The following is a 280,082-nucleotide window of genomic DNA, read 5'->3' on the forward strand; positions in this document are numbered from 1 at the left end:
ACGTTATGGCTTTACAGGAACATCGATTTGTCAACTAAGTCGTAGCAATAAATACTTAAAACCTCTACCCATAGACTTAACATTTCTGATCTGGCTTTTAAACAATACAGGAGAAAACAATTACCCATTAAAAAACCTCTTGTAAAATGCTGAACACCAAAGAAAGGAAAACAACAGGAAAAAAAAACCCTTCTGGAGATCACTTTTGTCAGCTAGAAGGACCGAAAAGAACAGCTGGAGGGCAGCTCAGAAGATGAACTGCGTCTTGTTTGCTGCTTTGCTTTTGGACAAGGTGAAAAACGTATGAAAACTGCTAAACGCTTTGGTCACACTAATCAGCAAATAGTTATGTCTCAAATACATTACATTTCTGTATTCACTTCTTTTTTCTTATAAAACTATTCTTACAGCCGCTTGAGCTCTAGTAACAGTACAGCCGGGGCCGCGCCGAGCCGGGGCCGCGCCGGGCCGGGGCGCTGCTGCGGGGCCGCGCCGGGGGCGGGGCAGGCTCCGGGGCTCCTCGCAGCATCTTTACACTTAGGAATTTCTGTACAATATCTTAAAATCTAGAATAGAAAGGTTGCTGGTCCTGATCCCTTGTGAAATTAGTGCAGCAGTGGCTGGCTTCAACAGGGGCTAGATGAAATCCAACCAAGCCCTGGAGAATCAGTTCGTGTTGCTCAGCCCGGGCAGGGGCAGCGCCATCATACAGGGCCGTTGGCAGACGCCTCCAGGGGGCTGTGCTGGTCAGGCCTGCAGGGCAGAGACATGGAAAGAGCTGTAACCAGAGTGCACAGACACACAGCATGGGCTGGGCTGGAAGGGAGCTCCAGAGTTCAGCCAGCCCAAGCCCTGCACTCAGCAGGGACATCCTCCTCTGCAGCAGGCTGCCCAGAGCCCTCTCCAGCCTCCCCTGGAACAGCTCCAGGGATGGAGCCTCAGCCACCTCCCTGGGCAGCCTGCTGCAGGGTTCCAGCAGCCTCCTGGGGCAGAACTTGTTCCTCACATCCAATCTCAATCTGCTCTGCTCTGCTTTGAAGCCATTGCCCCAGGGCCTGTCCCTGCAGCCCTTTGGGGACAGTCTCTCTGCAGCCTTCTTGTAGCCCCTCCAGGTCCTGGAAGGTCACTATTAGGCCTCCCCAGAGCTTGCATTTCTCCAGGCTGAACACCCCCATCTCCCTCAGCCTGCCCTTGCAGCACAGCTGCTCCAATCCCCTGATCATTTCTGTGGCCTCCTCTGGACCCTCTCCATCAGCTCCAGGCCCTTCCTGTGTTGAGGGCTCCAGCCCTGGCCCCAGCCCTGCAGGTGAGGTCTCTCCAGGGCAGAGCAGAGGGGCAGGATCCTCTCTCCAGCTCTGGCCACACTGCTTTGGCTGCAGCCCAGGCTGCCCTTGGCCTTCTGTGCTGCAAGCTCACACTGCCTGCTCATATCCAGCAGATCCTCCTGGATCCAGAGCTCCAGATGTGGTCTCAGCAGAGTGGAGCAGAGGACTGGCTGGAGAGCAGCCCTGGAGGAAAGGCCTTGGGGGTGCTGGGGGAGGAGAAGCTCAGCAGGAGCCAGCAGGGAGCACTTGCAGCCCAGAGAGCCAAGCAGAGCCTGGGCTGCAGCAGCAGAAGTGTGGCCAGCAGGGCCAGGGAGGGGATTCTGCCCCTCTGCTCCACTCTGCTGAGACCACAGCTGCAGCTCTGGGGCCAGCTCTGGAGCCTCTGTGCCAGGAAGGATCTGGAGGTGCTGGAAGGTGTCCAGAGCAGGGCCAGGAGGAGGAGCAGAGGGCTGGAGCTGCTCTGCTCTGGAGACAGCCTGAGAGAGTTGGGGTTGTGCAGGCTGGAGAGGAGAAGGCTCCCAGGAGACCTTCTGGTGGCCTTCCAGGATCTGCAGGGGGCTGCAAGCAAGCTGGGGAGGGACTTCTGAGGGTGTCAGGGAGGGATAGGAGTGAGGGGGATGGAGCAGAACTAGAAGTGGGGAGATTGAGACTGAATGTGAGGAAGAAGTTGTTGCCCAGGAGGGTGGTGAGAGCCTGGCACAGGCTGCCCAGGGAGGTGCTGGAAGCCTCCTGCCTGGAGGTGTTTGCAGCCAGGCTGGAGGTGGCTGTGAGCAACCTGCTGTGGTGTGAGGTGTCCCTGCCCATGGCAGGGGGTTGGGACTGGCTGAGCCTTGAGCTCCCTTCCAACCCTGACAGTTCTATGATTCTCATTTTGGACCCTTCTGGTTAGGTACAACCCTCAGCCCCAGCCCAACACCCCTGGCCCAAGCTACAGCTCCTCTGGTAACATGTTTGTCCCATTATTTCCCCAGTCCAGCACTGCTGAGTCCTTATGGCCTAATTAAGCACAGCCCTTGACCTGAGCACACCCCTGAAGAGTGTCTCCTCCCCATTAACTGAGCTACCAAGTGGTCTCTGGAGATGCCACATCTCCTCAGGAGAATCACTAACAGAAAGCACTGCAGATGCTGCTCCAAATCAAGGCAGCAGTTGTGCCAGGAGTACTTAAGGCTGCACTTCCAAACAAGCAGCTGAGACAACAGGAAAAACCCACACACGACCCCCAGCCAAAACAAACAGACCACCCCAGCCGGGCCTCTGGCTGCTGAGCCCCTGGAACAAGGGACAGGAGACAGCAGACAAGGCAGAGGCAGAACGAGGCACAGAGAGAACACTGCAGGGAAGCCGGGAGGGAAAGCAAGGAGGGCTGCAAGGACAGCAGGGCTGACAAGCAGCCAGCAACAAGGCACTGCCTGGAAACAGCCCACAGCAGAGCAGGGATCCAGCAGAGACCACAGCTGCTGGCCCCAGCCAGAGATCCCCTCAGGAAACTCTCACTAGCCCCAAGGGCACAATGATGTTTGTGTTGATGTAACACCACCCCCCGTGTGGGGACCTGCCCCCAGCCCCTGCAGCCTCACCCCACCCCCCGTGTGGGGACCTGCCCCCAGTCCCCTGCAGCCTCACCCCACCCCCCGTGTGGGGACCTGCCCCCAGTCCCCTGCAGCCTCACCCCACCCCCCGTGTGGGGACCTGCCCCCAGCCCCTGCAGCCTCACCCCACCCCCTGTGTGGGGACCTGCCCCCAGCCCCTGCAGCCTCACCCCACCCCCCGTGTGGGGACCTGCCCCCAGTCCCCTGCAGCCTCACCCCACCCCCCGTGTGGGGACCTGCCCCCAGTCCCCTGCAGCCTCACCCCACCCCCTGTGTGGGGACCTGGCCCCAGTCCCCTGCAGCCTCACCCCACCCCCCGTGTGGGGACCTGCCCCCAGCCCCTGCAGCCTCACCCTACCCCCCTGTGGGGACCTGCCCCCAGCCCCCTGCAGCCAGCTGGGGGGTGGAAGGAGCTCCTGCATCTCCAAAGCAACCCAACCAAGCAGGAGCTCCGGGAGCCCTCTGCTGCCTCCCAGCCGTGTCTGCAGCCACCCCTCCTCCCTGCCCCGGAGGGCTCAGCAGCACTAAGGGCACTGTGCCCCCAGAGAGAGCAGAGGCTGTGAACTGATCTGTGGCTTTCCCAGCACACAGGGTTGGGTTTTTGTGAGCAGAATCCACGTCCTGGTCAAATGGATGGGATTCACACCCTCTGGCTCGCAGGAGCGGCAGCAGTGTGTGTGTAACAGCCAGGACCAGAGGTAAGAGACAGCTCAGATGGGATGACAAACAGACCTGAACTTGTCAAAGCTGACTCACCTTGCCTAGGCTGCACACAGTGCAACCAGCACGGGCTGAGGAGTTCTGGGCTGTGTGCAGAGCTATGCTCCAACTCTTGGTGATTTGTTTGGTCTTCCCTGCCAACCACAAGTACAGCCCAGCAGCCCTAAAACCATTGCTGCTGCCACAGCACTTGCCTGAGAAATCCCCCACTTCTCTGATAGTCATTTAAAACCTACTGAAGTCAAGAGACCACAGCTTCAAGCTATCAGAACACAGATTCAGAGAAATCTGTGTGCTTAGGTGTACTCCCAACTCTGATTTTCTAGATCACCCTTACCCTGCAAGGCAAAAGTGCCTCCTGGAGCTCCTTTTCATCAAGCAAACTGCTGTCTGCCTTCAGAACATGCTCCCACTCCCCAGCAAGAAGGCAGCATGCACATCCCTGGCATACCCTGCAGCAAAAGGAGCAGCCCCTATGGATTACTCAGGGTTTAGTCAGCACACATTCAGGTGTTCCACTCACAGGAGTCTTCTCCAAGACAGCACAGCTCCTCTGGGCACCCCTGAATGACAGCCAAAGGGAATGGCAGCATACCACCCTTTGCCTTCCCACCAGGAAACAGACCTGTGGGACTGTACCTGATGCCCAACAAGCCATGAGCTCTGCTAGGGAAGCAGCCAGCTCCTGCTAGATTTTTGAGTACTTATGAATGCCCAAGCTGCAGAGCAAGCTCATCACTGGGTACTGCCTTTAAAGGTGAAATCTCCTCACCTGCTTCAAGCTCTTTGTTGTGTTAGGCTTTCAAGACCAAGACGAATCCAGGTCTGACAGCAGTCTATAAGCTAGCTCAGATACAAGCCTGCATGAACCATGTCTGACACCTGGTGATTCATGTCACTCCATGTGCAGACCTGGAGATGATTATGTCCCCACACCACTGTAACCAGGGAGGCAAGAAAGCCCCAGATGCACTTCAGCAGGCAAGAAAAGAACTGCCTAATGTCTTCGTGCAGAAAGCAAAATGCAGGAGAAACACCAATGCAAGATCAGCTGTCTGTGGTGGTGGTCCCCTCAAACTCTCTCCTGAATTACTCCAGGGCTGCACTAGTAGCCAAGTTGCCTAAAGCAAGCTCAGCTTTTCCTCCCTCCATGCTGAGCAATGCAGGCTGCTCCAGGCTGCTGGCAAAATTCTAAACAAATTGATGCACTTGATAAAGTCTTCTCCAAACCCACCAGAAGTCTTCAGTGCCACCTGATGAGGACAAGGCTGCAAACAGGACCTGATTCCCAATCAAACAAGCAGGACTCAAGGCACCATTCCTGCCCCACACAGCTGCATCAGTGGACTCCCCACAGAGCACAGGGTGAGAAGCTGGCAACCCCTAACCTGTGGCACTTCTCAGGACAACTCAAACTTACTCCCCCTGCTTTTTTATAACCATGTAACTCCCTACTGTAACACCCCACAAACCAGAACAGGGAAGACAACAGTACAAGGCAGCTCAAGTGTTAGCAGCTTGAGTCTGGAAACCAGGGACAGCAGAAACGCCATCAGCAAGAGGCAAGCACAGGTTCAGCCCGGGCTGAGCTCCCAGCAACTCCCTTCAGACCAATCCTATCAGCAAAACATGCAAGCCACCACTACAAGGAGTGCAGTTACCTCTGATCTGGACTGTTGCTAGCAGGCTGCAGAGCTGAAGGAGTCTCTTCTGCAACCTCTGTGTTCTCTTCTACTACATATTTACAAGAAGGATCTTGCGAGGTAGACAGTTTTCCTTCCTCACTAGGAAAGACAAAAGAGCAAAGAAGTTATTTCAGTTGAGTTTCCTTGCAGGGCAGTGTCAGGAAAGTGGAGCCAGGGCTGGATTTCACATGCAGATGGGTTTGAAAAGATGACTGCAACATGAAGAGCAAGCACAGGGTTTCAGACTTTACAAGCACCTGACACTGATGGTGCTCAATCCACCGGGACTGAGCCCCAGGGCAGGAGACAGCACTCACAAGGGAGATGAGAAGGGGAATGAGGGATGTGTGATGCCTGGGGCAGTGGCAGGGCCAGCCAGGACCCTGGGCTGTACATACCGATAGGATTTCAACACTCTGAAGCCAGAAGTATGCAAAAATGGAAGAAAGTATAAAAGAAATTCAAGATCCCCTCAGAAACTGGGTTAACAAAGTCTGTCCATCAAACATAGCAGCAGGGGCACCAACTCATCAGCATCTTTACTAAGCCCCTGCTAAGTGCACAGGGAAATGTCAGCTGGGGGTTATGTGGTGCTACAAGTGCAGCCCAACCCATTCACTGAGCTTCCTCTGGGAGACCAAGCCCAGGAGATCAGGGACAAGGCAGCAGGCTCACAGCCAATGTCCTGATGCGAGCAGGCAGCCTCAGCGAGCGGCAGCAAACCCTCCTGGTTTGCCTCAAAATCAAAGCTCTTCTGCCTCTTTCACCCTCTGCCACCCCAGCCACACCCTTCTGAAGGTACTGAAATACAAATGTGACCATATACCTGCAAGAAAGGGTTACAAGGGAGCTCTGAAGCAGACACCACCACCAATCTTACACCTCTGTGGCAACAAAGCTAGTTCTGCAGCAAGTCAGGAACATTTTAAGGGCACTCTCCTCTGCCGATTTGTCTTCCTATAGTTCTCCTTTCAATGGATCCTTTAAATGTCAAGGAATCTCTCTCCCATTCTCCTCCTGCCTGCAGAGCCTGTAAAAATACTGTCTTTTGCATGGCACTCTCTCATCAAGGTCCAGTTTTCCCCATCTGACCTCCTCATCTCCTCTGCTTTGCTGCTCTCTGTGTTTGTTGAAGACAAAGCAGTTGTCACCACCACCACCACCAGAACTGGCCTCCTCCTCTCTTCACCCTTGGAAAAGGGGCAGCCTGGTGCTTTGCAGCTTTCCACACATCAGCTGTGCTCACTGTGCTCTTCCTCCCCTCACTGGTTATTTTCAGCAGTATCCATTTCCTGCTGGCAGGCACTGTACAGAGCTCAGGTCTGGCAGCATCCCCTCCCCAGGTGCAGAGGCTGGGGCAGGACCTCCTCCCACTCTTCTGGCTGTCCCTTAGTCTAGACTTTCTTTTCCCAGCATTATTTTAGGTAGTTATTCCAAAGGAAATGATACTTTTCAATCCCATTTCTTGTTTCACCATATTCAGAAGTCAGTTTAAAGAAAGCCATGTGAGCACTGGCTCAGTACAATGCCACATCCCTCCAGCAGAGTGGAGCACTCCCTATAGTCAAGAACTCACCTTTCAGCCTCCTACACTTTCCTCATCTCCCCTTTCCAAATCAAGATGCCAGAGTCCCCACTGCTAGAGGTTTAAGATGCAATTGGGCAGTGCTAGATGGTCTCACCTGGGCTTCCTTCCCCATCAGAAGCTGAGCCAGATGATCTTTTGCCATCCCGTCTGACCTGAGCAATTCCACATTCTCTTGCTGTGTCATTTTAACTACAAGAACTGAACTGCCTCCAGGTGATGCCTCCTCCTGTTAGCTTTTGCACCAGTGTCAGTAGCTACAGAACTTTAAAGCATGTGTGAAGTAAAGCAGTGTCAGGAGAAAGGTAAAAGCCATCAGGCCTGACCACAGGTGGGTCACTAAATCTGACTGTGATCATCTAACACAATAGGAATGCAGATCACATAAAACTGTTCTCCAAGACTCAGAATCATTTATTGGGTCAGCAAGGCACTATGGCTCCATGCCACACCAGTCTGCACTCACTCACAATCCTCCCCCCAGCTGCTCTGCTTCCATTTGCTAACAACAGCCATTTGATCTGTAAGCCATAAATGCTCCCTCCTGAGAAGAGCAGAACTTCAGTCAGGTGCCAAAGGGGATCAGAGTTACCATTTACTGCTTCAGTAGTCACCAGGATGGCAGCAAGAGCAGCTGACAGCTGTTGTGTTTTGTCTCCTGCAGTCACTCACCTACTACCCCAAGAAGGGCAAGGTAACAGGAGAAGCTTTTTCCTACCAGGAAAGACTGGAAGTTTTTTAAGCAGCTTCCAAGGCACATGGACAATCTCTTTCTGCACTAGGGAATGATTCTGGAAGAATGAGCAGAAGGTTGCATGCCACAATGCTAACAGCGTTTGTTAAGGCTGGGGAGAAGGGGAAGAACACATCAGCTCCAACAAAGGCAAAAGCATTTCTGCAGGTCAGGCCGTTTGCAGCCTGTTTCCCTACACAAAGCTTTAATACTCAACAAAGGCACAACTGGATTAGTGAGTTGATGATCACAAGATCTTCAGCAGGTGAGCTCCAACAGACAAACAGGGAGGGTGCTTTATTCCCATAAAAGGATCAGCATTGACACACAGAATCCTAGGGAATCAAACACGGTCAGAGTTACTCCTGAACCAAACCCCTGATACCAGAGGATGCCACAGCTCAGGAATTTCCTCTGCCAGTTGTCCCAGAACTCAAGTGTGCCACCCATCTGATGCCATCCATACACCAAGACTGATCACCCAAATGTCTGATGAGTTACTCTAGGAAGTGGTGCCTGGCTGGACTTCAGCTGGATGAGGAGAACACAATTCCAATCCAAATTCCCAACAACATTTCAAAGGCTCAGCTTTGACATTCATCAGACACTGTACAGAAACAGGAAGGTGCATCAGGGGAAGAAGCCAAGTCAGGCTTCCACTCAAGAGGCCTGGTAAGGACAGGCACCCGTTGTAATAACCAGCCGGAGGTAACTTTACCCAGCAACTCCTCTAGAAGCTTTCTAACTAGAGCCTGAGGAAGCAGCACTGCAGAGCTGGCTGTGGAGAGACAGCGCTCCCAGGGCAGGCAGGCACTCACCTTTTGAAGACAGCCGTTTCAGTTTTAGCATCTACGGTAAGGCTCAGGGTTTCCTTCATGCTGCCGTTCATCACCGTCTCCGTTACCTTGTCCGCGCTCTCCGCGTCGTCCTCGTCAGAGCTGGCCTCCATGGCAACGCTCCCTGGGGCTAGGCACACACGGGCAGTCAGGGCACGGCCGCCCCTGCGGCTACGCCGTCAGGCGACGGCAGCAAAGGAAACCTCTGCACTCTTGCGTGCCCCCAGAATTCTCCCAGAGAGAGGAAGGCAACTTCCTGCAATGGGCAGGGGGCACGGCGGCGGCGCCCGGGGCACGGCGGCGGCGCCCGGGGCACGGCGGCGGCGCCCGGGGCACGGCGGCGGCGCCCGGGGCACGCCATCTGGCTTCAGAAGTCACTCTGCAATGGTTCTGGGTTTTCCTTTCCACGCCATGCAGTGACTTCTGTGGGAAACTACTACTGTGAGATGTCTGCCTGGGGAAGGCTTCAGCAGGGCTACAGCAGTGCAGTCGAATTCCTGACAAGCCCTCAGAGTGCCAACCTGACTCCAAGTTTCCTGTACAGACAAGCCTTTGGGAAGTGGTCTCCCTGGACTCCTCACCTGCACGCCTTGGTCTATTAGCAATATACCAAGAGCTCATTAGCACATGTGCAGGAGAGCAAGTCTGGACACACTGAGGTTGCTGGGCTGCTGCCACATAGGAAGAGGCTAGAGGCTCAGTGCTGCTATAGATGAGGATCCTCAGAGAAGGCACTTGGCTGCTTTGCAATGCTGCCCTGTTCATGCCACGCATGCTTTCAAGAGGTGACAGCAACAGTGGCTCCTGTTGTTAATGGGAAACTTTTCAATGGTGCCCAAACTCTGTGACAAGTAATTGCCATGGCCCAGCAGAACAGCAGCAGAGCCAGATGAGAGGTCTCTGGGATCCTGCATGTTAAAACCTCAGTGAGATCTTTCTTGGCTACAGCTTTTACAACTCCCTCCCTTTGCACTCCTGGCTGCGGTGTACTTACTGTCTAGCTGTGTTGCAAGAGCAGGTGCATTTGCACTCAAGGGATCAATTGGGTCTGTGTTTGTTTCCATTTCCACAGGAGAATTACTTCTTAAGGAATCTTTGGAGCTGCAAATAAAGTAAAAGACCCCAAACTTTAGAAACGTTTCAAAAGAGGATGTAAAGCTCTTCCAAGGGCATTGTCCTGTACCAGAGCTCCATGGAAGCTGAATGGCAGCAAGCTTGTGTGTAGCAGTCTTGGGAACACAGGCAAAAGAGGTTTGGGAATGCAAACTTCCCCAGAACTGAGGAGGGGGAGATGTGGGGCTGGGGGCTCTCTGCCCTTGACTGGGTCTGATGCCAAGCAGGAATGGACATAGCCCTGCTAAACAGGGCACACGAGTACCACCAGCTCCTCACAATGCTTCCAGCACTTTGAACTGGGCTCCTAAATGTACTCCTTGCCATTTGAAAGGTGGTTGTCAACTGCTGAGACCACCACTGCATCCTCCCCTACTGAACCACACACTACACAGCAGAGCCACAAGTTCTTCATTCTGAGGGAACAGAAAAGGCAAGACTTGGCCACTGGGAACACTTCTCAGCACTTACAGAACAACACCTTCTACATTCGCTAATGTGGCAACTCCAAGTCTTCATTTTCCAAGCCCATAATCCTGTTACCAACTTCCCTGCCTGAAGCATGAAGCAATGCTCTGCTTGCTGCTGGGAAGAGCCTGCTTTTAGACCCACGCTGCTCAGTGCTCAGACAGTGGAGAGCCAGGACAAATCTTCCTGGAGAAGGAATCAGTTCCTGACTGCTATTTGGCAACTCAAGCCCTCTAATTCTGATTAGATTCTTGCAGAGTACTTCATTTACTTTTCATGTGGAAAGGAAAGGATGCCAGGCAGTCTCAGAACAGTGCCTAGCAGCCTGACCTGGACTGCACATGGCTTTGCAAGAACCAGTGAAAACAAACCCAGGACAAAACACAGTCCCAAACCTATTTTGTTTTCTAACATCCACGAAACAGCATCATCCCAGACATGTGATGACCTTTACATTCACCAGCCCATGTTCAACCTTGCACTGGGCTCAGTCTACAATAAAGAAATAATAATAAAGAAAATTCCAGTCCAAATTCTGGGCAGAGATCACTCCTGAAGGAGCCAAATATTCTTTAAAAATCTTCTCAGACAACGACTCAAAGATGCAGCTATGCCAGCACAGCCTCTGAGGCAACTCTGAGGCATACGGGAGGCTCTTTGGACACCACATGAACAGATACCACCAGAACATCACCAACACAGCTTGGGAAGAGACAGGCAGCCCGAGGAAACCCTTACTGGTGCCACTGCATTTAGCAGCAGAGAACATGCCCTGAATCACTGACATTCTTACTTCAAAGAGGATGTGACCTCAGAAAGGAGGCCCAGCCACTTTTGCTGGCATAGGTTCTTCTGTACTCCTGTCAGGGGCTTAAGAACTTGGAGGTCTTAAGCATAGAGTCCAGAGGCTAGAGAGGTCCAGGGGTAGACAGAAAGTGTAATCTTCTGTTATTTCATTCCCAGATTGCCTGCATCTCCCCTTTATGAGGGAACAGCACAAGCTGTTGGGCCCCTTCCCTGCACACCTGAGATAAGGGAGCAGGGAGAGGAGGAGTGGAGCCTGCTGCTGCTGGCAAGCTGAAGTTTCAGCTGTGCAGTTGAGGCCTGTGTAGGGAGCTATAGGGAGGCATGGTGGGGAGAGGGGCATTTGAGGCCTGGGTTTTGGTCCAGTTTGGAGGAAGGTTGTGGAAAGCTTTAGGCTCAGTGAGGTAGACTATGGATTGGTGTATGCCTTTGTACTGTGATACACAGCTGTGAACAGTACTTACACTTCCAATTCTTTCCAAATCCTGCGGAGTGTTTTCTTTTACCCCTTTGGGGAGGCATAGAAGAGCCTCCCAAGGAGTAAGTCTCACTCCCTATAAACCCAAGAACATGCCCTGAATCCCTGTCATTCTTACCTCAAGGAGGATGTGAACTCAGAAAAGGAAGCCCAGCCAGTTTCTTTTGCTGGCATAGGTTCTTCTGTACTCCACACATCAGACCCAACAGAATCCAGATTGGCACCGTGTGCAGTCTCCATGGGTACATCAAAGTTAGCTGACCAGTTTGGTGCTGAAAAGCCATCAACAGGGTCATTAGGAACATGCACATGAGGAACATGAGTACACATCTGCCTAACACTGACTCTCTAGATCCACTACAGGAGGAGCAGCACAGCTTGTAAGGAGGCCTTCCAGCACATGCGGGAGAATCCTCCATGCAGTGCCCCAGAGGAGCCTTCCCTCAGCACCAAGCTCTGCCAGCACAGCAGAGTTGTGAAGACAGGCACCCAGAGGATTCCACTGAATAAAGAAGCAAATAAAAATCAATGCAGCTTATCTGCAGAATAACCCCCAGAGACCATACTGCACCACAAGCATCAGCTGGCTTCAAACAGCAACATCTGTTCTTACTTGTCAAAACTGATTTCTATAGCAAAAAACCAACGACCACCCCCCCCAACTCTGAGGAGTTTCCACCCTCTGTTCAGCTTCCTGTGCACACACAGAAAGTGAGCATCTCAGCTCATCTCTGGGCACCCATGCATTAACACCATATCTAATTTTCAGAAAAGCTTAAGGCTTTTTACAACTTCAAATACTTATTGGAACTCTTGCTTTGGGAGCATCTGTGACTTAACAGCATCTAGGTTAGGACAGGGCAATGCTGAAGGCTTCACCTCCCCAGGGGAAATGCAATTCATTAACACTTACATGCAAAAGACAGGCTGAAAAGGAAGCTCTGACTAGCAATTAGAAATTCCAACCCAGGCAGATGCGGGAGGAGACCCACATGGATCAACAGTTGTTTGACACAGAGATGCCAGTGACACTGATCTGACAAAAGGAAAGCAACCCCTTCCCTTTCAGTGCAGCTCCTTACAGCCTAGGTAAACACAGGGCTTTCACCCACAGCCACTGCCAGTGTAACTGAAGCCACTTTGCTCTGCTTTGACTTGCACCTGAAAACTTCTAAACCAGTGGCATCAGCCAAGTTTCCAGGTGTCTTTCATTCACACATGAAACCAGACCAGTGCAGACTCACCTGGCTTCTGTAGGTAAAGGAGCATTGTTAGACTAAATACTTGGCCTGAAAGGCTCCCAGTAAAAATAACAGACTTTAGGTTTAACCACCTATTGGTACTGCAGGCATTCAGGATGTTTAATGATTACATTTCATCCTTCCTTTTCTGATTCCTCCTCCTTTTTTTCCTCTTGAGGAGTAGAAACATGAATATTAGAGACTAAATAAGTGGACTTGACACCTGTAAGGAACTCAAACTTCCCACCATTCACACACTCTGCTGCAAGCAGTCTTTAGAGTGGGAAAGATTACTTGAAGGTAGTTGGAACGAGAAGTGTGAAGGAGGAAAGCTCCTACAAAGACTTTTCTGCAACCCAAAGCAGCTGGCAGGAGAGCTACATACGTTCACTTAAGTCTACTTCCATTTTGTCCTCTGTATTGGTGTGTGACTCAAAGAGGTCTTGCTTGGCTCCATCCTCCTCTTCGGAATCTGTGCTTTCTTCACTGTCCGTACTGCCCGAGCTTGAACACAAAGAGACAGTTTACCTCCTGGGGTTAGCATCAGAACCTGGGCACAGCCAAATGCTCAGGAGGCTGAAGAGCTAGAACTGCTGACAGCTCAAGGTATAATTTGTTAGCTGTTCCTATCCCACTCATTTCTTCCTCAAAGAAACCAAAAACCAAACCCCAAGGTTTAAGGTTTCTCACCTGATCATGTAAAGAGGCTACCTTCCCCCCCACCCCATCTGCAAGTCAAAGGCAAAAGACTGATTCTATTCCTACCATGGGAAAGGGGGCAGAAAAAAGCCAGGATATTGCTAGTCTGTTTGGATGCTTCGTGCTAGAACAGAGCTCTCTTCAGCACCAATCTAGCAAGACAATTTGGTTTACTTTAAAATCCAACACTAAACCTAACAAATGTGTTTTCATCATAAAATCACAGAACAGCCTAGGCTGGAGGAGGCCTTAGAGATCATCTAATGCAACCTCCCTGCCATGGGCAGGGACACCTCTCAACTAGACCAGGGTTTAAGATCTCAACTCTATTCCAGTCCATCCTCTTTAACTGCATGCAAACTTCCAGCCCTATGGGCATCTCTCCCTTCCTGGTGAGCACAACTAACACAAAAAGCAGTGAGGAGGTAAGGGTGTCCCTGAAACACCTCATGCTAAGGCAAGCAAGAATGCCTTAAGACAGAAGAACTGATTTTGCCAGCATTTTGAAGGCTGCAAGGGAATAAGACATCAGGCATGTGACTCAAGCACTAGAAGGTAAAAAGAAGCCAAAGCTACTCTGGGGGAAAAAACCCAGTAAGTATCAGGGAAAGCTGCAAAGCCCTGGGAGTTTTGGTGACCCTGTCCACAGTGCAGCTTCCCAGGCAGGTCTGTCCACAAGCACACTGGCAGTGCAGGGAGGACAGCCAGGCCTACACAAGTATGCAGCCAGATTGCCCTGTCCAAGGCAAGGACAGCTGAGCAGGTTTAAAAGCAGAGGGAAAGAACAAGCTACAAGAGCTTAAGTGCAGGAAGAGCTGAGCATGCAGGGCTGCTGCTGTGTTCTGCACACGAGTGCTGGCAGCCTCCAGCCACCTCTAACCGCCCTGCACAGCCTGCATTAACAGCCAGCTGAGCCAAGAGGCAGGCTCAGTGCCGAGGGCTCAGGGTGCAGCTAGCATGTCTCACCTGGAGCGCCTCTGGGACTCTGGTGTGAACGCAATGTGTTTCTCCTCCCAAATGTCCTCTTCATCAGAGCCCCCATCGTCGAACTGCTGGATCCGCTCCTTGCAGCAGGCCTCGAACAAGGCGATGTTGCCCTGCGGACAAAGGGCGCAGCTGGGCTTAGGGCTGACCGCTCCCAGCAGCGGGTGTCTCGCCAGCACCAGCCTCCTCTGGAGATCAAGCTCTAATCAGTGGGGAAAACCCTCTTATCTAAAAGAGCAGAACACCAGAGTGCCTGCACAACAGCCCGCTTGGCAGGAAAATACTCAGCAGTATCTGTTTTACTCAGCTACCGCCAAGGTGAGCGCAGCACTCCAGCACAGCCAGCAGTGCCCAGCACATAGGAAGGGCTTGGAAGAGCTTTTCAGCCAGAGTGTCCAAGTACTGCAGCCTTATTGTCTGTAGAGGGGGCTCATTTCAGCTCAAGTGGCAGCTGACCTCCAGGGCTGAAGTGTCGGTCCTTGCTTTCTGTCACCACTACCTCAGTGGAAGACTGAAACAGCTTCTGCGCATAAACACAAGGTGCAACACGCAGAAACCAGCCCAGGCTGCCTCTCGGACCCAGCATTTTAAACTTTGCAAAAGCAGTTCTGTTGAATTCTGATCACACCAACAGTGGCTTCCAGTGAGAAAGCCTCAGGCTACAGGAACAAGAGAGGGGAGCTATTTCCCAAAGACTACCCCAAAAAGCAAGGAGAAGAACCACCACCAAAACCGAGGTCCCCCAAGTTTAAGAGAGATACTTACACTTTCATTTGTATTGAGAGTAAAGTTGATGTCTGAGACCCGATCAAAAGAAACACTACAAAAGAAGTAGATGCATGCAGTAAAACAAAGTGTTGCACTTCATTGCTCTTAGCTTTCTCATTCTCCAATCATCTAAGAAATTAAGATTAAAGACAAAGCAGTTTCCCACACAAAACACAGGCTGAGGAGGCCTGGCACTCAGGTGAGCGTGCTAACCGCAGTACCTGGAATGAGAACACAGCCAGTGTGGCCTCTCCCCTGTGCTTCGCTGTGAAGATACAAGCCTCAGCAAGCATGACAAATTGTATGAGCAAATCTCAAATCCTGTACTGGAGGAAAAAAGAGACCAAAGAATGTCTCATCTGACTACAGTCTGCTTCAGCTCCTGCAAAGGTCTCTGTTAGCAGTTCTGACACCTCACTGATTTCGCTGCTCTACAGAGAGCTTCCCAACAGCGAGAGAGCGAGGGAAAAACACAGTACCAACTTCTGCTTCCTAAAGGAAAGGACCTGGAAGCTCTTTTTGTAAAGCAATCACTAGGTTTTTGCAAACAGAACACTTTGCTGGGACTTTACACATCTTCACATGTGTACACAGAAGTGTAATCACAAACATGTCTTGGATTAAAAATAGCATTGGGCAAACTAAATCACAAAGGGAAGCAAAAATGGAACCAAGGGGAAGAGTGGGAATGCTCTCAGACTTTGAGAGGAGTCAAGAGATTCCTTCTCTAGCCATGTTTAACAGAACAGGGACTGCTGCTCCTCTTCCCCTCACTGCATTGCAAAGCAGGAAAGGGGTCTAAAGGAAGGGGAGTTTTAAGTGTGACTACACTCCTGAGCAAGCCACATCCCAAGAACTGACAACAGTAAGCAGGGAACTGAAGCTCCAATTTTTGCACAGAAGGCATAGCACTGCATTCATTTTTATCTACAGCTTAATTGAACTCATGAGGACATCAGCAGTTAGATGATGTCCATCACCCAACAGAAGAGAAGCTCTCACTTTCCTCTGTAGACTCTCCAGGGAGACTTCTACCAATGCACACAGACGATACCAAGGACAGCAACCACCCCACATCAGTAAAGACTTTTATTCATCAGCAAACCCACAGCCAATAGCAAACCAAAGAGAGAGCACCCCAGACCGTAGCCAAAGGCAGTTTAAGGTCATACTCACTTGCCAATGTCATCTTGGTCAGCAAACTTCTCATCGTTGAAGCCAAACTGGTCAATAAAATTGGACGTCATTTGTTGCATCTGATAATCAGAAAAGGCCTGGCAACCCCAGGACCAACGACAGTGATATAATGATTCTAGCAATACTCTAAACCCTAATTGCCCCTTCTGCTCCAAAAAACCAGCTCTCTCTAATCTAAGCACAGAAAGACAGGAAAAGGATTGATAGCCTGCTAGCGCCGACTACAGCACTGCTGACGGGCCATGAGCTGACAGCCAGCCTACAGCAGCTCTCAGTGAGGAAGTTCCACCTCTGGCTGAGCCATGCTCATCACCACCTCCAGCCCCCAGGCAACAGCAGGAGCTGCCTTTGTCCAAGCAAGCACAAAGCTATGAAGGGGGAGCCCCACACAGGCACACTGCAGCACAGCTGGGCATTTAACAGCCACTGCTCACTGCAGCTCAGCCTCAGGCAGGTGCAGCGGCAGTGTCTGCTCAACACCCAGAGCCTGCCAGAGGCCTCACATCTCCATGCTGCTGACTCAGCTAAGGGGGGTTTGTGTTTGGTTGTGGGGTTTGTTCTTTAAATGGAAAGCTAAAACCATGCCACTCTGAGCTGCTGGCAGATGGCTACACAGAGACTAAAGGCACACCTGGGAATCTCCTCCCAAGCATCACAACAGGTTTTGTCCCCTCTTTCCCCAGACCAACAGTACATTATGAGGCACTGTCTAGGGACTTCCAGTTGTGTTGTTCCCAAGTGTAAAGGCAGCCAAAGCCACACACATAAAAAATATTTGAGGGTGGTAAAGCTGAAAAAGTCAATATGGAAGGAAAAGAGAAGGGTCAACAAAGCAAGTATGAATGAAGGCATTATGAAAGCTGAAGGCAAAAGAAATGAGACACAGAAGGACAAGAGAGAGAGCAAGACACTACTGAGCCTAGGAGCGGGTCTGAAAACAACACTCCTGACTGGCTGGGTCCCTAAGGCCTGCTGAACCAAGCCAAAGGAACTCTTAGAATCACAGATTGGTTTGGGTTGGAAGGGACCTCCAAAGCTCATCCAGTCCAACCCCCCCTGCACTCAGCAGGGACATCCTCCACTAGATCAGGTTGCCCAGAGCCCTGTCCAGACTCACCTTGAATGCCTCCAGGGATGGGGCCCCAACCACCTCCCTGGGCAACCTGTTGCAGTGTTACAACAGGAACAAGTTCTGCACCATGAGGCTAACATCCAATCTAAGCCTGCTCTGCTCTGGTTTGAAACTATTGCACCTCATCCTATCATTGCAGGCTTTTGTGAACAGCCTCTCTCCACTCTTCAGGTACTGGAAAGTCTCCATTTCCATCCTAAATTGTAGCACCTGGCAATTAGTTCTGACAGCTGCAGGACAGGATACCAGCACAGCTCATGCACTGGTGTTACACAGGTAGACAATCCATTACTGACTGTCCCCCCATGAAAGCACTGCCCTATTTTACTCTGCTCACTGATCTCTCTGTTCCTGGGAAGTATTTTCACTACTAGGGGTATTAAAAAGATCCTGTGTCTGAGACATTAGTGAACTAGCTCCATGGGAACTAGACAGTGCAGCCATCAAGACCAGCACTCACCAAGGCATAGTGAAAGTGAAGACATGGGGTTTGTGACATCAGCAAGCTCTGAAACTCATGCTGAACAATATCACTGCCTCACCATTGTCTGCACTGAGGATATAAACTGCACTTACAAGCTGAAGCACAACTCAGACCATGGACAGCTCTGCCCTCCTCCCTCCCTGCAGTTTCAGTACCTTTCAAAGAGACAAAACGTGGTGCTAAGTTGGTGGAGAGCAGAACAATGCCTGCCTGGAGTAAAGTTCTGCAGAGCCACAGCAGCCAGCACGTTAAATAGAGCTGGCACAAGAACCCTTCCAACCCGGCAAGAGGGGACAGAACACTTTATCAGGTGGCAGTTTTGAAGTGTCATTCACAAACTCAAAGTGTTTCTGAGAACAAGGTGGGGAGCAAGCTTTCCCTTCTGGAACAAGGGTCTGGATCAGCCCTTAATGAGATTTGGATGCCAGAAGAAAGAAGTTCTTGCAGATGTAATCTGTGCAGGCAGAAGCAAGCCAAAGGTTAGCTGGTTCCTTATTTGCCTCCCTTATCCAATGCCCCAAGGGTCCGCTTTCATTTTACACATCTCCCTCCTGCTGCCCCCTTTAGCTACTGCTCTGTAACAGCATTCCACCTGCAGCCAGAGACACTTCTACAAATCAATGTGCAGAGCTGGAGAATGCTTTAAGCAATGTCAGTGATTTGGCTTGTTGGGATCATGCTTCCCTCACAAGACCACTTCAGGAAGTGCACTTCCCTAGCTCTGCTTAGGGAAAAAAAATGAGTCAAGATTTAAGAAAATGGTTACAAAGGAAGAAAGAGCACTGGGCCAGGTGCTCTGCTCCAGATTAACCAGCTGAGAAGTGCTGGGATTGCCTGAGCACAGCAGGGCACCAAGGGGATGCATGGAAAGCAGAGATTGGAAGATGTCACTCCCTCACTAGAGCTGCTGCAGCTGGCACCCAAGTGGCACGCTGGTATTCAGGTGCACCAAGTCACTGAACTAGACAGAAAGGCATCAGATTCTTCAAACCTGATCCCCCACCCACAACCCAGCCTCTGCCAGGCAATTACTGATAGAACTAGAGAAGATGCACAAAGTACTGAGGTCAGTCTCAGACTGGGCAGTTACAGCACAGGTGTCAGCACAAGCTGAAAGATAAACATCCTCTGCAGAACAGATCTAATCAGCACTTTCACTCCCAGAACAGGACTGAAGGAGGTGAGTGTTGCAGGCAGGACAGAAGTGCTGCCATTCCTCCTGAATCACTCTAATGCCATAATCATGTTAACCCCTGAGGCAGCTAGGGATGCATTAAGCTGTCATGCTGTACACAGCTTTGACTTTGCCTTTCAGCCTGGCTGAGCTGAAAATCCCCCAGGTACTCTCAGAACCCCCCCAGGTACTCTCAAAAATACCTTTTTTTGTTTGCATTAAACCAAGTGCTAAGGAATTCTCTTTGAAGCACTTACAAATGAGCTGGCAAAAGCATACAATGAGTTTCAAAGTCATCAAGTTGATAGAAATTTTAGTTCAAGAAGATCTGGCTACAGAAACTTGCCAGGCATCAAGGGGTCATGAAGGTGCCAGAGCAGACTTGTCACGGGGGCATCCTCAGCTCTTCAGTTTCATTGCTGTGACAGCTGAGAGTGGGACAGTTTGCCAAAAAGTAAGAGCAGGCAACAGCAAAGAGCCAAACCCTCCTTGGTTCCTCAGCACAAGAAGGTGCAACATGAAAAACAACCTCATTAGTAAATCTAAAGAGAGACTTGGGTTTGCTTCACAGCAGCCAGCCCCTGTCAGAGCACACCATGAGAATGCGCCACTTCAAACTCCTCCATCCAACAAGAGCTAATGTTAACACAGAAACTGTTCAGCTCAGCCAGGGGCATGTGAAATGGCTCTGGCAGAGTAGAGAGCTGCAGACACAGCAGGACCAAAGACTGAGGACTGGAAGGCACACCAAGAGATTTGCCCTGTGTTACAAGCTATCGCCCTGGGTTTGCTAGGGCAGTTGTGTGCATGCATGTGGCTAAGACACTGTCAGCTCCAGGCTTGGATTTGCTCCTGAGAGAAACTCAAGTTCCACTGCTTTGTAAAGCATGGCTCCTCTTACACAGAGCAACTGCAGCTGGTGCAAGAGCTCAGCTCACCTGCTGCAAAGAGGAATCCTGGGAGAAGCCAGTTTCTTTGAAGTCAATTTCATCATCACTGGAAGAATGAATGTGGCAGGTAGTAACCTAGACAGAGGAATACAGTCATTGCAGAGTGTGTGACAGCCACCTCAGCAAGCTCACAGCAGCTGCAGTTTCAGAGCAAAGCAAGAAATGACTATTCAAAGTTTTGCTAACTGCCAGACCACCAAACCCAGTCCCTGCAGCATTTCAATACCACCAAACACACACATGAGCATTGGGCAGCACTCAAAAGCTTTGGCTCTTGTTGAGCTTCAAAATGAGCTACTGAACCTACAAACCTCAGTCCTAGGGCTGCCTATTAAACCAAAATGAGACAAAACTTGCCTCTTGTCTTTGTACTGTAGGAAAAACCTTTAACAGCAAGGGAATTGGTCACCCAAATAGGACTCTCCTGAAGGGGAAGTAACTCCATGATGACTTTTTAAGGTGACCATGAACAACTGGTCCTGAACTCTGGTTTTAGTAGGTACATTCCAACCAAAGCCATTCTGTGATTCCATGAGCAGGAAGAATTCTTTACTGAAAGGGTTCTCAGGCTTTAGCACAGGCTGCCCAGGCAGAGCTGTGTAGATGCAGTGCTGCAGGACATGGTTTAGCTGAGGAGCTGCCAGTGTCAGGCTGCTGACTGGACTCAATACTCTCAGAGGTCTGCTCTAATCTCAGCAATTTTGTGATTCTATTAAATTGTTTTGTCCTCATTATAAAGTGACAAGACAAAGGACAGCCCAATCTGCCAGGGTGCCCTGAGCCAGCCCTGCACACCAGCTTTGCAGTTTCTCATCTCCAGGGTAACAAAATGTGTGGAGCGCTCCTCCATGACTAGAGTCATTACTGCTGCTGCTTTTGACAGCTCAGAGCTTGGCCTCACTTGGCAAAGTCTGCTCTGGCTGAACAAGGAGCTGCTGGGCTGATGAAGGCAGGTCCAGAGGATTCTCCAGCAGGCCAGATGTGACAACTCAGTTTCTGCACAACTCTACAGCACAGGCTAAGGTGTCCTGTTCCAAGAACCCTTTATATTTTCAAAGGGTTCATTAAGACTGGAGAAAGCACTGGAAGAGGAACTCTGCAGGCTTTCACACCATTTGTTACAGACAAACTTTTACTTGCCTGGAGGTTTCAAAGCCAGGTTGGATGAGGCCTTGAGCAGCCTGGGCTAGTGGGAGGTGTCCCTGCCCATGGCTGGGGGGTTGGAACTAGATGATCTTTAAGGTCCCTTCCAACCCAACCCATTCTGTGATTCCCCTCACCTAGTCTTTAAGTGTATCTCAGGAACATTCAACAGGAGTAACACTGCAAAGATGCCATGAAGTGACACAGCTGAAGCTATGCGAAGTCTTTTGCACAAACTGAGCAGCATCCTCCACTGAAGAAGAGGTGGAGGAATCACCCTCTGCATTCAGAAGAATCTTGAATGCAGGTCAACTACATGACTGTGGACATCCTACAGAATGTCTATGGGTCAGGATCAGAGGAGTTGCCTACAAAGGTGATCTTCCAGCAGAGATCTGCTAATGACCTCCAATCCAAGCCCCTGAGGACCAAAGATGCAAGGTTTGGGTCAGTTAAGCAAGCTTGGGGTCAACAGAACCTAGTTCTTATGGGTGACTGACTCCTCGGACCTTTGTTGAAAGAGCTATACAGCAACTCATGTCATCCCATCGAGTTCCTGGAATGCAGAGAGGACTGCACTCCAACCAGGAATGAGGCACTGCTGGACCTGCTCCTCACAGAGCAAGAGAAGCTGCTTTGCAACCTCAGTGACTGCTCTGGCTGCAGCTACCACCATGTGGAGTCTGCAATGCTGCTGAGCAGGCAGAAGGTTAGTACTGACTGCCAGTACTAAGACAAAGGGGTTAGACCTCAGACTTCAGCTCACTTTGAGCTCAGTTGGGAGAGACACTTAGGAAAGCTTCCAGGCAGGACAAAGGAGCTAGTAAGCACTGGGGGCTCTTCAAGAACAATCTCCTGGAAGCACAAAATCAGTTCATTGCCTTTACAAAGTAAAGGAGGGAGGTGAAGCAGGAAACTCCCTGGCTTAATGGTGAGCTTCTGAATCCGCTCAGAACCAGAGGGGTGTACCAGAGATGACAAAGTTAATAACTCCAAGAGCACTGCCAGGATGTGCAGAGATGCAGCAAAAGCTCAGCTCAAATGGACAGGGTTTCCTCAGGTGAAAAGACAGAAGTTCTATCCCAGATTCCATACTTTCACAACAAGCAGAACCAGAAGGGAAATACTGGCCTGCTGTTGAACAGTAGAGGTCAGTTTGTCACCAACTGTGCTGAAAAGGCAGAGGTTCTCACCACTTTTTCCACCTCCTTCTTTAGCAGCACTCTGGGCCCCAAGCCCTGGGAAGAAAAATCCAGATGGATGCAAACACAGACCCACCTGGTGAAGGAAGGTGGTATGGAAATTATTAGAGGAGCCTAACCCCTGTACATTGATGGGCCCAGAGGTTAACCACTTGAGGCTATTGAGAGCTGGCTGAAGCTGCTGCCAGACCACCTTCCAGTCTTTGAGAAGTCATGGAGATCAGGAGATGTCCCAGAAGGCTGGAAGAAAGCTCATGGTACCCTCCATTTACAGAAAGTGCTTAAAGGAGGCCCCAGGAAATTACAGGCCCAGCAGTCTTCCTTCAGTCCCTGGGAAGGTAAGGAAGGAATGCTCCTGGGAAGCATATGGCTGGGAAAAACCAGCACTGAGGCACCAAGGGCAAACCTGGACATCTGCTATGACAAAGTGACCTGCTGAGTTCATGCAGGAGTGTGGTGGACACTCTCTACCTGGGGCCTAGTGAAGAGCAGCAATTCTGATACTTTACCCATCACTACTTACCAGGTCCACTGTGTTCCTCTTGTTAGTTTCTCCTAAAGAGCTTGTGCAGAACGTCTCCCATCGCTCCCTGACCTCCTCTGGAAGCTCTAGTGTAGGAAACAAGAGAAGAACCTCAGAGGTGCTGCTACTGACACTGAAGCATCACTTCCATTCATTGCTCTCTTGTGCTCTCCCAGCTCTTCCCAAACCCAGACAGGTGCTTTTCAACCCTGTGGATAACTCCATCCAGCCCAAATTCAGCAGGTCAGCATTTCTCCACTTCTATTGCAGGGAGCTCTGACACTGCCTGAAAACCAGATCTGAGCACGTGTTGAGGATGGCTGGGTTTGAAGGGAATGGGGCAGAAATGAACAGCATTTGCTGTGATCTCAAAGCTGCTTTCGGACTCATTTCTTCAGAACATGCCAATAAAGCCACCCAGCCAAAGTGAAGCCCCTTCCACACTACCTTTGATGAGCTGCTGGACCAGTGAGCTGTTGGGCCCCTTGTCTGTGCTGTGCACAATGCAGTTGGCTATCCTGGTGAGGTGCCCCATGTAGCCGTGCCGCCTGCCTCCCTCGGCCCTGCAAGAGAAGGGAGCTCAGCTGCCCAGGCTCACAGCAGGTCTGCTGCTCTGCCTTCTTACACAACACTCTGCCCGAGTCAAGAGGTTACACAAGACACAGGACAAGGGGTCTTAGGCAGAAGAGCTGCAGCCTAATCACAGAGGTTCACAGAAGCACTCAAGGACTTAAGCTAGCAGCTGGTTTGGCTATGGTGAGGTGGTTCAGGAGGCCTGGCAAGCATGAGAGCTACCAAGAAGAAAGGGCAGTAGGACAGGAACAAACCAGGACCATTCTGGGGAGCAGACCTGTCTCAAGTAACACAACAGCAAATAAGCAGCAGCATCCCAGCCAGCTACTTCAGTATTTTCATAAGTTAGAGCAAACTTTACTGTTCAGCATCTCCAAACTCCAGAACCTTCCCAGAGTTGTTTTACCACCACAGGTCTAAAGAAGAGCAACAATGCTGGTGAGGGGTTTGGAGAACAGGGCTGGCAAAGAGCAGCTGAGGGACCTGGGAGTGTTCAGTGTGGAGTAGAGGAAGCTGATGGGAAACCTCATTGCTCTATGAGAGGAGGAGGCTGCAGTGGGGGCAGGGTTGGGATCTTCTCCCTAGCCTCAGGTGACAGGAAGAGAGGAAATGGCCTAACACTTTGTCAGGGGAGGGTTAGGTTGGAGAGGAGAAACAAATTTCTTTGCTGCCAGAGTGGTCAGGGTTTGGAACAGTCTGCCCAAGGAGGTGGTGGAGTCCCCATCCCTGGAGGTGTTCAAGAAGCTGCAGCACATCAGGATAAAGTTTAGTGGTCATGATAGTTGGACTCAATGGTCTTAAAGGTCTTTTCCATTCTTGATGGCTCTAAAGCATTTTTCTCCTGCTATGAACAGTTGCAGACACTATCAGCTACTTGAAACTGCTGTCCTTTCACAAACACATCCTTTTAGAAGGTGCTCCAGTGCTGAGGACTTAGCTTTTACTGCTTCAGAGTCTGTGGCTGCCCAGTGCACAACATGCTTGGATGTGCTACAACCACCACTGCATTGCCTACTGGAGAGCAGCAGTGCCCAGCCTCTCAGAACTCAGGGCACAGCTCCCTGCTCTGGACTTTAGAGACCACAGCAAGAACGAGAGAGTCTTGTGTTCCCTGACTGTCACAGGGAAAAGCTGCTGCCAAAAGTGGAGGAGAAAGCTTTCATCCCAGGTTAGCACCCAGCTGGTGCTCTCAGAGCTGGTCACACATTCATTGGACAAGACAAATCTTAGCCACACAGCTTGAAGAGGAGGGAGGTACTCACTGCTTCTTCTCGTTCAGCTCCCATGCTTCAAGTATTCGTTCTATTAGTTGGCACTTAAGGAAGAGCTGGGAAAGAAGAGAAAATGCTGAGTCACAGGAAGTGGGACCCCAGGACACAGTGCAGCTGATTCTACCAAACACTAAAGCCCTACAAGACAGGTTCAGGATAAATACTTTCATGAAGGGCTTTAAAATTCAGAAGCAGCAGTCAGACCCCAGACCAAGCTAAAAAATAAGCTTCCATTGTACTTCTCTTCTGAGCTGCAGGAGCATAAAGACACAGAAAGAGCAATGTGAGTTCTTAAAGACAAGATCTTCCTTAAGGAAAGAAAAATAGCTGCAGCACTGCACACACTGGGGCAAGAAAGCTTCACTCTGTGGCACACAGAGGTTTAACATCCTGAACTGACATCTCAAGAATGAGCAAACTCAAACCAAACCAACAACACATCAAACAAAACCACCACAAGAGAGAAGAAGGATCCTGCTTGTTCACTGCACAAAGTGCAGCTGGGCTGTATGCTGCATGAACTGCCACGAGAGCAGAGCCAGGAAGGCTGAAGTCACTGCCAGAACACCACAGCTCACATGTTTCAGCAAGAGGTTGTCCCCAGGGGGCTCCTGATCCGTGATTGTGCCGTTCTCAGCGCCCTCAAGAGGACTGGCAAGGATCAATGCGATGCAGATTTCCACTTGGGTATGCAAAAAATTGTTCCATGTGTACTTGAAGAACATGTCCTGAAACACAAAGCCCACAAGGTTTACACACACCAAGGCCTTTTCAATCAACATGAACAATGAACTCACCCCAGCAAGCCATGATACCAAGCTGAGTGGTGCTGGTGATGTGCCAGAGGGACAGGATGGCATCCAGAGGGACCTGGACAGGCTGCAGAGCTGGCCCAGGTGAACCTCATGGGGCTCAACAAGAGCAAGTGCAGGGTCCTGCACCTGGGCCAGAGCAATCCTCACTATCAGTACAGGTTGGGGGAGGACATGATAGAAAGCAGCCCTAAGAAAAAGGCCTCGGGGGTGCTGGGGGGCAGAAGCTGGACAGGAGCCAGCAATGGGCACTGGCAGCACAGAAGGCCAAGGGCAGCCTGGGCTGCAGCCAAAGCAGTGTGGCCAAGGCTGGAGAGAGGATCCTGCCCCTCTGCTCTGCTCTGGGGAGACCTCACCTGCAGGGCTGGGTGCAGCTGTGGGACCCTCAACACAGGAAGGACTTGGACCTGATGGAGAGGGTCCAGAGGAGGCCACAAAGAGGATCAGAGGACTGGAGAACCTCTGCTATGGGGACAGGTTGAGGGAGCTGGGGGTGTTCAGCCTAGAGAAGGCTCCAGGCAGACCTTAGAGCTGCCTTCCTGAAGGGGCTTCAAGAAGGCTGCAGAGAGACTGTTCCCAAAGGCCTGCAGGGACAGGCCCAGGGGCAATGGCTTCAAAGCAGAGCAGATGGAGATTGGATGTGAGGAACAAGTTCTGCCCCAGGAGGCTGCTGGAACCCTGCAGCAGGCTGCCCAGGGAGGTGGCTGAGGCTCCATCCCTGGAGCTATTCCAGGGGAGGCTGGAGAGGGCTCTGGGCAACCTGCTGCAGTGGAGGATGTCCCTGCTGAGTGCAGGGGCTGGACTGCTTTGGAGGTGCCTTCTAACCCAGGTGATTCTATGACCTCAGAGACTACAACTGCAACAGTTTAACTTTTACAGTATTACGGTGCAAGAGGAAATTTGTGACCTACTAACCATGTCTGTTACTGTCTGAACACGAGACCTGTAATACTGGGTCAGAACACAAACTCAGCTGTAACTGAAATCTCCCAGGGATAAGCAGTAATGCCCTTTCAGAGGAGACTCTCCACTTGTGTTCTCTCTGCTAGCTGCACCCCAGAGCCCCAGTGCCAGAAGTGTTATTTATGACTTTAGTAGCCCTTGACAGGTATCTTGAGTTCACTTAACCTGTAGCATCCAAACCACCATTTGCAATATGGTCCTTAACTCAGTGAGAGCCCTCCTAAAGTCACAGCCACCTGCAGGGATTCCATCATTTAACAGTTTTATTCTTCTCTCACAGAAGGCTACCTCAGATAACCCAGATGCAGTTTAGGGTTAGTATTTCTAAGGCCAGGCTGGATGTGGCTCTGGGCAGCCTGATGTAGTGGAAAGTGACCCTGCCCATGGCAGGGGGCCTGGAACTAGATGATCCTTGAGTTCCCTTCCAACCCTGAGAGTTTCATGACTATGATTATTAAATGTACAAGACATTAAAGATTAATGCCTTATGTATACATTTCATTATTAAATGTCTATACACAAGAGACAAATACTGAGGCTGAGCTACAATTGTGTTCATTTTTTCCTACTTCAGAGGAAAATGTGGAGAGGCAGGAACAGCAGCTTTTCCCCCCAGCTTAGTGGCCATTTCTCTCAGACTACTACTTGCTGCAGAATCTCCAGCTACCACTGGCAACAGCAAAGGAGCTTTAGAAATACATGCACTAGACCAGGGAGGTCTCATTCAAAATACAGCTGAGGATCTCCACATTTCCCTTCAGTCCTCCCAAACTCCTGACAGCCTCCCACAAAGACACAGCAGTGGAACTAGAGAGGTGCTTTCCCTGCCAGGCAAGTGTGACCGTTTGAGGCTGTGCCCTTAAGAGGGGACAGTGCTGGAACGCTCTGGCTGAATGCTTTGGTGTGAAATGAAATAGTCTAAACCAATGTCACTGGCAGATTGGTAGAATGCAACTTTTAGTTCAGTTGGAATCTCAGTTCAGTTCTGTCTTTTTCAGCCTGTTTCAGTCTCTCTGAGCAAGAGCTGTGCTGGACGGGGCTGACCTTGAATGACCTGAGCTAACAGACAAGAAACTAATTCTTGCCTACGCTTTGAGCTAGCAGAATTTCCTCCTTAATAATGAGCTTTTCTCTCTTTTTGGGGGAAAAAGGGAGGTAGGGAGAGAGAGGGGGCACAGGGGGGGACCCTCCTGGCTGGAGGAGGGAAAGCTTTGCTCTGTATGACGTTCTTTGCTGTACATTGGGTATACATTCACTGCATCTCACCCTGCTTGTAAACACAGCTCATTCACATCCCTGCTTCCCCCACTGAGTTAGCTGTGGTTTCTTTGTGGGGGGAGAACTGAACTTTCTTTCACCACCACAGCAAGTCTCACAGTAAGGCACAGGCTGTTTCAGCCAGCAGCAGGAAAGACTGAAAAGCTTCTCTGGCTGTAATCCCTTTTCTTCCTTACACAAAACATGCCAAGCATGTCCAGTCCTCACTGAATTTCATATACAAAGCTGCTCAGAAGATGCCTGTGCTCGTGGTATGCATGCTCCCTCAGACAGCACAGCTGCAGGGACAGTGAGGTTAGCTGTTTGTGTACAGCCTAGCCCCTGTCTGCAGACCCAAGCTCTGCAGAGAAAGGGAGATGAAGACATCGTGGCCAGAACTGTATCAGTTAGTTGAGAGATAAAGGTGTTTTAGACTAGAGCAATGAGGCAGAGGACATCTGCTTCAAGGGAGGCAGCTGCCAACTTTGAAGCGTGTAGAAGTTTACACATTGCATTGTAAGCTCTAGCATGCTTTGGTAGCTGTTTTTGAACTGATACCAACACTTGCAGTTTCTGGTCAACCTCAACACTGCTGTGGTTGAAGGATGAGGCAGGAAGCCCTCAAAGTACAGATTCCACATCAGCAGAGCAGCAAGTGAGCCCACTGAAAATTTCTTGTGCAAGGTCCTGCTTTCAGAGGTTGAAGGCTTCTGAGCTACCAAGAATAACTGTCTCTTTGGAGGACAGTGCTGAGACAGCCTTTGGTGTAAGAGAGGAAAAAGGGGGTTGAAGGAACAAGAATGAGAACAGCAGGGAAGCCTTGGCTAGGGCTGACAGCATAGAGATGAAAAAACTAGGAAAATCAGGTGCAGAGAGGGATCCATTCCAGGGATCAGAGGAAAATGCTGACTTGAGTTGGAGTCCTAACAGTAAAATCTGGTATAAAGAGTTCTTAAACTCAGAAGTCAGGCTGGAGAACATACTAGACATGACCTGCAGCAACAGACAGCAGTCCAGAAGAGTAAAGCATGAAGTTCTTACCAGTATGACTCCTATGCTGTTAAGCTCTATGAGCTCCTGATTGACACTGCCTGTGTTGGTCTGCAGGAGGCTCGAGATCAACCTGATCACGTTTAAACGGGTGTTTCCCACAGGTGGATCCAACACACCCCAGGTTGTCTTCATGACACTCTTCTGAAAAAGAGAGAAAGGTAGGCAGATACACCCATTAAAACATCTTTAAAACACCAGCTGATGAGTACCATGCACAATGGCAGTGAGGCTCAGACATGGATCCAGTTCGTCCTAGAGCAAGAGCCTTACCTTAAGCCCACAAAGGAATTTGCCCTCTGAACACCACAGCTTCTTGTGGCACTCACAGGCAGGAAAGACTAAAGCCAGCCACACCATGGCCAGGCTGTGAAAACTGACTGTGAACCACAGGCAAGAGCTCAGCCCAGATGCATTCCAACCAACCTCAGAAGGAATCAGGAGATACTTCCCAGGCAATGCCCTCATTGGTTAGTCCATGCAGGACTGTAGTCTACAATGGACACAAACCAGCCAGCTGGAGAGGCTGACAGGATGCCTCCACAGTGCCAGCTTCATCCACTCCACACCAATTTCACTAGCCACAAGCTTCTTTGCTGTCTTACTCTTAGACTGGATACTGAAAACAAACTGACAGTGAGGGTGGGGAAGTCACTGAACAGGTTGCCCAGGGAGGCTGTGGCTGCCTCCTGCCTGGAGGTGTTCAGGGCCAGGCTGGATGAGGCCTTGGGCAGCCTGTGCTGGTGAGAGGTGTCCCTGCCCATGGCAGGGGGTTGGAGCTGGCTGAGCTTTGAGGTTCCTTCCAACCCAACCCATTCTATGAATCTATGATTCTAACTTTATACACAAAACGAGATCCACCTGTAGTCTCTGAAGGAGTAATTTCCAACACAGATGAAATCTTTTGGGTCCTTGAATTAGATTGAGGAACTTCATGGCTCCTACACAGATGTCTAAGCTGGTTAACAAACCAGAGCTGTTGTAACAGAAGTAAAATGCCAGCCAGCAAGAAAAAGCTGGTTATAAGCTACTGTAAAGGCTAAAAATCCAGCAGTAAATAGCCATGAGCAGGGGAGCTCCTAAGGAAAATGCTTTCCTCTCTTGAGACACACTTTTTGGCAAGCAGACCACTGCTGCCTGCTGTTTACACTGGATGTCACTCTTTGCGTGCCCAGCACCACACAGCAGCCCAGTGACACTCTGCTAGTTCATTTATTCCATTCCTTCGCTAAGGCAAAGCCCAAACCAATGCTCCTTTCACTTCTGCTCCAAATGAGCCCAGATCCACTCACGTTACCACATGACTTACTCAGCTGTTAAGGGTGGCCAGCCAGAGAGCACTCAGGTACCTTATGAGGACCTGCTTTCGTGGTACTGCAGACCTACAACTTGGCATTTTGTGGCAGTAAGAGCAGGCAGTTTCTTTGTGTTTTATCACCTCTCCTACATTTGGAAATCTCGAGCTCTCACGTTTCTGAACATTAACTCTACCCTGGCCCACCCCCAAGCTGGTGTTTTCTGCACCTCTGGTCTTCATCTTGGCCCATAGGTCCTCCTCTCCAACAGAGCATGGCACCCAGTTTGGGGTGCAGGGCTCTGGCTGAAATTCTGTCAGGGAAAACTTCAGTGGCAGGTCTTGGCAATGGATCACAGGCACTCCCCTGGTCATTCAGCTGCTATTTATCTGCTGCAACAGCATGACAGAGAGAAGCTGCTTCAATCAGTTCAAAAGCCCTAAGAATGTAACATGCCAAGGGTAGAGGGTACATGCCATGGAGCTGGTCTGCTTGGGTCCTGGGCATGTGTAGAGGCACTGAGCAGGCCTCATGTGGGCCATGCTGAAGCTCTGAACAACTGAGGCATCCACACTCCACGTTGCCAATCGAGGCAGGATTTCCAAGCAGCCACCAGGACAGACTTTGAGAACATAGGAACTCTCTTTGCATTGCTTTGGGAAAGACAGACTCCCTTCAAGGCCAATTAAACACAGTTTAGCACATCTCTCTGGCTCAGGGACAGCAATAATGAGCAAAGCTCCCAACAGTCTGGGAGTTTGCCCAGAAGTTGTCAGCCTGGGTTTTGCTATTGCAACCTGCCTAAACAGTCACACTGCAACAGGCTTGTTTCAATGAATTGGTAACAGAAGGTTTCACTCACTTTTGGAGGCTCGAGCAGGAGCTCATGGAAGGATGAGAGTCTTGACTTTATGGCTTCTAAAACGCTTTTGTTGACTGAGTACGTTGAATTGCTCATGCCTGGAGGACAGACCTCTATGTGGCCTTCAAACCTACAACACACAAGCAACAGCTGAGGAGTAGCCAAACTAATTCCAAAACATCTTTAGGTTATGGTTCTGAGAGTGGCATGGTTCTGAAGGCTTTTGAAAAGAAGAAAAGTGCAAGGAAAACCAAAGCTGCAAAGACTAGTTGTGAACTAATGGCTGAACAAGACTTTTTCAGTCACTATTCCTAGTACTTTCAGGTTCATGGTGCTTGGAATCTCCAGCATGTCTTTTGCCATGCCAGAATGTAATAGGTATTCCTAAGCAAGTGTTTATGATGATTGACTTCCTCCTGGTTTGCTTCCCTAACATGCTCACATTCCTTCCTGCCATCCCTCACCCTGCCCAGCTGATGCAACTACTATTAAACGTGTGCTAAACAGATGTGCCACTTAGCCCAGAGGAACACTTCAGCCTCACCATTTGATACAAGAGCAGACTCCTGCCCAGGTGGCCAACAGCATCCTGGCCAGTGTGACCAGCAGGGCCAGGGAAGCAATTGTCCCCCTGTACTCAGTGCTGGTGAGGCCAAATCTCAAATACTGAGTTCAGTTTTGGCCCCTCACTCCAACAAGGGCACTGAGTAGCTGGAGTGTGTCCAGAGAAGGGCAACAAAGCTGGGGAAAGGTCTGGAGAACAGGGTTGGGGAGGAGCAACTGAGGGACCTGAGGTAAGTTAGTCTGGAGAAGAGGAAGCTGAAGGGAAACCTCACTTTCTACAGCTCCCTTAATACAGGCTGGAACCAGATGAGGGTTGGTCTCTTCTCCAAGTAATGAGCAGGATGAGAGGAAATGGCCTCATGTTGTCCCAGGGCAAGTTTAGGTTGGATATTAGAAGGAATTCTTTTCACTGGAAGGGTTCTCAAGCACTGGAGCAGGCTGCCCAGGGTGATGGTTAAGACACAGAGATGTGGTTCTGAGAAATGTGGTTTGTCCCCAGGCTTGATGGAGTTAGAGAATGGTTGGACTCAGGGATCTTAAAGGGCTTTGCCAACAAAAATGATTCCATGAGCCCTTTACTCAGCTATCCTGAGCAACACAAACAAGTTGGACATAGCAGAGCTCAGTATTTTCTCAAAGTGAAGTAGCAGTACAATCCCAAGTAACTTTTTCAAGTCAGTCCCCACAATACCACACCACACAGATTTCCTCCACTCCTTGTATGCACAAAGCAAGTGATGGAATGTGATGAGTCTGAGCTGTCACACTGCATTCAAACTGCTTCTAGCAAACACTGCAGAGAGCCCAGCCACAGTCACTGCTTCCTTCACTCTTCCAGCTGCACAGGCCATGAAAGTGGTTCAGTCTGAGCACACAGGGGATGCTTGCCCGTGCTGAGCAGTTCAGCCAGGCCCTGCAGGCAGGATCTGAGTGCATAAGAGCGCTTACGTCTGCCGCCGTGTCTCCAGCAGGGTCAGCAGGATCTGGATGGCACTGACTATTGCAGATTCATTCTTCTCTTTATGAAAGATGTTAGACAGCAGCTGCTCTATGATTTCCTGCCTGAAAAGAAAAGCATTGGCACCAAATGCAACACTCCAGGACCCAGCTGTTAGCAGAAGCAGCTCTCACCTGCCTGTGTAAAATTAGGCAGGGGATAAGACGAACAACTCTGGTAACTACTGCAAACCAGCAGGTGCCTCTGGGACAGTCGCTCCCACCCTCGCTGCCCCATCCTCCTGTCCCTTCCACAGAGCCAGCTTTTTGATGTGACAACCAACATGGCCTTCAGAAACCACAACTGCAGGCTTCTGTCATAGCCAGTGTAAGCTTTCTGTAGACTTCATTTTAAGTGCAGGAGCAAAATGCTCTTCTTTTTTTCTGTCTTGTAGCATTTTGACCACATGGTTAAAACTAAAAGCTTGTTGTTTAAGTGTCTGACATCCAAAGGGGATCCAAATTTAGAGTCCTCATTCTTCTCTTAGGGAAAGGAAACAAACCAAACAAAAGTAACTGTAGGCTCCCTTTCTTTCCAGGTAGTCCTCATCCTGACCCTTTCCAACATCCTTCACCCACTACAAAAAATACTTTTACTCTTCTTTTAAGACAGTGGCCTCAAGAGCATCTTCATGGCTACCACAGTCTGCATTTAAGCAAGGATTTGTACTGCACACTTTAGAGCTCTCAGGCAGGTAAGGGTGACTCAGCTGCCCTAACAGCTAAACCAACCCAAACCTACAGCAGTAAAAGCAAGAAGAAGGGCAGAAGAATATTCTCTGGCAGAAACACAGGCTCAGATCTGCCTAAAGAACAGATATGAGCCAGAGCCTCTCATATGTGCTCTGACCTCCACGTGTCTGATCCCACTACCTGTGGCAGTACAGGAAGTACCTTCCTGAGACAACCCTCCCCCAAAGAAGCCCTCCAGGTAGCTCTGCTCTCTTGCACTTATGGAAGATGACACAGAGAAGCAGCCAAGAGAATTCACCTGAAATGCAGAGCTTGGCATTTCAACAGGGTCTCAATCTCAAAAGAAAAATGCTTTCTCTGAGCTGAAAGTCCCAGACATTCAGCAGCACACTTACTTCTCCAGACTTGCCAGCAGAGGGTCTGGCTCTGAACCATTCTGGACTTGTAGCATCTGGTCTCTACTCAGGCGAATGATCTCGCAGAGCGACTGGGACGCATTTGAATGCCTCTGGAACACAGAAACAGCTCTTCAATGGAGAGCAGGAACATGCTGGGCTGCAGCCCTTCAGCTGGAGAGGAGCACACAGCCTCCTTCCAATGACCACAGCACCAAGCAGAAGTTCAGCAGCTTGCTGAAGAGCCAGAGCAATACTTACATCCTCATCTTGGGAGGGATGGACAATCTCCACCAGCCGCTGGATAATTCTCTCCTCGTTCAACCACTGCAAGAGAGTTGAGAGACTTCATCCACAGGAAGCAGCTCAGGGAACTCACAACATTCAAAGCAGGTCTGTGACAACTGCCAGGAGCCACACTGTGGGGATTGCTAACCAGGACTGACTTCAAAAAACAGTAAAGTGATTGTTTCTGAGCAGCTGTAGAAGAGAAAGCCTCAGGTACCACCTTTCAGTAGAGGCCTGTGGCAGTCATAGGCTATGCCTTTAAACCTTAGCTGCAGGGCTTGAGCAGAAAAGTAAAATAAATCACTATTGGGTGTGAAAAGGACAACAAAAGATTATTCTACACAAATTCTTTGGACAAAATGTCTGGGATAAGAGCAGCTGTATCGTAACAACCCTCCACATTTCACTTCCATTCCTTCTCCTTTCTCTTCTTGGCCGTTCTGCTTCGCCCAGAGATCACAATGCTCCTGACTGACCTTCAGATAAGAACTGACACTCCTGTCTCTCAACTCCTCTTCTTCCTCTGGTACAAGGGGGAGCAGGAGCTTTTGAGGGGGGCAGTGGAGAGGCTTCCCTGGGCTTCTGTGTTGTCTGCTGATTGTAAATCCCTGTATCATGTTGTAACTCCTGTGTGTTCTGTACACATTCAGTGCATCCCGTGGGAGAGCGCAGTCCTTGCTTGCGCATACAGCTTCATTCGCTTCTACCTGAGCTGCTCTGGCCGAGTTACTGCTGGGGGAACCCTCAACCCACCACATCCTGATGCCAGAAGGGGTCAGTAAGGTCCCAAACTTTTTGAAAACTGCATCTGGCAATTGTAAGTTCAGTGCCGAAGAGCAGGTGAGGAGAGCTGCCACTCGGGCTCTAAGCTGTCCTCAGCAGTGCCACGGCCCCGATGAAACAAACACAACCACGGGCAGGCTCCAGGAGGGAAAGCTGCAACACCCCCCACCCAAGCCAGCCCTGGGGAAGCAGCAGCAGCAGCCTGCTCACACTTAGCCAACCCCCTCCAGACGCTTGACTTACATTTAACACTTCTTGCCGGGGCTGGGGAGGTTCTATGCAAGTCAGCAGCCTGAGCAACAAGTCCATGATAGCAGAGGTCCCAATGTGCTTGATGATGAGGTCTACAAAATCATGCTTCCTCTTTAAAAACTCCACAATCTAGAAGAGACAAGTAAGATTACATGTGCTGAGCTGTACTGCACTCTGCAAGCCACACCAGACAGCTTCAATTTCTCTCTACCAAACACAGAGAGTAAAGGAGAACTTCTGAAAGACTTAGTGAAGGCAAGATAAGATAACACAGAGAGCACAGCAAGAGAGCCACAGGACAGATCCAGATCACATGCACTGTCATGGGCTTCCTCTCAAACCCAACTTGCTGACCATAAACTACTCCTAACTCAATGTACAGCCAAACTTTACTTGTTGCTATGAACTACTCTCACCCCTGCTTAGTAAGCAAAGCTCCACACAGCAAAGCCCTGACACAATACCAACACACAGAGAGCTTGGACAATCAGACACTACAGTCACAGACTTCATCTGTTCAGGTAGGAGAACCACTCACTGCAGCTGTCTGCAGCACTGGGCCATATCAGCAGAGTACAACAAGCACAAATCCAGGCTGGGTGAGGAGCAGCTCAAAAGCAGCCTGGAGGAGGACTTGGGGGTGTCAGTTGGTGACAAACTGCCCAGGAGCCAGCACTGGTCCCTGGCAGCCCAGAGCCAGCTGAGTGCTGAGCTGCAGCCAGAGCAGGGAGAGAGCAGCACAGGGAGGGGATTCTGCCCCTCTGCTCTGCTCAGACCTGCAGCACTGCCTCCAGCTCTGGGGCCCCAGCACAAGAAGGACCTGGAGCTGCTGGAGAGGCTCCAGAGGAAGCCACAAGGATGATCAGAGGGCTGCAGAACCTCCCCTGTGAGGACAGGCTGGGAGAGTTAGGGCTGTTCAGCCTAGAGAAGGCTTCAAGTAGTTCTTAGAGCAGCCCTCCAGTACCTGAAGAGGGCTACAGAAGAGCTGGAGCTTTTGACAAGGGCTGGGAGTGCCAGGATGAGAGACAATGGCTTTGAGCTAGGAGAGGGGAAAACTGAGACTGGAGATGAGGAAGAAATTGTTGAGAGTGAGGGTGGAGAGACACTATGAGAGGCTGTGGCTGCCTCCTGCCTGAAGGTGTTCAAGGCCAGGCTGGATGAGGGCTTGAGCTGTGGGGATTGAAGCAACCTGGTGTAGTGGAAGGTGTCCCTGCCCATGGCAGGGGCATTGGAAGGTCCCTTCCAACCTAAATTAACCCAAAACAATCACCACAAAGTACTGAGGTAAGAAAAGCCAGAAGGTAAGCACCTACACACTGAGCAAAAATACCTCAGGCAAAGCCAACTCCAGTACATCTCACTCACCCAGACAGGTTTTACTCCCATATATAGCATAAAAAAGAAGCCACCTTAGTGTCTTCTATGGAAGCTGAATGCCCTTTTCTGATTCTGCTGCTGTTCCTCAAGTGTGAAAAGCAGTACTGCTGAGTACTACAAAGTTATGAGAGCACTCAAGGGAAGGAGCATGCAACTATTTACCTGTTCTGGTTTTCTGCTTATAAGAATACTTAGCACCTTGCTGAAGAAACTGGCCAATAAAGGGTTCAGAGGAGATTCATTCAAAAGGAAGCTGTACAGTTTCATGAGTAAGGATTCTTCTTCTCCCAGCCTGTCGTTGATCTGTGAGACATCTGATGTCAGCAGCTCACAGGAGATGTTTGGGTATCTGGGGAGAAAGAGAAACACAGTGATTTAAAAAAATCCCTCCCTCACACTTCAAAGCTGTCAAACTTCCAGCTCTGACTTCACAACCTGCTAAGCCTTCTGACCAGCTTTTCAAGTAGGTTAAAGCATCAAACTACTGCAAAGGAACAGAGCTGCAGTCAGCCTGCGAGCTCTCCTCGTCCATGCAAGAAATGGACTGCTCTGCTCTTCAGCAGCAGCAGGGCAGGCACTGGGCAAACATGGAAAGGAAAGGGCAAACTTCTGGTTTAACAGCTCTTGTGAAAGCCATCTGATCAAGGAATGATCTCTCATTTCAGAAGCCACCTCCTTTGAAGGTGAAAAGAGAGAGAAGTTCAGCAGTCTGACAGCACTGGCCTGATACTGGGCAGGGAACAGTGGCTTTGCCCCTTTCTAACCCTAACAGGGATTGGTTTGGAGAGGTCAAAAGGAATAGCCTCAGGATAGGCACATCAATTAGGCAGAAACTAGTCTAAGCCTGCCAAAGACCTCCCAAACTAGCTAGTACTGCTTCATGGCACAGTCAGAAGCACAGTTCAGAACAGAGTCATTAAAGTAAGAAGCCATCAAGAGCAGTAACTGGCTGCATGTGACAGTGCCGTCACCCACTCACACTGAGGCATTCTGACAGCATCAGCAGCTTGAGGTTTAAGTGGAAGCTGCCTCAATTTCAAACTTCACTATCATTTACAGGAGGTTTGATTTACCACAAATGGTGAAGTGCAGCTTATTTCACATCATTCTTTTATGGCCTGCTTTAAGGAAAAAACCAATTTCCTGCACAGACAACTCTAAAACAGGCCAAAGCCAGCGGAAGGCTTTGCAACCATTGGCTAGGATTGCCAGGCTGACCACGGAGTCTGAACCTCCTCAGCAAGCTAGCTGAAGTCATGGCCATACTCAACTCCTACAGCTCCTCATCTGCAAAGGCAAACAGCAGGCACTAGGTGTTACGTCTGCTCTTCCCAGGAGTGGTACAGGCATTCCAGTCAGCGTTTTCCAAAGGTCTATAAAGCCAAGCTCAGCATTTAACCACAGTACCCAAATGGGGATTCATCCAACTATTGCCTTGAAAGAACAAAAAATATTCAGAACTGACATGAACTCTGCAGCTGTTATTTTAAAATAACTGCAAAGGTCATGTGGGAGTTCTGACATTTTTATTCCTTGTAAGCCCCCTCTGGACAGCAACTGCTTCTAGAGGCATTTGTGAATAAGGCTTCCACTGCCTCTTCCCTCTCCTTTACGGGCACAGGCTGTGAGAGTTGAAGCTGCTCAGCCTGGAGAAGAGAAGGCTCCAGGGAGACCTTAGAGCAGCTTTCCAGTAGGCTGCAAGAGAGCTGTGGAGGGACTTTGGACAAGGGCTGGGAGAGCCAGGATGAGGGACAATGGCTTCCAGCTGGGAGAGAGGAGATGAGGAAGAAATTCTAGGTAGTGATGGTGGGGAGACTCTGGCACAGGCTGCCCAGGGAGGCTGTGGCTGCCTCCTGCCTGGAGGGGTTCAGGGCCAGGCTGGATGAGGCCCTGAGCAGCCTGTGCTGGTGGGAGGGGTCCCTGTGCTGGTGGGAGGGGTCCCTGTGCAGGGGGTTGGAACTGGCTGAGCTTTAAGGTCCTTTCCAACCCAACCCATTCTGTGAGTCTGTGATTCAGAAGGATCAGAATGGTTCAGTTTATGATGCACTCTATGACACACCAGCAAGCAGAGATTCAAAACACACTATAAACTGTGCTAAGTTACCCCTCCTTTTACCTTCCCAAGTCTCCCTCACCCCCAGGAGCTTTTCCTACTTATATCTGATCTTTTCATCCATGTCTTGCGGTGGCTCTTCGATGATAAAGGAAACCAAATCCTCCAAGCATTCTGACTTCAGCAGGAACTCGATGAGCTTGCGATTCTGAGCCTTGCACTCCTGCAGAACATCCTCCTCATCCATCAACTCCTTCAGGGTCACATCTTCCCTCTCTAGAAGTGTATCTATGTGGGATGACGAATGGAGATCAAATTTCCAAAACATGCTGGTCTGCAGAAGGAGAACATGCACAGAACAGCAGGGTTACAAATCCACTGCAGCAACGCTTCAGCACTTCACAGCTTCTAACCCCACAGGTACCTGCATGCACAGAAACCTTCTAGAACTCAAAGGCAACAACAGTAGATGCTGATGATCAAAAGCTCCACGATCAGGTTTAATTAAAGAGGACTCCATAGGACTTTGTGTACCTTTAGCAATAGGCACTATTCTAACACCCAAAGGAAAGGGTAGGCTCTGGAGGGTTGCACATGAAAGGAACATGCTAATCCACATTAGAAGTAAAATGGCAACTTACTGAAGTTGCTCTTCCCAACTTTAGTTTTTCATCTACGCACCAAGTCTGAGATTCAGAAAAAAGCTGCTCAGCAATTAGAAGAATCGGGAGAGGATAAAATGGACACTGGACATGCACTGGAGTACCAGCCCTGCTCTGGAAGATGACCATTTGTAATTAAAACTAACAAATCATTATTTCTCCAGGAATAATTAACAACTTGCAGGTAGTGAACTAAGTCCTGGAGCTCATTTCCACTCAAGACCTATTCTCTCATTGGACCTTTCTCCACAAACCTGACACACGTGCACACACATGGCAGTGCAGGGGCCTCAACCACTGCAACACTGTGAAAGGCCACAGCAGTAGTGTGTAAGGATGAGCAACTTCACCTGCCTTGATAAAATGCTTTGGCACATCTATGCTAATGCTGCTGGTCTAAGACACCCTGAATGTTTTGGCCTACAACACATCGAATCAGTTCTGGCTCTCAGCTGTCATTAAGATCAATACAAGCATTTGCTCCACCCTCCTTCTCTGACACAGGGCTTTTCCAGGACAGACATCACCTCTGGCACAGCATCAGCTGCTCTTACGTGAATGCTGAATTGCAGTGGATTGAAGAGATACTGGGGAACAGTAAGAGAAACTTTGCTTTCCTTACAAATGGAACCAGCATGCTTTTGAGCAGCTCTCATTCAAAAGGAAACACTCCTTCTGCTCCTTCGTAACTGCCAAGTGTGAAGGATTCATTCACTGAACTCCTGCTGTGAGGACACGTCCTTACTGCAGAGGCTGTAGGTAAATAGTGCTATTTTAGAGAGAACTCTTCCTGAGCTGCAAGTTGTATACAGAAACAATCTTCAAAGAATCTAACTATGCTTTTGTCGATCACTTACACAAACTAAGCCGGGAGTCCCCAGCCCTCATGCCCCTGCAGAGCTGCGGGCATGCACTGCTGAGCTCAGCTGGAGTCAGCACGCACGCTACAGCTCCTACAACAGTGAAGCAGCAGATGCAGTACTCGAGCAGTTTAGGAAACAGCTGTCAAGTCCAAGGATCCAGCTCAACCCTTTGGACTCTCTTCATTAGCAAGACTTCCAGGGTTTGGCCCAGAGAGCAGAAAGCCTGGGATGCCCACTGTGGAGAAGAGCTTTCACTTGCTATCACACACTGACCTCTGGACACCACCTCACTTTGCCTAGCCTGCTCTCAGAAGCTGTAAGCATACATAACTGCTTCTAGATTACAGAGCCTCTGCTTAAGGCTATGGGAGTCAAAAGCAATCAGGAGAAGGTGCAGGTAATTTCAGTTGCAGTATTAGTACTTGCAATCCTTGATGGGATCTCGGGTGATTAAGTGGTTAAAAAGAAAGACTTTTTCCTCCAAAGTATTAGTGAATTTGCAAGCAGGGTTCTAAACACCTGATCTCACCAATGAGCTTAAATCAAATTATAGCAAGGAATTAGAAACACCAGCTTGTGTGCATTCAGGCTACACACAGCCTTATTGTAAGCAAGTGAAACCAGTGCATTATCAAAGGCACAGGATGGTTTTTGTTTGAGGGTTGTTTTAAGCCCCTAGAAAGTAGATCAAATCCCTCCCCTTGCCCCAGTTAGTGGCAGTGGCATCTGTGCAAGCAGCCACTATCAACGCTCAGGGCAGAAGTGATTGCAGCTCATTTCAGCAGCTTTGGTGCATTTCTCAGTTACTTAATTCAAGAGAAACTCGAGAAGGAAAGAGATCAACAACAAAAAAAGAGGCATACTACTGCAAACATGGCACTGCGTTATTTCACACAGGCTCTCCCGAGAAAGCTCTCTCAGGGGCTGCTCCCTCAGCATCCCAGGTGCCGGCAGAGATTATTCCATCACTGTGCAACAGGAGCCCAGGTCCTTCGAAATAAGGAAAAATAAACAACATAAAAGGTGCCAAACAGGAAGTCCAGGAACACCAAAGAGAATTTTCTGAGCTGTGATCACTGGTGATAACCTAGATTCAGCCTCCCACAGCCCTGAATGGAAGCGTTAAACCCAAGAGCCATTGTTCTGCTCACAGCCCACTGCTCTGCCCCCCTCCTAGACCCCAGCAGCTCTCAAATGTTGAATTAGCTTTATGATTTTTTTCAAATTTCAATCCCAATCAGCCCAGTCAGAGTTGGGCCTTACATCCACAAATCGGCAGTGCTGCTCCTGAAGTTTTCCTGCCTGGATGGTGTGAGTCAGTCATGCTCCCAACGTTCAACTTCACTGCCAATACCAGCAGAAGAGTCGCAACACTTGGACTCAATGCGAGATGCCAAGGAGTGCAAATTCAAGACATGCCCAGGATCACATATTGCAAGAAGCAAAATAACCCAGGATGATACTGGAAACTCCCAGCTGGGGAAAGAAAAATGGTTTTAAAGATGGTGGGGCTGCTGCAGATACATGACTGCCTTGTAACTTGAGTTCACTTTCTGTAGCCTTTGACAGCTCCCAGCAAGCAATACGGACAGACTCGCACCAAAGGCACTGCTCAAACCTTGCACCAGCTTGCTGATGTAAAACTTAGGATGACTCAAGATACTGAGGAACACCTAGCATGCAGAAACATTGCTTCGTTTTCTTGGTCAGTAGCAACAGTTCCTCCTCTGAACAAATGCTCAAATAACATTCCACACAGTGAAGACCTGAGTTGAACTTGCGAGGAGAGCAAGCAGCCCACAAAGGGAAGAAGGCCTGCCAGCTGCTCTGAGGCAGGGCAGCTGACATTCTGACTTGAGTTTTTTGCTGAAAGGAAGAAATAAAGGATCAGAAGTGATCCTTTCAGATCAGTCAAAAAACAAAGCCTTCTGCCTGCTCCAGCTACACTACACGAGGTGCATTTTGTTTAGCAGTAACCAGTCTGTGGTTCTTTACAGAGGTCAAGTGCTTGACTGGCATCTCCACCAGAAAATGCTACTACCAGTCACTCAGTAAGGTTCTCTGTAGCTTGGAGTCAACCTACCTGTCAAACTCCCTTCCTGAATACAGGCAGTCCTGATTTGAAGTCACAGGACAAAGCTGTGACTTTCACCCAGGCAAGCAGGGAGTTTAATTTGGGGCAGTGTCTCCTACAGTGAAGCTTTTCCCAAAGCAAGCTGTTAGCTGCAAGCACTCACAAGTCCCTTCCCTACCTAGCAAGATTATAGAAGTCAGCTGCTCCTGTCAGCAGAAACAGACCTGGCAAGGAGCCACTCTCTGCTAGTTTTAAGCTATGCCTTTAAAAGTTTTACACAGATCTTGAACAGAAAGTATCACAGCATCACCAAGGTTGGAAGAGACCTCAGAGCTCAGCAAGTCCAACCTGGCACCACAGACCTCATGACTGAACCATGGCTCCAAGTGCCACATCCAATCCCCTCTGGAACACCTCCAGGGATGGGGACTCCACCACCTCCCTGGGCAGCACATCCCAATGGCTAACAGCTCTCTCTGTGAAGAACTTTCTCCTCACCTCCAGCCTAAACCTCCCCTGGCACAGCTTGAGACTGTGTCCACTTGTTCTGGTGCTGGGTGCCTGGGAGAAGAGCCCAACCCCCACCTGGCTCCAACCTCCCTTCAGGGAGCTGTAGAGAGCAATGAGGTCTCCCCTGAGCCTCCTCTTCTGCAGGCTAAGCAACCCCAGCTCCCTCAGCCTCTCCTCACAGGGCTGTGCTCCAGACCCCTCCCCAGCCTCGCTGCCCTTCTCTGGACACCTTCAAGTCTCTCAATGTCCTTCTGAAACTGAGGGGCCCAGAACTGGACACAGGACTCAAGGTGTGGCCTAACCAGTGCTGAGCACAGGGCACAATGACCTCCCTGCTCCTGCTGGCCACACTGTTCCTGATGCAGGCCAGGATGCCCTTGGCCTTCTTGGCCCCCTGGGCACACTGCTGGCTCATGTTCAGGCAGCTGTCAATCAGCACCCCCAGGTCCCTCTCTGTTTGGCAGCTCTCAGCCACTCTGACCCCAGCCTGTAGCTCTGCCTGGGGTTGCTGTGGCCAAAGTGCAGCCCCTGGCACTTGGGTTTGTTGAATGCCATCCTGTTGGCCTCTGCCCATCTGTGCAGCCTGGCAAGGTCCCTCTGCAGAGCCCTTCTGCCCTCTGACTGACCAACTCCTGTCCCAGCTTGGTGTCATCTGCACATTTGCTGATGACTGACTCAATCCCCTCATCCAGATCATTAATGAAGATATTAAAGAGCACAGGGCCCAGCACTGCTCCCTGGGGCACACCACTGGTGCCTGGCTGCCAGCTGGCTGTGGCATCATTCACCACCACTCTCTGGGTTCAGCCTCCAGCCAGCTCCTAATTCAAGTAGTAGAATGTAAATAAATCACTATTGGGTGTAAAGAGGAAAGTGATGGTAGTTCTTAAAAATCCCATTGGAAAGATAATTGACTGAAGCTGGTCATATAAGCAATGATGCAATTCATTGCATTCCAATGTAGATTGCAGTTTTGCTTGTAAATACAGCTTTCATTTGCTTCCACCTGAGCTGGTCTGGCAAACTTAATGCTGGGGAGGAAAATTTCAACCCACCACACACTCCCAGCTAGGTACCCGATACCCCTGAGTACTGACAGCTACCCAGACCATCATGGAAAGGGAACCCCAAGGGCCTTGGCTGGCTATCAGCAGCATGTTCTACCTAACCACAGGATGCTAAAAGCATACACAGAGCTCCCAGCAGGAAGCCCACAGATTTTACAGTAACACCCAGCTGCCTTTTTAGGCAAAATAAATGTTTTAAAACATCTATCAGCCCCACACTGAAGATTCTGTAATGTCCAAAAGTCTGCAAAGTGCTAGAGAGAGTTGTTACAAGGATTGCAGTAAAAAGTGAGACAGATCCTACCTGCCAATGTTATCTACCAGCATGTTCTCTTCCTACAGCTTCAAGTGCACAAGGAAGTAAAAGTAAGTTCCTTTGGTACCAGCACACTTTTTCAGTTACTTAAACACATCCTAATGATATAGCTTACTTCAGCAAAACTAATTCTCTTAAGAGTGCAGCAACTAGCAGAAGAATCCCTGGTGCCACCTGAGGTTTTCAAGCAGGTCTCACCTTTCTTAATGATAAAAGCATTTCCAGTACATCTAGAAACCAAGCCAAGGAGGTGGGGGGAGGGACAAAATGATCAGCTCTCATGTTTGTATGATTAAAGGTTTCAGTGTTGATAAATTCTAACTGCTTTCTTTGAAATGCTAAGCATGATCCTCCACCAGCTTCACATGACCTCAGCCCAAGTCCCAAGGTATACTTAATTAGTTTCCTATCTCCACAGGACAGGGATTACTCAGCACGCTTGCATTTGTACAGTGCTAATTGTGCCACCGGCAATGGACCATCGAGTCAAAGCTCAGCACAAGTGCACAGCTGAAGAAAGTTCTAGAGCTAAGCAGAATCACCAGTCACCCAAACTGGAAGGGAAGGCACTCCGGTGGCTGCTCTTTAAACTGCCTGTTTCACTCAGCCAGAGCTCAAGCTGCCTGTCCTTTGCAGGCTGGGGCACGACTCCTCACAGTATTAAAGATTCCAAGGGCCATCACAGGGGAATCAAGCACTGACACATTCAGTCTTCAATCAAAGGCAATTGCAAGAAGAGGAAGACATCCGCATTCTGGCATGAAGATCTGAACCAAAACAGGTCATTTCCATACAGTTATAGTAATTCATAGCTGTTCTGTAACTAGCTCTGCCCAGTGCTGGCCCTGCCCAGCTCACTCCCTGCTCACTGAGGCACTTTCTCCAGCTCAGGGCAGCCTGGCACAGCCAGGGGCTGCTCCTAGCAGGCAGAGGCTGCTGGGGACAGTTCCTGCCAAGGGCTGGGCTGCAGAAAGCCTCTGCCTGAGACTTGCTCCTGGGCACACCAAGGGCACTGCCACAGTTTATGCCCCACCTTGGGGTGCAGGAAAGCAGTGGTGGCAGCTGTGGGGAGGAGCAGACAAGACAGGGGACCCTCAATTGCCCCCCAAGGGATTGCAGCCCATTGAGGGCACCTTCAGGAACAAGCTGAAGGATTCCCCATGGCCAAGCCTCGTCTTCCCTGGGAAGTGTCCCAGCAGGATTCTGTCCCTTATGATTCTGAATCCAGTTTCTGTCTGCTAAGTCAAGTCCTGGACTTGCCCAGTGCCTGTCCCCAGCAGCAGCAGTGCCAATGGTGCTGTCATTGCCACCAGAGGCTGGGTTCCATGCTGATTTGTGTCTCTGTCTCCATTTCACTGGACTGTCAGGCTCACTCCCTTTCCCCCTTTTTCCTCCCTTTTAAAGGAGAGGGGTTCATGAAGAGCATTTGTCAACATTTGTTGTGGCTGGCTCAGCCCTGAACCTTGGCAACTGCAATACCTAGCTATGCTTTAACTGAACTCCCTGCTTCTTCCACTGGGTGAATGCAAGAACAAATCTCACATACAACAAACACACATTGCTGCTTCTGTGTTGAGAGTGCAGGGGGGGAAACAACAAACTGTCTTCTATCCCATTGAAGTGGCAGGTCTTAAGTAGTATAAAACTCTGCTGTCAACTGTGCTTTGGCTTTATTTCTAAACACTTCCACAGACCACACTTACCCCACAAGCCTGTTTGAAATTAATTTTGGTTTAAATGAAAGCAGTGAGGTTTGCTGTGTTAATAGCCAGGAAGTGTTACTGTTCCAAGCCCCCAGATTTCACTGTATTACTTGACATTACATCCAGCAATCACAAATTAGACAAAGAAATAATGAAAGTGGCCATTCAGAAGAGTTTTCAGGGTACAGTTTCTGCATTTCTTTAACAAAATTATCAGTTTCACACAGAACAAAATCTGATGTGAACAGAGTAAACTGTAGCAGTCTCTTCAGTGTCTGAACAGCGTTCTGCCCTCGTGGAAATGAGCTTGAGAAACATTCCATTACTGACACTAACAATCAGACTTTTATTATTAGAAGCTAGTGAAGTTTCAAAGCAGCTTTGTGGAGGAGAGCAGCAATAGAGGGTTTGAAATGGAAAGGAATGCAATGCTTTTGCCCCAGCAGTTCAATACATACTGCACCCCTACTTCCAGGGCCACTCCTCACGTTTCCAAAGGACACAGCAAGCTAGGGAAGGTGCTGAAAGGGAAACAAACCAACACACAGTTCCTCTCTGGAGCGCTGGGAGACCTCATGCAGACCAGCTGCACTTCCCCTTCCCACCCTCGGGATGTCTGGATGCTTTCCCTCTCAGCCATTGCCAAAGGGCTCAGGGGAGCAATCCCCAAGAAAGGTGCTCTCAGCTTCCCCCAACCACCCTTCTCCCACAGGGCCTCTTGCAGGCTACAACCTCCTTCAACTCCCATAACCACACTTGGCCACATGCATCAATATCCTGGGGGCCTTCTGGTGTCATGAGGTGGCAGTGCCTTTTGTTCTGGGCCTTGTAAGTACAGGGACCCAGGCAGCTGGCCCACAATTCACTGAGCTTCAAGGCCCTCAGATTCCAAGGAGTGTAACACCTGCTTTTGTATGGGAAGGCAGACAGGTATTTCCAGAAGATGGGGTGCAGGGAGGCAGGGGAGCACCATCAGCCACATGGCTGCAATGGCCATGGCTCCCTGTGGTTGATGGTATGGAGCCCATGCAGGTGGCTCCATCCAAAGATCAAGGGAAAAGAATGGACGTGGGTCCAGCTGCACTGTGCCAGTGCTCCAATTCATGACACCATCAATGAAGCATCACAGGAGCACCTGGCCAGCACCTTACCATCAGCCCAGCCTCCACATCCAGCATCAGCTGAGAGGCCCTGCCTCCACCCCTGGCTATCCTGCAGGCTCAACCCCTGCATCTTGCAGCACAAGTACTTATTTATGCACACCATCTGCACCTCCATCTAGGTCAGGCCTATAAATATGTAATCTTTTATATCATATATATCCCCATATGCATAGACACACACTCCCCATCGTGGCTGAATGCCCTAGTAATCAATTACTTGGACCTGCTGAAGTACACAAACAAGGCCAAACTAGTTAATGTTTACTCAAAGACAACCAATCCCTCCAGCTTCAGGAGGTCATAACCCTCCAGCAGTACAAAAATCAGATGAAATCTACAGCTTGCAATGAAGTTATGAGAGCAGTTTCATACCAGCAAGTGTATGCTTGTCAATTCCTGCACTACCTCAAATCACAAGTTAATAAGTGTTAATAAATATAGATCTTAACTGACTGTAATAGCTACAAACAAGACACTGCCCAAGTAGAAAAGATTGTTTTCTAGTAACTCCACCTCAACAGCCAAAGACTTACACATTTAAAATGCTCATTGGTCACAGAATTCAGTTAGATTCTTCATGTTCTGAATTCTCCAGTTTCAAAATGGAAATTAAACGTCTGCATAGTGAGAAAAGCAGATGTGAAAAGCAAGCTGAACCATGCAGAGAGCTCCCCAGAAGACAATCTGACACCAAAACTTCACTGCCGGAGTCAGCATGCCATGCTCGAGTATGATAACCTATAGTGCTGACCATTCGTACCTCATGTGTCGGTTCAACACATCTGCTTTGATAGCCTTGCAAAGACCTGGAGGCTGGGCAGCAGATAGACCTCCTGACAAAACCAAAGCACTTTAAAACATGTTCCATGTAAAACAAATAGAGTAACTACAACAGTGTGTCTGGATGACCTTTGATTCCCACCATAAGGATACACCAGGGCAGAAAGAGAAGACAGTGCAACAGCACCAGCACAGGCTGGGGAAAAAACCCACAAAGTTAGCAGCAGCCAGCTAGAAAGTAGCCAGGAAAAGCTGCAAGGAAAGGGTGGCCACAAAGTCTGGACTGCAGGAGGAAGAGCAGCTTACAAGGTGGACCTCAGAACTACAGAAATCAGAGAATAAGCCTTCAGTGGACACAAGGGACACAGAATGCTTAGAGGAATCCAGGAATCACTTCAAATTCAAGATAAGGTTTTACAGCTGCAGAAGCTGAATGTACTGCTGTAGGTGAAGTCTAAGAGCTTCTCACCTGCTAAAACCAAAAGTTTTCAAAAGTTAACCTAACAGAATGCTTTGTATTCTCTCAGGCTCCTTGCTCATTACAGGGTATCCTGGCAACAACAACAACAAAATCTTTCAATCTACAGTATTAGCAGATAAACAGAACTGAGTTAGATGAAGATTTCTTCCTACAATGACAAAACCCCCCATATTTTGTAATTTCATATGGTTAACAGGCCCAGTGCAATGGCTCAACACCTGCATCAGCACCAGGCATTGCTTTGCAGGGAGTAAGACATGTGAACCCAAGAAGAAACGACTTGCTGGGGAGAAAAGAGTGTCTGTCCAGCACAGCATACTCCAAGAATAAGCTCCAAAGCACCACCTGAAAGACTTCCTCATTTTTATACCAATTTTAACTCACACATTCCCCTTTACTTTTGGGAGACAAAGGAAGAAACTTCATTGCCTCGTTGAGGTAAACCTGCCTGCACAGCCTGCACTTGGCTGGGGTCATGTTTGGCTCCAAAGTGGCTTTGCTTGTTCTATAAACTGTCAGCAATTTCATATGCCCTGACAGCTTCAGATCCAAAACACCCCTTAGAGCTTTCTCAGTGCAGTCTTTTCTGTGCTCCTAACTATTCTGGTCATGTTAGCACCTCATTTATGAAGAGCCCTCCACAGAAATAAAGGCAGAAGCATTAAGAACAGCTGCTGTTGCGGCATGAGTCTGTATAAACACGGCAGACACTTCCAATCCGAGACCTGTTTAACAGTCCACATAAAGAGGTAAACAGCAATCAGCTGTTTTAAGTCAGTCACCTGAAGCTGGTCATTAGGATAACCTCTGGTTTTGATAGTTAAACTCTTTGAGAGTGACTTTGCTTTACACTGAAAGAGTTTAACCAGATATGGACAACAGGCTTCAGAGTGACTCCCACTGCCTGTACTTTGGGCAACACCAACTTGACAACTTTGAATCCTTCACTATCAGCTCCAAGTGCCCAGCTTCAAGGGTACTCACAATGAGGCCCAGGACTGCAACCCATCCAGTCTGACAGAAGCACTACAGGACTCTAAACCAGCCATGCAGAGAAGCCCTGCACTGCCCCTCGCCGTGCAGCCTCCCGGCACTGGGCATGCTTCAGCCAAGCCCTGTCTGCCTGAAAAGCATGCTTTAAGAGGAGACAAAGGCAGTGGGTGAAGAAGGGAAGGAGCCTTTCTTGCAAGTTGACAAGCTGAAACAGCCAAAAGGGTCTGTCAGTCACCAATGCCTGCATGGTGAGGGAACACAGCATTACCGACAGGGCAACCAGGATCGTTGCTGCTTTCAGCTTTGCCCCAAATTATAGCACCTGAGGCCTGCTGCCCAGAAGAGCTCTCCTGAATCTGATGAGAAATAAGAACAAGACATGCAAGGCTTAATTTGGAAAATGCAGTGTCACCTCACTGAATAGTAGGGGTTGGGAGAGATCTGTGGAGATGGAGTCCAACCCCTCTGCCAGAGCAGTTACCTAGGGCAGGGTCATGCAGGGACACATCCAGGTGGGGTTGGAAAGTCTCCAGAGAAGGAGACTCCACAGCCTCTCTGAGCAGCCTGCTCCAGGCCTCCAGCAGCCTCACAACAGAAAATTATTCGCTCATGTTGAGGTGGAACCTCCTGGGTTCCAGTCTGTGTCCACTGCCCCTCAACCTATCACAGGGCACCAGGGAAAAGTGCCTGGCCCCTTCTTGACACCCACTCGTAATGTGTTTGTAAACACTGATCAGATCCCCTCTCAGCCTTCTCTTCTCCAGCCCCAGGTATTTCCTCATCAGACAGATGTTCCAGGGCCTTCATCACCCTCATTACCCTCTGCTGGAGTCTCTCCAGTATATCCCTGCACCTCTTTGAAAAGGTAAGCCCAGAACTGGACACAGTATTCCAGATGTGGCCTCAAAGGTAAAGGTAAAAGACCTTTGAACCTGCTGACCACACTCCTCTAGATGCACCCCAGGACACCACTGGCTTCTTGGGCACATTGCTGTCCCATGGAGAACCTATGGTCCACAAGGATACCAAGGTCCTTCTCCTCAGAGCTGCTTTCCAGCAGGCCAATCCCTCCCCTGTCCTGCTGCAGGAGTTCTTCCTCCTCAGGTGCAGCAGTCTACACTTGCCCTTGATGAACTTCATGATGCTCTTTCCCAACTCTCCACCATACCCAGGTCCCACTGGATGGCATCACAGCCTGAGGGGATGTCTGCAACTCCTCCCAGTTTGGTATCATCAGCAACCTGCCTGAGGGTCCACTCTGTCCCCTCATCCAGTCAATAAGATGATGTTGAACAAGACTGGAGCCAGTCCTGACCCCTGGGCAACACCAGTAGCCACAGGCCTCCAACTGGACTCTGCACCACTGATCACAACCCTCTGAGCTCTCTTGATCAGCCACTTCTCAAGGCACCTCACTGTCCACTCTCCTGACCTGCACTTCCTGAGCTCACCTAGGAGGATGCTATGGGAGACCATGTCCAAAGCCCTGCTGAAGTCAAGGCAGACACCATCCACTGCTCCCCCTGCATCTCCCCATTCAGTCACCCCATCACAGAAAGCCATCACATTAGCCAAACATGATCCATGTGAATCCATGGTGGCTACTCCTGATAACCTTCTTTTCCTCCACATATTAGGGATGACCTCCATAAAGAGCTGCTCCATCACCTTTCCAAGGATGGAGGTGAGGCTGACTAGCCTGTAGTTTCCTGGGTCCTTCTTCTTGCCCTTTATGAAGGCTGCAGTGCCACTGGCTTTCCTCCAGTCCTCAGGCACCTCCCTTGTTCTCCATGATCTTTCAAAAATGATGGGCAGTGGTACAGCAGCAGCATCAGCCAGGTCCTCAGCACCTGTAACGTAGACCACCAGGGCCCACAGATTTGTGTGCACTCAGTCTGCCCAAGTACCTCTGACACAGGAGCCTTCCTTCCTCCAGGCCTTCTCCCTTACTTCCAGGCTCTGTGATTCCTGGGGACTGGTCCTGGCAGTAAAGACTAAAGCACAGAAAGGCATTCAGTAACTTCACCTTCTCTGCATCCTTTGTCACCAGGTCTACCACCTCATTCAGCAGTGGACCCACCTTTTCCTTGCTCTTCCTTTCACTACTGATGGATGGGAAGATTTAATTGCCAGAGGGCTTTGGCCTACCTTGCTGCACCCCTACATTCCCTGATGACATCCCTACTGTCCTCCCAAGTGACCTGTCCCCTCTTCCCACATATTGTGAATGTCTGTCTTCCATACAAGTTTACCCAGCAGCCCCCTGCTTATCCATGCAGGTCTCCTGCCTTCTCTACCTGATTTTTTTAATTGAAGGAATGAACCTATCTTGAGTTCAGAGGACATGGTGCTTGAATACTAACCAGCTCTCCTAGGCCTCCTACTTTCTAGAGTCCTAGCACACAGAATTCCTCCAAGTAGGTCTTTGAAGAAGACAAAGTTAGTCCTCCTGAAGTCCAGGGCTGCAATCATACTTATTGTCCTGCTTCTTCCTCATGGGATACTGAACTCCACCATGTCCTGATGGCTACACCCAAGGCTGCCCCCAACCAAACCTTCTTTGTTCATTAATACAAGTTCCAGCAGCATACCTCATTGACCTCTTAGCTACCAGTCCTACGACTGTCTCAACCATCTGACTACCTGCAAGTGTCAAGGAGTCCTGAAATCCCATTCCACTGCTCTGGAAATGTGGAAATTGGCAACGGTAACTGCTTCAAGCTCATCGCGTTGATTACACCTTGAAAGCTGAACACAAATCAAATTTTGAGGTGTAGAGAGACAGAAGGTGAAAGCAAGCTTACCTCAGCAGCTTTGAGGCAGTGCATTCAAATCTGGTAGTAGCTTGCCTTTTTTTTTTTAAAGGCAAAATCTTAGTCTTGTAAAAAAAGAGATCTGAGGGTTGTTCCCAGTTCAGAAGTGGAGGTCAGAAATCTCAAGGAGCCTGCCAATGCTGTGCCTCATGAGTAGCTCATCAGCTATAGCTGCTGCAAGAGTCAGAGCAGACTTTTGCATTAAGACAGCAACCTGAAAATGAAATCCAAAACTGTCACTTCTTGCTTGACCCTTCACTTTCTCTTAAAGGTTCCTTGGGCCTGTTTTCAGCTAACCAGCACTTCCACTGCAGGTTACCAGCATTCTATTAGTTAAAGCCTGTGGGTAAGATCATCTTCCTGCTCTTCTTGTTACTGACATTTACAGAAATACCAAAATCAGAGAGCCACACACTTCTACAATGCCAGGCAGGACTGTCCTTTGAATTAGGACATCCAGAACTCAGCCACTAAATATAAACCCCATGACCTCTGTGGTACTATACCCTACAAAGCCTGTCAGAACCAGCCAAGCCAGCCTGCACTCATACATTGGCTGTTGCTCCCCACACCAGGCAGGGTCACAAACACATTTTGCTTTTCAAACAGGAAGTTGCAATCCCCAACACTCCTCACAGACTGTGCAGGTTCAATACCTTACATTTTTATTTTCCTCTGTAATGTAAGAAGGTTACAACAAATCTTTTGGTTCGATTTTGGTTTACTCTTGGGGAAATATTACTGATTTGGCTTTACTCACCAAAAAGCTTAAGCCAAATCAATGGCTTTTCATGTTTAGCAATACAACCCCTAGGATAGAATCACAGAATCACCAAGGTTGGAAGAGACCTCAGAGCTCAGCAAGTCTAACCTGGCACCACAGACCTCACGACTAAACCATGGCACCAAGTGCCACATCCAGTCCCCTCTTGAACACCTCCAGGGATGGGGACTCCACCACCTCCCTGGGCAGCACATTCCAATGGCAAACAACTCTCTCAATTAAGAACTTTCTCCTCACCTCCAGCCTAAACTTCCCCTGGCACAGCTTGAGACTGTGTCCCCTTGTTCTGGTGCTGGCTGCTTGAGAGAAGAGACCAACTCCCTCCTGGCTACAACCTCCCTTCAGGTAGACAAAAGCAGAAAAGCTACTTCTGTGTAAAGCAAGAGAGACAAAATACAACTGCAGCACCTAAGTAGAAGGGAAGGGACCACACTTGCTTATCTAAATGTTGGTATCTGCATTTAGACAGATGCTTTAGTGCCACCTGGAATCTCACCCTAAGTGCCCAAGTTGTGGCCTTACCTGAGTCTTTAACCAAGGAACACCACTGTCCCCACCGGCACAGAGCATACTCCACACATTCAGGAAAAGAGCTGGAAAAGAAAAATACCTTGATACACATGGAATGTCAATTAAGTACTGGATGCTAATCAAAGAGTTGGGCTACCTTTTCAGTCAAAGATTAAGTGATAATCTTCATTATCAGAGATTACATGTACTCCATGAGCATTCTGCCACAATATTCTAATATGAAGTGCTGGAAAGCCCCTTGCCCCACCTTAAACAAGGAGCACTCAGCACTACAGAGAGAAACTGCAGACGCAGGCATGAGCTTTACACTTCCAAGAGACTCAGCTTACAAAACTAAGAGAAAAGATTGCTTTGAATGAGAAGACTCCACCAAATCTCACCTACACAACTCCAAACAATAACTATGAGTGTTATTTGGCACAGGCAAAAATAAGTTATGAAGAGAAATTAGAAACCCTGCAAAATAACAGCAGCTCACTGAGAAGGTATTCTGCATCTAGGAGTTTTTGAAGTGGCTACTAAGTCAATGTCATCTTTCTTCCTCTTTCCTCCACGCCCCAAGCAATAGTACAGAATCATAGAATGTTAGGGGCTGGAAAGGACCTCGAGAGATCAACCAGCACAAGTCCCCTGCCAAAGCAGGAAATTGCAGCAAATCACTCCAGCAATCCAAGTTCTGCCATGCTGTGCTTCTTGCACACTATGCAGATTGCAATTATACCACATTTTTCAGGCACAGACATCACTGGCACCTCCACTAAACTGAAGCATGCCTTCCCCATGAAACTCTTCTTTTGACAGGAAATACATTAACTAAAGTCAAATCAAGATTGCCTAGCAGAGTAAGCTACCTTCAACTGCAATACAGCCTACTTCAGAAAAAGCCTTCGTTTCATAGGAAAACACCAAACCTTCTCTCTTTTCTCTGCAGTCTTCAAACTCATGTTTTTCAAGCTCTATTTCAATGCTTCTCTGGAGTGAGAGAGTACATTTGTTATGGTGTCTTTATCATAGTCAGAAGTGGCACACTACAAAGCAAGTCTACCTCAAAGATTTAGTAACACTTCTAAAACCAAAACTGTTTTCAAAGGGAGATTACTTTTGTATTCTAATCTTCACACCAAAGTGATCACCAGCTGTGCAATACCATAAGTGCACTAATACTTACATGCAAACAGAGTTTAAGAGCACCATCCAAGCAAGATGCCATGGTGTAGGGATAAAATGTTATTCTGGAATGACAATTATTTCAACTGTCTCTTTCTTCTCTCATTCCTTAATGCCCTTCAAGACAGGACTACACAGTAATTCAACAAAATATGTCTAGCATCCACTCTTTCCTACAAGCCCTTTCTCTAGCTACCAATACATTGTAGAATAGTTTGGCTTGCAAAGGACCTCCAAAGCTCATCCAGTCCAACCCCCTCTGCAGTCAGCACAAGCATCCCCAACTAGACCAGGTTGCCCAGAGCCCTGTCCAGCCTCACCTGAAATATTCCCAGGAATGGGGCCTCAACCACCTCCCTGGGCAACCTGTTCCAGTGTTACACTACCCTCATGGTGCAGAACTTGTTCCTCACATCCAATCTCAATCTGCTCTGCTCTACTTTGAAGCCATTGCCCCTCATCCTGTCACTGCAGGCCTTTGCTAACAGTCTCTCTCCATCCTCCTTGTATGCTCCCTTCAGGTACTATTAGGTCTCCCCAGAGTCTCCTCTTTTCCAGGCTCAACACTGATCTGCTGTCTTGTCAACAGTTTTCCCTCACTGCAAGAGGTCTCAACTCTCGCCAAGAAGTGTTACTAGGTAGGAAACAATGAAATAATGTTACAATTAAACCAAAAGCAAGACAGTTACCCAAACCTCCACTGACACTGCCTTATACCTACTCAAAGATTTGTTAAACAAAGCAAGCCAGCTCAGAAGTTCAAATGGTCCCATATTAGTAACAGCATTACAAGACACAGCCCTACAAAGCAATACCCTGTTGAACAGAGATTTAAAAGTCAAGTCACTTTAAAACCCAAACTTCAGTATTCTATCCTTTTAAGTAACATTTGGGCTTCCAGAAACTTTTTTTCAGTCTTATTACTAAGTTCAACTAAGTAAAGTCAGCAGTGCAGAAAGTGGCACAGAAACTAACTTGGTCTGAAGCACTTGAAAGTCTAGAAGCAAAACTTTACAGCTGGCTTAGATGCAATTAAAAACAAACCCCAAAGCCAAACAACTTCCCATCTTTCCAACTTTCTGTTATTTTCAACTACCAGTCTGCTTTCAGCTTTGAGAGGAACAGATTCACTGAGTGTTGCTTAGAGCTTTCCCTACAGAAACAAAAAATTTGAGATTTTTCCCCCCCTCTGAAAATTCAACAGCAAAACACATTTACCATTTTTATTTGCATTCTGCTGCTCAGTAGTTCCACTACATACCATCACATCTCTAGAGAAGGCCTTAAATCTTCACATTCATCTTTCAATGAATTAAAAGCTATAGCCATTGAGATGTCTAATCCCTCCCTGCCATGAGGATGAGATCAGTACTGTAGTTACAAGTTTTCTATTCTAGCTATTAATAACTCCATTATTGGCTGCACAGGGGGCCATAACTTCAACACAGGTGTGGAAAAGAGCAGTCCTTGTGCACTGCAGACCTCAGCCTTACAGCTAGCATTGTTCCAAGGAGAGCAAGTAAACCTTCAGAACTGCCCAGTCTGGAGAAGGGGAAGATTGGACCAGTATATTTGAAGACAAATCTGCTTGTACATCCATCATAGAAGTCACAGCTTTCTGCTACATCCTAAAAGGAAGACAGCTTCCTAGAAAGAGATAGCAGACACCCCAGGCCTTTCCCACACTATAAAAACCTATGAGGTTTTCCAACTCCCAAGCCTTTTCCACAGACAGCCATACATGGAAGAGATGCACATTTGTATTTTGTTCTTTGGACTACCTTTGAAATCCCATGGCTACAATTCCAGTCTGGCAACTAAACTCCCATTCAGTAACAGGCAAGTTAAGGATTAAATTGGATTTATAAACTGCACTTTTGAAGTAAGGCAAGCTAGGTGGGGCTGGTTCTTTTTCTTCCTTTCAACCTTTCACAATAAACAAATACTACTTAAGTCCAGCAGAAGAGCAGACTGGAACAGAGAGCCATAGAAAATACAAAGTATGTGCCCATCTGTGACTGAGATCATATCAGTAAGACAACTGCAATTGGCACAACTACTAAATACTACTGAACAGAAGCAATCAAACACTCATAATGGGTTGAAAAAGAGTCAGTTTAGTCCTCAATCACACATTGCTAGTATTACTAGTCAAAAAACCAAACCAAAACCCCACAGCACAATAAAGGTAGAGAGCTGGACAAAGCTTTCATAATCTGACAGCAAAGTAAATCCTTTTTAAATGAAGAAAGACATACCACGACTCCAGAGAAGCAGCAGGAAGGCCTCAAGGAACGGTACAGTTTTGCAAGTACCTAACAGTTCAAACTAAGCACTGAAGGCCATTATCAACTCACAGCATGACAGGAGTTCTCTTCTTACAACCTGCAGAGCTTGACAAGTAGTGCAGCAGGTCTCCCACCACCATTCACCAACTACTGCATTTTTACCTGCATTGCTTTTAAATCTTCCACTTCCCTTCCCTGAAGCACCACTTGTTAAAACCAAATCCTTTGATCAATGCTTGGCTGCCACAGCCGAAAGCAGTACCCACGGCTTCATTAACAGTCCGGTCAAACTTCTGGCCATTCACAGGCTGGCAAACACCAAAACACTTCACTTGCATTTGATTTATCAATTCAGACACCGCTACAAGTGAGAGCTGAGCATCACCCAACTGAGGGCTGGAGTCTTATGCTCACAACTTGCATTTACAGAGAGCCTCTTCCTTTCTACTAGTAGCTTAGGAAATAATGAGTTCCACTCCAAAAACCTCTAGCAGAGTTAAATTCAAAGACAAGAGAATCTTACTTCATATATCCAGATCCAGTGAGAAATTCTGCCTATGGACATTGAAGGTGGGGACTGTGCCACTGCTTCGGAGGAAGAAAATAGGCCAACAGTTCACTTGACTCCCAGCGACAAGAAGAATGCTTTCAGTATGGGAACTGCTTGCTACTTTCTAGGAGGTATTGGATAAACTCAGAAACTAGTCACTAGCTTTTCTTAAAATAAATAAGGGAGTTCCCACTGTCAATCCAACTAGGTGCTGTTACCAAACTGGAAATCATGTGGCCCTTTCACAAGGCTCACTCAGGACCTGCCTGATCAGAAAAAAAATGGCCTTAGAGTTTTCCTCACATTTAAAAGGCTTGTTTGGCACAACTGACAGGAGCTGGCCCATGGTCTGACAGTGCTCACGTCTCAGAAGACCCAGAGGGCACAGGAAGGAGACCACTAGGCCACGTACAACACAACGCTGTACAAGCGCTTGGAATCACTTCATTTGAAGGGAAGCAGGAACCTATCCAAAACATCCTCCAAGTAAACTAACCAACCATCAAATCTCACTGTGGGATAGTTCCTGCTTGTGTGTACACACATTTCCTAAGCAGTTCTGCCTCCCTTCACATCATCAACCAAATCCTCACTACCAGCTTCTCAGATGCTCTTCTTATCCATGTTGCCAACATGCCTAAGACTCCAGAGCGGTGACACGTATCAGCTTTGCAGCACAGTTGTACTCTGAGGTCCTTTTCTACTGCTGGCCCACAACACATTGCATAGATTCTCTCACTGAGCACTCCAGGTTTTTAAGTCCCAAGGAAGAAGAACAGATACATACAGGATGATGGGATGACCACACAAGAGGAGCAGCAACAAGAAACCAGAGTCAGAGTTAGCTGGGAGCTTGTTCCGCCAATCCAAACCACCCTCTTAAAAAGCTTCCTGGCACTTTATGGAAGTTATTCAGTAGAGAGGTCATGAGGAATCCTCTACTTTACAGCAACAGATTTCCCTCCCCACCCCCACCCCAATACTGTGCAAGGAACTATGCCATAAACAAGTAAACTGTTAACAGCTTGTACCAAATGCCTTCCCAATCTTATCAATTCAGTCTATCCTATTTCCTGAGAAGGGTCCCAAGCTACCAATACAACTGCATGTAATATCCAAAGGCAGAAAAACATTCTCCTTCAGTTGCTTAGTTGTATATGGTTTCTAAAACAGATGCTGGCACCCTGATACACCAACAATTAAGCATGCTATGCAGAGTCTGATATTATGCTCACATTCCCTATGAGTTTTTGGATATCTTTCAGGCTTGTCTCCCACTTCAAAAACACCTGTTTCAAATGTGATCACTAAATAGTTTTTCAAGTTCTTTGTTCCCTTCCTTCAGCTTGACAGAAGGAGACAAGGTATTTCTCATTCATCCCTACTTGGTCTATTGCAGAAAGTTTTGCCAAAACCAAGGGCTCCATATCTGGCTCTTAAGACAACCCAGCCAGACCCTTGGTGTTCTAGAATCTGGATGTGGTGTCTGCTTTGAAGTAATACACTGCTCCTAAACGTAGAGAGCCGAATCTAGGCAGCAGACAACAGGCCTAGGACATCCTACCTCCCTACAGAATCCCATCACTATGCCCACACTCAACGCCTCTTGCACACAAGCAGACAAGCCATGGCTTCCACCTTAACCTTCAAAGGTCATAAATCAACCCAGTCATATGAGCAGTGGATACATAAGACGCCCACCTACGCAGACACTGTGCAGCACGCTGCAAGGCTGAAGGCAGAAAATAACTTATTGCAGTAGACTGATACAAAGTAAAGAATTCAAAGTGCTTTAAGCACTTGGATGAAGGAGGATGTCAATAGAGAGGAAGAGCAGACCCATGGGTCCTTCAAAGCATTTCTCTCTTCTGTTTCAGTCCCAGGGGTTGGGGTTTAGCCAGTTCTTCAGGGTTTCACAGTAAGTGTATTTAGAGTTTAAGCCGAGGAGAGAGGCAAAGCTGTTGAGCCGCAACAGTAGCAGCTCACTCTGTAACCATCTGTTAATACTAAACCCACATCTATAATTTTCTGCTTTAACACTGCTAATTCAGATCCTGTTCTATTAATTCACTTGACTTTCACTCTCAGAGCATCTGATTCTCTGCTTGGCATACAGGCCAAACATCACCTCTGTCCGCTGCGAGGGAGAGGGGCTCGAAAGCAAACTCTGCACACTTTCACGCTTCAGCAAGTAACAGAAGTAGGCTGAACAGTTTGCAGGAAAACATTGGATGAGATAAAATACTTAGTATCTTTACTTCCATAAGGGAATAATAATGGCTAGTGGGTTATAAAAGAACCCAAAGATATCAGTCACATCGGTTTCCATCTAAAACTAACTTGTGTGCAAAGAAGCTATAATGCACTACTGTCAGAGAGGCCCCAGCAGGTCCTCCAGCCAAATAAAAACATTGTACTGGGAGATAAATTCCTTTATCAACGCTAAGTGCAGGACTCAATACTGTGTAACACATTCTGCTTTTCACACAGAAAGTAGCTATGGATCAGCTACCTTCAAGCAGTATCCCAGGATGGAGGGAACAAACCCCTAAGTTCTTTAAACAAGTACTGAGGACTACAAACTGTCAAGAAACTACATTTGTGAGAACTCTCACTAGCAAGTTACATATCGAAAGATAATTCTCCATGTGTTTGTGTATAATAAGGACTCTTTCAAGCTACAGTTAGCCCCTGCCTCACTACTGACAAACATAACTAACAGAGCGAGGTGATCCCAGAATCAGAGAGTGCACTGAAAGCAGACATTGCAGTTTGAGTAACTGCACTGATCTGGAGCACTCAAGCAGGCAGATTCCCATCTTTCAGCACTCCAGAAAGAAAAAGCCCCACAGGTGAGTTTGTGCAGTTCACAAACTACTTTGTATACACTACCTGGGAATTTTAGATCAGCTTAACGTTCATCAATTCCAAACAAAACACCCCAAACAAAAATCCCCCCACAAACCAAAGCCCACCAAAAACAAACACACATTCCACTGTTAGAACACGTTTTGACTCCTTCCACTGGAGATTTCAGACATAAGTAATATCACTAGCAGTAACAGACCTCTCCACTGGTCAGTATCTCACGAGGCACACTTCCTAAAGCTATCCACCCACAAGTTTTCGGTAGTCTTCCACTCGCACACCTATGCAAAGTGTTTTACTGTACTAAATTAAACAGTATCCTGATAGAGATGAACTTTAGCCTTTATGTCATACAAGGCTTTAAAACTAATTCTCCCTTCGAGCAGATCCTAGCAACTAAAGCAAAACTACCTGCCACATGTATTTAAGAGTGGTTAAAGCTTACCCAAACGCTGCTCTGCTCTTAAAGGGATTGTTCTTGAAAGAACCTGCCTTATTAAAAACAAAACCAACCAACCGAAAAGCCCACAAACAACAGCAACAAAAAGGTACTGTCCTTACAGGCATACTGAGGAACAGACTTTAGAAGAGTCAAGCGAATGCAGCATCAATTCAGCACAGCTCCTCTGTCGAGAGCAGAGGAAGGCTTGTGTTACCGAGAGAGAGCAGCGAGGCCAGAGTAAAGTTCTGTGAGTTACAGCAACAACATCAGCGACTGCTAGGGAAGGGAGCAGTGAAAACTGCTTCCCCCATTCCGACAAAACATTTCACCCCCTTTAGAGCTCCTCCGGTCCACCGAGGAACATCGCACCGCCCACCGTCCCCCGCCGCGCCACGACCTGCTCCGCACCCCACCAGGCCGCCAGCACTCCGCGCCCAAAAGCTGCTTCCCCAAAAGCTGCGGCACGGCCACGGCGTCTCCGCCCCTCCACGGCTCCCGGCCGGCTCCCGACCCGGGATGAAGCGCCCCAAACATCAAGAAATCCGGAGGCAGCTGCGAGGACCCAGCATCACTGTCGCGGAAAGAAAGAGGCGACGAGCGGGCAAAGGCTCCCTCCAGCGCGGCCCGGGCCTGTCTCACCGCGCCCAGGCCCGCGGCACCCTGCAGCCGCGCCGTGGCCTACCGCGCCTGGCCCGGGCGCCCCGCGCCGCACGTGCGAGTGGCACCGCACACGACAGTCCCCAGCAGCGCTCCCCAGACCCCAGACCCGCGGCACCCAAGAAGCGTCTAGAGCCCCCCTCACGAAGGGAAGTGGGCGCCAGGCCTGCTCCGCCGACGGGAGCCGCCACCGAAGTGCTGGCCCGCTCGAAGCGGCGGCAGGGAGGGCTCACTGCTATCCGCCCATACCTCGGGAAGCGCGCAGCCCCGCCACAGGCCCTGGGCTGCCTCGGCTCAGGCAGGAAAGGCACCGCTTGCCACCATCACCGACGCTTCAAGATGGCGGACATATCAGCTCCTGCGAGCCCTCCTCTCCCCCCCGCCCCGCCTGCCAATCATACCATCCCGGCACCGCCCTCCTCCTTGGCTCGCGCCTTTCTATTGGGTGCTGTGCGGAGCTCGCCCTCTCACTGACAGTCTGGCGGGTGTCAGTCACTCGGCAAAGCGACTGCAACAGGGTGGCATGGGGATGGGGGCGGGCTCTCGGCTTCCTGCTGGCTAGTCAGCGCATGGGGCGGGCACATCTTGTTTCCCACCTTCCCGACTTAGCAACAAGGAAACGTCCTCTTGACAGGCGTTTCCCTCGCCCAATGGGAAGAGCAGGTTTCTTTTAAAAATAAACCTTTTCCGCCCAATCCGGAGCCCGCGCTCCGGCCGGCGGGAGGCCGCGGCACGAGGAGGAGGGGCGGGGTGCGCCGCGCCGCGCCGGCGGCCGCCGTCTGCCCGTGGCTTCACCCCTGCGCCGCGCCATTGGCCGGCGCGTGGGACCACGCCCCGAGGGGCGCGGCGCGGGCGCAAACTGCCTGACAACAGGGCGTGGGCGGGCTGCCGCGCGCGGGGGCGTCGTGCGGCGCAGGGCTGAGGCGCTCCGGCGCTCGCCCGGCGGGGGAGCGGTGCCCGTGCCCGGCCTCCCCCCAGCCGCCGCAGGGCTCTTTCCGGACGCCGTGTGCGTGCCCGAGGAGCTCCAGCCCCACCTAAGCACCAGCGCCGTGCTGGCTCCACGGCGCACCGGCATAAGCCTGCGTGAAACTGGGGCAGCCCTCCCTGCGTGTCACTCGCGGTGCAGCCGGCGGAGGCCACGCCTGGCACAGCTCTGCTGGAGCGCTGGGATGATGAAGCGCTGAACCGGCGCCGCAGGTGCCCCCCAGCCGGCAGGCCCCCTCGGGTGGGACAGGCAGGCCCTCGTCCTGGCCAGCCAGGCTGCCCGTGGCCGCCTGCCACGAAGCCTCTCGAACTGCCTTCGGCCCAGAGGCTGGCCACCCTCCAGCTGCTGCCTGGCCACCCTCCAGCTGCTGCCTGGCCACCCTCCAGCTGCTGCCTGGCCACCCTCCAGCTGCTGCCTGGCCACCCTCCAGCTGCTGCCTGGCCACCCTCCAGCTGCTGCCTGGCCACCCTCCAGCTGCTGCCTGCCTGGCCACCCTCGGGGCGCTCCTCGGGGTTTTACATGAGAGAATCACAGAAGGGCTTGGCTTGGGAGAGACCTTTAAAGCCCATCTGGTCCAACCCCACGGCAGGGACATTGTCAGCTACAGCAGGCTGCTCCAAGACCCACCCAGTCTAAGCTGAAATGGTTCCAGGGATGGAACAAACCTCTGGGCAACCTGTTGCAGTGGCTCACCAGCCTCATGGGCTTCCTGCTCTCTGCTCTAAACCTCCCTCTGGCAGTTCAAACCGTCCATCCATGTCCTGTCCCAACAGGCCCTGCTCAAAAGTCTGTCCCCAGCTTTCTTCTCCCCCTGCCTTTAGGCACTGTGAGGCCACCAGAAGATCTCCTGGAGCCTTCTTCTCTCCAGGCTGCCCAAAGCCAACTCTCTCAGCCTGGCTCACAGCAGAGGGCTTCCAGCCCTGCCAGCACTGCTGTGGCCTCCTCTGGCCCTGCTCTACCAGGTCCATGCCTGTGCTGTTCTGAGGGCTCCAGAGCTGCCCTGCAGGGGAGGTCTCAGCAGAGGGGCAGAATCCCCTCCCTGCCCCTGCTGGGGATCAGCCCAGGACAGGCTGGGGCTGGGCTGGCAGTGGTTGGCGTCAGCTCTGCACCCCCAGCACCCCCAAGTCTTCTCTGCAGTGCTACTCTCTCTCTTTACCCTCCAGCCTGTACTGATACAGGGGCATCCTCTGGTGCTCAGGTGCAGGACCTCACACTAGGTGGTGAGGAACCTCTTGAGGCTTGCATGGCTCTGACTCTCCAGCTTGTCCAGGTCCCTCTGGATCCATCCTTTCCCTCAGGTGTGCCAGCTTGCTGTCATCTGCAGACTTGCTTGGTCCCACTGGTCATGCCATTGATGAAGGTATTAAAGAGCACTGGTCCCAGCATGAACCCCTGAGGGACAGCACTCATCCCTGTTTTCCACCTAGACATCACACCACTGACCACCATGTCTGGATGGGAACATCCATCAAACTCTTTATCCACCAGACAGCCTACCTATCCCATCCACATCTCTCTGGTTTAGGGAGCAGGGTGTTGTGGAGAACCATGGCAAAGGCTTCACAGGAGTCCAGACTGATGGCATCCAGAGCTTTTCCCTGGACCGTCTGCTGTACTCACCCCACCACAGAAGGCCACTTGAAAGCCATGCTGCCTGTCTTGAGCCATTGCTCTGTCCTGTGTGGGCCTTAGCAGAGCTTCCAGGAGGATCTGTTCCATGACCTTCCCAGGCAGGGAGGTGAGGCTGACAGGTCACAAGTTCCTAGAGTCCTCCTTTCTACCCTTTTTAACACTGGGTGGGATGTTTCCTTTCCTCAGGCTCCAGGGCCTTCACCTGACTGCCAGGGCTTTTCAAACAGCATGGCAACTCCAGCAGCCAACTCCTCAGCACTCTGCAAGGCAATGTCCAGGTTCCTTAGGTGGTCATGAACTTCATGATCTGTTATGGTGGGAAGGACTTTGCCCCCCCGGTCCCATTCTTGCAGTCCATCAACTCAGGAGGTGTAGGAAGAGAAGCTGATGATGAAAACTGAGACAAAAAAGGTTGTGGAGAACCTTAGCCTTGCCCTCATCTGTTGTTGTCAGCTTGCTGCTCTTGCTCATTAAGGTTTGCCTGACCTTCATCACTGCAGGATGATATTGCTGTCCCCAGAGGAGCCCACCTGGTGGTCTGCTTTGCCTGTGGTCAGCAGAGCCACCATCAGATAGCTGGAGCCAGACAGTTGCCTTGTCTGGCTGCAGCAGCTTTTGCCTGATTGCAGTGAGCTTTTGATGGGTTTTGCCTGGTTTCCACTGTGTGTAGCTCTAGAAAAGCTGGTGGTGGCTGCTGATGGAAGGTGGCACTAACAAGGCAGGGAGTGCCAAAAATGTCTGCTTGCCCCCAGGGGTGGCAGAGCTGGCCTGGTCACCACCTGCAGCTCTTTTTGACCCCACTCTCCCTGGACCCACCCCAGTTCTCTTGGGCTGAAAGGGGCTCTGCTGAGCCCAAGCCACCCTGCCTGAGCCAACACAGCAGTTGTGTGCTTTACATTTTGTGTGTTTGGGCTGTTCCCAAAGGCTGGGGTTGGCAGGGATGTTTGTGTACCTGGGGTTAGCAGGGATGTCTGTGTGCATGGGGTTGTGTGCATGGGGTTGTCAGGGATGTCTGTGTGCATGGGGTTGTGTACCTGGGGTTGGCAGGGATGTCTGTGTGCATGGGGTTGTGTACCTGGGGTTGGCAGGGATGTCTGTGTGCATGGGGTTGTGTGCATGGGGTTGGCAGGGATGTCTGTGTGCATGGGGTTGTGTACCTGGGGTTAGCAGGGATGTCTGTGTGCATGGGGTTGTGTACCTTGGGTTGGCAGGGATGGTTGTGTGCATGGGGTTGTGTGCATGGGGTTGGCAGGGATGTCTGTGTGCATGGGGTTGTGTACCTGGGGTTGGCAGGGATGTCTGTGTGCATGGGGTTGTGTACCTGGGGTTGGCAGGGATGTCTGTGTGCATGGGGTTGTGTGCATGGGGTTGGCAGGGATGTCTGTGTGCATGGGGTTGTGTACCTGGGGTTGGCAGGGATGTCTGTGTGCATGGGGTTGTGTGCATGGGGTTGGCAGGGATGTCTGTGTGCATGGGGTTGTGTGCATGGGGTTGGCAGGGATGTCTGTGTGCATGGGGTTGTGTGCATGGGGTTGGCAGGGATGTCTGTGTGCATGGGGTTGTGTGCATAGGGTTGTGTGCATGGGGTTGGCAGGGATGTCTGTGTGCATAGGGTTGTGTGCATAGGGTTGTGTGCATGGGGTTGGCAGGGATGTCTGTGTGCATAGGGTTGTGTGCATGGGGTTGGCAGGGATGTCTGTGTGCATGGGGTTGTGTGCATGGGGTTGGCAGGGATGTCTGTGTGCATGGGGTTGTGTGCATGGGGTTGGCAGGGATGTCTGTGTGCATGGGGTTGTGTACCTGGGGTTGGCAGGGATGGTTGTGTGCATGGGGTTGTGTGCATGGGGTTGGCAGGGATGTCTGTGTGCATGGGGTTGTGTGCATGGGGTTGGCAGGGATGTCTGTGTGCATGGGGTTGTGTGCATGGGGTTGGCAGGGATGTCTGTGTGCATGGGGTTGTGTGCATGGGGTTGGCAGGGATGTCTGTGTGCATGGGGTTGTGTACCTGGGGTTGGCAGGGATGTCTGTGTGCATAGGGTTGTGTGCATGGGGTTGTGTGCATGGGGTTGGCAGGGATGTCTGTGTGCATAGGGTTGTGTGCATGGGGTTGGCAGGGATGTCTGTGTGCATGGGGTTGTGTACCTGGGGTTGGCTGGGATGTCTGTGTGCATGGGGTTGTGTACCTGGGGTTGGCAGGGATGTCTGTGTGCATGGGGTTGTGTACCTGGGGTTGGCAGGGATGTCTGTGTGCATGGGGTTGTGTGCATGGGGTTGGCAGGGATGTCTGTGTGCATGGGGTTGTGAGCATGGGGTTGGCAGGGATGTCTGTGTGCATAGGGTTGTGTGCATGGGGTTGTGTGCATGGGGTTGGCAGGGATGTCTGTGTGCATGGGGTTGTGTGCATGGGGTTGGCAGGGATGTCTGTGTGCATGGGGTTGTGTGCATGGGGTTGGCAGGGATGTCTGTGTGCATGGGGTTGTGTGCATGGGGTTGGCAGGGATGTCTGTGTACGCGGAGTGCCTGCCTGGGAATGAAGGTGCATGGAGGGGCACCGTGCAGAACAGGGAGTCACATCCCAAAGCAACAGGAGACAGCCTGCCTGGCTCCTGCACCTCCCATCTCCTCTATATCTCCTCCCACCAGAGCCAGGGCAGCCTGTTCTTATCAAGTGACATCGAGGACCTGAGGACCACTCCTTTTCTCAGAGGCTTGCTTCAGCAGGGCACTGAGGCACCACGACTACATGGTGTCAGCAGCTCATCCATGTGTGGAAGCAAGTAGCTGCAGGGGGTATGGTGCAATCCAGGATCACCAAAGATCACTTTCCATCCTCCGAGATCAGTTGCCTTGCCTGTGGGGAGGTTGGTGTGTGCCTGCTGGGAGTGCTGGCAGAGGTCTGGCTGCATCATGCCCAAGGGGTTTGAGACTGACACACATTTGTTCTGATAGTTACTGGTACTGTCGATGGGACCAGATGGGATCCATCCTAGGGTGCTGAGAGAGCTGGCAGATGAGCTGCCAGGCCACTCTCCATCATCTTTCATCAGTCCTGGCTCACTGGAGAGGTCCCAGAGGACTGGAAGCTGCCAACGTGGTGCCCATCCACAAGAAGGGCCGGTTGGATGAGCCAGGGAATTCCAGGCCTGTCAGCCTGACCTCAGTGCCAGGCAAGGTTATGGAACAGGGCATCCTGAGTGCAGTCACACAGCACTTACAGGATGGCCAAGGGATCAGGCCCAGCCAGCATGGGTTTAGGAAGGGCAGGTCCTGCCTGACCAACCTGATCTCCTTCTATGATCAGGTGACTGCCTGGTGGATGTGGGGCAGGCTGTGGATGTAGTCTACCTGGACCTCAGCAAGGCTTTTGACACCATCCCCTACAGCAAACTCCTGGCCAAGCTGTCAGCCCCTGGCTTGGATGGGAGCACACTGTGATGGGTTAGGAACTGGCTGGAGGCTGAGCCCAGAGAGTGGTGGAGAATGGTGCCACAGCCAGCTGGCAGCCAGGCCCCAGTGGTGTGCCCCAGGGAGCAGTGCTGGGCCCTGTGCTCTTTAACATCTTTATTGATGATCTGGATGAGGGCATTCAGTCAGTCAGCAGCCAGTTTGCAGATGACACCAAGCTGGGGGCAGGAGTTGATCTGCTGGAGGGTAGAGAGGCTCTGCAGAGGGACCTCGACAGGCTGGGCAGATGGGCAGAGGCCAAGGGCAGGAGATTGAACACATCCAAGTGCCAGGTTCTGCACATTGGCCACAACAACCCCAGGCAGAGCTACAGGCTGGGGTCAGAGTGGCTGAGAGGGACCTGGGGGTGCTGGTTGATGGTAGGCTGAACATGAGCCTGCAGTGTGCCCAGGCAGACAGGAGGGCCAATGGCATCCTGGCCTGCATCAGGAACAGTGTGGCCAGCAGGAGCAGGGAGGTCATTCTGCCCCTGTACACTGCACTGGTTAGGCCACACCTCGAGTCCTGTGTCCAGTTCTGGGCCCCTCAGTTTAGGAAGGAGGTTGAGCTGCTGGAACGAGTCCAGAGAAGAGCAACAAAGTTGGTGAGGGGCTTGGAACATAAGCCCTACGAGGAGAGGCTGAGGGAGCTGGGGTTGCTTAGCCTGGAGAAGAGGAGACTGAGGGGTGACCTTATTACTCTCTACAACTACCTGAAGGGAGGTTGTAGACAGACGGATGTTGGTCTCTTCTCCCAGGCAGCCAGCACCAGAACAAGAGGACACAGTCTCAGGCTGCGCCAGGGGAGGTTCAGGCTGGATGTTAGGAAAAAGTTCTATACAGAAGGAGTGATTGCACATTGGGATGTGCTGCCTGGGGAGGTGGTGGAGTCACCATCATTGGAGGTGTTCAGGAGAAGACTTGCTGGGGTGCTGGGTGCCATGGGTTAGTTGTTTGGGCGGTGTTGGATTGGTTGATGGGTTGGACACGATGATCTTGGAGGTCTCTTCCAACCTGGTTGGTTCTATGTATGTATTCTATGTATGTATTCTATGTGTTTAACAAGAGAAGCAGGGCTGGCATGGTTAAGGCAAGGACTTGTTTATTTACAATGCAGGAGGAAACAGCTGAGCTAAAAAGCTAACTTAGTGGTAGGGTGGTCCCTGCAGGCACCTCATGGAGGGCACATGGGAGCTAGAGGTTGGCAGCTGGCTGTGTTCATTCATATATCAAAGGAAGGGGAAAATCATGCAATTCTTTGACCTCATTATAGAATCACAGAGTGACCCCCTGCACTCAGCAGGGACATCCTCCCCTGGAGCACGTTGCCCAGAGCCCTCTACAGCCTCCCCTGGAATAGCTCCAGGGATGGAGCCTCAACCACCTCCCTGGGGAACCTGCTTCAGCCTCCTGCTGCAGAACTTGTTCCTCACATCCAATCTCCATCTGCTCTGCTCTGCTTTGAAGCCATTGCCCCTGGGCCTGTCCCTTCAGGCCTTTGGGAACAGCCTCTCTGCAACCTTCTTGTAGCCCCTTCAGGTGTTGGACCCTAAACCTGAACATAAACATCTTGAAAGCCTTGCAGAACAGGGCCAGAAGCATTCCTTAGTAGTCAGCAAATGCTTGAGTTGTAGCTTCTCATTCACATCTTCTGCCAACATGCAGCTGACACAGGAGGCTGTGGTGAAGGCACAAGAAGAATTTCAAGCAGCCCCCTCCCTGCAGAAGTTGTCTTCTGCTCTTCAGTGAAACCCTTTAGTCTGGAAACTGGAAGAGCATTTGCTGGTAGATGTAGGCTGAAATGGCACCACAGCATCCTTACACTTCAAGGTCTCTTTGGACTGACTGTAGAAGAGGGCCTGTCAGATGATGTTCCCAACAAGATTACAGTTTGTCTGGAGTATAGAAAGTTGCTTCAGTGCAAGGATTTAAGCAGATTAACATTTACTCAGGTACTTAGGAACTTCACTCAGCTATGAGGCAGCACTCTAGGATAAAGCAATGCCACTTTGAATCATGTAGATTCACATCTTTCCCATGCTCAAATGACATGCAAAGGTGGCCCAGTGCAGATGGCCTTACCTTTTGGTGCAGATGGACCACCAGCTCAGCACATCTGCTCCCACTCACACTGAATGATGCCATCACCAAGAGAGAGCAACAGCGAGGAGGCTGCTGCAGGAAGCAGCTCATTCAGGTGAGAAATGCTGAGTCAGGCTGGAAATTGGCTCTGCACAAAACACCTGCATGAAGCATCTTCAAAGTGCTTTGTGGACAAAGGGCAGTGGCACAGGTGAAGCTTTGTGCTTATTCAGTATCACTAAGGTTGGAGGAGACCTCAAAGATCATCGAGTCCAACCTGTCACCACAGACCTCATGACTAGAGTAGGGAGGCCACTACTGCCCACTGCAGGCTTGAACTCACAACCTTCCCATTAAGGGTCTTATGTGCTACCAACTGAGCCACATTTTTACCTTCCTGTGTGCCCTCTTAGGGTAAGGACTGAATTTTGTCTGCACATCAGAAGTAATCCAGCTCTGCCCCTTCACACCAGTGCTTGCTCAGGAGCTTTAGAGTGGGACACAGGCTGCTTGGAGGTCCCCTTGGGTTTACCACTTCAAGTACAGAAAGGTAAGGCAGCCATCAGGTTTGTGGTGGCTGCCAACAAGCCCTCGTGCCCAGGCCTTTGTGCTTTGTCCAGGCACTGCCACAGCAGAAGCTGTGGCCAGCTGCTCAGGGCCTTGCTTTCATGATGCCTGCTGCACAGCATCAGCTTTCTTCATATCCCTACACCTCTGCTACCAGCTGGCCAAGCCTGGGCTTCTGTGGCTTTTGTAGGTGTGACTGCTTCTCCCACAGCTGAGTCTCAGCATGCTTCACCCTCCTGAGAGCCCTCCCTGCTCATGCACCCTTCAGCACAGGCTGGCACCTGCTGCTTCCTGCCCAGAGCAGCACTCCCCAGGCCGTGGGCCTGCCAGGTGGCTTCCCCTAGCAGGAGCCGGACGGCTGCCAGCTCAGACACAGCATCACAGCGTGGCTCAGGCTGGAGGCTTGCTGAAGCTCAGCACCTTTAGGGACTTCAAAGGGACATTGACTCTAGAAGTCTGTGTGCTGCTGATGTGCCCAAAATAACTCTTGGGGGTTTGCATCTCCCTGCCTCATGCCCAAGGTATTCTTCTTGCAGGAAGATGATCCTGTGTGGCTGTGGTCTGAGTACCAAAAATGTGTGATTAATACTTAGTGCTTGTTCAAAAAATGATGAGTCAACAGTAGTTACTGTGGTGGTTTGGGGCTGGGGTGCCTTTATGAAACCAAAGTTGAAGACCTCCAGAAGCTAGAGAGGTCCAGGAGGTGGGCTGGAAGGTGTATTTCATTCCCTGCATCATAATACAACTGGCTACAGAGTCACTTTTCATCCCTTTTCCCTCCCTCTCTCCTCCCAGGAGGACACACCGGATGTTATCTCTTGTGAGGAAGGCCTGGTGTCAGCCTTGGCAATGCTGCCAATTAAGCCTGGAGCAGTCTAACTGGGGCCTGGGGCTGCCAAGCTGAGCTTTAGCTGCGTCATAATGGTTTGGTAGGAGGGACAGAGAGGCACGGGGATGGGAGAGGGCACAGGGGCTTGGGTTTGTTGGCCTGGTTTGAAGTGAGGCTTGTGTGAAGCTATGGCTCAGTGTGGTTCTGTGTTGAGCCCAGAACATGGATTCTGTCTTTGGCATGCTTTGTGCTGGTTCATCCTGTCCAGTCCTTACTGTGAGCTTTTTTGTTTTCCCCCTTCTGGAAGAGTGAATCTGCCTGGCTCTGAACCAAGCCAGTCACACATAACACAACATATAAACCAAAATGCTACTCTGCCTGAGCTGCAGCGAGGCCAGGAGAGGCCTCTGCAGAGCCACAGAGCTCAGAGCTGTGCAGTTAGGGCTCCGAGTGTGGGGTCTGGGTTTGTCTCCTTTGTGATGCAAGCAGAGTTATTTAGGTCATAGGAGCAAAACAATGTTTGGCCTTAGAGTCATCAGTGTGAAACGGGATAGGCTCTTTCTGTGACCCTGTGCTTTCTAGACTCTCTTTGTTCACATTTGTTGGAGCTCTCTCCTTCCTCTTTCCTTTCCCTGGGTCTTTTTTTTTGCTCTGGTTTGTTTATGTCGTGCCCTTCGTGTGCTCTAGCAGTGAGTGCCTGCACTGCCTACAGCAAGAGCAGAGGCCCCCATGTGAAGTGTAGCTCTGGCTGACTTGTCACTTCTCAGGGACAGGCCATGGGAAGGACATTGCACTGGAAACTCTGAGCAGGCAGATAATAGGGTTTAAAACAACAGATAAATGAGACTGGAATGTCAAATGGCATTCTCAGGACAAGCAGCTAGGTTGTTGAAAGGGTGATGAGATGAAAACCTTTAGCAAGCCTCAGAGGCAGTCTCTGGAGAGGAGATTGTTCCTTGGGTGTAGAACAGCTACAGTGAGATGGTTAACCACCCAGGGGAGCTTCACAAGGAAGCAGTGCCAGGCTGCGAGCTGCTGACACATCCTGAGCAGATGTGTCAGGGCAGGAGCTCAGCTCAGAGGGGCAGGATGGTGATGTCTGTGCTGACACATGTCTGATGCTCGAGGGCGTTGTCACCACCATCCCAGGTGCGGATAGGTTTGGGGCATGCCAGACACTGGCTTTGTCTTATGTAATTCCTGCCAGCTCCTTTCTAAATGTTGACTTTGTGTAGTCAAATTTTAGAGCTGCAAGTGTCAGCTGACAGAGCCATTGCCACAGAGGCTGGGACTGCCTTAAGGCCATACCTACAGGAAGGATCTCGAAGTGCTGCTGAACACTTAGGGAAAATGAGGTGATGTGGCTTGCTCAATGTCACAGGGGCAAAACAGCAAACTCCCTGAGACCACACAGGTGTGAAGACCTCCACCTGCAATTACAGACAACTTAGACACAAACCCCAGCCTGACCTGGGGGGTGATGGGAACTGGCTGTTGGCAGAGAAGCTCTGGAAATCCGCAGCCATGGTCTGTGCCCTGAAGCTTGGTGGTGTTTGGCTGAAAGGGTCGCTGCTGGGCTTGCAACCTTAGCTTTGCCGTGGCTGCTGCCTGGGGCACTTCTAGTGGCAGCCACTTCTGGTGGATTCCTGTAATCATTACAGTCAGCCACTCCCTCAACACAGCATGGTCTGCAAATACAGCAAGCCTGCCTGCCCAGTAACCTTCACTTCACCGGGCAGTGCAGACCGCACTCCTCACTGCACCACCAGCTGCCACCTCCTGCGGCTGGAGCCCCTGCGCAGCGCCAGAGGCAGGGACTGCTGGGGACTGCTGTGACTCAACAGCTCAGCCACACCTTGGAGAGCAAGCTTGGCTTCACAAGGTGGAGCACAACCTGCTGACCCAGCTCATCCCATGGCTCTGCAGTTGCTGCATGGGACGCCAGAAGAGGACTGTGCCCTTTCAGCAGCATTTCACCACCAGCAGCTGCTGCTGCTGCATGGCCACAGTGTCTGTGACTGTGGAAATGTGGAGTGTGCTTCTTCAGCTCTTCCAGGACAACAGATTTACAGCTTCACAGATTGCTGGGGCTGGGAGGGAGCCTCCAAGGGCATCCTCTCCAGCCCCCTGCAGGCAGCAGGGACAGCTCCAGCCAGGGCAGGCTGCCCAGGGACACAGCCAGGCTGAGCTTGAATGGCTCCAGGGATGGAGCCTCCAGCACCTCCCTGGGCAGCCTGTGCCAGAGTCTCCCCAGCCTCCCTGGGCAGAACTTCCTCCTCAGCTCCAACCTAGCTCTGCCCTGCTCCAGTTCCAAACCCTTGCCCCTTGGCCTATCCCCACAGCCCCTTCTGAACCCAGCCCCTCCCCAGCCTGCCTGCAGCTCCCCTACAGATATTGAAACGCAGCTGAGGTCTCCCTGGAGCCTTTTCCATGCTGAACAGCCCCAACTCTCCCAGCCTGTCTTTGCAGGAGAGGTTCTCCAACGTCTCTGATGATCTTTGTGGCCTCTTCTGGACCTGCTCCAGAGCTGGACCCAGCACTGCAGGTGAGGAGTAGATTGGCAGAATCACCTCCCTTGGTCTGCTGGCCATGCTTCCCTCCACACACCTGAAATCTGTTTACAGCCAGGCCTCACTGCCTCTGTGATCTCCTCACTGCTGTTCCCTTACTTGCTCCCCAACACTGCCCCTTCCTACCCTCAGACACACACTCCTCCAGCAGCACACAGTGAGCCCAGCTGAGCTGCTTAGGAGCTGAGTCAGTGCTCTGCCCATACCACTGGCACACCTTGCCAGCCTCCAACATCGAGCTGACCTAAGAGCCAGCCTGCCAAGGGCTTGGGCCTGTGGGGCCACCCCACTCCTCTGGCCACCCAGCAGGCTCACACAGCCCATCTGCCTGCATGCTGCACACACTGTGTGCCTCACCACCACCTCACCAGAGCTAACAGCTTCTGCTTGCCTCTGCCCACAGGGGACACACCATGGTGCCTGGTGCTCAGCAAGTGGGAGAAAAGATGTGAGGAGAGAGGAATATGAGCAGCATTGATAAGAGCCTTCCTGTGGTGATGGAGGGGGCAAGGCTCAGGTGAAAGTCAGCTGGGTTGGTGCTGAAGCTCCCCTCCATGCCTATGCTCTTTCCAGCAGGGCCACAAGAATGGTATGGAGGTCCCATCCTACTCCCCAGAAGATTTGCTTTAGAAGTGCTAATAGGATCAGTGCTGGGAAGGAGATTAGAAAACTGAATCTGAACATTTTGTTTCAAGTGAGTGGATTAAGTTGTGGCTTTGGTACAGTCAAGCATCCACATCCACACTCAGGAGCACAACCATAGAGTCATTGTTCAGAAATGCTCTTTCCCTCTTCTGAAATCTACTTAGTTTTCACAATTTAATGAGATGTTGGGCTCAACATTGCCATTAAAATTCTTTGAAGGGCTTTGCTTTTTCCTGACCTCTGAGGGCCACAAAGGATTTTGTAAGAGCTGTGGCTCACCCAGAGGTGTTTGTGTCTTAGCTGCCCCTGCTGGTGTTAGAGCTGGGCACACTGCAGTGCAGAGCACCCAGCTGACCTCAGTCTGTTTCCTAGGAGCACCTGGCCAGTGCTCAGCAGAATCACAGAATCATTCAGGTTTGAAAAGACCTTTGGGATCATCAAGTCCAACCTTTAACCCTGCTCTGCAAAGTTCACCCCTAAACCATATCCCCAGGCACCACATCTGAATGGTCACATCCAGGCTTGGTGACTCCACCAGCTCCCTGGGCAGCCTGTGCCAGTGTCTGACCACTCCTGCTGTGAAAAATGTTTCCTAATGGCCATCCTAAGCCTCCCCTGGTGCAGCTTGAGGCTGTTCCCTCTTGTTCTATGGCTTATTACCTGTGAGAAGAGACCAGCACCAACCTCCCCACAATGTCCTCTCAGGGAGCTGTAGGGAGTGATGAGGCCTCCCCTCAGCCTCCTCTTCTTCAAACTAACCAGCCCCAGCTCCTTCAGTTGCTAAAAGTTAACCACAACCACATCAAACCAGTTTAAACTATGGTTTCTTTTTGTGCCTGAGGTGGCCAGATGGCACCAGCAGGGAAGTTCAGCTCCTGGCCTGTGTGCAGCTGTGTCCACTGCCTTGTGGTGCTTCCCTGCTGCCATGGGGAAACACAAGTCTGCAAGCTGGGCAAACTGGAAACAAGTAACTGTGGATGGGGTCCCTCAGATTCCCCCCTGCACTGGAGGAACAAAGGGAAGACAACACATTACTAGGGACAGGACCAGGAGTGCTGGAGAGCCTCTCCTGTGAAAGAATTGAGGCTGTTCAGCCTGGAGAGGAGAAGGCTCCAGGAAGACCTCAGAGCTGCAGTTCAGTATCTGCAGGGGAGCTGCAGGCAGCTGGGGAGGGACTGCTCAGGAGGGGCTGTGGGGACAGGCCCGGGGGCAAGGGTTTGGCACTGGAGCAGGGCAGAGCTAGGTTGGAGCTGAGGAGGGAGTTCTGCACAGGGAGGCTGGGGAGACTCTGGGACAGTGTTTAAGTCTCTTCCAACCTGATGCAGTCTGTGAATCTGTGAAGGCAAAAAGGAAATAACCTGGGGGAATTAGAGGGTCCATGGGTCTGGGGTGCGGCTGGACATGAGGCCAGTAGGAAGTCTGCCTTCTCCCTGGAAGGTCTGGCACATGGAAAGGTTGGAAGGAACAGGGAAGCTGACAGAGGAGATTTATTGTGAGGGTCAGGGAGTCTGAGGCAGAGTCTAGTTCAGGCTGCAAGTGCTGTGAAGTCATCACATGAAACTTACTGCACTTGGAGGGAAGAAATCCATTCTAAATTTCTCATAGATGTGCAGCACATGCAGGGGAAGGGAAGGGAAGGGAAGGGAAGGGAAGGGAAGGGAAGGGAAGGGAAGGGAAGGGAAGGGAAGGGAAGGGAAGGGAAGGGAAGGGAAGGGAAGGGAAGGGAAGGGAAGGGAAGGGAAGGGAAGGGAAGGGAAGGGAAGGGAAGGGAAGGGAAGGGAAGGGAAGGGAGTAAAAACGGAGCGAGAAAGCAGTGATCAGGATCTTTACTTGGCAGGCAGGAGTGAAGAGATTCCTGTTCCAGCATCAAAGTCTTCCAGAGAGACCTGCAGGGCAGGGAAGTCTGCTTGGAGAGGAGCAAGTGAGAAGCTGCACTGCGCTGTGGGGCTGTGCAGCAGGGCTGCCACTCCCACAGAGGCAAGGACCCTCTGCAGAGGGGCTGGAGGCTGCTCCCACCTTTGCTTGCCCCTTCTCCAGCTGTGCACAGAGGAACAGCAATGACATTGCCATTGGTAAGTGCCTGCAAGTGTCAATGTTTGACCCACCTGGAGGAAACCCTGAGAGGAGCAGAGGCCACCACATCCCTTCCCTGGTGGGTTTATGGGTTGCTGGGGGCAGGGAATTTGACTGCAATCAAGAGCTGTGAGTGACCTTCTGTCAGACCTGAGCCTTCCTGCTGCCACACCGTGGTATCCAGTCCTGCTAAATGCTTGGAGCCCGCTGAGGTTTCCATGCTGTGTTATGTGCATCTCTGTGTGTAGCTGAGGGCTTCCTGTCCTGTCCTGCACACCCAGGACACATGGCTGGAGCAGAGCAGATTTAGATTGTCCCTAAACACCTCTGGGTTTCAAGCCAGTTGTCAGAGCTTTGCTTGAAGCCTCTTTTGTTCAGGCTTCTGACAGCACTGGTTTCTTGCAGGCTTGGTTTAATGTATTGAAGTGGTTCCCATTTCTGCAGCAGTTCTGTTGTGAGGATGTGAGGATTGCAAGGACACAGAGCTGTCAAAGCAAGCCCAGAGGAGGCCACAAAGATGACCCAAGGGCTGGAGCAGCTCTGCTGGGAGCACAGGCTGAAGGAGCTGGGGCTGTGCTGCCTGGAGAGGAGAAGGCTCCAGAGGCACCTCAGAGCTGCTGCCAGGAGCTGAAGGGTCACTCCTGAGAGTGTCTGAGCCAGGCCAAGGGGAATGGTTTGAAGCTGAAGCAGAGCAGGGTTGGACTGGAGCTGAGGAAGAAGTTCTTTAGTAGGTGGGTGGTGAGACTCTGGCACAGGCTGCCCAGGGAGGCTGTGGCTGCCTCTGGCCTGGAGGTGTTGAAGGCCAGGTTGGATGAGGCCCTGAGCAGCTGAGCCTAGTTGAGAGGTGTCCCTGCCCATGGCAGGGGCTTGGAGTAGATGATCTCTGAGGTCCTTTCCAACCTGTGCCATTCTGTGGCTCTATGATTAGGAAGAAGTTCTTCAGTATGAGGGTGGTGGAAGACTGGATCAAGTTGCCCAGAGAGGTGGGGGAGGCCCCATCCCTGAAGACTATTCAAGGCCAAGCTTGAAGGGGCTCTGAGCAATCTGATCTAGCAGGGAATGTCAGTTGCAGTGGGGTTGGACACACAGACCTCTGAAGGTCCCTTCCAATCCAGTGTGTTCTATGGTTCTGTGGTCATTTGGCTGAGCACCCCTTATTATTTCTCCCCACCCATTCTCTGGAGGAGCAGAGGAAGCAGTGCCATGCTGGGCAGAGTGTGCTCAGGAGCTGCTGGTGCGGCACAAGGCAGCTTGCCATGGTTTGCTGGGAGCTCTTTGTACCTTACCACGTGGTGAAATGGGTGCAGAAATGGGAGCCTGTTGATCCTGAGCATTGCTCCCTGGTGCTACCACTGACCCCACGTCTAGGTCAGACTGCTTTCCCTTGAGGAATGACCTGGGGGCTTTAGACCAGATAAAAGGAATGGATGTTTAGTTTGTCTCCCACCCAAACCCAACAGTGTTAGTTGGAACCCACTGGCAGCAGGGGAAGGTCTGGGCACATGAGTTACTAACACCAAAACCAAGTGATCCTTCAATAATAAAAGCAGCTGCACTGTAAGCAGAAGAAAGAATGAAGCAGTTTCCAACAAACATTTGAGGCTTAAACTGAAGCTGATAAAGTTCTGCAGAACTTAATTAAATACTCATTAAACACTCAGCAGACAAAACACATTTGCAGCACCCAGAGAAGTTGCCTTCAATGCCTGGACTGCAGCAGTACTCCCCCTTCTCTGGCTCTACTGCCCTGGGGGAGCTTGGCAGCACATCCCAGCCCCAAGAGATCTTGTAAGCTGGGGGGTAGAGGTACACTTGAGAGGTTCAGCTTGAAATTCCCATGGGCAAAGAAGGAAATGGGAGCTTGGTGCCCTGCAGCCTCATTAGAGAGGCTAAGCCCTGCACTGTTGTATGCAAGGAGCACCCATCCCACAGAATCACAGACCTGTCAGGGCTGGAAGGGACCCCAAGGCTCAGCCAGTCCCAACCCCCTCACCTCACACTACAGCAGGTTGCTCATAGCCACCTCCAGCCTGGCTGCAAACACCTCCAGGCAGGAGGCTTCCACCTCCTCCCTGGGCAACCTGTGCCAGGCTCTCACCACTCTCTTCCTCACATCCAATCTCAAATCTCCCCACTTCTAGTTTTGCTCCATCCCCCTCAGTCCTATCCCTCCCTGACACCCTCAGAAGTCCCTCCCCAGCTTGCTTGCAGCCCCCTGCAGATCCTGGAAGGCCACCAGAAGGTCTCCTGGGAGCCTTCTCCTCTCCAGCCTGCACAACCCCAACTCTCTCAGGCTGTCTCCAGAGCAGAGCAGCTCCAGCCCTCTGCTCCTCCTCGTGGCCCTCTGTGGTGAAGGCACATTATGCCCAGATACTGGATCTTGTTTCAGCATGTGGACAAGTTCCCCCTCCTTCAGGAGGAAGACAAAGGCCAAGGCATTAGCCAGGCCAGCATGCCCCCAGTGCAGGCAGTGCTGGTGCAAGTACCAAGCATGGCATAATTCTAGCTTCACACTTTCTATAGGCTGGAGCTAGTTGTTTATGAGAGTGCCCACTGGTCAAACCCAGCCTCAAGGAATCTGTAAGTATCACCCCAGGTGGCAAACAAGTTGCCCCCTCCTTCACTTTGTCACTGTGCTTGCTCGAGAGAGCAACTCTCGAGCCATAGCCTCTGCCATTGAGCTTATTGTTGTTAGCTTCTGTTATACCTGCACACATACTGAAAGCCTCTGCATCCTGAGGAGCAGTCGTGAGGATCATCTCCAGAGGGAGGACCTTTGCTGAGCCTGAGGAGCGCAGCGTTGTCACAGCCAGTCGTACCGACCGGGAGAGCCCACCGTGCCACCGGGGGACTGGACCAACCCCTGAGGGTGAGACCTGCCCAGTTGTCAGGGAGAAAGGACTTGATCGAGACTGAGTCCACATATGCCTAGTGCCGCCGTAGCGGGAGAGGAGCCGCCACGTGTGCCGCTCTGAGCCCTGTGACCCTCAGGGAAGACCAAAGCTCTGTTCGTGCCTATACTGCACCGAACCCGGCACCGCTCCGAGCGTCCTGCTGTTCCTTTAAGCTCAGTAAAGGAGAATCTGCTGCTTACCGCAGCCACATTCTCTCCCTGAGGCTGTTTGCATCAGCCCCGAGAATCGCCGTAGCTGGGCCGACCCCGCAGCTTTGCCTGCTGCCGTGTCCTCCGAGCGCCGGCCGGCAACCGGCGCCCCGCCCTGCCGTGCGAGCCGACTCCCGAGGGCCGACCCCACGGGCCGACCCCGACCAGGACCGATCCCTGTTGACTGGAGGGAATCGACCGAGTCCTGAAGGGAATCTGCTTCCGAGCTAAGCCCAGGCTCCATTATTCCCTCTCCACTGCGGCGAGAGAGGAGACAGTAACCCGCCGCCGCCGTCCAACTCGACTAGGAACCAGCCCAGCGACAGTCGCCCGCCGGACCCCCACCTTGCCACAAACAACGGCCACAGAGTACCTTCCACGTGCTTTCCACCCACTAGCACTCAGTTCAAAGGATCCGCGTCCAGCAGAGCAATCGCTGACATATAGAGCAGTTATAATATTGCTGTGTAGAGCCAGGAGCCGCCCGCGTCCCGCCGAGTCGCCATCTAGTGGCCAAGCCTGGAACTGCACCCTTCGTTATATAAATATAGAAATAGTCTGTAACTAGTTCAATTAAGCTCTAATCATAACACTAAGCCACTTGTAGATGATTGGTGATTCATTGGTTATTAATCATTTGCTAATAAAAATAATACTTTCATAATTCATATTTCATATTAATAAATTTCATAACCTCTTCATCACAGCCAGGGAGGCCCAGCTCCCCCAGCTGCCTGGGTGAGCACAGGGAAAAGGAGGTGGCACTGTGGGACAACGAAGATGCTTCCTTGAGCCCAGCCCTGTCTGGCCCTGTCTCTCCTGACCTGCTGCCCTCACAACATGGGACAAGTATGCAAGCAGGACCAGTGGCAGGCAAAGGGATTGGGCTCCTGAAAGGGCAAGAGATTGCAATTAGCTGCACAGGTGGCTCCCCCTCTGAGAGCTCTCATGAGTGACTTGGGCAGTGCCCTTTATCCCAAGTTAGAAAGGGACAGAGGCACATGAAGGATAGAATAGGATAGAATAGAATAGGATAGGATAGAATAGAATAGGATAGGATAGAATAGAATAGAATAGAATAGAATAGAATAGAATAGAATAGAATAGAATAGAATAGAATAGAATAGAATAGAATAGACCAGGTTGGAAGAGATCTTCATGCCCTTGGACTCTGCCCATCTGTCCAGCCTGTCCAGGTCCCTCTGCAGAGCCTCTCTACCCTCCAGCAGATCAACTCCTGCCCCCAGCTTGGTGTCATCAGCAAATTTACTGCTGATGGACTCAATGTCCTCATCCAGATCATCAGTAAAGATGTTAAAGAGCACAGGGCCCAGCACTGATCCCTGAGGCACACCACTGGGGCCTGGCTGCCAGCTGGCTGTGGCACCATTCTCCACCACTCTCTGGGCTCAGCCTCCAGCCAGTTCCTAACCCACTGAAGTGTGCTCCCATCCAAGCCATGGGCTGACAGCTTGGCCAGGAGTTTGCTGTGGGGGACAGTGTCAAAGGCCTTGCTGAGGTCCAGGTAGACTCCATCCACAGCCTGCCCCACATCCACCAGGCAGTCACCTGAGCATGGAAGGAGATCAGGTTGGTCAGGCAGGACGTTCCTAAACCCATGCTGGCTGGGCCTGATCCCTTGGCCATCCTGTAAGTGCTGTGTGACTGCACTCAGGATGCCTTGTTCCATAACCTTGCCTGGCACTGAGGTCAGGCTGACAGGCCTGGAATTCCCTGGCTCATCCAACCAGCCCTTCTTGTGGATAGGCACCACGTTGGCAGCTTCCAGTCCTCTGGGACCTCTGCAGTGAGCCAGGACTGATGAAAAATCACAGTATCACAGCATCACCGAGGTTGGAAGAGACCTCAAAGATCATCAAGTCCAACCTGGCACCACAGACTTCATGACTGAACCTTGGCTCCAAGGGCCACATCCAATCCCCTCTGGAACACCTCCAGGGATGGGGACTCCACCACCTCCCTGGGCAGCACATCCCAATGGCTAACAGCTCTCTCAGGGAAGAACTTTCTCCTCACCTCCAGCCTAAACCTCCCCTGGCACAGCTTGAGACTGTGTCCTCTTGTTCTGGTGCTGGGTGCCTGGGAGAAGAGACCAACCCCCACCTGGCTCCAACCTCCCTTCAGGGAGCTGTAGAGCAATAAGGTCTCCCCTGAGCCTCCTCTTCTGCAGGCTAAGCAACCCCAGCACCCTCAGCCTCTCCTCACAGGGCTGTGCTCCAGACCCCTCCCCAGCCTTGTTGCCCTTCTCTGGACACCTTCAAGTCTCTCAATGTCCTTCTGAAACTGAGGGGCCCAGAACTGGACACAGGACTCAAGGTGTGGCCTAACCACTGCTGAGCACAGGGCACAATGACCTCCCTGCTCCTGCTGGCCACACTGTTCCTGATGCAGGCCAGGATGCCCTTGGCCTTCTTGGCCCCCTGGGCACACTGCTGGCTCATGTTCAGGCAGCTGTCAATCAGCACCCCCAGGTCCCTCTCTGTTTGGCAGCTCTCAGCCACTCTGACCCCAGCCTGTAGCTCTGCCAGGGGTTGCTGTGGCCAAAGTGCAGCCCCTGGCACTTGGGTTTGTTGAATGCCATCCTGTTGGCCTCTGCCCATCTGTCCAGCCTGGCAAGGTCCCTCTGCAGAGCCCTTCTGCCCTCTGACTGACCAACTCCTGTCCCAGCTTGGTGTCATCTGCAAACTTGCTGATGAGTGACTCAATCCCCTCATCCAGATCATTAATGAAGATATTAAAGAGCACAGGGCCCAGCATTGCTCCCTGGGGCACACCACTGGTGCCTGGCTGCCAGCTGGCTGTGGCACCATTCACCACCACTCTCTGGGCTCAGCCTCCAGCCAGTTCCTAACCCAGCACAGAGTGTTGCTGTCCAAGGCAGGGGCTGACAGCTTTGCCAGCAGTTTGCTGTGGGGGATGGTGTCCTTGCTGCAGTCCAGGCAGACCACATCCACAGGCCTCCCCAAGTCCACCAGACAGTCACCTGATCATAGAAGGAGATCAGGTTGGAGAGGCAGGACCTGCCCTTCCTAAACCCATGCTGGCTGGGCCTGAGCCCTTGGCCATCCTTCAGGTGCAGTTATTGCCCCCAGGATAATCTGCTCCATCACTTTCCCTGGCACTGAGGTCAGGCTGATTGGTCTGTAGTTTCCAGGTTCCTCCATCCGTCCCTTCTTGTGGATGGGGACCACACTGGCCAGTTTCAGTCACCTGGGACCTCTCCAGTGAGCCAGGGCTGGAGGAAAATGATGGAGAGCAGCTTGGCAGCTCATCTGCCAGCTCTCTCAGCACCCTAGGATGGATCCCATCCGGTCCCATGGACTTGTGAGTGTCCAAGTGGCTCAGCAGGTCCCCAACTAATTCCTCATGGATTTCCAGGGCATTACACTGCTCCCTGACCCCATCCCCAGCTCAGGAGGCCACTGGTGCTGAGCTCCTGCCCTGCTGTTAAACATTGAGGCAAAGAAGGTGTTCAGGACCTCAGCCTTTGCCTCGTCTTCGGTCACAGTGTTGCCCTCCAGCTCCAGCAGGGAGTGCAGGTTCTTCTTGCCCTTCTTTTTAGTGTTGATATATTTGTAACAATTTATTGTCTCTCACAGAGGTGTTCAGCTTCAGTTCCAGCTGGGCCTTTGCCTCTCTAATTTTATTCCTGATCTAACAGATTCCTTGAACATACCTGGAGAAGCCTTCCCCTCCTTCCAAAGGTGACACAGCCTCTTTTTTCCCCTTAATCCCTCCAGGAGCTGCTTGCTCATCCAGGCCCAGAGCCTTCCCCTGGGCTCATCTTTCGGCACATGGGCACTGCCAGTTCCTGTGCCTTCAAGAGCTCCTGTTTGAAGCAGCTCCAACCCTCCCGGACCCCTCAGTTCCTGAGGGCTGCTACCCAGGGAACTTTATGAATAAGTTTCTTAAAGAGGCTGAAGTTTGCCCTCCTGCAGTCCAAGGTGAAGGTTCTGTTGGTGCTCCTCCCTATCTCCCTGCAGATTGAAAACTTCACTATCTCGTGGTCACTGCACCCTGGGCAGCCTCCCACGGTCACATCTCAATCAATTGTCCAAGGGCCCTGAACTCCTTAATCGCCCTGGTGCCCTTCCTGTCGATCTCATCACTCCCAGCCTGTATCACCAGCAGAGGGTAACAGTCAGAGGGATGGATCAGCTTGGGGATTGCCCTTGCAATGTCCCTTACCCGCGCCCCGGGCAGGGAGCAGAGCTCCCTGTGGGATGGGTCGGGATGACATATGGGTCCCTCAGTACCCCCCAGGAGAGAGTCCCCAACAACTATAACCCTTCTCCTTTTCTTTGTGGAGCCGGTCGTGATAGCTGGTGGGGACTGCTTGGCCTTAGGCTTGGCCTTAGGATCCTCTCTGGAGCCGGTCGTTATAGCTGGTGGGAACTGCTTGGCCTTAGGCTTGGCCTTAGGCTCCTCTCTGGAGCCGGTTGTTATAGCTGGTGGGGACTGCTTGGCCTTAGGCTTGGCCTTAGGCTCCTCTCTGGAGCCGGTTGTTATAGCTGGTGGGAACTGCTTGGCCTTAGGCTTGGCCTTAGGATCCTCTCTGGAGCCGGTTGTTATAGCTGGTGGGAACTGCTTGGCCTTATGCTCCTCTCTGGAGCTGGTTGTTATAGCTGGTGGGGACCACTTGGCTTTAGGCTTGGCCTTAGGCTCCTCTCTGGAGCCGGTTGTTATAGCTGGTGGGGACCACTTGGCTTTAGGCTTGGCCTTAGGCTCCTCTCCAGAGCTGATCATTACAGCTGGTGGGGACCACTTGGCTTTAGGCTTGGCCTTAGGCTCCTCTCCAGAGCTGATCATTACAGCTGGTGGGGACCACTTGGCTTTAGGCTTGGCCTTAGGCTCCTCTCCAGAGCTGATCATTACAGCTGGTGGGGACCACTTGGCTTTAAGCTTGGCCTTAGGCTCCTCTCCAGAGCTGATCATTACAGCTGGTGGGGACCACTTGGCTTTAGGCTTGGCCTTAGGCTCCTCTCCAGAGCTGATCATTACAGCTGGTGGGGACCACTTGGCTTTAGGCTTGGCCTTAGGCTCCTCTCCAGAGCTGATCATTATAGCTGGTGGGGACTGCTTGGCCTTACATAGAATACATAGAATACAAAGAATAAACCAGGTTGGAAGAGACCTTCAAGATCATCGCGTCCAACCCATCAACCAATCCAACACCACCCAAACAACTAACCCACGGCACCAAGCACCCCATCAAGTCTTCTCCTAAAAACCTCCAGTGATGGTGACTCCACCACCTCCCCAGGCAGCCCATTCCAATGTGCAATCACTCTCTCTGTATAGAACTTTTTTCTAACATCCAGCCTGAACCTCCCCTGGCACAGCCTGAGACTGTGTCCTCTTGTTCTGGTACTGCTTGCCTGGGAGAAGAGACCAACATCCGTCTGTCTACAACCTCCCTTCAGGTAGTTGTAGAGAGTAATAAGGTCACCCCTGAGTCTCCTCTTCTCCAGGCTAAGCAACCCCAGCTCCCTCAGCCTCTCCTCCCAGGGCTGTGCTCCAAACCCCTCACCAACTTTGTTGCCCTTCTCTGGACTCGTTCCAGCAGCTCAACCTCCTTCCTAAACTGAGGGGCCCAGAACTGGACACAGGACTCAAGGTGCGGCCTAACCAGTGCAGTGTACAGGGGCAGAATGACCTCCCTGCTCCTGCTGGCCACACTGTTCCTGATGCAGGCCAGGATGCCATTGGCCCTCTTAGCTGCCTGGGCACACTGCAGGCTCATGTTCAGTCTACCATCGACCAGCACCCCCAGGTCCCTCTCTGCCTGGCTGCTCTCAGCCACTCTGACCCCAGCCTGTAGCTCTGCCTGGGGTTGCTGTGGCCAATGTGCAGAACCTGGCACTTGGATGTGTTAAATCTCATGCCGTTGGACTCTGCCCATCTGTCCAGCCTGTCGAGGTCCCTCTGCAGAGCCTCTCTACCCTCCAGCAGATCAACTCCTGCCCCCAGCTTGGTGTCATCAGCAAATTTACTGATGATGGACTCAATGCCCTCCTCCAGATCATCAATAAAGATGTTAAAGAGCATGGGGCCCAGTACTGATCCCTGGGGCACACCACTGGGGCCTGGCTGCCAGCTGGATGTGGCACCATTCACCACCACTCTCTGGCTTGGCCTTAGGCTTCTCTCTGTAGCTGGTCGTTACAGCTGGTGGGGACTGCTTGGCCTTAGGCTTGGCCTTAGGCTCCTCTCTGGAGCTGGTTGTTACAGCTGGTGGGGACCGCTTGGCCTTGGTCTCCCCTCTGGATTGCTGCTCCTCAGCCCTCTCATCCCCACTGCCCTCGGCCTGCAGGGCCTCATACTTATTACACAAGGGCAGCGTAGGAGGAGGAGAGGGCTGGGGTGGATTTCCCTTTCCACCCCTGGCAGGGACCTGTGTCCATCCCTCTCCGTTTCCAGGGACCCTTCCCTCAGCAGGGGAGATCTGCAGAGCCTTCTCCCACAAATCTAACTCCTTTTCACTTTCCCTTATTGTCCTCAGCCTAGACACCTCCTCCTTCAGCTCGGCCACTTCGTCCTTCAGCTCTGCCACCAGGCTGAGGAGAAAGTTCACCTGCTCACACCTGACACAGGTGTCCTCTCCCTCCCCCTCTATTCCAAGGGCCAGGCTGAAGCAGTCTCTGCAGCCGGCAGCCTGGACTCCGGTGTGCTGCTGCAGCAGCTCTGTCTGGGTGGATGCTGTTGTGCTAGCCCTCGCCCGAGTGGCAGCCAGGGTTCAGCCTTGGACTGAAAGAAAATATTTTAAGTCTTTCATTTTTATTTTTTGATTTGATTTTTGGTGAGCAGCAGAAGGCTCTGCAGCCCCCACGGCCTCACGCGCACGGCCCGGGCGGCACTGAGACCTCCCGCCGCCGGCACGCACCCGATCCCGCGCAGGCTCGCGAGAGCACAACCCTGCCGGAGCCCTGCTGACCAGGGGTCCTGCCGACCCGCAGGGCCCCGGAAGGAAAGCGAGACGCTGAGCAGAAAGCTCACGGTTCAAGCAGAGCGGTCCCAAATGCCGGTCCCGGCCGGCGCTCAAGCCAAAATGATGGAGAGAGGCCTGGCAGCTCATCTGCCAGCTCTCTCAGCACCCTAGGATGGATCCCATCTGGTCCCATGGACTTGTGGAGATCCAAGCGGCTGAGGAGAGCTCCAATCTCCTGCTCATGGAACATAGGGAAACTATGCAGCTCCCTGGCTCCTTCTGCCAGCTCTGCAGGCCAGCTGTCTGGAAGACATTCTGTCCTGCTAGTATAAATTTAGGCAAAGAAGGTGTTCGGTACCTCTGTCTTCTCCTCACCCTTTGTTACAACGTTCCCCTCCGTGTCCACCAAGGAGTGGAGGCTGTCCTTGCCCTTCCTCAGGTTGGAACAGAGTCCCAGGATCACCAAGTCCAACCCAGAACCCTGCTCTACAAGGCTCACCCCTAAACCATATCCCCAAGCACCACATCCAAACCACCTTTAAACCCCTCCAGGGGTGGTGACTCCAGCACCTCCCTGGGCAGCACATTCTCCTTCATGTCCAGGCTGCTTTTAAGAATCCCTGGAAGCTGATCAGTGTTCTGCTTGCTGCCCAGACTGCACTGTGTGATCCCTCTCCCTTGCTGTCATGGTGAGTCACACTTCATCCTGTGGGGATAAGGTGGTGTCAGGAGCAGCTGCTGCCTTCTGGAGGCTGCTTTTGTGTCAGTCAGAATTAATCCTCAGGTTTATTTGTTCAGAATAAAGACCATTAAATACTTACTGAGTGACTCTACTCTGACCTGAGCAGAGAAGACCACATTTGTGCAGCTCATCTTCCAGGGACAGGGAACTGCTGGAGAGAGTCCCAGGGCAGGCTGTGAGGATGCTGAAGGGCCTGGAGCAGCTGTGTGAGGAGGGAAGGCTGAGAGCCCTGGGGCTGAGAGCCTGCAGAGGAGAAGGCTGAGAGGGAGCTGAGCAATGTCTGTAAATACCTGAGGGGTGGGGGGCAGGAAGGGACCAGGCTCTGCTCAGTGGTGCCCAGGGACAGGGCAAGAGGCAAGGGACACAAACTGGAACCTCAACATGAGGAGAAACTTCTGTGCTGTGAGGCTGCTGGAGCCTGGAGCAGGTTGCCAGAGAGGTTGTGGAGTCTCCTCTGGAGCCTTTCCAACCCCCCCCTGGTTGTGTTCTGTGTGCCCTGCCCTGGGTGCCCTGCTCTGGCAGGGGGCTTGGACTCAGTGATCTCCAGTGGCACTTTCTAAGCCCTTCCATTCCTTCTGTGGTTCCTCTCTTGCTGTCCTGCTGCCCCTGGCATGGAGCCTGTATGCAAGCAGGAGGAGTGCCAGGGACTGGGTTCCTAAAATATTTGTGAGTGCAGTGAGCTGTTCATGGAGCTCCAGCACCTGAGCTGGGGAATGAAATGCCTTGCAGAACCCTCATGCCCTGTTTGGTTATTCCTTTGTATACAGAGGCACACCAGAGACAAAAACCTCAGGAGGACTTCTGAGATGGGGTTGCTTAGCCTGGAGAAGAGGAGACTCAGGGGTGACCTTATTGCTCTCTACAACTACCTGAAGCGAGGTTGTAGACAGACGGATGTTGGTCTCTTCTCCCAGGCTGTTGTGAATATGCCCTCAGAAATGAGCGGCAGATACAGCAACGAAAATACATGTTAAATTTCTTTACAAGCTCTGTCACGGGGTGTTTACAGTCACCCTGCACAGGGATCGATATCCGGTCAGTGAAGCAATCTTTATCTTTACAGAATGTTTAAATATGGGCAATGGAATCAAACAATTCACAGAACTTAGAATCGAAACCAATTCAGACAGCGGCAGGGGAGGGGTTGGTCGGTGACCGGCAGCCCTCCACTCGGGGCAATCCAAACGCTACCTCAACTGGAGACTCTCTAAAGAAAGGCTTGACTTACAAGCTGAGGACTTCGTGAGGTCTCCCCTTAGTAATATTTATAGTTCAGAAACGTGGCACGGATGTGCCGTGAGACGGAGACAGGAAATGGCGCTGGCCGCTTGGCTGCACCGCGTGGCTGCTGCTCCTCCCAGGACACAAAGGTTCCCTGCTCGAGGGGTGCTGTGGCAGGTCAGCGACGCTGGCTCACACGGGCTGCTGGCGCTCCTCCTGCAGCAAGGGATTGTGCAGTGCTTGATCCCACGGGGTGCTGTCCACGGCACCGCACGCAGCTGGGGGACGGTGGCAAAGGAGCGTGAGGTCTCTTGGGGCACTGGCTTGAGTCTTGGGCAAGGTGGACTACAGCAGCACTGGCACGCACACACTCACAGCTCCAACGCGATGTGGGGGGGGCTCGTTTACCCAACGACCCCTATTGACCATTTGCCCCAGTGAATACTGGCCCCATGAGCAGTCTGTTGCTAACGCAAGGTTAACCAATGGACTAACACCTACCAAATATGGTGTAAGTATATGCTATGCCCAGGCTGTTTACCTGGACTCAGTGGCGCCAGGATCCCCCCTGTTGCCCCCAGAAAGGAGAGGGAAACAAAAGGAGGGTTAACACTCAGAAGAGTATGTTCCAGAAATGTTTGGGGCACAATCCTGACCATAAGCATCCTTCACTACAGCGGCCAGTACCAGAACGAGAGGACACAGTCTCAGGCTGTGCCAGGGGAGGTTCAGGCTGGATGTTAGGAAAAAGTTCTATACAGAAAGAGTGATTGCCCATTGGAATGGGCTGCCTGGGGAGGTGGTGGAGTCACCATCATTGGAGGTGTTCAGGAGAAGACTTGCTGGGGTGCTTGGTGCCATGGGTTAGTTGTTTAGGTGGTGTTGGATTGGTTGAGGGGTTGGACACGGTGATCTTGAAGGTCTCTTCCAACCTGGTCTATTCTATGTATTCTGTGTATTCTATGTATTCAAGTGTCTCTCTCCAGGGACTCACAAAGACATCCACAGCAGCTAGTGCTTAGCCTTGAGGAGCTAGGCCTAAATAACCTGCCTTAGGCTGCTGAGGACAGCCTGGAACAAAGGCCTTGACCACAGGAAGCTTGAGAATTCCTGCTTGGCTGGGGCTTGTAGGCTTGGAAGGTTTCCTACTGTCACTCTTCATGCCACCAGCCTCCCCTCTGACATGCCTGCATACAGGGTATGAGCTCAGGATGCACTGAGTCAGGCTGAGCAGCTGGGCATGGGGGGCAGAGAGCCATGGGGGCTGGAGGCCTTCTGCCAGGCTCAGGGTGATGATTCCCTGCCCAGGGTGATGATTCCCTGCCCAAGGGGATTCCTGCCCAGGGTGATTCCTGCTTAGGGTGAGGATTCCCTGCCCAGGGTGATTCCTGTCCAGGGTGATTCCTACCCAGGGTGATTCCTGCCCAGGGTGATTCCTGCTTAGGGTGAGGATTCCCTGCCCAGGATGATTCCTGCCCAGGGTGGTTGCTGGCTGTGGCACTTGGCTTTGTCTGTGCACTGCTGCAGAGTTGATTTTCAGACTCACCCCCCAGGCAGAAATAGGTGACCTACTTTTCAGCCCTGGACATCTGCTAGCTGCAGTCCAGCCCTCCCTCTCTCCCTTAACCCCTTCTTCTCTTCCTCCCTTCCTCCCCCCTTGTCTGCAGAGCATCTGCCATCTACCAGCCCTTCCAGGGAGCTCTGCTTGTCCTGCAGACCACCTCAGGCCTGGGGGACCCCTTGGCAGCTAGGACCCAGGCAGATAATGCAGGAGCCATTGCTGACACAGAGGTACACACGTGGCATCAAAGAGGGCTGCAGGCCAGCCTCTGCCACAGGTCACCCCAGCAGTGTGACCAAAGTCACCTGGTCCCAGGTTCCAGCTGGAAAGTCCCAGGACACCTCACATGCAGGTGGCCCAGCCAGCCCTGCTGCTGCCAGCCCTGCAGCATTGGAGGACCTGGATCCAGCCCATCAGCAGCCATCAGCAGCCTGCCAGGTCCAGCCCAGCAGCTAGCAGTGTTGGGGCTGAGGTCCCAAGGTGGGAGCCTTGCACCACACCTGGCTTCCAGTCTGGTCAGCAGCACCCCCTAGGGCAAAATCAAACAGTCCTGCTGCTGCTGGCTGCAACAGAGGAGTGCAGCTGGGTGGAGCCTACCCTGACCACCCTCTCCAGCTGCCTCTCTGCTGACCAAAAGCTAAAGCAGGTTATGAAGGCTCTCCATTCAGAGCCTGCCCTTGTACAGAAGTGCTGATTCCTCACAGAGGCTTCCTCTGCTTTTACAGCTTCACAGCTTCACAAATTGCATCTGGCTGCATGGCAGCCTCCAAAGGCATCTTGTGCAACCCCCTGCAGGCAGCAGGGACCCCTCCAGCCAGAGCAGGCTGCCCAGGGACACAGCCAGGGTGAGCTTGGATGGCTCCTCAACCACATCCTTGATCAACCTGTTCCAGTGTCTCACCATCTCCTCCTCCAGGCTCCCAACCACCCCATGGGGAGCTCCAGAGCCGGGGAGGTGTGGTTGGAAAGCTGCAGCTGGGAGAGGGCCCTGGGGGTGTTGGGTGGCAGTCACTGAGCAGGAGCCAGCGGTGCCCAGGGGGCCAAGAAAGCCAATGGCAGCCTGGCTTGGGTCAGAAGCAGGGTGGGCAGCAGGGCCAGGAGGGGATCATCCCCCTGTGCTCAGCACTGGGGAGGCCACAGCTGCAGGGCTGTGTGCTGCAAGAAGGGGTCACCACAGATCAATATGATCCACGAAATCCAACTTTATTGAGCATCAGACACTTCTTACATACAGCAGCCTAGCTGCCAGCCCCACCTTCTGCGGTTAAACATCCTGCTCTCCCATCCTGATGAGATAATCACAAGAATTCTGTTTTACATTCTTCTTTACTTGTTATCGCCTGTAAGGGCGTAGTGACCTTGCTTTGGTATCCTCTTATCCTTTGCAGGCAGCTGCAAGCACAGCTACAAGGCCACGGTGGCCTGGCTGCATCAACACACTAGCTTACTGTGAGCAGTAAATAACAAGATGGAGTGCGGCCTACACACTTGTTCAAACCATTGTTCCGTAGAACCATGTCTTTGCAAGCCATTCTGCAACAATTCCCCCGGTTATATTTTTAACAAATAAGGCCTTAAGGGTTATTCTTTGAACACTTTACATAATACAATCAGGCTTAACAATAATCAAAATTAATACAATAATACCTAAAAACCTTAAAACTTCTTCTATCAATTGTATAACCCACTGTCTACAAGCTCAAACACAATTTGTTACTGCCTGTCATGTTGGCCCATGTCACCCATACAAGGCACAAGGCTTAAGTTGAACTGGTTAGAATGTTCTAACAGCGTTGGCATAATCCATGGTCAAAGATAACAGAGATTGTAAAGAAGAACTTAGATCTTAATAGTTCTGATCTTTACATTTCACTTATTGACAGAGAAGACTTGATTATGCCTGAACACATTGCACACTGAGATTAAGACACAAATGCAATCCTTAGCACTGTCTTTTACAATCTGCTTTAGGGGTATGTTGCATCTTTATTTTCTCTAGGATGGTCAAAAATCATCAATTGTTTAATGGCAGCAAGATGTCTTTAATCTGTAAAGGTAGATCTGGCCAGGCTCTAGCTTCACAGACAGAAATCTGCAGGTAAACAGCAAGAGCAAAAGGAGCTTCATTGCTTTGCCCAATATAAGATTACACATCATAACGTGTTTTTGCTCATCCTAGTAATTCTAACATCTTAACATCCACGCAACAGTTAAGCAGTCACGACACTCAGCTAGAAGTTAGATGCTTTCTGTTGACATCTTGGGTCATCGTGACGGTTATTGAGGTCAGTGCTAGGCAGGTTTGCTGATTGTCATTTTCATGACAGTTGTGCTGTGTGTCTTGTGGTGAGAGGGTTACAGCACTTCTAGGGTTGATGTTTTTAGGGTTACAGCATCTCTAGGGCTACCATGAGCTAATTTTTTCTGCTGTGGGGGCATTCTCTCTTTTCCCCCCTCTTTTTTTGATTTGGTTCAGTCTTTGTTTGGCGAAATGTAAAGATGAAACTTTATCCCCTAGGATGTCTGCGTTCAGAGGCACACTTAGTTAACAAGAGAGAAGACAAAGTTATCTAACAACCATAATATTCAGGCCTAATTCGCATGGTGCCATGGTACATTCTTCTGAATGATGTTTGTGATCCCAGCTGATCGATGTTCAGCTTCATGGGCAATGCTGTGTCCTCACGGTCTTGATTCTTCTGCCGTTGTTCATTGCGATGATCGCAGGTAGCAGGAAAGAAGGCTCGAGGCGACCTACTTGTCATTTGCTTTTAAATCTTTTATTTTGTTTGATCTTATATTCTTCAATTTTTTTTTGCATGTTTAGTTCATTTAATCTATTTTCTGTTTTTATTTTGTATTTTTGCTTTTTTATTATATTTTGTAACCTGCCTTTCTATTAATTCTTTTTATTATTATTGTGCATTTTAACTTTCTTGATGTCTTCTTTCTATAGAGTTTTTGTTTTAATCTAGTAGTCTTGATAATCCTTATTTTTTATTTATTGCTAGCAATTCTTACATTTTTGTTAACAGCCATTTTATCAGCAATCCTTATGATTTTTTAGCTTGTCATATTTTGGTTTTAATATTTTTATTTTTATTGTTGCTCTTCTTGTTTATTACTCTGTTATTTAGTACTCTATTCTTTGTTTATTACTCTGTTATTTAGTACCTGTTATTTTTGTATCCAGAGTTTTTGTACCTGTTATTTTTTGTGTGTTTAAACTTTTCCTTTGCACTTGTCACCGTTTTGTTTACCATTTTAAAATTTTTTGTTCTTTGCACTTGTTACCTTTTTTGTTCACACCTTTTTTTTTTTTTTTTTGTAGTCTATGTCTAAGAAAGAAATCTAAAGACGTTACGTTAGCTAAAGAATACCGTTGAAAATGAATACCTATTCACTACAAACCTTAACATTATTACAACATTACATGGAGCTCCTTTGAAATGCCTAGGCAGACACAAAAAACATAGACAAGAAGGTTCGAACCAAAAGAAAATCTCACAAGGTGAACTCATCACTAAGTGCTCACACCTCAGTACAACCACTATGCATTAATTACCCACAAGTACTAAAGGCATACCATTCATCATTCTTATTACAAAAACTTAGCAAAACTCTAAATAGCAAATCTCTGAAAGACATTACAACCAGAAGTGAGAAAATTAGCACTGTTGCTTTAAATCAGAGCAGAGTCGCGGCTGAAGCCGCTGGGAAGGGGGGTCGCTGGTGCGAGCCTCTGCGGGGGAAAGAGGTGGGTGCCAGGCAAGCGGCCGGCGCTGGGCTGCTGCTGCTGTCAGTGCTGCCGGTATCAGTGGTACGTCAGTCGGTACTGCCTTGGTCGGAGCCGTCGGTATCCGCGGGGGCCGGCAGGGCTGGCGGGCGGGGTGCGGTGGTAAGAACGCCGTCACCATGAGCCCCCAAGCACTCCGCTCTTTCTCAGAGGGGCCGTAAAGCAAAGTCGGCGCTGTTTGAATTCCTCGCTGTCGGTGTTGTGGTCCTCCCAGAGCTGCCTTTTCTCAGCTTTTTCCCCGCTGGGTGCAGACAGCAGTGCTGGTGGCTAGCAAAACGCGATGTGGCCACCGCAAGATGTATGGGGGGCGGCCCCAGTCGATCGGTCGATACTTTGAAACACATCGTCCGGCTGCAACTCGTCCTGACAACTTTGCTGTAACTGCAGCAGCCATTCGCTGTTCTAGTTTATATTTCTTAATACAGTTCATGCATTCTCGCCACGGCTTTTGCAGCTTGATCGTGACCCAGTCCCACAGTCTGTTTCCATAGTCTCTCCAAACAAGTTTCATCAGAATAACTATCTCCGCTAGCAAATTTTGTCTGTCCTCTCCCATTGTAATATTACTATCCTGCTTTTTGTTCCATAATGTAGTCCCAAGTTTCCTCCACTCTTCTCTTTCAAAACCTCATTAGGATCCTTAAAAAACCCCCATTGATAGGCTATACACAATAACCCTTCTAATTCCTTTTTCAGATCAATGCCTGATACTTTGCGTTTTTCTAACAAACACTTAAATAAATCCTACGCCGCCTGCCTTCCCATTTTGCTTTGGTACCTGTGCGCACAGGCAGTCTCCCCGACTGTATGGCAGTCTCCCAGACTTTGCAGCGTCTTCAGCAATCGATCCCGCTCTGCGTTTGCCCGAGCTTCTTTGGTGATCGATCAGCCTCGCTCCCCCCTGTTGGTCCGAGCTCGCCGCCGGTGCTGCCTGAACCGGGCTGGAAACCTTACAACTTGGGCTTCGGTGAACGCCGCTCGCTGTCTTCGGAAGTGTTGTTCCAAAGGAAGGTCCCTGTTCAAGGCGCCACTTGCCGCAAGAAGGGGTCACCACAGATCAATATGATCCACGAAATCCAACTTTATTGAGCATCAGACAGTCCTTACATACAGCAGCCTAGCTGCCAGCCCCACCTTCTGCAGTTAAACATCCTGCTTTCCCATCCTGATGAGATAATCACAAGAATTCTGTTTTACATTCTTCTTTACTTGTTATCGCCTGTAAGGGCGTAGTGACCTTGCTTTGGTATCCTGTTATCCTTTGCAGGCAGCTGCAAGCACAGCTACAAGGCCACGGTGGCCTGGCTGCATCAACACACTAGCTTACTGTGAGCAGTAAATAACAAGATGGAGTGCGGCCTACATACTTGTTCAAACCACTGTTCCGTAGAACCATGTCTTTGCAAGCCATTCCGCAACAGCTGTGCTCAGCTCTGGGCCCTCCCTGCAGGAAGGCCACTGAGGGGCTGGAGCCTGTGCAGAGCAGGGCAGCCAGGCTGGAGAAGGGCCTGGAGCCCCTGGGCTAGAGGAGGGCTGAGGGAGCTGGGGAGGTTGAGGCTGGAGCAGAGGAGGCTGAGGGAGACCTCCTTGCTCTCTGCAGCTCCCTGCAGGGAGGTTGGGGTGAGGAGGGGGCAGCCTCTGCTCCTTGGTGCCAAGGGCCAGGAGCAGAGGAGATGGTTGCAAGCTGCCCCAGGGGAGGCTCAGGCTGGAGATGAAGAAATCTGGAAGGGCTCTGAGACCTTGTCCGAGGCTGCCCAGGGCAGTGCTGGAGTCCCCATCCCTGGGGGTGTCCCAGCAGCTGTGGGCCTGGTGCTCAGGGCCATGGTCTGGTGCTGAGGCTGCAGGGCTGGGTGGGGGCTGGGCTGGGGGAGCTGGGAGGCCTCTGCCAGCCAGGTGTGCTCTGTGATTTTATTCACTGTGCAGAACTTCCTGCAGGTGTCCAACCTGAACCCCCTTGTGGCTCTTCTAAGCGGTGCCAGCTCTGTGCCTGGGCTCTGGGTGGTGTGGTGCTTGCCCAGGCTCTGGCCTTGCTGCTCCACAGCATTTGCAGGTGTGCAGGTCAAAAGTGTCACGTCCAGGATGGGTCCTGTAGGTGGTGAAGGGCAGAGTCTGGCCTGTGGAGCAATGCAAATGTCTCTTGGTGCATGGCTCTGCTGGCCACGCTGTGTCTGCCCCTCTCCAACAGCAGATGGCAGCTTTGGATCGAGTCTGGAAGTGCTCTGCCCGCGGCTGGGGCCAGCAGAGGCGCAGGGACTGGGGCAGCAGTGGTTTTGATGATGGCTTCAAGCTGCGCAGCAAAGGGGCAGCCTGGCTGCCCAGCCCTTGCCAGTCATGGCCCTCCAGGAGGGGCAGGGCAGCCTGTGCCCTGCAGCAGCCCAGGTGAAGGTGCTCAGGCACCTCGGGGAGGGGTGAGAGGTGTCCATTGCCCTGCTGGAGCCTGGCCCTGCCCCTGCTGCTGCTTTCTACACCTCTGCAGGGCCCAAGTCCTTTACCGAGTTGGGTGCTGCATCCCCACAAGCCTTGTGTGCAGCTATGAGCTCGCAGGCAGCTCAGGCTTCCCATTTCCCATGCAAGGAGGAGGAAGCCTCCAGCTGTGTCACTAGCTAGAAAATGAAAGGCTGCTCAAAGCAGACCCTGCCCTCTTGACAGGAGAGACAGAGCTGGTCCCGGTGTCATTGAAGCAAACTGGGCTTGTGCAGCTGCATGAGGAAGAGCACAGCCTAGAGCAGATGCTGCTGGCACAGGAGATTTCCCAGCCTGGCTCTGCCAGCTCCTGGGGCAGCTTTGAGTCCCCACAGAATGCTACTTGTGTCCCTCAGGCTTATCTGCCCCAGCTCAGCAGAGACATTGAAACCTGTGGCATGGAGCACATTACATAGAACAGAATATACAAACATACATAGAACCAACCAGGTTGGAAGAGACCTCCAAGATCACCGCGTCCAACCCATCAACCAATCCAACACCACCCAAACAACTAACCCACGGCACCCAGCACCCCAGCAAGTCTTCTCCTGAACACCTCCAATGATGGTGACTCCACCACCTCCCTGGGCAGCACATTCCAATGTGCAATCACTCTCTCTGTGTAGAACTTCTTCCTAACATCCAACCTGAACCTCCCCTGGCACAGCCTGAGACTGTGTCCTCTTGTTCTGGTGCTGAGTGCCTGGGAGAAGAGACCAACACCCACCTGGCTACAACCTCCCTTCAGGTAGTTGTAGAGAGCAATAAGGTCTCCTCTGAGTCTCCTCTTCTCCAGGCTAAGCAACCCCAGCTCCCTCAGCCTCTCCTCCCAGGGCTGTGTTCCAAGCCCCTCACCAACTTTGTTGCTCTTCTCTGGACTCGTTCCAGCAAGTCAACCTCCTTCCTAAACTGAGGAGCCCAGAACTGGACACAGGACTCGAGGTGTGGCCTAACCAGTGCAGTGTACAGGGGCAGAATGACCTCCCTGCTCCTGCTGGCCACACTGTTCCTGATGCAGGCCAGGATGCCATTGGCCCTCCTGGCTGCCTGGGCACACTGCAGGCTCATGTTCAGCCTACCATCGACCAGCACCCCCAGGTCCCTCTCTGCCTGACTGCTCTCCAGCCACTCTGACCCCAGCCTGTAGCTCTGCCTGGGGTTGCTGTGGCCAATGTGCAGAACCTGGCACTTGGCTGTGTTTAATCTCCTGCCCTTGGCCTCTGCCCATCTGCCCAGCCTGTCGAGGTCCCTCTGCAGAGCCTCTCTACCCTCCAGCAGATCAACTCCTGCCCCCAGCTTGGTGTCATCAGCAAATTTACTGCTGATGGACTCACTGCCCTCATCCAGATCATCAATAAAGATGTTAAAGAGCACAGGGCCCAGCACTGCTCCCTGGGGCACACCACTGGGGCCTGGCTGCCAGCTGGCTGTGGCACCATTCACCACCACTCTCTGGGCTCAGCCTCCAGCCAATTCCTAACCCACTGCAGTGTGCTCCCATCCAAGCCATGGGCTGACAGCTTGGCCAGGAGTTTGCTGTGGGGGATGGTGTCAAAGGCCTTGCTGAGGTCCAGGTAGACTCCATCCACAGCCTGCCCCACATCCACCAGGCAGTCACCTGGGCATGGAAGGAGATCAGGTTGGTCAGGCAGGACCTGCCCTTCCTAAACCCATGCTGGCTGGGCCTGATCCCTTGGCCATCCTCTAAGTGCTGTGTGACTGCACTCAGGATGCCCTGTTCCATAACCTTGCCTGGCACTGAGGTCAGGCTGACAGGCCTGGAATTCCCTGGCTCATCCAACCGGCCCTTCTTGTGGATGGGCACCACGTTGGCAGCTTCCAGTCCTCTGGGACCTCTGCAGTGAGCCAGGACTGATGAAAAATGATGGAGAGTGGCCTGGCAGCTCATCTGCCAGCTCTCTCAGCACCCTGGGATGGATCCCATCTGGTCCCATGGACTTGTGGGGATCCAAGCAGCTGAGCAGATCACCAACTACCCCATTCTGGAACAGAGGGAAACTATGCAGCTCCCTGGCTCCTTCTGCCAGCTCTGCAGCCCAGCTGTCTGGAAGACATTCTGTCCTGCTAGTATAAATTGAGGCAAAGAAGGTGTTCAGTACCTCTGCCTTCTGCTCATCCTTTGTTCCAACGTTCCCCTCCGTGCCCACCAAGGAGTGGAGGTTGTCCCTGCCCTCCTCTTGCTATTCAGGTGTTTATAGAAGGACTTTTTGTTGTCCTTCAGAGCAGAGGCCAGGCTAAGCTCCAAATGTGCTTTTGCCTCCCTCATTTTCTTCCTACAAGACCTAGCAACATCCTCAGACATTCCATGGGTTGCCTCCCCTTTCTTCCAAAGGTGATACACCCTCTTTTTGTCCCTTAGTTCTATTAGAAGCTCATCCCCCATCCAGGCTGTCTGCCCCGGGGCTCATCTCCGGCACATTGGCACAGCCTGTTCTGAGCCTTCAAGAGTTCCTCCTTGAAGCAGGCCCAGCCCTCCTGGACCCCTTTGTTTCTAAGGGCTGTTTCCCAAGGAACCTTCTGAGTTAGTTCCTTGAGTAGCCTGCAGTCTGCCCTCTGGCAGTGCAGAGTGGAGGTCTTCTTGCTGCCCCTCTGAGCTTGACCAAATACTGAGCATTCAATTCTCTGCTGGTCGCTGGCCCCTGAACAGCCTCCGACCACCACATCCCCACCAGCCCTGCCCTGCTGGTGAAGAGGAGGTCAAGCAGAGCCTTGCCCCTGGTAGGCTCACGCAGCACCTGGGACAAGAAGCTGTCCTCCATGCACTCTAAGAACCTCCTGGACTGCCTCCTCTCTGCTGTGTTGAGATCCCAGCAGATGTCAGGCAGGTTGAAGTCAGCCATGAGGACAAGGTCAGGAGATCTTGAGACAGCCTTAAGCTGCCTATAGAATGCTTCATCAACATCTTCCTCCTGGTTGGGTGGTCTATAACAGATTCCAACCAGGATGTCAGCCCTGTTGGCCTTCCCTCTAATTCTCACCCACAGGCACTCAACCTGATGGTCCCTGATCTCCAGCTCAATGGCATCCAGTGCCTCCCTGATGTACAGGGCCACCCCTCCACCCCTTCTCCCTTGCCTGTCTCTCCTGAAGAGCCTGTAGCCGTCAATTGCAGCGCTCCAGCCATGTGAGTCGTCCCACCAGGGCTCTGTGATGGCAACTGCATCATAACTCTCCTGCTGCAGCAAGGCTTTTAGCTCCTCCTGTTTGTTACCCAAGCTTTGTGCATTAGTGTCCATGCACCTCAGCTGGGCTGCTGGTTTCACCTCTGGCTCAAGCTTATCACTCCCAGACTCCTGCCTGGGGGGACTGGTTCCAGCCCCTTCCCCCTTCCAATCTAGTTTAAAGCCCTGTCGATGAGAGCTGCCAATTCCCTTCCCAGAATCTTTTTCCCTTTGGGGGACAGGCCATTCTCATACACTGTGACCTTTCCCCTCCTCTGGGACAGATGTGCTCCATCTGTTGCCAGCTGAGCTGGCAACAGAAGTAATGGAGACAGGGGAGTAAATGTACTTCCACCTGGCGAGTGGGAGAGATCTGCCGCAGCTGATTTCAGCTGGCTAGAATCAAAGATAATTAGTTAATTCCCAGGCACTCACTCTAAGCATATGGAGAAAGTGTCACTGTATGGCTGGAGATCAGTCACAGGGGCACAGAATCCATCTGGTTAGCAGAGCCCTCCATAAGCATCCAGCCCAGCACTACAGGCTCAGCACCAGACCATGGCCCTAAGCACCAGGCCCACAGCTGCTGGGACACCCCCAGGGATGGGGACTCCAGCACTGCCCTGGGCAGCCTCTGCCAAGGTCTCAGATCCCCTCCAGGGCAGAAAGATTTCCTCATCTCCAGCCTGGGCCTCCCCTGGGGCAGCTTGCAACCATCTCCTCTGCTCCTGGCCCTTGGCACCAAGGAGCAGAGGCTGCCCCTTCCTCACCCCAACCTCCCTGCAGGGAGCTGCAGAGAGCAAGGAGGTCTCCCTCAGCCTCCTCTGCTCCAGCCTCCACACCCCCACCTCCCTCAGCTGCTCCTCCCCAGCCCTGTTCTCCAGACCCTTCCCCAGCTCCATTGCCCTTCTCTGGCCCTGCTCCAGCCCTCAAAGTCCGTGGAGTAAGGAGCCCAAAACTGACCCCAGCACTCAAGCTGTGCCCTCTGCAGTGCCCAGCACAGGGGCCTGATCCCTGCTTTTAAGCCATTAACTTATCTCTGCACACCTGCACTGCTCTCCTGAGAGCCAAACCAGGCACTAACAAACTGCTGGTGCAGCCACACAGATGAAGCTGCCTGGCAGAGCTGCTGATCCCACCAGCAAATACCAGGGGTTCCTGTTGCAGAGGTTGTAGGGCTGGGGAAAATGAGCAGCAGCTCATTCCAGGACTTTATTCTCCAACAAAAGTCTCTCCCTGAGCAAAGCTACCTGAAGCAGAGCTGCTTGTTCTGAGGGCCCTGGTGCAAGGGAGAGGCTCAGTCCCTGTTGGAAGGGAAGGGGCAGCTCTGGAGCTGTGCTTCCTCTGGGCAGTGAAGCTTGGTGAGCAACACTTCTGTTGTGAATATGCCCTCAGAAAATGAGCGGCAGATACAGCAACGAAAATACATGTTAAATTTCTTTACAAGCTCTGTCACGGGGTGTTTACAGTCACCCTGCACAGGGATCGATATCAGGTTAGTGAAACAATCTTTACAGAATGTTTAAATATGGGCAATGGAATCAAACAATTCACAGAACTTAGAATCGAAACCAATTCAGACAGCGGCGGGGGAGGGGTTGGTCGGTGACCGGCAGCCCTCCACTCGGGGCAATCCAAACGCTACCCTAACTGGAGACTCTCTAAAGAAAGGCTTGACTTACAAGCTGAGGACTTCGTGAGGTCTCCCCTTAGTAATATTTATAGTCCAGAAACGTGGCACGGATGTGCCGTGAGACGGAGACAGGAAGCGGCGCCGGCTGCGTGGCTGCACCGCGTGGCTGCTGCTCCTCCCAGGACACAAAGGTTCCCTGCTCGAGGGGGGCTGTGGCAGGTCAGCGACGCTGGCTCACACGGGCTGCTGGCGCTCCTCCTGCAGCAAGGGATCGTGCAGTGCTTGATCCCACGGGGTGCTGTCCACGGCACCGCACGCAGCTGGGGGACGGTGGCAAAGGAGCGTGAGGTCTCTTGGGGCACTGGCTTGAGTCCCGGGCAAGGTGGACTACGGCAGCACTGGCACGCACACACTCACAGGCTCCAACGCGATGTGGGGGGGGCTCGTTTACCCAACGACCCCTATTGACCATTTGCCCCAGTGAATACTGGCCCCATGAGCAGTCTGTTGCTAACGCAAGGTTAACCAATGGACTAACACCTACCAAATATGGTGTAAGTATATGCTATGCCCAGGCTGTTTACCTGGACTCAGTGGCACCAGGATCCCCCCTGTTGCCCCCAGAAAGAAGCGGGAAACAAAAAGAGGGTTAACACTCAGAGGAGTATGTTCCAGAAATGTTTGGGGCACAATCCTGACCATAAGCATCCTTCACTACAACTTCCCAGCAGGTAACTGTGCCAGCCTGGGGCTTTGGCTACTGCCAAGCTCTCAACTATTCATTTCCATGTTTTTCACATGGGTGTGCCCCTGTGAAGGCCAGATCCAGTCCAACAGCAAGGAAATGCTCAGGACTGGAAGAAAGGCAGCCAAAGGCAAGAGTCACCTCTAATCTATGCACATTTAGTTTCCCTGCCATCCCATAGTAGTCTGCCCATGTGCCCAACTCAATCTCCAGCCCAAAGGGAGGGCAGACACTTGGAATGAGCAGGTGTCTGCTGCACTGGAGGCAGGGCTGGAGGTAATTCTGAACCTGGAACCATCAAGGCCAGCTCACCCTTGGGCACTGCAGCTGGTTTTTGGCAGTAGTCAGCTGAACCTCCAGCAGCCTGGCACAGAGGCACCAGCACAGAGCAGCTCTCTGCTGCCTCTGCTCAGTGCCCAACCTGCCTGCACCAGCTGCATGCTGCTGCAGCTCTGTCAGCAAAAGGACAGCATCTGTTTTGGTGGCCTTAAGCCTAAAGTTTGGTCCAGGAGCCCAAATTCTGCTTGTGGGGAGGGTGACAAAGATGCTGCCAGGGCTGGAGCAGCTCTGCTGGGAGCACAGGCTGAGGGAGCTGGGGCTGTGCAGCCTGCAGAGGAGAAGGCTCCAGGGGCACCTCAGAGCTGCTGCCAGGAGCTGAAGGGATCCTGCAGGAAGGCTGCAGAGAGACTTTGGCTGAGGGGGTCTGGAGCCAGGCCCAGGGGGAATGGTTTGGAGCTGAGGCAGAGCAGGGTTAGAATGGAGCTGAGGCTGGGGAGACTCTGGCAACAGGCTGCCCAGGGAGGCTGTGGCTGCCTCCTGCCTGGGGATATTCAAGGCCAGGTTGAATGAGGCCTTGAGCAGCCAAGTCTAGCTGAGAGGTGTCCCTGCCCATGGCAGGGGGTTGGAGCTGATGATCTCAGGTCCTGTGGCAATGCCAGCGACAAGCGGTGTGAGCAATCCGGCAGTGCAGGCCTGGAGCCTGACATGGTGCTAGGCCATGCTCAGCACAAGGGCAGAGCCAGCTAGCAGTGCACCAAACGGTGCTGTGCCTGCAGCATGTAACTAAAACAAGACGCTGGTAGCTAGAAACATAGTGAGTTATCTTGGGACAATAGGACATGCACCTGCATCAACAAACCTCGCGTGTCATCCGTAGTTGGACCAATAATCTACACTAGTGTGATGTGTGGTCACTCACAGGGGACCAATGAGTCCATGCCAACAAGGCACACCAAGGCTATATAAATTGTAGCAGTTTCCTTGCTACGCACTTCTTCTTCCTTTCCTGCCTGTCCTGTCTCCTTTCCTTCCAAGCCTTACTGTGCCATGCTCTCACCATAGGCCTGAGCCCTAGGCCTGCAATGCTGGAACAATAAAGGATCAATACCGATTGGTCAGCCGTATTGATTCCAATCGCCTCCGTCGTCGCCATATCTGGCTAAATCTGGCGCCCGAACAAGGTCCCTTCTGATCTAAGCCATTTTGTGATTATGGGATAGATGTCCAGGTCAGACAAAGAGGCCAACAGCCCTGAAGCAGCCTGCAAAGGAAGAGGATCAGATGCAGAGCCATTGCAAGATGCAGAGAAGCCTTGAGGTCTCCTGGCTTGCAGTGCTACCAAATGGCACTGGGGGCTCAAACACCAACCTCTCCTGTCTGCACCATGCCACTGGCTTGTCCCCATCAGTGCTGACACTTGCAAGGCTGGCAGGGGGCATTAACCTGTCATCAGCTCCCTTTGTTGGTGTGCAGGTCACTAAGCAGATCGTGAGCAGAGGGCTCGGCTGCCCTTGGCAGCTTTGATTACATTGTGGCCAAGAAGGCCAAGGGCATCCTGGGGTGCATCAGAAGGGCTCTGGGGAGCAGCTCCAGAGAGGTTCTATTCCCCTTCTACTCTGCCCTGGTGAGGCCACATCTGCAGTCTTGTGTCCAGCTTTGGGCCCCTCAGTTCAAGAGGGAGAACTGCTTGAGAGAGCCCAGCCCAGAGGCACAGAGCTGCTGCAGACAGTGGAGAGCCTGAGGGGGCTGGGGCTGGGAGCTGGGAGCAGAGCAGCCTGAGGGCTGCCCTCAGTGCTGGGGATCAAGATGTGCAGGGCTGGAGCCAGGCTCTGCTCAGGGCTGGCCAAGCACAGCACAAGGGGCACTGGGGGCAAGCTGGAGCAGAGGAGGAGCCAGGGGAACAGAAGGGAAACCTTTGTGCCTGTGAGGCTGCCAGAGCCTGGAGCAGGCTGCCCAGAGAGGTTGTGGAGTCTCCTCTGGAGCCTTTCCAACCCCCCCTGGATGTGTTCTGGGTGCCCTGCCCTGGGTACCCTGCTCTGGGTGAGCTCCAGAGCTCCCTTCCAGTCCCTAATGTTCTGTGATTATTTTGGCTTTCAGGTGGTAAAGCTCACAAACCTCAGACAACCAATCCTGACTGCAGAAGTCAAGACCAAACTAGGCTCTAAGGAACTACTTTTCAGGTCACCATAAAGTGAATAAATCATTAGCTAAAATATTTACTTGACCATCCTTTAATGTTGACTTAAAAGATCCTATACAATTAAAAAAGACATTCAGGCCTCATCTGGTGTAGTCCAAACACAGAAATGATTCATAGAGTCACTTAGAGAACCACAGAATGGCTGGAAGGGAGCTCAGAGCCCAGCCAGCTCCAAGCCCCTGCCATGGGCAGGGACCCCTCCCACCAGCACAGGCTGCTCAGGGCCTCATCCAGCCTGGCCCTGAACACCTCCAGGCAGGAGGCAGCCACAGCCTCCCTGGGCAGCCTGTGCCAGAGTCTCCCCAGCCTCACTCTCAACAATTTCTTCCTCATCTCCAGTCTGTCTGCCCTCCTCAAGCTTAAACCCATCCAAAGCCACTTTCCCTTTCCCCCCTGCAGGCTCTGTAAGCCCCCAGCACATCTGGCCAGCCTCAGAAGAAACAGACTGCAGAGGAATGTCCTCCAGAGGAAGCAGAGGCAGTGTCCTCAGGGACACCTGGCAGGACTGTGTCTCTGGCTGTTAATATTTCTTTTGCCATCTGGTAAAGGCCTGAAGCTGTTTAGCTGGATTCCATCTCCTGATGAACAGGCAGTGTTGCAATACACTTCTCAGAAGTCAGGATTCAGCCTTCCCTGCACCTTCTAAAGACAAGCAAAAAGGTAGGGTGAGGACTGCACTCAGAATGAAGCACAGCAGGGAGTGAGTAACTGAGCTGCAGCCAGGCAGCAGCTTAGGCTGGGGCTTGTCCAAGGCTCTGTCCAAACTTGGCCATTTGGTGAGGTGTCCTCAGCACTTGAACAGCAACTGTGGTCCCTCTCACTCAGGGAGTGCCAGGCACCCTCATGTGCTACTCCTTGCATTGTTTCATTTCCTGATGCTGCTGGGCACCACTTGTAGCACAGTGATCAGCACAGCTCCTCCTTTGCACGCTCAGGCACTGGCCAGGACGTGCTGGAGGCCAGCAGGGCGCACAGATGCTGACCACACTCCCAAAGCTCCACCATGTGCTCCAAGGGCTCTGCTGGGGGCACAGCAGCTCTCCACAGCCAGAGCACTTCTAAAGCCTCAGAAGCCAAGAGGCAGCAGTTGGCATACAATGAATTATTGAGGTTGGGAAAGCCTTCATGGTCACTGAGTCCAGCTGCAGCCCTGCTCCCATGACCACTGAGCTCTATCCTGGAGCTTCTTGAACACCTCCAGGCATGGTGACTCCACCACCCCCCTGGGCACCATCTTGTCCAACCCCCCGCAGGCAGCAGGGACATCTCCAGCTAGAGCAGGCTGCCCAGGGCTACATGGGCTGAGATGCTGCTCAGTCCCAGTGCCCCAGAGCAGGCAGCTTCTCAGCACCCAGCAGCAGCAGGAGGCTGTGGCTGTCCAGCTGACCCCAGGCTTCACCCACCCAGGGGCTTCCACTCCTCGGAACACCCAGGCTGCAGGGATGGGACTGACTGCTCGGCTCTCAGCCACAACACAAACTGCCTTGGGCTCAGCTCCAAACTTTGCAGTGGGATCCAAGCCTTCAGGTGAGGTGGTTAGGGTTGGAACAGTTGTGGCTCTTCAGAAGCTGAGTGGTTCAGCAGGACAAAAGAATCAGTAAGTGGAGCTTTGCACCCATGCAGTGTGAACAGGGTGCAGGAGTGAAGTGTCCCTGGCTAGGACTGCAGCACAGAGCAGCTCAGCTCACAGAGTCCTTCTGCATGGTGAGCAGGCATGGTGCACAGTGGGATTGGATCACCAGCTGCTACAATGCCCAACAAGTGCTGGAAAACGTCCTCTGGATGCACACTCCTGATGCAGCTCCCTTGGACGTGGTCACCTGGAACCCCTTTGCTTCACCAAACCATTAGCACTGGTTCAGAGCTCTGCCAAGCCACGCCCAGGGCACCTGATGATGCCCTTGGCACACTGCAGGCTGCCTGATGCTGGGAAAGAGCCCATCTCAGGCCGTGCCGTCCCCAGCTCCTTACAGCCTGTGGAAGGTGGGGGGCATCTTCTTGGTGAAGAAGATGAAAATGTAGCCAATGAAGGCAGGGAAAGCTCCTTTGAGTGCTACTAACACCCCGCAGAGCCTATCCTTGAACTGCCTGTACAGGAAGGACAGATCTGAACTGATCTCAAAACACAAACTGAATCATCTCCTGCAGATGTCTGAAGGAGGCACTTGGATTGGCATCACCAGAGCTGAGCTGAGGAAGTGCCACCCAATGCCCAAGCCCTCTGCAGCAGCGAGAGAGAATCAATGCTAACACTGAGCTGTTGTATTCCCCAAGGGCCTGATTCCAGCTCCCTGTTCCCAGCCAGGACCTCTGCTGCCCTTACCCTCCAGCACTCTGCGTGAGTTTCTCTCCTGATTCCAGCACATGCAGGCAGAAAGGGTTTTGTCTCCCCTCCTTCTTCCCAGGGCCTTTTCTGTCTGTTTCTAAACCTGAACTCATTTGGGGCGGAGATTGATGAGGGATGACTGCAGTGTGTGGGTGGCTTGGTGTGAGCTGTGCAGGTAACATTTTGCTTACAAACCAAACTACTTCCCTCCTTAAAACGACCAGAGGTGAACCACAGCATTCTACTGGGGACAATGAGCAGGAGAGGAAGCAATGCTCTGAGCAAGGCAGCACAGGGGAACATCCCAGAGACCTGCTGGGCTCTGGAGAAAGCACTGGCACTGCTCTGTGAGGGGCAGCTGCCAGGGCACAGCCACCAAAGCCTCTGCAGGCAGGCAGGAGCTAGGTTTCATCACAGCTCCCATGGGGAGTCTGCAGCCTGGCAGGCACTGCCCTGAGCTCCAACAGCCCTGCAGATGTGCCCCCAGCTTCACACAGCTGCTTCGGCCCCCACACAGCCACTCCAGCGGGGAGCCGCCCGGACTCACCCTGGGACTCAGCCAGGGGCTTTTGGCCTGTTTCAGACTGAATCAGCTCCAGAACCGACCATGCACAGGGCAAGCAGGAGGCCTCTGTGCCACAGACACAGGGAAGGGCAGGAGGCCTTTGGGCCTGGTTGAGCTGCAGGGTCTGCCCAGAAGCGTTGAGGTGAGGTTTGAAGTGCAGGTCCCAGGACAGGGGCTCTGCTGTGGGCATTCAGCTCACCTGCCAAGAGGGGCAGCCGGGGGCTGTGAGCCTTGCAGCCCTGGTGAGCCCGGCAGCAAGCGCTCAGTGCTGCCTGTGCTGCCAGTGCTGGGGGAGGGGCAGGACCTGGCACTTCATTGCAGCCTGCCGGCTCCTCCCAGAGCAGACCTGCAGCCTGGTCAGCCCCCTCCTGCCCAAGCCTGCCTGGCTCTGCTCCCACCCACAGCCCCTGACCCAGCCCTGGCACGGGGCAGGGTGACTGCAGCCGGTGCTGGGGGCCGCCCTCCCGCCAGCAGGCAGGCACACAGCAGCAGAGTGCAAATTAAGTTAAAAAAATCAACTTTATAAATATTCTTCCTCTGTACAGTTTCTCACAGGCCCAGCCCCCCCCATTCACATTTCCTTTGCTTTCAGAGCTCCCCAATTCAGTTGGAAAATCATAAAATAGAGCTTTTAAAAATCTGTTCATATCTTCAAATATTTACAGGCAGGGTCCCTCTGCGGGGGTCAGGAGGAGTCCGTGCAGGGCGAGGGCGGCGGGGGGTAGAGGTGGAAGTAGCTGCGCTCGGTGGCGGGGGACGGGGGGCAGCTCTCCTCGGCAGACAGGTACTGGCTGCGCGGCGTGGGCGGCGGCGGGTAGGGGTCCGAGTCCGAGTTCAGATCCGCGCAGTACTTGTTGGCCTTCCAGCGGCCGGGGGCGCAGTCGCTGTCACACACGTCCGTGCTGCAGGGCGTGGTGGGGGGCGCGCTCCCGCGCAGCAGGTAGGGCCTGCAGCAAGCACAGGGGGGCAGCGTCAGCTGGGCAGGGGAAGGGCTCGGGGAGGCTCCGGCAGCCTTAGCCCGGGGGCAGCAACACAACAGGAAGGACCCAGCTGTGTGGAGCTGGAATGGGAGAGGAGAGGTTCGGAGAGGAGAGGTTCGGAGAGGAGAGGAGAGGAGAGGAGAGGTTCGGAGAGGTTCGGAGAGGAGAGGTTCAGAGAGGAGAGGTTCGGAGAGGTTCGGAGAGGTTCGGAGAGGAGAGGAGAGGAGAGGAGAGGTTCGGAGAGGAGAGGTTCGGAGAGGAGAGGTTCGGAGAGGTTCGGAGAGGTTCGGAGAGGAGAGGAGAGGTTCGGAGAGGAGAGGTTCGGAGAGGAGAGGTTCGGAGAGGTTCGGAGAGGTTCGGAGAGGTTCGGAGAGGTTCGGAGAGGAGAGGTTCGGAGAGGTTCGGAGAGGAGAGGTTCAGAGAGGTTCGGAGAGGAGAGGTTCGGAGAGGAGAGGAGAGGTTCGGAGAGGAGAGGAGAGGAGAGGAGAGGTTCGGAGAGGAGAGGTTCAGAGAGGTTCGGAGAGGAGAGGTTCAGAGCGGTTCGGAGAGGAGAGGAGAGGTTCGGAGAGGAGAGGTTCGGAGAGGAGAGGAGAGGAGAGGAGAGGTTCGGAGAGGAGAGGTTCGGAGAGGTTCGGAGAGGAGAGGTTCGGAGAGGAGAGGAGAGGAGAGGAGAGGAGGTAACAAGTGACAGGACCAGAGGAACTGGCCTGGAATTGTGCCAGGGGAGGCTTAGGTTGGAGAGGAGGAAAAATGTCTTTGGTGGCAGAGTGGTCAGGGCCTGGCAGAGGCTGCCCAGGGGGGTGGTGGAGTCCCCATGGCTGGAGGGGTTCAATAAACCTGGGGCCATGGCACCTGGGGCCAGGGTTTGGTGGTCACTGTGGTGCTGGGCTGCTGGTTGGACTGGATGAGCTCAGAGAGCTTTTCCAACCCACAGTTCTCTGGTTCCTGACCTCATTAAGCAGCCAAGCAGCACTGAAAGGCACTAAACCCTCTGTGCCCAAAGAGGGTCACAAAGCCAACGTTCAACATCAGTCCTGAGCTCCCCTCCTTCAAATGGTCATTTTTAATGAGGTAAAGTCTCCACACCAACATTTTGCTTCAGATCCCAAGCTAAAGGCCAGAGCAGTGGAGATTTGCCACCACTTGCATCTGAGCTGTACCTGTAAGACCTTGTGGTGGAAGGGATGTTGGAGGAGTAGAACATCTCCGCGTTGTACAGGGAGCGGTCAGTGGCTGGGGACGGAGGGGGGTTCAGGATCTAGAGGAGAAGCAGAGTGAGAGTTGGGTTAAGGACAGACCTCATTCTTTGTGCTTCACTTTAGTTTCCTCTCCTGGATGCCTGGGTGGATGAACCCCTTTTTAAGGATCAAGGTAGCTCATGATGACACTTGACCCCTGGCTTGGGTACACCACAGGCCTTCCAAGCTGGAACAATGCAGGAACACAGCCACAGCAGTAACTGAGCTGCAGGGCTGGGCTGAAGATGGACATCAGCCCCAGCTTTGCTGACTCTCCTTGGCCAGAAGGACTGATGCCATCCTCAGCAGATGCTAATGGCAAATTCTGTTCCAGCCCCTAAAGAGCAGTCCAGAGCAGGGCCAGGAGGCCAGGGAACCCCTGCTGGTTGGCATTCCGTGGCACACCATCTTGGGACTGCACAACACAAAGAGCTTAACAGCTAAGAACAGGTCCAGCCTGCCCTGGCCTGGGTGTGCACACACAGGCCTTGGGGGAAGCCTAGTACCAGGAGAAGGCTGCTCATGCTTTGGGCAGAGGAGCCCCTGAGCGCCAGCAGGACGCTGCCCCCAAGCCAAGGCAAGCTCTGCAGCCCTGCCCTTGTGGAATGACAGCCTGGCTGTGCATGGAGGGGCTGCCCACTGATGCAAGCATCTTGTTCTGTGCCTCTGCTCTGCTCCCACAGCAATACTGCACTGGGCTTCACTGTCCAGCAAAATGACTCCTGGCCACTGAGCTGAGCTCAGCTCACTGACAGGGGCAAGCCCTGCACCCACTGTGCTGTGAGGGGAGAGGAGCCTGAACACTCCTTTTGAGAGTGTCTCCCCACACCCAGCCTCAGTAGGCCCCAGGAGCCCAAACTGTACCCCCCCCAAGAGAGGCCTCACTGCCCCCCACAGCAGCAAAGCCCTCTAGGCCCAGGGGCATAGCAGCAAAGTAGCTTCTTGCAAAGGCTGCAGAAGGCCACAGGAAGGCTGCACCCCCACAAGCCAAAGGGACACAGAAGCTGCATGCTGCACACAGGGGGATGCAGGATTATGGGGTGGAACAACACAATTACAACCTCCTGTGCACCCCTCTGGGACTGCCCAGCCCCTTGGACCTCTCTGCTGCTGAGAAATCACCTCCACAGCCAGCAGCCTGACTGCCAGCCTGAGAGAACAGCAGAGCTCACTCCAGGACTGGCCCCAGAGCTGCAGCTGTGGTCTCAGCAGAGTGGAGCAGAGGGGCAGAATCCCCTCCCTGGCCCTGCTGGCCACACTTCTGCTGCTGCAGCCCAGGCTCTGCTTGGCTCTCTGGGCTGCAAGTGCTCCCTGCTGGCTCCTGCTGAGCTTCTCCTCCCCCAGCACCCCCAAGGCCTTTCCTCCAGGGCTGCTCTCCAGCCAGTCCCTGCCCAGCCTATAGCAGTGCCTGGGATTGCCCTGACCCAGCTGCAGGACCTTGCCCTTGGCCTTGTTGAAGCTCCTGGGGTTGGCTTGGGCCCAGCTCTGCAGCCTGTGCAGGTCCCTCTGGATGGATCCTTCCCTCCAGCTGTCAGCAGCACCACACAGCTTGGTGCTGAGGGAGCCTCAGTGCCACTGCCCATGGCCCCAGCAAAGATGTTCAACAAGCCTGGGCCCAGCACTGATCCCTGAGGGACTCCACTTGTCCCTGGCCTCCACTTGGCCATGGCCCATTGCCAGCCACCCTTTGGGTGCATCCCTCAAGCCAGTTCTGTATCCACTGAATGCTCCTTCCCTGGAACCATCCTGCCCCAGCCTGGAGCCCAGGCTGTGCTCAGCTCCAGGGAAGCAGGGGCAATGGAGGGGAGGGCATTTGAGGCCTGGGATTTTGGCCTTGCTGGGGGAAGGGTTTGGAAGGTGATGGCCTAGTGAGGTTTTGAAGAAGCCCAGGCTGGAGCTGGGCTGAAGCTGAATATAACTGCTGTGTGCTTTGTTCCTGTCCTAATTGTGAGTAGTGCTCCCATTCACATTCCCATCCTCTCCAGTCCTGTGTCCAGCCTTTATCTGACTCCTCTGGGGAGGGGTAGAGAGCATCTGTCTGCTCCCTACAACAGCACTGCTCAGGAGGGACAAACCCTGTTGGGTGACAAGGTTCTGGCTAGCAGCAGCCTCTGCAGCTCTCTGGACAGTTCCCATTCCTAGCACTCATCTCTGAATTCATGAAACTCCTACCCAGAGGCTACAAGTCTGTCACCTGTACCAGCTGAAAGCCAGAAGCTGAGCTAAGTTACAGCTGACAAGGCCAAGCAAAGGGAACCCTGCTCTCCCCCTGCACACTCTGGGCTCCCTGGGCCAGCAGTGGACAGCTGCTTTAGACAGCCAGACAGACTTTGTGCTTGCACTCCAGTCCTGTCCTGTCTCTGCTCCATGGGGGCCACTGGCACCAGAGCTTAGCAAGAACAAAAGAGGTGGCACCTCCAAGGGGGTCAAGGCAGAAGCAGCCCAGGAACAGCCCAGCTGAGCATCAAAACACTTCAGGTACCACACAGCATTGTGTCAAACTGAGGGCCCACAGCAAAGCCCCTGCAGGAAGCTCAGCAGGCCTGTGTGACACCCAAGGACACACTGCTGTGAGCATCCCAATTGGTAGCACACATTTGTATCTTCCTTTCCTTCCCAGGTGTGCTGTCAAGACATACCTGAGGGTAGAAAGTGGCTTTAGTGCTGGAGGAGCTACTTGAGGAGGCTCCAGTAACATGGTTTCTGTCATACAAGGGGGCACCACTGCTTCCTCCCATAAGACTCATGGAGCTAATCATGGACTTCCCACAGGAAATGCCTGCAGTGAGACAGAGAAGGGACCAAGGTTAGGAGAAGCACAATTAGATCCACCCATGCAACCCAGAGAGCAACTGCACAGGCTGGCACAGCTGCTGCCACCGTGTGCTGTCAAACCTGCAGCACAGCAGGGAACAGCCTGCTCTGTGAACAGCTCTCTGCAGCATCAGCTCCTCACAGCCTGCTCACACTTTGCTGAGCATGGAGTCTCCAGAACACCCAACCCAAACCTTCCACTCCAGCTGGTAACCAATTACACTCAGGGCAGCTCAGGTGTTTGCAACAGCAAAGCACTACCCAGTGCCAAAGCAAAACAAGGCAGAGACCTCCACAGTCTTCATCTTCATGCAGGGAGCTGGGCTTGGGCTCTGCTCCCCAGTCTCAGGGGATAGAAGGAGAGGAACTCCTGGGGCCAGGGTTGGTGGCCATGGTGGGGTTGGGCTGCTGGTTGGACTGGATGAGCTCAGAGGCCTTTTCCAAGCCAAACAATTCTGTGTTTCCACATGGACAGCAGCCAACATTAACTACTGGCACTGAAAAAAACAGTTTGAATAAAACACATTGCTTAAACTGAAAATCATCAGAGGCAAAAGGAAGGAAACTGCAGTGACAGGAAAACCTTCTCCAGCCTGTTCCCCTCTGTGAGAGTCTAAACTCCTGGTGTGAGTCAACAAAGATGAAATCACTTGCTGCTTGCCCAGACAATATGTTGTTGGGCAGAGCCACTGGAAAGAAAGTGCAAAGACCAACCCTGGATGCAAATCCCCTTGCGATTGCATCGTGATAGCACTGACTGCAGCTGGCCTACAGCAATGGCCCCAGGACCCAGCCAGCACGCCTTCAGGACAGGATCATTTCCAGCTATCAGATACCCCCAGGAAGGGAGGATGGGTGTGAGGGCAGGTTAGATGGAGAAGGGGACAGTGGAGGCCCTCCCCCCCTCCATCTAGACCCCTGCCCAAACACACAGAAAGGCACAGAAAGATTTCCTGGGGAACGACACCTGGATATTTACCTGAGGAGGATTTCCTGGCTCCTGAATTCCTGAGGTACAATGCTTGGACACACACCTAAGGGCTAAAAACTGTATAAAAGACTTGACCACTACTGGCTGAGGAGAAGAAAAACGCTGAAGAAGAGGAGGAAGGAAGCAGACTGAACCCTCTCTCCGTGTCCTAAGTCCCACCTGCTGCAACTCATGGAGCTGACCCAGGCTGCCCAGTGGACCTCATCTCTTCTCCAGCCAAAGCCTCAGCACCCTTTCTCTACAGACCCAGCATCTCCTGCAGCACCTTTCCTCCACAGACTCAAACTGCCTTGGGGGGGGGTGAGGGGTGTGGTAATAGAATTCCTTTCCTCTTTTCTCTCTCCCTCTCTATTTTCTCCTTCTCCCCTTCTTATTTCCATTTTATTTATGTAATCAATAGCCTAGCTGCTGATATTTTGGCCTGGTTTGTGCCTCTGATTTCACAACACAGGAATAAGCAAAAGAACTGAGGCTCCTTCCCTCTCCGGCCCGAGACACCCTCCACCACTCACCCAACTCAGACACCACCTCTGCAGCTCCTCCCTGGCAGGCTGTGGTGCTGGTGGAAGAGTTTAGCTTCAGTAGCTTGCAGGAATCTTTCAGATGCAGGAAATGTTTATTAGAGGCAGAGTGACCAGCACCAGAACAAGAGGACACAGTGTCAAGCTGCACCAGGGCAGGTTTAGGCTGGAGGTGAGGAAGAAATTCTTCCCAGAGAGAGAGATTGGCCCTTGGGATGTGCTGCCCAAGGGGGTGGTGGAGTCACCATCCCTGGAGGTGTCTAGCATGAGCCTGGATGAGGCACTTGGTGCCATGGTTTAGTTGATCAGATGGTGCTGGGTGATAGGTTGGACTTGATGATCTCAAAGGTCTCTTCCAACCTGGTCTGGTCTATTCCATTCCATTCCATTCCATTCCATTCCATTCCATTCCATTCCATTCCATTCCATTCCAGTTGTGATCACCATTCCTGACAGCTCTGTTGGAAGTCAGCCATCTGACACTTCCAGAAGACACCTACAGAGGTATGAGCCCCTCTGCTCAGAGCTGTCCTGTGACAGGACAAGAGGCAATGGACACAAACTGGAATCCAGGAGGCACCTCAGCATGAGGTGTGAGAGTGCTGGAGCCCTGGGGCAGGCTGCCCAGTGAGGTTGTGGAGTCTCCTGTGGAGACTTTGCAAACCCACCTGGATGTGTTCCTGTGTGACCTGCCCTGGGTGACCCTGCTCTGGAGGTCCCTTCCAAGCTCTACCATTCTCTGATTCTATGACTTTAACCATCCTGAACAGATGACAAAAATGTGTGGAGACCTTTGATGGACAGCACAGACACAGGGACATCTGAGCACAAGACAGAAGGAAGAACTGGAGGGAGCTCTCAGCAGGAGGCTAAGGATTGCCTGGCAGAGGCACTGCAGAGGGTCCCTGCTCTGCTGGGTGCTCTGCAGGCCCTGTGCATCCCCAGCTCTGTCACCCCCACCACGAGCTGCTGTTCAGAGAGGATGTTTCCACTGCTGAATCTCTATCCAAATGAGAGACACCTCTGCAGGTACAGCCTAGCAGCTGAGGAGATGCCTCCTGGAATGCCACAGGTTTTGCTTGTCTGATCCAAAAGGCAGATTTACACCAGCCCCCTTGAGCACAGCAGTATCACTGCAGGCTGCCCCCCAGCACTCTCAGCCACGCTGCCAGGGAGCCACTGCTCTGGCACTGAGGAGCTGCAAGCCCCTTCCCATCCTTACCAGTGAAAGTGCCATGCTGAGAGCTCCCTGGAGCAATGAAGTTGAGGGGGACATGCGGGGTGCCGCTGACGTAGTCGTGTGGGAAGGGGCTGTTGGGGCCGGCGTAGCGCTGGCACACCACGCGCTGGCACACGAAGTACATCCCCCCCATGACAAACAGCGAGAGGATGATGCCAATCACAGGACCAATGGCACTGCTGTGGGGCTGGGACACATCTGAGGCTGGCTTGGTCTTCTCTGGAAGGAGAGCAGAGAAACAGAGGAAAGGAGGTGGTTAAGATGGGGCAGTGTGTGGGGAGGTCCTGCACCTGTGGCAGATCTCAGCCCTTCACACAGGGCTCTGCTGCAAACTCAGCACCTCCAGCTCCACAGCTTCTGATTCCAGGCTCTGTGCCTCCCCTGCCCTCCAGCCACACCAGGCAGTGGCAGCAAGGGACATTCCTCTCCTAGCAATTCACCTCCAACAGCATCACTTGAGACAAACTCTTATGAGGAGCAGCTGAGGGAGCTGGGGGGGTTCAGCCTGGAACAGAGGAGGCTGAGGGAGACCTCCTTGCTCTCTGCAGCTCCCTGAGAGGAGGCTGCAGGGAGCTGGGGGTTGGGCTCTGCTCCCCAGGCTCAGGGGATAGGAGAGGAACTGGCCTGGAATTGTGCCAGGGGAGGCTTAGGTTGGAGAGGAGGAAAAATGTCTTTGGTGGCAGAGTGGTCAGGGCCTGGCAGAGGCTGCCCAGGGGGGTGGTGGAGTCCCCATGGCTGGAGGGGTTCCTGTGGCCATGGCAGCTGGGGCCAGGGTTTGGTGGCCATGGTGGTGCAGGGCTGCTGGTTGGACTGGATGAACTTGGAGGCCTTTTGCAACCCAACCAGCTGTGTGATGCTGTGAAAGAAGCTGCCTGTGCAGGGCTGTGCCGGGGGCAGCAGGGGGCAGGGCCAGCTCACCACAGAGCAGCTCGTCGGAGCCGTCGATGCAGTCGGGGAAGGAGTCGCACTGCTGCTTCAGGAGGATGCACTGCCCGCTGGCACAGCGGAACTGGCTGGGGAGGCAGATGGCTGCAGAGAGACAGACACAGGTGGGTGAGCTGCCAGGGAGCACCTGAGCACCCTCAGAAACCCCTGAAGCCACAGAGCATTCTGCGTCCTGGGCAGGGAGGCACCAGAGCAGCGATTCATAGAGCAGCTTGGGTTGGAAGGGACCTCAGAGATCATCTCCTCCAAGCCCCTGCCGTGGGCAGGGACACCTCCCACCGGCCCAGGCTGCTCCAGGCCTCATCCAGCCTGGCCTTCCACCACCCCCTCTGGCCCCTTACACCTGCTTAGGTAGGCACCAGCACAGCTGCTTTGCTGCTATGTCCACACTTCTCTGACTCTTCCTTCTTGCTGTTCCCCATCCTGCTCAGCAGGGCTACAATGAAACCCTGGTCCTTTGCCAGCAGAGTCCTGCTGGAGCAAAGCTGGGCTCAGAGCAGCAAGGATCTCTCACAAGAACTAGCAAACTCTTGCTGATGTCCTGGCAGGTGCACACAGTGCAGCCACTCTCTGTGCTGGAGAAGCTGCTCACGCTGACTGCTGCAGCTCTGAGTGACATCATCCTGCCACATCACACCACACTTCTCATCTCTGCTTCAGCAAGGCCCTGATCATGAACTCTGGATTTCTGTCAGCTCCAAGCACAGCAAATGGTCACATACAAGGGCCAGGCCTCAGCAGTCCTGCAGGGCTCATTCAGTGCAAAGTGAAGAAAGGCTCTTTTCCTCCAGAGCAGCTCCATGCTCCTGTTTTGCAGCACTGCTCTGGTGGCTCTGTGAAGAGGGCCTCCTGAAGAGCCATGCTTGCTGTGGCTCAGTTTGCAGAGCAGCTCTCGTGTTAAGAGAACTAAGTTATCACTGGAGGAAAACCTGATCTGGAGTCTCCAAACCCATCAGCTCCTGATTTGGACTGTTCTGCCCCCAGGAAGTTTGATGTAGCTCCAGTGTCCTACAGCATGTGCAAAGCACTCACATGTTGACAGAAGGTTCTAAGAGCATCTGGAGTTCCCATCACACCACCCAGGGCCTTGCCCCATTCCCTGTAGCCAATGACTGCTGCCCTGGATGGGCTCCTGACACTTTGCAGAGCAGGAAGGAGCTTGGTGTGGGCTCACAGTCAGGTGGCTGCTCCAGCTCTGCCTGGACACCAGCCATGGCAGCTGCCAGTTTTCCCATCAGCCAAAGCCATGTTCCCATGCTCCTGTCCCTGCTTCTCTCTGGGACTCAGGTCCTAAGCACACAGAGCAGCTGAAGCAGCAAGAGCTCCTTGGACATCGTTCCTCAGAACCCGCCCCCAGGACTGCCAGCATCAGCTTGCTGGGGGTGACCTCCCACCCCAGCCACCCCAGCCTCCTGCTGTCAGCCAGCCCAGAACCAGCTCTGCCCCGTGCTGGCCCTGCCCAGCTCACTCCCTGCTCACTGAGACACTTTCTGCAGCTCAGGGCAGCTTGGCACAGCCAGGGGCTGCTCCTAGCAGGCAGAGGCTGCTGGGGACAGTTCCTGCCAAGGGATTGCAGCCCATGGAGGGCATCTTCAGGAGCAAGCTGAGGGATCCCCAGGGCCTCTTCTTCCCTGGGCAGTGTCCCAGCAGGACTCTGTCCCTTCTGCCTTCCAGCCTGGTCCCTGTGTTCCTCAATCCAGTTCCTGCATCCAGCTCCCACCTGCTGCTGAGTCCAGTCTGGGACTTGCCCAGCGCCTGCCCCCAGCAGCAGTGGTGCCAACGGTGCCCTCACTGCCATCAGGGGTTGGGTTCCAGGCTGGTTTGTGTCTCTCTGCCTCTGTGTCATTGGGTTGTTCTCATTCCCACCCCAGCTGGGTCAGTCTTTTCCTAGCCCACCAGGCTCTCTCCCTACTTCCCTTTGGGAAGCAGAGGGGCTCCTGGAGAGCCTCTGGCACTCAGCTGGTGGCCAGCCCAGCCCTGAGCCTTGGCAGAGCCACAGCATGAAGTCCTTCTCCCTGTGGCACCTTGAGTGACCACTGCAAGGTGAGGTGGACACCAGGGAACAGTGTGAGTGCAGACTGATGCTGCAGCAAGAAAGCAGTGGTAAAGCTCTGCTGGCTTCTTCCCTGTGTTCAACCTGAACATGGATTAAAGATACAGAATCACAGCCTCACACAGGGCCAGGTCAGGAGGGACCCCAGGGCTCATCCCCAACCTGTCTGGGTGGTGGAGCAGCTGCAAGGAGCTGGCCCAGCACCCTGCCAGGCTGAGCCTCCCCCCTGCCCAGTGCAGGGCATCCACTGCTGCCCCTGGGAGATGATTCCAGTGCCCAGCTGTGCCCATGGGGAACATTTCCCTGGGGAGCCCAATGGGAATGTGCCCAGCAGGGACTTGTCCCCAGCAGCCCTTGGCTGCCCCAGGGGACTCTGTCCCAAGGGAGTCTCCATCCTCCTGCAGCCACCCTTGGTGTCCTGCTCCATGGTGACAATGTCTGCCCTGACCATCTGCTCTGGGATGGTGATGGGAGCAGAGGAGGTGCCCAGCCAGCTGCTCCAGTGAAGAGCAGTGCACTGGCCCAGATGTGGCACCCTCCCCAGCCTACCCCAAATCCACTGTTGCACGGTCAGCAACTCCTGTGGCTGCAGAGGAGCTTAATGTGAGCAAGGAAGGGAGAGAGCAAGGCAGGACCAGGAGAGGCTTGGTCTGATGGTTGGACTCGGGGAACACCCCTGCGGGTCTGCTGGCTGCTCTCCCCCCGTGAAGCAAAGGCCCGCCCCCAGCAGGGGAGGAGCAGCGCTCACTGTGGCAGTCGGCCTCGTCGGACTTGTCCTGGCAGTCGATGTCTCCGTTGCAGCGCAGGTGAGCCTCGATGCACTGCCCCCTGCCGCACTGGAACTGCGCCGCGGAGCAGAGCGGGCAGCCCTGCTCGTCGCTCTGGTCGTCGCACTCGGGGAAGCCGTCGCAGCGCCAGGCCATGGGGATGCAGTCGATCTCTCCCGTGGCACAGGTGAACTGGTCTGGGGAGCAGGTGGGAGGCTCTGCAGGAGGAGCAAACACAGCCACCTCAGGCTCACTTTCACCTCTGCATTTTGCCCCTGAGGGTTAAACCCCTGCTGCAAACTCAGGCTCCCCTGGGCTGTCAGAGCAGCTCCCCCGTGCCCGAGGCCAGGCTGTGCCCAGCAGGCAGCCACGGCCCCAGCTGCACCAGCAGCACAGGGAGGGGATTCTGCCCCTCTGCTCTGCTCTGCTCAGCCCCCACCTGCAGCACTGCCTCCAGCTCTGGGGCCCCCAGCACAGGAAGGACCTGGAGCTGCTGGAGAGGCTCCAGAGGAGGCCACCAAGAGGAGCAGAGGCTGCAGAACCTCCCCTGTGGGGCCAGGCTGGGAGAGTTGGAGCTGTGCAGCCTGGAGAAGAGAAGGCTCCAGGGAGACCTCAGAGCAGCCTTGCAGTGCCTGAAGGGCTCCAGGAGAGCTGGGGAGGGACTCTGGCCAAGGGCTGGGAGTGCCAGGCTGAGGGACAATGGCTTTGAGCTGGGAGAGTGGAGACAGAGTAGAGAGGAGGAAGAGATTGTTGAGAGTGAGAGTGAGGCTGGGGAGACTCTGGCACAGGCTGCCCAGGGAGGCTGTGGCTGCCTCCTGCCTGGGGGTGTTCAGGGCCAGGATGGATGAGGCCCTGGGCAGTGCTCACAGTGCTGCTGAGCAGAACTCACCTCCACAGGTCAGGAGATTCTGCAGGAGCACCAGGTGCTCAGGGCAGGAACACCTTGGGGTCCCATCCCCTTTGGCAATGCAGATGTGTGAGCAGCCACCATTGTCACGGGAGCAGGGGTGCACAGCTGGAGGAACAGAGAGGAGTTATTAGCACAGCGGAAGAGCCTCTGGCTGGGGCAAAGTCACAAAGCCACTGACAAACTGCCTGAGCAGCCAAGATGTTCTGCAGAGCAGTAGGGCTCCTGAAGCAGGAGGCTTCAGTTTAGTGCTCCAAAGCTGGTTTGCTGCTTCCTACAGCTCTCCCAGCCACAATGACATGGAGACCTTACAGGATTCCTGCAGTGAGTGTGGGAGCTCATGTGAGGAGAATGAGGAGGCAGATGTGAGAAGTGCTCCAGGACAGCCCACCGGCATTGCCAGGGCAGAGGGGCATCAAGAATCAACACCTCAGAATGGCAGCCCCCAACCCCTCAGGAATCCTCCTTTCATCTTGCAGAGCTCTCAGGGTCCAGCCACTCCACTTCCCTGCTACTGCCAAAGCTGCAGGGCAGCACACATCCCTTTTTATCAGACAGGAAGCTCCAGAGTTGTGTTCCCCAATTTGCTGGCCAGAAGGGCAGGGTCCCTGAAAGCCCTACATCAACATGAGGTGGATAAGAAGCAAGCACAGAGCTGCAAGGTCTCTGTCTGAGGACCCCAGGCCAACAGCCAGAAGAGAACAGTGTGCTGCCTGCTGAGCACCTGCTGGAGTGATCTGTGGGGTTCCAGCCCCTGTGATCCGTGCTGCTGAAAACAGGCATTGCTCAGGAGGGCCAAGAACACCACAGACACCACAAGGACTGTGACAGAGCTGTGCCCACCTGCCCAGGCTGCTCTGAAGCCTGCTTTCACCTTGAACAAATTCACCAACCCATGGACAGCATCATGTCCTTGCATGGCACCCTGGGCTGCACACAGGAGCCTGGCCAGCAGGACTAGGGAGGGTCTCCTACCCCTCTGCTCTGCCCTGGGGAGACCACACCTGGAATCCTGTGCCCAGTTCTGGGCTCCCCAGTTCAAGAGGGACAGGGATCTGCTGGAAGGGAGGCAATGAGGATGCTGAAGGGCCTGAAACAGCTGTGTGAGGAGGAAAGGCTGAGAGCCCTGGGGCTGAGAGCCTGGAGAGGAGAGGGCTGAAGGGAGATCTTATTCATGTCTATAATAAATATCTGCAGGGTGGGGGCAGGAAGGGGCCAGGCTCTGCTCAGTGGTGCCCAGGGACAGGGCAAGAGGCAAACTGGAGCCCCGGAGGTTCCACCTCAGCATGAGGAGAAACTTCTTTGGTGTGAGGCTGCTGGAGCCCTGAAGCAGGCTGCCAGAGAGGCTGTAGAGTCTCCTGCTCTGGAGATTCCAGCCCCACCTGGATGTGTTCTGGGTGCCCTGCCGTGGGTGCCCTGCTGGAGCAGAGGGGTTGGGCTGGGTGATCTCTGGAGGTCCCTTCCAACCCCTTCCATTGTGTGAGGCTATGATTAACCTAACACAGTGCTGGAGACACTCCTGCCTGTGGCATGGGTTGCTACCAGAAAAATACAGCCAGGTGTACTCCACAGAACCACAGAACCTTAGGGGTAGAAGGGACCTCTGGAGATCCTCCAGTCCAGCCCTCTGCCAGAGCAGGGTCACTTGTCTGGACAGGAGTGCCCCTGGGCTGTTAAAATCTCTTTTGCAGCAGTGCTGAGAAAACTTCTTTCTGCATCATTAAACGAGGAGAAATGGCACAGAGGAAGAGCAACAGACACTGTGGAAGGAGAAAGGCCACCTGGGTCAGGACCTGCACTCAGCATCTGCTCCAGCTTCAGCTCCAACCCTGCACAGGCTGGGCTGGGCTGGGCTCTGCCAGCTGCCAGAGGCTCTGCTGTATGGCACAGAGGTGCTGCCAGGTGGGAGCCTTCCTTCTGGAATGCAAAGCACCCCACACAAACGTGCCCTCAGCCCATCCAACAGGCAGCAATCCTTCCACAGGTCACTCTCAGCAGCCTCCCTGCTTCCCACAGCCTGTTTGTACTTTGGTGTTCTGCTTCACAGCGCTGCGGAGCAGGGCAAGGGGGAGGCTGTCACTGGGACAAGCGACTGCTTTAGGACTGCAGGAGCTTGGTGGGAGGTGGTGGAGTCACCATCCCTGGAGATGATCAAGAAACCTGTGGACATGGTTCAATAGCCATGCTGGTCTTAGGTTGATGGTTGGACTTGGTCTTCCAAGGCCTTGTCCAGTCAGAACAGTTCTGGCTCCCTAACTCCAGACAACGAAGGTCCTGCATGTGTGACCCCTTCCAGCAGGGAGCTCCACCTCTGACAGGAGCTTCCTGCCTGCACTCCCTCACTGAAGGCTGTGACATCATCTGAGCCAAAGCAGAGGAGACAAGGCAGCACAAGGCTCTTCTTTCTTGTTCAAGGCTTTCCCAGGTCCTATGACTTGGTGTTACTGAAAGCCAAGTGAGCTCAGAACCAGGTGAGCCTGTACAGAGCAGCGACTGAGCACCCTGAGATCACAAACTCTGGACAGCAATGAGGATCTTCTCTCTCCTCCTCTTCTACAACAGCAAGCAGCCCCTTTGAAAGGACTCTGTGGCTTACTTAAGGCCTCCTGAGCAGCACTATTGCAGTACTGAGCTGGGTGAGGCCTTGCAGAGACAGTGAGCAAGGGTGAGAGCCATCAGCCACGGAAGGGACTCACAGAACTCCTCCATATCGAGCTCCTCCACAGCATGGATGCCTGTCAGGTGAGCAATGCGGCCCTGGATCCTGGTCCTCTTGTAGCCATTGACCTTCTCCACCCTCTCAATCATCTGCTGCTGCCGATCAATCCAGTACAGGTGGTTGCCCAGCACCGTCAGCCCCATGGGCTGCAGGATGTTGGAGTCCTCCAGGGTGACGCGGTTAGCACCTAGAGCGGCACAGGAGAGCAGGTCACCACCGGCTGCCTGCAGCCCACTGCTGGGAGGAAAGCACAGCCAAACCCCACCCTGACAACAGTCACTTCTAGGCTGGACCCAGAGCTCTTCATTAGCAGGGTAGAGTTGCCCATTAGCAGGACAGACTTGCCTTGCAAAATGAGGGATCAACCCAAACTGTAAGCTGATGCTTCTGCTTCATTCTGGAACAAAGGCCTTGTGCTACAAACCACAGACATCAGCTCTCACCAGAGACAGGCAGGATAGATTATGGAGACATAATCTAAGTGAGGCTTCATTTGTCTATGCAGACCAAGGCTCTGCTTGCTCAGCCTCAGCTCAGTGCCACCAGCTGCCACCCCACGAGGGCAAGCAGATGGGACACGAAAGCCACCCCTGGTCAGCAGCCATCAGCAGCCACGCTCTGTTACAGGGCACTGTGTGCAGCCCCTCAAGTTTGTGCCAGCTTTGGGGCCCAGAGGTTCACAAAAAATCTGCCCCCCCAGCTGCAGCTATGCTGGAACCTACAAGCAAGGGTGGAGAGCAGCTCAGCTCCACTGCAGGTGCTCAGAGCAAACCATTTGTCATGCCAAGCAAGAGGCAAGGACACCACCCCACCCCCTGCCACGTCACACCACAGACAGAACACTGCAGCAGGCTGCCCAGGGAGGTGGCTGAGGCTCCATCCCTGGAGCTGTTCCAGGGGAGGCTGGAGAGGGCTCTGGGCAACCTGCTCCAGTGGAGGATGTCCCTGCTGAGTGCAGGGCTTGGACTGGCTGAGCTCTGGAGCTCCCTTCCAGCCCAGCCCATGCTGTGGTGAAAGACATGAGCTGCTCCACATGCCCAGCCCGTGTCAGGAGCTTGTCCCCTCTGTGGCTGCCTGACCTTGAGTCAGTGTTAGGTGCTCACAGGTGAACTGTCCCTGTGAACAAGGGAGCCCTGCTCTCCTGCCTCACCACAGCAAAAAGGGAAGGATGGGACTGCATGACAGGAGGGGAAGAGGCACCAAACGCTGGGGATCAGCCTCTGGCAGGGGCCCAGCACCAGAACGGCCACAGCCCAGCGTCTGCTGCCTCACAGCCTCTATGTCGCTCTGCACCTCCTCTGGGGCTCCTTTCTTGATACACAGATGGCAAGGAAAGAACAAATCCCAAGCCAGGGGGATGCCACCACTGGGTGGGATCCTCTGTGCTGTGCTGCTCCCCAGGAGTCAGCCCAGGTCACCACTTGTGCAGCACTGTCAGCAGCTTTTCAAAGCGGGCTGTGAGGAGCCACTGCCATGGACAAGGGCAGTGAGCTGGCACCTCTGCACTGCCCTGCAGCACTCTGATTCCAGGGGAGCTGCCTCATCTCCATGGATTAGGAGAAAGCCATTCTCCTTCCTTTGTTTGTCAAGCTACCTGGAGTTGCTAAGCTGTAGACTCCACAGAAAGAAGAAACCAAGGAGGTGATTTAGGGGTTCTGTGACCAGCCCACAGCTATCGAAAGCTGCTCTTGCAGAAGCTGCTCTCAGAACATTCCAGCAGCCAAATGCTCTCCCCTGGCAATCACTGCAGACACATTCACCCCACTCACAGCAAGGGTGGGAGCCCAGCAGCTGCTGCCTCTGCCCACACACAGCTGGCGCCAGCGCAGACAGACGTGCCGGGGGCAGCATCAAAGGGAGCGCTGCCCTGCCCCCAGAGCCCTGCCTGCTGCCACATACCTGACAGGTCACAGCTCTCGATGCGCTTCAGGTCTGCATCCACCCAGAAGAGCTTCCCCAGCTTGTTGTCCACCACCAGCGCCACAGGGCGCAGCAGCCCCGTGGTGAACAGCACCTCCCGCTCCGTGCCGTCCAGCGCCGCTCGCTCGATCCTGGGCGCCCGCTCCTGCATGTTGGTGAAGTACATGTACCTGGGGAGGGACAGAGCTGCCTCACCCTCGGCCCAGGGGCACCTCTGCCTCGCCAGGGGCACCTCTGCCTCGCCAGGGGCACTGGCTCACACAGGAACTGGGATGACTTGCTCCCAGCTCTGTCGGCTGCAGAACCCCAAACGCTTGCCCCTCAGCTCAACAGGACCTCAGGGAACTGCTGGAGAGAGTCCAGCCCAGAGGCACAGAGCTGCTGCAGGCAGTGCAACATCTCCTGTGAGGCCAGGCTGAGGCAGCTGGGAAATCCCTCTGGAGCACCCTGCTTGCTTTCCTCAATCCCAGAAGCTTTTGAGGTTCCCATCAAGGGAGAGAACCTTAGGAGGTAAAAACTGCTGCTCTCCTAGCAGGACCCCTCTGTGCTCCTGCCATCTTCTGTTTCACATGGCCCAGCTCTGCACCAGAGCCCAGCAGGCAGCAGCACAGCTCCCTGCTGGGGGGGCTGTGCACTTACACTGTAGACAGGACAGCTTCTGCCTTGCTCTGCCCACCCGGGGCAGTTGCTCACCAACCACGTGGCTGTGCCAAAGGCTTAGTCCTCAGCCAGCAAAGGAGAGGACAGGAGAGAAGGATGAAAGGGCCTGGGAGTGCTGGTGGACACCAGCAATGTGCCCTGGTGGCCAAGAAGGCCAAAGGCATCCTGGGGTGCATCAAGAAGAGTGTGGCCAGCCGGGCTCTCCCCAGCCTCTACTCTGCCCTGTGGGGCCATGTCTGGAGCACTGTGTCCAGTTCTGTGCTCCCCAGGTCAAGAGGGACAGGGAACTGCTGGAGCAAAGGGCTACGAAGGTGCTGAGGGCACTGGAACAGCTCTCTTGTGAGCAGAGGCTGAGAACCCTGGGGCTGTTTGGCCTGGAGAAGAGCAGCCTGAGGGGGATCTCATAAATGCTGATCAGTACTTCAAGGGTGGTGTCAGGAGGATGGGACCAGGCTTTGTTCAGTGGTGCCCAGTGACAGGACAAGGGTAAGGCACCAAACTGGAACATGAGAAGCTCCATCTAAGCACGAGGAAGAACTTTAGTGTTGAGTGTGGTGGAGCCCTGGGGCAGGCCACCCAGAGAGCTGGTGGAGTCTCCTTTTGTGGAGACATTTCAAACCCTCCTGGATGTGTTCCTGTGGAACCTTCTCCAGCTGACCCTGCTCTGGCAGCGGGGGTTGGACTCCACGATCTCCAGAGACCCCTTCCAAAGCTCCCACTCTGGTTTGGTGACCTCACAAAGCTTGACCTCCTAGCCAAGGTGCCCCTCCCAGTGTAGCCAAGCCACTGCTGCCCTGTCCCCCGGGCGGCAGGGCACTGACCCCCGCTCGGCGTTGAGGGCGATGGCGCGGGGCCGGTCGTGCTCCCCGCGCAGCACCATGCCCAGGGCCTCCCCGCTCAGCCGCTGCACGTTCACCGAGTTGGTGGCCTCGCAGGTCCAGTACAGGGTGTGGCTGTACACATCGATGCTGAGGTCGTGAGGCTGCTTCTCGGGGTTCTGGCTCTGGCTGGGAGTGCTCATGACAGTGAAAGGCTGTGGGACAACACAGGAGGCACAGCGCTGGTTACTGACGGCAGAACGCCGCAGGGGTTACCCACCCAGGGCCCACAGCCGCCCAGACCACGCACGGGAGAGCGACAGATAGAGGAAACACAGCAAAGCTTAACAAAAAGGGATGGGATTTGAACTGTGGATTAGAGGAGGAACCTGTGGACAGGCCTCAGCACCCCCCAGAAAGCAGTCCTGGGGCCTGCTGTGAGCGGAATTGATCAGCAGCGGGTGGAAGCAATGCAAGAAACAAGGCAGCTTCTGGCCAGCCCTGCCCTGCCACACAGGCAGCTGAACAAGCCTCTGGCTCTTGCCAAGGCCTCCTCACTCCATTAGTCATGGTGTCAGTAAGTTAGGCCTGGTTTCTCTTAAGAATGACTCTTTAGGAAGCTTGATTCTGTTTGCTGCCACGGCAGAGGGCTCCAGCTCTGCCTCACACCCACCCTCACACCCCCTCAGGTCATAGAATCATGGAATGGGCTGGGCTGGAAGGGACCTCCAAAGCTCATCCAGTCCACCCCCCTTGCACTCAGCAGGGACATCCTCCCCTGCAGCAGGCTGCCCAGAGCCCTCTCCAGCCTCCCCTGGAACAGCTCCAGGGCTGGAGCCTCAGCCACCTCCCTGGGCAGCCTGCTGCAGGGTTCCAGCAGCCTCCTGCTGCAGAACTTGTTCCTAGGTCTTGAGGACAGACTGGGACTTGCTGGAGAGGTTACAGAACAGAGCTACAAAGATGCTGAGGGGCTTGGGGCTTTTTAGCCTGGAGAAGAGCAGCCTGAGGGGGATCTCATCAGTGCTGATCAGTACTTCAAGGGTGGTGTCAGAAGGATGGGGCCAGCTCCTCCCAGTCCAACTAAGCCACTCCTGACCAGCCTGTTTCACCGTGTTGAACAGCACCACAGCCTGCTGTGAGAACCAGAGCCTGTGAAAAAGCCTCTAAAGGGAAACATGCTTCCAGCTGTTTAGTGCTGCACAGGCTCCACTGCCAGCGGGACACTCACACTGCTGGGAGGCCTCCCAACACCGAAGGAGCTTTCAGAGGGGACTGCTCCTGGTGACAGAGCTGTGGTGAGGGACAGAAGTGGCTTTGCTTCAGTGTCTTCAGATGGCACTGCAATCCCTGAACAGTTGACATTCCATGCTCAGCCTAAGCAAAGGAACTGCAGCCTCCTGAGGAGCTGCCCTCAAGCTGCAGATAAACTTTCCCCTGGCACACAGCTCCTGCAGAGCTTTGGCTCACCTGCCAAGGCTCTGTGTGGTGGCTCTGTGGAGGGGTCCCTGCTGTGGGGACAGCAGGAGGAGGCAGCAGGGCTGCAGGCACATTTCTGCAAGGTGCAGGAGCCAGCTGGGCTGCAGTGTGGCTTAGGCAATGCAGGCAGCCTCAGCTTCACCTCTTGCTGTTCAGCAGCTGTGTCCATTGGGGGATCTCAGAGCACATTTCTCACTTGCTGGCTCTCCTCCTACCCAACCCACCTCCTTCTTTTGCTTCTCTGGTGGGCTGAGAGTCCACACATCCTGCCTGCATGTCAGCTCTGGCAGCCTGGGGCCTTCTATGGCTGCTGCTGTCTTTTAAATGGCATTTGGAGACGAACTGCTGCTCTGGGAAGCAAAACCCATCGCTCCCTGTCGCCGGCCAGGCTGCTGCGCTGCAGGTCTGACGTTCAGGGCAGGGTTAGACTGGAGAGTAGAAAACACTTCACTGAAAGGCTTCTCAAAGCCTGGCACAGGCTGCCCAGGGAGGTGGCTGAATCCCCATCCCTGTAGGTGTTTAAGATACAGAGATGCGGTGCTGAGGGCCACGGTTTAGCCCCAGCCTCGGAAGAGTCTGAGCTTGGACTGGATGCTCTCTGACTCCACCACTGCTGACAGCCCCATGCCCACCAGCTGGCTTCAGCTCTGCACAGGCAGATGCAGGCTCTTTGCCTTTGCTGTACAGCTCTAGCACTGTTTTGCTTTGACAGTGTGCCCAGAAAGAGATTCTTCTCCTGTTGCCAAAGGAAACATCACCCAGGGATGAAATTCCTCTGCCTCATCTGCAGAGAGCAGGATTCAGCAAGATGAAGGAAGCAGAGCTGCTGAAAACTGGAAAGTCAACACCTGCAGGGGATCTGCATCTTCAAAGCTGTCTGCCCCAGGTAAAAGCAAACACTCAGCAAAGGAACTCCTGTTGCAATTTGCACCTAGCAAGTCCCAAAGCAAAGCTAGAGGACAACAATTAGCACCTACACAATCCCAGAAAGCAAGAGCAAAGCCCTCTTTCACAATTCAGGCACAGCCCAGCCTGCTGCTGAGCCCAGCACACCCCTCCCACTTTCCAGACTCATGGCCACAAAAGGAAGAGACCAGGAAACCTCACAAGATCCCAGCATGGGCTGGGCTGGAAGGGAGCTCCAAAGCTCAGCCAGTCCAAGCCCCTGCACTCAGCAGGGACATCCTGCACTGGAGCAGGTTGCCCAGAGCCCTCTCCAGCCTCCCCTGGAATAGCTCCAGGGATGGAGCCTCAGCCACCTCCCTGGGCAGCCTGCTGCAGGGTTCCAGCAGTCTCCTGCTGCAGAACTTGTTTCTCACATCCAATCTCAATCTGCTCTGCTCTGCTTTGAAGCCATTGCCCCTGGGCCTGTCCCTGCAGGCCTTTGGGAACAGTCTCTCTGCAGCCTTCTTGGAGCCCCTTCAGGTCCTGGCAGGCTGCTCTAAGGTCTCCAGGCTGAACACCCCCAGCTCCCTCAGCCTATTCCCACAGGGGAGGTTCTGCAGCCTCTGATCATCTTGGTGGCCTTCTCTGGACCCTCTCCAGCAGCTCCAGGTCCTTCCAGTCTTGAGAGCACCAGAACTGGAGGCAGTGCTGCAGGTGTGGTCTCAGCCACGCTGGCTCCTGCTGAGCCTCCCTCTTCTATCCAGTTCCTCCCCCTGGACACAGTTTTGGGTGGCAGCATCCCAGAGGTGCTGGAGGAGTCAAGCTTAGGGCAAGGGCTCCTCGGTGCAGGTGACAGAAAGGGAAAGCCAAGCACAAAGCACAGCCAAAGCACAGCCCAAAGCCACAGACACTGTGGGGACTTGCCTGGGAGCCATCATCTTTGGCTCTTTTGATGATGTTCTGCCGCCCATCCACCCAGTAGATGAATTTGTCCAAGGGGTCGTAGTCCAGGGCCTTGACGTTCCTCAGCCCGTGCAGGGGCAGGATGAGGTCCGGGCTCTGCTGGTCGTCAGGGATCATCCTGCTGATGGCAGACTTCTGGCTGAACAGCAGGAAGCTGGCAGGGGCTGAAAGAGGCCACAAGAGGATGGGTGAGGAAATGGGACCCACAGAGGAGACAGAACATGGAGACAAACCCCAGAGAGACAATGCCATTCCCCGTGGCAATGAAGGGAATTCCTAAGTGCCAAAGATGTCCCTCCTGCACTTCTGGAGTCAGTGTGCAGCCCTGCACCCAGAGCACTGCCCCAGACCTCCACACTGCCCGAGGCACAGCTGCTCCTGGAGCACCACAGAATCAGCTCACTGACTCCAACCATTAACCCAACACTGCAGGCCCACCATGGAGCCAGAGCCCTCAGCGCCACCTTGTGGCCGTTGGAGGCTGTGCCTGTAGGAGAGGGACACTGCTGGGACGCTCTGGCTGAATGCTTTGAGAACAAAGATAAAGTCTCAAGGAATTTCATGGCTGATTGGCAGAATGCAACCTCAAGGTTCAGTTCAGTTTGAATCTCTCTCAGTTCTGTTCTGTCTGCTTCTGAGCAACAGCTGCTGGGTGGAGCTAACCCTGACAACAGGTAACAAAACGAATCCTTGCGTGTGCTTTGAGCTAGCAGAATTTCCTCCTTAGCAATGACCTTTTCTCTCTCTCTAACCCTTTTTGGGGGGAAAAAAGGGAGGCAGGGGGAGGGAAGGGGTATGGGGGGGGGCCCTCCTCTGGCTGGAGGAGGGAGTTTTGTTCTGTATCACTTTCTGGGCTGCGTATGTCCGTACACATTGTCAATACTGAATACATAGAATAGAATGGAATGGAATGGAATGGAATGGAATGGAATGGAATGGAATGGAATGGAATGGAATGGAATGGAATGGAATAGAACAAACCAGGTTGGAAGAGACCTTCAAGATCATCACGTCCAACCCCTCAACCAATCCAACACCACCTAAACAACTAAGCCATGGCACCAAGCACCCCAGCAAGTCTCCTCCTGAACACCTCCAATGATGGTGACTCCACCACCTCCCCAGGCAGCCCATCCCAATGAGCAATCACTCCCTCTGTGTAGAACTTCTTCCTAACATCCAGCCTAAACCTCCCCTGGTGCAGCCTGAGACTGTGTCCTCTTGTTTTGGTGCTGGCTGCCTGGGAGAAGAGACCAACATCTGTCTGTCCACAACCTCCCTTCAGGTGGTTGTAGAGAGTAATACTGCACATTGTGTACACATCCATCTGCTCCTCACCCTGCTTGTCAGCACACCTTTCACTCCTCTCTGCTTCTCCCACTGAGTCAGTCCTGGTCTCTTTCTCTGTGGGGAGGGAGAACTGAATTTTCTCTCACCACCACACACACCTCCATGGCACTTCAATCCCTCCAGTGACAGGGGCCCCACTACTGCCATGGGGAGCCTGGGACAGGCCTTGACAACCCTGTCGGGGAAGCAATTGTTCCTCAGAACTAACCTGATCCTCTCTTGGTGCCCCTTGAGGCCATTTCCTCTTCTCCTAGCACTTTATTACTTGGGAGGAGAGACCAACCCCCACTTCACCCCAGTCTCCTTTCAGGGAGCTGTCAAGAGTCTCCTTTTCTTTGAGCAGCCCTGGGTCTCTCAGCTGCTCCTCCCCAGTCCTGCTCTCCAGACCCTTCCCCAGCTCTGCTGCCCTTCCCTGGCCCTGCTCTAGCCCTCAGTGTCCTTCTGGGAGTGAGGAGCCCAAAACTGAACCCAGCACTCAAGCTGTGGCCTCCCCAGCGTCCTGCCCTGCTCCTGCTGCCCACAGCATTGCTGCTCCAGGCCAGGCTGCTGGTGTCCTTCTTGCCCCCCTGGGCACTGCTGGCTCATCTTCAGCTGCTGGCACCCAGCACCCCCAGGGCCTGCTGAGCAGTTTGCAGCCACTCTGCCCCCAGTCTGGAGCCTTCCTGGGGTTCTTGTGACCCAAGGGCAGGACCCAGCCCTTGGCCCTGCTGAACCTCACACAGCTGACCTCAGCACATGGAGCCTGGCCAGGTTCCTCTGCAGAGCCTTCCTGCCCTCCAGCAGATCAACACTGCCACCCAGTCTGGTGAGCTCTGCAGACTTTCTGAGGGTGCCTGGATCTCCTCATCCAGATCAGTGATGCAGACATTAAAGAGACCTGGCCCCAGCACTGAGCCCTGGGGACACCTCTGGTGACCAGCCACCAAGTGCAGTTAACTCCATTCCCCACCACCCTCTGGGCCAGCTCGAAGCAGGAGCTCTTTACTCAGCTGTCCAGACCACGAGCACCACAATGGTGTGGGAGGTGTGGAAGCTTTACTGCAGCCCAGGGAAGCAACACTCCCAGCTGCTGCCCTGCCCTCTACGTGGTCACTTTGCACAGGGGACCAGATCAGTGAAGCAGGACCTGCCTTTCACAGCCCCAGGCCTTCTGCTAGGTAGAATGCCAGCAGCTCTGCTGGTTCACGTGCTCAGGTCAGCAGTCAGCTTCCTGCTCGTCTGCAGTTGCCACAAGGAGCTCAAATTCTTACTGGCCAGGCAGTGAACTGGCAGGCTCCTGATGCCACACCCAGGGGGAAAGCAAACTGGGAGGGCCTGGGAAAGCTTCAATCACCTGGTAAGTAAACCAAGAGAGATCAGACCTGACAGCCCTGTTCTTCCTGAGACTGGAAACCAAACCTTCAGCCCCAGCTCACATCACAGATGGGCACAGAGCTCCATCCTCACCACCTCTGGCCTCGGAACCTCCGCGGCGGGCTGCGAGAGCCCTTCCCCCGTCCCGAGCAGAGGCAGCCCTGCAGCAGGCCAGAGCAGGCAGGACTCACAGGTGCAGTTCCTGCTGTTGGGCTCCAGGGTGTAGTGAGCAGCGCAGCCGCAGCGGAAGCCGTTGGGGATGGCCAGGCAGAGGTGCCCGCAGTGGCCGTTGTTCTGCACGCAGTCGTTCAGGCCGTCCTGCCGCGAGGAGTGGAAGACCAAGATGTCCATCACGAAGTCCAGGTGGCCCTGGATGAGTGTCCTGTTCTTCCCACTGGTCTTGTCTGCTCTCTCTATGCTGTGGAGGTTCCAGTCTGTCCAGTAGATGTAGTCGCTGTACTGGGTGAGCCCGAAGGGGTGCGGCAGGTCGTCGGCGATGATCTCCCGTTCCTGCCCTGCAGAGGGAAGGGCTCTCAGCAAAGGGGCAGCTCCCAGGCCATGGAGTCAGGACTGTGACTGCACTTCTGCTAGCACAGCCTCCCTCCCCCCGGCAGCAGCCCGGGGCCTGTGAGCAGGCAGTGTCTGCTCAAGGGCTGACAGCAACACCTGCATCCAAAGCCCTGCTGCTCCGCCCTCCCGCGTGCGGTCTGACGCCGCGCACTGCCATGCCCTGCACTGCCGTGCCCTGCACTGCCATGCCCTGCACTGCCATGCCCTGCACTGCTGCCCTCACACCACCACCCCAGACTGACCCTGCTGCCAGAATGCCACCAGCTGCAGGAGTCACTTGTGCCGACCCAAGGCCCAACTAACATCCACAGCAGCAACGCCCTGCAGCCAAGCCGAGCCCCCCGCCGCAGCACAAACCCTGTGCCAGGCAATTCAGCATCCAGAGACCACCAGCGAGGAGGAAACCAGCTGCCTGGCAGACAGCACAGCACCCCCACACGGGAGGGCTCAGCTAGCAACATTCACAACAGATTTAGCACCTCAGGAGCATGAGGTGGCCTCTGTCAGAGGTGCACTGCTGAGCCAGGTCAGGCTTGCTGCAGGTCACCTCCCTCAACACAAAGCTCTGTGGATAAACCTCTCCTGCTGTGCTGCAAATGAGGAAGTAGCCTTCAGCAGCAGCATCTCTTCCCACCCTGAACACCAGTGCTAGCTTCTGCAGAACACCTCATTTTCCTTCCCAGGGCCTCTCCCATTTGGCCCAGGGTGGAGAAAGAATGAAGAGCCTGCAAACCAAAGCATGAAGCCATTTCCCTGTAGCCACTGCAGCTGGGGAGCCTGCAGGAAGGCTGGAGAGGGATGTTCTGGAAGAGCCTGTGCTGACAGGACACGAGGGTTGAAACGGGAGCAGGGGAGAGTCATGCTCAGCATCAGGAAGAAGTTCTTTACTCTGAGGCTGGTGAGGGCCTGGAACAGGTTGCCCAGGGAAGCTGTGGATGCCTCATTCCTGGAAGTGTTGAAGACCAGGCTGGATGGGGCCTTGAGCAACCTGGGCTGCGGGGAGGTGTTGAGATGGAGGAGAAGCTCCCATAAGAGTGATTGCTTTGTTCCTGTTGGCCAAGGTTCAGCTGGGCAAACACTCACCCCCCACTTCAGAGGGCTTTACTCACTGCTGATGGGGTTAGATGTTTCCAGCAGCAGCATTCAGTAGCATCTCTCCTGCCAAGGAGGGGGGCACTGCACAGTGCAGACCAAGCCTAACAGCAGCTGCTCAACCCAGGAGCCCAGTAGCTGGAACAGTGTCAGCTCCAGAGCTCATCCCTCTCTTTCTCCCCACAAAGGAACACTAAGAGTAGGTTCAGCTTCAGTTCCACTCAGCACAGATGATGTCAGTGCCAGGGCTCTACTCACTGCCACAGTTTCTGGTTCAGCCTTGCCTCTGGCTATTTTATTTCTCCAAGCATAATGCATCCCAAAGCAACAACTGCAAGCAAGTCCTACCACAGGACAGCACTGAGCAGAGCCTGGCCCCTTCCTCCTGACCTCCACCCCTCAGGTATTTGCAGACATTGCTCAGATCCTCTCTCAGCCTTCTCTTCTCCACACTCACCAGCCCCTGGGCTCTCAGCCTTTCCTAACACAGCTGTTCCAGGCCCTTCAGCATCCTCACAGCCTCCACTGGACTCTCTCTCCTTGAACTGGGGAGCCTAGAACTGGACACAGTATTCCAGATGTGGCCTCACCAGGCCACAGCAGAGCAGAAAAACCTCCACTGACCTGCTGGTCAGAGTCCTCTTAATGCACCTCAGGATACCATTGGCCTTCTTGGCCAGCAGGGCACACTGCTGTCCCACGGAGAACTTATTGTCCACCAGGACTCCAAGGTCCTTCTCCATGGAGGTGCTCAGCAGCAGACCAACCCCCATGCTGCTGCATGGTGCAGGCATTGCAAATCATCACATAGCTATAAATGTAGGAAGGGCTTTTTCATCTCCTTAACCATTTAACTCTCCATTTCCTCTCATGGAGAAGTCTGCAGAGGCACTGTTCCCAAAGGCCTGCAGGGCCAGGCCCAGGGGCAATGGCTTCAAAGCAGAGCAGAGCAGATGGAGATTGGATGTGAGGAACAAGTTCTGCCCCAGGAGGCTGCTGGAACCCTGCGGCAGGCTGCCCAGGGAGGTGGCTGAGGCTCCATCCCCGGAGCTGTTCCAGGGGAGGCTGGAGAGGGCTCTGGGCAGCCTGCTCCAGAGGAGGATGTCCCTGCTGGGGGCAGGGCTGGGGCTGGCTGAGCTCTGGAGCTCCCTTCCAGCCCAGCCCCTTCTGTGAGTCCACAGCACCAACATGCACCACGCTGCCTGGCAGCTGCCCCACGGTGATGAGCAGAGCACCACACCTTACCCAGCATATTTGATGACTCAATCATGCTGGTGTCCAGGTCAGTCCAGTAGAGCCTCTGGTCCACATAGTCGATGGTGAGGTCGTTGGCACGCCCCACCTTGTCCACCAGGGTGAGGCTGTTGGTGCCGTCCATGAAGGCGCGCACGATCCGGGGCTTCCCGCCCCACTCCGTCCAGTACATGAACCTGCAACACAGCAGCCCTCAGCTGCACCTCCCCGCTCACACTGGCTGCCACTTCTTGGAGCAAAAGCCCCATGCCCAGGGGAGGGGAGCAGGCAGGCGGTGCTGTGCAGCCTGGCAGCGCTCTGGGGCTGGAGAGAGGCAGCTCTCAGTTTGCCACCGCAGCCCCCGGAGCTCCTCAGAGCCCCTGAAGAAGGGGAGCTGGAGGCTGCCGGGCGGCTGCCCCCTGCAGCACTGCACACCCAAGCCTCCCACAGCCACGCTCCTTACCCTTTGGTAGGGTCCAGAGCCAAAGACCTGGGGTTGTCCAAGTCCTTCCAGAGCAGGACCTGCCTGTGCTGCCCGTCCAGGCGAGCCACCTCGATGCGGTTGGTGCCGGTGTCTGCCCAGTACAGGTTCTTGCCCATCCAGTCCACGGCCATCCCCTCGGGGTAGTCCAGCCCGAACTCCACCACGTGCTCCACCGAGCTGCCGTTCATGAAGGCTCTGCTGATGGTCTGCAAGACAGCAGTGCACAGCTGGCACAGCAGCCCAGCAGGGAGCTCAGGCTACAAATGCAGCAAACACCCCACTGGCAGCTCCCCCCGGGAGAGGCTGCTGCCTGCAGACACAGCAATCCCCAGGGGCAGAGCTTAGCTTCCAGGAGGCTGCTGGCTGCGGCCCAGCCCCAGGCGTCTCAGCAGGGGATGGTTCCCATGCACCTGCAGAGTCTTCCTTGCCCCTCCTCTCTTTGTACACCAGGCTGTGGCTTTTCACAAATGACTGAGCCTGCTGCAGTGTTTTCCACCTCAGAACACACAGCTCAGAGCAGTCTCGATGGAATGGTTTCTCCTCATCAGCCAGCTCTGCACACAGCAAAACCTCACTGCTGGGGATCAAGATGTGCAGGGCTGGAGCCAGGCTCTGCTCAGGGCTGGCCAAGCACAGCACAAGGGGCACTGGGGGCAAGCTGGAGCAGAGGAGGTGCCAGGGGAACAGAAGGGGAAACTTTGTCCCTGTGAGGCTGTTGGAGCCTGGAGCAGGCTGCCCAGAGAGGTTGTGGAGTCTCCTCTGGAGCCTTTCCAACCCCCTCTGGATGTGTCCTGGGTGCCCTGCCCTGGGTGCCCTGCTCTGGCAGGGGGACTGCACAGGGTGATTTCCAGAGGTCCCTTCCAACCCTCCCATTCTGTGGTTCTGTGCAAACAAGTCCCAGGGCAAGGGCTGAGCACATAAAATAAACCACTCTTAGCAAGGAGCACTGAAACAAGCCCCAGGGATGCCAGTCAGGGGCAAATGCCAGGGCCAGTGCCCAAGGACCTGCCCTTGGTGCCAGCACTGAGCAAGCCTCCTGCAGCCACAATGCCTCAGCAAGCTGACAAAGGAGCCTGGCAGGGTAAGAGGCTTTGTGTGTGTTCGAAGGGCAGTGCCAAAGCCAGGTGGCAGGGGAAGCCTATTGCCTGCAGGAGAGCAGGCAGGAGAGGAGGGCAGTGCTGGTCACCCAAGGGGATGGGAGACGACCACAAGCTCTGAGCAAAGCTGCAGGGGACAGGGGGAGTGCAGAGCCCTGGCTGAGAGCTGCTCAGGAGGCCACGGCCAAGGGGAACGTGCTCCAGCTCCGCACGGAGGGAGCTGGGGACACCGGCACTGCAGCAGCTCCAAGTGCACTGCTCCACCTGCTCGTGTCTGCAGCACACCCCTGGCACACTGGCACTGCCCCTCACCCCCAGCAGCACACCCCTGGCACACTGGCACTGCCCCTCCAGGCACTGCATCACACTACCCCCAGAAGCCTGCAGAGAGAGGCTGTGGGAGGAGCTGTGTGTGCCCTGCAGCCACTGCAGTGAGACTGTGGCTCAGGCACATGGAGAAGGGAACTCTGCTGGCCCTTGGCAAGCCTGTGGGAGGCTGAGCAGAGCAGCTCAGCTGCAGGGAGGTGAATCTCTCCTTCTCTCCCATTCTTCATGCACAGGAGCACTGAGCAGCAGCCCAACACTCGCTGCAGCATGCGGCTGGGCCCGAGCCAAGCAGGCCAGGAGCTGGCAAAGCCCTGGGGGGCACACTGAGATAGGCAGACCTGGGGGGACTGGACAAGCTGCCTGGCCCCTTGTGCCAAGCTGGAGCTACAGCCTACCAGCAAGCAGTCCCAGGCTGACTTGCCAAAGGAGGCAGCTTGCCTCCCAACTCAGACCTGGGAGAAGGCAGCCAGCTGGAGAGGTTGCCAAGCAGGCTGCTCCAACTCTGTGGCCTGAGAAGAGTTTCACAGCATCACAGAAGCACCAAGGCTGGAAGAGACCTCAGAGCTCATCAAGTCCAACCTGGCACCACAGACCTCATGACTGAACCATGGCTCCAAGGGCCACATCCAATCCCCTCTGGAACACCTCCAGGGATGGGGACTCCACCACCTCCCTGGGCAGCACATCCCAATGGCTAACAGCTCTCTCAGGGAAGAACTTTCTCCTCACCTCCAGCCCAAACCTCCCCTGGCACAGCTTGAGACTGTGTCCTCTTGTTCTGGTGCTGGCTGCCTGGGAGAAGAGCCCAACCCCCACCTGGCTCCAACCTCCCTTCAGGGAGCTGTAGAGAGCAATGAGGTCTCCCCTGAGCCTCCTCTTCTGCAGGCTAAGCAACCCCAGCTCCCTCAGCCTCTCCTCACAGGGCTGTGCTCCAGACCCCTCCCCAGCCTTGTTGCCCTTCTCTGGACACCTTCAAGTCTCTCAATGTCCTTCTGAAACTGAGGGGCCCAGACCTGGACACAGGACTCAAGGTGTGGCCTGAGCAGTGCTGAGCACAGGGCACAATGACCTCCCTGCTCCTGCTGGCCACACTGTTCCTGATGCAGGCCAGGATGCCCTTGGCCTTCTTGGCCCCCTGGGCACACTGCTGGCTCCTGTTGAGGCAGCTGTCAATCAGCACCCCCAGGTCCCTCTCTGTTTGGCAGCTCTCAGCCACTCTGCCCCCAGCCTGTAGCTCTGCCTGGGGTTGCTGTGGCCAAAGTGCAGCCCCTGGCACTTGGGTTTGTTGAATGCCATCCTGTTGGCCTCTGCCCATCTGTGCAGCCTGGCAAGGTCCCTCTGCAGAGCCCTTCTGCCCTCTGACTGACCAACTCCTGTCCCAGCTTGGTGTCATCTGCACATTTGCTGAATGACTGACCCAATCCCCTCCTCCAGATCATCAATGAAGACATTGAACAGGCTGGGGCCCAGCACTGCTCCCTGGGGCACACCACTGGTGCTCCCTGCAATAGGGGCAGAGATGGATGAGGCACTTGCAGCACCCAAGGCTGGGGCATTTGGTCTGAGCAGACAGCCTCTGGATTGCCTCTGGGCAGGAGGATGCCTGCCCCCAGCTCTGTCCCTGTCTCCAAGGGTCTCCTGGCACGCGGTTCAGGGACAGCATTAGCAGCTGCAGGCCAGTACCAGGGAGCTCAGTGAGGTGACAGCACGCTGCTGAGGGGGTCCCATGGCAGCCATACCTTCAGGCTGACATCAGTCCAATAGATTCTGTTGTCAGAGACATCGAAGTCCAGGGCAGAGGCTTCCTTCACGCCGGTGAGGGGAATGGCCACGTCGTTGTTGTTGGTCTCCAGCGAGATCCTGTGGATCGCCGCCCTGCTGGTGAACACCAGGAAGGCCTCAGGCACGATGCAGGTCTTGAGGTCACTCAGCAGCTCCAGGCCCATGGGACAGGCACACCTGGCCTCCTGGGGTGTAAAGAAACACAGGTGGCTGCAGCCCCCGTTGTTCTCTGCACAGGAATTAGTGCCTTGAGAAAACAAAACACAGGGACACAGAGGTTGGTGCGCCGCGGGCACAGGGGGCAGGGGAGAGGTGAGCAGGCAGCTGAAGGCCCTGGGGCCGCTCCAAGGCTGCTTTGCTCCTCCCCCAGCACCAGGCAGCCAGGCCTGGCCCTGGGCAGCCCCAGCACAGCCACCGGCCCCCCCCGGCCGCCCCGGGGCCCCCTGCCGCCTCCGAGGGCAGAGGCCAGGCTGGCACCGTGGGCAGGCTGGCACCGTGGGCAGGCTGGCTCCATGGCCAGGCCAGGCTGGCACCGTGGGCAGGCTGGCTCCATGGGCAGGCCAGGCTGGCACCGTGGGCAGGCTGGCTCCATGGCCAGGCCAGGCTGGCACCGTGGGCAGGCTGGCTCCATGGCCAGGCCAGGCTGGCACCGTGGGCAGGCTGGCTCCATGGCCAGGCCAGGCTGGCACCATGGGCAGGCTGGCTCCATGGCCAGGCCAGGCTGGCTCTGTGGGCAGGTTGGCTCTGTGGGCAGGCCAGGTTGGCTCTGTGGCCAGGTTGACTCTGTGGCCAGGCCAGGCTGGCTCTGTGGCCAGGCCAGGTTGGCTCTGTGGCCAGGTTGGCTCTGTGGGCAGGTTGGCTCTGTGGGCAGGCCAGGTTGGCTCTGTGGGCAGGCTGGCTCCGTGGGCAGGTTGGCTCTGTGGGCAGGCCAGGTTGGCTCTGTGGGCAGGTTGGCTCTGTGGCCAGGCCAGGTTGGCTCTGTGGCCAGGTTGGCTCTGTGGCCAGGCCAGGTTGGCTCTGTGGGCAGGTTGGCTCTGTGGCCAGGCTGGCTCTGTGGCCAGGCCAGGTTGGCTCTGTGGGCAGGTTGGCTCTGTGGCCAGGCCAGGCTGGCTCCGTGGGCAGGTTGGCTCTGTGGCCAGGCCAGGTTGGCTCTGTGGCCAGGTTGGCTCTGTGGCCAGGCTGGCTCCGTGGGCAGGTTGGCTCTGTGGCCAGGTTGGCTCTGTGGGCAGGTTGGCTCTGTGGACAGGCCAGGTTGGCTCTGTGGGCAGGTTGGCTCTGTGGCCAGGCCAGGTTGGCTCTGTGGCCAGGCCAGGTTGGCTCTGTGGCCAGGTTGGCTCTGTGGCCAGGCCAGGTTGGCTCTGTGGCCAGGTTGGCTCTGTGGCCAGGCCAGGTTGGCTCTGTGGCCAGGTTGGCTCTGTGGCCAGCTCCCCACTGTGCTCCCTGTGAAGCCCTCAGTGCTGCAGAGGGCTGAGCACAGAGCTGCCTGAGTGCAGCCCTCTGCCAGCTGAGCCTGAGCAGACTCCCTGGCAGCAGCACTCCCAGCAGGATCCCCAGCCCCACACTTGGTGAGCATCCAGGAGCAGATGGGGAGGGGATGTGGGGGAGCAAGGCCTCCCGAGTTCAGGTCTGCATTCCTCCATCTGCTGGAGCCAGAGACTGAAATATTCCAAGCCTGGGACCAAAAAAAGGCCTCTTCAAGATCAGTCTCCCTCAGCTTTCTTCTGATTCTCCCTTTTTAGGGCATGGATATTTCAGGCTCCAGCCATAGCTTGCAGCTCAAGGACTTGATTGTCCTCCAAGTGAAGCTTCATGGCAGGCTGGGAATGCCTGCCCTGGCAGGGTGCAAGCTGGCAGCCTGCTGGCTGTGAGCCTGGGGCACCACTCTCAGTCACTTGAACACAAGGGATCCCTTCCCTGCTGCCCCCAGGCTCCAGTGCTGCAGGGAGGGCCCTGCAGCCCCCCTGAGGGCAGCCAGCAGGGCTCCATGCAGCCCCCCTGAGGGCAGCCAGCAGGGCTCCCTGCAGCTCTCCTGAGGGCAGCCAGCAGGGCTCCCTGCAGCTCTCCTGAGGGCAGCCAGCAGGGGTCCATGCAGCCCCCCTGAGGGCAGCCAGCAGGGCTCCCTGCAGCTCCCCTGAGGGCAGCCAGCAGGGCTCCCTGCAGCTCCCCTGAGGGCAGCCAGCAGGGGTCCATGCAGCTCCCCTGAGGGCAGCCAGCAGGGCTCCATGCAGCCCCCCTGAGGGCAGCCAGCAGGGCTCCATGCAGCTCTCCTGAGGGCAGCCAGCAGGGCTCCCTGCAGCCCCCCTGAGGGCAGCCAGCAGGGCTCCATGCAGCTCTCCTGAGGGCAGCCAGCAGGGCTCCATGCAGCCCCCCTGAGGGCAGCCAGCAGGGGTCCATGCAGCTCCCCTGAGGGCAGCCAGCAGGGCTCCATGCAGCTCTCCTGAGGGCAGCCAGCAGGGCTCCATGCAGCTCCCTTGAGGGCAGCCAGCAGGGCTCCCTGCAGCTCTCCTGAGGGCAGCCAGCAGGGCTCCATGCAGCCCCCCTGAGGGCAGCCAGCAGGGCTCCCTGCAGCTCCCCTGAGGGCAGCCAGCAGGGCTCCCTGCAGCTCCCCTGAGGGCAGCCAGCAGGGCTCCCTGCAGCTCTCCTGAGGGCAGCCAGCAGGGCTCCCTGCAGCTCTCCTGAGGGCAGCCAGCAGGGCTCCCTGCAGCTCCCCTGAGGGTAGCCAGCAGGGCTCCATGCAGCCCCGCTGAGGGCAGCCAGCAGGGCTCTGCCATCTCTGCAGGATGCCAGCAGAGGGCTGCACCCTTCAGCAGATGCAGTGCAAGAAGACAGAGCTCCAGCTGCTGGTCCCATGCTCAGGACAAGACTGAACTGCTAAGATTGAAGTGCAGTTGAAGTGTCAAAGCTGAGAGCTGAGTGCCAGGTGCTTGGAGGCAAGGTCATGGGCACCTGAGAGGGGCAAAGGCATTCTCCTGCCTGACCTCCACGGGCCCTGTGTGCAGGAAGCACAGACAACAGACCCTGGAGCACCAGGAGGAACAACTCCTACAGCCTGCAGGTGGAAAAGGCCTCTCAGAAGCTCAGGGAGAGCAGTGGAAGCCATGGAAGGTTTGTGTCCAGTGGCACTGAACTGGAAGCCCCCAGTGCTGTGTCTTCCTCCCCATGAGACCACAGCTCTTCTCTTCACAAGCCAGCAGGAGCTTGGTGAGAGCTGCTCCAGCCCCACTCTGTGCTGCTGCTGCTTACCAAACACTTTGGACACACTGGTTGCCTTCAGGCCCATCAGGTCTGGAAGCTGATCAATGATGATGTCCCTGCTGGCCTTTATCTTGTGGACTCTTTCAATGCTTCTTCTCTGCCAGTCAGTCCAGTAGATGTAATCTCCCAGCAGGGTGAAGCCAAATATATGTGGAAGCTTATCCTCCAGGAGGGTTCTCCTCATGGTGCCATCAATGTTTATGACCTGTGGGATGCAGGAGGAGAGAGGGGAAAATGTGGGTACAGCCCAGATGGCAAAGCTGTCACCTTGGGGCAGCTCTGCCTCCTGAAAGTCACAGCTTGCTTCTGGGAAAGGCAGGCTCCCCTGGGCCTGCAGGAGAGAAATGTACTGGAGTGACATGGGAGGGACCTGCAGCTTCTGGAGGGGCTCCAGGAGAACCCAGAGGCTGGAGGGCCTCCACCATGGGGCCAGGCTGGGAGAGCTGGGGCTGCTCAGCCCCAGAGAAGGCTCCAGGCAGACCTCAGAGCAGCCTTGCAGTACCTGAAGGGCTCCAGGAGAGCTGGGGAGGGACTCTGGCCAAGGGCTGGGAGTGCCAGGCTGAGGGACAATGGCTTTGAGCTGGGAGAGAGGAGATTGAGAGTGGAGAGGAGGAAGAAATGGTTGAGAGTGAGGCTGGGGAGAGCCTGGCACAGGCTGCCCAGGGAGGCTGTGGCTGCCTCCTGCCTGGAGGTGCTCAGGGCCAGGCTGGATGAGGCCCTGAGCAGCCTGTGCTGGTGGCAGGGGTCCCTGCCCATGGCAGGGGGCTGGGGCAGGGTGATCTTTCAGGCCCCTTCCAGCCCAACCATGCTGTAGCTCTATGCCAGGCCCAAGCTGCTGTATCTCAGCCTTCTCCACAAGAACTATGAATTTACCTTGCACCAGTTCCAGCCTGCAGAGACCACCACAGCCAGTGGTGCTTCTCTGGGATGGGAGTGAGGTTCAGGAGTTTCAATCTGGTTGTCACTACTGAACTGTGTACCCAGAAGCAAGGGACCTATGGCACTTGATCATGGGCATCAGAGGCCACCAGAGTACTTCCAGGGCACAAGGCCAAGCAGGATCTGAAGTTTGGGGTTTTTCTCCCTCTTGTGATAAGCAAGATCTGGAAAATGTGCAGTGAGCTGTGACTGATGGAAATCTGCTCCTGAAACTGCAGAGAAAGCAAAACAGCTCTGGGGATGGCTGAGCCCCAGAGAGAGGAGCACAGACTGCAGGGGGCTGGGAGGGAGCCTCCAAGGGCATCCTGTCCAACCCCCTGCAGCCCCAGGGACAGCTCCAGCCAGGGCAGGCTGCCCAGGGACACAGCCAGGCTGAGCCTGAATGGCTCCAGGGATGGAGCCTCCAGCACCTCCCTGGGCAGCCTGTGCCAGAGTCTCCCCAGCCTCCCTGGGCACAACTCCCTCCTGGTGTCCAACCTGACTCTGCCCTGCTCCAGTGCCAAACCCTTGCCCCTTGGCCTATCCCCACAGCCCCTCCTGAGCAGTCCCTCCCCAGCTGCCTGCAGCTCCCCTGCAGATACTGAACTGCAGCTCTGAGCTCTCCCTGCAGCCTTCTCCTCTCCAGGCTGCACAGCCCCAGCTCTCCCAGCCTGGCCCCACAGCAGAGGCTCTGCAGCCTCTGAGCATCTCTGTGGCCTCCTCTGGAGCCTCTCCAGCAGCTCCAGGTCTCTCTTGTGCTGGGTGCCCCACAGCTGGCCCCAGCCCTGCAGGTGAGGTCTCCCCAGAGCAGAGCAGAGGGGCAGGATCCTCTCTCCAGCCCTGGCCACACTGCTTTGGCTGCAGCCCAGGCTGCCCTTGGCCTCCTGTGCTGCCAGTGCCCATTGCTGGCTCCTGCCCAGCTTCTGCCCCCCAGCTTCACCCCAAGGCCTTCTCTGCAGGGCTGCTCTCAGCCTCCTCCCCCCCAGCCTGGATGGATGCTGAGGGTTGCCCTGAGCTAGGTGCAGGACCTTGCACTTTGCCTTCCTGAGCCTCCTGAGGCTCTCCCCAGCCACCTCTCAGTGCTGTTGGTTAGTTAAGTGCTAACTGCTTGCTCCAGTGACCTCATGCTGTGACCTTGCTTGGTGTGAGGAAGGCCATTCAGACAGTGCAGGCCTGATCAATAATCCTTGGGCAGGACAGGAAGTGATCCCTTGAAATCCCAAAGTCCACTGCACCTTCTGCACAAACTGCAGCATCCTGCCCAGGCCTGAGCCATCTCTGCAAGGTCCTTATCTGACCAAGCCCTCCTCCCCACTCCTGCAGTCTGCAGCACCTCTCTGGCCACAGCATTGGTAAGGTGATGCTTGAAAATGTGTCCTGGGAGCTGCACAGTCCAGTGGCAGCTTCTCCCTGGTACCAGGAGACAGGAGAGGAACTGGCCTGGAATTGTGCCAGTGGAGGCTGAGGTTGGAGAGGAGGAAAAATGTCTTTGGTGGCAGAGTGGTCAGGGCCTGGCAGAGGCTGCCCAGGGGGGTGGTGGAGTCCCCATGGCTGGAGGTGCTCCATAACCCTGTGGCCATGGCACAGGGGCCAGGGTTTGGTGGCCATGGTGGGGCTGGGCTGATGTTGGACTGGATGAACTCAAGAGGCCTTTTCCTCTTGTCCTGTCATTAGGGCTCCATGGCTCACCTCCTGGAGGTGGCCCCCAAACAGCCCTCCCCTGATCCTAGGGCAGACCTCCTATGAACCTCAGGAGGCTTCCCTTGGCTGCAGAAGGGCACCTTCAAGGGTCTTGTGCTGGAGGCAATGAGGTTCCCTTAGAGGGAGCTCATTGTGGCCACAGGAAGAGAATGCTAACCAACCATGGGACCATCTTCCAGCAGCAGCCAGGACAGAGCCAGCTGTCACAGGCAGCTCAGAGAATGGGAGGGCTTGGAAAGGACCTCTGGAGATCACTGAGTCCAAGCCCCTGCCAGAGCAGGGCACCCAGGGCAGGGCACACAGAACACATCCAGGGGGGGCTGGAAAGGCTCCAGAGGAGACTCCACAACCTCTCTGGCAGCCTGCTCCAGGCCTCCAGCAGCCTCACAGCACCGAAGTTTCTCAAGTTGAGATGGAACCTCCTGGGTTCCAGTTTGTGTCCCTTGCCTCTTGCCCTGTCCCTGGGCACCACTGAGCAGAGCCTGGCCCCTTCCTGCCCCCCACCCCTCAGGTATTTACAGACATTGCTCAGCTCCCTCTCAGCCTTCTCCTCTGCAGGCTCTCAGCCCCAGGGCTCTCAGCCTTCCCTCCTCAGAGAGCTGCTCCAGGCCCTGCAGCATCCTCACAGCCTGCCCTGGACACTACCTGTGCCTCTTGACCCGAGGAGCCCAGAACTGGCCCCACTGCTCCAGCTGTGGCCTCAGCAGGGCAGGGCAGAGGGGCAGGAGAACCTCCCCTGTCCTTCTTGATGCACCTGAGGACACCATTGGCTTTCCTGGCCAGCAGGGCACATTGCTGTCCCATGGAGAACTTGTCCACCAGCACTCCAAGGTGCAGTCAGTGCAGTGCACATGGCCTGCACTTCCCATGCTGCTGCCACTCATCAGCTGCCCTCCCACACAGCAACCAGCCCCTCGAGGATGCACAGGAAAGCTCTGCAGAGAGGCCTCACGACATGGCCAAAAGCACAGCCTCCTTCCACACCTCCTCAGACACCACCTGGGCTCAGCCCATCACCAGCAGCTGAGGGAAGCTCCTGTGGTGCCTTCATCATCCAGCACAAGACCAGAAAGGGATTTGTTCTGCTGAGGGTCTCTGTCCTCCTCCTGCAGCTGATGAATGGATCTCAGCTTGGGTCACAGCACAAATGCACCACTGAAGCTGCTGTGCTTCCCACTCACAAAGGGCACCCCCTGTGCCATGGCCAGGGACAGGCACTGAAAGCCCCTGGTGAGCCTGGAGGCTTCAATGACCAATGGCCTAAGGTGGCACTGCCAGGCTCAGCTGCAATCTGCTGTCAGGATGAAACCACCAAAGGCCTTCAGGAACTGAATGGAACCAGGAGCACAAAAGGGACCAAGGTGTGAGTGACATCTTGGCAGCTGCTGCTGCATTTGCCTGTGCAAAGTGACTGAACAGATCTGCCCCAGTCTGAGACTCCAAAGCTCTCTGAAGAAGATGAAAGCAAACCAATGCAATCCAAGTCCAGGCATCAGCACAGTGCAGGCAGGCCAGAGCTCACTGCAGCTCTGAAAGCAAACAGCTCTTCAGCATGCACCTGGGATGTCTTCTGAGAGCCAAGGAGGCAGCTCAGACACCTTGCTCCTGGGTTCCATTCATTAAGGTAAGGCAAAACCTGTGCAGTGGCTGCACACAAAGCTGCAGGCAAAGGGATCCCAGTCCCTGGGCTGAGTTTGGCCAGGCTGTGAGCAGCAGGCAGCCAAAGCAGGATGGCAGTGGTAAAGCCCCAGGGCTGTGAGAGCCCTGTGGGGGCCTTGGGGGTCTGTCACAGAAACACAGAATTGTCTGGGCTGGAGCAGGCCTCCAGGCACATCCAGTGCAACACCAGCCCAGCCCCACCATGGCCACCAACCATGGCCCCAGCTGGCCACAGGAACCCCTCCAGCCATGGGGACTCCACCACCCCCCTGGGCAGCCTCTGCCAGGCCCTGACCACTCTGCCACCAAAGACATTTTCCCTCCTGTCCAGCCTAAGCCTCCCCTGGCACAATTCCAGGCCAGTTCCTCTCCTTCTGTCCCCTGAGCCTGGGGAGCAGAGCCCAAGCCCAGCTCCCTGCAGCCTCCTCTCAGGGAGCTGCAGAGAGCAATGAGGTCTCCCTCAGCCTCCTCTGCTCCAGGCTCAACCCCCACCAGCTCCCTCAGCTGCTCCCCAGCCCTCTTCTCCAGACCCTTCCCTAGCTATGATTCCTCTTGTGCATGTCCTCCTCTGCCCCTGAGGAGGAGAGGAGCTACACTCTGCTTTGCTGTGAGGGTGAGTGGGAACTGGAGCAGGCTGCTCAAGTGAGTTGTGGAATCTCCATCCTTGGCATTCAGAAGCCACCTGGGCAACTGCCTCCAGGCAACCCTGCCTGAGCACAGGACCTCCAGAGGCCCCTTCCAACCTCAACCACTCTGATGCTGTGAATGGCTTCAGACAAGCCTCAGAATGCATCACAGGCAGCCAATGCCCAGGCCCCTCTGGCTGGAGGCTGAGCTTCTGGGGCACATACTGTGGGTGGCAGTCAGCAGGGAGAGAACAGACAAAATGGAGAGGTGGGAAACTGCAGAGGGTAGAGTCCTGCCCCAGAAGAGGAGAGTGGAGCAGCTGTGAGCAGGCTGCACCAGGGCTATATTCAGCTGAGGGTAAGCCACCCACTAACATTTCCAACAGCTGAGACACCACCAGCTCTCCTCAGTGCTCTGGGAGAACAGCCAGCTCCTCCTCCCTCTGCTTCCCAGGGGCTGGATGCCAGGCAGGGGCTGAATGCCAGGCAGGGGCTGGCAAGCTCTGGAAAGAGAAGGACCTTGAACAGTACCAGAAATGATGGCTCAGGCACGGGACAGATGGGCAGGCAGCAGCTATGGCTGCCAGAAGGACCTGGGCAGGCTGCAGAGGGGGCCCAGGGGATCCTCAGGAGGATCAACAAGAGTAGGTGCAGCACCTAGATTGGGACAGCCCTTGGGAGGTGAGGAGACTGAGAGCAGCCCTGCAGAGAAGGCCTTGGGGGTGAAGCTGGGGGGCAGAAGCTGGGCAGGAGCCAGCAGTGGGCACTGGCAGCACAGGAGGCCAAGGGCAGCCTGGGCTGCAGCCAAAGCAGTGTGGCCAGGGCTGGAGAGAGGATCCTGCCCCTCTGCTCTGCTCTGGGGAGACCTCACCTGCAGGGCTGGGGCCAGCTGTGGGGCACCTAGCACAAGAGAGACCTGGAGCTGAGGGACAAGGGGGAATGGTCTGAAGCTGAGGCAGAGCAGAGTGAGACTGGAGCTGAGGAAGAAGTTCCTGAGGGGTGAGACTCTGGACCAAGTTGCCCAGGGGGGCTGTGGATGGGGTTGGAGCAGAGGAGCTCTGGGGTCCCTTCCAGCCCAGTCTGTGCAGTCCTATGGCTCTGATTCTCCCTCAGGTTTTCAGGCACTTTCCAAAACAAAGGGAGAGTCAAGAAGCTCCAACAGACACCTGCTGAGTGCTCAGCATGCTTGTGAGCTCCAGCCTGCTTTCACTTCCCAAACCCCACCTGGGAGCTGCTGAGGCTGTGGCTGAGCTGCTCCAGGCTGACCTTGCAGGGCTGCTCTGCTCAAGGGTATCAAAGGGTTAAGGGTGCAGCTGGGCAGCTCTGGGACTCCTCTCTCCTAAGCAGCAACCTGATGGCATGCTTCAGAACTCCTCTCAAGGGCAGAAATGACAGACAAACATCCTGAGAACAGCTGAGGGCAGCTGGTGGCCAAAGCCCAAGGCCCAGAGGCTCTCCTGAAGGGGAACTGCAGTTTAATCTTGGGTGGAAGTTGCTTACTTAATACATTTGGGGGCAGCTTTGCCTCCTGTAAACACTTCTGAGAGCATTCTGAGATGCTGACCAGCAGGAGCCAAGTTTCAAGGGGCACAGGACAGCTCTGGGATGCTGGTGGTGTCCATCCTGAGCACCAGCTGGCTTCCCAGCTGCTGGCTGAGCACTCTGGCAGGGGGGAGGGAGTTGAGCTTTTGACAGCAGTGTTTGCAAGGGCACAAACCTTGGCTTTTCTCCCTTCTCCTCAAAGCCATTTCAATAGTCCTGGAGTCTCTTCCCAACTCTTTTTTCCAAGTCCAAACATCTCAGCAGAGGTTCTCCTGGCCCTCTGCTCTGCCCTGCTGAGGCCACAGCTGGAACACTGTGTCCAGTTCTGGCTCCCAGTGCAAGGGGGACAGGGAACTGCTGGAGAGAGTCCAGGGCAGGCTGTGAGGATGCTGAAGGGCCTGGAGCAGCTGTGTGAGGAGGGAAGGCTGAGAGCCCTGGGGCTGAGAGCCTGCAGAGGAGAAGGCTGAGAGGGAGCTGAGCAATGTCTGTAAATACCTGAGGGGTGGGGGGCAGGAAGGGGCCAGGCTCTGCTCAGTGGGGCCCAGGGACAGGGCAAGAGGCAAGGGACACAAACTGGAACCCAGGAGGTTCCACCTCAGCATCAGGAGAAGCTTCTCTGGTGTGAGGCTGCTGGAGCCTGGCTCCCTTCCAATCCAAGGTTCCCTCCCAACCCAAACTATTATAGACAGGGAAGGAGTAGAAAGGAAGGAGAACTGGGGACACAATCACAGACTCACAGCAGGGCTGGGCTGGAAGGGAGCTCAGAGCTCAGCCAGCCCCAGCCCCTGCCATGGGCAGGGACCCCTCCCACCAGCACAGGCTGCTCAGGGCCTCATCCAGCCTGGCCCTGAACACCTCCAGGCAGGAGGCAGCCACAGCCTCCCTGGGCAGCCTGTGCCAGAGTCTCCCCAGCCTCACTCTCAACCATTTCTTCCTAAAGAAAGCCAAAGCCTCTAGGCCACGCTGCAGGTTTTGGAGGAACTCTGCCAGCTATGACTTGCACAGAGGGCAGTGCTGGGAGCAGCACTCAGCTTGGGTGCTACTTTGATCTGCTCCTGTGGCATAAAGGCATAACCTTGCTATGGCCCTTTGTGTGCTGGGGAGGGGATGGCATTGAGCTGCCTTGGTTTGGGGTCTGAAGCCTGCATTCCAAATCACAACTGTCTGCACTCAGTTGCCTTTGCCACAGCAAGCTCACAAATCCCCCAGACACATCCTGAAGCTTTCAGCAAACCTGCTGCAGATCCTGACACCAACAAAAGCAGCTTGGAAGCTGCCTCTGGAAGTGTCCAAGGAATCTACAGCTCTGCATGGCTGACCCAAGCAAAGCAGCAGTGAGAAGCACCCAAGCAGCAGTGATGCTGAGCAAGGCTCTCAGCCACAGCACCAAGATCTGCAAACAAACCCACTCCTGGAAGTCAGTCTCCATCCTCCTGCAGCCACCCTTGGTGTCCTGCTCCATGCTGCTGAGCTCTGCCCTGAGCCTTCTCTGCTCCAGGCTGATCAGAGCCAGCTCTCAGCCTCTCCTCACAGGGCAGAGCTGCCAGGCCTCTGAGCACTCTCCTGGCCCTTCTCTGGACACCTTCCAGCCTGTCCACAGCTGTTTTGTACAGCATGGACCAAAAGTGCAAGCAGAGCTCCAGCTGGGGGCTGACCAGCACTGGGTAGAGTGGGACAGTGACTTCTTTACCCCTGCTGGTGATGCTCTTGCCTTTGCCAACAGGTCTCCTGCTTCTCTTGGCTGGTTTCTTGCTCCCAAGGATATGCTGACCCTGAGCTTGGAGGAAGTGGTTCCTGAACACCAAGCAGCTCTCTTGAGGCCCCCTGCTTTCCCTAGCCCATGTCACCTCTACAAGCAGTCTCTCAGAGCACACAGTGAAGCCTCCTCACCTCCAAGGCTGCAGCCCTACCTATTGTTTTGTGCCCACTGCCCCCAGCCTGAACTCGGCCTTCTCAGGACCACTGCTGCTGAGGCTCCAGCAGCCTCTGTCTGTCAGTGCCAGCCCCAGCAGTGCCTCCCCTGGCTCCTGCACCACCTGCCTCAAGAAGCTGTTCTCTGTGACTGCTGCTCTGTGGAGCCTGTTTCTTCTAAACCCCAAGCTTCCCACCCCTGTTACCTGCACTCCATCCCCACCCTGGGAGCTGCTCCAGGCTTCAGGAACCACCCAGCCCCCAGCTGTGGGGCAGGCTGGAGCCCAGGCTGCTGGTAGAGAACAAGACACCCCAACCCCAGCTGTGGTGCAGTGAGGTTAGCCAGCCTCCAACAGAAGCAAAGCAACAAACTCCCTGCAGTCTGTTCCTTTGGATGGATTTAATTAGCTGAAGGACAAAACATGCACCTGCAAGCTCCAGAACCTCCCAGAAAATTCCCCCAGCCCCCAGAGAGAGGAGAGGAGCAGAGATGGCAGAGTGGTGTACAGGAGGGTGTGTTAAACCCACAGCCTTTCAGTCTGGGTTTGCTATCCACAGGCTGCTCACGTGCCCAGGGGTAAAGTCCTCCACCCTGCAGAAGCTGCATCTCTCCAGACTGGGTTTGCAACCATCCTCTGCAGAAATAACCCCAGAGTGAGGCCCTGAGCAGCCTGTGCTGGTGGGAGGTGTCCCTGCCCACGGCAGGGGGGTGCAACTGGGTGGTCTGTGAGGTCCCTTCCAACCCAACCATGCTGTGATGATCTGACAAATCCACTCTTGGTGCCCTTCATGGCTCCCCACCTCCTCACAGACTTGATGAACCATTTAGTAGGAGAGAATGAAGACCTGCTGCCAGATCACAGGGACCTCTGCAGATCACCCAGCCCAAGGCCCTGCCAGGGCAGGGCACCCAGAACACATCCAGGGGGGGCTGGAAAGGCTCCAGAGCAGGAGACTCCACAACCTCTCTGGGCAGCCTGCTGCAGGGCTCCAGCAGCCTCACAGCACAGAAGTTCCTCCTCAAGTTGAGGTGGAACCTCCTGGGTTCCAGTTTGTGTCCCTTGCCTCTTGCCCTGTCCCTGGGCACCACTGAGCAGAGCCTGGCCCCTTCCTGCCCCCCACCCCTCAGGTATTTACAGACATTGCTCAGCTCCCTCTCAGCCTTCTCCTCTGCAGGCTCTCAGCCCCAGGGCTCTCAGCCTTCCCTCCTCAGAGAGCTGCTCCAGGCCCTTCAGCATCCTCACAGCCTGTCCTGGACTCCCTTCAGTAGATTCCTGTCCCTCTTGAACTGGAGAGCCCAGAACTGCTCTACAGATGTGGCCTTACTAGGGCAGAGCAGAGGGGGAGCAGAACCTCCCCAGCCCTGCTGGCCACACTTCTCTTGCTGCCCCCCATGGTCCCCTTGGCTCTCTTGGCCCCCAGGGCACATTGCTGTCCCATGCAGAGCTTGCTGCCCACCAGCACTCCAAGGTCTTTCTCCATGGAGTTGCTCTCCAGCAGGGCAGCCCCTGGCCTGCCCTGGTGCCTGGGGATACTCCTCAGATCTAACCAAGACTTCCTGCTGTTGTGGTTCCACCCAACTAAAACCTCCCTCAGCACAACCTGAGGCACTGCTGGTGTGGCTGGGGAGGATCCTTCACACCAGGGCTGGCCTGGCTCTGCAGCTCATTTGGTCAGTGTCATGGAAGGAATCTCCTGACAACAGCAGACTGGTGGCCAAGAGAAACCCAGCCCTGGTTCTCTCAGTGCTGTGTGGGCTCAGGAGACTCTTAGGATCTTAGCTGGAGACCATGGGCATCAAAGCCTGCTGGTGCAAGGCCAGAGAACAGAATGCTGCTCTCCAAAGGACTTCAGAGCAGCTCTCCAGGGGCTGCAGGAGAGTTGGAGGAGGACATTTTAGAAAGGCATGGAGTGACAGCATGAGGCCAAGGGCCTTGCACTAGAAGAAGCAAGACTGAGATTGACATTAGGATGAAATCCTTCCCCAGGAGGGTGGTGAGGCACTGGAACAGGTTGTCCAGAGAGGTTATGGAGCCTCCAAGCCAGGCTGATGTGGCCTTGAGCAACTCCAGCAGGAGGTGTCCCTAGGTGAGCTTTAAGGTCCCTTCCAACCAAAGCCTTCCTACAACTCCATGAGACATTTCCCAGCTGCATCACCACCTCCTCAGCACTCAGGTTACACTGACCTCGGGCAAGAGCCTGCACTCTCTGAGTGCCCTCCCTGGGGTGGCTGTCACCTGGAGCACAGCAGGAGCAGGTGCCTGGGCTGGCTCCCAGCTCCTGCCAGTGCAGGACTCCTCTGCCCGGGCCCCGCACCTCCTTCCTGCACAGTGTGGACAACGTCCAAGTGCTTCTCCTTCAGGATGGCCCCTGTCCAAGGAGACAAACATGTCCAGCACCTGGGGCTGCCCTTTGCCAGCACCCCCAGCTCCCTGTGCTGGCAGCCTGGACAAGCTGCAGCCTTCCCCGGCACGCCGCAGGCAGCGCTGCCCCGGCCCCCAGCCGGCTGCCAGCCGCAGCAGCTCGCACAGCGCCAGGCAGGCTGCCCGGGCTCCCCTCTGCCCTGCCAGCTAAGCAGCCTGCTGCAAAAGCTCTCCAGCTGCTCAGGAGGCCCTGCTGCATTCAGACCCCATCCCCTCCAGCCTCTCATTCAAGGGTCAAGCCCAGCTCCAGGGAAGGCTGGCCGGGTTCCACCTCTCAGGAAACGTGATGCCACCTGCAGAGCTCCAAGGATAAGGCTCCCAGTGCCAGCTGAAATCCACCACAGGGCCGTGGAGCACCCCCTCTGCTCTTTCCCAGAGCTCTCTGCCAAGCTCACATGGCAGCAATCGCTCCTTCAGCAGCCTCAGTGACTGCCAACAGTTGGGTTTTGTCTCCATGAGACTCCCCAGCAGGGCTGCACAGAGACCTGAGGCAGTTTTCCTGCACAAAATAGTAAAGGATTTTCCCCCCCTAGTTAGATTCAAAACTTGGCTCAAAGTGCAGGGCTCCAGCACTTCTGAAGCACTCTGCCTCAGGTCCACAGAGGGCTCAGCACTCCTGCTCCAGCTCTCCTGATCTCACACAGCACTGCTGCTCCAAGGCTGCTGTACCATGCAGCGGCACAGGCTGCCCAGGGAGGCTGTGGCTGCCTCCTGCCTGGAGGTGCTCAGGGCCAGGCTGGATGAAGCCCTGAGCAGCCTGTGCTGGTGGGAGGGGTCCCTGCCCATGGCAGGGGGTGGGAGCTGCATGGTATTTGAGGTCCCTTGCAAGCCAACCATGCTGTGATCCTATGAGAGCAAAGAATGAAAGCATGGGAGAGTGTGAGGGGTGCCTCTGGCCCCTCCAAAGGGCAGGTCCTTGGGTGCCCATCTGCATCTCTGTTTCCTGTGGGTTTGTTGATTTACTGTTATTTATTACCAGAGAGAGATTCATTGCTGAGCATTACTTCACCAGCAGTGGTTTACAGCTCCACTGTAAAACACTCTGAAACAGCTACCAACAGCTCCAAACCTCCACCCCCCACACAGCATCTTCCCTGCAGGGCATTCTGCAGTCAGAAACCCCCTCCAATAGCTGTGGGGAAAACCAGCTCTGAAGGACTCCATCACCCTTGGGGAAGGGAAAAGATAGAGCCAGCTGCACCTCAGAATCACAGACTGCTTTGGGTTGGAAGGGACCACAGAGATCACCCAGCCCCAACACCCTGCCATGGGCAGGGACCCCTCCCACCAGCACAGGCTGCTCAGGGCCTCATCCAGCCTGGCCCTGAGCACCTCCAGGCAGGAGGCAGCCACAGCCTCCCTGGGCAGCCTGTGCCAGAGTCTCCCCACCCTCACTCAACAATTTCTTCCTCCTCTCCACTCTCAGTCTCCTCTCTCCCAGCTCAAAGCCATTGTCCCTCAGCCTGGCACTCCCAGCCCTTGGCCAGAGTCCCTCCCCAGCTCTCCTGGAGCCCTTCAGGCACTGCAAGGCTGCTCTGAGGTCTGTCTGGAGCCTTCACTTATCAATGAGAGAATAACGATCCCAGAGCAGTGGTTCCTCAGTCTCAGAATCTGGTTATTGAGGCAGGTTAGGAGGTAACAAAGAGCAGCAGCACATATGACACCATCCCAGTGCCCCAAACTGAAGAGCTGGACTGGAAGGCTGCAAGGAAGCAAGGAGCAGGAATGGAGCTGGATTGGAGGGCTGCAAGGAAGCAAGGAGCAGGAATGGAGCTGGATTGGAGGGCTGCAAGGAAGCAAGGAGCAGGAATGGAGCTGGATTGGAGGGCTGCAAGGAAGCAAGGAGCAGGAATGGAGCTGGATTGGAGGGCTGCAAGGAAGCAAGGAGCAGGAATGGAGCTGGATTGGAGGGCTGCAAGGAAGCAAGGAGCAGGAATGGAGCTGGATTGGAGGGCTGCAAGGAAGCAAGGAGCAGGAATGGCCTCTGCTTTGTTTGGCTACAGGACTTGACCAGGTCAGCAGAGGCTTCAGCAGCTCCAGCAGAGGACAGGAGCAGCTTCCCTAAGGATGGGATTAAACAACAGCCCTCGTCAGCACGGAGAAGTGGGGGAAAGGGCAGGGCAGGCCGTGCCGGGAGCACAGCCAGCTTTAAATGTTTACTAAAGACCTCTGCAACCAAGAGCTAAATGACTAATTGCACCTCCAGTGCCACCACAGCCCTGCCTCCTGCTGCTCCCACAGCCCCCTGCAGACGCACAAGCCTTTTGTTTCTCTCCATGTGTGGAAGAAAGGGGATGTGAGGCTGGGAGGACTTCTTCCTTCTTCCCTGCCACTGGCCACCTGCAAGACTGAGCTACGTCTGCTCGTGTCAGTGTCTCTGTCTCCCCCCTCTCCCCTTCTGCTCTGCCTGTTTAGCTCTGGGGCTTGGTGGGTGGCTGCTGGAGCCTTGGGCTGACTTTTGTTTGTTTGGGGGTTTCCCTAACTCAGCTTTTGGCACTGCACTTCAGTGCAGCTCTTGAGAGACACTGGGTGGCAATCTTGCCTTGAATTGGAACGGGAGCCTCTCAGGTCTCCTGGGTAACTCCAATCCCTGAAAGGCTCAAGGAAAAGGGCAAAATCAAGTCCCCAAAAGGCATTTTAGGTCTCCATTTTAAGCAGAACTGTGGAACTTTTGGTGGCCTCCTTGGCCCCCTGGGCACCGCTGGCTCCTGCTCAGTGACTGCCAACCAGCACCCCCAGGCCCCAGCTGCAGCTCTCCCACCACATGTCCCCAGCTCTGGAGCTCCCCATGGGGTGTTTGGGAGCCAGGGGCAGGCCCTGGCCCTTGGCCTTGTTGAGCTTCATCCAATTAGTCCTGCAGGGCTTTTATCGCTTCAGTTTGAGGACTGCATGAGCTTCATGCATGAGCTGCAGTGCCTGGGGCAGCAGCACAGAGCCAGCACCTGCCTTCAGGAACACTACCACAGGCAGAGTCTCCAGGCTGCCCCTGCTGGGCTCCAGTCTGCATTAGGCATACATAAACTAGGCTTCTCTTTGTCCCTGCTGAGAGCAGGCCCTGAGCAGGGGCCGAGGGAGAGCAGCAGGCTGTGGCTGCACTCAGGTGCTCGTGTGAGCAGCCAGGCAGGTCGCTGCCTGCCGGGGCCTGGCTGTGCTCCGAGCAGGCTTCCTGCTGCAGGATGCAGAGGCACCACCCCCCGTGGACACAGCAGAGATTCCTCACTTCTGCAGCCAGATTGTCCTGGAGACACACTGTGAGGCTTCACATACCTGTGCCTGATCAGAGCATGCAGACCACCCCTGTCCCTCCCTCCTCTGCAGCAGGGACTTTCATTGCCTGCAGCCACACGAGCCTGGCTGCTCTGCCAAATGCTGGAGATGCTGCTGCTGGCTCCATTTGAACTGGCAGAGCAGCCTGGAGGTGGGGGCTGTGTGTTTGAGTCCCCCTTGCCACTGCTTTGATGCTGTTTGTAACAGGAGTGTGCTTCTCTTCCTACCTATCAGAGCTGCTCCCTGTGCTTCCTGAAGGATCAGGTTTCCACTACCAAACCCAGGGGATGCTTAGACCAAGGGTGAGGCTTAGACCAGGGGGGATGCTTAGACCAAGGGTGAGGCTTAGACCAGGGGGGATGCTTAGACCAAGGGGGAGGCTTAGACCAGGGGGGATGCTTAGACCAAGGGGGAGGCTTAGACCAGGGGGGATGCTTAGACCAAGGGGGAGGCTTAGACCAGGGGGGAGGCTTAGACCAGGGGGGAGGCTTAGACCAGGGGGGAGGCTAACCGGAGGTCACTTTTCCACTGACAAATTGCAGTGCTCAGCCTCTGCCACTCTTCCTTCCATCCAGACCCCTATCAGTTATCCCCACCTTGCCTGCATGGAAACCAAGCCAGGACCCTGCCCCACGCTGCTGCGGGTCACAGGGATGGGAGCACGGCAGCAGTGGAGCCACAGGCCCCACTGCAGCTTCCAGAGTGCCAGTGCCACCCAGACTGCTGGAGGAAACACACAGACCGGCCAGGGAGGAGCCAGGATCCCCACAGCCCCGGCAGGCACCGCAGGAGAGGGCAGAGGAGGAGCTGGAGGGGAAGGGCTGGCTGGAGGCTGAGAGGGAGCACACAGGGCCCCTGCTGCTCCCTGGTGCTGCCACCACCCGCAGCTCCCTGCAGAAGCTCCGAGGCTGCCGACACAAATCCTTTGTGCCAGTTTTGACACCAGTGGAGTTGGTGTTCTGCCCAGCGGTTGCCATGGGGCCGTGCTGGGACTGCTGCTGGACACAGTGCTGGGGGCTCAGGGATCTTTGCCTGGGTGCTGAGCAGCTCACACACAGCCAAGGCCTCTCCTGCTCCTCACCCACCCCAGCAGCCAGCAGCCTGGGGGGGCACAAGGAGCTGGGGGGCACACAGCTGGGACACGTGCCAGGCCAGGGGACATCCTGCTCAGCACAGAGAGCTGGGGGAAGGGGAGGGGAGACTCAGAGTGATGGCCTTGCTCTGCCCAGCATCAGGTGTGATGGAGCCAGGCAGGGGCTGGCTGAGCTGCTGCTGCCACGGGAGCTGCAGAGGGAATTCCTTGCTTTGCTTTGCCTCTGTGTGTGGCTCTGGCTTTACCTACTGAAGTGCCTTTGCCTCACCCCCTGCATTTTCTCACTTCTCCCCTTCCCATTTTCTCCCCCATCCAACTAGGGGGGAAACAGGCAGCAGCTGCCTGGGGCTGAGCTGCTGGCAGGGGTTAAACCACAGCACTCCCGAAGTCAGGCGTTTCTCACAGCACCACAGGACATGAGAGGTTGGAAGGGACCTCAAAAGATCATCCAGCCCACCCCCACCCCAGAGCAGGGTCACTTAGGGATCACTGATGGCAGAGGCAAGGCTGAGGCTGCCCCTCCACAGCACACACACAGTGTCCAGCATTGCCACGGCCTGGGGGGGCTGTAGGCTATGCCTTTAAAATGTAGTTACAGAAAAGTAGAAAAATGTAAATAAATCACTCTTGGATGTGCAAAGGAAACCAAAAGATTGCTCTGACCAAGTTCTTGGTCTGGAATGAGAGAGCTGCACCACAGCAGTGCTCTCTCCCTCTCTCTGCTGTTTCGCTTCGCTCGGCAGAGAGCCTGTGGGCTCTGGCTGGCCTGGGCTGAGGCTAACTTCCCTCTCCTTCCCCTTCCTTCTGTACAGGGGGCAAGGGGAGAGGCAGGGAGGGAGAAGCTGATAGCTTCCCCTGGTCCTTGGCCAGGGGGTCCTTGTGCTGTTTAAAACCTGTATGATGCTGTAACTCCTGTGGATTCTGAGCATCCCGTGGGAGAGCAGAGCTCCTGCAGAGCTTCACTTGCTGCTGACTGAGCTGCTCTGGCTGGGGTAATGCTGGGGGAAACCTCAACCCACCCCCATGTCCAAGGCCAGGCATTTGTACCCAAAACAGGGTGAAAAACCCCTGCCATTAACTGAAGGTTCTGGGGCAGCTCACTCCCAAGTAAATGAGAGCCTAAGGGAGTACCAGGACCTGCTGCCAGAAAGCCTGGAAGAGAAATCTCTCTGCCAAGGTGAGTTTTGCCTCCCCTCTGAGATTCCAAAGAATCACAGACTCATAAAACACATCATGTGGAAGAGATCACCCAGCCCAGCCCCCACCCAGCCCTGCAGCCTCAGCACCAGACCATGGCCCTGAGCACCAGGCCCACAGCTGCTGGCACACCCCCAGGGATGGGGACTCCAGCACTGCCCTGGGCAGCCTCAGACAAGGTCTCAGATCCCTGCCAGGGCAGAAAGATTTCCTCATCTCCAGCCTGAGCCTCCCCTGGGGCAGCTTGCAACCATCTCCTCTGCTCCTGGCCCTTGGCACCAAGGAGCAGAGGCTGCCCCCTCCTCACCCCAACCTCCCTGCAGGGAGCTGCAGAGAGCAAGGAGGTCTCCCTCAGCCTCCTCTGCTCCAGCCTCAACCCCCCCAGCTCCCTCAGCCCTCCTCTAGCCCAGGGGCTCCAGGCCCTTCTCCAGCCTGGCTGCCCTGCTCAGCACAGGCTCCAGCCCCTCAGTGTCCTTCCTGCAGGGAGGGCCCAGAGCTGAGCACAGCCCTGCAGCTGTGGCCTCCCCAGTGCTGAGCACAGGGGGATGATCCCCTCCTGGCCCTGCTGCCCACCCTGCTTCTGACCCAAGCCAGGCTGCCATTGGCTTTCTTGGCCCCCTGGGCACCGCTGGCTCCTGCTCAGTGACTGCCACCCAACACCCCCAGGGCCCTCTCCCAGCTGCAGCTTTCCAACCACACCTCCCCGGCTCTGGAGCTCCCCATGGGGTGGTTGGGAGCCAGGGGCAGCTACAGTGGTACCACCTCTTGCCTTCCCAGCAGTGCTCAAGGCAACCCAGCTGATGCTCTCCAACATTATGTGCTGTGCTGCTGTCAAGGAACATCACCAACACAGAAGCATTAAAGCAAGACACCAAAGCTGACATAAGAGGCATCCAGAGCTCGTGCTTGTGGCACACAGCTCTGTGCTCCTCCCAAGCTCACACCCAAGGCACTGACACAAAGAAAGGTTCAGTGTCCCCTGCAGGGGGTTCAAAGGATGGGACAGACAGAGAGCCCCAGACACTGAGAGGTTAAGCATCTGCAGTACATTCCAAAAGGCAAACAAGAGCAGGGGAAGGACCTTTCCAAAGTGAAAAGTGAGTTCCCACAGCTGGTGACAAAGCAACCCACCTGGCAGGGCACACTGCATGTCTGCAGAACCAGAGAGGCAGCAGGCTTGGAAAGGACCTTCAAGATCAACAACTCCAACCCTAACCCGACTCCTCTGACCACTGAACCATATCCTGAAGCACATCTGCAGCTTCCTGAACACCTCCAGCCATGGGGACTCCACCACCTCCCTGGCAGCCTCTGCCAGTCCCTGACCATTCCTGCAGCAAAGAAATTCTTCCTCATCTCCAACCAAACACTCCCCTGGCACAGCCATCCCCAGAGCCTCGGGGAAGCAGCAGCACTGCTGTGAGGGTGTGCTGGTGGCAGCACACAGCAGCTTCTGCCTAGGTCAGCAGTCAGCTGTGTGGGAAAGCTCAGGGCTATTGCTGGAGAAGGAGAAAGCAGGGAAGCAAAAGCAACACTGGGAACAGGATGTCATGAAAATTCCTCAAAGCTTTTGGCAAAGCACAGAGCCAGAGGTCAGCAAGGTGCAAGCTCTCTTACCTCCCTTGCCCATGAGTCTGACACAGAACCTCCAAGTGCATAGATCCATAGAGTCACAGCAGGGCTGGCTTGGAAGGGAGCTCAGAGCTCAGCCAGCTCCAGCCCCTGCCAGGGGCAGGGACCCCTCCCACCAGCACAGGCTGCTCAGGGCCTCATCCAGCCTGGTCCTGAACACCTCCAGGCAGGAGGCAGCCACAGCCTCCCTGGGCAGCCTGTGCCAGAGTCTCCCCAGCCTCACTCTCAACAATTTCTTCCTCCTCTCCACTCTCAATCTCCTCTCTCCCAGCTCAAAGCCATTGTCCCTCAGCCTGGCACTCCCAGCCCTTGGCCAGAGTCCCTCCCCAGCTCTCCTGGAGCCCTTCAGGCACTGCAAGGCTGCTCTGAGGTCTCCCTGGATCCTTCTCTTCTCCAGGCTGCACAGCCCCAGCTCTCCCAGCCTGGCCCCACAGGGGAGGTTCTGCAGCCTCTGCTCCTCTCAGTGGCCTCCTCTGGAGCCTCTCCAGCAGCTCCAGGTCCTTCTTGTGCTGGGGGCCCCAGAGCTGGAGGCAGTGCTGCAGGTGGGGTCTGAGCAGAGCAGAGCAGAGGGCAGAATCCCCTCCCTGTGCTGCTCTCTCCCTGCTCTGGCTGCAGCTCAGCACTCAGCTGGCTCTGGGCTGCCAGGGCCCAGTGCTGGCTCCTGGGCACTTTGTCACCAATTGACAGCCCCAAGGCCTTCTCCTGCAGGCTGCTCTCAGCCACTCCTCACCCAGCCTGGATCTGAGCCTGGATTGCCCTGCCCCTGGTACAGGTTCCCAGCACCCATGGAACCAGCAAGTGGACACAGAGTGGCTTACAGTGCTCCAGCCCAGCCATCAGGCTGCCACCAAAGGCTGCTGGCTTCCACACCCCACAGGTGCAGAAGGCTTTGCAGCACTGAGCCCAAAGCTCTCTCCTCTGCATGCAGGAAGCTGATCCCAGCAAGGGAAGTGAAGCAGAATCCCCTCCCTGGCCAGCAGAAGAGGTGACCTGGAGCCAGATAGCCTAAGATAATTGTGCAGGGAGAAAGCAGAGCCTCAGGCAGCTCAGACTGGGAATGGTTCAGCTCTGTGGTTTAATACATCCTCAGGATTTCCTCCTGACAAATATAGCAAGAGCTGCACCTCCAGGAGCCACTCCTCAGCACTCCACCAAGACCCAATTCAGAAGCTGGCTGTCATCTGCTTGCTTTTTCAGTCATCCCTTTAAACAAAGGTACTACAAAAGCAGACAGCCCTGGGAATGGAGAGGAGCTGAAGCCTTCATGGCTACACAACCTCCTTCCCAAAGCAGAGAGGGCTGCAGGTGCATCTCAGGATGCAGTGGCAGAGATTGCCCTGAGGAAAGGATCAAAGGGGAGCTGAAACTGGCAGCTGCCAGTGCTGTGGGTTCCTCACCCTGAAGCTCATGGGGACAGCAGCAGGCTGGGGGCACAACAGTCAGGGAGAACCCCTGCTGAAGTGCATCCTGGGGAGGGTCACCACTGAACCACCAGCTGGGAGTTTCTGCTGGTGCACTGAGTGTCCCAGCTGACACAGGCCAGATCCCCTCCTGTGGGCTCCACCTGGGGCTGCCTCCACACTCAGCACCACAGACCACTGCAGGCCAGGCTGGAGGGGACCCCAAGGGTCACCTGGGCCAAGGGTTTTTGCTGCCAGCCTGGTTTTGCTCTGCCTCTTCCCTGGTTATTCACAGTGCTGAAGGCAAGGCCAGTCAACACGACCCTTGCACTTGGAACATTTGGGTTTAGCTCCTGGAAACTGGGACAGAGGTGGGGGGGAGGTTCATCCAACACCTCAGCACAACCCTGAAGGAAAGTCCTTTTGCCCCAGAAGAGATCTGCCTTGGCTGTGGGAACTCCCCTGCTGCTCAGACAGCCCTCCCTGCAGCTGCCTTTGCCACGACAGGGCCCACACCACCGAGCCAGGACCTGGCCTCTGGACTTTCAAGGCACCTGGAAGGGCTCAGCTGAAGGAACTGAATGTGCTGCTGGCACCAGGTGCTGCTGGGGACACAGAGCAGGGAGCTTGTGGCTGGCACAGCTGCCTGCAGCACTGAAGTCCCCACAGCCCTGTCCACTGTGCTGCTGCAGTTCAGCCAAGAGGTGACACAGGTGACTGGCTGAGGCTAGGGCAGCACCCAGCTGTGGGGGACCTGCACCCCCAGCACAGCAGAGACAGGGACCTGCAGCAGAGCAGAGCCCAGGGGCAGAATCCCCTCTGCTGCCCTCTGCCCACCCTGCCCTGGCTGCAGCCCAGCACACAGCTGCCTGAGGGCTGCAGGAGGCACTGCTGGCTCCTGGGGAGCTGCTCAGCACCTAAGGCTGTGATCTGCTCTTGAGATCCAGGAGCTCCTGTACTGCTTAGCTCTCTAACCATCTCTGCTCTCATCTGGTAACACAAGTGCACACTGTGGGAAGGATCTCCATCAAGAGAAACTCAAACTAGGGCCTCTGAAATACACTTGGAGGAAACTGAGGCTTGGAGCTTTTCAGAGCAAATCAGCACAGGGCAGAAATGAGTTTTTCTCTCTGTGATTTGCCATTTTCAGTACATCAGCCCAGAGCCTCTCCTCAGCACTGTGACACCATGCAGGCTTTTGACCCCTCTCCTGGAAAATGACAGTGCAGAGAAGCACAAAGTTGTGCTAGGGGAGAACACTCAGAGTTAGGAACTGCACTGGGCTGGGAGGGAGCCTCCAAGGGCATCCTGTCCAACCCCCTGCAGCCCCAGGGACAGCTCCAGCCAGAGCAGGCTGCCCAGGGACACAGCCAGGTTGAGCCTGAATGGCTCCAGGGATGGAGCCTCCAGCACCTCCCTGGGCAGCCTGTGCCAGAGTCTCCCCAGCCTCCCTGGGCACAACTCCCTCCTGGTGTCCAACCTGACTCTGCCCTGCTCCAGTGCCAAACCCTTGCCCCTCGGGCAGGGGGAGCACAGGCTGGGGCAGGACAAGTTCCTAACCACAGAGCACTGGGCAGGGGAGTGAGGAAACTCGCACATGGCTGCCTCTGGCTCTCTGCTCCTCTCCCTGCTGGAGCCCTGGAATCCTTCCTAATCTGCTGTTGGTTCCTGGAAAGTACCTTTCCTCTGCCAGCAAGCCCCAGAGCTCAGCTGCAGCCACCCATGGCCCTCACTCACAGGACAAGCAGCAGGCAGGCCTAAAACCTGCTCTGCACTGCTGCTGGGCCAAGCTCAGCTGAAGAGAGGACCACAGAAAAGCTGGGAACAAAGCTGCCACAGGGTGCCAGACTGGCAGCCCCAGCACCACAGGCTCCTGGCACACCAAATCCTGACAAGCCTTCCCAAATGGCTGCTCCAGGATGCAAAGAGCTGGGGAAGGGACTGGGCCCTTTGTGCTGCAGCTGCAGGCTGCAGCTGGAGGGAGCTGGGCAGCAAGGGGAACTGCTGCAGCTGCAGGGAGCAGGGCAGGAAGGGGAACTGCTGCAGCTGGAGGTAGCAGGGCAGGAAGGGGAACTGCTGCAGCTGCAGGGAGCAGGGCAGCAAAGGGGAACTGCTGCAGCTGCAGGGAACAGGGCAGCAAAGGGGAACTGCTGCAGCTGCAGGGAACAGGGCAGCAAAGGGGAACTGCTGCAGCTGCAGGGAGATGGGCAGGAAGGGGAACTGCTGCAGCTGCAGGGAACAGGGCAGCAAAGGGGAACTGCTGCAGCTGGAGGGAGCAGGGCAGCAAAGGGGAACTGCTGCAGCTGCAGGGAGCAGGGCAGCAAAGGGGAACTGCTGCAGCTGGAGGGAGCAGGGCAGCAAAGGGGAACTGCTGCAGCTGGAGGGAGCAGGGCAGGAAGGGGAACTGCTGCAGCTGCAGGGAGCAGGGCAGCAAAGGGGAACTGCTGCAGCTGCAGGGAGCAGGGCAGGACGGGGAACTGCTGCAGCTGCAGGGAGCAGGGCAGCAAAGGGGAACTGCTGCAGCTGCAGGGAGCAGGGCAGGAAGGGGAACTGCTGCAGCTGCAGGGAGCAGGGCAGGAAGGGGAACTGCTGCAGCTGCAGGGAGCAGGGCAGCAAAGGGGAACTGCTGCAGCTGGAGGGAGCAGGGCAGCAAAGGGGAACTGCTGCAGCTGGAGGGAGCAGGGCAGCAAAGGGGAACTGCTGCAGCTGGAGGGAGCAGGGCAGGAAGGGGAACTGCTGCAGCTGCAGGGAGCAGGGCAGCAAAGGGGAACTGCTGCAGCTGCAGGGAGCAGGGCAGGAAGGGGAACTGCTGCAGCTGCAGGGAGCAGGGCAGCAAAGGGGAACTGCTGCAGCTGCAGGGAGCAGGGCAGCAAAGGGGAACTGCTGCAGCTGCAGGGAGCAGGGCAGGAAGGGGAACTGCTGCAGCTGCAGGGAGCAGGGCAGCAAAGGGGAACTGCTGCAGCTGGAGGGAGCAGGGCAGCAAAGGGGAACTGCTGCAGCTGCAGGGAGCAGGGCAGGAAGGGGAACTGCTGCAGCTGGAGGGAGCAGGGCAGGAAGGGGAACTGCTGCAGCTGGAGGGAGCAGGGCAGGAAGGGGAACTGCTGCAGCTGCAGGGAGCAGGGCAGGAAGGGGAACTGCTGCAGCTGCAGGGAGCAGGGCAGGAAGGGGAACTGCTGCAGCTGCAGGGAGCAGGGCAGCAAAGGGGAACTGCTGCAGCTGCAGGGAGCAGGGCAGGAAGGGGAACTGCTGCAGCTGCAGGGAACAGGGCAGGAAGGGGAACTGCTGCAGCTGGAGGGAGCAGGGCAGGAAGGGGAACTGCTGCAGCTGGAGGGAGCAGGGCAGCAAAGGGGAACTGCTGCAGCTGGAGGGAGCTGGGCAGGAAGGGGAACTGCTGCAGCTGCAGGGAACAGGGCAGCAAAGGGGAACTGCTGCAGCTGGAGGGAGCAGGGCAGCAAAGGGGAACTGCTGCAGCTGCAGGGAGCAGGGCAGGAAGGGGAACTGCTGCAGCTGCAGGGAACAGGGCAGGAAGGGGAACTGCTGCAGCTGGAGGGAGCAGGGCAGCAAAGGGGAACTGCTGCAGCTGCAGGGAACAGGGCAGGAAGGGGAACTGCTGCAGCTGCAGGGAGCAGGGCAGGAAGGGGAACTGCTGCAGCTGCAGGGAACAGGGCAGCAAAGGGGAACTGCTGCAGCTGCAGGGAGCAGGGCAGGAAGGGGAACTGCTGCAGCTGGAGGGAGCAGGGCAGCAAGGGGAACTGCTGCAGCTGCAGGGAGCAGGGCAGGAAGGGGAACTGCTGCAGCTGCAGGGAGCAGGGCAGGAAGGGGAACTGCTGCAGCTGGAGGGAACAGGGCAGCAAAGGGGAACTGCTGCAGCTGGAGGGAGCAGGGCAGGAAGGGGAACTGCTGCAGCTGGAGGGAACAGGGCAGCAAAGGGGAACTGCTGCAGCTGGAGGGAGCAGGGCAGGAAGGGGAACTGCTGCAGCTGGAGGGAGCAGGGCAGGAATGGGAACTGCTGCAGCTGCAGGGAGCAGGGCAGGAAGGGGAACTGCTGCAGCTGCAGGGAGCAGGGCAGGAAGGGGAACTGCTGCAGCTGGAGGGAGCAGGGCAGGAAGGGGAACTGCTGCAGCTGCAGGGAGCAGGGCAGGAAGGGGAACTGCTGCAGCTGGAGGGAGCTGGGCAGGAAGGGGAACTGCTGCAGCTGGAGGGAGCAGGGCAGCAAAGGGGAACTGCTGCAGCTGCAGGGAACAGGGCAGGAAGGGGAACTGCTGCAGCTGGAGGGAGCAGGGCAGGAAGGGGAACTGCTGCAGCTACAGGGAGCAGGGCAGGAAGGGGAACTGCTGCAACTGCAGGGAGATGGGCAGGAAGGGGAACTGCTGCAGCTGGAGGGAGCAGGGCAGGAAGGGGAACTGCTGCAGCTGGAGGGAGCAGGGCAGGAAGGGGAACTGCTGCAGCTACAGGGAGCAGGGCAGGAAGGGGAACTGCTGCAGCTGCAGGGAGCAGGGCAGGAAGGGGAACTGCTGCAGCTGCAGGGAGATGGGCAGGAAGGGGAACTGCTGCAGCTGCAGGGAGCAGGGCAGCAAAGGGGAACTGCTGCAGCTGGAGGGAGCAGGGCAGCAAGGGGAACTGCTGCAGCTGCAGGGAGCAGGGCAGGAAGGGGAACTGCTGCAGCTGCAGGGAGATGGGCAGGAAGGGGAACTGCTGCAGCTGGAGGGAGCAGGGCAGCAAGGGGAACTGCTGCAGCTGGAGGGAGCAGGGCAGCAAAGGGGAACTGCTGCAGCTGCAGGGAGCAGGGCAGCAAAGGGGAACTGCTGCAGCTGCAGGGAGCAGGGCAGCAAAGGGGAACTGCTGCAGCTGCAGGGAGCAGGGCAGGAAGGGGAACTGCTGCAGCTGGAGGGAGCAGGGCAGCAAGGGGAACTGCTGCTCTCCCCCTGGGCAGTTGTGCACACACAGGACATTGCCCTCAGGGTAAGGGACTCTGCTTGGTGCCCTCAGCAGCTCTGCACTTTGCCAGCTGTGGAAGGGAGCAGCCCTAAGTCACACCCAAGGGTGTGGGCAAAAAGAAGCCCACCCAGTCCCAAAGCAAGCAAAGGCAAAGCCCAAGCAGAGACATCCAGAGGACGTTTCAAGCTGCAGCAGAAGCAGGACAGATGTCTCCAGCTGATCAGACTCCCAAGCTGCAGCAAGCTCAGAGCCCCTGCAGAGCTTGCTGGGTGAGGCTGCCAGGTGGCTGCTGCAGACCCCCGGTGCAGGAGCAGAGCAGCAGGCAGCGATGCACCGCGATGCACAGCTGGGGCCGGCCTGGGTGCTCTGTGTGGGCAGGGGCTGAAGGCAGGCTGGCTGATGGAAGCAGCTCTCCTCCCCCAGCAGCTGCTCAGGAAGCTACTGCCCAGCCTGCAGGGCACTGCTGCCTGGACTTGGGCTCAGCCTCGACTCTACTTACAATCATTGAGGTCGGGAAAGACCTTTGAGCCCATCAGGTCCAAGGTACCCCAACTGCCACCAGCACTGAACCGCAGCAGCCTGCAGCACCACAGCTGCAGCTTCCCAAAACCCTCCAGGGATGGGGACTCCACCACCTCCCTGGGCAGCCTGTGCCCTGACTCCTCCCTCCCAGCTCCAAACCCTTCCCCCCTGGCCTGGCTCCAGACCCCCTCAGCAAAAGTCTCTCTGCAGCCTTCCTGCAGGATCCCTTCAGGTCCTGGCAGCAGCTCTGAGGTGCCCCTGGAGCCTGCAGAGCCCCAGCTCCCTCAGGCTGTGCTCCCAGCAGAGCTGCTGCAGCCAGACCGTCTGTGCAGCATCCTCCAAACCGGAAACGTGCTCAGATACGGCCAGCAGGCACGAGCCACCTGGCAGCCAGTCCTGCTGCAAGGGCACAGCTGAGCCCCTGCCAGGCCAGGATGGCCCACCCCAGCCCCCTGCACGGCCAGCGCTGCAGGCAGACGCTGCACTCTTCCCCACTCTGTCACAGAAGGGTTGGGGTTGGAAGGGACCTCTGGAGAGCATCCAGCCCACCCCTGCCAGAGCAGGGACACCCAGAACACAGCCAGGTGGGGCTGGAAAGGCTCCAGAGCAGGAGACTCCACAACCTCTCTGGGCACCCTCACACTAAAGAAGTTTCTCCTCATGCTGAGGTGGAGCTGCCTGGGTTCCAGTTTGTGTCCACTGCCTCCTGTCCTGTCACAGGATGGCACTGAACTGATCCTGGCCCCTTCTGCTTGATACCTGCCCCTCAGATATTTAAAGGCACTGATAAGGTCTCCTCTCAGCCTTCTCTTCTCCTGACTGGCCAGCCCCAGGGCTCTCAGCCTGGCCTCACAGCAGAGGTTCCACTGCCTGCCTTGGCTCTGTGCCTCTGGGCTGGACTCCCTCAAGCAGTTCCCTGAGGTCCTTCCTGAACCAAGGAGCCCAGGATCTTATGGATCTCAGGACCACTGCTCAGCTCCCTGAGCCTGTTCCCAAGGAGCCTATTCAGGTAAGTGTCAGTGGTGCCTCAGAAGGAGGCTGTGGCAGCACAGAAAGGAGGGCAGAAGGCTCACTGAGAGCACTGCCATCTGTTTTCACCTGAGCAGATGTGGAACCCCCAGGGAGATGAAGATTTCACTCTCTGCTAACCATTAACTGGGGCTGCACAAGAGGCAGGAATGGAAGCACCTGCAGATGTCTCAGATCACAGCCCAAGCCCCTTCTGGCTGCAGGGGCCAGGGAACCTCCCTCTGCTCTCTACTTCTGCAAACAGGAGAGAGCCACAGAGAGGCAGGAGGGGGAGCAAAAGGGAAACTGAGGGCAGAAGCAGTCCTTGCTTTGGCTTCTCTGAGGGTCCAAGCACAGCTGCCAACCCAAACAGCACTGCTGGCTGCACGGCCTGGCACTGCACAGCCCTGGCCCCAGCTGGGGGTGGCATCTGCCAGGCTGCCTGGCCTGCAGGCTGAAGGGCAAGGAGGGCAGCACCTCTCCCAGGTGCTACATCCAAACACTGAAGTTACATTCTGGGGCTAGCAAACAGTCCTGCTGCCCCTGCTCCTGAGGGCAAAACCTTCAGGTAACACAGTCAGAGAATGGGAGGGGTTGGAAGGGTCCTCTGGAGATGACTCAGTCCAACCCCCTGCCAGAGCAGGGCACCCAGAACACATCCAGGGGGAGCTGGAAAGGCTCCAGAGAAGGAGACTCCACAACCTCTCTGGGCAGCCTGCTCCAGGCCTCCAGCACTGTCCAGGTCCCTCTGGCTGGCACCACCCTGAGGAGATGGGAGGTGTCCCCAGGGGACACCGAAGCCATGTGCCCCTCTACAGCCCAACACGCTCCAGCCGCATGCTGGCCTACAGCAACGGACCAGAAGGGCTCCTGGGATTCTCACACTCTCCCCAGCACAGGTGCCCGAGGCCAGGACACCTTGCCCCGACCTTCCCTCCTCCCTTTGGCACAGACGGGGGGCAGGGCACAGATGGGGGGCAGGGCAGTGATGGGGGGCAGGGCAGTGATGGGGGGCAGGGCACAGATGGGGGGCAGGGCACAGACGGGGGGCAGGGCACAGACGGGGAGCAGGGCACAGACGGGGGGCAGGGCACAGACGGGGGGCTGGGCACAGATGGGGAGCAGGGCACAGACGGGGGGCAGGGCACAGACGGGGGGCTGGGCACAGACGGGGAGCAGGGCACAGATGGGGAGCAGGGCACAGACGGGGGGCAGGGCGGCGACGGGGGGCAGGGCACAGACGGGGGGCAGGGCAGTGATGGGGAGCAGGGCACAGATGGGGAGCAGGGCACAGACGGGGGGCTGGGCACAGATGGGGAGCAGGGCACAGACGGGGGGCAGGGCGGCGACGGGGGGCAGGGCACAGACGGGGAGCAGGGCAGTGATGGGGAGCAGGGCACAGATGGGGAGCAGGGCACAGACGGGGGGCAGGGCACAGACGGGGGGCAGGGCACAGACGGGGAGCAGGGCACAGATGGGGAGCAGGGCACAGACGGGGAGCAGGGCACAGATGGGGAGCAGGGCACAGACGGGGGGCAGGGCGGCGACGGGGGGCAGGGCACAGACGGGGGGCAGGGCAGTGATGGGGAGCAGGGCACAGATGGGGAGCAGGGCACAGACGGGGGGCAGGGCACAGATGGGGAGCAGGGCACAGACGGGGAGCAGGGCACAGATGGGGAGCAGGGCACAGACGGGGGGCAGGGCGGCGACGGGGGGCAGGGCACAGACGGGGGGCAGGGCACAGACGGGGAGCAGGGCACAGACAGGGGGCAGGGCACAGACGGGGGGCTGGGCACAGACGGGGGGCAGGGCAGTGATGGGGAACAGGGCACAGATGGGGAGCAGGGCAGCAACGGGGGGCAGGGCACAGACGGGGGGCAGGGCAGTGATGGGGAACAGGGCACAGATGGGGAGCAGGGCAGCAACGGGGGGCAGGGCACAGATGGGGAGCAGGGCACAGACGGGGAGCAGGGCACAGATGGAGAGCAGGGCACAGATGGAGAGCAGGGCACAGACGGGGGGCAGGGCACAGATGGAGAGCAGGGCACAGACGGGGAGCAGGGCACAGACGGGGAGCAGGGCAGTGATGGGGAGCAGGGCACAGATGGGGGGCAGGGCACAGACGGGGAGCAGGGCACAGAAGGGGGGCAGGGCACAGACGGGGGGCAGGGCACAGACGGGGGGCAGAAGCACCACTGGCTGTGGTGGTCTCTGCAGGCTGGAACTGGTGCAAGGTAAATTCATAGTTCTTGTGGAGAAGGCTGAGATACAGCAGCTTGGTCCTGGCATAGAGCTACAGCATGGTTGGGCTGGAAGGGGCCTGAAAGATCACCCTGCCCCAGCCCCCTGCCATGGGCAGGGACCCCTGCCACCAGCACAGGCTGCTCAGGGCCTCATCCAGCCTGGTCCTGAACACCTCCAGGCAGGAGGCAGCCACAGCCTCCCTGGGCAGCCTGTGCCAGGCTCTCCCCAGCCTCACTCTCAACCATTTCTTCCTCCTCTCCACTCTCAGTCTCCTCTCTCCCAGCTCCAAGCCATTGTCCCTCAGCCTGGCACTCCCAGCCCTTGGCCAGAGTCCCTCCCCAGCTCTCCTGGAGCCCTTCAGGCACTGCAAGGCTGCTCTGAGGTCTCCCTGGAGCCTTCTCCTCTCCAGGCTGCACAGCCCCAGCTCTCCCAGCCTGGCCCCACAGGGGAGGCTCTGCAGCCTCTGCTCCTCTTGGTGGCCTCCTCTGGCCCCTGTCAGACACTCTGACAGCTGGAGGTTGTCACCCAGCTTTTCACAACTCTGTGACCTGGGTGTCCCCTCCTGTAGTGCTGTCACAGCACGCAGCACATGGAAACTCCCTTCTTGCCCTCACAGTTGGGCACCACATCACCAGTGACGTGCTGAAATCTGCCTCTCTAGGGCCACCCTGCATGCATGAGGCCACTGTAGATGCCAGCTCACAGTATCACACACAAGCCAAAGCTCCTTTGGAAGAGGTTGTGCTGGCAGGGGGGGCATCTGCTGCCTAAGCCCGAGATAAAACCTCAGACTTCAAGCTCTGAAATGTCACTTGTGGCAGTGCAGACACACCAAACTCAGCACTGCCTGCCCAGGCTCTCTGAACCAGTGCCCATTTCTCCCTCCTTCTCCAACATCCTGTAAAGCTCAGGTGAATGAAGGCCCTGAGTCCTCCCCAGGTGGTTAAGCCAAGACACAGCCCCCCTGGGAGCAGCCCTGGCCTCCCAAGGATGCCCCACACATGGCTCTCACTCACCTCGATTTTATCTGTCTTGGCATCCCCCCAGTAGAGCTTCTGCTTCTCCAGATCCAGGGCCAGGCCATTGGGCCAGCCCAGGGAGGTGTTGACCAGAACCCTCCTCTCTGAGCCATCCAGGTAGGCACACTCTATCTTTGGGCTCTCACCCCAGTCTGTCCAGTACATGTAGCTGTGAAAGAAGGCAAAACAGAGTGTCAGCAGCTTGGCCAAGAGCTTCCCTCCTCTGCCCGAGCTGCACCACCAAGCCAGCCTGAACTGGCAGCAGTGATGGCAACAGAAAGCTTGAGCACTACACAGACTCATAGAACCACAGCCACAGAGTGCTCTGGGCTGGAAGGGAGCTCCAGAGCTCAGCCAGCCCCAGCCCTGCTCCCAGCAGGGACATCCTCCCCTGCAGCAGGCTGCCCAGAGCCCTCTCCAGCCTCCCCTGGAACAGCTCCAGGGATGGAGCCTCAGCCACCTCCCTGGGCAGCCTGCTGCAGGGTTCCAGCAGCCTCCTGGGGCAGAACTTGTTCCTCACATCCAATCTCCATCTGCTCTGCTCTGCTTTGAAGCCATTGCCCCTGGGCCTGGCCCTGCAGGCCTTTGGGCACAGTCTCTCTGCAGCCTTCCTGTAGCCCCTTCAGGTCCTGGAAGCCATTCAAACAACTGCAAAGATGCAGGGGCCCAAAGCTGTCACAGGGAGGGTAACACTGAAGGTGCAGAGAGAAGACAATTCAGCAGTTTGCAGAATGGGTTGGGTTGGAAGGGAGCTCAGAGCTCAGCCAGCTCCAGGCCCCTGCCATGGGCAGGGACACCTCCCACCAGCACAGGCTGCTCAGGGCCTCATCCAGCCTGGCCCTGAACACCTCCAGGGTGCACACACAAAGCACAGGTTCAGTGCAGGACATTCTCCTGAGCTGTCATCTGCTGTGCACACAGAATTCAGGGGATGAAGCAAGGGCCAGGCAAGGGCCAGGCAGTGCCCTGCCTGCAGTGTCTGTCCTGAGCTTGATGATGGTGGCAGCAGGGTTGAGTGCCTGTGGGTACGAGGTCAGGGGAAGGCTAATGAGGCAGCTGTCCTGGTGGGACTCTGTTCCAGACCACCCAAGCAGGATCATGAGGCAGCCAGGAGGAGTCTGGTGATGGCTAACTGCTGTCTGGTGCAGGACTTCAGCTCCCCTGACCTCTGAGGGGAACAGCACCCAGTGAGCAGCACAGCAGGTTCCTGGGGTGTGTGGAGGAGACCTTGCTGACACAGCTGGTGAGGGACAGTGCCTGCTGCACCTGCTGCTCCTGAACAGAGAGGGACTGCTGGGGGCGTAGGTGGGAGGCCACCCTGGGCACAGCAGCCAGGAGATGGCAGTGTTCACTTCCTGGGGAAGTAAGGAGGGTGTCCAGCAGAGCTGCAGCCGGGACTGCCAGCAGGCAGACCTGGGCCTGCTTCAGAGACAGGAGTCCCTTGGGAGGCAGCCCTGAGGAGCAAGGAGTGCAGGAAGGCTGCACACTGCTCAGAGGGAGGCCCTAAGGGTGCAGGAACAGGCTGTGTCCATGAGCCCAAGCTGAGCCAGGGGGAAGGGGCCCGGCTGAGCAGAGAGGTTTGGGTGCTGCTGGGGCACAGTAGGAGTCTGGGGACATTGGGAGAAGGGGCAGGACACTCAGGAGGACAATGAGGCTGTTGTGAGGCTGTGCAGGGAGAAAAGGAGAAGGGCCAAGGCTCAGCTGGACATGAATCTGGGTTCAGCTGTCCAGCAGAACAGGAAATGCTGCTGCAAAGCCACTGGCAACAGCAGGAGGGCTGAGGAGACCCTCTGGCCTCTCCTGGGGGCAGGGGGAACAGAGTGGCCAAGGGTGAGGACGAGACTGAGGGCCTCTGCACCTTCTCTGCCTCAGCCTTCAGCAGCCAGGCAGTTGCTCACTGGGTACCCAGCCCCCTGGGCTGGAGGGTGGGCAGCAGGAGCCCCCCAGTCCCAGAGGAGATGGTTGTGACCTGCAGCAGCACTCAGGCACACACAGGGCTCTGGGGCTGGAGGGCAAACACCCAAGGGTGCTGAGGCTGCTGCTGGAGGTGCTCACCAGCCCCTTCCCAGCATTTCCCAGCAGCCCTGGCTGAGTGGGGAGGTCCAGGTGAGAGGAGATGGCAGACTGCCCCCCATGGAGAGGAAGGGCTGGAAGGAGGGCAGGGGGACTCCAGAGCTGTGAGCATGGCCCTGGTGCTGGGGAAGGTCCTGGAGCAGCTCCCCTGCAGGGTCACCATGCAGCATGTGCAGGGCAGCAGGCCCAGGGGGCACAAGGGGCAGGTCCTGCCCCACCAGCCTGAGCCACAGCAAGGGGGCTGTGAGGGGGTGAGGGACAGGCTGGGGCTGGGGCTGCTCTGCACTGCAGTAAAGCCTTGGCCATCCCACAGCACCCTCCTGCAGAGCCTGGCTGCCCTTGGCCTGGCTGGGGGGAGGCCTGGCTGGGGTAGGGGCTTGGCTGGGTGGGCACAGAGAGTGGTGGGGAAGGGAAGAGACTGCAGGTGGTGCTGCCCAGGGCTCAGTGCTGGGGCAGTGCTCTGCAGTGTCTGTCACAAGCTGGGGGAGGGGCTCGAGGCAGCCTCAGCTCTGTGCAGCTGACACTGAGCTGGGGGTCAGTGCTGAGCTGCTGGAGGGTTGGAGGCCCTGCAGAGGGCCCTGGCCAGGCTGCAGTCAGCTCTGTGAGGTTCAGCAGGGCCAAGGGCTGGGTCCTGCCCTTGGGCCACAACCACCCCAGGCAGGCTGCAGGCTGGAGGCAGGGTGGCTGCAAACTGCCCAGCAGGAAAGGCCCTGGGGGTGCTGGGTGCCAGAAGCTGAAGATGAGCCAGCAGTGCCCAGGGGGCAAGAAGGGCAGCAGCAGCCTGGCCTGGAGCAGCAATGGGCACTGGGGAGGGCACAGCTTGAGGGCTGGGCTCAGCTCTGGGCTCCTCACTCCCAGAAGGTCACTGAGGGCTGGAGCAGGGCCAGGGAAGGGCAATGGAGCTGGGGAAGGGTTTGGAGAGCAGGGCTGGGGAGGAGCAGCTGAGGGAGCTGGGGGGGTTCAGCCTGGAGCAGAGGAGGCTGAGGGAGACCTCATTGCTCTCTGCAGCTCCCTGAGAGGAGGCTGCAGGGAGCTGGGCTTGGGCTCTGCTCCCCAGGCTCAGGGGACAGAAGGAGAGGAACTGGCCTGGAATTGTGCCAGGGGAGGCTTGGGTTGGAGAGGAGGAGAAAGGTCTTTGGTGGCAGAGTGGTCAGGGCCTGGCAGAGGCTGCCCAGGGGGGTGGTGCAGTCCCCATGCCCAGGGGTGTGTCCGTGGCACCAGGGCCCAGGGTTTGGTGGCCACGGTGGGGCTGGGCTGCTGCCGGCCTGGATGATCTCAGAGGCCTTTCCCCCTCAGGCACCAGCAGCTGCCAGGCTGGGCCGGGCACACTCACCCCAGCAGGGGGTTGAGGACGATGGCTCTGGGCTCGTCCAGGCTGTCGGAGACCAGCACCCTGCGGGCGCTGCCGTTCAGCCGCGTCACCTCGATGCGGTCGGTGCCGGTGTCGGTCCAGTACAGGTTCCTGGCCACCCAGTCCACGGCGATGCCGTCGGGGTGGTTGATCTCGGCGGTGAGCAGGGTCTGGGCGCCCGAGCCGTCCAGCCGCGCCCGGCGGATGGCGCGCACGTCGTCGTCCGTCCAGTAGAGGAAGCCCTCGGCCGGGTCGTAGTCGATGGCGATGGCGTGCCGGATGTTGTCGATCTGCAGGATGATGTCGGTGAAGTCCGGCGTGTCCAGGGAGATCCGCCGCAGGTCCGTCCTCCGGGCGAGCAGCAGCACCTCCTGCGCCCCTGGGGAGAGAGCCCTGCGTGTGCCGCCCGCTGCTGCCGCTGCCCTGCCGGGGGCGCTGCCCTGCCCTGCCCTGCCGGGGGCGCTGCCCTGCCCTGCCCTGCCCGCCCTGCCCTGCCCTGCCGGGGGCGCTGCCCTGCCCTGCCCTGCCGGGGGCGCTGCCCTGCCCTGCCCTGCCGGGGGCACTGCCCTGCCCTGCCCTGCCCGCCCTGCCCTGCCCTGCCGGGGGCACTGCCCTGCCCTGCCCTGCCGGGGGCGCTGCCCTGCCCTGCCCTGCCCGCCCTGCCCTGCCCTGCCGGGGGCACTGCCCTGCCCTGCCCTGCCTGCCCTGCCCTGCCCTGCCGGGGGCGCTGCCCTGCCCTGCCCTGCCGGGGGCGCTGCCCTGCCCTGCCCTGCCCGCCCTGCCCTGCCCTGCCGGGGGCACTGCCCTGCCCTGCCCTGCCGGGGGCACTGCCCTGCCCTGCCCTGCCCGCCCTGCCCTGCCCTGCCGGGGGCGCTGCCCTGCCCTGCCCTGCCGGGGGCGCTGCCCTGCCCTGCCCTGCCTGGGGCTCTGCCCTGCCCTGCCCTGCCGGGGGCGCTGCCCTGCCCTGCCCTGCCCGCCCTGCCCTGCCCTGCTGGGGGCTGTGCCCTGCCCTGCCCTGCCCTGCCGGGGGCGCTGCCCTGCCCTGCCCTGCCTGGGGCTCTGCCCTGCCCTGCCCTGCCCTGCCTGGGGCCCTGCCCTGCCCACCCTGCCCTGCCCTGCCTGGGGCTCTGCCCTGCCCTGCCCTGCCCTGCCTGGGGCTCTGCCCTGCCCACCCTGCCCTGCTGGGGGCTCTGCCCTGCCGGGGGCTCTGCCCTGCCCTGCCCTGCCCTGCCAGCCGCAGCACAGCGACCTGCCCCCAGGCAGGGCTCACTGCTGAGCACCTCCCCCTGGCGAGCTGAGCTGCTGGCACCCTCTGCACAAGGGCAGCACCTTCCTGCTGCCCTCCTGAGCTAAGATGGAACACAGCAGGGTTTGGGCTGGAAGGGACCTCAGAGCTCAGCCAGCTCCAAGCCCCTGCCCTGGCAGGGACCCCTCCCACCAGCACAGGCTGCCCTGGGCCTCATTCAGCCTGGCCCTGAACACCCCCAGGCAGGAGGCAGCCACAGCCTCCCTGGGCAGCCTGTGCCAGAGTCTCCCCAGCCTCACACTGCAGAACTTCTTCCCCAGCTCCACTCTAACCCTGCTCTGCCTCAGCTCCAAACCATTGCCCCTTGTCCTGTCTCCAGACCCCCTCAGCCAAAGTCTCTCTGCAGCTTCCTGCAGGATGCCTTCAGCTCCTGGCAGCAGCTCTGAGGTGCCCCTGGAGCCTTCTCCTCTGCAGGCTGCACAGCCCCAGCTCCCTCAGCCTGTGCTCCCAGCAGAGCTGCTGCAGCCCTGGCAGCATCTCTGTGGCCTCCTCTGGCCTCTCCCCAGTGGTTTTCCTATTCCTACACAGCATCTGGGAAAGACACAGGGCAGGCAGGGCACACAGGGGCCAGGTGCTGCGGGCAGCCCCTGCACGCCGACAGCTGCAGGATGCATCCAGCACAGGGCACTTCCCCAGCTGCTGCTTTGAAAAGCAGGAAAGCAGCCCCAGGTCTGTGCTGCTCTCACCCTGCACAGCCAGGATCCCCCAGGAGGAGCAGGCCTGGGGCTGAGCTGGCATCTGGGGATTAGAAAACACTTCCCAATCAAGACAGTGTAGAGAGAACCAACCAAGCACAAAAGGAGGATCTCTGAAACACAGAATTGTTGGAAGAGACCTCTGAGGCCACTGAGTCCAACCAGCCCCACCCTGGCCACCAAACCCTGGCCACCAAACCCTGGCCACCAAGCCCTGGCCCCAGGGGCCATGGCCACAGGAACCCCTCCAGCCATGGGGACTCCACCACCCCCCTGGGCAGCCTCTGCCAGGCCCTGACCACTCTGCCACCAAAGACATTTTCCCTCCTCTCCAACCCAAGCCTCCCCTGGCACAACTCCAGGCCAGTTCCTCTCCTTCTGTCCCCTGAGCCTGGGGAGCAGAGCCCAAGCCCAGCTCCTTGCAGCCTCCTCTCAGGGAGCTGCAGAGAGCAATGAGGTCTCCCTCAGCCTCCTCTGCTCCAGGCTGAACCCCCCCAGCTCCCTCAGCTGCTGCTCCCCAGCCCTGCTCTCCAGACCCTTCCCCAGCTCCATTGCCCTTCCCTGGCCCTGCTCCAGCCCTCAGTGTCCTTCTTTACACCACAGGACTCTTACCAAACACACACCTCCAGCCCTGGACATTACAAGCAGGTGAACAGAGGAAACGTTCAGGTGCACCTCACTACCTCCCCCAGCCCCTTGGAAGCTGGCAAGAGAGCCCTCCCCTGGGTAATCTGTGCCAGCATCCTGGGGTTTGTTACAGCACAGAGCTGGTTAGAAGCAGATGTGGGTCAATGAACAAATTTCTGGTGAGGAAAGGAGAGCTGGCAGCAGGCTGTGAGCACAGCACTGAGAGGTGAGGAGCTGCCCCTGGCTCCTCCCTGGCCAGCCATGCAGGGCTGGCTCCTGGGGTTTACCTGCAGCCCACATTGTTAACACTGCCAGTGATCTCCTCCAGGCTCCAGCAAGGCTCTGCTGGGACCTGCCCAGTGTGACCCCAGCTGCCCTGAGCCTGCCTGCTGGATCACAGCCAGCTCCCTACCAGGGCTGAGGTGCTGAGGGGTTCTCTTAGTTAAATTCATCTTCAGAACCCTCTCTCACCGCAGTCACTTCTGTGACCACAGGAGGAAGGACTGCAGCAGAACTGCTAACTGCTACAGCATGGGCACAGCACAGATAGAATCCCTGAATCCTTCTGGCTGGCAGAGGCCTCCCAGCTCCCCCAGCCCAGCCCCCACCCAGCCCTGCAGGCTCAGCACCAGACCATGGCCCTGAGCACCAGGCCCACAGCTGCTGGGACACCCCCAGGGATGGGGACTCCAGCACTGCCCTGGGCAGCCTCGGACAAGGTCTCAGATCCCTTCCAGGGCAGAAAGATTTCCTCATCTCCAGCCTGAGCCTCCCCTGGGGCAGCTTGCAACCATCTCCTCTGCTCCTGGCCCTTGGCACCAAGGAGCAGAGGCTGCCCCCTCCTCACCCCAACCTCCCTGCAGGGAGCTGCAGAGAGCAAGGAGGTCTCCCTCAGCCTCCTCTGCTCCAGCCTCAACCCCCCCAGCTCCCTCAGCCCTCCTCTAGCCCAGGGGCTCCAGGCCCTTCTCCAGCCTGGCTGCCCTGCTCTGCACAGGCTCCAGCCCCTCAGTGGCCTTCCTGCAGGGAGGGCCCAGAGCTGAGCACAGCCCTGCAGCTGTGGCCTCCCCAGTGCTGAGCACAGGGGGATGATCCCCTCCTGGCCCTGCTGCCCACCCTGCTTCTGACCCAAGCCAGGCTGCCATCACTTCCATTGCAAGCTATTTCTTCTCCTGCAGTTCAAGCAGCTGCTGGCTGCCAGTCCTGTCCTGAACCTCTCTCTGGCTAATGAAGAGAGCCTGCAGGCCCTGACAGGCTGATTGTGTGGTTTGGTGGCTGTGCTGCCCTTGGGTTGATGGTTGGACTGGATGATCTTGGAGGGCTTTTCCAACCCAGCCACTCCTGTGATTCTCTGGTGAAGCTGATCAGCTGCTAATTAGAGGCAGCAGCCTCTTTGTGGAAGGGAAGGGTCAGGGAGGGGGTTGGTACTGGGGCTAATTGCTGTAAATCAGCTCTTTCAAGTACTTGAGAAAGCTGCTGCTGCACTGTGTGAAGAACCTGAAATAGCTGCAAGGAGTCTCCTGGCACTTGAAAGGTGCTGGCAGAGAAATCTTGCACATCAGTAGGCAGACTCTGATTGCATCCCAGCCTTGACTGGAAGGAGCACCCCTGGCTCATGTGTTTGTCAGGAGAAAAAGAAACAAAGCAAAGCTGCTTTGCCTGCTTCCCTAGAGCCCTGCCTGCTGCCTGTCTCACCCCTTGCCCATGTGGGATCAAAATGCTACTGGGGAAAGCATCACCTTGTGGTTGCAAGATGCTTTGACTTCATAGAGATCTCTTGGCCCTGTGCCTGGTGTGTGGACACCACAGGGAGATGTTGTCCAGGGGGGCTGGGGGGTTTCCCCCCATTGCCCCTCTCCCAGAGGTGTATCCTGCTTCCTTGGCTTAGCAAGGAATTGTCAGTCCCATGATACTCCTTTCTTAGGCTGAGGTGGAGTCTCTCATAGGACCTGAGAGGCTGAGGAGCAATGGCTTTGAGCTGGGAGAGAAGAGACTGAGAGTGGAGAGGAGGAAGAAATGGTTGAGAGTGAGGCTGGGGAGACTCTGGCACAGGCTGCCCAGGGAGGCTGTGGCTGCCACCTGCCTGGAGGTGTTCAGGACCAGGCTGGATGAGGCCCTGAGCAGCCTGTGCTGGTGGCAGGGGTCCCTGCCCATGGCAGGGGCTGGAGCTGGCTGAGCTCTGAGCTCCCTTCCAACTCAAACCATCCTATGAACCTTTGCATCTCAGAGATTGCTGTGGTCCTCTGAGGCAAGGATTTGTGTAACTGGCATTGCCCCAGTGCCTGCAGCCAGAGCTCCCTCCCTGCAGCCAGCAGGTACCTGCTGAGAGCCCCTCTGGGGCTGCTGTCCTGCTGAGGGGGAGAGTGCTGATAAGAGCTCTGATGCACAAGGGCTGAGGGCTCTGTGTGTGTACAAGGGAGAGGTGACACACTGCCCTGTCACAGAGATCACAGCCCAGCCCCTGCCAGAGCAGGGTCACCCAGGAACACATCCAGCTGGGTTTTGAAGATCAGCAGAGGAGACTCCACCACCTCTCTGGGCAGCCTGCTCCAGGGCTTCAGTGCCCTCACACCAGAGAAGTTTCTCCTCCTGCTCAGCCAGAGCCTCCTGTGCTTGTTTCCACCCACTGCCTTCCATCCTGTCCCTGGGTATGGCTGAGGAGAGCCTGGCAGCCAGGCACTGATGAGGTGCCCCTCAGCCTCTCCTCACACAGATGCTTCAGGCCCTTCAGCACCCTTGGAAGCCTCCACTGAACTCTCTCAAGCAGATCCCTGTCCCTCTTGACCTGGGGAGCCCAGACTGCACAGCAGTCCAGATGTGGTCTGACTAGGGCTGGGAACCTGCCTTGACCTGCTGCAGCCTTTTCTTGAGGCAAGACAGGAGAGCCTGGGGCTCCAGCCCCCACTGGTGTCCCACCCACAGCTGAGAGCCTCTGGGGCCCCTGGCTGGGCTTGGGCTCTGTGCTGCAGGCACCCCCAGCCTGGGCCTGCCCTCACAAGGTTGAGGTGTGCATGTTGTTCTGCCTTCAGCACGGGCTCCCTGCGTGCACAGGGCAGGTTCCCCAGCCCCAGCGGTCACTTGCTGAGCTGCTGCCCTTCAAGCAGTGGGTGGCCAGCTCTCTGTCACTGCCCCAGTGCAGCCCCAGGGAGGGGGAGCGGCTCCCTGGCTCTGCAGACCCTGATTTCCAGTTGTTGATAACTTTTTTCCATGCTGTTTACATTGTGTTAGCTCAGAAGTGGATCTGCTGTGGAACATCATCAGTGAGGCCTGCACTCCAAAGCAGTGCTCAGCTGTCAGCCCCAGAGGGGGCCTGGGGGATGGGAAGTGCTTGTGGCAAGCAGGAGAGCAAAGCAAAGGAACTGGAGTGTGTGAGAGACTCTCATGAGGAGTGGGAAACAGCTGCAAGTAGAAGCCATGGAATGGGTTGGTTTGGAAGGAAGCTCAGAGCTCAGCCAGCTCCAAGCCCCTGCCATGGGCAGGGACCCCTGCCACCAGCACAGGCTGCTCAGGGCCTCATCCAGCCTGGTCCTGAACACCTCCAGGCAGGAGACAGCCACAGCCTCCCTGGGCAGCCTGTGCCAGAGTCTCCCCAGCCTCACTCTCAACCATTTCTTCCTCCTCTCCACTCTCAGTCTCCTCTCTCCCAGCTCAAAGCCATTGTCCCTCAGCCTGGCACTCCCAGCCCTTGGCCAGAGTCCCTCCCCAGCTCTCCTGGAGCCCTTCAGGCACTGCAAGGCTGCTCTGAGGTCTCCCTGGAGCCTTCTCTTCTGCAGGCTGCACAGCCCCAGCTCTCCCAGCCTGGCCCCACAGGGGAGGTTCTGCAGCCTCTGCTCCTCTTGGTGGCCTCCTCTGGAGCCTCTCCAGCAGCTCCAGGTCCTTGTGCAGGGGGCCCCAGAGCTGGACAGACTCTGGTGCTGAGCGAACTGTGCTCAAACACTTTGCAAAGATGTTGCCTGCAGCCAAAGTGCTTCTGGCACTCGTCAGGAAGTGCTGAGTGCTTTGTTCCTGGGGAGGAGCTGAAAGCTTCCCCTTTTAGCACTTGTCTCATGTCCCTCCCACAAAGAGAGTGGCCTGGCAGTAGGCTGAGCCCCTGCCTGCAGCTGCATGCACATGGAGAGGCTGAGAGCTGGGGAAGAGCCTGACAATGGAGCATTGTTCCACCTTAATTAGCAGGCAGACAAATGGGAAGGGCCTGGCGGGGGGCTGCCGCGGGGATTAGCTGAGGCAGCCTGGGCAGGAGCATTTGTTTGGGCTGGGTGAATAGATTGGAGCATTTGTTCCTGTGCTAGAGATGTCTTGTCACCTGTCAATGTGAAGTGGGCCGAGGGAAGGGTGACAAAGGCTCTTGGCAGGCTGCTGAGCCGAGGCTGCGGTGCCTCTGCTTGCAGCCACCCTTGCAGACAGCTCAGCTGCCTCCTGCAGCACTGCAGCAGGAATTTGTCATCAGCACAAACCGAGAGGCTCACAGCAAGGTCTGCTCCGGCCTGGGGATGGAGCATGCCTGGTGCAGGGGGTGGGAGGAGAGCTCCCCGGGGCCCAGCACAGGGAAGCTCTCAGCCAGAGGATTTCCCGAGTGGAAGGCAGGATGGAGTCTCCAGGGCAGGAGGAAAGCTCCCCGGAGAGGTTCTCTTGGGGTCTGTTAACTGCAGCTCCTGCTCTGCACCCTGACCAGAGCAGCCCCCAGGAACTGCACAGACTCACAAAGGGACAGCTTGGAGGAAACCCAAAGGATCACCAGGCCCAACCTTGCTAGGTGATAGTGGAGTAGGAATCAGCTGGCACAGCCCCCTGGCAAGCTGAGTCTGCAGAATAGTGTAGGGGAATCCACTGCTGCCCACGGGGGATAACCACACAGCAGCAGGGGCTGGAAGGGAGCTCTGGAGCTCACCCAGAGCAGGGCACCCAGGGCAGGGCACCCAGAACACATCCAGGGGGGGTTGGAAAGGCTCCAGAGCAGACTCCACAACCTCTCTGGGCAGCCTGCTCCAGGCTCTGGCAGCCTCCCAGGGACAAAGGTTTCCCTCCTGTTCCCCTGGCAGCTCCTCTGCTCCAGCTTGCCCCCAGTGCCCCTTGTGCTGTGCTTGGCCAGCCCTGAGCAGAGCCTGGCTCCAGCCCTGCACATCTTGATCCCCAGCACTGAGGGCAGCCCTCAGGCTGCTCTGCTCCCAGCTCCCAGCCCCAGCTGCCTCAGCCTGGCCTCACAGGAGAGGTTCCACTGCCTGCAGCAGCTCTGTGCCTCTGGGATGGACTCCCTCAGGCAGTTCCCTGAGGTCCTTCTGGAACTGAGGGGCCCAGGATATTTAATGATGTTAGACCCACTGAAAAGTTCTGGGGAAGGTCTGCAGAAAGCTGCTGCTGAATAAAGAGCAGAGGCAGAGAAGAAGGGAAAGATCAAACAACAGCTTGCACTTGAGTTTCAAACTCTGTCAATGGGAACACTGCAGACACAAAGCTTCTGCTGCTTTGCTGCTCTGTGGTTTACAAAGAGGACTCTTTGGTTGCTGCAGTTGTGATGCTGGAGGAGATTGTGTTCCCTGCTCCCCCCAGCAAGGCTTCTGATTGTTGTCTGAGCCCTCCCTGCAGGAAGGCCACTGAGGGGCTGGAGCCTGTGCAGAGCAGGGCAGCCAGGCTGGAGAAGGGCCTGGAGCCCCTGGGCTAGAGGAGGGCTGAGGGAGCTGGGGGGGTTGAGGCTGGAGCAGAGGAGGCTGAGGGAGACCTCCTTGCTCTCTGCAGCTCCCTGCAGGGAGGTTGGGGTGAGGAGGGGGCAGCCTCTGCTCCTTGGTGCCAAGGGCCAGGAGCAGAGGAGATGGTTGCAAGCTGCCCCAGGGGAGGCTCAGGCTGGAGATGAGGAAATCTTTCTGCCCTGGAAGGGATCTGAGACCTTGTCCGAGGCTGCCCAGGGCAGTGCTGGAGTCCCCATCCCTGGGGGTGTTTAAAGGTGATGTAGATGTGGTGCTTGGGGATATGGTCTGGGGGGAATCTTTTAGAGCAGGGTCAGTGGTGGGACCTGATGACCCCAGGGCTGTCTTCCAACCTCAATGATTCTATCATTCTGTGCTGCCACACTCAGCTGACTTTGTGCTTCTGCCCAAAGGGCTCAAGACAGAGAGATGGGCAGCACTGGCACCTGGGCAGCACTGGCACCTGGGCAGCACTGGCACCTGGGCAGGAGGAGAAAGGGAAGCCCGTGGGTGCTGGCATAAGGCAGAAGAGACAACAGCAGCATGGAGCTTGGGAAAGGAAGACAGCACAGAAGGGAAGCAAGGGGACACATTCTTATGCCAAGCCAGATTTCCTCTTCCCACCTTTTTGCCCTCCCTGGCCTGACAAGGGCAAGGTGGGAGCACAGTGCCAGCCAGAAGGCCCAGAGCAGACTGCCCCTGCTCCCTCTGCTAGGCACACCAGGTCAGGCCCATGTCTGAAAGCTGTTCTGAGCACTCAGCAGGGAGTTTTCAAGAGCCTGAAAGGGCAGCTTTACAGAGCTGCAAACAGAGCTGGAAGCAGGTAAGAGAAGTCCTTTTCTGCAGCTGCAAGATCTTAGACCCTCTCAGCTGCAGCAGGAGGAGCTACTAAAGCTGGGCCTTAATGCCCAGAGGTTCAGTGCTCAAATGCTGCAGAGCCAAGGGGCAGAATCCCCTCTCCTGCCCTGCTGCCCACACTCCTCTCTCAGTCACTGGCACAGGCTGCCCAGGGAGGTGGCTGAATGCCCATTGCTGAAGGTGTTGAAGAGGCAGAGCTGTGGTGCTGAGGGCCATGGCTGAGCAGCAGCCTTGGCAGAATCAGGGAATGGTTGGACTGGAGGATCCCAAAGGGCTGTTCCAAGCAAAACAGTTCTGTGCTCCTGTGATCAGTGACCTCTGCTGGGCATGGAATGGGAGGGGGCAGAAGCCTGCCCATGGTCCCAGCTCACTTTTAACAAGATTGTCCTGCAGCGGCCTACACACACTGCTCCACTCCTGCAGGAGCTGGCAACCAAAGCACAGCAGGGACAGTCCCAGCTCCCAGGCTCCTAAAGCCAGAGTTGACTTCAGCTCCAGCAAACCCCCTCTGGGGCAGCCTGCCAGAACCTCTGGCTGCAGAATCTCTGCCACCTTCCTCCTGAGTGCCGCTGCAGTGTGCCGGGCTGCTCTCCTCAACCCCTGCAGCATGCTCCAGCCTTTCACTGGCACCCCCAGCCCAGGTGAGCACTGCCAGAGCAGAAAAGGAAGCTCCTACCTGCTTTGCATGTCCTGCCATCATCCTCCAGCTGCACACCAGTGGGACAGGCACAGCTGTAGAAGGGCTCTCGTGGGGACAGCAGGCAGAGGTGTGAGCAGCCACCGTTGTCCTCCTCACAGGGAGTGTGAACTTCAAGAAACCAGAGAGGCACATTTTCATTCCCTGGAAGCCCCAGAGCTGCCTTTGCTCCCCAGGAACCTACAGACTCCAGAGGACTGCCACCAGACACAGGGGGAGTACAAACTGAAGCGGTTGACTCCCTCCTCGCCACAGCATCTGACTTCCAGGGGCACCTCAACGGAGCTGCGGGCAGGAGCTGGTCCTGGCAGAGCTGCCAGCTCAGCAACCCTCAGCACAGCTCTCTCACTGACTCCAAAGCTGGGCACAGCCAAGAGCTTGCTGCAGCAGAGGCCTGGGGAGTGCCAGGTGTGCTGAGCACCATGGAAACGGGAAGCAGGGCTTGGAGGCTGGGAGAGCAGCCAGACCCACGAGGAGAAGGGAAACAGCAACTTGGGCAGGGTGGGCAGAGGGCAGCAGAGGGGATTCTGCCCCTGGGCTCTGCTCAGACCTCACCTCCAGTCCTGCCCCCAGCTCTGCTGTCCCCAGCAGCAGAAGGACTCAGAGCTGCTGGAGGGAGTCCAGAGGAGGCCACAAAGATGCTGCCAGGGCTGGAGCAGCTCTGCTGGGAGCACAGGCTGAGGGAGCTGGGGCTGTGCAGCCTGCAGAGGAGAAGGCTCCAGGGGCACCTCAGAGCTGCTGCCAGGAGCTGAAGGGATCCTGCAGGAAGGCTGCAGAGAGACTTCTGCTGAGGGGGTCTGGAGCCAGGCCCAGGGGGAATGGTTTGGAGCTGAGGCAGGGCAGGGTTAGAGTGGAGCTGAGGAAGAAGTTGTTCAGTGTGAGGCTGGGGAGACTCTGGTACAGGCTGCCCAGGGAGGCTGTGGCTGCTTCCTGTCCTTGGACATCCCTGGATGAGGCCTTGAGCAGCCTGTGCTGGTGGGAGGTGTCCCTGCCCATGGCACGGGACTGGAGCAGATGACCTCTGAGGCTCCTCCTGACCTAAGCCATTCTGTGATTCCATGAATCTCCACTCTGCAGGCATGTTTCATCTGGGAAGTCTGTACTGCAAAGCTTTCCCAGCAAGAGACAGCACTGGGTGAGCAGGAAACCCAGGGAGCAGCAAGTGAGGAAACAACAACCAAGCAGAAGTGGGAGGAGGGATGAGGAGCAGGCACAAAGCAGTGTGGGGCAAACACATCACACCTGCAGGCACCAATTCTGTTTACCTGGGGGAAAATCAGCAGCAGAGCTGAAACTGCAACCAGAAGCAGCAGTGAAGGGCAGGGCAGGCTACTGAAAACTAATGACAGAAGTGGCAGGGTGTGCCAGGTCCCTCCAGACAGCCACAGCCTGAGCAAGAATCTCAGCTGCTTCAGTGTTAGAAGCACAGCTTCTGGCTAACTTGGTTTGTGTTACTTCCACTGACAGGAGGAGGGGAAGGAGGGAGGGAGGGAGGGCTCCTGACCTGGCTGAGGTCAGTGGCACCTCAGCTATTTGCACCATGTGTGCCCTGTCAGTGGCCCAGAAGCACAATGACCCAAGGCTGTGACTTCCCCTGAGCTAAAAGCAATGGCAGGAACTCAGCACAGACAAACTCTTATCTGGAGCTGGGAGATAGAGCAGGCTGCTGTGTGCACCCAAGGCCTCAAGGGAATGAAATCCCCAGGTCCATCCCCAGCCTCTTCCTGCTCACTCTCAAGGCTCTGCAAAGCACAGCACACATGGTCTGCATGGAAGCAGAACCCACAGTTAGTATAAACAAAGAAGACATCCAAAGAGCAGAACACCTCCAGGAGGCAAGAGATAACTCTTCCCATGGCTACTTAATGAGACATACTACCAGCAGGACCACCACTGCTCCCAAGTCCCATTCACAGCATCACAGGATGGCTCAGCTTGGAAGGGGCATCAGAGATCATCCACTCCACGCCCCTGCCTCTCCCCCTGGCAGGGACACCTCCCAGCAGCACAGGCTGCTCAGGGCCTCATCCAGCCTGGCCCTGAACACCTCCAGGCAGGGGGCAGCCACAGCCTCCCTGGGCAGCCTGTGCCAGAGTCTCCCCAGAAATCCTGTCAAGGATTTCCTCCAGTCTCAATCTCCCCTCTTCTAGCTTCAGTTTCAGAGTACTGACTGGATTGTGTCATGTGCTGGGTGATCAGGGAGCTCTTCCCAGTGCAGGTTGGACTTTTCAGAGGAGGGTCCAGGATCCGGCTACTTCCAGCCCTGGCAAGCAAGCCCCTGGCCAGGTCCCAACCCTTACACCTTCAGAGTCACCACCCGGGGATCAGTGTGTTCCTGGCAGGCAAACACAAGCCATGCAGAGAGCTGCAGGGCACAGGCACACGTACAGTATGGCTGTCTGTCTGGGCTGAGGACCTGGATGTCCATGGGGGAGTAGAGGGCAGAGAGAATCTCCCTCCTCTTCTCTCCTGTCCTCTTGTTGCAGGCGTGGATGGAGCGTGTCTGCCAGTCCGTCCAGTACAGCGTGTCCCCAGACAGGGTCAGGGCAAAGGGGTGGGTCAGGCTGCCCTCCACCACCTTTTGCCTAGGAGAAAGGAAGGAGAAGGGTTAGAAGTGCACTGCTGCCACAGAGCTGTGTCTGGCTCTGTACAGCTGCTACTGCAATTGTGGCCTTCCCAGGGATTCACTGGAGCGAGGGATCGGCCTGGAGACCACAGGGTGCTGGGGGCCCAGAGGGACCCCTGGAGACCATCCAGTCCAACCCCCCCAAAGACAGAAGTGATGGATGGCAAAGCAGACTCTGCCCCTCAGAGCAGCGAGGGCACAGACACTCTGGGCTCCACAGCAGCAAGAGGGCTTCAAGGCCAGCTTGGATGGGGCCTTGAGCAACCTGGTTGAGTGGAAGGTGTCCCTGCCCAGGGGAAGGGGCTGGAACTGGATGATGTCTGAGGTCCCTTCCGCCCCAGACCACTCTCTGAATCTGTTATGTGACTCAGCTCCATGCTGGTCCCTGACAGCCCACACCAGAGCTCCATCACAGCTGTGCAAATGCCCAAAGACCACTGCCTAGGGTGGGGGCAATACCAAAAGTATCCCCAGGATCCTTCCTCTGTGTTCAGAGATGGAGGAATTCAGAAGAGACTGCCAGGTGCAGAGAGGGCTCTGCAGGCCCCAGGCCACAGCAGGGAACGTGGAGAGCACAACACAGGATTCTTCTGCTGCTTCTTCTGCTGCAGAGACCAAACTGGAACTGCTCTGCAGCCTCTGTCCTTCCAGTCCCCCTGCAGACACAAGGCACAGCAGCACTGATGGCACTTGGCCCTTCCTCTCTCACCTCAGCAGGGCTCGTCTCCTCTGGCAGCAGCTGCTGGCCACTCTCTCACCCCTGTTTCCATGATTCTTGGGTATCAAGTCTCTGCCCCTCCTGTAATTACATCCCTTCAAATCCTTCCAGCCCATGCTCTTGCAAACTGAAGCTGCTAGGATGCAGCAGGCACAGTGCCCCAGAGCCATGAATTCACCCTGCAGAAGGCACATCTCCTCTTCCCTTCAATGGTGAAGTGGTTCTGGGATGGGAAGGGGAGAAACATTTCAATCCCCAAATGACTTCTTTGTGGACAAGGCTGGCTGAAAGTTACTGTGCTCTGTAGTGAAGGGACAAAAGCAGCCTCCAAAGTCATCATCCACTGAGAACCATGACTGAAGTCTACCATAAGAATCACAGCACATGAGGGGTTGGAAGGGGCCCCCAGCCCAAGCCCCCTGCCAGGAGTAGAGCCTGAGTCTCAGCTGCACAGACTCCTGTGACAGTACTGGTCAGGGGAAGGGGAAACTTCAGCCCAAGAGTTGAAATTCAGATCAATACTCTCAGGTAGCAGCACAGGCTGGGGGCTCAACAGCTGCAGAGCACCTATGGGGAAAAGAACCTGGGGCTGCTGGTGGACAACAGGATGCCCAGCAGCCAGCAATGGGCTAGGAAGGCCAAGGGCATCCTGGGGTGCATCAGAAGGGCTGTGGCGAGTAGGTCCAGGGAGGTTCTCCTGCCCCTCCACTCTGCCCTGCTGAGACCACATCTGGAATATTTTATCCACTTCTGGACATTCAGTTCCAGAAGGACCTCAGGGAGTCCATTCCAGAGCCACAGGGTGCTGCAGGCAGTGGAACACCTCCCTGTGAGCATAGGCTGAGGGAGCTGGGGCTGTGCAGCCTGCAGAGGAGAAGGCTCCAGGGGCACCTCAGAGCTGCTGCCAGGACCTGAAGGGATCAGGCAGGAAGGCTGCAGAGAGACTTTGGCTGAGGGGGTCTGGAGCCAGGCCAAGGGGGAATGGTTTGGAGCTGAGGCAGAGCAGTGCTAGAGTGGAGCTGAGGCTGGGGAGACTCTGGCACAGGCTGCCCAGGGAGGCTGTGGCTGCCTCCTGCCTGGGGGTGTTGAAGGCCAGGCTGGATGAGGCCCTGAGCAGCCTGGGCTGGTGGGAGGTGTCCCTGCCCATGGCCAGAGGAGCTTTTAGATCCCTTCTACATCAAGTCTTATCTTGAATGTCTCCAGGGCTGGGGCCTCAACCAACTCCCTGGGCAACCTGTCCCAGTGTCTCCCTCCCACCATTGCCCCTTGGCTTATCCCCACAGGCCCTTCTGAACAGCCCCCCAGCAGCTCTCCTCTAGGGAGGTTTAAGGTCTCCAGTACCTAGGTCTGCCCTGTCTGAAGAGTCACTGCTTTATGTCTACAACAGCCAAAACTCAGCAGCACCCTTGGACAGGAGCCACCAACTAAAGCTTTCTCTCAGGCTTTAGGGACTCTGCTGCCTGCTCTCAGGGAGTCAGACAGCAGCTGAGCTTGCCCAATTCCCAGGCATGCCATGAAGGACACCTTGGAAGGGGCCAAGGACAGGTGTGTCTCAGTGCCTATTCCCTGCTGGAAAAAGAACATCAGCAGTGCCAGCCCTGCCAGATCCCAGTCACTAATCAAAGCAAGTCTGCCCCGGGCCAAGGGGAAGCTCCTCAACGATGTCCAGGACAAACAGAGCCTACAAAGGCAAACTCCGGCTGTGCAGGGATCACTGAAGCATCTGGGTTGGGAAAGACCCTCAAGGTCATCAGATCCAACCATTAAGCCATCACTGACCAGTCTACCATCAGCCCATGTTGCTCAGCACCACATCTCTGCACCCTGAACACAGCCCCAGGATGGGGACCGCAGCAGCGCTCTGGGCAGCCTGCGCCAGCACTCCGCAGCCCTCCTGCCCAGGGCACGTTCCCTCCCTCAGGGAAGCTACCCTGGTGCAACCTGAAGGCCACGAACTGTGCACAAGGAAATCCTGATCCCCAAACCCTTCCTCTGGAGAGCACCCTGATGGGAGGGAGGCTGCTTCACTCTGCCAGGCGCCAAGGGGCTCTGGGCAGGCGCCCAGAGGGCAGGGAGGGACGGCCGGGAGGCAGCAGGAGCCTTACCTGAAGGAGCCATCCAGGTTGGCCCTGTGGATGAAGCTGAGCTTGGCATCAGCCCAGTAGAGCTTCTGCTCCTCCAGGTCGATGGTGAGCCCGTTGGGCCAGTAGATGTCCGAGTCGACGATGATCTTGCGCGCGCTGCTGTCCATGCCCGCCCGCTCGATGCGGGGGGTCTCGCCCCAGTCCGTCCAGTACATGTACCTGCAGGGAGCCCAGAGCCCGTCACGGCCCGCCCGGCCCCGGCCCGGGGGCAGCAGCCCCGGCACGCCCCGCCCGGCCCCGGCCCGGGGGCAGCAGCCGTCACGGCCCGCCCGGCCCCGGCCCGGGGGCAGCAGCCGTCACGGCCCGCCCGGCCCCGGCCCGGGGGCAGCAGCCCCGGCACGGCCCGCCCGGCCCCGGCCCGGGGGCAGCAGCCCCGGCACGGCCCGCCCGGCCCCGGCCCGGGGGCAGCAGCCCCGGCACGGCCCGCCCGGCCCCGGCCCGGGGGCAGCAGCCGTCACGGCCCGCCCGGCCCCGGCCCGGGGGCAGCAGCCCCGGCGGCGCCCCGCCCGGCCCCGGCCCGGGGGCAGCAGCCCCGGCACGGCCCGCACGGCCCCGGCCCGGGGGCAGCAGCCGGCACGGCCCGCCCGGCCCCGGCCCGGGGGCAGCAGCCCCGGCACGGCCCGCCCGGCCCCGGCCCGGGGGCAGCAGCCCCGGCACGGCCCGCACGGCCCCGGCCCGGGGGCAGCAGCCCCGGCACGACCCGCCCGGCCCCGGCCCGGGGGCAGCAGCCCCGGCACGGCCCGCACGGCCCCGGCCCGGGGGCAGCAGCCCCGGCACGGCCCGCCCGGCCCCGGCCCGGGGGCAGCAGCCCCGGCACGACCCGCCCGGCCCCGGCCCGGGGGCAGCAGCCCCGGCACGGCCCGCCTGGCGCAGAATCCCCAGGAGCCATGGCCAGGAACAGCCCTGGGCATGGGGACTCCACCACCCCCCTGGGCAGCCTCTGCCAGGCCCTGACCACTCTGCCACCAAAGACATTTTTCCTCCTCTCCAACCCAAGCCTCCCCTGGCACAATTCCAGGCCAGTTCCTCTCCTTCTGTCCCCTGAGCCTGGGGAGCAGAGCCCAAGCCCAGCTCCCTGCAGCCTCCTCTCAGGGAGCTGCAGAGAGCAAGGAGGTCTCCCTCAGCCTCCCCTGCTCCATTTCCTACCATAATATATCCAGGTTGTGATCTCAGGATGCCAGAGCAGGACAGTGCCAACTCCTGGCACTGCTGCCTCAGGCCACTTCAGAGTAACACCACAGCTTCCCCACCAGCAGCACAGACATTCCTGGCAGGGTCTGTGTCAGGAAGCCTTCAGAGCCCCCAGAGAAAGCTGGGTGTGCACTGCACTGTCCAGCACTGCTGGCTCACTGCACTGCATGGGCACCAGCTGGGTGCATTGAGCTGCACCTGAGCTACGTCCTGTACCACTGGAGCACGGCAAAGAGTCATCATAAGAAGGACACAGAGAGGCCAGAGGAGGCCACAAAGATGCTGCCAGGGCTGCAGCAGCTCTGCTGGGAGCACAGGCTGAGGGAGCTGGGGCTGTGCAGCCTGCAGAGGAGAAGGCTCCAGGGGCACCTCAGAGCTGCTGCCAGGACCTGAAGGGATCCTGCAGGAAGGCTGCAGAGAGATTTTGGCTGAGGGGGTCTGGAGCCAGGCCCAGGGGGAATGGTTTGGAGCTGAGGCAGAGCAGGGTTGGACTGGAGCTGGGGAAGAAGTTCCTCAGTGTGAGGCTGCTGAGCCTCTGGCTGCCTCCTGCCTGGAGGTGTTGAAGGCCAGGTTGGATGAGTCTAAGACGTGTCCCTGCCCATGTCAGGGCATTGGAGTAGATCACCTCTGAGCCCCCTTCCACCCTGAGCCATTCTGTTCATCTCTGCAGAGCTCATGCTCACCACATTCACAGCCTGGATCGCCCTAGGTGCTCAGCTCCCCTGAGGCAGACAGCAGTGGCTCTGCAGCCATGCCAGAAACCACACAGGAAGCAAACCAACATGCATGGGGAACACACACAGAGGGAGAACAGGTTCATGGCTCCCCCTTTGCAAGGGAATGCTCTCCACTTTGGGAACAGAGAGGGGAGCACATCTGTGACTGCTGCCATGCTCCCCAGCAGGGCCCTTCCCTGTGCAGCAGAAGGTGCTGCTGGAAGCTGCAGGAGCTCCCTGGCTGCTTCAGGCACAGCTGCACTGCAGCACTGCAATGATCCCCTGCACATCTCCCTCACAGCTCACTGCACCCCAGGGCATTCACAGAACCTACCTACAGCATTCTGATCAGAGGGAATCAGCAGCAGAGGGAATCAGCAGCAGAGGGAATCAGCAGCAGAGGGAATCAGCAGCAGAGGGAATCAGCAGCAGAGGGAATCAGCAGCAGAGGGAATCAGCAGCTTGTTTGTGCCCCTGACCACAGGCAGACAGGACTGGCTTGAGTCCCAATGACACAGAGTGTGGGAGGGGAGAACAAGGAGTGTTCTACCTGCAGAGCTGAAGCTTCCAGGCAGAACAGTGCTCAGGTCTCAGACAGCTGACCTCAGAGTGGCTGCAGTGGAGCCACATCCCCAAAGCATGAGCTGCAGCAGGCAGGACAGACTGACAGCAGCAGCAGCTGGGCTGCCCCAGCTCACAGCACAGCCTCCCAGCGGCACTTGCCACTCATTTGGGTTTTCCTTAGCCAGTCAGGCTGTAATTTGTGGCAGCTCAAACTGCATGGGGAGGCAGCTACTGACAAAGAGGGGAAGCCAGAGAGGAGCAGACAGCAAAGGAGCTGCTCTGCTCCACCAGCTGCAGAATCAGACCTGCAGAGTGAGCAGCACAAGCTCTGCTTTCTGGCCAGGCCAGACCAGCTCTCTGCTCTGCTCACCTGCTCCAGCCTCAGCACACACAGGGTCAGAGTGACAGGGGCTGGAAGGGGCCTCTGGAGATCATCCAGTCCAGCCCCCTGCCAGAGCAGGATCACCCAGGACAGGTCACACACCTCCCCAGAACATTCACAGATCATTACCATGAACCCCTCTGGGCAGCCTGCTCCAGGGCTCCGTCACCTCACAGGGACAAAGGTTTCCCTTCTGCTCCTGTGGCACCTCCTCTGCTCATGGGCATCCTCCTGGCCAGCAGCACCCCCAGCTCCCTCTGCCCTGTGCTGCTCTCCAACAGCTCAGTCCCCAGCCTCACCTGGTCCCTGGGGTTGCTCTCTCCCAGCTGCCAGACTCTACCCGGGCCCTTGTTGGACTTCAGTCAGTTTCTCCCTGCCCAGCTCTGGGCCTGGCCAGGCCTGGCTGAAGGGCAGCACAGCCTGAGGGCTGTCACCACTTTGGTGCCACCAGCAAACTGTGGCAGTGCCCTCTGTGTCCTCACTTCAGGTCACTTCATTCAGCTTCTTCTACAGGGATGAAGATGCACAAAAGACAGACTTGAAAATCAGCCAAAACCTTCACCTCAGAGAGCTGAGATGGGCTCTGCCAGATGGCTGTGGCAGTCCCAGGCTTACTTCTGCCCTGAGATCTACCAATGCAGGCTACAGAGGAGCTGAGACCAAAACACAAACCCCCATGGCAGCTGCTTGCATGCAAACCCCAGAGAGACAGAGCCTGCAGAGCAGCTTAAAAGGATGAGAACACATCCCCAGAACGCAGCCCCCTGGGCACAATCCCTCTGCTCAAGCCCCCCAGGAAGGCTGCAGCCTGCCCTGGAGCTCAGCACATGCAGGTGAAGAGAAGTCTCTGAGACAAGGGCCCTCAGGGCTTTTTGGTGGTACTAAAGGAGCTCCAGCCCACCACAAACCTGCTGCCTAATGTCACAAGTGACCAGGGGCAGCTTGGCCACACAGAGGCTGCCAGACAGCAGCAGATCTTGCAACCACACATGAAGCTGCCAGAGGAAACTGGCAGAGGGACCCAGACAGGCTGCAGAGGTGAGACCAAGACAACCTCTTGCAGTTCAGCAAGGCCACATGCTGCACCTGGGTCAGGGCAATCCAGGCTCAGATCCAGGCTGGGTGAGGAGTGGCTGAGAGCAGCCTGCAGGAGAAGGCCTTGGGGCTGTCAGTTGGTGACAAACTCCCCAGGAGCCAGCACTGGGCCCTGGCAGCCCAGAGCCAGCTGAGTGCTGAGCTGCAGCCAGAGCAGGGAGAGAGCAGCACAGGGAGGGGATTCTGCCCCTCTGCTCCGCTCTGCTCAGCCCCCACCTGCAGCACTGCCTCCAGCTCTGGGGCCCCCAGCACAAGAAGGACCTGGAGCTGCTGGAGAGGCTCCAGAGGAAGCCACAAAGATGATCAGAGGGCTGCAGAGCCTCCCCTGTGGGGCCAGGCTGGGAGAGCTGGGGCTGTGCAGCCTGGAGAAGAGAAGGCTCCAGGCAGACCTCAGAGCAGCCTTGCAGTACCTGAAGGGCTCCAGGAGAGCTGGGGAGGGACTCTGGCCAAGGGCTGGGAGTGCCAGGCTGAGGAACAATGGCTTTGTTGCCCCCTGCCTGGAGGTGTTCAGGGCCAGGCTGGATGAGGCCCTGAGCAGCCTGTGCTGGTGGGAGGTGTCCCTGCCCACGGCAGGGGCTGGAGCTGGCTGAGCTCTGAGCTCCCTTCCAAGCCAACCCATTCCTTGCATGCCCTGTAGCAGCCACCATGCCTCACCCTTTGCCCCTTCCCAATGCCCCCAGCACACAGGGTCAGGGTCAGGGTTAGGTGAGGGCTGTGCAAGCAGCAGCTGTTTGTGATGGGGCTTTATGGGCAGGGGGAGAACTCAGGGGAGAGCTCAAAGCAGCTTCCCAGAGGAAAAACCAAAACATCCTGTGCACCCTAACACTTTCTGAGCCAGGCAGTGATGCAAATTAACCTTAATTAACAGAGCTGAAAGCTGTGAAGATTGCCTAATTCAGGCAGGGGGAACTGAGAGATTATTTCCAGCTGGGCTCTGAGCCCAGGGAAGGATCCAGCAGCATTTAGGGGACTATGCAGAGAATCTCAGCCCAGCACTGCCTGTGCTAGCAGAGCTGGGGAAGCCTGCTGGAAGGAGAGGCTCTGAGACACCAGAGAGCCTAAGGGCCCTCTTTGGGTAGCTTTTTGGTTGCTTGGTTTTGCTGGTGGTGCTTTCCAAAGCAAATGACACAGCTTTGAATATCACTGGGCCAGGGGATAAGACAGCAGCTGCTAGGAGCTAAAAATACCAGCCCCCAGTGTTTGGTATCTGAGTGCCCAGGAGATTCAGCATGCTCTGGGGACTGAGCTTGGGCATCCCAGCAGCCCTGTGTCCCACCTGCACTGCAGCAGGTTAATGAAGTTGTAGCAGCACTGAAGCACAGACTCTCAGAATCCATCCATGTGGCAGAGGCCTCCAAGAGCATCCAGCCCTGCAGGCTCAGCACCAGACCATGGCCCTGAGCACCAGGCCCACAGCTGCTGGCACACCCCCAGGGATGGGGACTCCAGCACTGCCCTGGGCAGCCTCGGACAAGGTCTCAGAGCCCTTCCAGGGCAGAAAGATTTCTTCATCTCCAGCCTGAGCCTCCCCTGGGGCAGCTTGCAACCATCTCCTCTGCTCCTGGCCCTTGGCACCAAGGAGCAGAGGCTGCCCCCTCCTCACCCCAACCTCCCTGCAGGGAGCTGCAGAGAGCAAGGAGGTCTCCCTCAGCCTCCTCTGCTCCAGCCTCAACCCCCCCAGCTCCCTCAGCCCTCCTCTAGCCCAGGGGCTCCAGGCCCTTCTCCAGCCTGGCTGCCCTGCTCTGCACAGGCTCCAGCCCCTCAGTGGCCTTCCTGCAGGGAGGGCCCAGAGCTGAGCACAGCCCTGCAGCTGTGGCCTCCCCAGAGCTGAGCACAGCCCTGCAGCTGTGGCCTCCCCAGTGCTGAGCACAGCCCTGCAGCTGTGGCCTCCCCAGTGCTGAGCACAGCCCTGCAGCTGTGGCCTCCCCAGTGCTGAGCACAGCCCTGCAGCTGTGGCCTCCCCAGAGCTGAGCACAGCCCTGCAGCTGTGGCCTCCCCAGAGCTGAGCACAGCCCTGCAGCTGTGGCCTCCCCAGAGCTGAGCACAGCCCTGCAGCTGTGGCCTCCCCAGTGCTGAGCACAGCCCTGCAGCTGTGGCCTCCCCAGAGCTGAGCACAGCCCTGCAGCTGTGGCCTCCCCAGTGCTGAGCACAGCCCTGCAGCTGTGGCCTCCCCAGTGCTGAGCACAGCCCTGCAGCTGTGGCCTCCCCAGAGCTGAGCACAGCCCTGCAGCTGTGGCCTCCCCAGTGCTGAGCACAGCCCTGCAGCTGTGGCCTCCCCAGAGCTGAGCACAGCCCTGCAGCTGAGCAAGAGCAAGAGCCAGAGCTCATCAGGGAGCAGAGGTCAATTTGTGCTGCTTTCTGAGCACACAGCCACCAACAGTGCAGCCAGAGCCTCACCCAGGGCCAGGTCAGAAGGGACCCCAGGGTGTGGCGATGCCAGCGCCGAGCAGTGTGAGCAATGCAGTGCAGGCCATGGTGCTAGGCCATGCCCAGCACAAGGGCAGAGCCAGCTATCAGTGTACCAAACAGTGCTGTGCCTGCAGCATGTAACTAAAGCAAGGCACTGGTAGCTATAAACACAGCAAGCGATGGTGGGACAGCAGGACATGCACCTGCATCAACAAACCTCGCCTGTCAGCAGCAGTTGGAGCAATCATCTATAGCAGTGTGATGTATGGTCACTCATAGGGAACCAATGAGGCCATGCCAACAAGGCACTCCCAGTTTATATAAGCTGTAGCAGTTCCCTTGCTAGGCACTTCTGCCTCTCCTGTCCCTTCTCTTTCCATGCTTCACTGTGCTGTACTCACACCATAGGCCTGCAGTACTGGAACAACAAAGGATCAATACCTGATCACATTGGTCAGCTGTATCGACTCCAATCTCCGTCCCATTACCAGGGCTCATCCCCAACCTGTCTGGGTGGTGGAGCAGCTGCAAGGAGCTGGCCCAGCACCCTGCCAGGCTGAGCCTGCCCCCTGCCCAGTGCAGGGCATCCACTGCTGCCCCTGGGAGATGATTCCAGTGCCCAGCTGTGCCCATGGGGAACATTTCCCTCTGGAGCCCAATGGGAATGTGCCCAGCAGGGACTTGTCCCCAGCAGCCCTTGGCTGCCCCATGGGACTCTGTCCCAAGGGAGTCTCCATCCTCCTGCAGCCACCCTTGGTGTCCTGCTCCATGCTGCTGAGCTCTGCCCTGAGCCTTCTCTGCTCCAGGCTGATCAGAGCCAGCTCTCAGCCTCTCCTCACAGGGCAGAGCTGCCAGGCCTCTGAGCACTCTCCTGGCCCTTCTCTGGACACCTTCCAGCCTGTCCACAGCTGTTTTGTACAGCATGGACCAAAAGTGCAGGCAGAGCTCCAGCTGGGGGCTGACCAGCACTAGGTAGAGTGGGACAGTGACTTCTTTACCCCTGCTGGTGATGCTCCTGGTGATACAACCCAGCATCCTGCTGGCTGCCTTTGCCCATGCTGAGCCCTTCAGCCAGCACCCAGGGGTACCAGGCTGAGAGCTGGCAGCACTGCTCTCCCAGTAGGCACAGTGGCTCCAAGCTTCCCTCCAGGCTTTCTAGACAGAAGGCAATTAAAGAATTGCATTTCAACTGCAGGCAGCCAGTCCCTGGGCTGTGGCACACACTTAATTAACACTTTGAATTAGAGCTTAAATGATGCTTCAGTGCTGTCAGAAGAGTGGGACTGAAAGCCACCCTGACACACAAACAGCTCTTAGAAGCTGGTAAACAGCCCCCCTGGGCTTTTTTCCCCCATTCTTATTTCTGCCTGCTTGAGCCATTGGGAAACTGCAGGTGCAGGAGCAGAAAGGAGGTGAGGAGCACATCTGCCCTTGGGTTTAAAGCTGCAGCTCATCTCTTCTTTCCTGCTGCTTCAGCTCCCTCCTCATCATCTATGGGAAGATCACAGCCACAGCCTCTGGAGCAGCTGAGCACCACCTAAGCTGGAAGGCGGCAGGGACACAGCAAACAGCCAGCACTGCTCCCCACCTCCCTACAGGCAGCAGAGCTGCCAAAGCTTACACAGGCTGCTGAGACCAAGGGGCAGTGGCACAGCTGCTGGAAACCAGCACAGACTGCTCCAGGTCCAGCAGTGCTCTCCAGCCCAGGGCACAGACCAGGAGCTCACAGGAAATTGCTGTGGGGTTCAGGTTCCTGCACACTGGAACTTCACTTCCCTCAGCCCAGCTTTCAAGGCAGGGCAGCTCAGCTGCCAAACCCAGCAGCCCCAAGTGCCTGCAGCAGGGACAGGAGCAGCTCCCTAATTGCTTACCCAAATTACCTCTTTTTTTCCCTTCCCAAGCACTGCACTTTGAGACCTGCACGTTGACACCAAGCCCCAGCACAAAGCACAGCAGGCAGCCCCCCAGCCGATCACTCTGGGCTGGCTGGAGGTAAAGCAAGGAAGCCCCCCCCGAAGCACCTTCACCACAGCTTTCCTACCAGCTCCTTTGTTCTGCTGCTTTGCTGGTGCAAAGCATCCACACTGTGCAGAGGGATCTAGCCCAGGACTGTGCAGCTGGCAACAAGGAGGAGCTGTGGAATCAGCAAGGCTGGAAAAGCCTTTCAGCATCAGCGGGTCGGACCATCAGCCAGCTCCCACTCGCTGACCACTGTGCTGAGCACTGCAGCTTCCCCCACACCTCCAGCCATGGGGACTCCACCAGCTCCCTGGGCAGCCTCTGCCAGTCCCTGACCACTCTGCAGCAGAGAAATTATTCCTTATCTCCAACCTAACCCTCCCTGGCACAACTTAAACTCATTTCCTCTCATCCTCTCACTGGTTACATGGGAGCAGAGCCCACCCCCCACTGCAACCTCAGAGAGCCATGAGGTCTCCCTTCAGCCTCCTCTTCTCCAGACTGAACAGCTCCAGCTCCCTCAGCTGCTCCTTGTATGCTGCCCTCCAAACCCCTCCCCAGCCTTGGTGCTCTTCCCTGGACACCCTCCAGCCCCTCAGTGCCCTTCCTATCCTGTGGTGGCAGAGCTGAACACGGTGCCCAAGCTGTGTGCTCACCTGGGCCCAGTACAGCAGCACCACCACTGCCCTACTCCTGCTGGCTACTCACAGCCCATCAGCTGCCAGCTCTCTCAGCACCCTGGGATGGATCCCATCCGGTCCATGGGCCTGTGGGGATCCAAGTGGCTCAGCAGGTCTCTAACTGCTTCGTCCTGGACCACAGGGGAACTCTGCTGCTCCCTCCTCTGCCAGCTCTGCAGGCCAGCTGTCTGGCAGATGTTCTGTCCTGCTATTGAAACGTGAGGCAAAGAAGGTGTTAAGCACCTCTGCCTTTGCCTCATCTTGAGTTACTCTGTTCCCCTCCCTGTCCACCAAGGAGTGGAGGTTGTCCCTGCCCTCCTCTTGCCATCCATAGATTTGTAGCAGGATTGTTTGTTGTCCTTCACAGCAGTGCCAGGCTGAGCTCTAAGTGGCCTTTTGCCTCTCTAATGCTTTTCCTTCATGACCTAGCAACATCCTTACATACCCCATGGGTCACCTCTCCTTCCTCCCAAGATGATACCTCCTCTTTTTTCCCCTTAATTCACCCAGAAGCTCATTGCCAATCCAGGCTGTCTGCCCTGGGCTCATCTCTGGCACATTGGCACAGCCTGCCCTGAGCCTTCAAGAGTTCTTCCTGGAAGCAGGTCCAGACCTCCTGGACCCCTAAGGGCTGCTTCCCAAGGTACCTTCTGAGTTAGTTCCTTGAGTTCCTGAAGTCTGCCCTCTGGCAGTCCAGAGTGGAGGTTTTGTTGCTGCCCCTCTTAGCTTGGCTGCATATTGAACACTCAATTATCTCCTGGTCACTGGAGCCCAGAGAGCCTCCAGCCACCACATCCTCACCAGCCCTGCTCTGCTTGTAGAAAGGAGGTCAAGCAGAGCCTCACCCCTGGCAGGCTCTCACAGCAGCTGGGTGCTCAGACACCACTGCCATGAAGCACTGCAAGCACAGAACACAGCTTACCCTGCTCACACTCGTGGGAAGGAGTGAGACGCCCAAGTGATTCCACACAGGAAACCAGGCACAGGTTCAACACAGCTCCAGCAGCCTGCTGAGCACTCAGGTTACAACTGCTCTGCTTGGCTCTGCTCAGACCTCACCTCCAGTCCTGCCTCCAGCTCTGCTGTCCCCAGCAGGAGAAGGACTCAGAGCTGCTGGAGAGAGGCCAGAGGAGGCCACGGAGATGCTGCCAGGGCTGGAGCAGCTCTGCTGGGAGCACAGGCTGAGGGAGCTGGGGCTGTGCAGCCTGCAGAGGAGATGGCTCCAGGGGCACCTCAGAGCTGCTGCCAGGAGCTGAAGGGATCCTGCAGGAAGCTGCAGAGAGACTTTTGCTGAGGGGGTCTGGAGACAGGACAAGGGGCAATGGTTTGAAGCCAAGGGAGAGCAGGGTTAGAGTGGAGCTGGAGGAAGTTCTGCTGGGGAGACTCTGGCACAGGCTGCCCAGGGAGGCTGTGGCTGCCTCCTGCTTGGAGGTGTTCAGGGCCAGGCTGGATGAGGCCCTGAGCAGCCTGGGCTGGTGGGAGGTGTCTGCCCATGGTCCCAGGTCCCTTCAGATCCAAACCACTCCAGGATTCTGTGCCTGCAGTGATCCTGCATTCCAGGCTGAAAGCTCCCTGCAATCATCTCACTGCTGCCCTTCTTCCTTAATACATTTGGGAATCTTGAGTCCCTCTCTCCAAGGATTCTTCCCCTTCATGGTGTTGTGTATCCCAAAGGCTCAGGTTGGAAGGAATCTTCCAAACAAACCTTTGCAGGTCCCAGAAATTCCAGCTAGCCTGAGGCACTGGATATGGTTTGTTAGCAGTTGTGTGGCTGAGTACCTCCCTCACATGCTGAGAAAACAGCTGTGCCCCTCAGCTACTGATCCTCACTGCAGTGTCTCAACCAACCAACAGCTTCCCAACACCTGACCTCAGGGACTGAACAGAGACACACAGGACACAAACTGAGCCCCTCCTTCCCAGGCAGAAAGCTACAATCATAGAATGGCTCAGGCTGGAAGGGACCTCAGAGATCATCCAGTTCCAGCCCCTGCCATGGGCAGGGACACCTCCCACCAGCCCAGACCTCATCCAGCTCAAGGCCTCATCCAGCCTGGCCCTGAACACCTCCAGGCAGGAGGCAGCCACAGCCTCCCTGGGCAGCCTGTGCCAGAGTCTCCCCAAGCCTCACACTGAAGACCTTCTTCCTCAGCTCCACTCTAATCCTGCTCTGCCTCAGCTCCAAACCATTCCCCCTTGGCCTGGCTCAGAGACCCTCAGAAGTCTCTCTGCAGCCTTCCTGCAGGATCATAGAATCACAGAATTGTCAGGGCTGGAAGGGACCCCAAGGCTCAGCCAGTCCCAACCCCCTGCCATGGGCAGGGACACCTCACACTACAGCCTGGCCTTAAAAACCCAGCCTGGATTTGTGCCTGGGACTGTCTCAACAGGACTGCAGGACCTTGCCCTGTGACTTTTTGAACCTCATGTTCAGGTCTGCCTCCCAGCTGGGGCACTCTGCCTTCCAGCTGCACAGCCACCAGTGCCAGTGAGAGCTGCCAAAAAGCAACCCCTTTCCCCATGCCATCTTTGGTGTTTTCCTTCCCTCCCCAGTACCTGCAACAGCTGCAGGTTTTTGTTCAGCATTCCCCTGCCTCTCAACTCTTCCAAGGGGCTTCAGGCAGATGACAAACTGCCAAGCCCTTCACCCCTCCCAGCCACTTGCACCGAAACATTCCAATCCTCACTGCAGTGCAGCTGCCCCAGCCCAGGGCCGCGGCACCCGGACCCCAGGGCCGCAGCACCCAAAGCCACCAGGCTTAGCCTCAAGCACACCAGATGCTTGTGTGGGAGCAGGGGGCCAGGGAACCAGCAGCAAACAGCACTGCAGCTCTGAGTGCTGCTGCAGCCACAGCTGTGAGCTCTGCAGGAACAGGCATGTGTCTGGGTTTGCTCTTCTGCTGAGGAAATCACACAATGGGAGAGGCTGGAAGGGACCTCCACAGATCATTGAGCCCAACCCCACAGCCAGGGCAGGCTCCCAGAGCAGTGCAGCCAGATGGGTTGGGAAAATCTCCAGAGAAGATCTCCACAAGCTCTCTGCTCCAGGGCTCCAGCAGCCTCACACCAAAGAGGTTTCTCCTCATGATGAGGTGCAAGCTCCTGGGTTCCAGCTTGTACCTGCCGTTCCTTGTCCTACCACTGGGCACCAGTGAACAGAGCCTGGCACCCTCCTCCTGACCTGTCTCCCAGTGCAGGATCAACCAGAAACTCCACACCTGTGGCTTCTCCTGAGCCCTTGCATGAACTCAGCAGCCCTCTGCTAAGTCTCCAGGGTTGGTGAATGTGTTAGCTGCTGTGCACAGGTGAGAAACCTATCTGAAGAGGCTGAAGAGAGAAGGAAGAGACCCCTGAGAAAGGGCTGTGGCAGTGGTGGCAGATTAGCAGCAAACCACCTCACTTCTGCACACCAGAGACCTGCACCCCACCTCTTTTCCCCTCATCCTGGGGTCAGTGGAGAAGAGAAGACCTTCAGACATCACTGCCATGAATGTGGGGCTCAAACTGCATAGCATCAGCCCTGTGTGTGCACAGGGACAGCAAACAGCACATGGGAGATGCCAGGGAGTGCTGAGAGGGGAAGGAGGAATCATACAGAGGTGCAAGAGCACTCTGCCTTCCAGACCCTGAAGAGATCCTGCAGGAAGGCTGCAGAGACTTCTCATCAGGGGGTCTGAAGACAGGACAAGGAGGAAGGGTTTGAAGCTGAGGCAGATCAGGGTTAGCTGAGGAAGAAGTTCTTCAGTGTGAGGGTGGGGAGACTCTGGCACAGGCTGCCCAGGGAGGCTGTGGCTGCCTCCTGCCTGGGGGTGTTCAAGGCCAAGTTGGATGAGACCTTGGGCAATCAAGTCTGGTTGAGAGGTGTCCCTGCCCAGGGCAGGGGGGGTGGAGTTGATGATCTCTGAGGTCCCCTCCAACCTGAGCCATGCCAGGGTTCTATGATCCAGCCTGCTCCCTCAATTACTTACTCACCTGATCAGCTAACAGCACTGAGAGTCCCCAGCTTCACCTGGATCCTTTTCCTTCCCAGCTCAAACATCATTGCTCAACTTCCAAACACTGATATTGTTTGCAGAGCACAGCAAGAGAGAATTCCCATTCTGCCTCCTGCACACCTTGCCTTCTGGGTCTGTGAGCCAGGCACCATCAATCCAGGTTAGCTCAGCAGGCAGCACAATAGCCAACACCACCACCCCAGGCTTGGAAACTCCATCACCTTCCAGAGGTGCAATTAGGCAATCACACAGGTGGAATATTTGGCTTGGCACCCAGGAACAGCTGCATTGTTCTTTAGGGCTCTATGTCTGGGCTGTCACAGTGTCACAGAACCACCAAGGCTGGAAGAGGCCTCAGAGCTCAGCAAGTCCAACCTGGCACCACAGACCTCATGACTGAACCATGGCTCCAAGGGCCACATCCAATCCCCTCTGGAACACCTCCAGGGACGGGGACTCCACCACCTCCCTGGGCAGCACATCCCAATGGCTAACAGCTCTCTCTGGGAAGAACTTTCTCCTCACCTCCAGCCTAAACCTTCCCTGGCACAGCTTGAGACTGTGTCCTCTTGTTCCGGTGCTGGCTGCCTGGGAGAAGAGCCCAACCCCTACCTGGCTCCAACCTCCCTTCAGGGAGCTGTAGAGAGCAATGAGGTCTCCCCTGAGCCTCCTCTTCTGCAGGCTAAGCAACCCCAGCTCCCTCAGCCTCTCCTCACAGGGCTGTGCTCCAGACCCCTCCCCAGCCTCGCTGCCCTTCTCTGGACACCTTCAAGTCTCTCAATGTCCTTCTGAAACTGAGGGGCCCAGAACTGGACACAGGACTCAAGGTGTGGCCTAACCAGTGCAGTGTATGGGGGCACAATGACCTCCCTGCTCCTGCTGGCCACACTGTTCCTGATGCAGGCCAGGATGCCATTGGCCATCTTGGCCCCCTGGGCACACTGCTGGCTCATGTTCAGGCAGCTGTCAATCAGCACCCCCAGGTCCCTCTCTGTTTGGCAGCTCTCAGCCACTCTGCCCCCAGCCTGCAGCTCTGCCTGGGGTTGTTGTGGCCAAAGTGCAGCCCCTGGCACTTGGGTTTGTTGAATGCCACTGAATGTCAGTTCTTGCCACAAAACATTCCAGCCCAGACAGCTCCAGCTTGAGAGGAGTCTGGAGGGGAAGCCCTCGGGAGGGCACAAGGCGCAGCGCAAGGCTGCAGCTCCGGTTCCGCAGCAGGGCACTCGGCACACATCACCTCCGCACCGCCGGAGCGCTGCAGTCCAGCTCACACTTACCCATGAGCAGGATCCAGGGCTATAGCCCTGGGCTGGTCGAGGTCCTGCCAGAAGAGGACCTTGCGAGAGGTTCCGTTGAGGTTGGCCACTTCGATCCGGTTGGTCTCCGAATCGGTCCAGTAGAGCTTCTTGCCCACCCAGTCGCAGGCCAGGCCGTCCGGGGACACCAGCCCCGAGACGATCACGTTCTGCACCACGCTGCCGCTCTGGTTGAGGGAGGTCTGCTTGATGGCCTCCTCGCTCACGTCCGTCCAGAAGACGATGCCCTGCGCGTACTGGAAGTCGACGGCGGCGGCGTCCTCCAGGCCGCTGACCACCACCGTGGACTCCAGCCTGGCGCCGCCCGCGTCCACCAGCCGCACGTCCCTCCGGTTGGCGAAGAGCAGGAAGGGAGAGGCTGCAGCAGGGAAACACAGCACGGCCAGGTCAGCGCCGCTGCCAGCCGCCGAGGGGCAGCGAGGGAGAGCAGCGCGGCGCCTCGGGTCCCAGAGCAGACAGCAACCCCCCGAGCCCTCCCCACAGGGGCACAGCGCTCCCCACAGGACGCAGGGAGCTGGCAACTCAGATGGAGGTGCTGTCCACAGCTCTACACAGCAGCGCAGAGCCACGCAGACCCCACAGCATCGCAGACCTCACAGCATCACAGAGCTGCCAGGGCTGGAAGGGACCCCAAGGCTCACCCAGCCCCAACCCCCTGCCACAGGCAGGGACACCTCACACCACAGCAGGTTGCTCACAGCCACCTCCAGCCTGGCTGCAAACACCTCCAGGCAGGAGGCTTCCACCACCTCCCTGGGCAGCCTGTGCCAGGCTCTCACCACCCTCCTGGCCAACAACTTCTTCCTCACAGCCAATCTCAATCTCCCCACTTCTAGTTCTGCTCCACCCCCTCTAGTCCCATCCCTCCCTGACACCCTCCAAAGTCCCTCCCCAGCTTCCTTGCAGCCCCCTGCAGGTACTCAGCCTCAGCCCAGTTCTCTCCAACCTGGGCTTCTTTCCCCAAAACACCACTAGGCCAACATCATCCCAAAACCTCCCCAAAGCAGGGCAAAACCCCAGGCCTCAATGCCCAGGCCCCATCTGCACAGAAGAAATTAGCTCTGCCAAGGCTGAGCCAGGCTGCAAACTCCCCCAGGAGAGATAAGGTCTGGCTGGGAGCAGAGGGAGGAGGGAAGGGGCAGAGCAGCCTGTGCTGTCCATTTGTAAGGGGGCTGCAGGCTTATGTGCAATGACACAGATTAGACTTCACAGCACACCTCCAGGGCTGCCTTGTCCCTGCAGGACCACACTCCATGGTTCTTAAACCCAGAACATCTAAAACCTCCTCTCTCCACATGCCAGACAGAGGAGGAGACAGAGGGAAGAGCAGGCCCAATTCATCCGTGGGACAAGAATGTTCTCTTCAGCACAGGTAAGACTCCAAAGGGAGGCACTCCAGCACTCTGCCAACCCATAAACCCCACCTTAGGACAGTCTTGGAGGTCTGAAGGCTCAGCTCAGCCAGCTGAAGCAGTAACAGTGCCCAGGAGTCTTCTAGCAGCAAGCTGGAAGCTAACAGCATCAGACACCTTGAAATGCTCCTACCAAGAGCCCTCCTGGATGTCACAGAGGTTCAGAACCATCATCTCCTCCCCTGCACCACAATGAAGAGAAGCCCACGGCTGAGTTTAAAGACAATGATGTGGGTTGTGGAAATCCCTGGAGTCTGCTGATAGCTGGAAGAGGCAGCCAGAGCAAAAGGACAAAGGCTGCTGCTGTGGAACTCCAAGAGAGTGGTGGAAGCTGAGGCCCTAGCACTGAGTGACAGCAAACAGGCTTTGGAAGGGGTGCACGACGCAAAAGAGATGGGAAGCATCAAGACACAGCAGGGTGACAGCCAGAGACATCCCAGCAGCACCCGCAGGAGCCCCAGGGCCTGTGTGAGGTTTCAGCAGGACAATTGCCTGACCTTGGTGGGTGACACCGGCACAGACAGCAAGGATGGAGGTGAGCAGAGACTCAGGAGGGACAGGGGAATGAAGCTGACAGCAAGACACACAGGAGCAGAGGTTTCAGCATGCACCAGATGACTTCCTGCAAGCCAGGGAGGAAGTGGCTTGCTGTTGCTTCTGGGAGCAAGTCTGTGCTGCTGGAAGTGGTCAGGAAAATGCACACCAGCTGGTGGCTTCAGGGAGCACCTCTGGCAGCACAGGCTGCTGCAAGTGCAGTATCCTTGCCTCCACAAAGATCTGCTACAGCTTGGGGCCTGAGGCAGCCTGGGCTAGCTGAGAGCTGCCCCTGCCCGTGGCAGGGAGCTTGGAGCAGAGGATCTCTAAGGTCTCTTCCAGCCTAGGCACTCCTATGCTGATCTTGAGAATTGTTCAGTGAGGTCTCAGGCTGACTCCTATCTCATTTCCAGACTTGCCAAGTCCTCCTCTCTGGAGGAGAACACCAGAAGAGGATCCTGACACTACAGACGAGGAAGAGGATCACGAGAGCCTGACAGATTAGCTGTTGGAAGGAGGAGAGAAGAGTTGGGGGTTCACCCTGCAACCCCATGGCTGCCCATGGCCAATCTATCTTCAGCACTGCACCAAGCCATCTGAGCACCTGGAGAGCTGGATGCTGCTAGGCTCTGGTTACGTCATAAGCTCCTTGGGACAGAGAACTGCAAAGGATGCATGGTGGCTCCCAAAGCCAGACCCCGGCCCAGCCAAAGATCAAAGCCCTAAAAAATCAAGGGAAATATAAATAACTCTCCAAAATCCTGTCCCAAAGCTGTGTTCTGAGGAACATGAATTGAGAGCTGTTCATTGAAACACCTCCATGCTGCTGCCAAGGAGCAGTGAACCTGCAGTGCCGACTCCCCTCCCCAGCAGAGGAACTCAGCAGCTCCTCAACACCACTCAGGGATGAGCGCTGCCTAACCCCATATGGATCAATCCTACCTCAGCTCCCCTGCTCTTGCAGGGGACTCCTTCCCCACTCATGCACACAGCAGGGCAGCAGCAGGCAGCTGACAAGGTAACTGCTGTGTTCTCTTGCAGCTCTGGGCTGCAGACTTCTGCCTGAAGTGTGGCTGCGTGGTGCTGGCAGCGGACACCCAGCAGGGCAGCCACAGCACCCTGCCAGCACCCTGCCTGCCATGGTGCTGCAATGCTCCCTCCCTGTGCAGAGCTTCCTCCTGACTCCCAACCTCACTCTGCCCTGCTCCAGTGCCAAACCCTTGCCTCTGGTCCTGTTCCCACAGCCCCTCCTGAGCAGTCCCTCCCCAGCTGCCTGCAGCTCCCCTGCAGATATTGAACTGCAGCTCTGAGGTCTCCCTGCAGCCTTCTCTTCTCCAGGCTGCACAGCCCCAGCTCTCCCAGCCTGGCCTCACAGCAGAGGCTCTCCAGCCTCTAATCATCTTTGTGGCCTCCTCTGGAGCCTCTCCATCAGCTCCAGGCCCTTCCTGTGTTGAGGGCCCAAGCCCTGCAGGTGAGGTCTCCCCAGCACAGAGCAGAGGGGCAGGATCCTCTCTCCAGCTCTGGCCACACTGCTTTGGATGCAGCCCAGGCTGCCCTTGGCCTTCTGTGCCACCAGTGCCCACTGCTGGTATCAGAGTCCTGCTGTTCATGGAGGATCTACAAAGCTCTTCCAGTAATGGCAGCCACTGGATAATGGAATTTGAGACCCAAATACCTTGAAAGCAATGGCAGGCAATGGTGCCAGACACAGCCTCTGCCACAGCCCTGCCCTAGCACAGCACACAAAGCATCAGGAGCCAGAGGGCTCTGTGCACTCCCCAGCTGAAGAGCCCACTAAGGCTGTTGCTTTGCTAACCCAATCCCTGATGTTTTGGGCTACCATTCCCCATTTTCATCAGCTCTGCTCCTTCCCCCCAGCCTGTTTGATCCAGTCTGAATTTTACAGCAGAACAGCTGCAGAGCCCTTGAAAAGCATTTCTGGTAAACCCACCCCCCACAAATCAACCCCTGTGATCAGCACAAGGACCTGGTTCTCAACACTCCTCTCTGCCTGGAATGCTGCTGAGGAAACAGAGGGTGCCTCAACTCCACCACTGCAACACAAGTCAGAAGGGAGGCCCAGCCTCTGTCACATCAAGTCAGAATGTGATGGCTCAGGAGCAGGCAAAGCCAGCTCCAACTCTGCAGTTTCCACTGATTGCACCTCAGAGGTGTCCCCAGAGCTCACACAACATCACTCAGCCACAGAATATTAGGGGTTGGAAGGAACCTCCAGAGATCACCCAGTGCAACCCCCCTGCTAGAGCAGGGCACCCAGAGCACATCCAGGTAGGTTTTGAAGCAGTAAACCTGACAGAGGCCACCAAGAAGGAGCAGAGCAGGGCATTTGGCTTTACAGACTTCTGCAACTCAGCAGTTCAGCCATTTCCAGGAGACAGTCACAGTCTGTGACTGCAATCAGTGAACCAGGCAATGGGTTGGCTTGGAAGGGACCTTAAAGACGAGTGGTGCATTAGGAACGAGTGTGGGCAGCAGAGCCAGGCAGCTTCTCCTCCCCCTCTGCTCTGCCCTGCTGAGACCTCACCTGGAATCTTGCATCCAGCTCTGGGCTCCCCAGCTCAGGAGGGACAGGGATCTGCTGCAGAGAGTCCAAGGGAGGCTGCAAGGATGCTGCAGGGACTGCAGCACTGCCTGGGGAGGAGAGGCTGAGAGCCCTGGGGCTGTTCAGTCTGGAGAGGAGAAGGCTGAGAGGGATCTGATCAATGTCTGTCAATAGCTGAGGGCTGGGGGTCAGGAGGGAGGGGACAGGGACAGCCTCTGCTCACTGTGCCCTGGGATAGGACAAGGAGCAGTGGATGGAAACTGCAGCACAGGAGGTTGCAGCTCAGCATGAGGAGGAACTTCTGCACTGAGCCCTGGAGCAGGCTGCCCAGAGAGGTGGTGGAGTCTCTTCTCTGGAGCCTTCCCAGCCCTGTCTGGGTGTGTTGTGTGACCTGCATTAGATTCTGTGCTCCTGCTCTGGCAGAGGTCCCTTCCAACCCCTAACATCCTATGACCATCCAGTTCCAACCCCCTGCCATGGGCAGGGACACCTCTCACCAGCCCAGGCTGTTCAAGGCTCATCCAACTAAACACTGCACTCTAGGATCTACTGGGAAGAAATTGTTGGCAGTGAGGCTGGGGAGACTCTGGCACAGGCTGCCCAGGGAGGCTGTGGCTGCCTCCTGCCTGGAGGTGCTCAGGGCCAGGCTGGATGAGGCCCTGAGCAGCCTGTGCTGGTGGGAGCTATCCCTGCCCATGGCAGGGGCTTGGAACTAAATGATCCTGAAGGACCCTTCCAACCCAACCCATTCTGTGACTCTGGGATTCTTCACTCTTAGTTTCAGCAATAGCTCTTACAGAGCCTGGCAGAGCTCACCACATTCACACATCAGTACTAAAATGAACTTGAATTATACTCAACAGAGCATTTTCACCAGCTGCTGGCTAGCTCAAGGCTGTGAGAGATCTCATGCTGCCCAAGAAGGTTTAAGAAGTGACAGTTCCTGCCCTTGACTCAGCCTTGCTGATGTGCCTGCACTTCGCCTCCTGCCCCCTCAGCCCAAGCAGACAGACATGAGAATGCTGTGGCCTGTAAATGATTCCTGCTCTTGAATCCATAACCATAAGCAGAGAATCACAGAATGGGAGGGGTTGGAAGGGCCCTCTGCAGATCAGCCCGACCCCCCTGACCCCTGCCAGAGCAGGGCACCCAGGGCAGGGCATCCAGAACACATCCAGGGGGGGTTGGAAAGGCTCCAGAGGAGACTCCACAACCTCTCTGGGCAGCCTGCTCCAGGCTCTGGCACCCTCACAGGGGCAAAGTTTCCCTCCTGTTCCCCTGGCTCCTCCTCTGCTCCAGCTTGCCCCCAGTGCCCCTTGTGCTGTGCTTGGCCAGCCCTGAGCAGAGCCTGGCTCCAGCCCTGCACATCTTGATCCCCAGCACTGAGGGCAGCCCTCAGGCTGCTCTGCTCCCAGCCCCGTGGCCAGCACAGGGGCAGAGCCTTGCTGAACAATGCTGCAAGCAGTCAAGTGGGCTAAAGGTCATGGCAAGGTTTGACTGTGCTGCTCAGAGGCGTGCCCAAGGAGCTCAGGAGCCTGCTGCACAACATGAAATGAAGATCTCCTTTTAATAAGCATCCAAACTAAAATAGCCCTCCAAAATTACAGCATGGGCAACAAGTTGCATTCTAACCATTATCTCAGCTCTCAACAGGAGAAATGCATAGGAGAGCTCTGTGGTTAAGCCATCTGCCCTGCTGGACAGAGAGAAGAGCAGATCATCCCTGCAGCAGTCCATGTCCCAGACCACAAAAACATTCATTACCAAGAACAAAAACAACCCCCAGCCCTGCCACAGGCACACAGGATGGCACAGAGCAAACATGGCAGAGCTGCTGCCCCCACGGGTGTGCAGCCTCCTGGAGACCCCAGGAGAGGGTTTGCAGAAAGCAGGGATCAGCTTCCTGTGCTTGAATAGAGCCTCTGCAGAAACAACAGCACAGAGGTAGGGGCCTGGCAGCCTGGGATGCATGAAAGAGTGTGGCCAGCAGGTCAGGGGAGGTTCTTCTCCCCCTCTACTCAGCCCTAGTTGGACCACATCAGGAGTGCTGGGTCCAGTTCTGGGCTCCCCAGTAGTTACTGAAGAGAGTTCAGTGAAGGCTTCGAGGATGATGAAGGGTCTGGAGAGACCTGGGGCTGTGTAGCCTGGAGAAGGCCGAGAGGAGACCTCAGCAATGTCCACAAGTATGTAAAGGGAGGCTGCCAGGATGGAGCCAGGCTCTTTTCAGTGATGCCCAATGGATGGAAACTCAGTCAGAGCTTGCACCTCAACATGAGGAGAGACTTTGGTGTGAGGCTGCTGGAGCCCTGCAGCAGGCTGCCCAGAGAGGTGGTGGAGTCTCCTGCTCTGGAGAGCTTCCAGCCCCCCTGGATGCTTTCCTGTGTGATGTGCCCTGGGTGACCCTGCTCTGGCTGGGTGTTGCACTGGATGATCTCTGGAGAGATCTTCTGTGATTGTGTGATAAATCAGCTGGAGAAACCAGTTCCACAGTGATCCCTCCTGCCCAGCTCCAGCTGCTGGGGAGCAGGAGGAGACTTGGACCTTCGAGATGCAGCACGAGGCTCCTTCCAAGCTCACAGGGAAGGAAACACTCCCACACATTGCCATCCTTCTGGGCATTGCCCCCATTTTGCATGGCTCAGGCTCAAGAAGAGAGAGGCAGCTGCTTGTGGCAGCAGGCAGCTCCCATGGCAGGGCACACAGACACTGCTGGAGCCATGAAGATGTGGGGGTAAAGAGAAATTCAGGCGTGGAAGGGAAAGGAAGGAAGTCAAGAGTCTGCCAAACCTGCCTCACCAAACCAGGCACAGCTCAAGAACCCAGCCCAGACTGCCATCCTGCTGGGGAGAGAGGCACAGGGCATGAACAAATCCCCCAGAGACACAACTGGGAGAGATTTAGCAGAGAAAACCTCCAAAGCAAGCTTCCTCCCTAAATGCCAGAGTGCACCACCAGCACCTTTGCAGGTGGCACCAAGGTGGGTGGCAGAGAGCAGCTGCTGGGGGGCAGGGAGGCTCTGCACCAGGGGGCTGAGGTCAGGGGGCTGAGCTTCAACAAGGCCACAACCACCCCAGGAACTCCCCAGGGGCAGAGATGGCCCTGAGGGTTTGACTGATGAAGAGGCAGTGTGCCCAGGGGGCCAAGGCACCAGTGGCATCCTGGCTGGGATCAGCAAAGGTGTGAGCAGCAGTGCAGGGAGTGTCCCCCTGCCGGCTCAGGCTGGGGCACCTCAGCACAAGGGAGACACCAAGGTGGGGAAGGGGTGCAAAGAGGAGCAGCTGAAGTGGTGAAGGGTCTGGAGAACGATGAAGAGTGGCTGAGGGAGCTGGGACTGTGCAGCCTGAGGAAGAAGAGGCCGAGGGGAGACCTCACCACCCTCGGAAAGGACACTGCACAGAGGCTGGTGCTGGTCTCTTCTCACAGGCAAGCAATGATGGAACAAGAGGGGACAGCCTCAGCCTGCACCAGGGGAGCCTTAGGCTGAACACTGGGAAAAACTTTTTCCCAGCAGGAATGGCCAGAGACTGGCACAGGCTGCCCAGGGAGGTGGTGGAGCCCCCCTGCCTGGGGGTGTTTGAAGGTAGATTAGATGTGGTGCTTAGCAGCATGGTTTAGTGGTGAACTTGGTGAGCAGGGACCTGATGAGTGCAAGGGTCATTTCCAACCCGTTCCATGATGTGCTCTGCACTCCGGACCCTGCCCACTCCTCCTGGCAGCTGCTGTGCTGCAGAGGATCTGGAAGCAGCACCTTCAAAAGCCAGAGGAGAAACTGATCTTCCTGTACCAAGTGCACACCCTGAGCCCAGGCCTACACTTGCCAGACACAGGTCCTGGCTGTCACCCTGCCGCTGTGGAGACTTCCCAGGGCCATTACTACACGGTAGGATGCTCCTGCTGCAACAGAGAGGTGCCAGCAGTTTGTACAGCACAGGGCTGGCAGCAAACATCAGGGCTCCTGCATTTCCCTCCCAAGTGTCCCCTGTTAGGGATCTCCAGCAGGAGCTTCTGCCCAGGGATCTGTAGAAATCCTTCCACCCATGACAGACCCTTCCTCCTGCTCTGAATTAGCTCAGAGGGCTGCCATGAAGCCTGCTCATGCACTTCACCTCACAGCAGAAGGCTCCAAGATGCACTCAGCCTTTCATTCCTTGACAGTGAGACGAAGAGGAGAACAACATCCCCAGCAGCCAGTGCTGGGGAGAGGCTGAAGGTTCAGCCACTGGCAAAAAGTCAGAAATGAGACCAGCTCAGGCTTTGGGTTTGAGGCCATGCAGAGATGAGGCACAGACAAACATGCTCTGAAGATACAGCACAACAGAGAGTCACAGAATGGTTTTGGTTGGAAGAGACCTTTCAGATCATCCAGTCCAAGCCTTGCCCCAGCGCTGCCAGGGCACCACCAAAACATGGCCCTCAGCACCACCTCTACACAGCTCTGAAACCCCTCCAGCCATGGGGACTCCACCACCTCCCTGAGCAGCCAGGCCTAGACAATGCTTTTGGGGAAGAAATTGTTCCTCATGTCCAACCCAAGCCTCCCCTGGCAATTTCAGGCCATTCCCTCTCCCATCCCCTGAGACTGGGGAGCAGAGCCCAGCCCCCAGCTGGCTCCAGCCTCCTCTCAGGGAGCTGCAGAGAGCAATGAGGTCTCCCTCAGCCTCCTCTGCTCCAGGCTGAACCCCCCCAGCTCCCTCAGCTGCTCCTCCCCAGCCCTCTTCTCCAGACCCTTCCCCAGCTCCATTGCCCTTCTCTGGCCCTGCTCCAGCCCTCAGTGTCCCTCTCATTTAGGGAGGCCCAAAGCAGAACACTGGTGGATGGAACAGCCTCCCAGACTTGTAAATCAGCCAGAAGTTCATTCTGCCTTCCTCACATCAGGACAAGGGCAGGGTGCTCCATGGAGCTGAAACAGCTCCGTGCCTGAAATAGCTGTTGGCTAACTTGGACAGTCCCCAGGTATGGCTTTTGCACAGCTAACTCCTGCCTCAGTCAAGGAGTTTCATCCCTGTCTTGAAATGGAAGACAAAATAACAGTGGCCTGGACTCCCCAGACCATTCCACTGAAAGTCACAGATCATGGAACAGCCCAGACTGGAGGACACCTTAGAGATCAACTACTCCAACCCCTGCCATGGGCAGGGACCCCTCCCACCAGCACAGCTTGCTCAAGGCCTCATCCAGCCTGGCCCTGAACACCTCCATTCCAGAGTCTTACCACTCTGGTAGTAAAGAATCTCTTCTTAAGGTCCAATCTAAACCTATTCTCCTGCAATTTAAATCCATTCCCCCCTGTGCTGGCTCCAGACCCCCTCAGCAGAAGTCTCTCTGCAGCCTTCCTGCAGGATCCCTTCAGCTCCTGGCAGCAGCTCTGAGGTGCCCCTGGAGCCTTCTCCTCTGCAGGCTGCACAGCCCCAGCTCCCTCAGCCTGTGCTCCCAGCAGAGCTGCTCCAGCCCTGGCAGCATCTTTGTGGCCTCCTCTGGCCACTCTCCAGCAGCTCTGAGTCCTTCTGCTGCTGGGGACAGCAGAGCTGGAGGCAGGGTTGGAGGCGAGGTCTGAGCAGAGCCCAGGGGCAGAATCCCCTCTGCTGCCCTGCTGCCCACACTCCTGACAGCTCCTGGTCACAAGGGAGTGGAGTTGCTGATGGCTGTATTTGGGTTTGAGGAGTTCTCCAAAGCCTTCCAGCACTGCTGCTGCCCTGCAGCACACGAGTGTGGCAGCTTCATCCCCCAGCAGTGTGCCAGCTCTAGCTGTGTGCATTTCATTTTCCATAAACAAGCAGGAAGGGCTCTGGAGATCTTGTTGTATTTTCTGGATGGTGTAGGGTTGTGTCCCCCCCATAATGACAGGGTTTTAGCAAGACAAGAGACTTCCTTCAGCCTGCTGGTTTTGTTTGGCAGCACACAGCTTCCAAATCACAATGTTAGGAGGAACAACAAAACCTAGCACTGCTCACATCCCATTCCCTCTCCACTAGCCTGAATGAGTTCATTTCCCTTGGTCAGGAGATGACAAAGGAGGTCTCTTGAGAGCATGCTCTGGAGACCAGCACAGCCCCTGGAACAGGTTGCCCAGGGAGGCTGTGGATGCTCCCTCCCTGGAGTTTGGCATAGCAGCACCTCTGACCTTAGGCTTTTAGGAGAGTTCCACAAATGCTGCTGGGGTTGGCCTGCAAGGGGTTTGCATCCTGCTCTCAGAAGCAGAGTCCACCTGGGGAGATGCTGCACATCCAACTACATCACCTTCAGTACCTGAAGGGCCCCAGGAGAGCTGGGGAGGGATTTTTCACAGGAGCTGAGAGTGCCAGGCTGAGGAACAATGGCTCTGAGCTGGGAGAGAGGAGATTGAGAGTGGAGAGGAGGAAGAAATGGTTGAGAGTGAGGCTGGGGAGACTCTGGCACAGGCTGCCCAGGGAGGCTGTGGCTGCCTCCTGCCTGGAGGTGTTCAGGGCCCGGCTGGTGCCATATACAAAGTATGACACTTGGGATCTGTTCAGGCTCTCTGGGATGACCATGGAATGTTGTCCAACTCCCAAGAACAGGCTCTGAGCTCACTCATGATTGTTTTGTGCTATCAGCTCCCTCAAGCAAAAGCCTTCACATACCAGAAGAGCCAGAGGCTTGGATTCAGTGTGGCTAGCTCAGTGCACTCCATCTCTGCAGAGGCTGGGAGCAAGCTGTTTGTCTTGGAGATGCCTCTTCTCTGGGCACATTCTTTTAAAGGAGTGTTCCTCAAACCTTTCTGCCTTTCCCCACAGACCACCCATTAAGCAGGCCCCATGAAACCCCCCCTGCTGCAGGAGCCAGCGGCGCTCCCAGGCTGCCCTCAGCAGCCCTGCAGCAGATCCTTAACTTGGTTACACGGAACAGCAGGTTTCATCTCCTCTTAACAGCACTCAGCAGCTGGAGAGAACAGCCAAGGCCAAGTCTACACAGACCACCGAGCAGCAGGCAGAACATACTGAGTGCTGCTGAGAGACAAAGCTAACCCCGGAGTGGCAGCTGTGGCGTGGGGACACGGCACGCCGCTGAGCCCCCCAGACAGCTCCTGAAGCCCTGCGTTTGGAGCAGAGCACAAAGCACTTCTCCTCTGGGCTGCTTCCTCGGAGGCCATTTCTGAAGGCTGTTGCAAAACTGGCTCTTGGCAACCTCTCCCTGTGCAATGCACCACTGGTGCTCAGCCAAACACTTGTGAGGCCTCCAGCCCTCGGAGCCTGACTGCTAATGCTGAACAGACTCCAACCCTGCAGCCCCAGCCCCCGGCCCCTGCCCACCTCAGGTGCTCCCCCGAGCTTTACAGAGGTGCAGACAGACCTGGGATGCTGTTCACAGCAGCTCACCTCTTCTCCTGAGGACAATGCTGCCCTCTGTGACTCCAGACCCTGCACACCAACAGCTGTCTGCTGGGGATGGAGGCATTCTGGCTCCAGACAGGCAGACACCAACAGAACAGCACTCTGGAAATGGCTGTTAAGCTGAACATCCTCCAGCCTGAAAGCTCAACTCTTGACTTGGCTGCAAAGCAGAACCTGCACTGACCTCCAGTGGAGGTTAAACTGAGGAATTCCAGCAACGTGCAGTGCTGGTGGCCAGCACCCAGCAGGGCTGCTGGCACCCCCAGCCTAGAGCAGACACTGAAGCCCACAGGGAAGGGGAAGCTTGCCCACCTGGAAGAACACTCAGGCAGCAGCACCTCTGAGCTCTTCTCTGGGATGCTGCAAGCCAGAACTGTGTCCAAATGGAGGAACTGGATACAAGAGGGAGATTCAATGGTCCCTGGCAGCCCAGAGCCAGCTGAGTGCTGAGCTGCAGCCAGAGCAGGGAGAGAGCAGCACAGGGAGGGGATTCTGCCCCTCTGCTCTGCTCAGACCCCACCTGCAGCACTGCCTCCAGCTCTGGGGCCCCCAGCACAAGGACCTGGAGCTGCTGGAGAGGCTCCAGAGGAGGCCACCAAGATGAGCAGAGGCTGCAGAGCCTCCCCTGTGGGGCCAGGCTGGGAGAGCTGGGGCTGTGCAGCCTGGAGAAGAGAAGGCTCCAGGGAGACCTCAGAGCTGCATTTCAATATCTAAAGAGGTTCAAGGAGAACTGGGAAGGGACTTTGGCCAAGGGCTGGGAGTGCCAGGCTGAGGAACAATGGCTTGGAGCTGGGAGAGAGGAGATTGAGAGTGGAGAGGAGGAAGAAATTGTTGAGAGTGAGGCTGGGGAGACTCTGGCACAGGCTGCCCAGGGAGGCTGTGGCTGCCTCCTGCCTGGGGGTGTTCAGGGCCAGGCTGGATGAGGCCCTGAGCAGCCTGTGCTGGTGGGAGGGGTCCCTGCCCATGAGACAGGGACAAACTTCTCCAGATCCACCACAGACTGAGCACTCCCTCCTCCAGCCACCCTTCTGCTGCTCTCCATGTGAGGAACAGATCCCTAAGCACCGACAGTTTGTAACCCTGGGTGCAAAAGCCCCACAGCGTGGGCACCCTTTAACCAGCAGGGACTGGCACCGTGTGGCACACAAGAGCCTGCAGGGACCCTACCACAGCCAGCTCAGCTCAGAATCTCAGAATGTCTTTGGCAGAGGCCTCCCAGCTCCCCCAGCCCAGCCCCCACCCAGCCCTGCAGGCTCAGCACCAGACCATGGCCCTGAGCACCAGGCCCACAGCTGCTGGCACACCCCCAGGGATGGGGACTCCAGCACTGCCCTGGGCAGCCTCGGACAAGGTCTCAGATCCCTGCCAGGGCAGAAAGATTTCCTCATCTCCAGCCTGAGCCTCCCCTGGGGCAGCTTGCAACCATCTCCTCTGCTCCTGGCCCTTGGCACCAAGGAGCAGAGGCTGCCCCCTCCTCACCCCAACCTCCCTGCAGGGAGCTGCAGAGAGCAAGGAGGTCTCCCTCAGCCTCCTCTGCTCCAGCCTCAACCCCCCCAGCTCCCTCAGCCCTCCTCTAGCCCAGGGGCTCCAGGCCCTTCTCCAGCCTGGCTGCCCTGCTCTGCACAGGCTCCAGCCCCTCAGTGGCCTTCTTACAGTGATGGGCCAGAGCTGAGCACAGGTCTCTGAGGACCCCTTTTGGAGGAGACACCATCAGAAGAATACAGCTGCTTAGGGCAGGCACATTCCCACCTGGGGCAGGCCCATGGCCCTCCTGAGCTGACAGAGGCATCCCTCCTGCAGCACCTCCACAGCACTGCTGAGCAGCACCTCAGCCTTGTGTGAGCACAGCTGCTCAGAGCACTGACTGCTAGGGGCAGGAAGGCAGCTCCAGAGCTCACCCAGCCCAACCCCTGCCAGAGCAGGGTTACCCAGGGCAGGGCACACAGAATACATCCAGGTGGGGTTGGAAGCTCCCCAGAGACTGAGACTGGGCAGCCTGCTCCAGCCTCTGTCACCCTCCCACCAACAAGTGTCACAGTTTCCTGGGTGAGCATTAATAAGGCTCTCTGCTTGTACCCACCAGCACTGGGAAGACATCCTGTGGGATTTCTGCTATCCTCTGATTTTGGAAGAAGCAGAAGTGGCCCTGAAGCAGCCTCTTGTGTGGTGCTGGTGCTGGGCTCTGCCAAAAGGCAGTGCTTAGGAACAGGGCTGGGGGATGTGGCAGGGAAAGAACCCCCAGGGGGCTGCCTGGCACCTGCGAGCACAGGACGTGGGCAAGCCTGCTGCTGCTGCTTCAAGTGGAGCAGGCAGGAGTCTCCCCCAGCCCTCTCTCATGCTCAGAGAGCTTTCAGAACTGCAGAGGACACTGCAGAGCCTGTCCCAGTCCTGCCCTCCTCCAACACCTGAACACCACTTGGGAACAGCTCACAGCAACCCACGGCTGCCAGAAGCCCTCCAGAGCCCCTTTGAGGCCCTGGATGCCAGGGGGAGCAAGGCTCTTCTCTGGGCTGGGCTCCCCCACCCCCAGCTTGTTTTATTCCTCCCTGCTTTGGCAGACAGCTGCCTGGCCAATAATAGCAGCCTGTGCAGGGAGGATGGTTCCAAAGCTCTAATGGATAAAGCAGTGGCTCCACAGCACTTGGGCAATTTGGCCTGCTGGCAGGCCTTGGACAAAGGCAGGCTGAACAAAGGTGTGCTTGTTCCTGAGCTGAAGTGCTTCCAGCTCCTAGCTCCAGATGTTAGCTTAACTCCAAAAGAGGCAAGCTGGGGAGAGAGGAGAGGGATGCTTGTTCCTGAGCTGAAGTGCTTCCAGCTCCAGATGTTAACTCCCAAAGATGTTGGGAAAAGACATTTGGGTTCCCTGCCCACCAAAGGTACAATGAGCACCCCTGGAAACATAACCTTTGTGCAGAGCAGGAGAGGGCTAGCAGGGGCTGGGGCCAGCTGCTGGAAATGGTGTTTATGGGGACAGACTCCAGCACAGGTTCCACAACCTGCCCGGGTAAGAAGCTTCCCAAACCAAACCAAGGTGTGGAAGGGAACCTGCCCCATGAGGCTGGGCTTGGCAGGGGTGAAGCTCAGGGAAGGTCTCAGTGCCCAGTCTTGGACAGGACTTGAGGGGTCTGGGCAGGTCTCAGGCCTGCTAGATAGGCAAGACTTGGGTTTTGTGAGAGTGTGGCAGGAACGAGGGCAAAAAGAAGATGGAAAAAGCTAAGATGAAGGGGCCAGGCTCTTTCTGGTGGTGCCCAGGGACAGGACAAGAGGCAATGGACACAAACTGGAACCCAGGAAGTTCCACCTGAACAGGAGGAGAAACTTCTGTGCTGTGAAGCTGCTGGAGCCTGGAGCAGGCTGCCCAGAGAGGTTGTGGAATCTCCTGGTGTGGAGACTTTCAAGCCCCCCCTGGATGAGCTCCCTGGTGCCCCTGCTCTGGCAGGGGGTTGGATGGGTGATCTGCAGAGGTCCCTCTGTGATCCCTTAACACCATCTGTAGCTCTGTGCTTGCGTTTCTGCTGCTGCCAAGCCCCTGTTTGCCTCTTCTGATGCAGCAAGGAAACAGTCATCTGCTCCAAGCCTGTAAGTCACTTGCTGGAGAGGATTCTGCTTTAGCCAGGAGCCTTGATTAAACTAAATGCATTCCTTATGGTTCCTTTTGTCTTTCTAAGGTCAGCTCCTGGCATCCCAGCACTACATGAAGAAAGATTCTCTGCTCCCTTCCTTATTCTTCTGCCACAAAGGTCCCTGGCTCTCAGTGCTGGGGAGGCACAGCCATGGCACTTCAGCTCACACAGCTCCTCTCAAACATCTGCTCAGAGCATGGCCAGGACCTCACTCACTTCTCTTCCATCCTCTGGCAGAAGTCAGCCAAGGGTCATGAAAACAAATCAAACGACTCAGCTGACTTGCTTTATCTGGGGGCTCAAATGAACATGGCATGCTGCACATTGAGCTGGAGCTCCCACTCCTGCAAGGGCTGCAGGGAAGCCTTTAAAGAGCTGCCACAATGCCACCCAGGGCAGCTGTGTGGATAAAGGGATTTCATGTGCCTGTGGTGGAGCAGGTGACTTTTATAGACACAATGGATCTGATGCTCTCTGGGCCATGCCTGCACCCTGCTCCTAATGCAAGTTAGAACCACTGAATGCTTTAGGTTGGAAGGGACCTTTGCAGATCATCCAGTCCAAGCTCCCAGTCAGCAGGAACATCTGAACTAGATTAGGCCCAGGGGCAATGGCTTCAAAGCAGAGCAGAGCAGATGGAGATTGGATGTGAGGAACAAGTTCTGCCCCAGGAGGCTGCTGGAACCCTGCAGCAGGTTGCCCAGGGAGGTGGCTGAGGCTCCATCCCTGGAGCTGTTCCAGGGGAGGCTGGAGAGGGCTCTGGGCAACCTGCTGCAGGGGAGGATGTCCCTGCTGAGTGCAGGGCTTGGGCTGGCTGAGCTCTGGAGCTCCTTTCCAGCCCAGCCCATGCTGTGGTTCTGAGTTGCTCAGCATCCCATCCAGCTTCACCTTGAACGCTTCCAGGGATGGGTTTCCACCACCCCTCTGGGCCCCCCCGTGCCAGTGTCTCACCACTAAACACCATTTCCTTTCTTACATCCAGGCTGAATCTCCCCTCTGCTACTTTGAAACCAGCCTTGTCCCTGGAGCCTCCAGGCTGAACAAGCCCAAAGAGCAGGCAGTGGACTACAGCTTAAAAAATAAGCGAGAAAGGGGTGAAAAGGTGGCAGAGAGGTGCTGTGCTGGGAGGGGGCAGCAGGTGAAACAGTTAGGGAGCAGACACAGCAAGGATCCCAGAATGCTGCTGCTGAAACTGCCACTGCTCAGCACCCAGGGCTGGTTACAAATCACCAGAGCCTGCAATACTCTCCTGAGCTAAACTGTACCTATGATATAAACATCTAAATATAACATCACTGCTGCCAGCATCTTCACAGCCATTGCACTTCACTTCCTTGCAGAGCCTGTGCTAAACTGCCAATGATCTGAGCATGGCAGGTGAGTGAGCACTGCACATGGACTGACTGCATCCACAGCTCAGGCTGCACTGGGCTGGGAGGGAGCCTCCAAGGGCATCCTGTCCAACCCCCTGCAGCCCCAGGGACAGCTCCAGCCAGAGCAGGCTGCCCAGGGACACAGCCAGGCTGAGCCTGAATGGCTCCAGGGATGGAGCCTCCAGCACCTCCCTGGGCAGCCTGTGCCAGAGTCTCCCCAGCCTCCCTGGGCACAACTCCCTCCTGAGCTCCAACCTGACTCTGCCCTGCTCCAGTGCCAAACCCTTGCCCCTTGGCCTATCCCCACAGCCCCTCCTGAGCAGTCCCTCCCCAGCTGCCTGCAGCTCCCCTGCAGGTATTGAACTGCAGCTGAGGTCAAGTCCAACCAGCAGTCCAGCCCCACCATGGCCACCAGACCATGACCCCAAGTGCCATGGCCACAGGGTTCTGGAACCCCTCCAGCCATGGGGACTCCACCACCTCCCTGGGCAGCCTCTGCCAGGCCCTGACCACTCTGCCACCAAAGACATTTCTCCTCTCCAACCCAAGCCTCCCCTGGCACAATTCCAGGCCAGTTCCTCTCCTTCTATCCCCTGAGCCTTGGGAGCAGAGCCCAACCCCAGCTCCCTGCAGCCTCCTCTGCTCCAGGCTGAACACCCCCAGCTCCCTCCCAGACCCTTCCCCAGCTTGGTTGCCCTCCCCTGGCCCTGCTCCAGCTCCTCAATGTCCTTCTGGGAGCGAGGGGCCACAGCTGAAGTGCAGCAGGAGCACATGGACCCAGTGTAAGCCTCCCAGTGAGGAGCAGGGGAGGGAGGCTGCTTCCCTGCTGCTGAAGCTGGAGGCCTTGCTTCAAAACATTAAAAATCTAATGCCCCCAAAGTAAGGCTGCTGTGAGTAACTGAGCAAAGAAGCAGGCAGGAAGCACTTTAGATTCCATTAGTGAGTACAAGAAAATTGAGCCCAGGGCCTGCCCCCTGCCAGCTCTGCCTGAAAGCCTCAACAGGGAGAGCGCTGTTCAAGTCCAAGGAGAACCTCCCTTCCCTAAGCCCAGAGGTAATCCAGACCACAAAGCTCTTGCTTCTGATGAAACTCTGCTTGCTCCTCAGAAACAACCACCCAAACCCACCCCACAGAAGCACAGAAACTCTTCATTTCTCAAGCCAGGCACTGCGTTAATGGTGGCAGAGCTGGGGCTGTGCAGCCTGCAGAAGAGAAGGCTCCAGGCAGACCTCAGAGCAGCCTTGCAGTGCCTGAAGGGCTCCAGGAGAGCTGGGAGGGACTCTGGCCAAGGGCTGGGAGTGCCAGGCCCAGGGACAATGGCTTTGAGCTGGGAGAGAGGAGATTGAGAGTGGAGAGGAGGAAGAAATTGTTGAGAGTGAGGCTGGGGAGACTCTGGCACAGGCTGCCCAGGGAGGCTGTGGCTGCCTCCTGCCTGGAGGTGTTCAGGGCCAGGCTGGATGAGGCCCTGAGCAGCCTGTGCTGGTGGGAGGGGTCCCTGCCCATGGCAGGGGGTTGGACCTGGACGTCCAGTTCCAGACCTTCTTGCAGGTCCCTTCCAACCCAACCCATCCTGTGATTCTATGATTCAGTAACAAAACAGTTGCTCAGAGCCAGAGCCACCTTCCCTGTCCCTACAGAGAGCTCTGGAGCACTACCATGGGGCAGCACCAACAGGCAACTCCATCAAGCTCACCCAGTGCAGAACAGAACTCAAGATGCAAATTACTACTTGTTTTCCTTCCTCCTTTAAAGAGGGGAGCTAAAATCCACAACTGCCTGCTGCCATCAGCCCTCTGCTCATCCCCATGTGCAATGCCAGTCAGCTGTGCCAGCAGCACAGCTCACCTGGGTGACAAAACTCTCTGGAGGACCTCTCTGGGCTTCTGTCTCCTTTGCTGTGACCAATCCTTGTAGCCCAAACTGACCTTGTGTAGTGCACACTGCCAGCTCAGCAGGAAGGAGACCCCAAACCATCACATCTTACAGCACCCAGCAGGAAGCAAGAGGAAGCCCTGTCTGCCACCCAGGGCTGCTTCCCGGGACCGGCACCACGGAGCAGGACGTGCTTCAGTGCCTTGCTGTCAGCACACCAAAGACAGCAACTCTCTCATGCTTTCCTTGGAAGTCAGGGCATCTAAAGCCTCTCAAGAATGTGCCCCACTGGTCACAGCATTATCTGGTTTCCTTTACAAAGCCCTAGAATGCAGAGCATGTTTATAAAGACAGACATGGTAGGGGCTGGGAGGGACCTCCAGAGATCATCCAGTCCAAGCCCCTGCCAGAGCAGGGCACCCAGGGCAGAGCACCCAGAACACATCCAGGTGGAGCTTGAAAGTCGCCAGGACAGGAGACTCCACAACCTCTCTGGCAGCCTGCTCCAGGCTCCAGCAGTCTCACACCAGAGAAGCTTCTCAAGTTGAGGTGGAACCTCCTGGGTTCCAGTTTGTGTCCCTTGCCTCTTGCCCTGTCCCTGGGCCCCACTGAGCAGAGCCTGGCCCCTTCCTGCCCCCCACCCCTCAGGTATTTACAGACATTGCTCAGATCCCTCTCAGCCTTCTCCTCTGCAGGCTCTCAGCCTTCCCTCCTCACACAGCTGCTCCAGGCCCTTCAGCATCCTCACAGCCTCCCCTGGACTCTCTCCAGCAGTTCCCTGTCCCCCTTGCACTGGGAGCCAGAACTGGACACAGTGCTCCAGCTGTGGCCTCAGCAGGGCAGAGCAGAGGGCCAGGAGAACCTCCCTTGCCCTGCTGGCCACACTTGTCTAGACACACACACACATCTATACATACACTTAATAAGGTAACAAGATCAAATGACACCAAACACTGGAGAAGAGCACAGCAGTGGAAGGTTTCAAACTGAAACTTTCCCTCATGCAGCCTTGTCCAGAGCCACACATCAAACAGGAGCAGCCCTGCTGCAGAGCAGGGAATCCATGCAGAATCACAGAACCACCAAGGCTGGAAGAGACCTCAGAGCTCAGCAAGTCCAACCTGGCACCACAGACCTCATGACTGAACCTTGGCTCCAAGTGCCACATCCAATCCCCTCTGGAACACCTCCAGGGATGGGGACTCCACCACCTCCCTGGGCAGCACATCCCAAAGGCCAACAACTCTCTCAGGGAAGAACTTTCTCCTCACCTCCAGCCTAAACCTCCCCTGGCACAGCTTAAGTTGTAGACAGCAACAGTTGTAGAGAGCAATGAGGTCTCCCCTGAGCCTCCTCTTCTCCAGGCTAAGCAACCCCAGCTCCCTCAGCCTCTCCTCACAGGGCTGTGCTCCAGACCCCTCCCCAGCTTTGTTGCCCTTCTCTGGACACCTTCAAGTCTCTCAATGCCATCCCTCTCCACACCACACTCGAAATGCAAACACAAGCTCCAATCTGCTTCTGCAAGGTGTTCCTCCTGGCACCAGGGAGGTGCAGGACACACAACTGAAGACTTGGCAAAGCAACAGGGTTGGATTTTGTTTGGGATTTTCTTTTTCCCTTTAGCAAACAACAAAGCCAAGCAACCCCCAAGCAGCCAAACAAGAACAGGACACAGGCTGAGCACCACCTGAGCCCCACGGACACGTGAGGCCTCCCCTGTCCCTCCCAGCTGCCCATCTCCGACCCATCAAAGCCTTGCCCTTGCCTTTGGACTACAGAAAATGAGATTTCAATCCTATTTTAGCCTAGACCCAGCCTTCCTCCTCTCACTGATGCAGGTATTCATTAATGACATTTGATGAGAGGGCAGAGAGGTGAGGAGAGGAGTAAAGGAGGGAGGAGAGAGCAGATCCTAAAATGAGAATGAGCAAGGGAAAGACACTGTGCAAAAGAGGTGGTGAGCAAGGGGGGCACCTGCAGCCCACTCCTCCAATCCACTCTGGTACACAGCCACAGGTTTGTGCTGGCACTGCACAGGGCATGGCTGGAAGCTGATGTGCTGACACTAAAACTGCTGACCCTGGCCCTCTGCTCTGCCCTGCTGAGGCCACAGCTGGAGCACTGTGCCCAGCTCTGGGCTCCCCAGCTCAGGAGGGACAGGGAACTGCTGGAAAGAGTCCAGGGCAGGCTGTGAGGATGCTGCACGGCCTGGAGCAGCTGTGTGAGGAGGGAAGGCTGAGAGCCCTGGGGCTGAGAGCCTGCAGAGGAGAAGGCTGAGAGGGAGCTGAGCAATGTCTGTAAATACCTGAGGGGTGGGGGGCAGGAAGGGGCCAGGCTCTGCTCAGTGGGGCCCAGGGACAGGGCAAGGGGCAAGGGATGCAACCTGCAACCCAGCAAGTTCCACCTGAAGAGGAGGAGAAACTTCCTTGGTGTGAGGGTGCTGGAGCCTGGAGCAGGCTGCCCAGAGAGGTTGTGGAGTCTCCTCTGGAGCCTTTCCAGCCCCACCTGGATGTGTGCTGGGTGCCCTGCCCTGGGTGCCCTTCTCTGGCAGGAGCTTGGACTGGGTGATCTCTGGAGGTCCCTTCAACCTCTCCCATTCTGTGATCCTGTGATTTTGAAACACCTCTAATCTGTGCCAGGTGTTGCAGACATGTCCCTTTGTGTTCAGGCTTAAAGCAAGACCACTCCCAGCAGCCCCCAGACCATTCAAACCATAGCATGGCACTGCTGCAGCCTCACCTGCAGTGACCAGAAACAAGTGTTCCAGGATTCAGGACACGACAAGAGCCACTCCTGGAGTTCCACTGCAGCCTCACATCAGCCTCCAGGGAAGGAATGAAATGAAAGTGTAAACAGTGAGCTGCAGATAAAGCAAATCCAGGGGGCTGCCTGTACCCTCTTGTGTGCTATCCAAGTGAAGCCCTTTCTGCTGGTGCCAGTTCTACAGCTGGAGAGCAGGATGTGCTCTGAGCTTGCCAATGGACAGGCTTCAGGAATTCTTGGGTTTGAGCTTGCACTGACAGCTGTCAGACCTGGAAGGGTTCATGCCATATCAAAGAGCAGTGGGAGGAATTCCAGGCTCATGGTGCCTGCTTTGCTGACACACTGCAGGAGCCAGAGCAGCAACAGGTGGAGCTGGAGGATTTGCAGCAGCCCCCAGAGCCACATCCTGCCCCTGGCATGTGCCCAGCGGGGGAGAAAGGAGCCGAGGGCTGTGTGTGCCATGGACTGCCCTGCTTGTTAGTGGCTTGGGATCACCCCAGCAGGAGTTACCCCCTAAGCAAGCAGCAATATTCACAACAGGACTTGGAGTAAGTGACCACTGCAGGTTCCAGAGCCCTGCGTGGCCACAGCCACCTGGCATCAGACACATCAGGAACCACACCAGAACAGAAGAGACTGATAGTTTTCCCAGCCACCTTTACCTTCCAGATCAAAGCCAAAGGTCTGAAACTGAGCTTGGAGGGCTTAAAAGTTGAGCTTTCATTGAAAGAGAAGTTGCCAAGTGCACAAAACAAACACAACTTACAGTAAGCTCTTCCCAGCGTGCTGCTGATGCTCCACTAGCAAAACAACCCTGCAGAGCACACTGCTTTCCATGAACAGGCAGCACCAGCTCAGACTTCACAGCAGACTACTGCTGAAGGTCCTTTTTGCAGCCCTAAGTGTGCACCCACAGTGCACACCCAGCTCCCACCCTGCCTGCCCTGTTCATGCACAGAAGTTCTCCAGCCTCCAGTTCCTGCAGGGCATGGGGAGGGGGCTGCAGAACTCAGGGCATTCCTTCTGTGCCACACCGAAGTGGCAGCCAAGTGGTGCAGGAGGAGGCAATGCATGCAGCTGCAGCTCAGAGCACAGCAGCTGACAAATGGTATTTTGATCCCTGCACCCTCCCCACCTGCCTGCTGATGCCTGAGCCTCCCAGTTTCTCCCCAGCACTGGTACAGTCTCCCAGCTGCTGGGAAGCTTCACTGACCCAGCAACCAGGACGCAGCAACAGAGCACCAGCAGCCACACCAGCAGGGAAGAGAGGCCTGAAGCCACTCTTGTTTCCAGCACAGACCAAGAGTCTATTGATAACAAAGCAAATTAAAAGAACTGATGCTGGAGCACCAAAATGAGCAGAGGTGAGTGTGCAAAGCAGCCTCCTCCCAGGTCATGGCCAGGGAACTCAACCATGGGACCTCACCTGCAGTGCTGTGCCCAGCACAACACAAGGACATGGACCTGCTGGAGCACTTCTGCTGTGGGGCCAAGCTGGGAGAGCTGGGGCTGTGCAGCCTGGTGAAGAGAAGGCTCCAAGGAGACCTCAGAGCAGCCTGCCAGGACCTGAAGGGCTCCAGGAGAGCTGGGGAGGGACTCTGGCCAAGGGCTGGGAGTGCCAGGCTGAGGAACAACGGCTTTGAGCTGAGAGAGAGGAGATTGAGAGTGGAGAGGAGGAAGAAATTGTTGAGAGTGAGGCTGGGGAGACTCTGGCACAGGCTGCCCAGGGAGGCTGTGGCTGCCTCCTGCCTGGAGGTGTTCAGGGCCAGGCTGGATGAGGCCCTGAGCAGCCTGTGCTGGTGGGAGGGGTCCCTGCCCATGGCAGGGGCTTGGGACTGGCTGAGCTTTGAGATCCCTTCCAAGCCAACCCATTCCATGAACCTGTGCATCTGTGGCAGGATGTGAGCAGCAGGTGCTCAGCTGCAGTGACTCAAGCCTGCTACAGTCCCAGTCCCGGCAGCACAAAACAAGCTCCAAGGCTAGGTCTGGGCAAGGACCACAATAAGGTATTCCAGAAGACATCCCTGTGGGGAAACCATCCCAAAATCCAAGCACCCTTGGGGAAGAGATTGTGGAACAGCTGTCAGGGTCTGCATTCATCCTCCCTGGCAACCAAGGCAAGTTCCATGGCCCTGCAATGGCTTTCAAATCTGCACCAGGAAGGTGACACAAACAGGTCCTGAGAGCCCTCCTCAAAGCTGGACACTGCAGGATCCCTCCTTCAACACAGAAAACTGCCTTCTGTCTCCCTGCAACACTGGATCCAGAGAATCCTAGGAGTCAAGAGGCACGGTAAAGGCACACCAGCAGCTTTGGCTGCAGCTACCAAGCACCACCTGCATGGGCTCAGCAGCTTCCACACCTGCGCTCTGCACTTGTCCCAGCACCGGTGTCAAGGAGCAAGCATGGCCTGGAGAACTGAGTCAGCTGCAGCAGGAGCCCTCAGCACTCCACATCCTCCCTCACTGCACACAGACTTCCTCAGGGGAAAAAACACAATACAACAAAACAAAACAAATCCATCAAAATCCCAACAAAAACAAGCCCACAAAAAACCACCACCACCAGAAGAATCCCAAGCAGGCAAGAGGCCAAGGCTTGTAAAGATCCCACAGCCGCTGCTCAGAGCAAACCAGGCCCTTGCATCATTCCCCACATGCAACAAGCTCTGGGCTGGCCGAGCTCTGCCTCCCAGGAGCGCTGCCAGCTGCGCTCCATCTCCAGATGCCAGCAGCCCCACACCCTAGGGAGCAGCAGGCAGAGTGATTTTCCATGAGCTGTAACTGCTGCAGGAGGCTGGAGAAGGGCAGGCAGCGTGGAGCTGCTCATCCCCCAGGACCACTCCAGCCCTTGGCAGACCACGGCGAACACCTCGGCGTGGCCCAGGCAAGGCCAGACGGAGACTGGAGCGGAGGGCACGGGCCTGAAGCGCTTCTGCTCGCTCCTCCTCTCTCCCCTGGGCACCAGGTCAGATGCCTAGCAGCAGGCCTCGGGCCCAGGCTGAGCTGCAGCTCCTCCAGTCCCACCGACTCCGCCAGCAGCGGGGGCACAGGCTGGGGGGCAGCAGGTAGCCAGGCAGGGCAGGCTGCTCCCGGGGCTGGCTGCTCCGGCTGTGGGTTGGGTTTGTCTTTCCTTCCATTCAAGGATGCTGCCTCATCAGCCTACCTGGAGAAGCAATCCAACAAGTTCCCAGGAGCTCTCTTGACCACTGTTTTTAATTAGCCACCTACAGACATTCCAGCCTTCAGCAATCAGGGCTCTTCAGACAGCAGGGGAAACAAACACGGGGGAAAAACCACACCACAGAGAGGCAGGTAGAGGGAAAAACAACACACAGGGGCCCTGCCTGGAGAGCCTTCAGCTGGGAGCTGCTGCCAGGACAGCAGAGGGATGCAGCAAGCAGAACTTGGGAAGAAGAGCTGCAGAAGTGGCTGTGCAATAGCAGGGATGTGGGTGCACACAAGCGAGCAGGACACAGCTCACCCACCCCCTGCAGCTCCTCTCCCTCTCACAAAGCACCAGTCCCAGGGAGCACAGCAGCAGGGTCACCCCGAGCAGGTTTAGCACTAGGTTATGTTGAAAGCATATGGAGAGGGAAAGACCCCTCTGGGGTGCTGCTGCTTGTGTCACACTCTCCAAGCTTCAGAGACCATTTCTGCACCCAGGGCTGGAGCAGCTCTGCTGGGAGCACAGGCTGAGGGAGCTGGGGCTGTGCAGCCTGCAGAGGAGAAGGCTCCAGGGGCACCTCAGAGCTGCTGCCAGGAGCTGAAGGGATCCTGCAGGAAGGCTGCAGAGAGACTTTGGCTGAGGGGGTCTGGAGCCAGGCCCAGGGGGAATGGTTTGGAGTGGAGGCAGAGCAGGGTTGGACTGGAGCTGGGGAAGAAGTTCTTTAGTATGAGGGTGCTGAGACTCTGGCACAGGCTGCCCAGGGAGGCTGTGGCTGCCTCCTGCCTGGCGGTGTTCAGGGCCAGGCTGGTAGAGGCCTTGAGCAGCTGAGTCCATTTGAGAGCCGTCCCTGCCCATGGCAGGGGCTTGGAGTGGATATCTCTTGGGTCCCTGCCAACCTGAGCTCTAGGACTATGATTTTCAGGGCATGTTTCAGTACCACACTGAGCTGCAGTCCCACACCCAGCACCTGGGACACTTCCCTCCTTCAAATAACTGTGGAGAACCCTCAGGAGTTAAAATCTGTACAGTAAGCAGGGGCAGCTTTTCAGAAACAAAGTTCTTCAGCAGGACAATGGAAAGAAAAAGCAGGAGAAACTGGTTAGCCAGGTGCCTGAGGAGATAAGAACACACAGACTGCCTGCACAAGGCCCTGCTGACTGCGGGAGGGTTGGACAGGATGACCTTGCAGGGCCCCTTCCAATGAGCACTTTGTGTGCTGCATGTAGGTGGAACACCCCAGCCTCAAGTACCTCTCACCCTTCCACATGGACATAGGTCAGCATGGAGCAGCCAGGACCTTCTCAGAGATGACTTCTGCTAGGTCAGCACTTGTGTGAACCAACCTGTCCCAGCTCCAGGGAGCCAGGTGGTCTGGCACCAAGGGAAATTCAGGCACTGCCCCTCCTCCAGCACTGGCACAGTGGCTTCAGGTCCCACCTGAAGCCTGGTTTAAAACACACAAATGTGCCATCAGCAGAATGAGCTCAGCACTTACAGGGAATTTGTCACAACCATCCACAGCTCACAGACTGCACTGGGCTGGGAGGGAGCCTCCAAGGGCATCCTGTCCAACCCCCTGCAGCCCCAGGGACAGCTCCAGCCAGAGCAGACTGCCCAGGGACACAGCCAGGCTGAGCCTGAATGGCTCCAGGGATGGAGCCTCCAGCACCTCCCTGGGCAGCCTGTGCCAGAGTCTCCCCAGCCTCCCTGGGCACAACTCCCTCCTGAGCTCCAACCTGACTCTGCCCTGCTCCAGTGCCAAACCCTTGCCCCTTGGCCTATCCCCACAGCCCCTCCTGAGCAGTCCCTCCCCAGCTGCCTGCAGCTCCCCTGCAGATACTGAACTGCAGCTCTGAGGTAAAAGGAGCTCAAAGCTCAGCCAGCTGCAGCCCCTGCCAGGGGCAGGGACCCCTCCCACCAGCACAGGCTGCTCAGGGCCTCATCCAGCCTGGCCCTGAACACCTCCAGGCAGGAGGCAGCCACAGCCTCCCTGGGCAGCCTGTGCCAGAGTCTCAGCAGTGGGCACTGGCAGCACAGGAGGCCAAGGGCAGCCTGGGCTGCAGCCAAAGCAGTGGGCCAGAGCTGGAGAGAGGATCCTGCCCCTCTGCTCTGGGGAGACCTCACTAGGAGGTCCAGCTCTTGCTCATGATTCCAGCCCAACTCACTGAGGCTTAACTCAGATTTTCCCTGCACCAGCCACACCTCACTCAACTCTGCCTCTGCCACTTGCTCACATCCAGCTGCGTCCCTCTGGGGAGAAGGCTCCCAGCACAGGCACACCTGCACACTTGACTTGGAGAACATGGGCAACAAACAGTCAACTTTATCCAGACAGTAAAACCCAGGCTGTTAAATCCCAGACAGACAAAAATTCTCCTGCACTACAGACTTTTTTTCACTCAGCTATGGAATACACAGAATACATAGAACAAACCAGGTTGGAAGAGACCTCCAAGATCATCGCGTCCAACCCATCAACCAATCCAACACCACCCAAACAACTAACCCATGGCACCCAGCACCCCAGCAAGTCTCCTCCTGAACACCTCCAGTGATGGTGACTCCACCACCTCCCCAGGCAGCCCATCCCAATGTGCAATCACTCTCTCTGTGTAGAACTTCTTCATAATAGCCAACCTAAACCTCCCCTGGCACAGCCTGAGACTATGTCCTCTTGTTCTGGTGCTGAGTGCCTGGGAGAAGAGACCAACATCCTTCTGTCCACAACCTCCCTTCAGGTAGTTGTAGAGAGCAATAAGGTCACCTCTGAGTCTCCTCTTCTCCAGGCTAAGCAACCCCAGCTCCCTCAGCCTCTCCTCCCAGGGCTGTGTTCCAAGCCCCTCACCAACTTTGTTGCCCTTCTCTGGACTCGTTCCAGCAGCTCAACCTCCTTCCTAAACTGAGGGGCCCAGAACTGGGCACAGGACTCAAGGTGTGGCCTAACCAGTGCAGTGTCCAGGGGCAGAATGACCTCCCTGCTCCTGCTGGCCACACTGTTCCTGATGCAGGCCAGGATGCCATTGGCCCTCCTGGCTGCCTGGGCGCACTGCTGGCTCCTGTTCAGCCTACCAGCGACCAGCACCCCCAGGTCCCTCTCAGCCTGGCTGCTCTCCAGCCACTCTGACCCCAGCCTGTAGCTCTGCCTGGGGTTGCTGTGGCCAATGTGCAGAACCTGGCACTTGGATGTGTTCAATCTCCTGCCCTTGGCCTCTGCCCATCTGCCCAGCCTGTCCAGGTCCCTCTGCAGGGTTAGAGGAAGACACAGACAATACAGAGACTCTTTTCTTAATCATCCCCAGCTGGGCAGACCTAAGCAGAAACTGCAACCCAGGTGCAATGGAGTCCCCTGCACTGGGCAGTCTGGAGATGCAGCTTGGCAGGGTGCTGGGGCAGCTCCTTGCAGTGCCACCCTTACCTACAAAGCTTGGAGCAGATGAGCCTTGGGGTCCCTTCCAAGCTGACCCTCTGCTCTGCTCAGAGCCCACCTGCTTCCAGCTCTGGGGCCCCCAGCATAAGAAGGACCTGGAGCTGCTGGAGAGGCTCCAGAGGAGGCCACCAAGAGGAGCAGAGGCTGCAGAACCTCCCCTGTGGGGCCAGGCTGGGAGAGCTGGGGCTGTGCAGCCTGCAGAAGAGAAGGCTCCAGGCAGACCTCAGAGCTGCATTTCAATATCTAAAGAGGTTCAAGGAGAACTGGGAAGGGACTTTGGCCAAGGGCTGGGAGTGCCAGGCTGAGGGACAATGGCTTTGAGCTGGGAGAGAGGAGATTGAGAGTGGAGAGGAGGAAGAAAATGTTGAGAGTGAGGCTGGGGAGACTCTGGCACAGGCTGCCCAGGGAGGCTGTGGCTGCCTCCTGCCTGGAGGTGTTCAGGGCCAGGCTGGATGAGGCCCTGAGCAGCCTGTGCTGGTGGGAGGGGTCCCTGCCCCTGGCAGGGGCTGGAGCTGGCTGAGCTCTGAGCTCCCTTCCAAGCCAGCCCTGCTGTGATTATGGAGTCAGATCCTAGCCAGTGCCTCAGAACAGGCTTCCTGCCCTCTTCCCTATGAGCCTCCTTCCCTGAGGGAGGCCCTGAGCAGCCTGGGCTGCTGGGAGGGGTCCCTGCCCCTGGCAGGGGGTTGGAGCTGGGAGGTGCCTTCTGTGACTTCTGTGATTTCATGATTCTGCCCTTTCACAAAGCCACATCCAGGTACAGCACCAATGGAAATCTCTGAGGCTAAAACACTCTCTCCTCACAAGCAAAAAGCCAAAGCAACACAAAACCACATCAGGCTTCAAGCTGCCAACTTTCAAGCAGGAGAAGCAGTCAGAGGAAAATCTGCAAGCAGATGCAAACTCTTGATACCATTTCATGGCAAAATTCATTCCCACAGGGCAGGCAACTCTGAATGTCCCAATTGTTCCAGAATCAAATCAGTCTCAGTTCTTGCAATGAAAACAAACAGAGAAAATAGGAAACTTGGTGGCCAGGAGTGACCCTCCCTCAATGGGACAAAATTCCTAAGGAAGCCACAGGTGGTTTGAAAGGAGCAGGAATGCAAATGAAAGCCTCCAGAGCTGCTTTGGACTGTGGGTACAAGGTGAGCAGTGCTGGCTGCACATCCAGCCCTGGGTAACTCCTGGTGCCACAGCCAGAGGGGACACCTTCTGCACAGCAAAAGAGGGGAGGGGCAGCTGAAGGGCCTTTTGGGGGGAGCTGTTTAAATTCTGCTGGTTGGAGAAGCACAAGGCCCAGCCTTCTGGCTTCTGTGTTCAGAGAGAACACCAAGGCTGATGTCCAGACAAGCCCTGCAGTCACACAGCACAGCTCTCATAACCTTTCACTCCTTCTCCTCCTTGAATGCTTCACTGTCCAGAGACAACTTGGGAGCCAAGAGCCAAACTCTTCCTTTCTCTCTTCCCCTGTGGTCAAATAGATTCCAATTCCACTTCAGAACACACTCTGCTGGCATCCTCGAGGCGCTGCTCCAAGAGACTGAACTAAGGCCACAACATCCTCCAGGTGCCTCCACGTGCCCTGCTTTGTGCTTCTCCTTTGCCCCCAACACCTTAGCTTACATCTGCACAAAAACTCACAAAAGCTGCCCTGAAATAAGCCCTGAACAGCTGCACTGGGCCAGTGCTGTGTGACATCTGTTGTCAGTGGCACTGAGGCTCCCTCAGCACCAAGCTGTGTGGTGCAGCTGGAGGGAAGGATCCATCCAGAGGGACCTGGGCAGGCTGCAGAGCTGGGCCCAAGCTAACCTCAGGAGCTTCTACAAGGCCAAGGGCAAAGTCCTGCAGCTGGGTCAGGACAGTCCCCAGCACAGATCCAGGCTGGGTGAGGAGTGGCTGAGAGCAGCCTGGAAGAGAAGGCCTTGGGGCTGTCAGTTGGTGACAAAGTCCCCAGGAGCCAGCACTGGTCCCTGGCAGCCCAGAGCCAGCTGAGTGCTGAGCTGCAGCCAGAGCAGGGAGAGCAGCAGGGCTTGAGGAGGGCAGAGTTAGACTGGAGAGGAGGAAGAAATTGTTGGCAGTGAGGCTGGGGAGAGCCTGGCACAGGCTGCCCAGGGAGGCTGTGGCTGCCTCCTGCCTGGAGGGGTTCAGGGCCAGGCTGGATGAGGCCCTGAGCAGCCTGTGCTGGGGGGAGGGGTCCCTGCCCACGGGCAGGGGGCTGGGGCTGGCTGAGCTTTGAGCTCCCTTCCAACCCAAACTGTTCAGGGGATCTATGAATAACGAAGATGTCAGAGCAGCAGCTTCATTCTTCCAGTTGCATCATTTTACACCACAGCTCAGGAACTCCAGCATCTCATTGAGCAATTCCCTGCCTGACCTCTATACTCTCAAAAAGAGGACCAGAGTTCATAGAATCACAGAATGGGATGGGTTGGAAGGGACCTTAGAGATCATCTAGTTCCAAACCCCTGCCCTGGGCAGGGACACCTCCCACTAGACCACTTTCAACACTGCCAGGCTTGGAGACTCCACAATTTCTCTGGGCAACCTCACCACTTTCATGGGAAGAATTCCTCCCTAATGTCTGATCTCAGTCTAGATTACCCCAGTTTGAAGCCAAGATCCCTCACTCTCTCACCCCATGCCTTTGTCCAAAGTTCCACCCCAGCTCTCCTGTAGCCCCCTTCAAACAATGGAAGGCTGCTCTAAGGTCTCTCTGGAGCCTTCTCTTCTCCAGGCTGAACAAAGCTGAAGATTCCAAACCCCCTTATTCTGCCTGCCCCAAAGACAACCTTTACTGCTGCTGAAAGGAAGACAAGGCAATGGAGCTTCCCCAGCTCGAGCTATGTACAGAGATAAATAACAGATCCTACATCAGCTGATACTCATGGAACAGAACCACAGCATGGGCTGGGCTGGAAGGGACCTCCACAGCTCAGCCAGTCCCAGCCCTGCACCCAGCAGGGACATCCCTCACTGGATCAGGCTGCCCAGAGCCCTGTGCAGCCCCTCCTGGAACAGCTCCAGGGATGGAGCCTCAGCCACCTCCCTGGGCAGCCTGCTGCAGTGCCACACACCATTGTCTTATTAAGCAGGAACATCTTGAAACAGATACCAGGATCTGAGAGTCTCAGACCACAGACAACTGCAGCTGGAGTGCCCTATAGCATCTGGAGGCAGAGCTGTTCACTGCAGCAGCAACCAGCTTCACCCTGTGAAGTGAAGACAACTCTGCAGCTGATTCACAGGTCTGAAACTCCTTCTCCCTGCGGACTGTCCCTATCCAGCTGATCTTACACAACATGCTCAAAGCATGGAATCACAGAATGGTAGAGGTTGGAATGGACCTCTAGAGATCATCCAGTCCAAGCCCCTGCCAGAGCAGGGTACCCAGGGCAGGGCACATCCAGGTGGGGCTGGAAAGTCTCCAGAGAAGGAGGCTCCACAACCTCTCTGGCAGCCTGTTCCAGGCCTCCAGCACCCTCACACCAAAGAAGTTTATCCTGATGCTGAGGTGGAACCTCCTGGGTTCCAGCTCATATCCATTGTTCCTTGTCCTATCACTGGGCACCACCAAACAGAGCCTGGCCCCTTCCTGCCCCCCACCCCTCAGATATTGATAGACATTGATCAGATCCCTCTCAGCCTTCTCCTCTCCAGGCTCAACAGCCCCAGGGCTCTCAGCCTTCCCTCCTCACACAGCTGCTCTAGGCCCTTCAGCATCCTCACAGCCTCCCCTGGACTCTCTCCAGCAGTTCTCTGTCTCTCCTGACCTGGGGAGCCCAGAACTGGACACAGTATTCCAGATGTAATCTCACCAGGGCAGAGTAGAGGGGGAGTAGAACCAACCTTGCCCTGCTGACCACACTCCTCTAGATGCACCCCAGGACACCACTGGCTTCTTGGGCACATTGCTGTCCCATGGAGAACCTATGGTCCACAAGGATACCAAGGTCCTTCTCCTCAGAGCCGCTTTCCAGCAGGCCAATCCCTCCCCTGTCCTGCTGCAGGAGTTCTTCCTCCTCAGGTGCAGCAGTCTACCCTTGCCCTTGATGAACTTCATGATGCTCTTTCCCAACTCTCCACCATACCCAGGTCCCACTGGATGGCATCACAGCCTGAGGGGATGTCTGCAACTCCTCCCAGTTTGGTATCATCAGCAACCTGCCTGAGGGTCCACTCTGTCCCCTCATCCAGTCAATAAGATGATGTTGAACAAGACTGGAGCCAGTCCTGACCCCTGGGCAACACCAGTAGCCACAGGCCTCCAACTGGACTCTGCACCACTGATCACAACCCTCTGAGCTCTCTTGATCAGCCACTTCTCAAGGCACCTCACTGTCCACTCTCCTGACCTGCACTTCCTGAGCTCACCTAGGAGGATGCTATGGGAGACCATGTCCAAAGCCCTGCTGAAGTCAAGGCAGACACCATCCACTGCTCCCCCTGCATCTCCCCATTCAGTCACCCCATCACAGAAGGCCATCAGCCTCAGGCAAAAATTTAATCAGCTAAATGAAACATCCTGCAATGACTCTGACCCTCAACACCCTGACCAACCCTTCAGCCTCCCCACACTCCCCAGCCCAGTTCCTCAGCTATTTTCAGTGCTCAGTGAACAGCAACCCCAAGGATGCAATGCTGAGGAGCTCCACAACCTGATTCTCCCAAGAAAGATCTAAACTGCAAGAACTGTTGGCTCAGGATCTCCTACCAAACAGCTCCACTGAACAACACTTTGTGGGGCAGGCTTCCCGTGTTCTCACCACAGCTGTTTGATCACCCAGAGTCTCCAGAGCTGCTCCAAATAGCCCTCAGCTCTCTCACCAGACTTTCCATGGCCTAAACCAACGGGGGCAGGAGTCTCCAGAAGTATTTGCTCCAGTGCAGGAGTCACAGCTGTGGCAGATGGCACATCTTTAACTCCTTCAGAAAGTCCCAGCCATCCAAAGAACACCTGGAAGGGCTTTGGCCTGCTGGAGCCCCAGCCAACATCCTGATGAGCTGCTCCTGCCCTAAGGAGCTGGCAGTGCTGGGGGACACATCCTGCTGGAAAGCAAGTGTGGAACATGAAACATCCCCTACCGTCTCTGAACACACCAGACTCCACTAGGAGGAAAACCTCTCTGTACCAACTCATCACAGCCCTTCTAACACACCCCAGGATGCTTATGCTACCATAGTTCTTCTCTTGAAGCTATCTGACTTGTTCACAGAGGTCTTGAACACAAAACACCAACTATTTCCTCCAAGTGCTGTGGACTTTTCCAGACACAGCAACTGCCATGAGAACTCCTGAACTTACAGAAGCCAACTGTTTACCAGGGGCTTAGGTTGAAGAGGCAAGGGGAAAAACACAAGCTAAGAGGATTTCTGAGATTGAAAAGAAATGAAGTTGCCACAATAGCTTCTTTCTCCAGGCATTTAAAACCAGTTATTGTTCCCCACCTCAAGATGGCAGGTTGCTTCCACACAGCAAAACCCACAGCTCACATCAAACTCAACCTTCTCACAGAGGTCCTTCCAGGGCATCACAAAGACTGATGTTGATTCCTGCTTTGCCAAAGAGAGAAACAACTCCTTTTAACTCTGCACTGCTGGCTAAACTTTAACCAGAAGCAGAGCTGCACTGGACATTCTCTACAGGCCACGTGTGTACAGCGGAGGAGAGGTTTTGTAACCTCTGTTTGCTGTTCTGCTGCCAGCCCTCAGCATAACAATAAAGGATAACACATTCCCAGAAACAGCCTGCAGAAGAGAATGCTCCAGGGAGACCTCAGAGCAGCCTTCCAGTACCTGAAGAGCTCCAGGAGAGCTGGGAGGGACTTTGGACAAGGGCTGGGAGTGCCAGGACGAGCAGGGACAGATTTAGAATGAGCAATGGAAAGAAATTGTTGAGAGTGAGGCTGGGGAGACTCTGGCACAGGCTGCCCAGGAAGGCTGTGGCTGCCTCCTGCCTGGAGGTGTTCAGGGCCAGGCTGGATGAGGCCCTGAGCAGCCTGTGCTGGTGGGAGGGGACCCTGCCCATAGCAGGGGCTTGGAGGAGATGATCTCTGAGGTCCCTTCCAAACATTCTGTGGTTCTACAGTACGAGTAATTTTGAAACATCTCTGGATGAAACGACTCTGATTTGAAATGCAATAGTAACAAACACCCCATGCCCCAAGGACAATTCATGCCATTTGGAGCGGTGACTCCGTGCTCTGGAAGTATCAGCTCAAACTTCACAATTGGTCAGGACTCGGAATCCTAGAACTGTTGAGGTTGGAGAAGGCCCTGGAGATCACCAAGTCCAAGTACTCACCTAGAGCTCACAGACCCAGCACTGCTGCTAAGCCACCACTTCCAGCATTTCCTCCTTGATTCAAGAGGATTTATGACGGTGACTCCTGGCAGAGCCTCACATCATGCTAGCAGCAGGATGAAAACAGTCCCTGAATCAAGGACAGACTGACTGAAATGGCACTGGAGCACAGCTGAGGGCTCCTACCCAGCACACTGCCCCCTTGTCAAAGCAGCAAGTGTTCCCCCCTGCCACGTCCTGCACTTCAACATCACCAAGGGTGTCACCAGCTTCAGGTTCTCCCAGGCAGATCCAAAGCCATTTCTCAGTTTTGCTCAAATGTGGGTTTTATTTCACACTGCATCTCCAGTTCCAAACTCTTGCAACCATCCTGCCACAAGAATTCTCTGTTCACCTTCTGTGTTCCATTGAAGCAAGCTGAGACACAGGCTTGCAGGCTTAGGAAGTCCTCTGGTACAGGACAAGCAACAGGCGACCAACCTGTTGGGAGTTCACTAAAAGTCATTCTGGCCTGAGACAATCCTTCAGCAATTACTTAAACAAGAATTATCTCAGCTCCTGCCAGGCTTTAAGAGCCACACATACAACACTTGTGCAGCACTGGACAGTCCCAGCTTACAACACTGCTCTGCTGTGGCTCCTTCACACCCTGCACCAGCAGGAGACTCCTCCCCTGACCCAACCATCGTTTTGGTTTATCTCAGTGAAAGCAGAGCTGAGTGAACCCCCTGGCTGGAGCAGGTTTCTCTTCATTTCAAGCCACAGAAATCAAACCACTCTCAACAACACCACATACAGAGCAAGGGCTCAGCTCCGCAGCAAAATCCTTTCACAGCCAAAGAACTCAAGATCTTTCTGACACTCCAGACTTCCCAGAAGCTTCAGCCCTGCAGAAGTTCCAGCACATCCCATCCTGCAGAGATGTGTTCACGTGTTCTTAAGATAAGCACATCAAAACACTTCTTTAAGAGGTAAAAGTCCCTTCAAGTCAGGCTGAGGGAGTGAGGGTTCTCAGGAACAGAACTAAAACCACGGAGAGCCTCTGCCCAGCACATCTGAGCCCCTTCTAAAAGGCCAACTGAGGCATCCAGAGCAAGCTCACAAAAGAGTCCCATACCACCCCATGGTAGGAGGCAGAACAAAAGCAGCAGCATTAACCTTTACAGCCAGGGCTCTTTAGCTAATTGCTAAAGCCCAGCACATTTGTGGAAGAGTTTTTCCATGCTTGTTAAGGAAAGTGACTATCGATGGGGCCCATCACCACCAGAGAAGAACCACTCCCTCTGAAACCAGGTGAGCCAACACCAAGCTCCACGTTGCTTGCCCAGTCTGGCTGTGATCTCTTCCTAGGAGTTCCAAACACGAAGTTATTTATCTCTTAGAAAATACTCTTTTCTATCAGAGTTTATGAAGTAAACGCCAGAAAACCCTCAGCTTGCTCTCTCTTAAGACTCCAAGGAGTCACACGGGAACATGTCCAGGTGGGCCCCACGGTTTGCTCCTTCTCTCCTGCCCAGGAGATGCCAGTGGGGAGATGATGTGGGTCAGGGATGCCTGGGCTACGGGGTGGGAGCCGCGACGCCCTCATACTCAGAATAAGCAACGCAGAATTCACACCTACACAGAGCTGCAAGCGACAACACAGAGCCATGAGGTCAGCAGAAACTGGTCTGTTCTTCTGCCCTAATGACAGTCCTAATACCCACGGGAGGTGTGGAAAGGTGGCCCAGTAAAAGAGGCCCTAGGGTGATGTCCTGCCAGCCTCGGCCACGCTGCCGGCTTTTCGGCACTCCGCGACACAGCACCAACTGCGCTCGGCTGCCGGGGCCGCCACGCCGGGGCTGCCACGCCGGGGCTGCCGGCTGCGGCCGAGCACAACCCACAGGCGCGGCTCTGACGCCCACCCGCGGGGGGACCACGCGGGGCGCGGAGCAGCGCAGGGAGGTCGGGCGGCGAACGGACCCCGGCCCTCTCCGCACGGGTGCTGCCGGTAAGGCACCGCCACGTTCGCTCCCGGCTTGCGCAGGACGGCAGGCTCGCTCCAGAACGGCGCTGCTAGGGCAAGGCAAAAGGCAGGCTCCGTGCCCGGCATGGAGGGTCCTGGCGCTCCCCGCCACCGGGCAGCGCCCGCGGGACTGCACCCGGGCCGGGCCCCCGCGGGCCGGCCGGTTCCTCCCCGCCGCCCGTCCCGCTCCCGGCGACGGCCTAGAGCCTTACACGGGGCGGGGGGGATCGCTCGTCTTCCTCCCCCCCCTCCGCAGCTCCGCCAAGAGTTTGTTGAGCGACACCCGACACCCACCGCTCCAAACCCCGGAGAAATCCCTGCCCCAGACTGCGGGGCACGGGAGCCGGGGGGCGACTTTTGTTTCACCTTCGGCAGCCGCAGGCGCCCACCTGAGCCACCCCCGGGGGAACGGCGCAGCCCCCCCGGCCCAGCGTCCCGGGAGAAGAGCGAGGAGAGGCCTCCTCTTCCTGCGCCCCCCCTCTGCGGCCGAGGGAGACGAGGAGCAAGAGTTTGGCTCGGGCTGGGGGGGCACAGGGTCGCGCACCCAGCTGCCGTCCTCCTCCCGCCCCGTCCCGTCCATGTGCGCGTCCTCGCCCCCCCGCCCCGCCGCAGCCCGTCCCGCCACCGCCCCGCCGGCGGAGCGCGGGGGAAAGTTTGCCCAAGTCCGACAACAAAAGGGAGAGCGGCTCTCGCCTGCCCGCCGCCCCGGGCCCCGCGCCCCCCGGCAGCTCACCCGCGGCCGAGCCCGGCTCGCAACGAAGCACCGAGGCGGCCAGAAGCCGCAGCAGCAGCAGCAGCGGGAGCGGCGGCGCCGCCGCCTCCATGTTGTGCCGCCGCAGCTGCCGGAGCGCACCCAGCGTCTCAGGCGGGCTCCATGCTCGGGGCGCTGCGCTCGGCGAGGAGGGAGGAGGCGGGGAAGGGGCAGGCGCTGGAGCCGACCCTCCCTCCCGTCCTCCTCCTCCTCCTTCTCCTCCTCCCGCCGCCGGGGAGGGGGTGGGAGGCTGCTGGCCTCCGCAGCCCGGGGCGGAGCCGGAGCGCGGCGTCCCGCCGCAGCCACCCCACGCGTGGGTACACCTGGCCCGGGGGGGCATTTCAGGGGTGCTTCGTGACGATTGTTTTTTCTCTCGTTCCTTCAGCAGCAGCTGTTCCAGAAGCAGGCAGGAGGCTCACAAAGCAGCCTTCCTCCGGCGGGTCCCGAAGTTCAGCGGGGACCCGCTCCTCTCCAGGGAAAAGGCTGGCTGTTTGCTTCCCAGAGGGAGCTTTCGCCTTCCTCCTGCCACTCAAACAAAGGTCTGACCCAGCCGCGCTCCCGCCAGACCTGACCTGGCAAAGAAAGGCGCATTCGGCAGCAAGCCTTCCGCACCCTGCGTTCCGCCGGCTCACCTGAAGGCATCGGCGCTGGGGAAGCGGCAGGAGCTCTGACCCGGGACGGGAGGCTTTTGCGGTGCTGGGGGCGGGCTGGAGAGGGCTGAGCAGCTCCTATCCTGCACCTTCCCCACGGCAGGGACCGTCCATACGTCCCCGGCAGGGAGAAAAAGGAGCAGTGTACATCAGGAATTCCCTCCGAGCCTCCATTCTCCCTTCTGCTGACCCCAACTCGACAACAGGCCAAGAAAAGTTGCTAGGTGGCCTTGTACAGAGATGGGACAGGGGTCTGGCTGGCACCCCCCAGCCCTTCCTGCAGCTTGCAGGAGCTGTAAATCACTGCAGGGATGTAGCAAATGGTTATCAAGTGTAGGAGTTTGGATCTGTATCAGAGGTGAGCAAGTTCCAGGTCTGCCAGTTGCCATGCACTGATTTATCTACCTTGCCGTAGTCAGCACAGGATTGGTTCAGTTGGAGATGACCTCCAAGATCATTGAGTCCAACTGCCAGCCCAACACTACCGTGGCCACCAAACCATGGCCCCAGATGCCATGGCCACAGGTTTCTTGAACACCTCCAGGGATGGGGACTCCACCACCTCCCTGGGCAGCCTGTTCCCACAGCAGCAGCTGACAGTACTTCATGGTGCCCCATGGATCCCTGCCCATCTCAAACACCAGGAACAATCCTCACTGTCAGTACAGGCTGGGGTGGCAGAAACAGCCCTGAGGAAAAGGACTTTGGGGTGCTGGGGGGTGGGGAAAGCTGAACAGGAGGCAGCAATGGGCACTGGCAGCACAGGAGGCCAAGGGCAGCCTGGGCTGCAGCCAAAGCAGAGTGGCCAGAGCTGGAGAGAGGATCCTGCCCCTCTGCTCTGCTCTGGGGAGACCTCACCTGCAGGGCTGGGGCCAGCTGTGGGACCCTCAACACAGAAAGGACTTGGACCTGCTGGAGAGGGTCCAGAGGAGGCCACAAAGTTGGTCAGGGGGCTGGAGAACCTCCCCTGTGGGGGCAGGCTGGGAGAGCTGGGGGTGTTCAGCCTGGAGAAGGCTCCAGGGAGACCTAGGAGCAGCCTGCCAGGACCTGAAGGGGCTACAGGAAGGCTGCAGAGAGACTGTTCCCCAAGGCCTGCAGGGCCAGGCCCAGGGGCAATGGCTTCAGAGCAGAGCAGATGGAGATTGGATGTGAGGAACAAGTTCTGCCCCAGGAGGCTGCTGGAACCCTGCAGCAGGCTGCCCAGGGAGGTGGCTGAGGCTCCATCCCTGGAGCTGTTCCAGGGGAGGCTGGAGAGGGCTGTGGGCAGCCTGCTGCAGGGGAGGATGTCCCTGCTGAGTGCAGGGCTTGGGCTGGCTGAGCTCTGGAGCTCCCTTCCAGCCCAGCCCATGCTGGGATCCTGGGATCAGCTTTTGGGAATTGTTTCAGGTGCTGTTGGTTGCTCCATTGCAGATCTTCCCTCAGACTTCCTTCCATCAGAAGGGGGAAAGGAGCTGTTGGGGTTTTGTCAGTGTTGGTGGTACTCAGCTCAGCTAAGAAAGCAGTTTAACATCTGATGGAGCTGCAAAAGGCCTTACAGCTGACCTGCTTGGGAAGCTCTCTTCTCTGTCTTGCTGCTGCTTTAATGCTTGTGTCTTAAAGAGGGATCAATTTAGGTGGCATTGCAAACCCAGAAAACATCTCAACTTGCTTGAAGACAGGAAAAGCAGAGGCTGGGCTTCTGTCTTTCCTGTTGGAAGGCCTGTAGGAAGCTGGAGCCCCAACCTGGGCTGCTGTAAATCATTAATGGCAAAACTGTGTGTGGACACCAACTGAAGAAAGGATTTGTTTTCAATCTGTCTCAAATAAAAGCTGCCTGACACCAGACAAATACCTGGAAGAAAGATTCCTTTGTTGGAGACAGTGATCTGACTTCACTTTGATGGGTCCAGCCTCCTGCACTGTGGGAGTTACCCAGCAGTGTCGCTGGGGATAGCTGAAGTCAGAGATGGAGGCAGAACTCATGACACAGCTGCACTTGCAGCAGGCACCAGGGAGCAGCACTGCATGGAGAGTTTAGAACCACAGCATGGGCTGGAGGGGACCTCCAAAGCTCATCCAGCCCAAGCCCTGCACTCAGCAGGGACATCCTCCACTGGAGCCGGTTGCCCGGAGCCCTCTCCAGCCTCCCCTGGAACAGCTCCAGGGATGGAGCCTCAGCCACCTCCCTGGGCAGCCTGCTGCAGGGTTCCAGCAGCCTCCTGGGGCAGAACTTGTTCCTCACATCCAATCTCCATCTGTTCTGCTCTAGTTTAAAGCCATTGCCCCTGGGCCTGTCCCTGCAGGCCTTTGGGAACAGTCTCTCTGCAGCCTTCCTGTAGCCCCTTCAGGTCCTGGCAGGCTGCTCTAAGGTCTGCCTGGAGCCTTCTCTTCTCCAGGCTGAACACCCCCAGCTCTCCCAGCCTGCCCCCACAGGGGAGGTTCTCCAACCCCCTGACCAACTTTGTAGCCTCCTCTGGACCCTCTCCAGCAGGTCCAGGTCCTTCATGTGTTGAGGGTCCCACAGCTGGCCCCAGCCCTGCAGGTGAGGTCTCCCCAGAGCAGAGCAGAGGGGTAGGATCACCTCTCTGGATCTGCTGGCAGCACTGCTTTGGATGCAGCCCAGGAGACCCCTGTGCCAAACCCCATCAGCCTGATAGGAGCAGCACCCACAGACACAACTGGTTCCTGTGCCTCCATGGAGAGCCTGGCCTCTGATGGCATCAAGGGCAGTTGGCTTCCCTGCACCAGCCACCTCTTTGCCCTAACAGGACCAAGGGCAAATTGCTGAGATCACTTCACCAAAGCTCCTTGGGGTCTCAGAGCCTGCCCATGAGGCTGCAGGGGGGCAGCAGCAGCTTCTCTTTCAGCTGCCCACTGCTCCCAGCACTGAGTATCCTGGGGCCTAAGATCCCACACTGGGATGTAACATGGCTGCTGAGATTCCTGCTCCATCCCAGGGTATCTCCCTGCCTGACTGCAGGGGCAGTTTGGGACTGGCAGGATTGGGCAGCAGCAGGGAGAAACAGCAGCATGGGAGCAGCACCCCAGGGAGAGAAGCAGCATTGGAGACAAGAGGCTGAAAGGGACAACACTGACTGAAGGAATTGGCACTGGGAGGCTTCAAAGCAGAGCAGTTGTCACCGTAAGAACAGAACCTGAGACCAGGGAGATCCACTGGTGATTGATTCATAGAATGGTTTCAGTTGGAAGGGAGCTCAGAGCCCAGCCAGCCCCAAGCCCCTGCCATGGGCAGGGACCCCTCCCACCAGCACAGGCTGCTCAGGGCCTCATCCAGCCTGGCCCTGAACACCTCCAGGCAGGAGGCAGCCACAGCCTCCCTGGGCAGCCTGTGCCAGAGTCTCCCCAGCCTCACTCTCAGCAATTTCTTCCTCCTCTCCACTCTCAATCTCCTCTCTCCCAGCTCCAAGCCATTGTCCCTCAGCCTGGCACTCCCAGCCCTTGGCCAGAGTCCCTCCCCAGCTCTCCTGGAGCCCTTCAGGTACTGCAAGGCTGCTCTGAGGTCTCCCTGGAGCCTTCTCTTCTCCAGGCTGATCAGGGCTACATGCCAACTGGTCTGCCATGGGTGGCTATCTACAGGGGTAAACCACTAAGTTTCATGTGACAGTGACGTTTGTTCTTCAGCAGGGCACAGAACTGGTGAAAGGTTCATTACAGAGTGGAGTGTTCTTGCCTGGTACTCCCTTGCCTTCCTGACTAGGTCTGCCACCTCCAGTAGAAGTAGTAGTAGAGAAGAGGAGTTGAGAAGAGTACTGGTAGAGAAGGGGAGAAGAGAAATTTAAGGGGGGGAATCTTATTGCTCTGTACAACTCGCTGAAAGGAGGCTGGGGTGAGGCTGCTGGTGTTGCTCCCTTCTCCCAAGGAGTTAGTGTCAGGATGAGAGGAAAAGGGTTTAAGGGGAGGGTTAGGCTGGAGAGCAGGAAAAATTTCTTTCTGCAAGAGTGGTCAGGGGCTGGCAGAGGCTGCCCAGGGAGGTGGTGGAGTCCCCAGCCCTGGAGGTGTTTAGGAAGCTGTAGGTGTGGTGCTCCAGGCTCATGGCAGCTGGGTTACTGTTGGACTCGATGATCTTTGAGGGCTTTTCCAACCTTATGATTCTGCCAGGATTAGCAGGCTGGGTGGTAGCCACACAGCTAAAACAACATGAGGGGAGAGACCTGCCCATGGGGGAAGGCAGCTGGGGAGAGAATAGAATAGAGTAGAATAGAGTAGAGTAGAGTAGAGTAGAGTAGAATAGAATAGAATAGAATAGAATAGAATAGAATAGAATGGAATGGAATGGAATGGAATGGAATGGAATGGAATGGAATGGAATGGAATAGAATAGACCAGGTTGGAAGAGACCTTCAAGATCATCGTGTCCAACCCATCATCCAACACCACCTCATCAACTAAACCAAGCACCCCATCAAGCCTCCTCCTGAACTCCTCCAGGGATGGTGACTCCACCACCCCCCTGGGCAGCACATCCCAATGGCCAATCACTCTCTTTATGAAGGATTTCCTCCTAACATCCACTCTGAACCTCCCCTGGCACAGCTTGAGACTGTGTCCTCTTGTTCTGGTGCTGGCTGCCTGGGAGAAGAGACCAACCCCCTTCTGGGCTCCAACCTCCCTTCAGGTAGTTGTAGAGGGCAATAAGGTCACCCTGACTCTCTCTTCTCCAGGCTAAGCAACCCCAGCTCCCTCAGCCTCTCCTCATAGGGCTGTGTTCCCAACCCCTCACCAACTTTGCTGCCCTTCTCTGAAGCCATGGCAAACCAAGTGAGAGCCTGGAGCACAGGATTCCTCCCAGCCAGCAGATGCCATCCTAAACTCAGCTCTGTGTGTAGGGGAATCTGGAGGAAATTCAAGTGGGGCAGCCCTGGAAAGAATTCTGACCCATGTGCTGCCTTCCCCCTGCTTTCCAACCCTGCAGTAATTCCTCCAGCAAGAGCAGGGGAGGCAAAGCTGTGCCATCCCTGCACTGTCTGCTGTGGAAGTGACAAACATCTTACCAGGATGGAAAATCCCTGCTCCCATCCTTCCTCCTCACAGAAGGAAGAAGGATCCCTTCCCGTGCTGGGGGGCTCACAGGGCCCAAGCAGGGCTGCAAGAACAGAGCCAGGAGCATATTTCACCCTGGCCAGGCCCAGGCCCAGCATTGCCTCAGTGTCTCCCAGAGTAAAAGAAGCAGGGGCAATGATTTTCCTAACGTTCCTCCTTTCCACATGGAGTGTGAAGGCAGCTGCAGCAAGTTTGGGTCCTGGCTATAGGCAGCAGGAAGGGGAGAAATGCAGACTGGGAGCCCAGGGCTCCCTCACCGAGCTCTGAGCAGGCCAGGGGCCTCTGGGGGAAGGTGGTGCTCCAGAACACATCCAGTTCATCGATGAGATCATCCTCTGGGGGAAAACTGCTGAGGAAGTCTTTGAGAAAGGTAACAAAATCATGGACATTCTTCTGAATGCAGGTTTTGCCATCAAGAGAGACAAGGTGAAAGGTCCTACCACAGAGATCCAGTTTCTGGGAGTGCAGTGGCAGGATGGACGCCGACACATTCCAGTGGATGTGGTAAACAGAGTCTCTACCATGGCAAAGCCCATCAACAAGCAAGAAACTCTACGTTTCTTGGGGATAGTGGGATTTTGGAGACTACACATCCCTGGATACAGTCAGATTGTGAAACCTCTGTATGATGTGACTCGGAAGAGGAACAGTTTCCACTGGGGACCTGAACAACAAGCAGCCTTTGACCAGATAAAGCAAGAGGTAGTCCAAGCAGTGGGACTGGGACCTGTGCGAGATGGTCCAGACATTAAGAACATTTTGTACACGGCTGCAGGTGACAATGGTCCAACCTGGTGCTTGTGGCAAAAAGCTCCAGGTGAGACACGTGGACGACCTCTTGGTTTCTGGAGTCGAGGTTACAGAGGTTCAGAGGCTAATTACACTCCAACAGAGAAAGAGATTCTAGCTGCCTATGAAGGAGTGAAAGCAGCTTCAGAAGTGATTGGAACTGAATCACAACTTCTCCTAGCTCCCAGATTACCAGTTTTGAATTGGATGTTCAAAGGCAAAGGTTCCACACCACATCATGCCACAGATTCCACCTGGTCTAAGTGGATGGCCCTGATAACACAGAGAGCTCGAATGGGAAATCTTGAAAGACCTGGTCTGGTGGAGGTGATCTCAAGTTGGCCTGAAGATACCAACTGTGCTAAACCTCCAGAGGAGAGAGTAACTCGTGCTGAGGAAGCTCCTCCTTACAATGACCTTTCTGATGATGAGAAGAAGTATGCTTTGTTCACAGACGGTTCCTGTCGTCTCGTCGGGAACAAGCGAAGGTGGAAGTCTGCCGTGTGGAGTCCAACACGCCGAGTTGCAGAGGCGAAGGATGGAGAAGGAGAATCCAGTCAGTTTGCTGAGGTAAAAGCTGTCCAGCTAGCTCTCGACATAGCTGAATGTGAGAGACGGCCAAAGCTTTATCTCTACACCGACTCATGGATGGTAGCCAATGCTCTATGGGGTTGGCTAAAGAACTGGAAGAAGAATGGTTGGCAGAGGAAAGGAAAACCCATCTGGGCAGCTGAACTGTGGCAAGACATTGCTGATCGAGTCGAGAGAATTCCAGTGAAGGTGAGACACATTGATGCTCACATTCCTAAGAGCAAAGCTACTGAGGAACAGCAGCACAACCATCAGGCAGATTTAGCTGCAAGAGTTTCTCAAGCAGACAAGGACTCTGAACTTGATCTCGACTGGAAACACCGAGGTGAGATATTCTTAGCTCGGTGGGCTCACGATTCGTCAGGACATCAAGGCAGAGATGCAACATACCAATGGGCTCGTGACAGATCCATAGACATTTCCATGGATGCCATCACACAAGTCATCCATGACTGTGACATTTGTGCTGCTATTAAGCAGGCAAAGCGAATTAAGCCCTTGTGGTATGGTGACAGATGGTCCAAATACAGGTATGGTGAAGCTTGGCAGATTGACTACATCACTCTACCACGTTCTCGTTCTGGTAAGCAGTACGTGCTTACTATGGTAGAGGCAAACACTGGATGGCTGGAAACTTATGCAGTTCCACATGCAACTGCACGCAACACCATTCTCGGTCTGGAGAGACAGATCCTGTGGAGACACGGAACTCCAGAGAGGACTGAGTCAGACAACGGAACTCACTTCAGGAACAACCTTGTAAAGAGCTGGGCAAAAGAGCACGGTATTGAGTGGATTTTCCATATTCCTTACTATGCACCAGCTGCAGGGAAGATTGAACGCTACAACGGTTTGTTGAAGACCACTCTCAAAGCCATGGGAGGTGGATCTTTGAAAAACTGGGAGAAACATTTAGCACAAGCAACCTGGCTGGTGAACAGTAGAGGTTCAGTGAACCGAGCTGGACCGGCACATTCAGATCTGCTACGGAGAGTAGAAGGTTCCTGTTGTTAGAGAAAAGAATCTGTTAGGTAAAACTGTTTGGGTATTTTCGCCCTCAGGAGAGGCTAAACCTGTCCCAGGACCTTTCAGCAGAAGGTCCTGGTCACACTTATTGCAGGGGAATGCAGGGGAATTCAGTGTATTCCACAGAGAAATTTAACTTGAGCTGAGAGAGTTTAATTTCAGGCTGATGTACAGCTACATCGTGCCCAAAGGAAGAATCCATGAGGGATCTACAGTGCAGGAACCCTGAGAGCCCTGAGTCACCTGAGAGTCCCTGTGTTCCTGTTTCCCTTTTCTTCGCTTCGTCTGCGGACAGACAAACTGCTTTCCATTTTCTTGTTTCCTTTCTTGGACTCCTGGATCACCTACACCTGAGGGTAGCCGGAACGGACTGTGAACTTTACTCACGAGCTGTAAATATTGTTCCAGATTGGATGGACAGCGCGAACGGCCAATGAAATGTTTAGAAGGGGTGGAGTGTGACCGTGTGAGGCTGTGCCTTTAAGGAAGGGACACTCTGGCTGGACATTTTGTAAGTATTGGCATTCTAAAGGAATTTCATTGGTGCATATGTGGGAGTATGGTTTTAAGATTCAGTACAGCTGGAACTTGGGGCAGTTTTCGCTTCCTTCGCTCACCCTTCTAGCTGGCTGCTTCTGGGCTTCTGACCAAGTAACAGATAAGAACTAACCCTTCTGTACTTAGGCCTCTTCTGCCTTGCTAATTCCCCTTGTTCTCGTTCTAACCCTCTTTGGGGAAGAAGGGGGGTAGGGGGGTGAAGGGGGTGCAGGGGGAAGCCCCCTCTGCTCAGGGGTCCCATTCCTGGTTTGTTTCTTTGCTGTATATTTCTGTACATGTTGTCAGTTCTGTACATTTGTGCACACGAATTCCCTGCGGTCAGTGCTTTGTAACTGCAGCATTCCCTTTCGCTTCACCGGCTGTGGCTGTTTCTTCTTAGTGGGGGAGGGGAAGCTGGGCCTTTCCTTTCAACCCACCACAGGGCCATTGCCACTGCTGACAGGGAAAGCAGAGCCATGCAGTGACACAGGAGGGGACAGGAAGAGCCCAGCTGGATCTGAGCCCTCAGAGGTATCCTCCAGGATAAGCCAGGCAGCAACCTTGGCTTGGCTGAAATGCTCCAAGTGCTTTCTGCCTGTTTACTCCTGGATTTCTCCCCTCTACAGCATCCTCTGCCAGCTGCCAGAGCTGTCTGAGCTGCCATGGAGCTGACATTTGATGACAACTGCAGAGTCCCTAAAGTGAATTTACTGCCTTGGAAATGAGACTCAGAAGCACACAATGCTAGGGGTCAGAAGGGACGTCAGGAGATCACCCCCGCCCAAGCAGCATCACCTGGAGCAGGCTGCACAGGATAGTGTCCAGGTGGGTTTGAAGGACTCCAGAGACTCTACCACCTCTCTGGGCAGCCTGTTCCAGCACCCCACCAGCCTCAAAGCAATCTTCCTCCTCCTCATGTGAATGGAACTTCTGATGTTCAGAATTGTGCCCCTTACCTCTTGTCCTTTTGTTGGGCACCACTGCACAAAGCCTGGTCCTATCCTGACACCACCCTCTGGGTATTGATCAGCACTGGTGAGATCCCCCTCCTGCTGCCCTTCTCCAGACTAAACAGCCCCAAGCCCCTCTGCCTTTCTTCATCACAGAGCTGTTCCTGTGCCCTCCTCCTCTTCGTTGCCCTTTGCAGTAGCCTCTCCAGCAGATCCCTGTCCCTCCTGAGCTGGGGAGCACAGCACTGGACACAGTGCTCCAGATGTGGTCTTTCTCCATGGAGCTGCTTCCCAGCAGGAGGATCCCCAGCCTGCACTGGTAGGAAAGTGTTGCCACCACCACCTCCTCGTCCAAAGAGAAGCTGCCAGCCAGCTAAGCAGTGCTGTGGTTTGTGTCATGCAGCTTCCCTGGCACAGCACCATCCCCCAAAGCACCTCAGCAGCCCAGCCTTGTCTGCATGGCAGTTCCCTTCCTGCCCAGATAGCCTCCCAGAGGCACTGCCTAGTCAAACCAGCACATTCTGCCATGCAGAGATGGGAAGGAGCCACCTTCCCACTTCAGATCCAGACCAGTGATCCTTCAGCCTGGCTACTTTCGAGATGCTCCTAAAAGTGACAATGAAAAGCAAACCAAACTCTGCTACCTTCACATCATCTCTGCAGGACACTTTCTGGTTCTTGGGAAGGTTTTAAGGGTTGCAGAAAGGTTGAAAGGCTTGGGGTGCTCAGGGAAAGGTCAGCTGTCAGAGGAGGCCTCTCCAGCAGAGCCTGGACAGCCCTATGAAAGAGCAGAAGGGCAATGGAGATACCACTGCAGAACCATCACATGGGGCTGGAGCACCTCCCTATGGGCACAGGCTGGCAGAGTTGGGTCTGTGCAGCCTGGAGAAGAGAAGGCTCCAGGGAGACCTCAGAGCAGCCTTCCAGTACCTGAAGGGTTCCAGGAGAGCTGGGGAGGGACTCTGGCCAAGGGCTGGGAGTGCCAGGCTGAGGGACAATGGCTTTGAGCTGGGAGAGAGGAGATTGAGAGTGGAGAGGAGGAAGAAATTGTTGAGAGTGAGGCTGGGGAGACTCTGGCACAGGCTGCCCAGGGAGGCTGTGGCTGCCTCCTGCCTGGAGGTGTTCAAGGCCAGGCTGGATGAGGCCCTGAGCAGCCTGTGCTGGTGGGAGGTGTCCCTGCCCATGGCAGGGGGCTGGGGCAGGGTGATCTTTCAGGCCCCTTCCAACCCAACCCCTTCTGTGACTGACTTCACATTCATTTTGCTTATTATATTCTCTCTGAGCTGCAGAACTTCCCCAGCCAGGCTCCAGTGCCACCTCTGGAACTTGAGCATCAGCATGGCAGTGCAGCCATTGCCAGGGCTCAGCCAGGCTGCTTGTGGCAGTCACAGGCAGGGCTCACAGCCCAGCAAAGCCCCAGCTCTGTCAGATACATAGCCTCTATTGCAAGGGGTGGATCTTGGTGGGGCCAGGATGGGTTAAGGCAGAGATCAGCAAGCCTGCAGCTTTTGCCAGTGCTTGACTTTGTCCACAGTTCCCAGGCTCTGTCTGCCAAGAGTTTCTGCTCCAGCAGGGACAAACAGGACACATGTGCCAGAAACTCCAGCCCAGGGAAATCTGTGGACACTGCAAGCCAAAGGGGTCAGAGTGCTACAGGACAGCAACTTCCTGGCAGAAGGGAGTTGAAGGCTCACAGAGCTTTGCAAGAGGAAACTGATACTGAAAGAAGTGTGGCAAATGTCCCACTGCTGTCCTCTGAAACAACACTGCAGGGGGTTCTGTGTCAGTGGGGGGAGTACAGAGCCTGTTCCCCAGCCTCCCTCTGCCCAGCAGCCTCAGCACAGAGAGGCTGGCACTGCCTGAGAGCACCACCAGGAAAAGTCCTGCAAACACTGAAATAGCTTCCTGGGGTTTTCTGGTGGGACTCTTGGACTGTGAGTGCTCTCCTGGTTCCAACTGCACTGCTGCTGGAGCCAGCAGGACAGCAGCAGCTCCCTGCACCCCACCAGCAAGGGCTGCTCTGCAAAGCCTCCATGGCAGCTGCCTTTGCAGGGCTGCTGCTGAATGACCTCTTGTGGGATGGAGATGCTTGGCACTGCAGCTGCACCTCGGCTCTGCTCTCTGAGCTCTGTGTCAGAGGGGAAACATTCTGCAGTGACAAGGAAGTCCAGCTGCAGAGGAAGGAGACCTTCACCATCTGCAGTCTGCCAGACTCCTGGGGACACCTGCTGAGGACACCTCCTCAGTTTGGGGGCATTGGCTTATTGCTGTGGCTGGGCTGAGCTTTGCCTGCACACAGTCCAGAGGGCTGCTCTGTGGTGTTCTGCACTGACTTGCAGGCACTGTGCTGCTGTTCAGAACCTGCAGCTGCCTGACAGTCATTTGCATTTCAGTTGTTCTGATAGACAAAACTCACCTGCTCCTTGTGCCAAGCCTGCATTCCTTCAGGGGGCAGATTGAGAGTGGATAGTGGAAAGAAATTCTTGCCAGTGAGGCTGGGGAGACTCTGGCACAGGCTGCCCAGGGAGGCTGTGGCTGCCTCCTGCCTGGAGGTGCTCAGGGCCAGGCTGGATGAGGCCCTGAGCAGCCTGTGCTGGTGGGAGGGGTCCCTGCCCATGGCAGGGGCTTGGAGCTGGCTGAGCTCTGAGCTCCCTTCCAAGCCAGCCCTGCTGTGACTCTGTGAGTGCAGGAATCCTGCCCTCAGAGCTGCTCTGCCCTGTGCCAATATTTCTGTGGCACTCTAAGGCAATGGCAAAACTTGAAGCTGTCAACACAGAGATAAGTGCTGAAGTGGCATGAAGCCCAGTCCTGAGTCACAGCATCACAAGACTGCTTTGGGTTGGAAGGGACTATGAGAGGTCATCTTGCACAACCCCCCTGCAGCCCCCAGGGACATCCCCAACCAGAGCAGGTTGCTCCCAGCCCCACACAGCCTGCCCTGCACTGCTGCCAGCCATGGGGCAGCTCCACCTCTCTGGGCAGCCTGGGCCAGGCTCTCCCCAGCCTCAGCACCAAACATTTCTCCTTCTCTCCACTCTCAATCTCCCTCTTGCAGTTCCAACCCTCCCCCCTTGGCCTGGCCCCACAGGCCCTGCTCCAGATTCTGTCCCCAGCTCTCTGCTCAGCCCTTGGAGCACTGCAAGGCCACCAGAAGGTCTCCTGCAGCCTTCTCCTTCCAGCTCTGCCAGCACTGCTGTGGCCTCCTCTGGCCCTGCCCCAGCAGCTCCCTGGCTGTGCTGTGCTCAGGACTCCAGTTCTGGTGCTCCCAGCACAAGGAGGACCTGGAGCTGCTGGAGAGGCTCCAGAGGAGGCCACCAAGAGGAGCAGAGGCTGCAGAACCTCCCCTGTGGGGCCAGGCTGGGAGAGCTGGGGCTGTGCAGCCTGCAGAAGAGAAGGCTCCAGGCAGACCTCAGAGCAGCCTTGCAGTGCCTGAAGGGCTCCAGGAGAGCTGGGGAGGGACTCTGGCCAAGGGCTGGGAGTGCCAGGCTGAGGGACAATGGCTTTGAGCTGGGAGAGAGGAGATTGAGAGTGGAGAGGAGGAAGAAATGGTTGAGAGTGAGGCTGGGGAGACTCTGGCACAGGCTGCCCAGGGAGGCTGTGGCTGCCTCCTGCCTGGAGGTGCTCAGGACCAGGCTGGATGAGGCCCTGAGCAGCCTGTGCTGGTGGGAGGCAGTGGAGCTGGCTGAGCTCTTCAGGCCCTTCCAAGCCAAAGCATTCTGTGCATTTCCATGAAGCTGCAGCAGCAGACTGGGGGTCAGGAGCTCCACTGCCAGCCACAGCCACAGCCTGAGGTCATTCCCTGGACGTTTGCAGCAGTAAGGAAGTTTCTTTGCCTCTGGCAGGTGCCTCAGATCAGGGATGATGTCAGCAGGGCTGAGGCCGTGCTCAGCTCCGTCCTGTGGGTGGTGAAGCTGCCAGGCAAGGCTTGCTCCATGCCAGCTGCATGGGAACCTGCTGGGCATGCCCTGGGAAGGGCCTGGTGGCCTGGCTCAGTGCCATGACCATGGAGATATCCAAATGGGAGATGTTGAAACTGACCCTGGGAGCAGGCTGTGAGCCCTACCTGCTGGCTGCCAGCCTGGCTGTGGGTCCTGCTGGGACTGCACAGCAGCCTCTTGCTGGCTGCCAGGCAGAGGAGAAGGAAGTTCAGGGAGCAGAAAATGGAAGGCGAGCTGAGGGAGAATGCTGCAGACAGATGTAATGGAGGGGGCAAAAACCAGCCCTGAATTGAAGGAAAACCAGCCCTGAACGGAGGGAAAAACCAGCCCTGATAGAGTTTGCTACAAGGAACTGCTCTGGTGAGACCTCACCTGGAGTGCTGTCCAGCTCTGTGCCCCCAGCACAAGAGGGACCTGGAACTGTGGTGGCAGATCCAGGGGAGACCATGCAGATGCTCAGAGGCTGGAGCAGCTCTGCTGTGGGCACAGGCTGGGAGGGTTGGGGCTGTGCAGCCTGGAGAGGAGAAGGCTGCAGGGAGAGCTCAGAGCTGCAGTTCAGTATCTGCAGGGGAGCTGCAGGCAGCTGGGGAGGGACTGCTCAGGAGGGGCTGTGGGGATAGGCCAAGGGGCAAGGGTTTGGCACTGGAGCAGGGCAGAGTCAGGTTGGAGCTCAGGAGGGAGTTGTGCCCAGGGAGGCTGGGGAGACTCTGGCACAGGCTGCCCAGGGAGGTGCTGGAGGCTCCATCCCTGGAACCATTCAGGCTCAGCCTGGCTGTGTCCCTGGGCAGCCTGCGCTGGCTGGAGCTGTCCCTGGGGCTGCAGGGGTTTGCACAAGATGCCCTTGGAGGGCTCCTTGCCACCCATGCAGTCTGGCTGTGGAGATGCTGGTGCCGAGGCAGCAGCACCCACGGCTGCTCAGAGCCGGGCAGCCGCTGGAGCGGTGCCTGCTCGGCGCTGGGGGACAGAGGAGGAGAGCTTCGCGAGAGGCAGGCGGCACTCTGCCCGTGCGACAGCTGCGGGGACTGCCGTGGTGCCTGGAGGGCCGGAGCAGGGCCAGGAGCCTGCAGATGGCAGCACTGGAGAGCAGCGCTGGGCGCCCGCAGCTGCGGCGGCCAGGACGCAGCCAGCTGCCGGCACCGCTGCAGCAATCCTGCTGGGGACCTGGGGATCAGCTTCTGCTTGGCAGAGAGCCACAGGACGGTCTGGGCTGGAAGGGAGCTCCAGAGCTCCTCCAGCCCCAGCCCTGCCCCCAGCAGGGACATCCTCCCCTGCAGCAGGCTGCCCAGAGCCCTCTCCAGCCTCCCCTGGAACAGCTCCAGGGATGGAGCCTCAGCCACCTCCCTGGGCAGCCTGCTGCAGGGTTCCAGCAGCCTCCTGGGGCAGAACTTGTTCCTCACATCCAATCTCCATCTGCTCTGCTCTGCTCTGAAGCCATTGCCCCTGGGCCTGGCCCTGCAGCCCTTTGGGCACAGTCTCTCTGCAGCCTTCTTGCAGCCCCTTCAGGTCCTGGCAGCTGCTCTGAGCTCTGCCTGGAGCCTTCTCCTCTGCAGGCTGCACAGCCCCAGCTCCCTCAGCCTGTCCCCACAGGAGAGCTGCTCCAACCCCCTGAGCATCCTCGTGGCCTTCTCTGGACCCTCTTCATCAGCTCCAGGTCCTTCCTATCTTGAGGGCTCCAGAGCTGGATGCAGCCCTGCAGGTGAGGTCTCCCCAGAGCAGAGCAGAGGGGCAGGATCACCTCTCTGAAGTTTAGTCTTCCCCATCTGGGAGATCTCAGCAGCTCATGGGACCTCTGGCCTGTGATGAGGACTCTGCACTGGGCACTGGGTAGCTGTAGCTGATGTGGATGCTGCTGTCCCTGGAGAGGCAGAACCCACAATCACTTAGGCAAAACCTGAGACTCCACTGGTATGCCACCACACTTTGAAGAGCACACATAAGCTTTTGCAAGGAACCTTAATCTTGGACTTCAAGCCCCCTGAGAGCTGCTGGAGACACAGCAGGGTGAGCTGCAGGCCATCCAGGAGACTCCTGGAATGCATCAAGGATAATTTCTCTGAGCCAGCAGTGTGCACTTGTGGCCAAGAGGGCCAAGGGCATCCTGGGGTGCATTAGAAGGGCTGTGGTCAGTAGGTCAGAGAGGTTCTCCTCCCACTCTATTCTGCCCTGGTGAGGCCACAGCTGGACTATTGTGTCCAGCTCTGGGCCCCACAGTTCCAGAAGGACCTCAGGGAACTGCTTGAGTCCATCCCAGAGGCACAGAGCTGCTGCAGGCAGTGGAACCTCTCCTGTGAGGCCAGGCTGAGGCAGCTGGGGCTGGGAGCTGGGAGCAGAGCAGCCTGAGGGCTGCCCTCAGTGCTGGGGATCAAGATGTGCAGGGCTGGAGCCAGGCTCTGCTCAGGGCTGGCCAAGCACAGCACAAGGGGCACTGGGGGCAAGCTGGAGCAGAGGAGCTGCCAGGGGAACAGAGGGGAAACCTTTGTCCCTGGGAGGCTGTTGGAGCCTGGAGCAGGCTGCCCAGAGAGGTTGTGGAGTCTGCTCTGGAGCCTTTCCAACCCCCCCTGGATGTGTTCTGGGTGCCCTGCCCTGGGTGCCCTGCCCTGGGTGCCCTGCTCTGGCAGGGGCTGGGCTAGGGGAGCTCCAGAGGGCCTGTTCCAGTCCCTAGCATCCTGTGACTGATTCTTAAGCCAGGTGACAGCCCTAGCAGGGCAGGTGTGGAACTGGACTGAGAGTCCCCAACATGTGAGCTGCCCTGTGCCTGGGGGCAGCCTGGGCAGCAGTGGTCAGGCACTGGTGGAGCCCAGGGTCCTGAGGGACACAAATCAGACAAGGAGCAGAGCCAGGACCCTGGCTTTCAGCAAAGCAAACTTGCAGCTCTTCAGGGAGTCAGGCAGAAGGACTCCATGGTCCTCAGGCACAGAGCTGCAGCCCTTTGGGACAGGCACAGGGAAGGGCCAGCAGGGCTGAGCTGGGAGCTGCTGGTGCGAGGGCAAGGAGCTGCAGCAGGGGGGAAGCAGATCAGGTGTCCTGGGAAGAGCACAGGGACCTTGCTGCCTTGTGTAGGGATGGGCTCAGGAAGGTCAGGGGGCAGCTGGAGCTGAGCTTGGGAAAGGATGCAGATGTAGGAAGGGCTTCTAGAGCTGCACCACCCGAGAGGGGAAGGTGAAGGGGAGCCTGCCCCTCCTTGCCCCAGAGACAGGCTGCTAACAACAGATGAGGAGAGGGCTGAGCTACTCAGCAGCTGTTCTGCCTCAGCCTTCACTGGCAGCCCTCTTCCCACAGCTCCCAAGTTGCTGGAGCTCAAGAGAGGCACTGGGGGAACAAGGTCCCTCCCACTGTAACAGCAGTCCAGGTTCAAGACTACCTGAGGAACCTGAGCACACACAGGGCTGTGGGACCTGATGAGACTCCTGAGGGAGCTGGCTGAGGGAGCTGCCAAGCCCCTCTCTATGACATTTGCAGTCAGGTGAGGGCCCTGGAGGCTGGGAGAAAGGAAAACTTGCACCCCTTGGTGAAAAGGTAGAGAGGAGCACCCTGGCAACCTGCCAGCCTCACCTCCCTGCCTGGGAGCATCGTGGAACAGATCCCTCCTCAAAGCCCTGCTGGGGCCCATGGAGCACAGGGAGGTGACTGGAGACAGCCAGCATGGCTTCACCAAGGGCAGCCCCTGCCTGGCCAACCTAGCAGCCTTCTCCACTCTGCTGAGACCACACCTGGAGCAGTGTCCAGGTCTGGAGCCTCTGAGGGTGGAACATGGAGCTGAATGAATTCAGGTCCCAAGGGAAGGAGGTTCACAGGGAAGAGGGCAGGAAGCCTGTTCTGAGGCACTGGCTAGGATCTGACTCCATAATCACAGCAGGGCTGGCTTGGAAGGGAGCTCAGAGCTCAGCCAGCCCCAGCCCCTGCCATGGGCAGGGACACCTCCCACCAGCACAGGCTGCTCAGGGCCTCATCCAGCCTGGCCCTGAACACCTCCAGGCAGGAGGCAGCCACAGCCTCCCTGGGCAGCCTGTGCCAGAGTCTCCCCAGCCTCACTCTCAACCATTTCTTCCTCCTCTCCACTCTCAGTCTCCTCTCCCCCAGCTCAAAGCCATTGTCCCTGGGCCTGGCACTCCCAGCCCTTGGCCAGAGTCCCTCCCCAGCTCTCCTGGAGCCCTTCAGGCACTGCAAGGCTGCTCTGAGGTCTCCCTGGAGCCTTCTCTTCTGCAGGCTGCACAGCCCCAGCTCTCCCAGCCTGGCCCCACAGGGGAGGTTCTGCAGCCTCTGCTCCTCTTGGTGGCCCCCTCTGGAGCCTTACACTCCCATGTCCTTGTGCTGGAGGCTGCAGGGCTGGCCCCAGCATTGCAGGTGGTGTTACATTTACTGTACAGGCTTTGGAAAAGACCAGCAGGTGCCAACAGTGGCTGCCATGAAGGAAGAGCCTGGCAGGGCCCAGCTTTTTTGGCACATGCTTGCTCTCCACAGGAGGAAGGAAGGAGCCAGAGGGTTGGGAAGGACTCTGTCATGCTCCCAAAGGCTGCTGCTGCTCTGTGGCCATCAGATGAGAAGATGATGGTTCAGACACAGCTCACACTCTTCTCTGTGACTCTGGGCTTCCCATCTCCCATAGCTGTTCATTGGCTCTACACTAAGGCTTCTCCTCCTCCCTCCACAGCTGTTCTTCAAGCCCTACCCCAGCAGCAAGGCCTCCCAGGACAGGCTGCAGTGCTGCCCTGCACTCAGGATTTGTCTCATTGTGGAACTGGGGCAGACACCCTGCCATGAGCTCTGCACCCTGAGGGGTGTGCTGGGAAGTGCCAGGGAGGTCCTGCCAGAACACAGGAGCTGCAGGGATGGGATGGCATCCAGAGGGACCTGGACAGTCTGGAGAGGTGGCCCAGGGGAACCTCCTGAGAATCAGGAAGACAAAATGCAGGCTCCTGCACCTTCATTGGAGAAGGCTCAGGGCAGACCTTAGCAGCATGGAGCAGGACACCAAGGGTGGCTGCAGGAGGATGGAGACTCCCTTGGGACAGTCCCCTGGGGCAGCCAAGGGCTGCTGGGGCCAAGTCCCTGCTGGGCACATTCCCATTGGGCTCCAGAGGGAAATGTTCCACATGGGCACAGCTGGGCACTGGAATCATCTCCCAGGGGCAGCAGTGGATGCCCTGCACTGGGCAGGGGGCAGGCTCAGCCTGGCAGGGTGCTGGGCCAGCTCCTTGCAGCTGCTCCACCACCCAGACAGGTTGGGGATGAGCCCTGGGGTCCCTTCTGACCTGGCCCTGTGTGAGGCTGTGAACATCCTTTGACTGCAGCACTCTCATTCCCGGTGCCTCCCTTCACCAAACACAGCACCAGCACCAACCCTGCTGCAGCACCAGCACCAACCCTTCCCAGCAGCCTGGGTGAGAAGGAAGGGCTGAAGGTGCAGCTCTCTTGTACCTGCATTCACTTTGCATGCACACACCTGCAGGAAGAGAAGCTGCTGGTCCACCTGCAGGCCCAGGGGTGGCTGGGACAGCTGAGCCCAAGAGGAAGGGCTGAGACAAGGCTGCAGCACTTGTGCTCCCACAGCAGCCTCTTGTGTGGCCCCGGGCAGGTTTTGTTCCACTGCCCCTGGCAGGAATCGTTGCAGCAGCTCAGCAGAGCAGCCACAAATGCTGCACTGCTTCCACGGCGTGAGCCTCAGAGCAGGCTTCCAAATAGCATTGCTAAAGCAACAGCTCCTTAAACACAGAGGGGGAGAGCCAAGCGGCCGGCCCCTGCCACAGCTGGGTCAGCTCAGGTGAGGGCAGGAGGCTGCTGCCTCGCAGGCAGAGGGCCCCTGCAGGTCCCACCCGGGCTGTTGAAGGGACCTCTAGTGTCCGCCAGGCTCTGTCCCCGCTCCCTGCTGCCGGCTCCCCCCGGCTCTCCCCGGCACGCAGCGGTGCCTTGTCCCCGAGCCCTGCTCCTGCTCCCTCGTAATGCAAACCAGCTGCGGCAGGCACGTCCGGAGCACAGCCTTGCACATTCCTGGCGGAGCTGCCTCCTCGCTGCCGCACCCCCAGACTTTATATTTACTGCAGGCTCTTTGCCTCCTCCAGGCTGTAATTTGCTGCCCGGCAGCCCCGGGCAGTGCCAGCTTCCCCTTGCTATTCTCATCTGCAGCGCCTGCTGCCCCCTGCCCGGCGCTCGGCAGGGCTCAGCACCAGGAGCGCTGCTATAAGTAGCTGCTGTGGGGCCGGGCAGCACATTCTGCCTCCTCGGGAGGAGACCACAGAGCCTGGCTTGGAGCAGCCATAGGAAAATCACTGGAGTGAAAGGATCCGTCTGGGCTGTGCTGGAGCTGCCCGGCAGGCCGGGCCCCTGCTCAGCAGCAGCTGCTGGTGAAGATCTCTCCTCTCTCTGGGGCCGTCCACTGCATCCTATTCTCTGTCAGCTTTCCTCAGAAACCAGCGTGGCAAAGCTGAGAAGGGAAGCCCAGGCCTCAGGTCCAGCTGTGCACACTGGGGGGGTCTGGGTGATGGAGTTTAGTTATCAGTGCAAGGACAAGTGAGAGCTGCCCACTGTGAGCAGGGGACCAAGGAGCACTTCAACCCTTCAGCCTGGCCAGGGAAGTGAACTCATGGAATCATAGAAGGGCTCAAGCTGGAAGGGACCTCAGAGATCATCAGCTGTAACCCCCTGCCATGGGCAGAGACACCTCTCAACCCTGGCTGCTCAGGGCCTCATCCAACCTGGCCTTGAACAGCCCCAGGCAGGAGGCAGCCACAGCCTCCCTGGGCAGCCTGTGCCAGAGTCTCCCCAGCCTCAGCTCCACTCTCACCCTGCTCTGCCTCAGCTCCAAACCATTCCCCCTGGGCCTGGCTCCAGACCCCCTCAGCCAAAGTCTCTCTGCAGCCTCCCTGCAGGATCCCTTCAGCTCCTGGCAGCAGCTCTGAGGTGCCCCTGGAGCCTTCTCCTCTGCAGGCTGCACAGCCCCAGCTCCCTCAGCCTGTGCTCCCAGCAGAGCTGCTCCAGCCCTGGCAGCATCTTTGTGGCCTCCTCTGGACTCCCTGCAGCAGCTCTGAGTCCTTCTGCTGCTGGGGACAGCAGAGCTGGAGGCAGGGTTGGAGGCGAGGTCTGAGCAGAGCCCAGGGGCAGAATCCCCTCTGCTGCCCTGCTGCCCACCCTGCTGTGGCTGCAGCCCAGCACACAGCTGCCTGAGGGCTGCAGGAGGCACTGCTGGCTCCTGGGGAGCTGCTCCTCACTCAGGTTGCAAACTGGGCACCGCTTTGGGATCTTTCTTTGTCACTGCGCTTTGGGTTCTCTGTAACATTTCACTGCTTTCTATTTAAACTTTCATTACTTTTGCAATCCGTTTGTCTGAGTGTTTTATTCCTGCCCGTGGTGGGGAGAGAGGGGGCTACCTCAACCCCTTGCACATTCTTGGTAGCAGAGGATGGTTGTTGTGGGGAGGGGGTCTGCCTCTAAACCCACCACAGTTGCACTCTGAGGAAGCCATGGAAAACACAGAGTGCCCTGAGCCCCAGGAACCCCAGTGGGAGATCATCTGTCAGCTTTGCTGCTCACCACCTGCCAGCCACTGCCCTGGCCAAGGCACTGCCCTGGTTCAGGCACCAGCAGGACATCAGCCTGTCCTGCGCTCTGTAGTCTGTACAACACTGACTGCTTTGCCATTTAGACTTTCCATCCCTTTTGCAATCCATTTGTGTGATGAGTGTCATTATTTTGCCCCTTTTGGGGGCAAGAGAGGATCTGCCTGGCCTCAAACTAGGACAGAAAGGCAGCTCCTGTGTCAGCCTGACAGCCACAGAACAGCTTTTACCTCCTGCTTGGTGTTCTATCTCAGCCCAACCTTCCAGTACCTGAAGGGCTCCAGGAGAGCTGGGGAGGGACTCTGGCCAAGGGCTGGGAGTGCCAGGCTGAGGGACAATGGCTTTGAGCTGGGAGAGAGGAGACTGAGAGTGGAGAGGAGGAAGAAATGGTTGAGAGTGAGGCTGGGGAGACTCTGGCACAGGCTGCCCAGGGAGGCTGTGGCTGCCTCCTGCCTGGAGGTGTTCAGGACCAGGCTGGATGAGGCCCTGAGCAGCCTGTGCTGGTGGGAGGTGTCCCTGCCCATGGCAGGGGCTGGAGCTGGCTGAGCTCTGAGCTCCCTTCCAAGCCAACCCATTCCTTGCATGCCCTGTAGCAGCCACCATGCCTCACCCTTTGCCCCTTCCCAATGCCCCCAGCACACAGGGTCAGGGTCAGGGTTAGGTGAGGGCTGTGCAAGCAGCAGCTGTTTGTGTTGGGGCTTTATGGGCAGGGGGAGAACTCAGGAGAGAGCTCAGAGCAGCTTCCCAGAGGAAAAACCAAAACGTCCTGTGCACCCTAACACTTTCTGAGCCAGGCAGTGATGCAAATTAACCTTAATTAACAGAGCTGAAAGCTGTGAAGCTTTGAGGTCCCTTCCAACCCAACCCAGCCCATTCTGTGTATCTATGAAAGCAGCAAGAGGAAGACTCCTGCTCCAAAAGGGAAGTAGCCAAGAAGGTAAAGGCACTGGAAAAAAGGGCCAGGACTTGGACTAAACCACAGAGTAAAGCAGAGGCAGGAGTGCAGAACTGTCACCATCACTGTCTAGAGGAGGACAGGCTTCTTTTAGGACTTCAGGAGTAGCACACACCTGGTAGTGTGCTGCCACTGCTCTGCACAGCCAGGTCTGTCTGGAGACCACCTCAGCTTCCTCACAGGGCAAGGGCTGTGGGGCAGGAGGGGTTAAGCTGCCAGGCAAAGCCTTCTGAGCCCAGCTGTGGGAAATGTGTTGGTGGTGTGGCTAGCAGGAGAGTGGAGGCACTCGGTGTCTCCAGAGGCTTTGAAGGTTCACCAACCTCTTTTGCAGCCAGTCAGAGGAGCCCAGCAGGCTCTGTGCCATGTGGGGATGGAGATGGAAGCTGCAGCTCGGGAAGCTTCTAGACCACGGACTGCTGAAAGCTGAGGCTGCCTCAGGGAGCCAGCACAGCCAGGTTTGGTGTCTCCCTGTTCATGGCAGGCACCTGGCACTGGGCTGCTTGGCAGGGCTGGTGGGGAAGTGCTCTCCCGCTTCAGCTCTCTGCCTCAGCAGAGTTTGAGCTCTTCCATTTCTCCCACCCAAGGTGTCTCCTGCTTAAGGGGAAATGACAGAAGCACAGAAAACAGCCATCTGGAGGAGTCCTCAAAGAGGTCTCCATCCAACCTCTCGTCCAGCCCAGGCTCTCATCCAGCCCAGCCTTAGATGACTGGTATTGGTATTGGCCTGCATCAGGAATAGTGTGGCCAGCAGGAGCAGGGAGGTCATTGTGCCCCTGGACTCTGCATTGGTTAGGCCACACCTTGAGTACTGTGTCCAGTTCTGGGGTTCTGGGCCCCTCAGTTTAGGAAGGACATCGAGACACTTGAACGTGTCCAGAGAAGGGCAACAAGGCTGGGGAGAAGCCTTGAGCACAGCCCTATGAGGAGAGGCTGAGGGAGCTGGGGTTGTTTAGCCTGGAGAAGAGAAGGATCAGAGGCGACCTCATTGCCCTCTACAACTACCTGAAAGGTGGTTGTAGACAGGAGGGGGTTGGGCTCTTCTCCCAGGCAACCAGCACCAGAACAAGGGGACACAGTCTCAAGCTGTGCCAGGGGAGGTTTAGACTCGAGGTGAGGAGAAAGTTCTTCACTGAGCGAGTCATTCGTCATTGGGATGTGCTGCCCAGGGAGGTGGTGGAGTCCCCATCCCTGGAGGTGTTCAAGGGGAGATTGGACGTGGCACTTGGTGCCATGGTCTAGTTGTGAGGTCTGTTGGAACAGGTTGGACTTGATGATCCTTGGGGTCTCTTCCAACCTTAGTGATACTGTGATACTGTGATACTGTGGTAGAGTGGGGATGATGAGCACCTGGAAAGCAGACACTGACTGTGCCTCACAGGAAACAGAACAGAGGGACATAGGACAAACCAGCTGAAATACAGAGAGGTTGAAAAGCAAAGAACATTGTTCACACTGCTTCCCACCTGGAGATGGATCTGATGGCCACAGGGACTTCTGACAGGGGCTGGGAGTGCCAGGAAACAGCTGCAGCAAGCTGGGATCTCCAAAGCTGCAGTGGCCCTGGAGCAGGCCCTGGCAGGAGGAGCTGGAGGTGGCTGCATGTGCTGGGAGCAAGTGGCTCTGGACAGGGCAGAGCTCCCTGCAGTGATGGATGGCTCCTGGTCACTCTCAGATCTCCACATCTCCAACCCCTGCAGCTGCCTCATGCCCACCAGGCCAGACTGCCTTCGCTGCTCCTCAAGAGCCCTGTGTGGGCTGCCCAGCTGGCATGGGCAGCCCACATGGTTCTAGGTGGGCTAGAGAGACCCTGGGACAGTGCCACAGCTGAGTTCTGCTGCTCTTCTCCCCAGCTGCAGACCCAAGCTGTGCTGCTCTCTTCTGCCTACCCTGGGCTCTGGGCTGCCACGGTGAGGGCCAGCCCCAGCTGTCACCAGTGGGCACCACTGGCATCAGAAGAATCAGCCTGGGAAAGAGATGGCTGAGTGACTGGACACCACCTTGGTGAGAAGGTGCTCCTTGAACAACTGATGTGGTGAAGGGCTTTGAACACAGGCCTGAGGAGCTGGGGGTGTGCAGGCTGGAGAAGAGGAGGCTGAGGGAGACCTCCTTGCTTTCTACCTCTGGAGCCAGGTGGGGGTTGGGCTCTTCTCACATGCAACAGGGATCAGAAGAGAGGCAATGGCCTCAAGTCGTGCCAGGGGAGGGTCAGGTTGGACATTAGGAACAATTTCTTCCCAGCAAGGGCTCTCAGGCACTGGCCCAGGCTGCCCAGAGAGGTGGTGGAGTCCCCATCCCTGGAGGGCTTTTCAAGACCTGTGGATGTGGTGCTGAGGGCCGTGGTGCAGTGGCAGTGGCTCAGCAGCAGGGGTGGAATTGTGAGCTCTGGGTGAGGGGTTGGGCTTGATGCTCTCAAAGGTCTCGCCAAGCCTCAACAGCTCTATGGTTCTGCTTCCATGGCTCCTCTAGCCTCCTGAGAGCAAGGTTGAGTCTAGCTGCACCTGCATTTCCAGCTGGAGGGCCTGGCAGTGCCACAGCTCAAGCAGGCACGAGTGAGTCCTGCAGGCAGTGCACATTGCTACCCCTGTCCCAGGACACTTCAGGTCATTTCTCCACGTGCTCTCCTGGCAAATGGCCTCCACAGAAGAGTGCCCCAGGCTCAGCTGGGCATCCTCCCTGCCCTCCAGCAGCCTCCAGCTCCCCAGCAGCAGAAAGGTTTCTGGCACAGCTCTCTGGCACAGGGTTCTGCCCCGTGCTTGGCAGTCACGGTGCTTGTAGCTGACAACCTATTAGCCCTGGGAAGCTGCTGTGGAACCTGCTGGAGTAAGATGATGAAAACCTCATCTGAGCCAGAGAGTGCAGAGACCAAGGGTTACAGGACAACAGAGGACATTATGGGATGGTCTCCAGCTGGCGCAATAACACAGCTGGCTTGGTCCAGTGTGCAAAACACTGAATTACCTTCAGCAGCACCGAACCAGACCAAAGGCTGCCCTGGATGGCCTCACTGAAATCAGGGGCTGGCACTGCCTGGAGCCATGGCAAGGGGCAGTAGTTATCTGCAGGCTGGTGTCAAGTAGAAGGGAGCAGGCTCTGTTCAGTGCCATCCTGGGACAGGACAAGGGGCACAAACTGGAACCCAGGCAGTTCCACCTCAGCAGGAGGAGAAACTCCTTTGGTGTGAGGCTGCTGGAGGCCTGGAGCAGGCTGCCAGAGAGGTTGTGGAGTCTCCTGCTCTGGAGCCTTTCCAGCCCCACCCGGATGTGTTCTGTGTGCCCTGCTCTGGCAGGGGGCTTGGACTGGGTGATCTCCAGAGGTCCCTTCCTACCCCTCCCATCCTGTGGTTCTACAGTTCAGTGAAGGCCCCAAGCTGTGGACAGGCAAAGCACAGGGGTAAAGCAGAGGAGCAACGAGGAGGGAGCCTTGCTGTGTCCCCTCTGCCTGTGAAGCCTGCCTGCTGCACTCGATGCTGAGCCCCACACAGAGCTCCTTCAGCAGGGAAGCTCTCAGCCTCTGCCAGCCTGCAGCCTCGGCAGCACAAAGGCAGGCTGCAGGCAGCAGCAGCTGTGCACACAGCTCCTCACAGCCCTCTCACCCTCTGCCTCCTCCCCGAGCAGGGGAAGGATGTGGTTCACCAAGGACCATTTTCCAAATTGATCCCAATTGCCCAATTAATTTCCCTTCAGCTCAGCATGAGGAAGCAGTTTGCACCTTGTGCAGCAGCTCTATTTTTGGTGTCAGATGGGCTGGCTGTGTGCTGCCATCCCTCACCCGCTGCCTCCCTGCCCACACAGCAAATCTGCTGCTGATCACTTGTGGCAGGCAAATACTTTTGGCTTAGGCTATGAAAGAGGCAAGAGGAAGGGTGCAGGGAGAGGGACTCTTAATCACCAGCAAGAGCATCACTGTCCCTCAGAATGCACATGGAGCAGGCAGACCTGGCAGGAAGAAGAGGAAGGGAGGAAATCTTAGCAATGTGAAGAAGGGAATGTGGCTTTGTTTAGCAGGCCACAGACCTGGCAAGCGTCCCTCAGCAAACTCAGGGCCCTGAAGGGAAGCTTCAGGCTTGGTTGGCATTCCTGGAGGGCCAAAGACCATGCCTTGCTACCAACCCATGGCCCCAGGGGAGGCAAGCCTGGGAGAGCATCCTGCAGGCATCCCCTAGCCTCACAATCGCTTCTGGCTCTGAGCAGCTGTCAGACAAGAGACTTGATGCTGCCTGGGGGCTCACCTCTGTAACCACTGCCTTCCTGCCTGCCTGAGATGGAAACAGGTCTGGGGTTGCCATTGTGACCCAGAGACAGGACAGCCAAGAAAAGGTTCTCTGGGTGATGGCCCTTGAAGGGGTAGAAGGGAGAAAGGAAACATCCCCTGGGCTCCATTCACCCAGCCTGCAGTGATGGTGACACCAGGACTGACCTGCAGTGAAGAGCTCTGCCAGCTCTGCCAGCCTGAGGAGTGACAGCACAGAATCACAGCAGCACAGAACATTAGAGGTTGGGAGGGACCTCTGGAGCCCCAGAGCAGGGCACCCAGGAACACAGCCTGGTGGGGTTGGAAAGTCTCCAGAGACAGAGACTCCACAACCACCATGGGCAGCCTGCTCCAGGCTCTGGCACCCTCACACCAAAGAAGTTTCTCCTCCTGTTGAGCTGAAACCTTCTACATTCAAGCCTGTAGCTGCTGTTCCTTATCTCATTACTGTGCACCACCTCAAAGAGCTTGGCCCCCTCCCCTTGCCCCCCACCCTCAGATACTGATAGACACTGATCAGATCCCCCCTCAGCCTTCTCCTCTCCAGGCTAAACAGCCCCAGGGCTCTCAGTCTCTTCCCAGGGCAGATGCTCAAGTCCCCTAAGCATCCTCCTGGCTCTCCTTGGCCTCTCCCCAGCAGGTCTCTGTCTCTTGAGCTGGGGAGCCCAGAACTGGGCACAGGATTGCAGCTGTGGTCTGAGCAGGGCAGAGCAGAGGGGGAGCAGAACCTCCCCAGCCCTGCTGGCCACACTTCTCTTGCTGTACCCCACATCTGGCACCACATGGCTCCAGCTGCAGCCACCCCTAGCAAAAATCTCTCAGAAACACTTGTGGAGAGTCTCAACCTCTAATTCCAGCCCCTGCTCCCCCCAGCCCTTCTGACCAGCCCTGCTCTTCACTGCTGGCCTTGGGCCTGCTGCATCCCAGCCCATGCACACCCCCAGCCCTCCCTGGGGAGTTAAGGCTTACAGGAGCCCTGGAGCACCTCAAGCTTACTGCCAGCCTTAAGCCCCAGCCTGTGAGCAGCAAGGGGCCTCTCAAAATTACACAGTCCAGAAGCAGCCTGAAACTTGAGGCCAGAGTTTTGTTGGACTCAGGACAGCAAGGAGCAGACTGGGCTCCAGCTGAAAATGCCATTAGTGCCTCGGGTCCTGGGGCAGGCTGAGGAGCCCCCAGCAGAATGGGAGGCAAAGAGGCTCCAGGGAAGGCTGAAGGGACAAACCAGGACAGCAAAGTGCTAACAAACTGCTTCTCCCCTGGACATCACACCTGGCACTTTGATCCCTTGGCCACACTTTTGGTCCCTGCTAGCCCTGGATGAGCTCTCCAGCCACGGGGTGTGTGGGGATGTGAAAGGGAAGCAGTCCTCATCTGCTCTGGAAAGCTCACACAGCTAGCTCCAGCTGCTGCTCGGGGGCTGCTCGCAGGAGCAGCAACTCCTGGCCAGCCCAGGTGTTTAAATAGCTTGGTCTGGAATTCACTGCCCTGAGCCACAGCTTAGCAGTTGCTAAACCTGGACCTCAGCCAGTGCCCCAAACTGTTAACTCCTCCAAGAGCTCCATCAGCAGTTTTGGCTCCTGGAAAGCAGAGGAGCTGGGAGCAGGCTGATGCACAGGAGGAGCTGTCAGGGCTGAGAGCAGTCTGAGCGCAGGAGCTGCCTCCGGCTGGGGCAGCAGAGAGGCAAGGCGAGCCCTGTGGCAGGACACTCATTTGGTGACAGGCTCCAGAGGAGCTCCTGGGGAAGGAGCAGGGCTGGGGAGGCAGCCCCAGCTCCCAGGGCTGCCGTCAGCAGCGAGGAGAGAGCAGGAGGGTTGCTTTGTGCTCCACCTGCAAGTCTGCCCCACAGCCCCAGGGCAAAGGCTGCTGCCTGCCCTCCACTCCCCACGGTGTGGCCAAGCCTCCCCTCCTGTCACAGCCTGGCCATCTGTGCAAGGCTGACGGGCACTGGTGGAGCCTTCTCCCATCCTCCCCCTCCCACCCCCCAGGACCAGCCCCGGCCCTTTGCTCTCCTGGATCCCCATCTGCCCGAGCCAGCACGGCTCAGCCCCGCAGGGACGTCCTTGCTGCTTGCCCCTCTCACAGAGGAAGGGACCTGGCTGGGGTGCTGTGAGGAAGGAGTGGGAAACTGTTCTGAGGAGCCCTAAGTGTCCTGTAAAGAGGACCAGCCAGCCTGCAGAGCACAGAGGGAGGCTGCTGGGAAGCCTTCAGCTGAGGTTTAAACGCTGATGTGCCTGGGTCACCTCAGCTCTGCCAGCAGCTCCTCTCAGCTCCTGCTAAGCAGGGCCAGCTCAGCCCTCCTCTCCCCCCATGCCTTTTGTCTGGCCATCTCAGCTCTGGTCAAGGCCCTGGTGAAGGCCTGAGCCATGGGGCCACAGCAGAGCTGCCTTTAGCTCCAGCTGCCTAAGACAGCGAGAGAGGGGAGCAGAGGTCCCTTCCCCTGCCCAGGTCTGCATTTCTCCTGCTGCCAAGGGGCATCTCCTCTGCTGGGGGCCTGCTGTGGCACCGTCCACCCCCTGCAGGCACTGCCAGGAGGAGGATAACCTTCTGGAAGGGCTCTCCCTCCACCTCAGCAGGGCACAGGCTTCAGCCTTTGCTTCCTCCACAGGCACCACACCTGAGCTGGAGCTCCCATTGCAGCAGGCTGGGGAGTCCTTTCTTCTCCACCTCACCTTCTTGGAAGGGTGTGGGCAGTGACTAATCCCAGGGAGCATTCCTTACCTAACAGCCCTGCTGCTTAATTAGGAATTTAATAAATGGGACTTAATTGCCTCTTAAGGAGATTGCTTTATTAATGCCCATGGCCACAGCCCTCCAGGGCTCTCCCCCTTGACAGGTCTCCAAAGGCAGGCTGTGAGTCAGCCCCCGGAGCTGCCAGGGAGCAGCTGCTGCTGCCAGCGGTGCCCCTGGAGCTTCAGAGCCTGCTTCCCTCCCAGGCTGAGCTCTGCCCCCGCTGGGCTTTGCTCTGGGGCCTCCCTTCTGCAGGAGATGCCAAGTGGAGAGCTCAGCACTTTGGGCCCAGTGTCAGAAGTGTCCCTGGCCAGGCCATGCTCCTGCTGGGGTGGTTGTCAGCTTCCTCCCCCAGTGAAGAGCTGTTGAGCACTGCTGCCCTATGCTGCTGAGACCTCTCCAGGTGACAGACTTCTGGCACCTTCCTAGGTGCCTGTGGAAGCCATAAAGCCCTCCCTGGCCATCTGGCAGCGCTCTTGCTGTGAATATTAGAAGAGCAGCTCTCCTTGCTGTTCTCAGATGGCTTTTTCCAGCTGTAAGCAATTTCATGAAGCTTCAGCCCTCCTCAGGTGGGATTTTGCCCTTCTGCTTGCTGCCCAATGCTCCTGGAAGGGTTGGGGCAGCTGCTGTTCAGTTTTAAGGCAGGGAGTAGGCAGGGGAAAACACAACTGCTGGCATGGTTAAAAAGGGGAAAGAAATATCCTGGCACCTTGTCTGGAGCCATCCCACCCTGCACCAAGAGAGGAGAGCTGAGAGTGCTGGCTCAGCCAGGCATTGTCAGCTCTCCAGTGAAAACAGTTCCCAGACGACCTGAATCCCTGCAGTGCCAGCCCAGGATCCACGGCTTCAAAGCCAGGAGGGAGCCCAGAGATGAAGCTCTTAGGGAGCAGCTGCTCAGTGAGCACCAACAAGGTCCTGCACCTAGCTCAGGGCAGCCCTCAGCATCCATCCAGGCTGGGGGGGAGGAGGCTGAGAGCAGCCCTGCAGAGAAGGCCTTGGGGGTGAAGCTGGGGGGGAGAAGCTGGAGAGGAGGCAGCAATGGGCACTGGCAGCACAGGAGGCCAAGGGCAGCCTGGGCTGCAGCCAAAGCAGTGTGGCCAGGGCTGGAGAGAGGATCCTGCCCCTCTGCTCTGCTCTGGGGAGACCTCACCTGCAGGGCTGGGGCCAGCTCTCAAGACAAGCAGGACAGGGACCTGCTGGAGAGGCTCCAGAGGAGGCCACCAAGAGGAGCAGAGGCTGCAGAACCTCCCCTGTGGGGCCAGGCTGGGAGAGCTGGGGCTGTCACAGACTGCACTGGGCTGGGAGGGAGCCTCCAAGGGCATCTCATGCAACCCCCTGCAGCCCCAGGGACAGCTCCAGCCAGGGCAGGCTGCCCAGGGACACAGCCAGGCTGAGCCTGAATGGCTCCAGGGATGGAGCCTCCAGCACCTCCCTGGGCAGCCTGTGCCAGAGTCTCCCCAGCCTCCCTGGGCACAACTCCCTCCTGGTGTCCAACCTGACTCTGCCCTGCTCCAGTGCCAAACCCTTGCCCCTTGTCCCATCCCCACAGGCCCTGCTGACCCATGCCATGGTATAGAATAGAATAGAATTAAGCAGGTTGGTCTTTTCGTCGGGCAGCCGTGCCGGGACCGCACCGGGACCTGCAGCCAGCGGGGACCGTCCGACTCTCTCCTGTTGGGGCCGCCGGAGCTGGGAACGTCCCTCGAACACGCCGCGAGGTCGGCGGGATTCGGCTCTTGGCGCCGCTGGGGCCTGTGCCTGCTCCGTCCCCCCCGGCTGATTTAAACGCGCTGTACTGCCGCACGCGAGGGCCTTTCCGCCGGGCAGCTGTACTGTCACGGTTGCGCTGCTGCTTTGCTTTTTTTTCTCCCCTTTCCTAGTGGGCTCTGTGGTCAGGGACAATCATGGTAGTAACTCGTAGCAAAAACTCCCTAAAAAAGTCAGTGTCGACCCAGACTGAGGAAGAACACAAGCAGGTAGCTGTCCAGGTATCTGGCTGTAGAGAGTGCTGGAGCCTGGCTCTTGAGATGCAGAGTAGTAGGGGTAACTCTTGCATAAGGTGTGAGCAGATTGACTACCTGCTTAATCTGGTGGCCAGACTGAAGGATGAGGTTGCTAGTCTTAAAAGTGTAAGGGAATGTAGGGAAGAGAAGAACATGAAGAGGAAAGAGATAAACCAGAGGGGGAAAGATATGAACCAGAGTAAGCAGGCTCTGCAGGCTCCCCCAGCAGAGGCTGGTTACCCAAAAAGCAGAGGGGAATGGACACAGGTTCCTCTCAAAAGACACAAGGTTAAGCCTCCTTGCCTTCCCACACCTTCCCCGCTGCTCTTGACAAACAGGTATGGGGCACTGGAGATCGAGGGTGAGGTGGTCCTGTTACCAGAGGACACACCATCTGGGGTTCACCCTGAGGCTAAAGAGCCTAAGGTTAAACAACCTAAGGTTAAACAGCCTAAGGCAAAACAGCCTAAGGTTAAACAACCCTCCCCTGGCATCAGGACCTGCTCCCTCAAGAAAAAGAGGAGGGTAATTGTTATTGGTGATTCCCTTCTGAGGGGAATGGAGGGCCCCATTTGTCGGCCAGACCCATCTCATAGGGAACTCTGTTGTCTCCCTGGAGCCCAAATTAATGATGTTACCAGAAGGCTGCCCAGGCTGGTACAGCCCTCTGACTATTATCCTTTGCTACTTATGCAGATAGGGAATGATGATGTTGTAGTCAGAACTCCCAGGGCTATCAAAAATGATTTCAGGGCCCTGGGAGATCTGGTTGAGGGGACAGGTGCTCAAATAATTTTTTCCTCAATACCCTTAGTTGCAGGAGGAATACCACAAGGAACAGGACAGCAGCCATAGTCAACAAGTGGCTTAGAGGCTGGTGCAGACAAAAGAATTTTGGGTTTTTTGATCTTGGTAAAATTTCTACTGCACCAGGCCACCTGGCAACAGATGGAGTACCTCTGTCCCAAAGAAGGGGAAAGGTCACAGTGTATGAGAATGGCCTGTCCCCCAAAGGTAAAAAGATTCTGGGGAGGGAACTGGCAGCTCTCATCGACAGGGCTTTAAACTAGTTTCGAAGGGGGGAGGGGCTGAAACTAGTCCCCTCAGGCAAGAGTCTGGGGGCAGTAAGCTAGGGTCAGAGGCCAAACCAGCAGCCCAGCTGAGGTGCATGTACACTAATGCACGAAGCATGGGAAACAAACAAGAGGAGCTGGAAGCCTTGTTGCAGCAGGAAAGTTATGACGTAGTTGCCATCACGGAGACGTGGTGGGATAGCTCACATGACTGGAGTGCTGCAATTGATGGCTACAGGCTCTTCAGGAGAGATAGACAAGGAAGAAGGGGTGGAGGGGTGGCCATGTACATCAGGGAGGCACTAGATGCCATTGAGCTAGAGATTAGGGACAATCAGGTTGAATGCTTGTGGGCAAGAATGAGAGGGAAGACCGGTAGGGCAGACATCCTGGTTGGAGTCTGTTATAGACCACCCAACCAGGAGGATGATGTCGACGAAGCATTCTATAGACAGCTTAAGGCTGTCTCAAGATCTCCTGACCTTGTCCTTATGGGCGACTTCAACCTGCCTGACATCTGCTGGGATCTCAACACAGCAGAGAGGAGGCAGTCTAGGAGGTTCTTAGACTGCATGGAGGACAGCTTCTTATCCCAGGTGCTGTGTGAGCCTACCAGGGGCAAGGCTATGCTTGACCTCCTCTTCACCAACAGGGAAGGGCTGGTGGGTGATGTGGTGGTCGGAGGCTGTTCAGGGGCCAGCGACCAGCAGAGAATTGAATGCTCAGTATTTGGTCAAGTTAAGAGGGGCAGCAAGAAGACCTCCACTCTGGACTTCCGGAGGGCGGACTTCAGGTTGCTCAAGGAAATAATTCAGAGGGTTCCTTGGGAGAAAGCCCTTACAAATAAAGGGGTCCAGGAGGGCTGGGCCTGCTTCAAGAAAGAGCTGATGAAGGCTCAGGAGCAGGCTGTGCCAATGTGCCGGAAGAGGAGCCGCCGGGGCAGACGGCCAGCCTGGCTGTGTAATGAACTTTTAATAGAACTAAGGGAAAAAAAGAGGGTGTATAATCTTTGGAAGAAAGGTGAGGCAACCCATGGAATGTTTAAAGAGGTTGCTAGGGCATGTAGGAGGAAAATTAGGGAGGCAAAAGCATATTTGGAACTTAAACTGGCCTCTGATGTGAAGGACAACAAAAAGTCCTTCTATAAATATATTAATAGCAAGAGGAAGGGCAGGGACAACCTCCACTCCTTGGTTGACATGGAAGGAAATGTTGTAACACAGGATGAGGAAAAGGCAGAGGTACTTAACACCTTCTTTACCTCAGTTTTTACTAGCTGGAAAGAACGTCTACCAGACAGCTGGCCTGCAGAGCTGGCAGAGGGAGCCAGGGAGCTGCATGGTTTCCCTGTGTTCCATGAGCAAGTGATAGGAGCTCTCCTCAGCAGCTTGGACCCCCACAAGTCCATGGGACCAGATGGGATCCATCCTAGGGTGCTGAGAGAGCTGGCAGATGAGCTGCCAAGCCACTCTCCATTATTTTTCATCAGTCCTGGCTCACTGGAGAGATCCCAGCTGACTGGAAGCTGGCCAACGTGGTACCCATCCACAAGAAGGGCCGGTTGGATGAGCCAGGGAATTCCAGGCCTGTCAGCCTGACCTCAGTGCCAGGAAAGATTATGGAGCAGGTCATCCTGAGTGCAATCACGCAACACTTAGAGGATGGCCAAGGGATCAGGCCCAGCCAGCATGGGTTTAGGAAGGGCAGGTCCTGCCTGACCAACCTGATCTCCTTCTATGAGCAGGTGACTGCCTGGTGGATGTGGGGCAGGCTGTGGATGTAGTCTACCTGGACCTCAGCAAGGCCTTTGACACCATCCCCCACAGCAAACTCCTGGCCAAGCTGTCAGCCCCTGGCTTGGATGGGAGCACACTGCAGTGGGTTAGGAACTGGCTGGAGGGCCGAGCCCAGAGAGTGGTGGTGAATGGTGCCACAGCCAGCTGGCAGCCAGGCCCCAGTGGTGTGCCCCAGGGATCAGTACTGGGCCCCATGCTCTTTAACATCTTTATTGATGATCTGGACGAGGGCATCGAGTCCATCATCAGTAAATTTGCTGATGACACCAAGCTGGGGGCAGGAGTTGATCTGCTGGAGGGTAGAGAGGCTCTGCAGAGGGACCTCGACAGGCTGGGCAGATGGGCAGAGTCCAACGGCATGAGATTTAACACATCCAAGTGCCGGGTTCTGCACATTGGCCACAGCAGCCCCATGCAGAGCTACAGGCTGAGGTCAGAGTGGCTGAGAGCAGCCAGGCAGAGAGGGACCTGGGGGTGCTGGTCGATGGTAGACTGAACATGAGCCTGCAGTGTGCCCAGGCAGCTAAGAGGGCCAATGGCATCCTGGCCTGCATCAGGAACAGTGTGGCCAGCAGGAGCAGGGAGGTCATTCTGCCCCTGTACACTGCACTGGTTAGGCCACACCTTGAGTCCTGTGTCCAGTTCTGGGCCCCTCAGTTTAGGAAGGAGGTTGACTTGCTGGAACGAGTCCAGAGAAGGGCAACAAAGTTGGTGAGGGGTTTGGAACATAAGCCCTACGAGGAGAGGCTGAGGGAGCTGGGGTTGCTTAGTCTGGAGAAGAGGAGACTCAGGGGTGACCTTATTGCTCTCTACAACTACCTGAAGGGAGGTTGTAGACAGACGGATGTTGGTCTCTTCTCCCAGGCAAGCAGTACCAGAACAAGAGGACACAGTCTCAGGCTGTGCCAGGGGAGTTTCAGGTTGGATGTTAGGAAAAAGTTCTATACAGAAAGAGTGATTGCACATTGGAATGGGCTGCCTGGGGAGGTGGTGGAGTCACCATCACTGGAGGTTTTTAGGAGAAGACTTGACGGGGTACTTGGTGCTGTGGGTTAGTTGCTTGGGTGGTGTTGGATTGGTTGATGGGTTGGACTTGATGATCTTGAAGGTCTCTTCCAACCTGGTTTATTCTATGTATTCTATGTATTCTATATGGAAGAGACCTTAGAGATCATCAAGTCCAACCTATCACCCAACACCATCTGATCAACTGAACCATGGCACCAAGTGCCTCAGCCAGGCTCCTCCAGGGATGGGGACTCCACCACCCCCCTGGGCAGCACATCCCAATGGCCAATCTCTCTCTCTGGGAAGAATTTCTTCCTCACCTCCAGCCCAAACCTCCCCTGGCACAGCTTGAGACTGTGTCCTCTTGTTCTGCTGCTGGCTGCCTGGGAGAAGAGACCAACCCACACCTGGCTACAACCTCCCTTCAGGTAGTTGTAGAGGGCAATGAGGTCTCCCCTGAGCCTCCTCTTCCCCAGGCTAAGCAACCCCAGCTCCCTCAGCCTCTCCTCCCAGGGCTGTGCTCCAGACCCCTCCCCAGCCTTGTTGCCCTTCTCTGGACACCTTCCAGCAGCTCAACCTCCTTCCTAACCTGAGGAGCCCAGAACTGGACACAGGAGTCCAGGTGTGGCCTCAGCAGTGCTGAGCACAGGGCACAATGACCTCCCTGCTCCTGCTGGCCACACTGTTCCTGCTGCAGGCCAGGATGCCCTTGGCCTTCTTGGCTGCCTGGGCACACTGCTGGCTCATGTTCAGCCTTACTGTCAACCAGTACCACACCAAGGATGTTCTTGTTTCTGCCTGAGGCCTTGGCACCCCTGTGCACCCCACACCCTGCTCCCCTCTGCTGTCAGAGGTGTCTCAGCATGAGAACTCCTGCTGCTCATCTGATCTCATCCTCCAGCTTCAGCTCAGCTGCAGAGGCTGAGGCTGAGCAGAGCTGCTCAGAACATGCCTGCAGCAGAGGGGTTGGGGCAACAGCTGAGAAACCACAGCACAGGATAGAATCCTACAGCTGTTTGGGCTGGAGAAGGCCTCTGAGGTCATGGAGTCCATACCTCTGGGCTTTATGGCCCTCTTTGCTCCTTGTGAGAGCTCTCAGCTGCTGCAGGGGCTGGAGCCTGGCAGCCTGGCAGCAGTTTGTCCACAACCCAGACCCAGAGTCTGGGGACATGCTGACTTTTATAAAGTTAGCCACAAGCAGCCACTTCCAAACCTGAGTTTCCTGCTGCAGAAACCTTCCATCCCTGCTCCATTTCTTGCAGTCCTGAGAGCTGAGCAGGAAGATCTCCCAGCCCTGCCTGATGGGCCCAGGCAGTGGGGGGAAGGAAGTCCAGCTGGTGCCCAGGCAGCAGTGGTGTCCCCAGGCTCACTTCTGGGCCCTCTCTTCATTAGTGGTTGGAAAGCTGCAGCTGGGAGAGGGCCCTGGGGGTGTTGGGTGGCAGTCACTGAGCAGGAGCCAGCGGTGCCCAGGGGGCCAAGAAAGCCAATGGCAGCCTGGCTTGGGTCAGAAGCAGGGTGGGCAGCAGGGCCAGGAGGGGATCATCCCCCTGTGCTCAGCACTGGGGAGGCCACAGCTGCAGGGCTGTGCTCAGCTCTGGGCCCTCCCTGCAGGAAGGCCACTGAGGGGCTGGAGCCTGTGCAGAGCAGGGCAGCCAGGCTGGAGAAGGGCCTGGAGCCCCTGGGCTAGAGGAGGGCTGAGGGAGCTGGGGGGGTTGAGGCTGGAGCAGAGGAGGCTGAGGGAGACCTCCTTGCTCTCTGCAGCTCCCTGCAGGGAGGTTGGGGTGAGGAGGGGGCAGCCTCTGCTCCTTGGTGCCAAGGGCCAGGAGCAGAGGAGATGGTTGCAAGCTGCCCCAGGGGAGGCTCAGGCTGGAGATGAAGAAATCTTTCTGCCCTGGAAGGGATCTGAGACCTTGTCCGAGGCTGCCCAGGGCAGTGCTGGAGTCCCCATCCCTGGGGGTGTGCCAGCAGCTGTGGGCCTGGTGCTCAGGGCCATGGTCTGGTGCTGAGGCTGCAGGGCTGGATGCTCTTGCAGGGCTCTGCCAACAGGATGTACTCTGTGGTTCTGTGATTCTTTGCACTCACAACCTTGGCCTCTGCCATTTCAGCTGCTTGCAGAGCACAACAGGAGCCACTTGCATCACCCTCTAACCATGACAGAGCTGTGGATTGTTTGTGTGAGGGTGGTGCAAGTGGTTCCTAGTCCATTCCTCTCCAAGCAGTGCAGAGGGTTTCACCTGTCCCTTGAAGGGGTTAGAATACTTAGCACCTGTCTTGAAGACAAGTGCTCTGTGTGCTGTGCCAGAGTGACTGAACAGCCCCTTCCAAACAGCTTCATCCCTCTGCAGTGGGACCAGCAGGATGCTGGGCAAGTGCTTCGTGCTAGCAGAGGACCTTTGTGAGTGAACCACAGCTCCAGCCGGGACACAAGCCTGGCCCGGGGCTGACCAGGAAGCTCCAGGTCTTTTTTTGCCGCAGAGCCTTTGGGGTTCCCCGGCAGAGGCAGGCTGAAGAGGCAAGCTGCCGAAGCGCTGCCCCGCAGCACAGCCTGCTGGCATCCCTCAGGCGAGGCAGCGCCGCTCCGAGCAGCACCGGCGCGGCCGGAGCGCAGAGGCAGCGATGTGAGACGCCAGGGAGGGCGACCCAGAGCGCTGCGGAGCAGAGCAGCTGTGCCCACAGCCATCACCGGCTCAGCAGGGCAGAGAAGGCACAGCATAGGCCTGACCCTGCTGTGCTTAGGCAGGATGGTAGAGGCTGGAAGGGACCTCCAGAGCTCATCAAGCCCAAGCCCTGCCAGAGCAGGGGCACCCAGGGCAGGGCACCCAGAACACATCCAGGAGACACAGTCTCAAGCTGTGCCAGGGGAGGTTTAGGCTGGAGGGGAGGAGAAAGTTCTTCACTGAGAGAGTTGTTAGCCATTGGGATGTGCTGCCCAGGGAGGTGGTGGAGTCCCCATCCCTGGAGGTGTTCCAGAGGGGATTGGATGTGGCCCTTGGAGCCATGGTTCAGTCATGAGGTCTGTGGTGACAGCTTGGACTTGCTGAGCTTTGAGGTCTCTTCCAGCCTTGGTGGTTCTGTGATCCTGTGATCCTGTTTTTTGGATCTTTCCAGAGAAGGACACTCCACAACCTCCCTGGGCAGCCTGCTCCAGGGCTCTGCCACCCTCAAAGTGCAAAAGCTCCTCCTCCTGTTTAGATGGAACTTCCTCTGTTCCAGTTTGTGCCTGTTCCCCTTTGCCCTGTCACTGGGCACCACTGAGCCCCAGGAGCTGCTGCTGCAGGCTTTGCTGGTGCTCAGCCTGGCTGAGCCCCCCCCGTGCTTGGGAACCCATGGGCCAGCCTCAGCCAAGTGCAGCAAAGGTAGCTCAGAAACACAGTGCCAGGTCAGAAGGGACCCCAGGGCTCATCCCCAACCTGTCTGGGTGGTGGAGCAGCTGCAAGGAGCTGGCCCAGCACCCTGCCAGGCTGAGCCTCCCCCCTGCCCAGTGCAGGGCATCCACTGCTGCCCCTGGGAGATGATTCCAGTGCCCAGCTGTGCCCATGGGGAACATTTCCCTCTGGAGCCCAATGGGAATGTGCCCAGCAGGGACTTGGCCCCAGCAGCCCTTGGCTGCCCCAGGGGACTCTGTCCCAAGGGAGTCTCCATCCTCCTGCAGCCACCCTTGGTGTCCTGCTCCATGCTGCTAAGGTCTGCCCTGAGCCTTCTCCAGTGAAGGTGCAGGAGCCTGCATTTTGTCTTCCTGATTCTCAGGAGGTTCCCCTGGGCCACCTCTCCAGACTGTCCAGGTCCCTCTGGATGCCATCCCATCCCTGCAGCTCCTGTGTTCTGGCAGGACCTCCCTGGCACTTCCCAGCACACCCCTCAGGGTGCAGAGCTCATGGCAGGGTGTCTGCCCCAGTTCCACAATGAGACAAATTAGTGACTTGTCCCCAGCAGGCCTTGAGACCCCCTGGGACTCCTTGTGACAAGGGAGTCTCCATCCTGCTGTGGCCAGCCTTGCTGTAACTGGTGGTCATTCAGTCTTGTGAGCCTTGGAGGCAATGTGAAGGAGCTGGAGCTGCCTGACCAGGAGAGATGCTGCACTGTGAGCTGCCCTGCACTGCACACCACAGAGCCCCTGCTGCCAAAAGCCCTTAGGAAGGCTTCAGTAGGGCAAGGCTCAGCCTTCCCTCCTTGCTGCCAGAAATGAGCAGCCCCTGGGCAAACCCTGGGGAAGCAGCTCCATGATACCTGTCCCCAGAGTGCCCTGGCTGCTCCTGGCCACAAGCACCACCCTGCTGGAGAGGGTACAGGAAAGGGCCACAAGGATGCTGTCTCTGTGATGAGGAGAGGTTGAGAGCCCTGGGGCTGGAGGAGAGCAGCCCGAGGGGGATCTCATCAGTGCTGATCAATACCTCAGGGGTGGGGGTGAGGAGGGTGGGGCCAGGCTTTGTGCAGTGGTGCCCAGTGGCAGGACAAAGGGGGACAGGCACAAGCATTGACATAGGAAGTTCCATCTAACCATGAGGAGGAACTTCTGTACCTTGAGGGTCCTGAGCCCTGGAGCAGCCCAGAGAGGTGGTGGAGTCTCCTTCTCCAGAGCCTTTCCACACCCTTCTGGCTGTGCTCCTGTGTGCCCTGCCCTGGGTGACTGCTCTGGACTGGATGATCTCTGGAGGGGCCTCCCAAGCCCTGGCACTGTGATTGTGCTGCAGCTCATCTCCCTGCACGGGCTCCCCATCCCCTGGGCTCCCCAAGGCATGGTGCAGGCACTGCAGCCAGCAAGTTCCTCATTCCCGGTATCCCTTTGACTCTTCAACCCTCCCTTACCT

The 280,082-nt window shown here is 56.1% G+C and overlaps 2 protein-coding genes across 2 annotated transcripts; both read right to left on the reverse strand.

Moving 5' to 3' along the window:
* Positions 1 to 503: 503 nt before the first annotated feature.
* On the reverse strand, positions 504 to 61,406 carry PPP6R3 (protein phosphatase 6 regulatory subunit 3). The gene is made up of 25 exons (XM_054171987.1): positions 61,282 to 61,406; positions 40,709 to 40,835; positions 38,422 to 38,654; positions 36,430 to 36,616; positions 34,882 to 35,019; positions 33,829 to 33,894; positions 33,568 to 33,680; positions 32,432 to 32,545; positions 30,920 to 31,049; positions 28,754 to 28,906; positions 25,259 to 25,408; positions 24,672 to 24,736; positions 23,284 to 23,399; positions 22,837 to 22,922; positions 19,957 to 20,043; positions 16,208 to 16,254; positions 15,029 to 15,083; positions 14,246 to 14,376; positions 12,966 to 13,084; positions 11,458 to 11,611; positions 9,471 to 9,577; positions 8,459 to 8,606; positions 5,721 to 5,738; positions 5,299 to 5,421; positions 504 to 753 (listed from the first exon to the last, which is right to left on the reverse strand). The coding sequence occupies exons 2-25, from the start codon at positions 40,718 to 40,720 to the stop codon at positions 705 to 707; spliced, it is 2,601 nt and encodes an 866-aa protein (XP_054027962.1). The 5' UTR covers positions 40,721 to 40,835; positions 61,282 to 61,406; the 3' UTR covers positions 504 to 704.
* Positions 61,407 to 107,311: 45,905 nt separating this feature from the next.
* On the reverse strand, positions 107,312 to 240,527 carry LRP5 (LDL receptor related protein 5). Its single transcript, XM_054171777.1, has 23 exons — positions 240,370 to 240,527; positions 203,208 to 203,604; positions 188,901 to 189,098; positions 185,840 to 186,036; positions 183,431 to 183,562; positions 173,573 to 173,969; positions 170,164 to 170,335; positions 141,055 to 141,271; positions 137,769 to 138,058; positions 134,585 to 134,811; positions 134,134 to 134,318; positions 131,418 to 131,741; positions 128,485 to 128,687; positions 125,203 to 125,414; positions 123,701 to 123,891; positions 121,779 to 121,988; positions 119,065 to 119,190; positions 118,157 to 118,393; positions 115,329 to 115,439; positions 114,393 to 114,629; positions 111,484 to 111,623; positions 108,767 to 108,864; positions 107,312 to 107,573 (listed from the first exon to the last, which is right to left on the reverse strand). The coding sequence occupies exons 1-23, from the start codon at positions 240,458 to 240,460 to the stop codon at positions 107,312 to 107,314; spliced, it is 4,854 nt and encodes a 1,617-aa protein (XP_054027752.1). The 5' UTR covers positions 240,461 to 240,527.
* Positions 240,528 to 280,082: the final 39,555 nt, after the last annotated feature.

This window comes from Dryobates pubescens, chromosome 22, assembly GCF_014839835.1.
Source record: "Dryobates pubescens isolate bDryPub1 chromosome 22, bDryPub1.pri, whole genome shotgun sequence".
In the NCBI taxonomy this organism is placed as follows: Eukaryota; Metazoa; Chordata; class Aves; order Piciformes; family Picidae; genus Dryobates; species Dryobates pubescens.

Excerpts from the sequence above, each read along its gene's own strand:
- PPP6R3 (XM_054171987.1), bottom strand. Across the intron at positions 28,907-30,919 it reads TCCTGCTCGAGCCTCCAAAA|AAGAGTGTCATGAAGACAAC; the intron begins GTGAGTGAAACC and ends TCTCTTTTTCAG. Across the intron at positions 14,377-15,028 it reads CTCTCAATACAAATGAAAGT|GGCAACATCGCCTTGTTCGA; the intron begins GTAAGTATCTCT and ends CTTTGTCCGCAG.
- LRP5 (XM_054171777.1), bottom strand. The coding sequence starts at position 240,460 with ATGGAGGCGGCGGCGCCGCCGCTCCCGCTGCTGCTGCTGCTGCGGCTT. Across the intron at positions 131,742-134,133 it reads TGAGTCATCAAATATGCTGG|GGCAGGAACGGGAGATCATC; the intron begins GTAAGGTGTGGT and ends TTCCCTCTGCAG. Across the intron at positions 118,394-119,064 it reads GAATCTCCTGACCTGTGGAG|AGCCTCCCACCTGCTCCCCA; the intron begins GTGAGTTCTGCT and ends CTCCTCCTGCAG.